The sequence below is a fragment of the Chiloscyllium plagiosum genome, unplaced genomic scaffold (genome assembly GCF_037043375.1).
Source record: "Chiloscyllium plagiosum isolate Xiang-an unplaced genomic scaffold, Cpla_swu_hap1 HiC_scaffold_20, whole genome shotgun sequence".
Taxonomy (NCBI): Eukaryota; Metazoa; Chordata; class Chondrichthyes; order Orectolobiformes; family Hemiscylliidae; genus Chiloscyllium; species Chiloscyllium plagiosum.
Genome location: NW_028270158.1, coordinates 43,968,406 through 44,210,649, shown reverse-complemented (window position 1 = coordinate 44,210,649; position 242,244 = coordinate 43,968,406). Strand labels below are relative to the sequence as shown.

The following is a 242,244-nucleotide window of genomic DNA, read 5'->3' as shown; positions in this document are numbered from 1 at the left end:
ATCCAGGGAATATGCTCCATAACAATCTTCCGCCAACCCGACAGGCCTGGGGGTTTTTCGGATATCCAACCTAGCAAGATATTCTTCCTTGCACAGAATGTAAGAATATTGAAAAGTTTTTCTTATGCACGTCTGCAGGAAATACAATGGGTAGGCCCAAAAGGAGAGAAATAGGGTGCTTCTCCATCCCTACACCTAAAATCCTCTCCATTGCACCTGCCACAGCGCTCCAATAGGTTTGAAGCCTGTCACAAGACCAAAGACAATGGGTAGGAGTGCCCGTGCAGACCTTGCACTTGGGACATGCTGAAGATACCCCTGGTTTAAATTTTGATAAACGGTTTGGGGCTAAGTGGACCCTGTGGAGAATCTTCAACTGTAAAGCAAACTATTGCAAATTGATATCTTCCTTGCATTCTCCCAAATATCCTCCCATGCCTCTGAAGAAACGTCAACACCCAGCTCTCTTTCCCACATCTTGCAGAGTCGATCAGACTCATCTGAGGTGGCACCCCCCAATTGGTGATATAAAGTACTGACAGAGAGTGTACTCTTAGCCCTTAGTATCCCTCTTTCTATGTCAGATTTGTAAGGATCAGTCAAAAGTGTGGTCTTTTTTTGAATAAAATCCCTAACTTGAAAAAAACGAAAGAGGTCTCTATTAGGTAACTTGTACTTCCGTACTAACTGATCGAAGGACATCATTATATCTCCCTCAAATAAATCACCCATGCAAGATATACCCCTAGCTGTCCAATATTTAAATCCTGAATCTATCATATCCGGTTGAAAACCCAGCATACCCACTAAAGGTGTAAACAAAGATGTTTTGCCAATATTACCTTCCCTCTGCTGAATTGCCCTCCATACTTTAACAGTATTGATGACTATTGGGTTATGGCAATATTCCCTAACTGTCCTCACCTTGTCCAAAAACAGCAAACTGGCAAGGGGGCACCTTGTCTGGGAGGCTTCGATATCTAGCCATATTGAAAGAGGGTCCCCATCACTCACGTAGGTCAAAAGCGAGCTTAATTGGTCATTTTTAATGTCTGGAAAGTCTACTCCCCCCAATCTGTGAGGCAACTGCAGTTTGGCTAATTTAATGAGGGGCCGTTTACGGTGCCAGATAAAGGAACTGAACCAACCGTTCAGTCTCCTGACTGTTTGTTTATTGAAAATCAGGGGGAGCATCCATATAGGGTATAGCAAAGGAGGGAGAATATTCATCTTAATAAGCGGTATCCGACCCAACCATGAGACTGGAAGTGCCTCCCATCTTTGGAGATCTTGTTTAATTTTTTCAAATAATTGAGTAAAATTGGCTTTGAACAGCCAATCCAGAACTGCAGTAATGAATATGCCCAAATACACAAAACCCCCCTGTGACTACCTAAATGGGAATCTATAGTCACTCTCAAGAGCCAACTCTTTCGTAAGACCACCCATAGGCGTAGCCTCTGATTTAGCAAAATTAATCTTATACCCTGAAAATGCGCCAAACGCGTGAATGCATTGTATTAAGCAAGGCACTGAAACTGCTGGATTTGTCAAGAAAATTAGAACATCATCTGCATACAGCGAGATCTTATGTAATTTTGACCCCACTTCTAGAGCTGATATATTGAGATCCCACGAATGGCCTCCGCCAATGGTTCAATCACCAACGTAAAAAGTAATGGTGAAAGGGGACAGCCCTGGTGGCTGCCCCTAGAAATATTAAAATTGCTTGATCGTACCCCATTGGTAATGACAGCCGCGAGAGAACCTTTACCCATCTTATGAAAACTTCGCCCAGACCAAACCGGTCTAGAGTATAGAAAAGGTACGGCCACTCAACTCGGTCAAATGCCTTCTCTGCAACTAAAGAAATCACCAATCCCTGTATTGACTGCTGTTGGTATGCATGAATTATGTTAAGCAGCCTCCTAACATTATTGAAGCATCTGCGACCCTTTATGAAGCCCCTCTGATCCTCTTTAATAATACAGGGTAACACAGTCTCCAGCCTGAATGCAAGAGCCTTAGAGAGGATCTTAAAGTCCACATTTAAGAGCGAGATGGGCCTGTATGATGCATGGTCTTCCGGATCCTTCCCTTTTTTAAGGATAAGTGAAATATTGGCCTCTCTCAGAGATGGTGGGAGACAACCATGACTGTATGAATCATTAAACATATTCAGCATTGGGCCTGACAGTATACTTATAAATTCCTTATAGAATTCACTGGGAAGTCCATCAGGACGGGGCGCCTTTCCACTCTGAAGCTGCCTCACAGCTTCCTGCACTTCTTGCTATGATAATGGGGCATTGAGAAAGGACTGTTGTTCGGGAGTCACACCCGGGAGCTTCAGATCTCTAAAAAAGAACTCCATTTTGGCCTGCCTCTCCTCACAATTCTCAGACTGATATAACTTAGAGTAGAATCTCTGGAACGCCACATTAATCTTTTTAAAATCACATGTTAGGTTCCCAGACCCCTCCCTAATTGCTGTAATGGTTTGTGGGGCACTTCTCTTTCTGGCAAGGTATGCTAAGTATTTGCCTGGCTTGTCACCATGCTCATATAACCTTTGCTTTGCAAAAGCCAGCTCCTTCTTTGCCGTCTGCGTGAGCACGGAATTTAGTGCAGACTGCAGTGCCATAATCCTCTGTAGTTGGACCAACGAGTGTCTGTCAAAATAGGCCTTCTCGGCTGCCTTCAACCGTGCTTCAAGGAGACATTGCTGCTCACCCTTCTACTGCTTCCTACTGGTGGAATATGAAATAACTAACCCCCGGCATAAGCTTTGGCAGTTTCCCAGAGAACAGATGAGCTATCAACTGAGCCTTTGTAGACGTCTAGGATTGCCCGAAATTCCCTAGAGAAATACTCCACAAACTTACTGTCCATGAAAATAAAGGGGTCCAATTGGCAGTACCTCGAATCCACTGTAACATCCTTAATCTTAACCATGAGGTACACTGGAGCATGATCAGAGATGCTGAAAATGTGTTGCTGGAAAAGCGCAGCAGGTCAGGCAGCATCCAAGGAGCAGGAGAATCGACGTTTCGGGCATAAGCCCTTCTTCAGTCTTATGCCCTAAACGTCGATTCTCCTGCTCCTTGGATGCTGCCTGACCTGCTGCGCTTTTCCAGCAACACATTTCAGCTCTGATCTCCAGCATCTGCAGACCTCACTTTCTCCTCCTTCCCATGATCAGAGATGGCAATATTACCAATCGTACAGGATGGCACCAGATCCAGGGTTACCGCAGGGGTCAGAAAAAAATCGATCCTCGTGTGACATCTATGCGGATTGGAGAAAAACATGGAATCCCTAGCTGTAGGGTGGAGACACCTTCAGATGTCCGCCAATCCTAATTCCCCACACAAACCCAATAACTGCTTAGTTTGTGCAGAGGGTATTGAGGGACCTTTAGGCAACCTGTATACTGTGGGGTCCATGAGGCAGTTAAAATCTCCCCCTATAATGATGTGCTGAGACTTAAGACTTATCAGTTTAGAAAAAGCATCTACCAAGAATTTAAGAGGATGAGCTGGGGGACAATAAACATTTAAAATACCATATTCTTCCCCATTTATCACGGCTTTAAGAAGTACAAACCTCCCGTATGTGTCCTTAACACATTCCAACAATTTAAATGAGAGATTTTTCCTAACCAGTATAGCCACTCCCCTACTTCTGGTATTAAATAATGAAAAATAAACTCGGTCAAAGCCATTCTGCTGTAATTTCAGATGCTCCTTGTCTTTCAAATGTGTCTCCTGTAACAAAGCAATATCCACCTTCTCCTTTCTAAGACTCAAGAGTACCTTCTTCCTCTTAATTGGTGAGTGACTTCCCTTGATATTCCTCGTACACCATTTAAGCAAATCATTAGCCATAATCTTCTGCAATTACATTTAAATTCCAGAGAGGAGGAACCCGAACCACAAACTGCTGAGTCTTACTGTCGCATGGTCCACCAAATATAAAAACTACATAAACTGAAACCACTACATTTAACAAACATACAAAATTATTAAAAATAAAAAACAACAAAACCAGAAAACAAACCAACATATAAAGCGCCAATAGCGCTGAGTAGGGAAACTCACCCTCTGCCCGGAGGGGGCAACTACCCGTCCCGAACTGCCCATAAATAGGCATCTAACCATCTCAAACACTTTCACTTCTCCCAGCTAGAGCCGCATCGCAAGCACAAGCTAAAAAGAATAAACACCCCCCTAGAATATCAATATGAATAAAAAAAAACATTCTTTTATAAAAAAAAGGGAATAAATACCCCACCCATCCTTTGGTATGTCCTAACTTAGAAATTTAAAATATACATCTTAACCACTGCCAGACATAGTTTGAACCAAATTATTATCAATAGAGGAAAAAAAAGGGGGAAAAACAAAGCTCCAACCGGATTTCCTCCACTTCTTTTACAGAATGATAAACGCATACCCAAGCAACAATATTTATACACAATACAATTGTTTAAATTAGGTTAGTTTGTCCACAAAGTCTCTTGCTTTCTCCGATGTGTCAAAGAGATGCATGGATCCATCTAAGGTGATCTGAAGCACTGCCGGATATCTCAGGGACTACTGAATCCCAAGCTCCTTAAATCTTCTCTTGACACTATCATATGATTTTCGTTTCTGGATCACCGCCGCTGAAAAGTCCTGAAAAGACATGATCTTAGACCCCTCGTAAATTAGGGCCTGTGGATCCTTCCCCTGGAGTCTGGAAGCCTCCATGACTCTCTCCTTATCCCGGTAATGATGGAACCGCACCAGGAAAGGATGAGGACGTTGACCCAGACCCGACCTCCGCGCTGCGACTCGGTGAGCCCTCTCTATCTTCAATCCTCTCATGCCAGACTACAAGTCAAGAAATTTCGGAAGCCAATCTTCAACAAATTCCACAGGCTGCTCACTGTCCTTACCCTCAGACAGACTGATGATCCGATTGTTTTTTCTCCTGCCCGTTTTCAAGATCATCCACTTGGTCACGCAAATTACAAACCTGTGTCTTCAGGGCTTGGATCTCTTCTTTGAATGAACTGGCATCAGCTTCCACCACTGTGACCCTGTGCTTCACCTCATCCGTCCTCTTCTGCAGCATGAGAGAGACTGGAGCCAACTTCTCTTCAATCTTTTTCCCCAGCATCTCGCGAGATTTTGAGAGCTGGTTCACCAGGTCCTGGAGAGTAATTGGCTCCAAGGCTGCTGCAGGCTGAGCTGCAGACCCGGCCTCGGATGCTCCTCCTCCCTTTTTAGGCATTTCTGGACAGCTGATAATACAGGTAAGTCCATTTTTAAATGTTTCTTGGGGCTCCACAATCTTTCCAATGCCCCAAGAAATCCTGATGACCTGGGTTGGGCGGGTTGGGTCCTGCTGCGATGCGAAGCTCTGCAGTGTGATCTTCTCAGATCGCCGCCATCTTAGATCCCCATGGTGATCATTTTTAAATGTTAAAAATCACACAACACCAGCTTATAGTCCAACAGATTTATTTAGAAATATAAGCTTTTGGAGCTTCGTCAGGTAGCTAGCCTGTTGCACTATAATCTGGTGTTGTGATTGTTAACTTTGTCCACCCCAATCCAACATAATTATAAAATGTCACCACACAAATCTTGCTGAGGTATCTGTATCATCATCAATAGTCACAGGTGAGGTGCCAGAAGATTGGAGGTTGGCTAATGTGGTGCCACTGTTTAAGAATAGACAATAGGTGCAGGAGTAGGCCATTCAGCCCTTCGAGCCTGCACCGCCATTCAACATGATCATGGCTGATTATTCCTAATCAGTATCCTGTTCCTGCCTTATCTCCATAACCCTTGATTCCACTATCTTTGAGAGCTCTATCCAACTCTTTCTTAAATGAATCCAGAGACTGGGCCTCCATTGCCCTCTGGGGCAGAGCATTCCACAAAGCCACCACTCTCTGGGTGAAGAGGTTTCTCCTCATCTCTGTCCTAAATGGTCTACCCCGTATTTTTAAGCTGTGTCCTCTGGGTCGGCACTCACCCATCAGCGGAAACATGTTTCCTGCTGCCAGAGTGTCCAATCCTTTCATACTCCTCAATCAGATCCCCTCTCAGTCTTCTAAACTCAAGGGTATACAAGCCCAGTCGCTTCAGTCTTTCAGCGTAAGGTAATCCCGCCATTCCAGGAATTGACCTAGTGAACCTACGCTGCACTCCCTCAATAGCCAGAATGTCTTTCCTCAGATAAGGGTGGTAAGGACAAGCCAGGGAACTATAGACTGGTGAGCCTGACCTCGGTGGTGGGCAAGTTGTTAGAGGGAATCCTGAGGGACAGGATGTACATGTACTTGGAAAGGCAAAGACTGATTAGGGATAGTCAATATGGCCTTGTGCATGGGAAATCATGTCTCACAAACTTGATTGAGTTTTTTGAGGAAGTAACAAAGAGGATTTATGAGTGCAGTGCGGTAGATGTGATCTATATGGACTTCAGTAAGGCGTTCGACAAGGTTCCCCCTGGAAGACTGATTAGCAAGGTTGGATCTCATGGAATACAGGGAAAACTAGCCCTTTGGATACAGAACTGGCTCAAAGGTAGAAGACAGAGGGTGGGTGGTGGAGGGTTGTATTTCAGACTGGAGGACTGTAACCAGTGGAGTGCCACAAGGATCGGTGCTGGGTCTACTTTTTGTCATTTACATAAATGATTTGGATGCGAGCATAAGAGGTACAGTTAGTAAGTTTGCAAATGATACCAAAATTGGAGGTGTAGTGGACAGCAAAGGGTTACCTTAGATTATAACAGGATCTTGACCAGATGGGCCAATGGGCTGAGAAGTGGCAGATGGAGTTTAATTCAGATAAATGCAAAGTGCTGCATTTTGGGAAAGCAAATCTTAGCAGGACTTATACACTTAATGGTAAGGTCCTAGGGAGTGTTGCTGAACAAAGAGACCTTGGAGTGCAGGTTCATAGCTCCTTGAAAGTGGAGTCGCAGGTAGATAGAATAATGAAGGCGGCGTTACTCTATTGGTCAGATTATTGAGTACAGGAGTTGGGAGATCATGTTGCAACTGCACAGGACATTGGTTAGGTCACCGTTGGAATATTGCACGCAATCTGGTCTCCTTCCTATCGGAAAGATGTTGAGAAACTTGAAAGGGCTCAGAAAAGATTTACAATGTTGCCAGGGTTGGAGGATTTGAGCTATAGGGAGAGGCTGAACAGGCTGGGGCGGTTTTCCCTGGAGCGTCGGAGGCTGAGGGGTGATCTTATAGAGACTTACAAAATTATGAGGGGCATGGATAGGGTAAATAGGCAAAGTCTTTTCCCTGGAGTTAGGGAGTCCAGAACTAGAGGGCATAGGTTTTGGGTGAGAGGGGAAAGATATAAAAGAGACCTTTTTCACACAGATGGTGGTATGTGTACAGAATGAGCTACCAGAGGATGTGGTGGAGGCTGGTACAATTGCAACATTTAAAAGGCATTTGGATTGGTATGAATAGGAAGGGTTTGGAGGGAAATGGGCCAAGTGCTGGCAGGTGGGACTAGATTGGGTTGGGATATCTGGTCGGCATGGACGGGTTGGATCGAAGGGTCTGTTTCCATGCTGTACATCTCTATGACTCTAAATTCATTCTGATGGGTTTTGGTTAGTAGTGTGAAGAGTGGGAAAGGAGAGAGAGAGAGAAAAACTAGCAGCTCGGTATTGGCTCTCTAAACATTTTGATGTTTGTGTCTGTCAGGAGCATAGAGAAACTCAAATATAGACTGACCATAATCCTTTTCCTTTTGTAAGGTAACTTAAAAATCAAAATGCTAAACTGTATCAGTGGAGTTTGCAAATTCAATCTTATAAAATCTTTCTAGGAAAGATATTAGGCCTGATTTTCCAAGGATGGGAATCTCAGTCAGAATTTTCCCCATTAAGTAAGAGCTACACATTTCTGGCAGTAGATTTCAATCATGGCTCCTTCAGAAATGTTGAATATACCTTAAACCCAAACGATAAGGAAGAATAATTGGGGTAACAACCCACACCCCCTTTTCATAGGTGAGAGGATTCAAGGTAATCCAAAATGGAGGACAGGACAAAAGTTGTGGCTGAAGCTGCTCTTTTTTTTAAAAGAGATATTTTCAGTATTGGAGCTGATTTCTCGAATTCTAGAGTAAGTGATTACTGTTTTATAAGCTGTTGCATTGTTTTGGAATTTTTGGATAAAAAGGTCAAAACAATGGCACTTTAAGGAGGGGATCATGGATAGGGTAAATAGACAAGGTCTATTCACCAAGGTCGGAAAGTCCAAAATTAAAGGGCATAGGTTTAAGGTGAGAGGGGAAAGATTTGCAAGGGACCCAAGGGGCAACTTTTTCACACAGAGGGTGGTACATGTATGGAATGAGCTGCCAGAGGAAGTGGTGGAGACTGGTACAATTACAACATTTAAAAGGCATCTGGATAGATATATGAATGGGAAGGGTTGAGAGCAATCTGGGTCAAGTACTGGCAAATTATATTAAATTTATTTAGAATATCTGGTCGGCATGGACGAGTTGGACCGAGGGTCGGTATCTGTGTTGTATTCTGATTTTAAATATCCAACATCGGACAGCCAATTTGATAGCTCCTGTAAAAGAATAAGTTTGAAAGGGGCTCTAGTCTTGCACCTACCTCTCAACCATAAGGCTTGGATTCAAATCCTATTTGTTCCAAAATGTCTAATTACAACTGTGAATATGTGGATTAGAAAATATCTGAGAGGTTAGAGTGCCCGGTAAGTAATAGTGGGCAGGGGAGGGAGGTGTTGACTGTTATAGGGAAGAGGGTGGGTGTTAATTCCAGTGGTGAGAGGGTGTTGGGTCCAGATTAAGGGGAGGGGAGTCACACTACTGGGAAGAGGTAATGGTATCAGATTCTACAGGTTGTCAGCCCCAGTGGTATGCTGGAACTGGATGTCAACTCAGTGTTTGGGGGGCCATAAGGGACTTGGGAGAGGTATAGTGGAGAACATTTGCCGTGAGTTAGGGGTCAGTTTAACAGTTACCTAGATGTTACGTCAGGTTTTATTTAATTGTCTAACATTTCGTGAGTAACTATTAATTGCAGGAAAACCATTTGAATTCTGATTTAAAATGGATATTTTCAGAGAATTCCAGCCAAGAGAGATCTTCAATTCTGCTGACAATTACCAGAGCCTGCTATATCGGAACTCCGCAGGGTTGCAACAAGTAACTTCTATCTACAATGCAGAAACAACTTTCTAAACATTGAAAAATGCAAGCAAAGAGCACGGTTGATGCACATTGCCATAGTTCAGAGATTAAGAATGAAGAGAGAAATGCTGTAAATGTTGTATAGGAAGCAAATTTGATTGTTAAAACTGCTTTTATGGTTTATATGTTCTCCTGTCTACATTATGATGAAAAACATGATACAGTGTTTAATAGTGGAGGCATAGTGAGAATACATTTTTATTTAAGGACCATAGTAAACTAGAATATAGAACTATTTGGACATTATTAGTAAAAGGATTTCTTAAAACTGATCAACAATAATTTGGGTTACAAATCACTTGAAAAAAACTGAAAGTCAAGTAACTTTGGAAAGGAGACAAAAAAAATTCTTTTTTAAGAGATACGAGATCAGCTTTATTGTTTTATTTGCTGGAAAGTTTTGTTAAGACATGGTACCTAACAACATTCTTCTGGAGTGTTTTTCCAGTTGATATCTGGTTGCATCAGTAGAAAAGACCTCTAGAACTTGCAGTAAACAAGATTCACTCCTGAAAAATAAGAAATCTTAAAGCAGGACTATCTGAAAGTATCTCTGAGTGAAGTATTTCTGGTAGCCTGAGAAAGTTCTGAATGTTAGTCTCTGACTACTTCAGCCTTGAAAGCTGAGCTGTTACTTGCATTCAAAGATCCAAGTTTAGCTGACATTTCATCTAAATTGAAATGGTATGAAAGATCACCCATTGATTTTATGACTGTTAGCATTTTGATCTCACTAATAGTAAACTCAGAACCAAGTTATTTGTTATGTTTCAAGTTTACACCCTTGACCCCTGTAGGTTTCTCCCCCACCCCTCCACTATTTATTTAAAAATATATCATTTTTGCAACAGTATGAAATGAAATTAAAGATTGTAGTCCATATATTACAAACCCAATGACTGAAAACCCTGAAGCAAGAATTATACTGAAGACCAATGATCCAGCTGCCCCACTATCAAGAAGAACTAGAGCAACAGATACCAGGAAAACTAAATTTCTCTCCAAGTTACTCAAGCGAGAACTCTGAGAACTATATCATTCTTGGATGGAGGTTTGCTCACTGAGCTGGAAGGTTTGTTTTCAGACGTTTTGTCACTATACTGGGTAACATCATCAGTGAGCCTCTGGTGAAGCACTAGTGGTATAGCCTGCTTTTTATTTGTGTGTTTAGGTTTCCTTGGGTTGGTGATGTCATTTCCTGATCTTTTTCTCAGGGGGTAGTAAATGCAATTCAAGTCAATGTGTTTGTTGATAGAATTCTGGTTGGAATGCCATGCTTCTAGGAATTCTTGTGCATGTCTCTGTTTGGCTTGTCCCAGGATGGATGTGTTGTCCCAGTCAAAGTGGTATCCTTCCTCAGCTGAATGAGAAGATACTAGAGAGAGTGGGTCATTTACAAAATGCTTTGCAAGAATTGTAACAAACACTACATTGGACAAACAGGCAGAAAACTAGCCAACAGGATACATGATCAACTAGCCACAAAAAGACATGACCCACTCTCACTAGTATCTTTACAGTCAGATGAGGAAGGACACCACTTTGGCTGGGTCAACACATCCATAATAGGTCAAGCCAAACAGAGACACGCACAAGAATACCTAGAAGCATGGCATTCCAACTGGAACTCTAGCACCAAACTCATCGACTTGGATCCCATTTACCACCCCTGAGAAAAATAACAGGACATGACATCACCCCCACAAGAAATAACATCACTAACCCAAGGAAACCTAAACACAAATAAAAAGGTGGGCCATACCACCAGTGCTTCAGCAGAGGCTCACTAATACTACCTAATATGGTGACGAAACATCTGAAAGCAAACCTTCCAGCTCAGCAAGCAAACTTACATCCAGAACCTCAACTTGAGCTGCAGATCTTCTCAAAACTCGCTAATTATATCATTCTTTCATGGTCATTGGATCAAACTCTTGGAACACCTCTAAAAGCACTGTGGATGTACCCATGTCAAATGGACTGCAGTGGTTTAAGGGAGTTTACCTCCACCTTTAAATGCTGATCCAGCCAGCAAAGTCCACATCCCTGAATGAATACATGTTAATTTCATATTTCAGATTTTGCTACCTACAAGGTCATACAGCACTGAAACAGACCCTTCGGTCCAACCATCCACGACAGGCATAGTCCCAAACTAAAACAATGCCTATGTCCCTTCAAACCCTTCTTATTCATGTATCCAAACATCTTTTAAACATTGTAATTGTACCCACATCCATCATTTCCTCAGGAAGCTAATTCCACACACAAACCAACTGGTGTCAAACAAATTGTTCCTCATGTCTTTTTAAAAATCTCTCTCCCCAACTATGATTAATTCTATCTATATCTCTAAACTTCTATCAGATTGCCTCTCAACCTCCTATGCTCCAATGAAAAGTGTTCCAACCTATCCAGCCTAACTCAAACCTTCCATACCAGGCAACATTCTGGTAAATCTCTTCTGAACCCTCTCCAGCTTAATAATATCCTCCCTATAACTAGGTGAGCAGAACTGGACACAGTATTCCAGAAGAGACATCATCAATGTCCTGTATATGATGTCTCAACTCCTCCACTCAAAAGGACTGAGCAATGAAGGCAAGTGTGTGAAACACTTTTTAAATCACCCAGTCTATATGTGATGCAAACTTCAAAGAATTACATACCTGCATCCCCCCTAGGTCCCTGTTCTACAACACTTCCCAAAGCACTATCATTTATTGTATAAGCGATACCCTTGTTCGTTGTACCAAAATGCAATACCTCACATTTATCCATCTGCCATTTTTCAACCATTGACCCATTGGATCAAGATCCTTTTGTAATCTTAGAAAACCTTCTTCACTGTCTACTATGCCACCAATTTTTGTGTTATCTGTAAACATACTAACCAGGCCTTCTATATTCTCATCCAAATCATTAGTATAAAGGATAAACAAAAGTGGACCAGGACCAATCCCTATGGAATACTGCTGGTGACAGTCCTCCAGTCCAAAAAGCAATCTTCACCACTCCGGTCTTCTGCCACTAAGCCAATTATGTATCTAATTGGTAAGCTCACCCTGAATCCTATAACACCTAACTTTACTAATCTACCATGCAGAACATGGTCTTTCCCACATTTCATGACTACACCTCAAAAAGTACTTCAAAATGAAGTAAAGCACATTCCTAAGACCTCAAAAGGTACTACAGAAATTTGATTTCCTTCTTCCTAAAACATAGGCACTCTCTGAGAAATGGAGATTCATTCTGCAATTTTATACTTGCAGCACTGAGGGGGAAAAAAACCCACTTCTGTTACACTTTATTTTGACCTGAATATTTCTACGTAAATTACTGGTGTAAATTACTGGTGCAGTAGTCAGTGTCGTTCGTCATTGTCCACCTTGAGTCAATAAGGAGCTAGAATCTTATTACATCTTCCAGCCATCCTTTTTGCCTTTATCCTCAATTACACATGAATAATTTGGAGTGTGTGGAAATAGTGACTTTAATTCTCTTTCACTGAAAGCAAGCATTTAATTGTGGTGAATTAAGCAACCTCCTGGCTCATATCATCTAACTCACTAGTTACCTACAATTGAACATGGAATATCACAAGGTTAGAATCCCTCAGTTGCTAGTTATAAGTAACATTACGATTTTCTCCAATCTTTTCAACACAAATCTGTTGCCTTAAATAAAATAACCAACATGGACCACATGAGGTGAAGGAAACAGTTTAATCAGTACATCAAACTAACATGGTTCAGCAAAACACTGCTGCTCACCCAGACATGTATCTACTTTAACTCATTGTTAATAGCATCAAACTCACTTTCAAGGCACAAAGGTATAACTGGAGTGATTATTAACCTGGACATTCTAACTGAGGTCTAAAATGAAAGGACAACTTATTCTTTCTCAGCTGTATTTCTTTTACTCCAACAGTCCTTTCTACAAACAATTCTTGTTCATTTTACAGCTTTACAAAATAAGTTTTTTAAAAAAATATATATCCTATAGAATGTAATTTTAGCAGAAAATTTGATATCTGAAAGACTGAGAATCCCTCAAAGATTGTATCCTTCACACATTAGGAGTAGTGTTTACGTAGAAGTAGACATTTGGCACAGCATAGGATCCAATATATCAAGCCTGAATTTAGGAAGCTCCAGCAAAATGGATTGTAGAAAAAGCAGCTTTTCGAATCCAAATAAGTGGAGGTGGTCTGGGTCAGAATCATATCAAGGCAGAGTTTGTACATAAGATCTTATAGAGCACATGGAATAATTTGTCTGTCTCATTTTAAGTTCATGAAGCCCTCCCAATTCAGAGGTCAAGTTCTTTATGTGGTCACTTCCAATTTGTTATACTCAGTGGGAGTACCAATAAAAACATCATACACTAAAACCATATTCATCAATACATGATACTTTCTATTTCCTTGGATAAGCCAAGATCAACGACATTCAAGAAGCACACCACCAAAGTTTAGTTGCTCTAGACAGAATTATTATCTGATCAGCTGGTAGTGACAGCAGTGTGTAGTGTACTATCCACAAGATACACTACAGAAAATTACCATGGCTTCAACAGAACTTTTCAAACTAACCACCCATACCATGGAGAACAAGGGCAGCAAACACATGAGAACACAATTATATCTAAGTTCAGCTCTCTGATTTGGACATATCACCATTCCTTCATTGTCACTAGGAAAATGCCTGGATTTTCCTTCCTAACACTATGGGTGTATCTACACCACACTGACCGCAGAATTTAGGAACATAGCCAACCACCAACTTCAAGAACAATGCAAGATAGGGAAGTAAATTTTTTTTTGTCAGGAACATGTATATCCCATAAATGAATTAAAAACATCCCACCACCTCTCTGAATAACAGTAGCATCTAACAGTATCATTCCCAGCATGAAAGATTGTCTCAAAGCTTTTAAAATCTCATTTATCTCACTATGGTCCCTCACACTGGAGTGCTGGTCTTCAGGATTCTACATATTTTGCAAAGTCAGTGTGACTATCCCGGATGGAATACGGGGTCCATGCAAGAATCTGCAGAAAAGCAATGCACATTGGAGTCAGGCAGACCAGGTAAAACATGGCCCCATGCAGATCCTGCAGAACACTGTGAAGGAAAACAACAAAGTTCAGTATTGAATTTTTAATGCACATGAATAGCTTACATTTATACAGTGCATTTAACATACTAAAACCACCCAAGGGATAATCAGGCAAAAACTAACAAGGATTCAAAAAGGAAAATTAGGTGACTAGAGAGCTTTGTGCAAGTAGTAGGTTTTCAGAAGCAAAGACAAGGTGTCAAGACAAGTGAAGGAATAGAAGAATATAAATGCTTTGGAGATAATTCAGAGACCATTTACTAGACAAATACCTGGAACAGAACGGGAGGAAAGGTTAGACAAACTAGACTTGTATCCACTGGAGCTTAAGAGGAAGAGGCGACTTGTTTGACATATATAAAGTCACAAAGAGGTCTTGACAGGAAGATATCCAGAACTAGGGTTTACTGCTTAAAAGTCAGGGGCTGCCATTTAAAACAGAGATTCTGAAAATTTTCTCTGAGGGTTATAGTCTTTTAAACTCTCTCCCTGAATAAAAAAGTGGTGGAAGCAGAATCCTTGAATGTTTTAAGGTCAAGGTAGATAAGCAAAAGGTTATCAAGGATAGATGGGAATATGGGTTTGAGGTTGCAATTAGATCAGCCATGATCTTATTGAATGGTGGAACAGGCTTGAGGGGTGAATGGCCTGCACCTGATCTGTGTGTTGCTAATGATGGAATGAAGGAAGAATTGCTGTGGACAGACAAGAGGCCAGAACTGAAAGGTTATATTAGAGGTTATAGATAATTTGAAAACAAGGATGGAATTCTTTATGGCACTTGACCTCCAGTGCTGCTGTTACTAAGAAAAAAGGCACTGAGAAAGTAGAAAAATATTGCCCTGATGAGGAATGTACAAGTGGTGTCAAGAGATGAAGCAACAATTAACTTGATAATAATGGAAACATCGGAAATAATTGCCTCAACTTGCTACCTGCTCATTCATTAAGTCAGACAGTGGATGTAATCTTGAAGAAATAAAGGATAAAAACCTGATACTTAAGAATAACCTTTTACAAATGGAGACCATCAGAAATTGAAGCTTTTAACAATAACCATAGTATTTCTGTTTCTTACACATGCTTACCTTTGCTCTGAAAGTGCAAAGTTGTCTTTCAGCTTTTCGTAGTCAAACTGGTTAAGAATGGTCACAACTAGCATTGGAGCCAGTGACTGCGCTGGTTTAGTAAACAAAGCATTGGTTCCAAATACCATGGATGAAAGTGGAAAGCTAAGATGAAAGAAAGAACAACAATGATTCTATTGAACACAAAATAAACTGTAAAGAGGCTATTGAATGATTTTACTACAGTTCATTTAAGATTATATACAAGTGTAAGTAGTTATTGATGTGGAGGGGGGACATAAGTTTCACCTGATCCTTTCATTCTCCAATAACAGCATTTTCAGCAGGGGCCAATGAACGTTAAAAGTCATCTTTTCCACAAGGACTACAGAGGAAATGCACCTGTGCCGTTGCAGTGCCTCTGATACAACTGCCACTAATGCCTGCATCAAAGAATAGGAGCAATAAATCAAATGATTTCAGATGTTTTAAATGAATGCAACTCCTGGGATCATGATTCACTCACTGCCACACACCAAATTCTTGTCCACCCTGCTACCAATTCCTCATGGCCTCCCTCCCACTCTGCCTCGCTGCTCACCATCCCAAGGGGCAAGGCAGTGAGGGGTGGGGAGAAAGTAAACCAGGGAAGTAGCAAGTAGGTACTGATTCAGTGAAGCATCAAGTGAGAGAGTGGGGCACCAAAGACAGAGAAAAATGGGGATGGGGACCCAAGCTGAGCTGTCAGTGAAGTCCTGGTGGTGAGGGTTCCTTGGGTCTCACTGTGCAAGCACTTATGGGCAGAGTTGGCATCAGCTTCCAGCTCTAGGCACATGCCAATGCCATCAGCAACTCTGATCTCCTCTGTCTGTATTTTGGCACAATTGTGTAGATAAGGCTTTAGTTAACGTAGATAAGTCTAAGGTCAGATGTGATATCATTGTGGGCTCAGTAGACAGGTGTTAGTGTTCTAACAAAAAGTTGGGACCTGTACAACTCTAAGCATCGTGCTCAGTAACAGTAATGTTGGACTTGAAAAAAAAAACTCCAAACCAGATCAATAAGGGTTGAGTGGACACGACAATGAGCAATTTAAGCAAAGTGGAAAAATACATGAAAATTGGCCTGTGTAAAACAAAACAGTCCATTTTGACTAGGGGTTAACTGCACAACTTTAATTGTGTGTGGGAACCATTCTTTTATGTAGTTAACACAGAGCCACCTGCAGATGTTTTCAACTTGTTTTCAGCTCAATGGAATGACTGGAAAAACATGAAGTGCTATGAAATGACAATACAGTATGAAACCAGTTTATAATTAATATCAGGGACATGGTTCCACTTGTTGGACTCTCCCCACCAGCTGGGGTTTGAGAGACTGGTGCCATAGAATCTGAAATACAGCTCCAAATGCCACCTGTTACCAAAGTCCCCAATGGATAGAAGGCCATGTGAGACGTGCATGTTTGTACTTCAATGTATATTATATTATTTAATAGATTCACTCATTAGTTTGTATAGGTCTCTGATATATTAAGTAATGAAGCTATTAAATTTTGCTTCATATTCAAGTGAATCTCTCTTATTTTATTAATTTTGATCAGACCTTACTTTCAGCCTCACAATACTATATTCTTACCATGATGTCACAAATAAACATGGTTTATAGATACTCAGAAGTTTAGCCTGAGATTCCATCAGTACCCAAGTAACCTACACAAGAACACTAATAAACTGCAGCTTCAATGAAGTACAGCAGGAATTCAGTATTAAATAAATTCAATTAGATATCTGAATTTGGACAGATTTAAGATTCTAAAATAATCCTTATTTAATAAAAAATAGAACTCTGAATTATTCAATAATACAAATGAAACTGCTTTATATTCAGAATAAAAATGTTTTAGAGACTTGACCAACAAGAATATAAAACTTCGTAGAATCAGTATCCTTCAGCTCTGAAGTACAATACAGAGACCAAATTTATTCAGGACAATCAAATGCTACCGGCATTAATGTCAAAAACTGAACAATTATGACCATTCCACTTAAAGTGAAACAGTGAGCGATAGTCAGTCTTACCTGCGTTTATAATTCTGAAAATCAGCATCAACAATATCAGCCAAGGGCAAGTTAAAGAGACTGAATGTGGCAGTTACCATCACCCTAATAGAGAAAATGGTCACTTGGATTAGATTAGAATGTCCAACTCAAAAATAAAAACAGAAACGACAGTCAGAACAAAGGGCATCTCCCGGCCAAAAACACGATTGCACGAAATCCTATTTTATAACATTTTGATCCTTTTGTACTTTACAAAGTGATAAACAAAGGATAGGAGTTACATGAATATAGATGTAAAACATAAAATTCATTACTTACATGTTTCCGATGAGGAATACACATATCAGATAGTAATGAGTAGGGCCCAATCCCAGCATGACTGCTGCACTCAATAGTTCCACGTAGAAGATATACAAGATGACTTTGTAATAGCCAAACTTACTCAACAATGATTGGCAACTGAGAATTAAAAGCTGGAGAAGAAAGTTATAGCAATTGGGATGGAGTAAATTTCAAAACTGCAGAGCATCTAGCTCTTATTGGTATTGAAGAAATATCATATACAGGTGTCTATATTAAATGCCCAGCCATTCTGGAATTACAAGATTGTGTTTATAGCCAACACTAATGTTGAAAGTTCAAATTATGCAATTAATAAAATGTACCGGGGGGGGGGGGGGGGGGGGGGGGGTAATCAATTTTTATTTCTCAGGCCTCCCCACATTCCTGACAGGAAAGGAGAGGTCACCCTGTTGGGAGTTTTCCATAGGCCTCTGAATTGTTCCAGTGTTGTAGAGGAAAGGATAGCAAAGATGATTCTCGACAGGGTAGTTGTTATGGGGAACTTTAACTTCCCCAATATTGACTGGGAATACTATTGTTCAAGTAGTTTAGATGGGTCAGTTTTTGTTCAATGTGTGCAGGAGGGTTTTCTGACATAGTATGTAGACAAGCTAACAAGGGGGGGATGCCATATTGGATTTGGTACGGGAGAATGAACCTGGGCAGGTGTTAGATTTGGAGGTAGGTGAGCACTTTGGTGATAGTGACCACAATTTGGTTATGTTTACAATAGCAATGGGCAGGGATAGGTATATACTGCAGGGAAAGAGGTATAACTGGGGGAAAGGCAATTATGATGTGATTAGGCAAGATTTAGGATGCATAGGATGGCGAAGGAAACTGCAGGGGATAGACACACTTGAAATGTGGAGCTTATTCAAGGAACAGCTCCTGCGGGTCCTTGATAAATATATATCTATCAGGCAGGGAGGTAGTTGTCGACAGAGGGAGCCATGGTTTACAAAAGAAGTTGACGCTCTTGTCAAGAGGAAGGCGGCGGCTTATGTGAGGATGAGGCATGAAGACTCAATTAGGGGGCTTGAGAGTTATAAGTTAGCCATAAAAGATCTAAAGAGAGGGCTAAGGAGAGTCAGGAGGGGACATGAGAAGTTGTTGGAGATAGGATCAAGGAAAACCCTAAGGCTTTCTATAGGTATATCAGGAGCAAAGGAATGCCTAGAGTAAGATTAGGGCCAATCAAAGACAGTAGTGGGAAGTTGTATGTGGAAACTGAAGACATAGGAGAAGTGCTTAATGAATACTTTTCATCAGTATTCACATTGGAAAAGGACAATGTTAGTGAGAATATGGAGATACAGGCTACAAGATTAGATGGGATTGCGGTTGACAAAGAGGAGATTTTAGCTATTTTGAAAGATCTGAAAATAGATAAGACCCCTGGACTGGATGAGATTTATCCTTTGATTCTCTGGGAGGTCAGGGAGGAGATTGCAGAGCCTTTGGCTTTGATCTTTAAGTCTTTGTTGTCTACAGGAATAGTGCCAGAAGACTGGAGAATATCAAATGTTGCCCCCTTGTTTATGAAGGGGAGTTGGGACAACCCTGGTAATTATAAGCCAGTAAGCCTCACTTCAGTTATGAGTAAGGTGTTGAAAAAGGTTATAAGAGTTCGGATTTATAATCATCTGGAAAGGAATAGTATGTCAAAAACAGTTTTTTGAAGGGTAGTTTGTGCCTAACTAACCTTTTTGAGTTCTTCAAGAAGGTGACAGAACAGGTGGATGAAGGTAAAGCAGTCGATGTGGTGTATATGGACTTCAGTAAAGCATTTGATAAGTTCCAAACGGTAGGCTATTGCACAGTTTCGGGACTGAAGGTGATTTAGCAGTTTGGACCACAAATTGACAAGCTGAAAGTCAGAGTGATGGTTAATGGGAAATGTTCATTTTCGAGCTCAGTTACCAGTGGTGTGCTGCAAGGATCTGTTTTGGGGCCACTGCTGTTTGTCATTTTTATAAATGATCTGGGTGTGGGCATAGAAGGATGGGTTAGTAAATTTGCGGATGACACTAAGGTAAGCAGAGTTATGGATAGTGCCGAAGGATGTTGTGGATTACAGAGGGACATAGATAAGATGCAGAGCTGGGCTGAGAAGTGGCAAATGGAGTTTAATGTGGAAAACTGTGAGGTGGTTCACTTCGGAAGAAATAACAGGAATGCAGAATACTGGGCTAATGGTAAAATTCTTGGCAGTGTAGATGAACAGAGAGATCTCGGTGTCCAGGTGAATAAATCCCTGAAAGTTGCCACCCAGGTTAATAGGATTATTAAGAAGGCATATGGTGTGTTGGTGTTTAATGGTAGGGGGAATTGATTTTCTGAGCCATGAGGTCATGCTTCAGCTGAAGAAGACACTGGTAAGGCCGCACCTGGAGTATTGCGTACAGTTCTGGTCACTGCATTATAGGAAGGATGTGGAAGCTTTGGAAAGAGTTCAGAGGAGATATATAGGATGTTGCATGGTATGGGAGGAAAGGCTGAGGGAACTGAGGCGGTTTTCATTGGAGATGGTGGTTGAGAAGTGACTTAATTGAGACGTATAATAATCAGAGGGTTAGATGGATTGGACAATGAGAGCCTTTTCCCTCGGATAGTGAAGGCTAACACGAGGGAACGTAGCATTAAATTGAGTGGTGATAGATTTAGGATAGATATCAGGAGTAGTTTCTTTACTCAGTAATAGGGGCATGGAACAGCCTGCCTGCAACAGTAGTAAACTCACTGATGTTAAGGGCATTTAAATATGCATTGGATATAGAAATGGATAATAATGGAATGGTATAGGTTAGATGGGCATCAGATTAATTGCACAGGTCAGCGCAACATCGAGAGCTGAAGGGCCTGTACTGTGCTGTAACGTTCTATGTTGCTTATTGGCAAATTCGGTTACACTGCACTCTTGTGACACACCCTGGCACATTTGCCACATTAAAGAAGCTACAAGACAAGTTGTGGTATAATGCAATTTCCTATTGTCCACAATCTCGTTCTCACCCATTAGTTCCCGGTGTATAAAAGTAAAAAACAAAACAGGCAGGGAAGAGCAGCAGCAGGATGTTAAAGAATTTGAGCTCATTCACCAGTGGACTTAGGTGCATAAAATATCTGGTGTGGTGCAGAGTTCATAGAAACCAGGATCTCTCTGTCAAAGATACTGAATTTCGGTAAGCTTCAACTAATTACTTTAGTTGGATTCAGTTCAGAAAGGATGGGAGAAATAAGGAAGCAGGATGGCCAAGATTCCCACTCATGATGATTAACTACCGACCTCTGGTGAATAATGCTTTAGGACATAATCAGGGTTAACCAATGCCCTCTTAACTCAGTGGATAAATTGCTTTCCAACACTAATTTTATTCTGACTCACTGACTGGTGGAAGGCCAATTTTACACACAGTCAATGGAACACAATGACTTCAGGAAGCCAAGTGGGACAGGGAATAAATCCAATCTTGCCAGTTTCCTGATTATGGACTTCCTACCTGGCAAATTTGAGTAAAAGTACTTCTCTTCAAGAAACCAGAGGTGGTGAATGGGTGGATATTTCGGTGCGTCAGCCCTTCAAGTGACTTGCTCTCACATACACACAACTGTATGAAAGATCATCTTCAGGGGAAAGGGGCAAGGAGACAAAATTGGAGAGAGCATGAAGAAGGGAACATGCATACATCATAGAAAACATTTTCTACTGGTATTCCTCTGATTACCTGGGGACAGATGAATCCAGCTCCATACATTATGCTCTTTACAAAATCTGGAAGCAGATATTGTGGAATCAGATTATCTGCAAAGATCAGCATAAAATTGTTCAGGAATGCCAGATAGAAAACCTGGCAAAAGTTCATGATTACAAAAAGCACAAAGTCCTTTTGTGTGATGATTTGTTTGGTCAGATGGAATACCGAGGTCCAGGACAGATTGGGGACATTCTCCACATTGTTCTTCTCCACTTGCTCATAATGGGTGATACAGTGTAACCCAGTGTAGTACATGCAACAAAAAGCCAGTACAGCAATACACAGGGCAAATAACTGGAAGTTGAAAAGATTTTTCATGTTATCTGATAGGAGGCCACAGAAAAGGACACTTGAAGATCCAATCAACAAGGCCACTTGGTTATATTTGATGAGTTGCAATCGATTCTCGTGCTTGGTTGAGATCTCAGCAAAGAGGGCACATTGCGCCAAGAGGACAAATGTCAACATCCCATCGTAGGCACAAAGAGCAATGACGAGGTGCAGTCCACACAACCAGTCACCTTCCTGATAGTCACGCCATGGGAACCACGGCAGCAGGAAGGCAATGGCATAAAGTGGAGCACCATACAGAATGGAGAGACGCCGCTTGGCACAACAGGAAAACTTGGCATTATCTTGAAAATAACCAAAGAGCGGATCATTTAAAGCATTCCAAAGCATGAAGACAACCTAAAAAGAAAAAAAACACAAGTCACAAGTTATGATCTGGAATTGCTGCCCAAAGTGATATTAGCCTTTAGATGACTTACAGTGTGGAAACAGGCCCTTCGGCCCAACAAGTCCACACCGACCCGCCAAAGAGCAACCCACCTGAACCCATTCCCCTACATTTACCCCTTCCCCTAACACTACGGGCAATTTAGCATGACCAATTCACCTAACCTGCACATTTTTGGACTATGGAAGGAAACCGGAGCACCCAGAGGAAACCCACGCAGACACAGGGAGAATGTGCAAACTCCACACAGACAGTTGCCTGAGGTGGGAATTCAATCTGGGTCTCTGGCGCTGTGAGGCAGCAGTACTAACCACTGTGCCACCGTGCCACCATAGTGCAAGCAAATTCAACAATAAAGATCAAAAATAGGGAACTGGTTGATTAGGAGGATTCTGGGTAATCCAAGATGGAGGATGGGAAAAATCTCTGGCTGAAACAGGCTGCTCCTTTTTTTTTTTGAGGTATTTTAGGTGTTGGAGGTGATTTCCTTGAATTACAAGAGCAACAATTACTGTTTTATATGCTGTTACATTGTCTTGGAACTTTTGAGAAAAAAGTCAAAACAACTTTTAAAAGGGAGAGGAACAGACAAAGCACATGGTGAAGTCAGTGCAGGAGAGACACAAAAAGAAACCCACACTGCTCACTGACACAGCAGTGATTCTGCACAGTTACTGCCTTTGCTGTTTTGAATTCATGTATCGCCAGACATTGGAGTGCGTCTAGGAAAATTAACAAAATGTGAAATTCACAACTAACCTTGGAGGAACTGGTTTGGGAGAGGTCACAGCACAGAAACAGATAAGTGAATATTTTTAAGTGTGGCATTACAATAAGTCTGCAGTAGTGAGTAGAGTGGATTCTTTCTTGATTATATGTTTTATTGAGATACGTCACTTGATTAAACTTAAAAATAAGCCATAAGCATTAAGTTAGCCTGAAGCAGTGTTTTGTAGAGGAATAAGACAGTGCTACTTTCTGGGTCTGTAGATTGGAAGAAGCAAAAATGGCCTTTAGTAGAGTGATATACTCTTCTTGTCAGATGTGGGAGTTTAGAGAGTGTTACTGAGGATTATATCTGCAATAAATGCCATTGGTTGAGAATCCTATCAGATCAAATGGATCAGTTAGCGTCAATGAAGAATTTATAAGAGCAAGGGGATGTGATGGATGGTAGTTATAGGAAGGAAAATAAAAAGTTAGAAATACAGTCACATAGATGGGTTGACTCCAGGAAAGGTAAGAGAGGTAGGCAGGTAATGCAGGAGTCTATGGCTATCCCCATTTCAAACGAGTAGGGAGATAGTGAGGAAAGAGATTAATCTGAGACTGGTACAGTTGATAAAAGAGGCGAGTCAAACAGTCAGGGACAAAGCACAGAACAAGGTAGGACTGATAAATTCAACTCCATTTATTTCAATGCAAGGGGCCTAACAGGGAAGGCAGATGAACTCAGGGCATGGTTAGAAACTTGGGACTGGGATATCATAGCAATTATAGAATCTTGGCTCGGGGATAGACAAGACTGGCAGCTTAATGTTCCAGGATACAAATGCTACAGGAAGGACAGAAAGGGAGGCAAGAGAGGAGGGGGAATTTTGATAAAGGATAGAATTACATCTGTACCAAGGGAGGATATTCCCGGAAATACATCCAGAGAAGTTATTTGGGTGGAAGTGAGAAATAAGAAAGGAATGATCATCTTATTGGGATTGTATTAAAGACCCTTAATAGTTAGAGAAATTGAGAAACAGATTTGTAATGAGATGTCAGTTATCGTAAGAATAATAGGGTGGTTATGGTAGGGGATTTTAACTTTCCAAACATAGACTGGGACAGCCATAGTGTTAAGGGTTTAGATGGAGAGGAATTTCTTAAGTGTGTACAAGAAAATTTTCTGATTCGGTGTGTGGGTGTACCTACTAGAGACGATGCAAAACTTGACCTACTCTTGGAAAATAAGATAGGGCAGGTGACTGAGGTGTCAGTGGGTGAGCACTTTGGGGCCAGCGACCATAATTCTATTCGTTTTAATATAGTGATGGAAAAGTATAGACCAGATCTAAAAGTTGAAGTTCTAAATTGGAGGAAGGTCAATTTTGACAGTATAAGGCAAGAACTTTTAAAAAGAACTTTGCTACCTTCTCCCCGGCCCACCCCCACCTCCTCATTTATCTCTCCACCCTAGAGGCTTCCTGCCTCTATTCCTGATGAAGGGCTGTTGCCTGAAATGTCAATTCTCCTGCTTCTCGAATGCTGCCTGATCTGCTGTGCTTTTCCAGCACCACTCTGATCTAAACTAAGAACTTTTAAAAGCTGATTGGAGGCAGATGTTCGCAGGTAAAGGGACAGCTGGAAAATGCGAAGCCTTCAGAAATGAGATAACAAGAGTGCAGAGAAAGTACATTCCTGTCAGGGTGAAAGGAAAGGCTGGTAGGTATAGGGAATGCTGGATGACTAAAAACTAATTGAGGGTTTGGTTAAGAAAAAGAAGGAAACACATGTCAAGTATAGACAGGATAGATCAAGTGAATCCTTAGTAGACTATAAAGACAGTAGGAGTATACTTGAGAGAAAAATCAGGAGGGCAAAAAGGGGATGTGAGCTAGTTTTGGCAAGTAGGGTTAAGGAGAATCCAAAGGGCTTTTACAAATACAATAAAGACAAAAGGGTAACTAGGGAGAAAATAGGGCCCCTCAAAGATCAGCAAGGCGGCCTTTGTGTGGAGCCGCAGGAGATGGGGTAGGTACTAACTGAGTATTTTGCATCAGTGTTTACTGTGGAAAAGAATATTGAAGGTAATAGAATGTAGGGAAATAGATGGTGAAATCTTGAAAAATGTCCATATTACAGAGGAGGAAGAGCTGGATGTCTTGAAACACATAAAAGTGGATAAATCCCCAGGGGTACCCTAGAACTCTGTGGGAAGCTAGGGAAGGGATTGCTGAGATATTTGTATAATCGAGAGTCACAGGTGAGTTGCCAGAAGACTGGAGATTGACTAACACAGTGCCACTGTTTAAGAAAGGTGGTAAGGACAAGCCAGGGAACTATAGACTGGTGAGGCATAAGTGAGGACTGCAGATGCTGGAAATCAGAGTCTAGATTAGTGTGGTGCTGGAAAAGCACAGCAGGTCAGGCAGCATCCGAGGAAGGGCTTTTGCCGGAAACGTCGATTTTCCTGCTCCTCGGATGCTGCCTGACCTGCTGTGCTTTTCCAGCACCACTCTAATCCAGACTATAGACCGGTGGGCCTGACGTCAATGGTGGGCAAGTTGTTGGAGAGAATCCTGAGGGATAGGATGTACATGTATTTGGAAAGGCAAGGACTGATTAGGGATGGTTAATATGGCTTTATGCATAGGAAATCATGTCTCACAAACTTGATTGAGTTTTTTGAAGAACTAACTAAGAGGATTGACGAGGGCAGAATGGTAGACATGATCTGAGTGGACTTCAGTAAGGCGTTCGACAAGGTTCCCCACGGGAGGCTGATTTGCAAGGTTAGAACATAGAAAAGTACAGTATAGAACAGGCTCTTCGGCCCACAATGTTAAATCTCATGAAATCCAGGGAGAACTAGCCATTTGGATACAGGACTGGCTCAAAGGTAGAGAAAAAAAAAAAGAGGGTGGTGGTGGAGGGTTGTTTTTCAGACTGGAGGCCTGTGACCAGTGGAGGACCACAAGGATCGGTGCTGGATCCACTATGTTTCGTCATTTATATAAATGATTTGGATGTGAGCTTAAGAGAGATAGTAAGTTTTCTGATGACACTAAAATTGGAGGTGTAGTGGACAGTGAAGGAGGTTACCTCAGATTAAAACGGGATCTTGATCAGTTGGGCCACTGGGCTGAGAAGTGGCAGATGGAGATTAATCTAGATAAACGCGAGGTGCTGCATTTTGGGAAAGCTAATCTTAGCAGGACTTATGCACTTAGATTCAGAGTTCCTTGAAAGTAGAGTTGCAGGTAGATAGGATAGTGAAGGAAGGAAGGACGTGGTGAAACTTGAAAGGGTTCAGAAAAGATTTACAGGGATGTTGCCATGGTTGGAGGATTTGAGCTATAGGGAGAGGGTGAATAGGCTGAAACTGTTTTCCCTGCAGCTTTGGAGGCTGAGGGGTGGCCCTTACAGAGGTTTATAAAATTATGAGGGGCATGGATAGGGTAAATAGACAAAGTCTCTTCCCTGGGGTGGGGGAAGTCCAGAACTAGATGGCATAGGCTTAGGGCGAGAGGGAAAGATATAAAAGAGACCTAAGAGGCAACGTTTTCATGCAGAGGATGGCAGATGTATGGAATAAGCTGCCAGAGGAAGTGGTGGAGGCCGGTACAATTGCAACATTTAGAAGGCATCTGGATGGGTATATGAATAGGAAGGGTTTGGAGGGAAATGGGCCGGGTGCTGGCAGGTGGGACAGGATTGGGTTGGAATATCTGATCGGCATGCATGAGTTGGACCAAAGGGTCTGTTACCATGCTGTACATCTCTATGACTATTTGAAAGAAAGTTTGCAGGACTCTAGGGAAAGGACAGTGATACTAATTAGATAGCACTTCCAAAAACAAAGCATAGGTAGAAAGGGCAAAAAGGTCTCTTTTTGTACATGATGATTCAATAGTCATAGTACTTATCAGTAGCTCATGAATGTATCTGATTACAATCCACCCACTATTACAAATGTTTGATAGCCTTTGTCATCACTACTTTTCAACATGGAAATATTAAAATATGATTACAATGTTCATCAGTTGTATCCCTAGTAAGTTTTGTGTATGAAACTAGTTTTGACCAGATGCTAAATTCCTAGTTCCTTTTGCACATGGCCAGTTTGCAAAGCTGCTCTCAGCCTCTTGTCAACACCATCTGGAGCCAAATGCAAGGTCACTAGAATGGTACAGGGTGCCTGATAGAAAGAGAGGAAAAACTTTGAATCATTCAATACATCCAACCAATTACATGATCTGAAAAGGTGGTTATTGCCTAGGAAATAGCCACCACAATCTGACAGGCAACACGCAAAGTACTGAGAAAGTGTATAAGGTATAAGCAGGTAGAGTTAAATTTTGTGAACCAAGAGGTTCAGCCGAGTATGACTCAGATCAGGTAAGAACTTGTAGTTAACAATGGGGTGCTGGCGGCAAGGGTAATGAGTTAACAAGGTGGAAAAGCATTCATTATGTAGAACCACTTAACAATTGGAATTTGACTACTCCCCTATAGTTACAAAAAACGATTTGCAACAGATTTGATCATTAAGGGATGATTTGCATTACAATGTTTTTGGAGGTGGGGTGGTTCACTGCATTGTGTCTTGAGTGGCATGCCTCTGTAGGGGAATGGCCTCACTTTGACTCGACTTGGCATGCCTGTGAAGCGGGTTAAAGGGAGTCACACAGCTTGTACTGTACTGGGCTTAATAAATTTGGTCGCTTGTTCAGAGATTGGTATGTTGCGGTTGTATCAAGTGTGAAAGAACCTCAGGAGTAAAAAAACTTTAAACAGTACATTTTAGCATTAAACCGAAGTGTTGCAATTCCTTAAATATAATACTTTTAAAAATGGAAACATGTCAGAAAGCATGCAACTCACTTGTGCCTGGTGAAACATTCCTTCAGAAATTCTATACCGATTCAAAAAGAGCTTCACATAATAGAAACTAAACATGTTGCTCATTAAGGTAGATCCAAGTGTTGTCATAGAATAGGCAAAAGCTTTCTGCTGTATCCCCAGCTTCATTCTTATAGTGATAGGATTCACTACTGCTGATGAAATGTTTCTTGTCAGCACTTTCTCATCCACTTGTGTAAATACAAACGAATCAGTTCTTTGGGTGGGGGTGGGGGGGTGGGAGAGAGAGAGAGAAAAGAAACCTGCATTTACGTACAGTGTTTATCAAAATAAAGAAACATCCTTTCCACACCCACCCATCAAGTCCCTTGAGGATCTTGTATGTCTCAATTAAGTTCCTCTGACCTTTTTTAAGCTCCAGAGGATTCAGGCCTAGCCTTTCTCGCCTTTCCTCAGAAGACAATCTGCATATTCCAGTTAATCGTAGAGTAAACCTTCTCTTAACGATCTCCAATGCATTAATATTCTTCCATAAGTAGTGACTAGTACTTCAGATAAGATTTTACCAATGCCCTATATAACTGAAGCATAACTTCCCTGCTTTTGCATTCAATTCCTCTCGCAATAAAACATAACCCATTAGGTTTCCTGATTACTTGCTGTACTTGCACACTAACCTTCTGCGATTCATACACTAGATTGCTCAGATCTCTGCAGCTCAGTTCTGCAACCTCTCACCATTTAGATAATATTCTTTCTGCCAAAATGGACAATTTCACACTTTTTCACATTATACTCCATTTGCTTGCCCACTCACTATCCGTATCTCTTCGGAGAATCTATCTTTATTGCATCAGCAAATTTAGCTAGAATACCTGTGATCTCTTCATATTGATAATAAACTGTAAAGGGTTGAGGCACCAGCACCAACCCGTGGCACACCGCCAGCCTGAAAAACACTCCCTCTTTCTACTCTGCTTCCTGTCAGCCACCAATCTTCCATCCGTGCTGAATGTTATTCCTAAAGCCATGAGTTTTTACTTCCCTTTGATGTGACACCTTACCAAATACCTTCTAGAAATCCAAGCATAAAGCAGTCACTGGTTCCCCTTTATCCACAGAAGTTACTTAAAAAGAAAACTCCAAACATTAGTGAAACTAGATTTCAATGGTGGTTCCACTGATTGCCTTAAACATACCCAAGTGCCCTATTATAAATTCTTTAATAATAGAGACTAACAACTGTTAAGCTAACTGACCTGTCATTTCCTGCTTTCTACCACTCTCCCCTTTTGAATAAAGGTGTTCTTTCAGTTATTTTCAAATCTAAAGGAACCTTCCCTGAATCTAATGAATTTCAGGAAACCAATACATCAACTAACTCACTAGCTACTTCTTTTAAGGCCCCAGGATAATATCCTTCAGCATCCAGGGAGTGTCCAAAAATTTACTCAGTACTACTTCCCCTAGAAATTGTAATGTTCTTAGTTCCTCCCTCCCTTTCAACTCCTGATTTATAGCAATTTCCAGGTTGTTACTTGTACCCTCTCTAATGAGGATATCTGTTTAACTTGTCATCCATCTTTTTATCCTCCATTTCCCAGATTAATTTTCTATAGGACTAATACTTATTTTGTTAAACTTTTTTTTAAAAATGGCTGAAGAAATTCTTCCTAGCTTTTTATACTTGTCTAACTTTCTCTCTTAATCTTTCAGTATAATATACAGATCATAAATCTTCACTTTCTGCTTTGGAAAGGTACACTTTGACTCATACTCACCACGTACTTAAATGATCCCCATTTTCTTTAAAAATTCTTGAAGGGAACAAAAATTAAGTTAGCTTTAATTCCAATAAATTTAAATGAAAGCTTAAACAAGCATATGGTAACATTCCTGATATTATGTAGCATGGTCTAAAGGAATGCCCAAGACCTAAAGGATGTATCAATGAAAAATTGATTGGATGTCAATTAGTTGTATGAATATTAGGAATTACATATCAGTGGTGAGTGTTTTATGGTGCGTGGTCAACCCAAATAAAGCTCTCATTAAAAACATTGACTGTTTAAATACAGCTATTTTCTCTTATGTAGCATTGATAGCAGATAATGATTGAGTCAAAATGTGAAGTTTTGGAGTATCATGACCCATTCAACCAGTGAAAGAATTAAGTCACAATATGGACCTGGGTTACTTAAAGTTGCAGAGTCATTGAGATGGACAGCACAGAGACAAACCTCTTGGTCCAATTCATTCATGCCAAACAAAATATGGCCTTAAACTTTTGTTATCATACAGAAACAGAAATAAGAACTTTTTAAAATTAGAACCTGATTACTTAAAGACCAGTGAAAGCTTGGACAATCATTAATGTTTTTTCATGGATAAAGTTTATTGAAGTGATGATTTATTGACAGCTTGAGGAATGGTCAGATTTAGACAAATTTATGAAGTCTCGGATAGTAACATGGGAGAGTACACAATAGAATGTATGCAAGATTGCAGAAATTTAATTTGGAATTTTCCCAGTCTCTTCTAGAATTTATGTTATTTGACTGTACCAAAGTATGGACAGATTTCCAGTTTTAATGGGAGTTCAAATCTACAGACAAATATATACTGCTATAATAAATGTTGAGAGCAATTGAAAATAAAAAACTCCTAGGAAAGCATTCCTTTCCAGCAGCACTCATAGCACAAAGGGAACACTTGACAGTACGAAGGAAAATGGATGATACAATGTTCACAAATTAGCAACAGTACAGAAAAAGGTCACAGACAACAGTATGAAAGGTGAACTGTAACTAAGAGAAATAATGGATATAAATGCTGTTAATCATTTTCAGAATCAAAGAGAACTTGAGACTTACAACAAGAGAATAAACCCAAGAAATGCACAGTGTGTAATAAAATCAATGCTTCAGGTGTGATTCAAAGTACCATTATACTGTGAACCATATCAAATAAACAAGAGATAAAAGATAACAGACATAAATGAGACTCCAAGCAGTTTCAGCCCAGTTAGGAACATAGTGGCAGAGTTTGTGCAGCATTAGACACTGGATACATGTCTATAGTGCATGGATTAAAATGGTATCTACATTCACTGAGCAATAAGGATCAGGACAAAAGGTAAGGAATTTGAAGGTTCCACCAGTTTCAGATTTGGAGAGAAGACTAAAATCTTTGGAAAGACGAGTTGCTCCTTGCAAAATAGCCAGAATCAATAATTTTATTAGCTTAATACCATTGTTATCAAGCAGGCCATTGATGAAGAAAGCACAGGTGAAACTGGATATGGAAAAAAATGATAAAGCTATTGTAATTTTAAAGCCTGAATTGCATTACACAATCTGGACACTATTGCATTCCTTAAATGAAAAGATCAGAAAACCTCTCCATGCAAACTTTGCAGGGAGATGTTGGATTTGATTTAATTAGGGAAATGAGGAGGACTGGTTTCAATATCTATTAACTTACTACCAAATACAATCAAATCGAGGATCATTTTGGATTCAGTCTGAAATGACAACATTCACCATGGTTTGGAGATGCCTGTGTTGGACTGGGGTGTACAAAGTTAAAAATCACACAACACCAGATTATAGTCCAATAGGTTTATTTGGAGACATTAGCTTTCAGAGCGCTGCTCTTTCATCAGGTGATTGTGGAGAATAAGATTGTAAGACACAAAATTTATAGCAAAAGTTTACAGTGTGATGTAATTGAAGTTATATATCGAAAAAGACCCAGATTGTTTAAGTCTCTCATCTTTTAGAAAGATGTTGGTTTCAGTTCTTTCACATGTAAATCGCAAAACTTTTTTAAAAAGTTACATTTTCAAGTGCATTTTAACAATTGGTGTCATGTCAGCCCAGATAAGGTATTGAAGGTGTTAACTCCCTGTAAGGCTGTCTGGTATGCTGATTCTAGTCTATAAAACCGATTTACAGAATTTTACATGGATTCATGCAGTTTGCTCGAGCAAACTGCATGAATTCATGTAAGATTCTGGAAATCAGGTTTTTAGATTAGAATCGGTCTGACTATTGCGGCACAGACAGCCTCACAGGGAGTTCACATCTTCAATACCTTATCTGGGCCGACATCAACTGTTAAAGTGCACTTGAGAATGTAACTTTTAAAAATGTTTTGCGATTTACATATGACAGAACTGAAACCAACATGGTCTTTCTAAAAGATGAGAGACTTAAACAATCCGGGTTTTTTTCGATATACAACTTCAGTTACATCACACTGTAAACTTTTGCTATAAATTCTGTGTCTTACAATCTTATTCTCCACAATCACCTGATGAAGGAGCAGTGCTCCAAAAGCTAGTGCTTCCAAATAAACCTATTGGACTATAACCTGATGTTGTGCGATTTTTAACATTTGCCATGTCACTGAAAGCCAGGCTCATAATCAAATGGAGAGCAACCACCTCAGCAGAATGGGACTCGGGCAAACATCAACAGAAGGCTTGGTGGGGGAAATTTTTTGTTGTAAAAAAAAAAAAATTGAAACGGCATGCCACATAAACAACATTAAGACCTACCTTATCTGTTTGAATTTGTTATGCTAACAAAATAAGCTCTTAGCCGAGGCACTTTACAAAATAATAGCTTAGAGCAGCGAAAGTTAGGTCATGTTGTCCAGTGTTTTTCTGCTGCCAACGGATTAATGATGCTGCCAGATATTTCACTCTCTTGGCTGGAGCTCAAGTCATACTCTAGCGTTCCTTATAAAAAAAAAAATTAAAAAGAAAAGCATTTTTGATGGACAGTTTAGCATTTTTCTGAAATCACAAACTTTAGTGAGATTTGAACAAATGTATTTGGCAGTTTTGAATTTATTTACCACAGGTCTAGTATCTTTGGACTGGAAGTGGAGCCACATTCATTATAGTTAGCTAGAAATGGCCACTGCAGGGTAATATTTTGAATGCATTACATTCCTTTGCAGGCCAATACTTTAAAGATCAGCAGAGGAGTTTGTTCAAAATCCTTACAACACTTATCACTCAACCAATTGTTTTCACTGACCCTACCCGAGTCAAATTTCTGGAAATCCCTCTAACAGCATGTGGATGAACTTGCATCACATGGATGGCAGCAGTTCAATAGGAAGCTCACCATCACCTTCTCTGAGGCAGTCAGACATGGATAACAAATGCTGGCCTTGCCAGGGACATCTACATCCTGGTTTGGTGACTTTTATAAAACATCACATTCCAGTTTGTGGGATCTTTTGTGCAAATTGGCCATCATGTTTTTTATATTGTATCAATGACCACATTTCAAAAAGAGATATTCTGAAGTCATGAAAGATACAGTATCATTACAAGTCCTTCCCTAAAAATGTACCGACAATAATAGTTGATTGTTCTGCTCATCTATGGTACATGCTCTTTGTAATTCTTTTTGCAATGGTTATCTGATCTTGTGTTTAACAGTAAAAAAGCCAAACCTCCTCTACAAATCCACCACTTGCAAACTATCATTTCAGATAGTAGTGCAAAGGACAAAGACAATGTGTTTTTCTCCATCCTTAATTACTCCTTCATCGACTTGTGAACTGAAACAACAAACCCACATAAAGCTGTTAAAATATGTAGCGATACAACAGCAACATGTTGACCTCTCTCTCCAAAGATGCTGCCTGACCTTTTCAGTATTTCCAAAATATTGTCTTATTTCTGTCTGAACTGAATGATAAACTTTGGCCTAGAGATTGGGCAGAACTCATCAGATCCTTGTTCAAAAATGCCATGGCATCTTTTACATTTCAGACAGGCAGAGGACTGGAAGAACACAAGCCAGGTATCACCAGGAAGTGGAGGAGTCGACATTTCCGGTGTAACCTTTCTTCAAGTCTGGGAGTTGGTGTAAGGAGAGCTGCAGATAAAGGGGATGGTGGAGGCAGGGTGGTGAAGTGGGGGTAGGTGGAGACAGGTAGAGGGTATGACCTGGTTTGGTCAATGAGAGGAATGAATCCAGTTGGTGACAGGGAGGAATGGAAAGGGTGAGGGGGGGCATGGGAAGGGATGTTATTTGAAATTGGAGAACTCAATGTTCAGTCCTCTCGGTTGTATGCTGCCTAAGCAGAAGATGAGGTGTTGTTCTTCCCATTTGTGGTATGGTTCATTGTGTCAATGAAGGAGGCCAAGGATGGTCATGTCAGAAAGGGAATTGAAATTGATGCTGTCTGGCTTGCTGTGTTCTTCCAGCCTCTTGCCTGTCTGTAATGTAAAAGATGCCAAGGTATTTTTGAACAAGGATCTAATGAGCTCTCCCCAAAATGTCTGGGCCAAAGTTTATCATTCAATTCAAATGGAAATAAGAACAGAAAATGTTGGAAGTACTGAGGACGTCAGGCAGCATCTTTGGAGAGAAAAATCAACATGCTGCTATTGTATCACTACGTATTTTAACATCTTTATGGGGGTTTGCTGCTTCAGTTCATAAGTCAATACCTCCATCAACAATTCTCTCTCCGGATTATCCGCTCCACCCTCTCCGTTACGGGGAGGCTTCTCCATTTTCTGTTATCAACCCGCACGGTGCTGAAGGCAACAACAATAATGGCATCTTTTACAGGCACCTGAGGGGCTTGGATAAGACCTTGGTTTAATATCTCTTCCAAAGGACATTACGTCTGAACCTCCTCGGTTATGGACTGGAGAGTCCTAGCCTGAATTTTGTATTCCTACCCTGAGTGAAACTTGAATCCACAACCTTGAATCAAAAGGCCACGGTGCCATCCGAAATAAAATACCGCATTGGACAGCAGTTTCAGAGGCAAATAAGGAGCGGTGATCAGAACGGCCATGGGCCATCAGATCAATAATGCAGAAACACTCCCCTACTCCGAGCTTGACTATCGATGCTGGGCCTAGCTCTAGTTGCCAAACATTGTATCTTCTTACACAGACAGTAGCAGCAGTGTATCCAACAGCGTCGGCAGTGACACATCCCGATCTCCAGCCCCGCCCAGCCGGAAGCGCCACGAAACCACCCATCCCAGCGACTGCCGCTCTCCCATTGGATACTATGTAAACGTCACGTGCAACATAGACCAATCGGATAGCCCCGTCCCAGCGTAGCGCTAGCTACAATACCTCACCTGTTTGTGATCACAGAGCAACCTGTATTGTCCTTCGTGGGTTTTGCTGGGAAATATTCAATTGGCTCTGGTGCTTTACTATGGTGGTCAGTAGGTTAAAAAGAAGACAAGAGTGTCACGATGATTTGGTTGCCTATTGCTCCGTCATGAATAATTGTACTTCTAAGCAGAAAAAAAACTAACAGCACCCATAACCCTAACACACAGCCCTCACTGACCCTCTCACACAATTCCCACTGACCCTCACACACAATCCCCTCTGACCCTCTCACACAAACCCCACTGACCCTCACACAATCTCCGCTGACCCTCACACACAATCCCCTCTCACCCTCACACAATTCCCACTGACCATCTGTTTTAAAAAATTCTCAAGGTCAGGTTCGTAGGAGAGTAGTCTGACACAGAACAAACGACCAAGAGGCGAGTCTGCTAGAATATGGGCATTTTATTCCCCGCAGCGTCGCCACAACGGGTCTGGCTTATACTCACTCTACATGTTACCAAAACTGGGAGCCGTCAGTTCTCATAGAGCGGTTGCCAACAACCCACGCTCGGCGGTTAAACGTAACCCCGGAGCAGACTCACCGAACTGGAGACTTTTCCAGCTGATATACTCTTTTCCAGATATAAACATTCATGTGAACAGCAGAGCAAGGCTAAAAAACACATTCCATTCTGGGTACATACAGATAAGAAGATTCACACGGGACTAAGCAACACCTCCATTCCGGTTAGATTCACACATGTATTGGGACATAATTTTTAACCGTTTCACCACATTCCACTGCTTGGAATTTTACACCACATTCCACTGCTTGGCCCAATACATGTGTTACATTATGCTTAATTCAGTTCAATTCGTTTCAGTTAATTTCAGTTCAGTCAATTCAGTGTAATTCAATTCAGCTCAGTTCAGGTCTGTTCAGTTCAATTCAATTGTGTTCAATTCAGTTCCGTCCATTTCAATTCAATTTAGCTCAGTTCCATTTTGTTCCGTTCAATTAGATTCACTTCAGTTCCACTCAGTTCAGTTCAGTTCAATCCCATTCAATTCTGTTAACTCCGCTTCAGCTTTTTGGACATGCCCACATCCTCCGCTGTACCCCAGGCAAGGGGTTCTTCGGCAGGACTGGGATCCTTTCTCAAACAAACTGCCACGTACATGCCCACATCCATGCCATCCCGGGACGGTCGGGACCTCCACAGTTTGTTCTTCTGGTTTCTTAGTCTTTTTCCAAAACATTGTTCTGTATCAAAATCTCTCCTCAATTGCGATTGACCCTGCTCGACTACGCCAAATGTTTTAAAAAATTCTCAAGGTCAGGTTCGTAGGAGAGTAGTCTGACACAGAACAAACGACCAAGAGGCGAGTCTGCTAGAATATGGGCATTTTATTCCCCGCAGCGTCGCCACAACGGGTCTGGCTTATACTCACTCTACATGTTACCAAAACTGGGAGCCGTCAGTTCTCGTAGAGCGGTTGCCAACAACCCACGCTCGGCGGTTAAACGTAACCCCGGAGCAGACTCACCGAACTGGAGACTTTTCCAGCTGATATACTCTTTTCCAGATATAAACATTCATGTGAACAGCAGAGCAAGGCTAAAAAACACATTCCATTCTGGTTACATACAGATAAGAAGATTCACACGGGACTAAGCAACACCTCCATTCCGGTTAGATTCACACATGTATTGGGACATAATTTTTAACCGTTTCACCACATTCCACTGCTTGGAATTTTACACCACACCATCTCACACAAACCCCACTGACTCACACAATTCCCGCTGACCTTCACACACAATCCCCTCTGACCCTTACACTAACCCCACTGACCCTCTCACTCTTTCCCCACTGACCCTCATACACAATCCCCACTGACCCTCACACACAATTCCCTCTGACCCTCACAAAATCCCCACTGATCCTCTCACACAAACCCCACTGACCCTCACACAATTCCCACTGACCCTCTCACACAATCCCCACTGACCCTCTCACACATTCCCCACTGACTCTCACACAATCCCCACTGACTCTCATAACAATCCCAACTGACCCTCTCACACAATCCCCACTGACCCTCATACACAATCCCCACTGACCCTCTCACACAATCCCCACTGACCCTCATACACAAACCCCACTGACCCTCTCACACAAAATCCCCATTGACCCTCACACAATCCCCACGGACCCTCTCACACAATCCCCACTGACCCTCACGCAATCCCCACGGACCCTCTCAGACAGTCCCTACTGACCCTCTCAGACATTCTTCACTGAACGTCACACAGCCCCACTGACCCTCTCACACAGAATCTCACACAAAGACCTCAATGTCTTTAACATGCAGTCCCCACACCCATAAACAGACTCTCAAACACGGTCCCCATACACATGCATAGGCTCTCACATACAGTGCACCAAACCTATGCAGTGCACCATACCTATGCAGTCACCACAGACCCTCACACAGACCGACACAGTCCCCGAGTCCCTCATACAAATAGACCCTCACATTATCTCCGTATCTCTCATACTGTGTCCGTGAACCTGCTCATACAGACAGACAGAGACACATTATAAAGACCACATCGTTTATTTTTCTTTACTTGGATCGCAAACAGAGTGGGAAAATGTATATGTAAACCAAGGTGTACTGAAGGAGTTGGTGTACTTTTAAAACTATGCTACTAGTACTCATTGTGATTTGTATTTAAGCTATTACTCTGTTTAAGTAGTGAGTGGAAAAGATTAAAACATAGCACCAGGGAGTGGGTGGAAATAGTTGCAGAGTGAGTGAGTTCCGCTCAGAGACATTTTGTTGATTAGTATGTGCAATCAGTGCCAATTGTGGATGTCAGCAACAGCTCTCTGACTGGCTCCTGGATAGGTGAATAGCTTGTGTGTTTACGATATTGAAGCTTCCAGACTGCAGAAAAGTCAAGTTGTCTTTCTGCAGTTAAGTAACCAAAGCTTGGAAGACTACTTGATATTCTCTCCCACCAGCTGCTGTAAGCTGTTGCCTCCAACCACAACTAATGTGCCAATTGCCCTGTGTCTTCAGGAAAAAAAATGAAAAAAATCAGGAAATAAGGAGATCAGAGGTCAGCAGGTTTGGGAAGTGAAAGGGACACCTTGTTAAATTCTGTGTAAAGGTGCTGTTAAATTGCATTTCCTCCAACCATTGCACTCATGTTTGTTTATCTGTATATTTGTTAAGGGATTTAAGAAGAGAGTTAAAGTTTCAGTTATAAGAGTAATATGTTGAGAATACATATTTTTGTTTCTTTATGGTTTGAATTGAATTATTGTAATAAATAGTAATTTTAAGTACAGAAACATGGTCTGTGCTTTCTGTCAACTTGGGTCTAAAAATGATTTGGAGGTGACCATGTTGGACTGGGGTGTACAAAATTAAAAATCACGCAACACCAGATTATAGTCCAACAGGTTTATTTGGAAGCACTAGCTTTCGGAACGCTGCTCCTTCATCAGGTGGTTGTGGAGTATAAGATCGTAGGACACAGAATTTATAGCAAAAGTTTACAGTGTGATCCAAATGAAATTATATATTGAAAAAGACCTCGATTGTTTAAGTTTGCTAAGACTTAACAAACAATCCAGGTCTTTTTCAATTTATAATTTCATTTACATCACACTGTAACTTTTGTTATAAATTCTGTGTCCTACAATCTTATACTCCACAACCACCTGATGAAGGAGCAGCGCTCAGAAAGCTAGTGCTTCCAAATAAACCTGTTGGACTATAACCTGGTGTTGTGTGATTTTTTAACTGGTTCTTAAAAAGACTGGTCATTTGTGGAATTTTGGGCATTTTTAAAATCTTTAACTTTTGTGATGACTTTGGGAATAGTGAAGCTCCAGCACACATCATGAAGAGTGGGGATATTTGTGAAGACTCCACTGCATATTCAATGTTTCATTGTCTACTACCTTTCATGACTGAATGTGTCAGGACTGAAGAGTTTAGATCTGATCTGTTGGTTATGAGATCACTTAGCCCTGTCTATTTCATGCTGTATCTACTGTTTGACAATCCTGAGTTGTAGCTTCACCAGGTTGATTCTATATTTTTAGATGTAACTGATTATGCTTCTGGCATACCCTCCTGAACTCTTCATTGAACCATTGATCTTCTGGTTGATGGTAATGGAGCATATCCCAGATTGTTGAGGTTACAGATGGTGGTTGAATATAATTCTGCTGCTGGTGGCCTACAGCACCTCATAGATGCCTAGTTTTAAGTTGCAAGACATGTTCAAGACCTCCTGATTTTACACAGTGGTAGTAAAACACAACATGATGGAGGATATACAGAAGGACTGTGCAGGGGTCATACCTGTGTGGTGAGATCTGTAGCAGGTAGATTGAGGATGGCGCCAATGAGATTTTACCCTCTTGTTAATTCCCACAGCACCTGTTGTACACTCAACATAGCAGCACTATCCTTAGCACTTTACCAGCTTGGTCGGTAGTGGTGCTACCAAGCCACTCTTGGTGATGGATTTGACGTTTCTCATCCAGTGTAAGTTCCATGCCCTTTCCACCCATAGTGCTTCCTCCAAGTATTGTTGAGTGTTGATTCATCAGCCGAAAGGAGACTGTAAATGGTAATTCCTTGCCTGATGTCTGATCTGATGCCATGAGATTTCATGGGGCCTGGACTCCAGAGCAGTATTCCCTCTAAGCTGCATGACCACGGTACTGCTGTGAGGTTCCTGAGATTCTGTGTGCACTGATTGTCATGCTGAAACATTGACTTCTGGTTTCAGAAGTAGATACTGCACATGGACCTCTGAAGTATATTAAAATAAAATTAGAGGGAGTATTGTCCAGAGTCAACTTTGAGGTCAAACTTAACTTTAACAAGACTGTCAAACCATTGCCAGATTGGAGCATTGGAGAACCAATCAGGGTACAAATGTATAAGGTCTTACATGTCAGACCAAGTGGCAACAACAAGTGGCATGATACCCTCCGGGGAGGGAACATCACCTAGGTGAAACGTCAATGACAGTGCAAACAACTACCATTAAAAGATCAGACAAATTAAAGATGGTGATGCAGAAACTGATGATAATAACAAATTGCTAATGCCTAAAATCAGTTGGGTGCAAAAATAGGTAAGTTGGCTAACTCAGAATGTAAGTATGTAATTCTTGTATATGAGAAAAGGATGTTTGGGATAAAGTACAATATTGTACCAATATGCCTCTTGGTTTGTCATTGTCAATGATCTCGACCATGAAGCTGTGACTGGAGGCACCCAGCTTCAGGCTGTTTCATTAAAGTTACAGTACAGGAAGACTGTTGTTTTGAAAACAAGAGACTTGGACTATCACACCGACACACAGAGCCAGAGACCAGACTTCACATTAATTCCCACACACAAACCCACACATTTGCTCACCTACACCAGGTCTCAAGCACATAGATCCATACATTGAAGCCACTGATCAAGTGAACATCAATCATTGAACAAATCACACGAGACAAGAAAAGAAAATCTGCAAGTACAGAGTTAGCTGTACTAAATGGTTCTCAGAACAGCTATTGTGTGTCATTTCAATTGTGTGAGCCAAAGCATTGAGTGACATTTCTGCAATACAAACAAATTGATGAAAACACAGAACAGGATAGTCAGCTTAAAAACAAAGTAAAAAAAAGGAGCAAATATTATTGAGCAAGAAAGTAATTCTGATTTCTTCTAATTCTGTTGAGAGGTCAAAACATTAGAAATGTTAATTCTGTTTCACTCTCCACAGATGCTGTTGGACCTGATGAGTATTTTGTGTTTAACCTCTACAAAGTCACTGGTTTTCCCAATCTCCTCACACCTTTCCTGAATTTCCATACCCAATGATGCTTTGGTCCCAAATGCCCATGACTATTGACCCATATAGCCTTCTCAATCTTAAACTATCTTTGCACAACCTGAAACGTCTTCTCTGACATTTTCTTTTATGTCCGGAATATAAATAGAGTCATAGAGATGTACAACACGGAAACAAACCATTTGTTCCAACTCGTCCATGCTGACCAGATATCCTAAATTAATCTAGTCCCATTTGCCAGCACTTGGCCCTTATCCCTTCCTATTCATATATCCATCCAGGTGCCTTTTAAATGATATGATTGTACCAGCCTCCACCACTTCCTCTGGAAGCTCCTTCCATACATGCACCGCCCTTTGTGTGAAAAAGTTGCTTCTTAGGTAGCTTTTAAATCTTTTCCCATTGTGACAGCTTAATGAGGTTTGAAGATGTTGGCAACCCCTTGGGAAGAACTGAGAGAGTGCAGTAAAGGTAGTGAGAGGGATGGGGCAGGTTAGAGTGAGGGTTATAATTTGCTCAAATATTTACAGCAACCATTTCTGTCAGAGTTCAGCTCTCCCAAATTTCAGTTTGCAACTGTAGTCTGAACCCTTACCTTGGGAAGCACTGCAATAAAGGATAAGCCATGGTTGAACAGGCTTGTGTTATTAATCAAGGCCATTTGATTGCATCTTAACACAGATATGTGAATAATTCTGGATTTCAAGCATAAAAATGTCATCAAAGCTGCATTATTAATAGGATAATGACCTATTCTCTGTGTCACTGATGCTAATAACTCATCCCTTCACTTTAGCAATCTGAATTATTAGGATGTTCTGACATAGTGTAGCCAGTAGATGTCAGTCTCCTCGTATATGTACACTTTTTTTTATAAATACCTGTACCGAAAAGAAAAAGTAATACAAAATAGTGTAACCACTTTACAGGTACAATATAATAACAGCATCAATATAAATTAAGAAAACTAATTACTAATCTTCTCTACAGACTACCAAAACACAAAGTAAGATATAAGAAAGAAGACTGTCTATATAAAATAAACTACAGTACAGTACATAACTAACAATAAAAAAAGTACAATGATTTTTAAAGAAGTGGTAAACATATAGCAAAGGTATGTGGGGCAGATGTTTGCCAGATCTTTTGCTTCTGTTTAACAGCTAAATTAAGCACTTCAGGTAACCTTCAAAACAGACTAGGTCAGATATTGAATATGAATGATAAAAATGAAAATCATTAAGGCAAATGGTGGCTATTGCTTCAGCAAACCCTGAATTTTAAATTTTTTAGCTTTTGTGTTCAAGTTCCTTCAAGGCCTCACATCTCTCTATAATTCCCTCCATCCCCAGTTTTATTTGCCCCACAATTGCAAGCTGGTCTTTCTGTTACTTAAAGCCCCAGGCTCTGGAATTTCAATTTAACCTCTTTACCTGTCTCTCTTCCTTTAGGCCTTTTGTAAAAAAAAGCTCCTCTTTAACCCAGTTTTTGATCATCTGCCCCATATCTCTATGTATCTAAGTGTCAAATTTTGCTTGATAAACCACTCCTTCGTATGTTTTGCTATTTTAAGGAAGCAATATAAATGCAATTTGCTTTTGCGATGATTAAATATATATGTAACCCGTTGATGTTATAGGGTGATATTTCCTGTGTGGTTCAGTGATTGCCTTGCTGGTTGTGTGGATTTCCATGTGGGTTCTGTCTGCTATGCTTCAAATGAAAATAAGATCATGAGTCTATTCAGCCTCTCAAGCTTGTTCTAATATTCATTGAACTATCATTTGTACTCTACCCTACATCAATCCACAGGCCATAGTGTCATATAGATCTACAGCATGGAAACAGATCCTGTGGTCCAACTCGTCCATGCCAATCAGATATCCAAAATTAATCTAGTCCCATTTGCCAGCATTTGGCCCATATCTCTTTAAACCCTTCCTATTCATCTATCCATCCAGATGCCTTTAAAATGTTGTAATTGAACCAGCACTTCCTCTGCTAGCTCATTCTATGCACACGCCAATCTTTGTGTGAAAAGGTTGCCCCTTAGGTCCCTTTTAAATCTTTCCCCTCTCACCCTAAACCTATGCCCTCTAGTTTTGGACTCTCCATCCCAGGGAAAAGACCTTGTCTATTTACCCTATCCATGTCACTTATGATTTTATAAACCTCTGTTATGAACTAGGCCAGACCACTCAAAACATTCTTAAGGAGGCAGCCCCAGACCATAACTTTGCAAATTGTTTCGGTAAGTGTACAGTGAAAATTACTCGGAGTAAGTTAGCTAGGTTGACTACCAGGTTTTAAAACAGACAAAAATGTATTCACAAAATTACACAATGAAACACAAAGAACAGAATAAACAACCGCTACAGAACTCAGTCAATCCAAACTAGACTAAGTTATGCTGTTCTGAATATACACAACAGTCCCAAAAAGCACCCTCTTAAAAACAGTAAAAATGAAACAAAGACTTACAGGTCGAAGTTAGAAGGGCAGAAGGAGAGAGAGTCTAGCAGCCAGTTTCCACACAGCCTACTGCTGAACCCCTGAACTAGTTCTGGACTGAACTGATCAGCTAGAGAGCTAGCCATGTTCCCTTCACTTATACAGGTTGCTTCCAAAAACATAAAAGCTTTGGCCTAATGACTCACCTATATAAACAAAAAGTGTTCATCTCTGTACCAACTTGGAGCCTGGCCTGTTTACAACCCCTCTGAAAAAAACCAAGGACACAGTATCCTTGAGAAAAAGAACAGCTTTTAGAAAAAAAAGACCAGCTTTGTGACATCCCTCAGCTTCCGACGATGCCAAGAAAATAGCCCCAGCCTATTCAGCCTCTCCCTGTAGCTCAAACCCTCTAACCCTGGCAACATCCTTGTAAATCTTTTCTGAACCCTTTCAAGTTTCATAACATTCCTGCTATAGCAGTGAGACCAGAATTGAATGCAGTATTCCGATAGTGTCCGAATCAATGTCCTGTACCTCCACAGCATGACCTCCCAACTCCTTTACTCAATGCTCTGACCAATAAAGGAAAGCATACCAAACGCCTTCTTCGCTATCCTATCTTTCTGCGACTCCACTTTCAAGGAACTATGAACCTGCACTCCAAGGTCTCTTTGTTCAGGAGCACTCCCTGGGACTTTACTGTGAAGTGTATAAGTCCTGCTCTGATTTGCCTTTCCAAAATGCAGTACTTCATATTTGTCTAAATTAAACTCCATCTGCCATTCCTTGGCCCATTGGACTCTGAGATAACCCTCTTCACTGTCCACTACACCTCCAATTTTGGTGTCATTTGAAAACTTACTAACCATACCTCCTATGTTCACATCTAAATCATTGATATAAATGATGGAAAGCAGTGGTCACACTACTGGTCACAGGCCTTCAGTTCGAAAAGCAACTCTCCACCTCCACTCTCTGTCTTCTTTCTTTGCGTCAGTTTTGTATCCAAATAGTTAGTTCTCCCTGTATTCCATATAATCTAATCTTGCTAACCAGTCTACCATGAGGAACTTTATTGAATACCTAACTGAAGTCCACATAGATCATGGTCAGATAGCATCCAAGGAGCAGGAGAATCAACATTTCGGGCAACAGCCATTCTGCTGTTGCCTGAAACATCGACCTCCTGCTCCTCAGATGCTGCCTGACCTGCTGTGCTTTTCCAGCACCACACTCTCAACTCTGATCACCAGCATCTGCAGTCCTCACTTTCTCCATAAAAATCAAGTCCAACCCTCGCCCTCATCAATCCTCTTCGTTACTTCAAAAAACTCAATCAAGTTAGTGATTTCCCACATGCAAAGCCATGTTGACTATCTGTAATCAGTCCTTGCCTGTCCAAATACATGTACATCCTGTCCCTCAGTATTCCTTCCAACAACTTGTCCACCACTGATGTCAGCCTCACCAGTCTATACTTCCCTGGCTTTTCCATACCACCTTTCTTAAATAGTGGCAACACATTAGCCAACCTCTAGTCTTCCTCTGTGGCTATCGATGATACAAATATCTCAGCAAGCGGCCCAGCAATCACTTTCCTAGCTTCCCACAAAGCTTTAGGGTACATATAATCAGGCCCCAGGAATGTGTGCATCTTTATGCATTTCAAGACATCCAGCACTTCCTCCTCTGTAATATAGACATTTTTCAAGATGTCATTACTGCATTTATTTCCCTATGTTCTCTATCTTCCATATCCTTCTCCACAGTAAACACTGATGCAAAATACTTGTTTTGCTTTATGTCAGTTAATGCTCTTGAATAGCAAAATTAAAAATCAATTTTAGATTTAATTGAGCTACATACATGCTTTTTTTTGTTGGATAGAGTTCCTCACTTCTTCCACTTGAAATGTTTCTCTTCTAGCTCCTTCGGTGGATCAGTGGTTAGCACTGCTGCCTCACAGTGCCAGGGACCCAGGTTTGATTCCAACATCGGGCATCTGTCTGTGTAAAGTTTGCACGTTCTCCCCGTGTCTGCATGGATTTCCCCTGAGTGCTCTGGTTTCCTCCCGCAATCCAGAGATGTGCAGGTTAGGTGAATTGGCCATGTTAAATTGCCCATAGTGTTCAGGGATGTGTAGGTTAGGTCTATTAGTCATGGGTAAATATAGGGTAGGGGAATGGGTCTGGGTGGGTTACTCTTCAGAGGGTCAGTGTGGATTTATTAGGCCAAAGGGCCTTTTTCCACACTGTAGGGATTCTATTAAAAAAATAGTCTGGTTCGGATTTTGAGAATATGTCTCTTTGTCCCAGGCTTCCCCAGCACTGGGGAAAAGAATTGGTTTACCAGATCAATTCCTTCCAAGAATCTCAGCAAGATCACCCATAACCAGGAATGAGACCTTAAGTTTATGTCTATGGTTTATATAATCTAACCTGGAGGCCTAGTAACAACCTAATGATCCTGTGCTGTTTCCTCCACATGAAATGTATTCTTTCCAAGATATCAAACCTAGAACTGTTTTCTAGAAAACCAGCTGATAAAGGATAAAATTGGAACCAATCATTACACGTTCATAATACACGTTATAATCAAATACCTCTTAATCCAATCACCACAGTTTTAGTCTATACATATCTGTAGGGTTCCAGTTACTACAGCCACATGCATACAAGTAAATACAATTAATATATAATTAACACAACATGCCAGATATCTGTTACCTTTTTTAAAAGATATTTTTAATCAAACTATTCAGACTTGATTGACACACCACTGGAGAAGGCCAGAATTTGAACCAGTGGGTTTAAGCCTAGGCTTTTTCACCCAGAGGTAGGGTCACTATCCTTTGCACCACAAGAGTCCAAGAGTATTTTAAATTAACCAATGATATCAAATAAAGGACATAAAGGTGCCTTCTTAAAACAACATGAATAAAATCAAAATAAATATTTAAAGGAATCTTAACAAATCAAATTAAAATAACATCCCCAGGGTACTCTGACTCTATGAGTGCAGCACTCCAGTTACTCTGATGCTCACTGATTATAGAAGGCCTCAGGCTTACCAGTGGTTACTGAGTGCTCCCTATCCAGGGACACCCTAAAGCAGGCCTAGTCACAGAAGACAGTGGGACAAAGAACTTTACCCAAGCACTGTCTGGATCTGTTAATCACTATCAAAGCCAGGCCCAGGACCTGGTCCTATGATGAGATTATCCAATCTGTCTACTGCCCTCCACAACTGTCAAGGATTAAGAGGAGAATTGAAGTGCAACCAGAAATTGAGGAGCAGTCCCCTTCAAATTGCGGAAGATGAGGTGGAACTACTCAAAATCAACATAAACATGAGGCACGGACTCTTGCAAGTCACAAAACCTCCAGCAGTCTGGGAGTACATGTATCAACTTAAAACCCTATTTGCATGGGACTACACATCACAAACATCATCTACCCCAAATCCCAAAGAGACAAAAGGCTGACTCCTCTTAGAGAGGTCTCCATCTGGGACATTGCCAGTTGTGACTAAACAGGGCTTTGTAAAGATAGAGCAGCACACCCTCCTCTTTCTTTACTAATCCTCCTCTTTCTATATTAATCCTTTATTTATTGAGGCCAATATTCTATTGATTTTAATGATTTTAGTAATATGTGCACATTATTTTAGAGTTCTCCTGTTCCTCCTTTGTAAAAAAATTAATAAGTACTTTCTTGTTCCAAAGCCTTCCATGTTTCTGTGTTTAAATCCAACTGCCTCAGAGTTGCATACTCGCCTCATTTATCAATGTCTCTCCATGATGTGATGTTTCACCTAAACAAGCTCATATCCGATCAATCTCTGTGTCCTGTTTCTGTCCTATTGGAATTAACAGCTATTTCTCCCTGCCTTTGCCTTCCTGATCAGATTGCTGAAGAGCCTCTCCTCACAGTTAGTTAATTCCCAGGAAGCCTATAGACAGGCTTTCCATCACCAGATTTTTTTTTGATTTGGAGATCATAAGCCCAGATATGTTTTACAAGTATGGTTGTATCTACATCCTAAAGTCTAAAAGGTAAAGGTTTCAAGCCACAGTCTGATTTCAGGATATCCATATAACATTCAAAGTCCGGAGTTCAAAGCATTACTCATGTATTTCAAAGTCAGCACTGTGAGCTGGATAGCATTGAATAGTGTGCATTCCTGCAGTGCTTTACATGCGGTCAGGATATTCCAATGTGCTTCACAACCAATCAAACACTTCCTGAAAGTAGTTTGCTGCTGTTATTTAGAAAATATGACTGCCAATTTTCACACAGCAAGATCCCTCAATAGTTTTATGTTTAGTAAGTAGTTCATCTGCTTTTAATGGTGCTGATTATGGTAACCTGAGAACAACATTTAGCCCTTTTAGTCTTTTTTATCATTCAGCAATGTCTTAGCTGATCTGTACATGAAGTCCACCTACCTACCTTGGTTCCCTTGCATAATAGAAATCTATCAATCTCACTTTTGAAATTGAGTCTCAATGCTCAAGAAAATTAAAATTGAGACTGAAAGATTTTTGTTCTTGAAGGCGATTAAGGGACCGAGGCACCTTGATGGTGTTAAGATTCCGATCAGCTATGGTTTATCTGATTGACAAAACAAGCAGGATGGTTCACCTCCAGTTCCCATGATCTTATGGGAGGGGTGAAGAAAACTGATAGAATATCAGGCAAAAAAAAATTATTCTGACTGCACTTTCATTTCCAGGGTGCAGTAACTGCAATAAAGCAGAGGTTACATCTAGCACAGAATCAGTGTTGCACGGTTCAATGGTCACAACTACAGACATAAAGGTTATTGAGTGTAAAGCAAGCCATAAAGTAAAAAAGAAACTTTTGTTTTTTTAACCTTTCTTTAAAAACATGTTATTGTGCTGAGTCAGCTAGGCAATGCCAGATATTAGAATTTAACTCAGTGTCTTTGGGTTGGAGGTGGGGGTGGGGACATTGGCAAAAAAAACAGTATTTCTGGAACCAATCATGAGATTTTATTTTGTTTATTTTGGACATGGGGGTGGGGTGGGGGTGGAGAAGAGATGTAGTTATCATTATAATGCAGGAAAGGTACCCTCCAACTTTTCACACCACTAACAGTCATGGCACATAAATTAGTATATAATCTGTTTTTGTGAATGTTGGAGGGTGAATAAATATTTACCAGGACATTGGAGAAACCCCCCTGCTTTTATTCAAGGTAGTGGATGAGAGTACTTCAGACAATAATAGTCAATGGATATTTTTCTGTCTGGTGGAAGATTTATAGTGAGTTTCCCTGGGTCTGTGTTGAGATCCTTGCTTTTCCAGATATATATTAATGATGTACATCTTGATGTGTAGTGGACAGTTTCTAAGTTTTAAGATGACATGAACTTGGAAGAACTGTAAACTGTGAGAAGACAGTTAGGAACTCCAAAAGGGCATTAGCAAGTTGGTGGAGTGGACCAATGTATGGTAGATGAGGTTCAATGCAGAGAGGTGTGAGCTGATGCACTTTGATAGGAAGAGCATTGAAAGACAATAGAGTCACAGAGTCACAGAGATGTACAGCACGGAAACAGACCCTTCAGTCCAACTCATCCATGCCGACCAAAGATCCCAAACCAATCTATTCCCACCTGCCAGCACCCCACCCATATCCCTCCAAACCCTTCCTATTCATATACCCATCCAGATGCCTTTTGAATGTTGCAATTGTACTAGCCTCCACCACTTCCTCTGGCAATCCATTCCACACACCCACCACCTTCTGCATGAAAAGTTTGCCCCTTAGGTCTCTTTTATAACTTTCCCCTCTCATCCTAAACCTATCCCCTCTAGTTCTGCTCTCCCCCACCCCAGGGAAAAGAGCTTGTCTATCCATGCCCCTTGTGATTTTATAAACCTCTATAAGGTCACCCCTCAGCCTCCAACACTCCAGGGAAAACAGCCCTAGCTTATTCAACCTCTCCCTATAGCTCAAATCCTCCAACCCTGGCAACATCCTTGTAAATCTTTTCTGAGCCCTTTCAAGTTTCACAACATCCTTCTGATAGGAAGGAGACCATGAACTGCACTCAATACTGTATTCCAATAGTGGCCTAATCAATGTCCTGTACAGCGTCAACATGGTCTCCCAACTCTTGTACTCAATACTCTGACCTATAAAGGAAAGCATACCAAACTCCTTCTTCACTATGCTATCTGTCTGCGACTCTACTTTCAAGGAGCTATGAACCTGCACTCCAAGGTCTCTTTGTTCAGCAACACTCCCTAGGACCTTACCATTAAGTGTATAAGTCCTGCTAAGATTTGCTTTCCCAAAATGCAGCATCTTGCATTTATCCAAATTAAACTCCATCTGCCACTTCTCAGCCCTTGGCCCATCTGATCAAGATCCTGTTGTAATCTAAGTTAACCTTCTTCGCTGTTCACTACACCTCCAATTTCGGTGTCATCTGCAAACTTACTAACTGTACCTCTTGTGCTCACATCCAAATCATTTATGTAAATGACGAAAAGTAGTGGACCCAGCACCAATCCTTGTGGCACTCCACTGGTCACAGGCCTCCAGTCTGAAAAACAACCCTCCAACACCACCCTTTGTCTTCTAACTTCGACCCAGTTCTGTATGCAAATGGATAGTTCTCCCTGTATTCCATGAGATCTAACCTTGCTCACCAGTCTCCCATGGGAAACCTTGTTGAACGCCTTACTGAAATCCATATAGATCACGACTACTGCTCTGCCCTCATCAGTCCTCTTTATTATTTCTTTAAAAAACTCAATCAAGTTTGTGAGACATGATTTCCCACACACAAAGCCATGTTGATTATCCTGAATCAGTTCTTGCCTTACCAAATACATGCGCATTATGTCCCTCAGGATTCCCTCCAACAACTTGCCCACCACCAAGGTCAGGCTCACTGGTCTATAGTTCCTTGGCTCCAGTCTTCTGGCACCTCACCTGTAACTATTGATGATACAAATATCTCAGCAAAGGGCCCAGCAATCACCTCCCAAGCTTCCCACAGAGTTCTAGGGTACACCTCATCAGGTGCTAGGGATTTATCCACCTTTATGTGTTTCAAGACATCAAGCAATTCCTCCTCTGTAATATGGACATTTGTCTAGATGCCACCATCTATTTTCCTACATTCTATATCTTCCATGTCCTTTTCCACAGCAAACACTGATGCAAAATATTCTTTTAGCATCTCCCCCATCTCCCGCAGCTCCACACAAAGGCCGCCTGGCTGATTTTTGATGGGCTTTATTTGCTCCCTAATTACCCTTTCATCCTGAATGCTTTTATAAAAACCCTTTGGATTCTCCTTAAGTCTATTTGCCAAAGCTATCTTATGTCCCCTTTTTACCCTCCTGATTTCCCTCTTAAGTATTACCTTTTCCAAATAATTAAGGTCTGGAATGCATTGCCTGGAAGTGTAGTGGAGACAGGTTCTATTGAAGTCTTCAAGAGGACATTGAATGAATAATTGGAGAGAAATAGTGTGTAAGAGTATGGGGAAAAAGCAGAAGATTGGCCCTAGGTAACTATGAGAGTAGATGAGAGTAAACCGGTTGATGTGATGTATATGGATTTCAGCAAGGCGTTCGATAAGGTTCCCCACAGTAGGCTATTATACAAAATGCGGAGGAATGGGATTGTGGGAGACATAGCAGTTTGGATCAGTAACTGGCTTGCTGAAAGAAAACAGAAGGTTGTAGTTGATGGAACATGTTCATCTTGGTGTCCAGTTACTAGCGGCATACTGCAAGGGTCGGTGTTGGGTCCACTGCTGTTCGTCATTTTTATAAGTGACCTGGATGAGGGCTTAGAAGGGTGGGTTAGTAAATTTGCGGATGACAGTAAGATCGGTGGAGTTGTGGATAGTGACGAAGGATGTAGTAGGTTGCAGAGAGACATAGATAGGATGCAGAGTTGGGCTGAGAGGTAGCAAATGGAATTTAATGTGGACAAGTGTGAGGTGATACACTTTGGCCGGTTAATCGGAATGCAAAGTACTAGGCTAATGGTAGGATTCTTGGGAGTGCAGATGAGCAGAGAGATCTCGGTGTCCACGTACACAGATCCCTGAAAGTTGCCACCCAGATTGACAGGGTTGTTAAGAAGGCATACAGTGTTTTGGCCTTTATTAATAGGGAGTTGGAGTTCCGGAACCAGGAGGTTATGCTGCAGCTGGTACAGCCACACTTGGAGTATTGTGTACAGTTCTGGTCACCGCTTTATAAGAAGGATGTGGAAGCTTTGGAAAGGGTGCAGAGGAGATTTACTAGGATGTTGCCTGGTATGGAAGGAATGCCTTACGAGGAAAGGCTGAGGCCTTGAGGCTGTTCTCGTTAGAAGAAGGTTGAGAGGTGACTTAATAGAGACATACAAGATAATCAGAGGGTTAGATAGGGTGGACAGAGACAGCCTTTTTCCAAGTATGGGGACGGCAAACACGAGGGGACACAATTTGAAAGTGAGGGGATATAGGTATAAGACAGATGTCAGAGGTAGTTTCTTTACTCAGACAGTAGTAAGGATATGGAATGCTTTGCCTGCATTGGTAGTAGATTTGCCAAGTTTAAGTGCATTTAAGTCGTCATTGGACTGGCAAATGGACATATATGGAATAGTGTAGGTGGGATGGGCTTCAAATTAGTATGACAGGGCAGCGCAACATCGAGGGCTGAAGGGCCTGTACTGTGCTGTAATGTTCTATGTTCTATGCTTGTTTGAAAAGCCAATCTAGGCATGGTAGGATGAATGGCCTCCTGGAACAATTCTGTGATTCTTGTGCCAATGTATTTTTCCCATGAGAAAAGCTGAGTCTTCAGTTTAACATCACACTTGAAACCTGAGTACAAAAGAAGTAAAAGCAAAATATTTCAGATGCTGTAAACCTGAAGTAAAAACAAAAATGCTGGAGAAGCTCAGCAGGTCTGGCAGCATCTGCGGAGAGAGAAACAGAATCAATCAATATTTCAAGTCATATCTGATTCTTTTTCAGAACTGGAGTAGTTGGGCAAATAGCTTAGTTACATTTAAGAGGAGGCTAGGTAAGCACAATAAAAGAGAAAGAAATAGACCCTGGCACAGAATTTTATAGCATAGCCCATTGGTCCATCATACTTGTGCTGTCATCAAGCACATATTTATTCTAACTCTAGTTTCCAGCACTTGGCACATGACCTTGTGTGCTATGGCATTTCCATTGTTCATCTAAGTATTTCTTAAATGTTGTGAAGGGTCCCAACTTTACCATCCTTTTCAGCAATGTGCTCCTGATACTCCCACCTTCTGGGTGAACGATTCTTTCCTCAAATCCCCTCAAAATCTCCTGCCCCTTACCTTAAATTTATTCCCTTGGTTAACAGCCTCACTAATAAGAGGAAATTTTCCTCCTGTATATGCCTCTCATAACCTTGTACACCTCAATCAGGTTCCTCCGCATCCCCCCCACCCCACCCCCCTCAGCCTTCCCTGCTCTAAGGAAAACAACCCCAGTCACCCTTCAGAGCTGAATCACTCCAGGCTAGGCAACATCCTGGTCAATCTTCTCTGGACCCTCTCTTTTTCTGAAGTATGGCAAGCAGAACTGCACACAATGCTTCAACTGTGGCCTAACCAATATCTTATACAGCTCCGTCATAACTTCCCTACTCTTGTATTCAATACCTCGAATAAGTCCATAAAGGGTGGTGCTGGAAAAGCACAGCAGGTCGGGTAGCATCTGAGGAGGAGGACAGTTGACGTTTCAGCCAGGACCTGATGAACTGTCCTCCTCCTTGCTGTGCTTTTTCCAGCACCACAATTCAGTTCTGACTCTCCAGTATCAGCAGTCCTCACTGTCTCCGAATACCTTTACTAATATGGGCAAGTATTTCATATGCTTCGTAACCACCCTATCCACCTGCCCTGTTTTTAAGGATCTATGGATGTGTGCACCAAGGTCCCTCTGATCCTCAGTACTTCTCAGGGCCCTATCACTCAATGAGTAATGCCTTGCTTTGTTAATCTTCCGAAAATGCATCTGAAATAACTCCACAGAAACCAGTATCTCGTCACCAATTCACCCTTTATTTACCTGTGAAACATCCTTGACACTGATCCAACTCCCATAGAGCCAGCTCTTAGAGTGAACAAGATGTCTAACTCTCCTGTATTTATCTGTCAGCCAGGATTCCCTGTTTGGACCAGATTAACAGCCCCTGTGAAGGAAGTCATATTCTATGAGGTCCACCTGGTTGACATCACTACTATCACAATAACTCACTGTACACTTTTCAGTATTAAACTTTTATTTGCCATGTACTGCCCATCTGACCAGCCATCTGTACCATCATGTAGTCTAAGGCTTTCCTCTTTGTTATTTGCCACACCACCAATTATCATGTCATCTCTGAGTTTATTGATCAAACATTTTATATTCATGTCTAAATCATTAATGCACATTACTAAAAGCAAGGAACCCAGCACCAAACCCTGCAGTGTGCCACTGGACATAGGTATCCAAACAGAAACAATTTTCAGCCACCACCCTCTGCTTCCTGCCATTAAATTAACTTTGGATCCAATTTACCAAATTGCCCTGGATCCCACGGAGTCTTAGCTTTTTGAACAATGTCCCAAAGCCCAATGTCAAAAGCCTTACTGGGTGAGATGAAGACAGGTGGAAGGGGTGGGGATGGAGGGCTGTGGGAGTCATAAACACTATTTGGACCTGTGAGGCAACATTTTCACGCAGAGGGTGGTGTATGTATGGAACGAGCTGCCAGAGGAACTGGTAGAAGCAGGTACGAATAGAACATGTAAAAGATATTTGGACAGTACAAGGATAGGAAATGTTTAGAAGGATGTGGGCCAAACATAGGTAATTGGGACTAGTTTTGTTTAGGAAACCTGTTCGGCATGGACAAGTTGGACTGAAGGACCTGTTTCTGTGCTGTGTTACTCTACGACTCTGACTCTAGAAGTTAATGTGCTATCCACTAAACCAGGGTGGATTCTTAATTGACCAATGGTTAATGAACATATTCTAATCTCAGATAAATGGTTAGCATGCCACAACAAGATCAGGATTAGTGGTGCTGGAAGAGCACAGCAGTTCAGGCAGCATCCAAGGAGCTTCGAAATCGACGTTTTGGGCAAAAGCCCTTCATCAGGAATACAACAAGATCAGTTCATTTGTGATACAATCCAGGTCAGATAACCCATTGACATTCACCTTTCCAGTATATAGCACTGAAACCAAGTGAAAGATAGGATGGGCAAGTGTTCTGTCTGACCACTGACCAAGCTCGAGAGATGTTCCCCGTGGCCATTAGTGTTAGGTGACCATTAATCTGTCAAAGAGTCAGAAAGTCTGATCAGACTTTTTTTTTTAACTGTTATGTTTCGAGTTGCACTGAACAAGAGTTCCTGGGATTTAACTTCTACATTTTATAATAATTCATGGGACTGCCTTAAAATCGTTAAACTGCTAACTCCTTGTGAAAACTAAATCCCTCAGAGTTAAAATATACTAAAACCTCTTTCCCCACTGTTCTGTTTGAACAATAGTGTATGGGCTAAAAAAAAGAGTGCTTTACAGTCAGGAGGGACAATTCTGAAGAAATGATGGAGGTGGCTGAATAGATTAGTAATTATTCAGCTGACTGAATAGATTGCTAATTTTCATTTAATTTGCATTCCACAGACTACATGCATTTATAATGAGATGAACCAAGGGGCTTTATTAGAGATGATGCACTAGAGTGATATTTTTAACTGTGATTTTCAGCATTTTGTTAGAAATATGTCAATGGTATAGATTACTGCATCACGTGGCCATTGTGGGCATCAACGTCCATCCAGCTCAATCTTAAATGTGCTTTTGTTTCCAACTGACTAGATTGATTTGTTTGAATTTCAAGAACGTAGAGTGTTTGGAAAGAACAGTGCCTCATTGTTGGATAAATCCTAAACCAGAACACTAATCTGTGTAAGTAATGATAATCTGATACAATACAGTGAGGATAGAAGGACACCATTCAGGCACTTGTGCAGCTATCTGATTGACCCCACTCCTCTGATATACGGTGGTTAATCAGAACATTGAGGCAATTTTCTGTTGCCTGGAGGTGGTGAGAAAGGGCAAATTATTGGCGCTAGAGAGATGCTTGTCCCCTTCTTATCACTTCAGCAATTAAGTGCTGGGAGAAAAGGTCCTTTGGGGCCAGCTTTTTAATGGTCAATTAACAACAACTTGACCAAAGGACCTCAACTCATCACTGGCCTCATTACCTGCATTCCCAGCAGGAAAGAGAATCATGTGTCTGCCTGGCTTGGAATTCAGGAAACCTGCTGAGTTACAGGAATGGTGTGGGAGGTCTCTATGAGTCCCTGTTCAGAATCAAGTAGGGACAGGGATGTGGAACATTGCGGGGGAGCGTCTTTGAAAGTCACCTCCTCTGCCTCTGCCTCCTCTGCCTGATTACCATACCCTCCCACCCTCCGATTCCCTATGAATCTCAGTCCTTGAAACTCAAAAAAAAAAGCCTTCTCATCATTGAATGTCCTGATGATCTAGGCTTTCAGCGATGATCGCTAGGCACAGAAACATCCAGCTTCTGAATGTTGGTCAGCTTCTGTTCAGGTAGAACTTTAAAAGTTGATTCCTGCAATTTACCGGGGTGCTCACTGAGAGGCTTTTAATGAGCTGATTGAGACTTGAGACAACATTTTCTGTAATTGATGAGAGTGGACAGTCAGTTGTTCTTGACCATGCTTGCCCCCCCTACAATTTGACTGCAAAATGGAAAATGTTGGCCTTTGTGGTATATTTTTATACTATACATAATGAGCTAGGAACTAATTGTCATGTTTATATCCCAGGGTTTCACATTCACTGCTGTATTGTGGTCATGAACTGAGTAACAATGTATCAGTCCACATCCGGCCACATGGACAACAGCGAGAATTGCACTGGACAGAACTCCAACATTCTGACTCTAAAATGTGGTTATTTCTAACTTACATGAGACAGAGGGCCCTAGTAATACTGGCTCCAAAACCGCTAGTATTTGACATGTGATCCAAGGACACCATGTTGCACAACGTAAGAAATCACACCTTACCCAAAATAACTATCATTTGTCATTGATAGAGAGACAGTCACATAACAGACTAATAGTCTGTGTGATCTTCTGGATGGGTTTTGATCACCTGAGGAAATCAGGGAGGAATTTCCCAGAGTGGTAACCATTGGTGCTTGAGGAAGCAAGTTTCTCATTTTGCTCTAGTATCATGATAGTGGGCAGGTTCAATGGACCACAAGTTCCTTCTTATCCATCAGGTTTGTGTGTTTTCATTGCAGCTGCCTGTGTCTCAATCACACCGTGTCCTGTTTTCCTATCCTCTCTGTGCTTGCAGTCTTACATTGGCAAGCAATGTCTTAATTTTGAAATTCTCATCCTTTTTTTTCAAATCCTGTCATGACATTGCCACCTCAGTCTCTAATTTTCTCCAATTCCAAGATATCTTTGCTGGCCTGATTCTGGCCTTTTGTCTGTCTCAGATTTTAATGGCTCCAACATTAGTGGCTGTGTCTTACATTGTCTAAACTCTGGGAGGCTCTCCCTATCTAACTTTCCTCCAAAATATCCCTTTAACCTCTCAAACATTTTGTCATCTGAGCTAATTCTGCCTCTGTGGCTCAATGTCATACTTCACATGGTAATGCTCCTGAAAAGCATCTTGGACCATTTCTTTACATTCAACTAGCACCTTTTATAAAAATTGTTGTTGAACTGGCTGGTCATGTTACTGAAATCTTTGATGACCTGGTCAGATGTGTTTTCATTGATGTTTATAATGGACTTCCATTACTTGGTTGATCATCCTTTCTTCATTTCTTATGTGGCGTAAATGTAGTCAGATATTAGTGTAATCTCCCTGCATCAATTGCAGGTTCATCAAAGTTCAGGTGCTGCCTGTTATAAAGATAAAGACATTGGACTTCATACTGTAAAACATGTAGCTGCTTCCTCAGCATTTTGATGAACTAATTTTGCTGAATTCAGCAAACAGCACCAGCTGGCTCGAAAGCCTAGCAACATTGCGATCACCTGTTATTTTCTTGCTTGAAAACTCATTGTCCCAAAGGTTTATGTAAATTGGCAACAGGGAGCAAAGCAAATGGTGCTAATGGAATTTTCCACCCAATGTTTCAATTTTGCTTTCATTTTGATTCTACTGTAGAAATACCACTGTCATTCTCAAAATGTTCGCCATTAAACTGCTGGGAGGTTGAGATGGAGATTTGCTCCATAACTTCCAGGGGACTGCCTGTTCGGTAGTCTCTCACCTGCCCACGATTTGATGCTGTAATGAATGAGGAAACTTGCTGTCTGCAAAGTTTCACATATATTAGCAGTGACTGCAATACTCCAAATATAATTAGATTTAAACAGAACTCACATCTATAATTTTATGTGAGCTTTATTTCAGTTAGCCACATTGCATAAAACTCTTCCAACCCGATTTCTAGTTCTGTTTCATATATTTATACCAGCAATTCAAGCCCAATTAACTGTTATTTACTATATCTTATCACCTGCCCCTCATTCCATTAGGTCACAGACATTCTTTCAGACCATATTAAAGATTTAAAAAATCACACAACATCAGGTTATAGTCCAACAGGTTTAATTGGAATTACTAGCTTTATTAAATATTAAATATTATATTTTTAAATATTAAAGATAACACTGTAAAGCATGTAGTATTTCAGTAACAGTATTAACTGGCTGTAAAGTGCTCAGGGATGTCCTGATGTGGGGGAAAAAAAATAAACATGAGTGTATGTTTTCCTATCTTCCTGGTGGTGGAATGTGAATGAAGATTCGTGCAGTTTGTGTCTTTCACTGTGTCTCACACCTGCACGCACACACCATGGGTGCTGGGGAAAAAAAAACACTTAGGTGGTAGTGTGGGGGTTAAAGAGAATAAAAAAATAAATAAATAAATAAACAGGGAATTGTGGGGGTTTAAAAAATAAAAAAATATATAACCAGGAGGTTCACACAGCATTAAAAATAAAGAAACAGGAGTGTTTTCACTGTGTCTCTCATGTATACACACACACACCATGGGTGCTGGGGAAAGAATAAGCACTACCGCACTTAGGTGGTAGTGTGGGGGTTAAAAAAAGAAAAAAAAACATGAGTGTGCTGGCCATAAACAGGTCCAGGCAGCGGGCTGTGGAGGGGGTCGTTAGGGCCGACTGCCTGCCCCTCTTCCGCGGTTACGTTAGAGCCCAGGTGTCCTTGGAGAAGGAGCATGCGGTGTCCACCAACACCCTGGAGTCGTTCAGGGAGAGGTGGGCGCCGCAGGGAGTGGAGTGCATTATTTCTCCCTCCAACTCTATTTTGATTTAGTTCCTACCCTCCCCTTCACTGTTTTGATCACGCAGCACTGCCCTTTGATGTGAAGGGCAGTGTTTGTCACTGGCCACCCGGATGTTTTCCTATCTTCCTGGTGGTGGAAATTGAATAGAAATTCGTGCACTTTGTGTCTTTCATTGTGCCTCACACCTGCACACACACACCATGGGTGCTGGGGAGAAAATAAGCACTACCGCACTTAGGCGGTAGTGTGGGGGTTAAATTTAAAGAAAGAAAAAAAAATAAACATGAGTGTGCTGGCCATAAACAGGTCCAGGCAGCGGGCTGTGGAGGGTGTCGTTAGGGCCGACTGCCTGCCCCTCTTCCGCGGTTATGTTAGAGCCCGGGTATCCTTGGAGAAGGAGCACGCGGTGTCCACCAACACCCTGGAGTTGTTCAGGGAGAGGTGGGCGCCGCAGGGAGTGGAGTGCGTTATTTCCCCCTCCAACTCTATTTTGATATAATCCCTGCCATCCCCTCCCCTTCACTGTTTGATCATACAGTATCGCCCTTTTGTGAAGGACACTGCTTGTCACTGGCCACTCAGGTGTTTTCCTATCTTCCTGGTGGTGGAAATTGAATAAAGATTCATGCACCTTGTGTCTCTCACTGTGTCTCACACCTGCACACACACACCATGGGTGCTGGGGGAAAAATTAAGCACTACCGCAGTTAGGGGGTAAACAAAAAGAAAAAAAAACATGAGTGTCACTCTAGGAGTTAGCTCTGAACTAGCCTGGTCAGTGACATGTATTATGCATATGTAAATAAAGATGACTTGGTGATGGCATACATGTAATGTTAAAGGATTAAATTGTACTATCTCTCTGGACATTAATGTAATGTTAAAGGGTTACACTGTACTATCTTTCTCCAGAAGCTGACATTCTGGAAGTGAGTGGGGGCGACATTCATGCAGGAATGTGGATGACTCACACTTCATTTGGGCAGCCATTTACTACTACTCTCCTGCAATTATCAAATTAAACTCTCATTCAGTCCCTTCTATTCAGAAATGCTTTCCACCCATTCCCAGCCAATCAAATTCATTTGCATGATCATCCCCTGATACTGAAGCATATCACACCTGCATTGTCTAGGGACATAGGGAGCCAGAACTCATTTGCAGGGCTGTCCTGAAGCTAGGACATATCACATCTGCATTGTCTTAGGGAATCACTGAGTCAAGAAATCATTTGCATAACGATTCCCCAGGATTAGAGCATTTACATTTACATTATCTTCAAGGATGATCTCATCCTACCATTGTATCTGGAGTAACATGTGGTTATGGGGGGAGTGGCTAGAGTACCTGTGAGCATTACCAACTGACCTATATAAAGGGGATGTGTTTTCTTTGTTCGTGGCCTCTTTGACTTGACACTACATGCCTGTGAAGAGTGTCAAAGAGGGTCACCTAGCTTGTATAGGCTTTAATAAAGTTTAACTGTTTATAGAAGTTGGTGTGTGCAAATTGGATCTCGTGTGTGAAACCTCAGGAAGAGAACCTAACATACAGGCCTTTGTGAAGTGTCACAGGACAATCTACTAGAAATAAAAGTGATCACAATGTGAGAGGGGGATGGAGAGAAAAGCACCTTAATGACCTCAAGATGTCTCAAAGCACATTGCAGCCAATTTGTTATTATCGCAGGGTATTCATGATTGTGCTATAGAATATGCAGCAGTCAGTTTGAGCATCGCAGTATTTCACTAGCAAAGTGATAATGACCAGATAATTTGCTTTTTTGTGCTTGGATGTGTGACATATTTGTCAAGACCATCAAGCACGCAATAGTACTGGGATCTCTATCCTTACTGGAGAGGGAGAAAAGGCCTCAGTTTAACATCTCAATGAAAAGACGGTCGGTAGATTCTTCTGTCCTCCATCCTAGGGCAGGGGCCATGTAATTAAATGAGATGGTGGTGGCTGAGGACTCTATTCCTATGCATCACATCCCAATGAAGACTGTAGTGGGAAGGGCAACTGAGAGCCTTACCTCATGCCTCCAACTAAGGGCCTTAAGTGAGCAATTATAAGCAGTGCTCTGATTGGCTGGCACTCTGTGGGTGGGACTTCTGCTTCATGCTCTTTCATCCCAGGAGGATATCCAACATTGGCTTGTCAAGCTGAAGACACAGCAGGTCTTCCTGAAAAGAGGCAGTTTTGGTCTCCTTCCAGGTCTTCAGCCAGTGGCCAAAAGCTCCAATGCTTCCAGAAGACTTTGTCTGTGCATTTCTCATAGAACAGCATCCTTACTTACTGAAGCAAAAACATCATCCTGGAATTCATGCTTAAATATCTGGAATATGACTTGGACCTTTTGACCCTATCCAATGGAGTGCTCCCACTAAGTCAAATTGTAAAACATAACAAGGAGATTTTGTATTACTGATTGCTATCATACTAGAATTTGCATGTGTACTGTGGGTGAGGCAGACCTATGATATTCACCATGGACAAATATCCTACCAAGGATCACTGAGTAGGCTGACACATGAGGAAGAGTTGCTTGTTCTGAGCTACGAAACACTGCAAACACCATAACATTGTACAAAATAAAAGGATCTTCAGAGCAAGAAGGGACGAAACTGGAAGAGGGGTGGGGAATGAAGGGGAACAGCTCTCCTGAAGAAATCTATTTATATTCAACTACTTATCAGTTACAATAGTGAAACAAACTATTCAACCCAACCAGTCAAATCCAATGTTAAAAGTTTCACCCATTCTATTGGCTTAAACTGCCCATCACTAAACCTTTGTATTGTATAGTTTCCCTCTTGTATTTATCTAGCTTCCCTTCAAATGCAACTTTACTATTTATCTTAAACATTCTTTTGTGGTGTTGTGTTTTTCATATTCTCTTTACTCTTTGGGTAAAGGTTTCTTCCATATTCCCTAATGGATTTAATAATGATTTTCTTATATTTATAATGACTGGTCTAGTTGGTCAAGTTGTAAGTGGAAGGATCTTCCCTAATTAACCCTTACATAATAAAGACCACTATGTGGCCACCCTTTAGCCTTCTCTTTTACACAGAAAAGAACATGGGCCTGTTCAGTCTTACAAGAAATATATAATCTCGCTGTTCTGGAATAATGTTTGTTATTTGCCATGGGTGAAAGGAAGAGAATCTTTTCTTTTTTCCTCAGTGATATACACATTACAAATATAAACATTTGGGCAGTACAGTGGCTCAGTGGTTAGCACTACTGCCTTACAGCACCAGGGACCCAGGTTCAAGTCCAGCTTTGGGTAGCAGTTTGTGTGGAGTTTGCATGTCCTCCCTATATCTCCGTGAGTTTCCACCCCATGCTCCTGTTTCCTCCCACAGTCCATAGATGTGCAGGTTAGGTGGATTGGCCATGCTAAATTGCCTGTAGTATTCAGGGACATGCAAGCTTAGTGTATTAGTCATGGAAGATGTGGGGATTACAGGGGTAGGGTGGGAGAATGGGTCTGGGTGGGATGCTCTTTGGAGGGTTGATGCAGACTTGATAGCACTTTAGGGAACCTATGTGCCTGTTAACTCTACAACCACAGTTCAATCTGTGTCCATTTACACAGTACAAGTGAATCTCAAGATAATACATACAACTAAATACAGAGAAAATACAATTAATATTTATACATTCATTTGGCAGTTTCAACAGTGCCTTTTATGGACACCAGACAGTTTATGGTATTTTAAATGAAGTCAAACAAAGGTACTTTCTGGCAGTGCTTGGAATCTGATAGTAGCCCAACTGGTAAACTCACCCAGAATGTTGTGTGAATTAAGTGCTGAACCATAAATGATCCCAGACATTGCCATTTGGTCACTGCAGTAACTCAGTGAGGTAGAGCAGCTGTTAGTTTATTTACCAGCTTCTATGACTGCATCAAATGAGAAAGAAGGAAGTTATGGTTAGAGGACACTTATTGTGGTTTTTTGTAACAGGAAAATGCACGCAAAATATTTCTTGAAGAAAGCAACACCAGATAGTCTAGTTTTAGAAACCATAATGTGCAAAGATTATAGCAAATATCTGCAGTAATAAACTGATTTACAGAACCACGGTAGATTTAGTGACTTTTAACTAGTTATCAGCAATTTAGTTTTTTGAAAATTTAACTTTGAATTTTGTTTGTGAATTGGAGTAACTTTCAGTATAGTTTCTTGATAAAGATCACATTCAGCAGCATTTTCTTAGCTATCTTTTTTTGCTGTTTATTCTCAAATATCTATCTCTGCGGGCATCAGTTTCTGTTAGTAGGTTACAGATCTATCGGTGTTTGTACCTTAGCATGAACTCATCACAAACTAGGGACTCACCCACTGTGAGCCCTTCCTGATGAAGGGCTTTTGCCCGAAACGTCGATTTTGCTGCTCGTCGGATGCTGCCTGAATTGCTGTGCTCTTCCAGCACCACTGATCCAGAATCTGGTTTCCAGCATCTGCAGTCATTGTTTTTACCACTGTGAGGAAGTGCCAGCTTCTCTCAGTTGGTAGGTTGTTATGTCTGAATCAGGTGGTTGTGGGTTCAAGTTCTGTTTATACACACAAATAATACTGATGGTCCCAGTGTAGTATTGAAGAAGAGCTGCACTTTTCAATATTGAAGAAGAGCTGCACTTTTCAATATGTTAAACCTCAGTCCTGTCTTCCCACTCAGGCAGATGTAACCAACTCCATGGTGCTACTTGGCAATAAGCAGGAGAATTTGTCCTAGTCAATATTCATTCCTCAACTAGCATAATAAAAATTACTCACGGTCAGTAATCCAATTGTTTTTGTGACACCTTACTTGGGCAATTGACAGTTGTATTTACCTAATTAACAACAATGAAAACATTTAAAGATAGTTGATTGGCTGTGGACAGCTTTGGGATGTTTTGACAATATAAAAGGTGCTATATAAATGTAAGATTTTTCAAAGGTTCAATAGCACATTAGCTTTAATCCATTGAGCTATCAGTAGAGATTGACTATGCTTAAAATTATGTCTAAGCCTGGGACAAATTAATTCCCTGCTTTGTAGCTTTGAAGAACACAATTCATTGTCTTGCAGATACTATGACCATGCTGCCTCATTTTTCAATTCACTTTTCTATTGCTTCTGGGGTACCAGTGCTTCAAAATTCATCCACATCATTGCCAGTGATATCACTTATTAGCGTAGTATGAATTAAAGAAGGCCAAAATGAATGAAAACTACTTGCAGTCTAATTCAATGATTATTCAGCAGAAAGCAGGGAATTCATGGGGATGGAGGGGGTGCGGGTGGTGAGAAAGATTGACTGGATAACATTGTGAAGCCGTCTGTGGGGGATGGGATCTCATAATGATAGCAAGACACAAGGCCAAAGTCCAGTGAAAGTAGGCTGACTGGATTAGGACAAATGAAAATTTCTAGAAAATACTGCAAATATAAAACAGGTCAGCTGGCATCTGAAAGAAGACAAGTTATGGTTTCTTGTGGTACTTGATTTCAGAACTAGGATTCTCTGGAGGAGAGGCACACTCCTGCATGGACTGATATTGCATAAAACAGGTGCCAAGGTTGTATCCTTCAATTTAAAAGACGAAAGCTTGAGGGTATGAGCAAAGGGACTGCAGTTCTTGTATACATCCAGATATTAATGCATTCTCATTACAAGTGACTGTAAATTTGCAGAATTTAAAGTGCAACCATTTATGCTTGGATCATATTTTTTCTTTGTTTCTATGTTAAAAAGAAAATTGAATAATTCTATTTCTTGGGTCTCACTGCCACCTTATAAGGCTTAATGTACCAACCTGCATACTGTACAAATAAATGTTGCTCCATTTCATGTCAAAGACGATGATTATAGACATTAGTGAATGTGAAAACCATGTAGATTCCCTTGCATTCTAGCCAAACTAAGCAGAATGAAATCTTTCATTCAAGCAGGAAATCTTATCATCACCAAAGTTAATACTCTTGCTTTTCATGGACTAGGAGACAGAACTGTGTGATTCAATCCTCAAAACACTAATAATAATTCTGGTATCCCATGTGAAAAATATAAATACTATATATTCAAAATCTTCATCCTGTGCACACGTCTGACAACTTTTTCAATTATAAGTTCCTTTGACCACTTCTGTAATGAGAAATACTCATGTAATAAAAGCCAGGCATGGTGGCACAGTGGTTAGCACTGCTGCCTCACAGTACCAGAGACCTGGGTTCAATTCTCGCCTCAGGCAACTGTCTGTGTGGAGTTTGAACATTCTCCCCATGTCTGCGTGGATTTTCTCCAGGTGCTCCGGTTTCCTCCCACAGTCCAAAAATGTGCAGGTTAGGTGAATTGACCATGCTAAATTGCCCGTAGTGTTAGGTGAAGGGGTAAATGTAGGGGAATGGGTCTGGGTGGGTTGCTCTTCAGAGGGGTGGTGTGGACTTGTTGGGCCTAAGGGCCTGTTTCCACACTGTAAGTAATCTAATCTAATTATACCTCCAGTTACACCTGCCATCATAAGCAGGAGGGTATCATAGTCATAGAGCTGTACAGAAACAGACTCTTTAGTCCGACTCATCCATGACTAGATATCCTAACTTAATCTAGTTCCATTTGCTGGCATTTTGCCCATCTACCTCCAAACACTTCCTATTCATATACCCAACCAGATGCCTTTTAAATGTTGCAATTGTACCAGCCTCCACCACTTTCTCTGGCAGCTCATTCCATACACGCACCACCCACTGTGTGAAAAGGTAGCCCCTTAGGTCCCTTTTAAATCTTTCCCATCTCATCTTAAACCTATGCCCTCTAGTTCTGGACTCCCCTATCCTGGGGAAAGGACCTTGACTATTATCCCTATCCATGCCCCTCATAATTTTATAAACATCTATAAGGTCACCCCATAGCCTCTGACACTCCAGGGAAAATATTCCAATGTATTCAGCCTCTCCCTATAGATCAAACTCTCCAACCCTGGCAACATCGTTGTAAATCTTTTCGGAACTCTTTCAAGTTTCACAGCATCATTCCTATACCAGGGAGACCAGAATTGAATGCAGTACTGTATTCCAAAGGTGGCCTGACCAATATCCTTTACAGCTGCAACATGACATCCCAACTCTTTTACTCAACGTACTGACCAACAAAGGCAAGTGTACCAAATGCTTTCTTCACTACCCTGCCCACCTGCACTACAAGCTCTTTTCATTCAGCAACACCCCCCAGGTGCTTTACCATTAAGTTTACAGGCCCTGCCCTGGTTTGCCCTACCAAAATGTAGTACCTCACATTCTAATGTGACAAGTTTCTGTGGGTACCATTAAATTTCAGTGATGTTGGTTGAGGGATTACACTGGGGGGTGATGGTGCAGAGATTGCAGAGGGTATAGACTGGGAATCCTTACCACTCTTCTTTGAAAGAAGGCGATAGAAAGTTTGTACCAATTTGAGAAAGCAAATAAGGTATTGATTTAATGTCTCATCTGAAAGGTGGCACCTCTGACAGTGCAACTCTACCTCCATTTTGCAGTAGAAGAGCTAGTTGAGATTTATCTGTTCAAGCCTCAGGAATGGGCCTTTTACATGGACAGATCCAATCTATCACACCCAGTTCACTCTTTAGGATCCCGCTAATATAAAATACTTGAATGAAGCTAAACTTATGCCAAATCAAGAGCTAAAACAGAATAGCACTTCTTCACACGAATGAGGATTTAATTATTGGGAGTCAATTATTGCATTGCTCAGTAGTTGCAGAAATTATCAAATATACCAGCGGATACTACAAGATCCCCTCTATAATCCTTCAGGCTCAGGCTATATTATGGAAGAGACACAAGTAAGTAGCAGCCTCATTGCCTGATTAGATCGTGACATGTAAAGTAAACCCTCTCTCTGGAGTGGGACTTGGAAAGCCTTAGAAGAGAGTACTGCCCACTAAGCAATATCTGATTTCCAAAAACTGGCTTAAAGATCCTTGAATCCAATCTAACAAATGCATTATCAGCATCCCATTCTCCACCTTAAACATTTACTTCCTCCACCATCAGATGTGATGAGGTATGCCACAGTGATGCATGCTAGTCAGGCAGGAGGCTGGAAGAAAACAGCAAGCCAGGCAGCATCAGGAGGTGCAGAAGTCAACATTTCGGGTGTGACCCTTCTTCAGGACTACCAACTTCTGCAGAAGGGTTCCACCTGAAACATTGACTTCTGCTCCTCCTGATGCTGCCTGGCTTGCTGTTCTTCCAGCCACCTGCCTGTCTACTTTGGACTTTAGCATCTGCATCACTTTTGACTGGTGACCTCTACCACCTAGAAAGACAAGGATAACAGACGCATGGGAACTCCATCACCTGTAAATTCTTTTTCCAATCACACATCACCCTGACTTCAAAGTATTGTCATTCCCTCTCTTACGCTGGGTCAAAATCCCAAAACTCCCTTCAGAACAGCACTCAGGTGTACCTGCACCAATTGGATTTGCAGTGGTTCAAGAAGGCACTTCTTGGAGACAAGGGCTGAATGACAAATGCTGACCAAGTCAGTGATGTCCCTGAATGCATTTTAAAAAAGCACAAAACATTAACCAACAGCACAACACTGAGATCCACGAGTATGTCCACAATGAAATAGGTAACAATGCTATTGCAGGATCTAACAAAAGCAAAAATAGAAATTGCTGGACAAACTCAGCAAGTTTGGCAGCATCTGTGGAGAGAAAGTAAAGTCTAGTGCTCCTTCATTTGAAGGATCTGAAAAATGTCTGCTTTTGTTTCAAATTTGTAGCGTCTACAGTTGTTTTGTTCTAATAATATCAAAATGCTGGAGATCTGAAACAAAACAGAGAATGCTGGAGATTCTCGGCAGATCTGGTACTGCCTACCGAGTGAAACAGGATAAATTTTCCAGTTTAGGTTGGAGGTGAAACTGGGTGTTCTGAAGGTCTTAAATCAGATACCCTCTTTCCAAAAAAGGACACTACCGGTTACGCGGCAGAGCGGACGCAGTGATTGGTTGTCATTTGAATTGTTACAAAGAAAAGGGCGGAGCCCCCTACCGCCTGGCGGAATCCCCGTGTTTGCTAGTGCACTTAGAGCTGGTCATAGGCATATAGTGCCACGTTGCTTTAGTCTCATAGAGACACGGAGTAAATGCAATAAACGTCTAAAAAGAGCGACCGGGTGAAGCCTGTCCGGAGCTGGGGCACAGCCACGCTATTGACCTTTTTGTTCCAAGCCGGTACTTTTCTTCCTAATAAAAGCAAGCAAGCAAACAAAACAAAAAGCAAGATGTTAACTGACAGCATAGTAGAGGATTTTGACCGCCGGGAGGAGGAACCATGGTACCACCAGCAGCAGCAGAATATGGAGCACGGTGAGTTTAAAGTTTAAAGGCGCTTCTCTAGATTGGAGTTTGTTGACAGGTACCAAGAAAATAGGCTGCACGCTGCCAGCTTTATCCCTGAGGTACAGTCGATGAGGGAAATCTGAAAATATTGGATGCAGACGGTATCTGTGGAGAGAGGCACTCAATGTATTAAATTTGTGACCTTTCATCGGCACTGGTTCTTAAGAATCCTTCTCCTTTAATCTGTATCTAGCCTGAACCGGGATGAAAGGAAATAACAGTGCTGTCCTTACACAGTTGAGTGGGATTTTGTAAAAGAGACCAGCACAATGTCTGTGTTATCGCAAAGACCAAGTAAGTTGTTCACAGGCTCTAATTAACATTGAACGGTGTTATTTGCTGAGCAGTGGAGTTTACCGCAGTCGATGGTGCAAGAGCATCAGGAGACCATTCGGCCTGCCGTGTCTTTACTGGCTCTTCTTGAGATACCCAATCAGACCCGTTCCTTTTCACTCCTCACAGCCCCCATTCCAAGAATTGGTTTGTGAAAATAAATTTTACCTATTTGTTTGCGGGGTAAACACCATATCTGGCGAATTTCTTTTCAAACTGCCGTTGAGCCTGGGATAGGGTCTGGTCAGTGGCTGTGTCCCTGGCCGTCCGGCATTGACTCATTGGTGTGGGCTGGGGATGCTGCAGTTCTCCGACCTGTGTCCTCTGGCCCTTGCCCGCCCCTCTGGCTCTGTCGCCATCTCCTTCTGGAGTGTCTTTCTATCCTTCTCGCCCAGCGCGCCTTTTCTGAATGGCTTGCCCTGGAGAGAGCTGTCTCCATAGAAACCATGTCCTGGTGAGAAGCTGAAACGCTGTAATCGCAAACCATCCCCTCCCCTCCCTGGAGCTTTATCTGAATCCCACCCCGTTATTTCATGAGGAAAAGTTGCTCTCCGTTTGGACTAAGGGAATCAGCGGTTTGTCTCCAAGTAGCCTCTGAGGCTGGAGTTCGGGCTGATGGAGACCGGTTACCGCCTCACTGTAAGGAGGGCAATCATAGACCATTCGGCCCTTTCGTTTCTGTACTGGCTCTGCGGAAGTGCAGTTTGTGCCACTCCTATGTTCTCTTCTCAGCCTTAAACATTTCTCCTTTTCAAGAATTTCAGATTGCCTTTCTCGAGTTGAATCTTTTGTTCCCGTTTCAGACTATTTCCGATCCCCGAGGGGGAGCAGGGGAGGGAAAACAGCTGCTTTTTAAAAAATTATCTTAAAACTGTCCTTTTTTACTTATCAGCCTTCTTGCAACTGGAAACCATGTGTCCTTATTTGCTCCATCAAATCCCCTACTTATCAGGAAAATCCTCTTTATTAAGCCTCGTTTTTACCTTCTGCAGTAAGCAGAGACCGTACAAGGTTTGTCCCTGGTGTTTTGACAATGCTAAGTAAAGTTGCTACACAAATCCGAATCTGCCTCTGAGAATGGAGAGATTTGATACTTGGGAATATGGGCTCTTACAACGATCTAAATGTGCTTCATGTTGTAATGTCTGCCTGTCCTTGGAATAATATTGTAACAGCATAGGGTAGCCCTGGATGTGTCCACTGCTAAGACTGTTCTTCCATTTAAAGAGTCATAGAGATGTACAGCACAGAAACAGACCCTTTGGTCCAACTTGTCCATGCCAACCAGATATCCTAACCTAATCTAGTCCCATTTGCCAGCACTTGGCCCATGTTCCTCCAAACCCTTCCTATTCATATACCCATCCAGATGACTTTTAAGTGCTATAGTTGTACCAGCCTCCACCATGTCCTCTGGCAGCTCATTCCATACACGTACCACCTTCTGTCTGAAAACGTTGCCTCTTAGCTATCTTTTATCTTTCCCCTCTCACCCTAAAACTATGCCCTCTAGTTCTGGACTCTCCCACCCCAGGGAAAAGACCTTGTCTATTCACCCTATTCATGCCCTTCATGATTTTGTAAACCTCTATAAGGTCACCCCTCAGCCTCTGATGCTCCAGGGAAAACAGCCCCAGCCTGTTCAGCCTCTCCCTTTAGCTCAAATCCTCCAATCCTGGCAACATCCTTGTAAATTTTTTCTGGACCCTTTTCAAGTTTCACAACATCTTTCTGATAGGAGGCAGACCAGAATTGCACACAATGTTCTAAAAGTGGTCTAACCAATTTAACTGATCCGTCCTTCTGTCCTTCCCTCTCTCTCTAAAGATTGTGACTTGCTATGATTCTAGACCCACTGCTCAGATGAACTTGGCTAATGGAGTTTGGGTCACGAGGCTGGTCGCGGCAAATCGACCTGGTTCACATATGGACAGGCTGTGGGGTAGGAGCAGTACATCAACAAGAGTGGATCCCAGGCTGATATTTGCCTAACCTGCTTCCCCAGTGTCTGAATAACAATATGGAAACAAATGACGAGTGTGTTTATTACTGGCTTGGGAGCACATTAAGAAACTCATTTAAAGACCTTGTAACAGACTTTTGGAAAGAGAAGGGCAGCTTCAGTTCCAACTAGGACACTGTTAAAATCTGCTGAATAATCAGAAGAAGATGCACTTTGAAGCACTCAGCAATGTTATCAACATGGGTTCCCGTTTCTTTGTTGCATCCTCCTATTGAATCAGACAATGAAATGAGATTAAATCAGGAGTCTCAACGGTCTAAAGGATACAGAGGATTCTTCACTGTCAATGTCTCAGCAACGATCAGGCAAAGCCATTAAAAAGTCTCTGAAAAGCTGATTACATATGATCAAACTAGAGGAATATAGAATTTTATTGGGGGGGGGGAGAAACCCATTGGTGGGGGTTAAACTGTACAAAGTTGGACCATGTTTGTGTTTCCTTAATTATGGTGGTCCTGATATTTTCTTGTGATTGTAAACTGATTTTTTAAAATGGTAGCTGGTTGAGACTGGGCAGGAACAACAGTCTCTGATTGTATCTTTGCAACTTGGATCAGTCAAAAATGCTAACCAGTTAAAATTCAAGTGAAATGGATGTGGAGTAATGTTGTATGACTCTGAGACTTGTAATTTCCCCTGCATTTAACTTCATTCTGCTTGTTCAGTCACAGCACAATGTTTGAAACGCTCACTGTGTCAGGCAACATCCGAGAAGTGAGAGTTAAAGCTCGCCTTTTAACTGTTTCTCTGCAGATGCTGCATGGCATACTGAGCATTTTCCTGTTTTTGTTTCAGGTATCCAGTATTTTTGTTTTTGTTTTGCCCTTTGCCAATGTAATAACCTTTTTCTAGTGATCTGATTAATCTGCCTTCACTGCTGCAGTTATTGAATTCTCTGTCCCTTGATGTTGAAATCAATATCTTTGCCAATCCTGTCACAAAAGTTTGTGCTTCCGTCACATGCTTTACGCTATATCATTTAAAAGGAAAGCAAGTTGCATTTATGTAGTGCCTTTCATAATCTAGCCCACAGTTTCTAAGCAGTCAAAGAAGTAGTTTTAAAGTTGTAAAATAGGAAATCTATATACGGCAAGGTCTCGAGCAACACAATATATGATTTAAATCATTTTGCTTTCCTTTTAGTGATGCTGGTTGAGGGGTAACCAACTTGCTTGCTTTTTTTGTTAAATAATTCTGTCCAATCTCTCTTCCCATTCCTCCAAGAGGGAGAAAGGCTGTTGTCTCATCCAAAAGTCAGGGCTTGTGATAGTGCTGCATTCCCTTTGTATAGCACTGATTAGGTTCAAGCCTCTTTCCCAAGTCACTGGAAAGGGCTTTGACTTAGTGACTTGGGCAAAAGTCCCACCCTTTGAATCATAGCTGACATTACTGATGATAATCTGAAGGAAAAATACATTAGTTGTTAGTTATAGGTTGTCTGTGAGACCATTGTTTGTAAGGCCAGTTGCTGCCCTTTTGGAGATGGGACTCCCTGTTTGCCACATTTGAGACTGTCTCCTGTTTCCATCCAAACTTGTATTGGTACCAAAGGTGATGCTGAAGTCGAGCTGAAAGGTGTGCACATGTGGGTTTGTATAGTGTTTACAACTACTGCTAGCTTCTCAGTGGCAGACTGTGTGATAATAAAACATACATTGACAATCAGAGTTAATCCCTGGATTATGTCTACTCTATCAGATTACGCGAACAAAAGGGAAAATTGTTGATGTAATCTTGTTTTCAATTGAATAATTGTTTCTTGAGCAGTAATCATCAAACCAAGTTTTAAGTGAGAGTTTTGAACAATACGGACTTTCAACTTTGGAGTAAGGTGATCTGAGGTAGAAAATGGCAAGTAAACAATGTAGAGTTGGGACTGATTTCTGAATAATTTGGAGATTTGATACAAGGGGAAATGGAGGCAAAATCAATACCAGAAAGCTCTCTAGGTGACCTATTCATCATTCTTTTCTCTTTCTCCAAACTCTGCCTGTATTTGTCACTTAAACCCTAAAGAAAATACAAACAAGGTTTAAACTTGAGTCCTACTGTGCCATGAGCACATGTTCAAATCAAGAAAAATAGATTCTAGAAAAATTCTGCACCCAGTTCATTATGAAATGAACTGTTTGGGGCTGAGGGGGACCAGAGTAAATGTTGGTAGTTGAAGTATGTAATGGCCTCCTGCCCCTGTATCTAGTGATAACAATTGTTAATTTACTTTTGTTTATTTTTAGACCTACACCTCGCAGCGGAGTTGGGGAAAACATTGTTGGATCGAAATACAGAGTTAGAGGAAGCCCTTCAGCAAATGTATGGGACCAACCAGGAGCAGCTTCAAGAGATTGAGGTGAGAAGTGGGGTCTGTAACTTAATTTTGATGGTTTTGAAAACAAAATGCGAATCAGTGAGTGCTATAGTTCCGACAGATCAGACATCTATGAAATCAACTTTACCTGTTCCCTCTTGAGAACATATAGTCTTGTAAGATCTTTCAGCCTTTGCACTACTGCTGTCTTGTAATGTTCTTATCAAACGGACCTTCACTTTGTAGGTGCATTCAGAACAAAGTCTAATTTACTGCTTCAATAACCTCTGCTCTTTCATTACTGAAGGTGTGTCATATATTGCAAATATTATTGGCAAAGCTGCTATTTGTTACCCTATCCTATGAGATTGACAGGCTGTCTACTTGAGGTGGAAAATACAGCTAAATGCCACCCTATGTGCATGCACATTCTTTGGCAGGTATTTGTGTAGGTATCAGGTAGTTTATACAAACCCATTGCCCCATTCCTTCAATCAGATGCACGGAGCCCAAATATTGATGTAACTCACTAGTCGAGTGTAGCACAGATAAAGAAACTCTCAAACTAAAGGATGTTATTCAGCCCCTTCAGACTGTTCTGCTGCTCAATAAACCATAGCTGAATTTTATCTAGTCTGAGGTGCTATTCTTCATACCCTTGCATTGCAAAAATCAAAGGTTGACAGCATCATGAAATTCTTGAGTGGAGTCCTGGGGACCTGAGGGTTTAGACCAGGATAATTTTCTGAACATCTGCCTTTCTCTCTGTGGGGGAGTGGGAAATTTTTGGCCTCCATTTTGTGGTTTCGCTTTCTTACTGAATGGTTTCTTGTTGTTTAGAGGCCCTGGCACCAAGAGCTGCAGGAAGGAACCAGACCTTATTAATGCTAGAATTTACTGATGTGGTAAAGTAAAACCCTGTGATCTTTTCTTGTTTGTTCTCCGCTGAGTGAGGCATCTCACTGGCATTAGTGAATGCTGAGATGCCACAAAGAATTTGTGCTACTTATAATAGCATCACCTAAAGAAAATGTACTCCTCAGTGACCGATAGCTTGGTATTTGCTGGATCTGCGTGTGCTGTCTCCTCCTTTGTCCTTCCTCCACCCCCAGCCCTCTTTGTTTTGCTGGCTTTTACCTTGTTGTCAGCATTTGGATCTGTACAATCTCACAAGGCTTTGGGTGGATCCAGTAACTGACATTTGTCTGTTGTCTTGTAAAGTGCCAGGGACTGAACTGAATTGTTACATGGGGTTCCTGTGAGGTGACACCCACTCCTAGCTCTGCTGTCCTGTGTTGAAGGTGTTTTCTTTCTGCTCTGAAATGAGGAGTTTATGATCTCTGAAATTTGCAGTAAAACCAGTCAGGTGATATGATTAGTACAAATGGAATGAAAGAACTTGCATTTATGTAGCACCTTCCATGACTGCTGGATTCCTGAAGCACTTTAAAGCGCAGTCATAGTTTTAATGTTGTGCACAGCAAGCACACTCAAACAGCAATGATAGTGATGTTGATTGAGGAATAAATGTTGGCTGGGACAGTGCTGAATAGTGCTGAGGGAGCTTTAACATCCACTGGTTTGGGAGCCTAAGTCCTGGAGTGGGACTTGAACTTTCGCCTTCTGATTCCGAGACTATATTGCTACCCAGTAGCAAATTTAATGACTTCAACTAGAGAGAACTTTACAGAAATTCATGGCTTTTAGCTTTGCATTATTCAGAATGCACAGCGGCAATTAAATATTAAAAATGTTTAGAAACCAGAATGATTTGCCATAGGATGACATTGAGGGTTTGTTTTGCAAAAGAACAATGATGGTTAAATAACTTTTTTTTTTTTTTGTCTTGAAAGCGACTGAGTGTAGATATTGTAATCTTTATATTCATTTTGTCAATGCCACTTAACTCCACCTTTTTTGACTAATAATTAGTTTAATGTTAATGACTAGAAACTGAAAGACATAGGTTATAGGAGCAGAATTACATCATCAAGTCCACTCTGTCATTTGATCGTCTGTGTTTTGAGAGAGAACTTTAATTTCTGTAGCATCTTGCATGATCTCTGAACCTCTCAAAGCCCTTTACAGTCAATGGGCAGCACTTGCAACAGTTAATTTCTACATAGCAGGATCCCAATAGGAGCAGTGTCACAAATGACCAAATTGTTTTTTCTGACTGCGAGAGCTCACAATGCACAACATTAAACTGTGCCTTGAAGCACTTCAACACCTTTTTTGAAGTGCTTCAGGACATCCAGCTATATAAATGCAAGTTCTCCCTTCCCATTCTGGTGTTACTAATGATGTTAGATTATCAGTGAGCACACTCGTGAGCCACTGCAGTTTTAGACCCACTGAGGTTTTACTCCAAGTAAGAAACAAAGTGGTTTGCTTTGCTGTTTCAGAGGTCAGTTAAGAGTAAGCAGCACTGTTGAGGATTGTCAGCCAGACTGCACAGTGACATGAATTCCTCCCCACATGGGTTTTTGTTGGATCTTTAATCTGGTAGTTTCATGGCTGTTAATGCGGACAGCAAACTGCCCAGCCTTCAGGACAACATCGATCACAACACCATACAACCCTCTAATGGCAACCACTGCAAGGTGTGTCAGAGTGTTGAAGTGGGGGCACCATCCCACCTTGTACGCGGCAGGTACTCATGTGACACAGCCAAGGTTGGCTCTGTCATATGCTGCAGGCAAGAATGCCCCGAGGTAGGGTATGTTGGAGAGACCAAGCAGATGCTATGACAACTGATGAATGGATACCTGGCAACAATCCAGCGGTCAAGGACATTCGGCCTTGGATTTTTTGGGTGACGGACTTTGCGATACACAACAATGCAGAATTGCCCAGCAGAGACTGACAGCCAAGCTCAATACCCATGAGGATGGCCTCAACTGGGATCTTGGGTTTATGTTACACTACAGGTGACCCTACTACAAATGGTTCAGAAAAGATTTACAAGGATTAGATTTTAGATTACATTAGATTAGATTACATTACAGTGTGGAAACAGGCCCTTCGGCCCAACAAGTCCACACCGACCAGCCGAAGCCAGGATTGGAGGATTTGAGGTATAGGGAGAGGCTGAACAGGCTGGGGCTGTTTTCCCTGGAGCATCAGAGGCTGGGGGGTGACCCTATAGAGGTTTACAAAATTGAGGGGCATGAATAGGATAAATAGACAAGTCTTTTCCCTGGGGTCGGGGAGTCCAGAAATAGAGGGCATAGGTTTAGGGTGAGAGGGGAAAGATATAAAAGAGACCTAAGGGGCAACTCTTTCAGAGTGGTACGTGTATGGAATGAGCTGCCAGAGGAAGTGGTTGAGGCTGGTACAATTGCAACATTTAAAAGGCATTTGGATGGGTATATGAATAGGAAGGGTTTGAAGGGATATGGGCCGGGTGCTGGCAGGTGGGACTAGATTGGGTTGGGATATCTGGTCAGCATGGACGGGTTGGAGCGAAGGGTCTGTTCCATGCTGTATATATCTATGACTCTATGACTATACACTCGCATATACACACACAGTTTTACACATGATCACACTCTTACACTGTCACAGACCATCTCTCATACTATGCGCGCGCTCTCGCTCTTGTGCGCGCTCTCTCACACACACATACACTCTCAGACGTACTCCATCACGTGCGTGCACACTCTATCAATCATGCATACACATATGTTCTCTCATGCACGCATTCCCTCGCACACATGTCCATAAGGTGAATTTGTTTCTGCAGATACATTCTATTTTGTTCAAAAAGCACCCAATCTGCAGACAGTTGGTCCATGTGATATTTTATAATTTCTTTCTTTTGGAAATAGAGCCAGTCTGACCCAAGGTTGGGATGCAGACAGACTCTAATCTCACACATTTTAATGCATTGTCTTTATACTGATAAAACTTAAATTATTCTCAGGAATGTGACTTGAAAGAAGTTCTGGGATTTGCATATTAATCAATCAACCTGCATCCTCAATCCACATGATTAGACTTAAGAGCAACCTACGTTTGTTCAATACATTGCATTAGTTGTATGACGCTTTGATCTTTTACTATAAATTCTGTGTTCTTTGCTCTAACTCCACTAGCGACCTGATGAAGGAGCAGTGCTCTGACAATTTATACTTTTAAATAAACCTATTGGACTGTAATCTGGTGTTGTGATTTTTTTAACTTTGCCCATTCCAGTCCAATACCAGCTCCTCTACATCATTGTTAATGAGACTAGTCTCATTAATTAAATTTTAAATTCCCTCCCCCCTCCAGTTGCTGTAATGGGATTTGAACTCTTTGTCCTTGAAGCAGTACACAGCCTCCCAGCCATTACCAATCTAGTAACGTTACCATGTTATCACTCCAGATTTGTTTTTGTATTGATGTTGACTGAAGGATGAATACATGACTGTGGGGAGGGATGGGAAGGGAGGAAGTGAGAAGGAAAATAAAACGTTTGCTCAACCACTGAACATGATGCAATAACCCTGAAGTGCTGTCGGATGATGTGTAGGACTGGAATGTGTGTAGACCATAGTGTGTGGTGTAGCGAGGAATGGGAGCCAGAAAAATTCCTGACCATTGCTTCCGGTTTGGGATTTGGGTGGATGTTGCTTGGATTACAGTGTCTGAATCTACCAGTGATGTAATGTGCAGCTGCTGTGCTCCTGAGGAAACTTGGATATTTATTGCTGTCAAGTTCAACACTACAATAACAACCTCAATTGACAACTTCACAAATACAACCTTCTCTTCTGTTAGTTAACAGGGTCAGTCACAGAATCAGTTAGGTGATTAGTAACTGTCTATAAACCTTAAGCAAACATTGGTCACATGTCCCTAATATTTCTATGGTTCAGTGTCAGGTTTTTTGATAATACTGCTGTGAAGTGTATTGGGACTTGTGTTTATATCAAATGTTTTATGGTAGAAATAAAGTTGCTGCCAAAACACTGGGTTGAAAGTGATCCATCCTGATACAGCATGGCTTGATACAAGCTGACCTTTGGACCTTTTGGATCTCTGTTTTGGCATTCAGAGGAGTTTGTATCTTGTAACCTTTTGAGATAAATGCTAAGCTTTGAAATGAAACCAGGAAATGGCAGAGTTGTGCTGTGGAGTAGTTGGTATCAGTGAAGAGAGAATACTGGGTCTGTGTAATTTTTTTTTTTAATTTGCGCAAGTCTCTTCTGGAAGAAAAGGAGTTGCTGCATGACCTGCCAGACGTCCTCATTGTCGCAAATTTTCATTGCAGCACCATTATCCATTCTCCTTTCTCAAGATTGTACTTTACACTGGACTATTTTTTTAACTTTGTTTAAACACTTTGAAAACATCGTTCCCTCCTTTTTTTTTCTTCCCCATGTTTTCTCTCTTTCCTTCACTCTCCCCTTTTCTAATCACTTTCTCTGATGAAGACCATTGGGAGAATCTAGGAACATTAGAGCAAGACGAGGCCATTCAGTCCCTGAATCAGTTCTGCCATCTTGCCTGGTCTGTGGCCTAACTCTATATACTTGCCTTTGGCCCATATCTTTAACACCTTTGCTTAACAAAAATTTATCTATCTCCGATTTAAATCTAAAAACTGATTCAGCATCCACTGCCATTTGTGAAAGGGTGTTACAAATATTTGTGTAGAAGCGCTTCCTGTTACAACATGGCAGTGAACCCCTCTGTTAATTAAACCAAACACCCAGGAACGCTCACCTCGCCTTGTAATCTTAAAATATGAGTGACCAAGAACTCCCAAATTCCACTATTTAAAGAAAATAATATTAATTTACTTTAAAAGTGAACATTAAAAATCTATTCACAACTCTGAGCTCCCCCTTTCTCTTAACTTAACTTAATACCTGCATTCAACTCTATAACAATATGCTGTTCCAGTAAGACATTTATTAAAATTACATCATCTTAATTTCAAAACCACCTAATCGCTATCCTTTTGTGACTTCACTCTTCCGGCTGCTGAATTCCCTGGATGGTCGTCTTTCCTTTTACTGTGAGTATGTTTCATGTGAAAAGGAATCTTTTGATCGAGAGTGTTTCCTAATTTCTTGTGTCACTCTTGCTCTCGCTCTCTCCAGTTTTTAAAATGCCTGCATTTTTATACTCCAACATTGAATTGTCTCATGTTGGCAAAACAATACATTCAAACACTATTGGATTTTAATATCCACGGGCATAATTTAAACTGGCTAAAATTTGAATTGTTGTCAAAGCAGCAGCCAAAACTCGGGTATCCATTTCACAGCCAAATGTTACTTTTTTTGCAATTTTCCAGTATACTGTATGACTGCCATCTAGTCATATATAGATGCTGGTAATCTCAGTTCAGAACAGCTGTTGTTCGCTGGCCCCCTTTTTCGCACCTGCGCCCCCTCTTTTTAAGGTACAGGACACTCCTTCAATTTCATAACACTTAAATTTTAGTAAAGCAAAGTTATTAATCTTAACATCTGATTCATCATCTACTGCCATTTGTGAAAGGGAGTTCCAAACATCTACCATCCTTTGTGTGTAGAAGTAATTCCTAACATCTCTCCAACATGCTCTGGCCCTAATTCTCAGGCTATGCCCCTAGTTCTAGAGTCCCCAACCAGTGAAAATAGTTTATCTTTATCTACCCTGTCTTTTCCTGTTAATATCTTGAAGACTTTGATCAGCTCATACTGTAACTTTCTAAATTTTAGAGAAAACAGGCCTAATTTCCATAATCTTTCTTTATAAAATTAGGTTAGATTACCTACAGTGTGGAAACTGGCCTTGGGCCCAACAGGTCCACACCAACCCTCCAAAGAGCAACCCACCCAGACCCATTCCCCTACATTTACCCCTTCACCTAACGCTATGGGCAATTTAGCGTGGCCAATTCACCTAACCTGCGCATTTTTATTTTTTATTTTTGGACTGTCGGAGGAAACTGGAGCACCCGGAGGAAACCCACGCAGACACTGGGAGAATGTTCAAACTCCACACAGACAGTTGCCTGAGGCAGGAATTGAACCCAGGTCTCTGGTGCTGTGAGGCAGCAGTCCTAATCACTGCTACCGTGCCACTACCCTGAAGTCCAGGGCATGCTTGAAAACCTACGTTGTACTCTGTCCAAGGCCAATATCTCCTTCCAATATCTGTGGCGCCCAGATCTCATAGTTCACCAAGTGGGGTCAAACCAGGGTTTTCCATAACTGCAGCATAACGTCTACATCCTTTTACTCCAGCCGCCCAGATATACAGGCTTTTGTGATTGTTGTTTTTTTTTCTTCTGTGACGGTTGGCGATGTTTGAAGTTTTGTACACCTGAAGTCGTGTTTTTTTTTTTTGGACATCCACTGTGTTTACTTTCTAAACAGTATGAAGTTACCCTGATCCATCCTTTTATTTTGGTCCAAAATGGATAATGTCACATTTGCTTTGAGCTGCATCAACCAGTTTTGCCTATTTGCTTAGTCTATCAATATCCTTTGCGATTTTATGCTACCATCTACACTGTGTACGATGCTGCCTAGCTACCACAATTATGGCTATCGCAGTGGGAATCGGATTAAATGGTTGCTGGAGATGTCAAAGATAAGTGTTGAGGGAGCAGAGACTGACTGTGTTGTCCAGTTTTGCTTTTTTTTTTGAAAGAATGTTTGAGGAATGGATGAGACTTGATTCTTAGTCCATTTATTTGTTAAACAACAGCAAAATGGATTGCACTTCATGCTGGAGTGAATGATCCCTGCCCTCTCCTGAAGATCTTACTTAAAGGGGTCTGTCTAGGTGATCATTCTGGGAGGCAGCCTGGACAATCTAAACATTCTGATTTCTCACCGGGAGCTACGATGTGGATTGATGAAGTGGGTGTCCTGGCTGAAATACTATTTTTCTCCCTCCCTTTTTAAAAAAAATTCTTTCCAGCTGTTGCTTAGTTCCTGGTACTCTCTTGCTCTCTTCGTCACAAGGTGCTGTGTTCACATCTCACTCCAGGACCTGAGCACAATGACCAAGGCCAGCACTCTGATGCGGTACCCAGGCAGTGCTGCATTCTCAGGCAATAAGACATTGTGGTCCTGTCTGGCTCCTAGGGCTGATGTTAAATATCCCATAACGCACTCTGTTTTGAAGAGAAGTAGAGTTCTGCCTGGTGTTCTGGCAAATCAACATCTCGCACAAATCTAGTTCATTATCACATTGCAGTTTGCAGGAACATGTTGCCATGTTCCTATTAGTACAGCAGTGACTGCAATTCAAATATGTCATTGACTGTAAAGTGCTTTGAGTCATCTGGCAGTCATGAAAATTGCTGTTTAATTTCAAGTGTCTTTTTTTTTCCCCCCTCCCACTCCTCTGTCTTGACTGTGTATTAAGTCTCAAACCTGAACCTTTCTAGTGATAGGCTTGGTTGGGGCCAAGATGATCAGTGCTGAAAATGTGTTGCTGGAAAAGCGCAGCAGGTCAGGCAGCATCCAGGGAACAGGAGAATCGATGTTTCGGGCATAAGCCCTTCTTCAGGAATCAAGATCAGTGACTGTCATGTGCAAGGAATTGATTTTTGAAAGGTCTTGTTCCTTCATGTCCTGCTGAAGCTTCTTGTAATGAGTGGATAAACATGCACAGTATGAGAATTCTGATGTGACCCTTCACTGCTAACTGATTCCTGTTTGTGTCTCAGTATTTAACAAAACAGATTGAACTCCTCCGTCAGATGAATGAGCAACACGCTAAAGTTTATGAGCAACTTGATGTGACTGCTCGAGAGTTGGAGGTGACTAATCAGAAACTTGTTATGGAGAGCAAGGCATCCCAAAATAAGATTATAAGGTAATTAAATATTTCAAATCTGAAATATCTTGACTATTAAAAATCTTGTGTATTTAAGGCTTGTCATTTTGTGATCAAAAATGACCATACATACATTTCCCATTCAATGTTGCTATGTCAACAATCACAAATAGAATTGAATACGTGGTCACAATGGCTCTGGGGAACATGTTTTTAAAGTAATACCATTCTGTATACAATAAAAGGTTCAACTGATGTTCTTGGTTAGTCAAGGGCTTGATGATAAAACTGATAGACAGCAAGCAATCACAGGATCAGTGAAGATTTGAATTTAGGTCAGACTGTGTAATGTTACGAAACTTGCTAAATGATCTTTATTGATTGTCATGTGGTTGTGTTCCCACACTTGGTGTTTCTGCCTAACCAGTAAAGTCATAGTGCAGTATTACATTAAAGATGGTGTTGAAGCCAGAGAGTATGAGACTCAGACTAATATCAGGCAAACTAGAAGGAGTCAGTATGTGTTGAGTTCTACTTGGTTATTATGTTCAAATAAGTGTGCGTGTTTGCCTGTAAACATGCTGCTTAACTTGCTTTAACTTTGATTTCAAATGTTATTGATTTCAGCAGGCGATGTGAAACTCTGATAGCCAGCCACTATTTAATAGCGAGGATTAACGTGGAGGAATCATTAGGATTGAAAGTAAAATAAGGAAGATAAACATCTTTGGTCAACTCTGGGGAAGAAATTTCAGAGTTTTGGAATTAGGTAGCAATGACAGATAGAACACCTTTTATTTAAGATCCTTTTGATACTGTTGTCTACTGTAAACTCTCCAACTTGAAGGTAGTGATCCCTAAATTTCCAAAGTACCTTGCGATGCTTGCCTAATAATTAGATCAAATTTTAGACTCCACTAAATCCCCCTCAAAATCATCACTTTGAATCTAAATTTATAAATGTGAATCTCAATAGTCTTCAACTAAAGTCTCTGACAAGTTGCTTGCATGTTCATCAGCCTGATCAATTACTTGTCACTGACCTCTGACCCAGCTCTCCACAATGCTTTAATTGGATTTGTCTGATTTGTGTTTTGGTAGCTTGGCAGAGACAATTGAAGGTCTACAGTCTCACATCGATGAGCTTCAGAGACAGTTGGAGGATCTGAAGGACAGCTCGCGACACGAGGGCACTGAGCAAAAGAGGGCGATGCATAGCCTTCCATGTCTGAAAGAGTTATATGATCTTCGAAAGTAAGTTCCACCATCAGTGTTGTTTTATTGAAACTGAAACGTTTTCTTGGCATCTGCATGTTTGTCCTTCTCAGGCTGAAGTGTACAGTGCACCTGGAGAGTTGAGGATCTGTTGTTGCTCAGCGAGTGCTGCGCTCAACTCTGATTCAGAAAGCCCTTGGGTTCTATTTTCCTTGCAGAGATTTGCACCTACAGTCTGGGCTAGCATTCTCAGTGCAGTACAAAAGGAGTGCTGCACTGTATGTCTCTCTGGTCTTGTTGACCTGAGGCCCTGACTGACCTCTGAGTAGATGTAAAATACACCATGACAATTTTGAAAAATAGGAGAGATTTCTCTGATCTCCTGGGTCAAATCTTATCCTTGTACCAACCACAGAAAAAACATTTGGAGAATTGGAATAATTGCCAAATATACTTGAGTAGTGATCAATCTTTTGAAATAGTTGATATTCAGCCTTTTAGTCAAAAGAAATCCAAACTCTTTCTGCTTACCACTTGCTTAACGCTGGAGTCCAGCCTGTGCTGGTGCAAACACATTCATTCATTCAAATGCTCCTCATCCTCCACACCTTCACATGGACTGTCAAGGCAGCAACCTCACTGATGCCTGCGGAGTTCCAGCCAAAACCGCACTCTAATATGACAGTGTTAGTACCTAGAAGAATGGGGGATACGTGGCCCATTGATTGCTGAGTGGGCAAATAATTGCACAACAGCTAGAGAATGCAGGATATTGGAGAAGAGCATTCAGGATTTTGTAGGAAACCGTCTACACTAATTAGGCAGGGGCCTAAAAATAAATGTGCCAGCAGAGGAAACCTTGGCGTGTGATAACGTTAGAAAATTTAAGTTGCAACATACTTCAGTGGAAATTGGCTGACTTGGTTCATGGATCTATCCGAATCATTGCCATGAAACATGCAAAAAAAACATGTTTGGCTTTGCGGATTTGGATGGTGCACCACCTTTATTAAAGAAAAGCTGTTGTCTTCTGTGATGGATGGCTTGGATTTCACGAGGTCTCCCAATATATCTTTATGTGTATCACATTTCAGTGTTTTTTTAAAAAAATCAGACATTGATCAAAAGAATGAATACAGATTTATCAATATTGGAATCTCATTCCTTTTGTGCTAACCAGTGAATGAAACAAAAACTGGAATTGCTGGAAAAGCTCAGCAAGTCTGGCAGCATCTGTGGAGAGAAATCCATTAACATTTCAGGTAGAATTCTGAGGAAGGGTCACTTGATCTGCAACATTAACTCTGATTTTGTTTTTATTTCTGATTTACAGTATCCACAGTTCATTCATTGTTAAAATAAAAACTGAAAGAAGTTGGTGAGAAAACAGTATTAGTAAAGACTTGCCATGGAAAGAGTACATTCAATATTATGCTGTTGTACGTCCTTTTGGGACAAAGCTTAAATTAACTGTGGTCAGAAGAGAAATGTTCCCCCTCAAACAGCAATTCGTATAAGGAGCAGTTTTTCATGTTCACAAAAAATAAAGCCACCCTCGTCCAGCTTTTAAAATATCGTTGAGAAACGTTTGGAGTTTCTGACTATGAAGACTACATAAAGAGAAAAATCTTCTCATCTGACTGGTTCAGATTACATCTTGTTAATTATGTTGCTGAAGTTAAGAATGTAAGCAGTTTACAGAGATGTTGATGTGTTAAGGAATGAGGCACAGTATTGGCGAATAAGGTATAATGTGGGGAAAATGTGAAGTTGTTTGTTTTTTGATAAGAAGAACAGAAGAACAATATTATTCAAATGGAGAAAAACTGCAGAAAGCTGCAACACGGACTTGGCACTTGTGTGTGACAGTCAAAGCCATACACAGCCACAGCAGGTGTTCAGGAAGGCTAAGTAAAAACAATGACTGCAGATGCTGAAAACCAGATTCTGGCTTAGTGGTGCTGGAAAAGCACAGCAGTTCAGGCAGCATCCAAGGAGCAGTAAAATCGACGTTTTGGGAAAAAGCCCGTCATCAGGAATACCTGATGAAGGACTTTTGCTCGAAGGGTCAATTTTACTGCTCCTCGGATGCTGCCTGCCTGAACTGCTGTGCTTTTCCAGCACCACTAATCCAGATTCAGGAAGGCTAATCAAATGTTGGCCCTTACTCCAACCCCTTTGAAATATGAGTATAGGGAAGTCTTGCTGCAATGGTACAGTATGCTCATGACCACATCTGGAGTACTGTGAGCGGTTATTTAAGAATGGATGTTATTTTAATGCAGGCAATTCAGCTGGTCCCCAGTATGGAGGGATTGTGTTCTGAGCAAAGCTTAAACATGTTTAGTACTCTACTGACTGGAGTTTAGAAGAATGAGAGGTGATCTCATTGAAACACAAGATTCTTAAAGGGCTTGACCAGGTAAATGCTGAGAGGATATCTCCCCTTGTGGAAGAGTCTAGGACGAGATGACAGTCTCCGAATAAAGGGACACCAATTTAAGGCTGAGATGGGGAGGAATTTTTTCTGAGGCTTGTATCTTTGGAAATTCCTGCCACAGAGAGCTGTGGGAGCAGAGTCCTTGTGCATGTTTAAGGCTAAGATTGAGCAATTCTTGATGCAGGGAAACTGGGATATGGGGGACGGGCAAGAAAGTGGATGTGAGGAGTGTTAGATCAGCTGTGATCCATTGAATCATAGAATCCCTACAGTGTGGAAATGGGCCCAACATCCCAACACCGACCCTCCAAAGAGCAACCCACTCGGACCCACTCCCCCACATTTACCCCTGACTAATGCACCTCACCTCCACATCCCTGATCACTATGAGCAATTTAGCATGGCCAATTCACCTAACCTGCACATTTTTGGATTGGAACACCCGGAGGAAACCCACGCAAACACTGGGAGAATGTGCAAACTGCACACAGACCTATTGAATAGCAGCAGGCCTGAGGAGCTGAATGGGCTGCTCCTGTTCCTGTTTGTTATGGTCTGATGTTCAGGCCAACCTTTCTCAACTGAAAAATGTCTCTGTAAACCAGCTCTTCAAGTGTAGCTTGAGGAAGGAGGGGAGAATCGAAATGGCTTGATTGCAGGAGAGTCGGTAAATACTTTCTGCCTCAGTGAATGAGCTCAAATTTAGCAGTGCAGAAGACCTGGAGGAGATCAGAAAGGAGAATGTGGTGCAATCATTTAAGGACTGGATATCCCACATTCCAGAGGCTTCTGTCCGTCTGTCTTTGTCTGATTTCCCTGCAGCCTGCCCCCCACCCCAAAAAACACAGCTGGTTTTACACCAGGCCAGCCTGCCTCAGGGTGGGGGTGAGCTTACTGGTTAGACCAGGGATGCAAAAGCTAACACCACCATCCACAGCTGCTGCTGTATCTACCCGTCCCATGCTGCGTGTACCTGTGCTAGCTTACAGTGCACTGCTGCCGTAACCACCTTGTCTCAACATGAAAAACTCCAGTACACTGGATTGGACAGCAGAGAGATTATTTGTGTAATGACATGATTGCTGGTATTGATGAGTTATGTCATGCTGCAATTCAAGAAACTGTTTGTTTGTGATTTAGTGTTCAGAAAGTGAGGGGGGGGGGGGGGGGGAGTATTTTTAATAGATTTTAATACATGTTCGGGTCATGTTCTGGTAATTGGTATTTTCTGTACTGGGGTTTAAAAACTAAATATAATTGTGTATGATGTTTAGTGTTTAACTTTGCATTTAGGGCCAACAATTTAATGTCTGTCTCCTTCCAAGTGAATTTTAATTCACAAAATAAAGTACTGTTTGCCATTTTTTCCCAATGATTTGATATCAAACTCCATTTTTTACACGTGTATACAATGGGCTAACAACACCTCGGCTCTGAGTTTTGTTCCTCACAAACGAAAAATTTCCATTTCAATCCCAAAATGTGCCAGAATTTGGAACATTAGGCTTGAACACCAGAGTGTGTGTTTGGGGGAGGAAACACAACAATGCTCCAGGACCTGGTGTTTTCTAAATCTAGGTACCTACTTTGTCTCTCGGGACGTCTCTTTGATTGCTGCAATAGATGTTAGCAGCTGTTTCTCTTGGCTAGAAAGACTAGCAATGGAGTTCATAATCTCAGAATAAAGAGCCAACCATTTGGCACAGGAATAAGAAATGTTTTCACTTGGTATTGGGAATCTCAAGAATGTCTCTACCCTGAATGTTCAGATTCACTTAAAATTGAAGTCTATTACTTTTTTGAGACAGGGAAATGGGGGTAATGTGTGAACATGGGATGAAGGTGGTAGATCAGCCAAGATGGTGTTGAATAGTGGATCAGGCTCAGGGTTAAGTGCCCTGTTGCAGTTCCTGTTACTGATATTCCATCTCTCAAGTTGAACGATTTTCAGAACGTTGAGCTGCTGATTTATTGCAGGTTTTGTTTTTCTGTTTACCAGGTACTTTGTGTATGACCACTTGTTTGCTGCCGAGATCACATCTGATGAAACACATGTTCGTCCGTTGGAGGACGAAAATGAGAAATTAAAAAAGAATATGAGGATGCTGCAGACTCAGCTGACCCTGGAGAGGCAGAGGAGAGAAAATGTGGAGCAGGAATATTCCCTGCTGCTGAAGGAGAATGGTGAGCTGGAGAAAAGCCTCTCCAGTTTGGATGAGTACAAGCAAAGCATCCAAGAGCTGGAGAGCAAAGTGTTGGAATTACGTCAGAGAAGTCAAGGGGCAGTGAACTTTGTCAGCGTGGTGGACAATCTGCTCCCTGAATCCTTCCTGTTTTCTGGGAAAGATTCTTCGGGCCTTGAGCAATTCTCTGGGATTAAGGTTTGTGTGAATGGCGAGAGCTTGCCAGCTGAGCAGGCTCCATGGTGCTCTGGTGAGACCCTGCAGGGCAGCTCTGATGAAGACCTGTTGAAAGGCCATGAGCAGACCTGTATCAGGAGAGCTGAGGCAGTTCGCCAGCGAGGCATTTCCCTTCTGAATGAGGTGGACGAGCAGTACATCGCCCTGCAGATGAAATACAATGAGCTGCTAAGCAGGTGCCATCCCCAGGGGGAGACACTGAGCCACAAAGCTGTGCAGACCCCTCAGCGTCTCTCCCAGGACCAGGCTAGTCAAAGCCTGCCCATTACCAAGCCCCTGAGGAACGATCCAGCCACTTGTCCTGCTCAGCAACTTCCCAATGTGGAACTGACCAGCTCTGCCAATAACTCCCAGCCAGAATACAAAGTTTTGTTCAAAGAAATCTTTAGTTGTATCCAAAAAACAAAAGAAGAGATCAATGAAAGCCGATCAAAATACAAATCTCTTTCCTTGCAATGTCCAAATGTAGCTCAACTACAGCAAGAATAGAAAAATTACCAGTATTGTTGTATGAGTTGCAATAAAGCATTGGGAACTGAAAAGCCACAAGAAAACCTCTTAACTTATTTTGTAAAAGAAATATTCCTTTACAATTCTCGTGATCCAAGAATCAAATGGATCTGTTTGATCTCCATGTATTTGTAAGTCAGCTCTGTATGTATGTGTGACTGTCTCAACCAAGGAAAGTCCACATTTTTTTCAAAAACTGATGTATTTCTACTTTTTGGATTATCTGTCTGTCTGGTTATTGTGCATTTTCTAGCTGTAGGGAATCTTGAGCCATTGAAATGGTTAATTATATAAATTGGGTGAAGAAGCAGCTATTTTCTGATCCAGTCCCAAGACCTGTATGCCAGAAAGATCTTTATCGGTTTCTGGTCTTTACTGAGTGGGCTGGGCCCTTCACAATGGGAATACCACATTGACCTGGGTTGATGGTGCCAGTTTGGAAACCTCTACACTGTCTGGTGACTTTCACTGGAGCATGTCTGTAAAGTGAGAGGTGAAAGGAATTGTTCTGACCTCATGGCCTAATAATGTTCTACCAGGTAATAGCAAAATTCATATTAAAGTGTAACAACTGAAGTACCCTGGAAGGGTCTCCTATTGTGAACTGACCTTTTTATTCCCTGGGGAGGAGGGGGGGGGGGGCGGGGGAATACTGTTTGAAACAATGCTTAGTGAATTTGTTTTCAGAACATTCTGGTTTATACCTCTTATTTGAAAGAATAAAGTTGTCACAGCCAAACTTAAAGTTCAAATCTATATTGCTGTACATTGCTATTGTGTAATACTGCGTATAGGGCATTTCAGAATTTCTCTCCACTCAAGTGTTATTGTCAGGTCAGTACAAGATGAAAACTGTTTGCTTCTTTGAGGAATGTAGGGGGTTACATTTCTGAAGTGTGCATCTAACATTGGGTCTGAAAGGGACTTGCATTTCATATACACCTGTCAGGATGTCCCAGCGTGCTTTATAGCCCATTATTGCATGGTAGTAGGTATCATTTCACTAAGAACTGATACAGCCAATTTACTGATATGATGTGGCGGTGTTGGATGGGGGTGGACAAGGTCAGAAGTCACATGATACCAGGTTATAGTCCAATAGGTGTACTTGAAATCACAAGCTTCCAGAGCAGAGGTTGATTTCAAATACACCTGTTGGGCTATACTTGATGTCATGTGACTGTGGGAGCTTACTATTTATAAATTTGATGATGGAATGGTGACCAGATAGTTTGGGCTTTCTTGCAGTGCTGCAATGCCTCTTTGCAAGTTGGAGATCTTCTGATGGTCATGTGGGAGTTAATGTCAAATCCATCTTCTTTTATATTCAGTCAGAGCCCACTGCATGACCTGGTTAGGTTACAATAATAGAAATTGGGTATCAGACAAATAATATTGACAGCTGCTTTTTTAAAAATGCATCAACACACTAGGTATGGTCTGTATTGGCAGCTGCAGTTTGTTTGGCAAGCTTGATCTGAGAAAATGCTGCAAGTGGTCAGCATCAATGAAGAGTTGTTAACATTGCAAGTATAAATGCTTCTTTGTAACTGTCCTGCCATGTCCAGTTCTAGGGAAAAAAATAAGTGGAATGAGGACTTGTGCAGTGCTTAAGTGGTAAAAGAGAGAGAGACTGTTGCTAGCGATGAAATGTGATACTTGGACATCCCCATGAGTTGGATGTTTTGAGTTAGGAAATGAGTGAAATGGGTTTTAGGTTTGCAGGAAACTAGTAGACTGAGAAGGTAGGTGAAAGATAAAATATACAAGTGGAAGAATGGGAAAAGAAGGGGAGAGACGGTCAACCATTGATTTAATAGTATCTTCCTAGGAGGTGACTGAGATACTGGGTATTTTTGAATTTGGCTAAATTGGTTATTGCTGCTAGGCTTTCCATGTGGTGACCATTGAAATTATGGAAATGTTCCAATACTTCTCCCATGGCAGGAATAATTGATTTCCTAAGTGGAAAATACAGGAAGAACAAAAGAAGCACTCTGGGATTTCATTGCTACAAAATTCAGGTGTTTGGCTTTGGTTGATTTAATTATATACAACACTCCAATAAGTTGTGCAGAAGCAGCATAGATTTGAGGTAGGCTTTGGAACTCGAATATCTGGATGGATAAAAGTTTGCAATATGTTTCAGCCATTACACCAGCCACACTGCCTGTGTTAGTCATTCACTTTGTAACATACTGGTTTATGAACCAATTGGAAACGAACTTAAACTTGTGGTGCTCCTGAGACTTGTCCCTTTTGTCACATGACTACAGAAGCTGAACAACTTATTTATAATGTCTCCACTCAAAATAGATGGTCAGTAGAAATGTGTTTATATTCAAATGTTGGTCTAATGCAGTGCTTTGTACGATTACGTAGAATTGTTGATATTGAACATTGTCTCACTTGCTCGAAAATAGTGTCAGTATTTGAAGTTCTTAATAAATAACTTCTGATTTCAGCTTTTATGGTTTGTTCCAATTTTTATAAGCCTGGAAAAACTCAATAGTTGGAATAAATAGCTGAAGTCAAGGAATTCATTAATTATTGCAAAAGGGTTGGGCTGCAATTAATGGAATACATTACCTTCTGATGCAGCCCTGCTACATACATTAAGTAAACTAAAACACTCAAAGGTATAGTCACCTCCTAGTTTATTTTAAACTCTAATCCAGAATGACACTAGAGAAGGAAATGACAGGTGGCCTTCAAGCAGTATACCTAAAGAGACAGAACCTTTTAATGGTGATGTAGGAACAAAAAAAGCATGAAGTTAACAAAACAATTCAAATCTATAGTCTATTGCTTCAGAAGGCTGCTCAGTGCTTGCCCAGAAAGATGTCTATCAACTTCTATCCTGAAGCATACTAATCATTTCTATTACTTTTAGTGTATTTAAAAATTAACTCTGCTCCCTTCTCAAATAATTGTCCTCTTCCATGCTCCATCCCTTTCCTCAGGCATTATCCAATGATACTTTTATCCTTCTAGATAAAACCTCTGATAGTGTATTATGTAATTTGAAGTGATTGTTGAATGGTCTTTCCCTACACTCTTGCCAGTTGCATGTATGATCAGACCTGTGCTACAGTTACTTCAACTTTCTCATTTGCTCCTTTTTTATTATCTTTGGTATTTTCCTGACTTTTGACTTGGTCGAAAATAATATTTTTGAAAGTTGAGGGCACAATGTTAAGCAATTATAAGCATCACCACTCCTTTATCTGATTTGGTTCATTATTACTTCCCAATCAATGCAAATTTTGCAACTATAAGTAAAATTATAGAAACATCCTCAGCCAAAGTGCAACATAGACATCAATTTACAACACTGGGAATAGTTTTGTGTCTATATTTTAATAGTAAGTTGCACATCTTTGTGTAGCAATATAAAACCATGTCTATTTCATAAAGTGAGATCATTATTATAAAACATATTCCAGCACATTGTGCTGTACAGAATAAATCAAAATTCACCATCACCTGATAGCAACTGAAACCATAACTCCTGTTCAACACTACACCTGAACACTATCAGCCATTTGAACTCATAACAATTTACATTTAATACTGAACAAACTACCAGATCCTTACGTAGGTCACAAGGCTTGATGCTGCCCCTCCAAATAAGTTGAAATGGACAAAAAAATGCTAGGTTCACTTCAGAACTTTGCCATTGAGACTTAAGTTACTCATGGATTAATCTAAATTTTTTATCACTATAATCTCAAGTGAGGATATATTAAAGTACTAAAGAACTTTTTTTTACATTTGTACACGTGTACATCAACCTCTGTCAGCTTCAGATTAAAGTCTTTTTGGAATAAAACAGGATGAGTAACCTATTGCTGTCATTCATCCAGGCCCCTGCAATCTGCTTGGGTTTGAGTAGAAAACAAAAGCAGCCAATATTCCCTATCCCTATACAAAAGCCTACTTGGATATCAATACATGTGAATATCAACAGAGGTTTAATTTTCATATGGCTGGAGAGAATGCCAGCACTTGTGATTGAAGAATGGTCATTGCCAATTAACTCCCATCAAACTGCAAAGCTTAGAATCTCATTCAAATAAGATTCATTTACTTGGCTTGCAGGAGTAGGTGGTGTTGCTCCCTCTGGGTGGAGCATCCAGAATTAGTGATCAGTTTCTGTGTAAGGGATACACCTTGCCCACCACAAAAAAGGATGGGAATCTTTGGCATTCAATAGCCCAGGAAACAGTGGATACACAACATCAAGTACACTCATGTCTCTAAATTGACAGATTATCGTTCACACAAAGGAAATGCAGGGATCAGAAAGGATGAGGAGGATTAGATCAACCACAATAACACAGATTTTTTTCTATCATGATCCTAGTCCTGACACACTTAGCATTCCACTTGTGGCATGGAATAAACCAAGGCAGTTTAACAAACAAAAACTTATTTTACCTCATATGCAGAAATGACATTTGGGGGGGCAGCTGATTTAAATACAAGTCATACTATATTTCATTATGTTCTTATTCACAATCCAGCCAGTCTTTGTCAGCAAAGGCAAGACATCACAAATTAAAAAAAACACAGGGGAGATGATACTGACTGCAGCAAACCAGTATAAGAAACAAAGGATTCAAGGAAAGGCTGTATCAGGTTTTATAGGTAGCAGACAGGGGCAAATAAACCTTTGAATTTGTCAACAATGTATGTAAGAAAATAGGCACTCTCAAACAACTTGGACACTTTGTCCATTAACTTTTCTACATTCCCCAGGCAGTTCTATACAGCAAAAATACATACATTCCGTACACACAAAAGTTTCGACTTACAAAACTTCACAAATAAAACGCCATAGCAACCCCATGGTTTAAACATTTTATTTACAGAGTTCATCTGATTGTGCAGCAATCTGAATAGGTGCTACACTTTTCACCTGAAAAATGACAATTTCAATGTGGAATATAATTTAAAAAAACATGAATATGCCACACAAAAAGGTATCTTGGAACCAAGGAAGTCAGCACAATTCACTGGTATTAAAACAGCAAAATGCCAAATTAAACATTCAACAGATAAGAATCTCTTTCAGTCTGGGATTTTACAAGATTGCCAGTTTACAGCTTTTACTCATGAAATAGATTAGATTTTACGTTTTAGAGATGACCTTTTAATGAACAGAACCAGAGCCTTTGATTTGCTTGTCCTGTGTAATCAAACTGTTATGTGCACTGAGGTGGTCAGGGATTAAAGATGATTTCAAATTACAGAAGAAATGAAACTATATTCCATGATTCCTCATGAGTGGAGTCAGAAGATGCATTTTGATAACCAAAACTTTATTTTGTACACAGAATTAAAAGCAATAAATCCAGGTCAGATTCGCTGAGCTGCGAACATTAATTAGGCTCTTATTCCCTACATAGGTAGATGTTATCATTTCATCGGGCTCTCACGGAGTTCCAATGAATGGTCAAAGGCTTGAGTGTTGTATGGTACGATTGTCTGTTATCCCATCTCTGGAGCGAAGCCAGCGTTCCACCTTCATTCATTATCCCATCGCCCTGTTCCAAAAGACAGTCATTGTATAGGAACAGGACATTCTGCAGTTGTCAAGAAGGCAGGGTCCCCTTAAGATACCACATTCCACCATGACTTGCACAGCAGTCCTATGAAAAAAAGTTCAATCGGACAATTACAATACTAGGGAATGCCAGGAAATGAAATGAAAGATTTGTATTTGGATTATTTCATGCATGGCCTGGAGATGTAGGTGTCACAGGCAAGGTTAGCATTTACTTACTATCTTTAGATGCCCTGAGATGGTGGTGAAAAGCTTGTACAATGGAGGGCAGTTACAAGTCAATAAGTGTGAAACTCAAATCACATATCAGCTCAACTGAGTAAGACTGGTATCTTTCTTTCCCAAAGTGTATTAGTGAAACAAGCTTTTTACAACAGCTGTATTTTTATTGACAAGGATCTACATTTATATTGTATCTTTAACGTAACAAAATGCCATTAGGCACTTCATAAATGCATTACAAACCACTGAGCTACAGAAGGCAATATTAGAACAGATGACAAAAAACTGGGTCAAAGATGCAGATGTTAAGGAGTGTCAAGGGGAAGAGAGAGGCAGGAGTGGTCAGGGGGCAGTGAGCTCAGGGCCCCCATACAGCTGAATGCATGTCTGTCAATGGTGCTGCAATCAAAATTAGGCATGTGTGGGAAGCCAAAGTTGGAGGAGTGCAGAGATCTTGGGACATTATGGGCTGGAAGAGATTATAAACATAAGAGAAGTGAGGTTAAGGACAGATTTGAAAACAAGAATGAGATTTTAAAATGTAGGTAGCGCCAAAGAACGTGAGAGGTGATTGGTAAGCAGGACTTGCTGAGAGTTGAGCTATTTAAGAGGAGTTCAGGTATACAGAGTTTGGAAGATGGGTAGTTACTTTACCATCATTTCCACTTTAGACCAGAGCTCTGCTCCATTATATAAGGCAAATTTCAACTTCTGCATTAAGCTGTTGGCCAAATTACCTTCAGAACTTTATCCACATCGGGCTTACTGAGACTTTCTCCAAAATCCTGGCCCAGTTTAGACTGAATGACATTCCTACGCACTCGATAATTTTTTGAAAAAATTTCAAGGAGTATCTGCCGATGCTGAAATGAGAAAAACATCAGTCATGCATCACTGAAGTAATAAAGAAAGCCTGTTTCAAGTATCAGAACTACATTGACAGGTGGAGGCTCTCAAACAGCAATCAATCCCACTCTCGCTCTTTCCCCACAGCTGTGCTATTTCTTCCTCTAAGTGTATTTCTAATTCCAGCTGTTATTATTGAAGCTGCTTCCACCATCCATTCAGACAGTGCATTTAAGATCAGTACTCATACTTAAGGAAAGAATTTCTCATCTCCCCTCTGGGTCTTCTACTAATCATTTCTGGTTTCAACAACTCACATTCCAGAGGAAACAGTTTCTCTCGTCTCTTAAATCCCTTCATAAGAGTTTACACCCCATTCCATTTCACTTGACCTTATCCACTCTGTAATTACTGTATCCAGCCCCTGTTTATTGACAGAGGTTGGGCCTTTTCCAAAGTAACATAAACCAGTCAATATCCTATCCATTGTTTTTCTCAATTCTATTGACATCAAGGTCAGAAGACACTAGATATGTCAGACACCGTCCTAAGACACATATCATTATACAAATACCCCCATCGCCTTGCCTTGTTGAAATGATTGTAGATCAGTAATCATCCCCAGGCCGATACTCCTAATCCTCTGAGTCCCACAACTGCCATCTCACTGTTTACCGTCACAATATTAAGTGACATTGCAGTTTGATTGCTTTCATGATATTAATAAAACTTTATTTTCTAGGTTATTTTGTGTCTGTGGGAATAAAAGCCATGTATTTTTCATGCTGATGACTTCAATGCAATTTTCTTCCTTTTGATCTCATCTTGCTTCTAGAAAATCAGGTTTACATCTTGGCTGAAGGAATCCTTCCAGAGATTACCTAACATAATGTGATCTGACACAGCAGGCCATTTGACCCATCATACCTGCACTGCATTTTTCACTCAGTCTACCCAATGAATTCCATGCCTCCAATTTCTCCCAGTAGCCCTGGAAAGCCAGTTATTAAATTTGCTTCCACTGTATTCCAGATGGTAATAACTCACTGAATAAAACAATTTTTCTCTGTCTCACCCCACTGGCTCATTTGCTAATTATCTCACCCTGGCCTTGAATTATCCAGCAACTTCCCAGTTCACCTCACTTCTTTAATCCTCTTAGGCCCTGCTGCTGTTCTGCACGATGGGCTGAGCCCTTAACAATGAAAACCACAAGAAACTAAGTGGTCTGTAGATTAAAGCAGGATTCAAGAGCTTTTAAACAACAATTGCAAAAAATACTTTGGAATAAGACACTTGCCTGATCAAAGGAGTCCCCAGCTTCCCATAGTGCAAACACCTTCTGTTCGTCAGCTGTTGCGGTCGTCTGTGGAGGGAACTGAACAGCATCTCTGTAAGTAAATATGATCCTACACTCAAACTGAAAACCAAACCGGGAGCACTGAGTGATGGAATGTTTGGAACTCCATCCATTCACAGTGGCAAGGGCTGGCACTGGATCAGACAAGCCCAAAACATTGCTGTGGTGAACAAATGATTTACCAAGGTCACTCAGTGTCCTGACAGAGGAAAATCAGAGTCTGGACATTTAGCTTCAGGCAGTCCAGTGATCGAAGTCTAAAAAGGCTCCAGGATTGACAAACATTGGGGAAGATAGAAACTAGGAACAGAAGGAGGTCAGAATCAACCAGGAGAAAGTGAGGATTGCTGGAGGTCTCCTCGGATGCTGCCTGACCTGCCGTGTTTTTCCAGCACTACACCCTCGATGCAGAAGTAGGTCATTCAACCTTTCAAGTCTTCTCCACCATTCAAAACAATCATGAGTAACCTTCTAACTCAATGCTAAGTTCCTGCTTGCTCTACATACTCCTTGATGCCTTTAATATCTTAAAAAGAACCTCTGGTGTATATATAAGCAGTGACCCAGCACCCACAGCCTTTGTCACAGGCTGACTATCTGCGAGTAAAGAAATGTTTCCTCATCTCAGTCCTAAACAGCCTACCTCATATCCTGAGCCTGTGACCTATGGCTCTAGACACCACAGTGTATTGTCGAGGCAAGTGTGCAGGTGTGAGCTCAGTAACACAACTGCTCCCTCTGGTTTGGCAAAACTGTCTGGGCCTGGCTATGTAAGAGTGGGCTAAGAGAGTGAACAAACTCCATTTTGGGTTACAGACTCAACATTACAAATGATTTCTATGCATGTCAGATAGCTGGATAAAATATAAAATTAAGGTCTACATAAACATCAATTGCATTAGAATCAGGAAGGAAGAAATAAATATATTGAGTAAATAACTTTTCTTTCATATTCAGGATATCCCAAAGAACTTAAAAAGGACTTAAGATATGGGTGTTGATATTAAACCCAGCATTTATTGCCGACTTAACTTCCCTTGACACGGGAAGCATTGCAGTCCATGTGGTGCAGGTACGCCAACATGACTGTCAGTTGGTTGATACAAAGGAGAGATTTGCTAGGCCACTTCTGGGGGCAGCAAGGAGAAACTGAGGACTGCAGATCCTGGAAATCAGAGTCAAAGAGTGTGGTGAAGAGCTTATGCTCAAACGTCGATTCTCCTACTCCTCGGATGCTGCCTGACCGGCTGTGCTTTTCCAGCAGCACACTCTTGCACGTTGCAGGGGGCAGTTAAGAGCCAACAACGTTGATGTGGGTTGGGATTCAGGTTAGACCAGATAAGATCAGGAAGACAAAACTTTTCTATAGGATACTAATGAACCTGTTGGGTTTAAGACAAATCAGCAGTTTCATGATCACTTTTTTTATTCTGTATTTTTATGAATTCTTAAGCTAAGGTGGGGTTTGAAAATAAAAGCTCTGATTGGAACTTTAGTTTTACATCTATGGATTTTATGCTCTGTATCGTAACCTCAACAACGACTGGTCCAAGGGTACCTCACAGCCAAAAGATTAATTCTGGAGTGCAGTTGCTCTACTCTAGAATAGGTAAACATAGAAACAATTTGTACACACCAAGATCCCACAATCAGTCACGGTCCAAGCAATCTTGTTGGTAGAAAATGAAGATCTCAACAAACAGAGAGAAGATCAAGCATGCATAATCCTCTCAACATTGAGTCAAAGTGCCTGCACACATTAAATGCTTGCCCTAACACCGAGGATTTACCAGAGATTGTTTAGTTGACAGAGTTATATATAATTACAAATAATTACACTGAACTATAGCACTAAAACAGACCTTCGGGCTCAACATGTTTACATCTGTGTTCATATTTCACATGAGCCACCTCCCACTCCAATATGTTTCATCCTAGCAGCGTATCATCCTTCTACTTACTCTTTTGTATGTTTCTCAGCTTCCCCTTAAATGTGCCATTCACCTCAGCACTCCCTATGGTAGAGTCCCATTACTCTCTGGGCGAAGACATTTCTCTTGAATTCCCATTTAGATTTTTAGGCAACTACTCTACACTTATGGCCCCAAACTTTGCTTCTCCAACAAATGGAAAACAACAGAATCAAGCCAGATACACCTATCACCAGGACTGATGCAATGCCACAACAGATACAACCTTGGCAGCTGCAACACAGGGGCAAGTCCTAAACATGAAGTGCTGGATTTATAAACCAAGCATGTAACAGTTTTGTTGGCAAATTGCTATAAGAGCCAGGAATATGGACATTAACCTGCATAAGGTACTTTCAATCAGCATTATTTTGAACGCTCATTCACTTCAGGTTGTTTCGCTCAAAATCTATAATCTAGACAGCAGAAAGGAAGCAAAAAGCTGCAATTTGAGATTTATTGATGTCTCACTTATAGTTTACATCATCACTCGGAATAAACTGTAGCTTCGTTGTGGCCTGTTGTAGCTCAACATGTCTTCAATTTACAGTCAACAAAGTCCTTCGTGGGCTCCCACTTTATTTCCAGATCATTCAGCACAGAGAAGGGAGTTCAGAGGTTAGCAGCCATTTACTGACAGTAACTGGCTTATTGTTAGTGAATCCAGAAAACTTTCAAGAGGTAAGAGAAACAAAAACAAAAGCATCACAACAACCCGGCTTTTTTATCGTTTAAAATCTCTCTGGAATCATGAAGCACAGGAGGCCATCTGGTCAATTATACCAATTTGGCATCTTTGCACTAAATTCAAAGATAGTTTAGGTTTCACACTGATATGAGATATCTCACACACATTCTCTAATCAAAAAGGAAACGTAGATGCAGTAACATGCTGGGAGGAAGGAGAGACAACGGAATGGGCGGAGTGATTTTCCAATCTTGAACCCTGCAGTCACATCCTGGAATTGAAGAAAGCAAACAAAAGTTTGCTAACATCAACGAAACAGATATAGTTTCCCACTTAAAAAGTTTCTTAAAATCCCAGCTCTATGCGTTTAGTCAGAGCATATTTCATCATATGGTTCAGGGTCACATTTTGTCTGGTAATGCTCCTGTGAGCACCTTGAGAAATTTCTAAGATGCATTAGAAGCACAAGCCATCACTGTTACTGCTGGATCTAACACTAAAATAGCCTGAACTGCAACAGGTTTGGGATTTCAAAGGAAATTCAGGTCAAATACAAGCTGGATTTGTTGTCCAGTTTAGCTGTTCGAATTTAGTGCAAGCAAATCCCGTCATCATCGTGTCTGGAGCTTATGTGGCTCTTTAACAGCATGATAAATGACAGTATGGATGGCAGATTGGAGATTTGGTGCACAGTTGTGCTCACTGCATCAAAACTGGAAGGAGAACAACATTTCCTTCAAGAATCAGCTACACATTAACCATAAGATATAGGAACAGAATTAGGCCATTCGGCCCACTACTCCACTATTCTATCAAGACGGATATGTTTCTCAACCCCATTCTTCTACCTTATCCCAGTAACTTTGATCCCCTTACTACTCAAGAATCTCTCTCTTTGAAAATACTTGGTTTGAACTTGTGACAAGGACACTTTATTCCAGCACTTTCTAACTCTAACCTCCCAGACTCTGTGGCTAACATTCACTGGAGTAGTCCATAGCACTGGCTCCATTAAAGCTCCTCTTTTGTTATTTCAATGTGCATTTCAATGCCTCAGACTAAAATCCTGATTGTTCACTTTTATCATCAAGATGCTGCTGTGACAGGGAGAGAATGAACAGCATTAAACCAATGTTCATCAGCTCTTTTATAGAAGGCTCACTTCATTAAAACTATTTCCTCCTGAATGCAAATAAAAAATGGCCTCAAAATTGCCCAGAGATGTACGTGTAATGTGTGTGTTGGAAGCACCTCTGTAATCTTACAGCCACATTGTTAACAACTTACAACAATTGCTATGGTAAAATTAAAATTAAGCATTGAATATGGAAGCTGTGGCATAGCAACAGTAAATGTGTCTTGGTATCAGGTTACAAGATTGCACGATATCTAGTCAGGGCGTTTGGTGGGTGTAGAAGGGGTTTGAGATTAATAGTCTTTTCCAGTTCTTTACCTATGCCTAGAGAGTTGCCACCACTCATAGCCCATGGACTGCAAACACCTTTTGCTACATTCCAATGGCTAGTACTGTATAAAAATATAGCAACATTATATAATAATTATTGCCAGTGGGCCAACACCTACACAGCCAGACTACAGTTCTGACAGTCAACCCCAAACTCTGCTTCAGCAAACTCTCTCTCAACAATTAAAGGAAAGAGCTGGACAACTCAGACCCCTCAGCAAACCACTAGATTTTGGTATTTTTGTTTAATAAATGATTAAAAAGGGAGTCAAAGGTTATCAGGGTGAGGGGTCGGGGGTTGATCATGGAGCTGAGGTGACAATCAGAGCAGTTCTGGATTTTACTGAGTGGTGAAGACTCAAAATGCTGAATAGCTCAATCATGCTCATACTTCGTTATGCTCTTCCATTAAGAATCATGCATCAGTTTTTCATATGCTCTTCACGGACAAATTATAGCAGCCATTGTAGAAACAGATGATTCCAGCAAAAAAATAAACAGAGCTCAAGACACTAACTCACTGCTTGCAGTATTTACCAGCTTTTGGTCGATGGGATGTGACTGCCATTTTATACATGGTCATCCTGAATCACAGACTTGTGACAGCACACAGGACATTCAGCCCCATTGTGTCTGTACTGGCTCTTGGAATGAGCAATTCAGAGTTTCTGATCACCCGCACGGTATGAGTTTCCCTGCCACACACCTCTAAGCTGTCAGTAACCCTCATTCTCCATCATATCAATAAAAAGCCAGTTCAATCTATGACTATGCCTTTATGAACATGCAACAATATTGGACAGGATTTACAGTATGTAAGGTAACTGTTCATCTCAGGTCTGTGCTGGTGATTATACTCCACACGAGTCTCCTCCCACCCCTCTTTATCTCAGGTCTAATCCTTTCTCCCTCATGTGCTTAACCAGTTTGAGCCCTGTATAATTGGCTCAAGTTACCAGTCTGTATCATTATATTTTGGGAATACTCCAGAGGGCTTCATATTTCAGATTGATGAGCTGTATGTAGCTAATGAGGGTCACTGGGCTATGGAGCTCGAACTAAATTACAGGAGGCACCCAGCCGCCAGCTTTTCTAACAATGTGTTCCCGGTTTAGTCATCACCCTGGGAAATAAACCTGGAGCTTTGGTATTTTGCTGCTTATTCAAAACTAGTAAATGATATCACAGGAACATTTGATGCTCCATCGGGTTTTAGAATTTTCAATAAAAGCATTCACAACACATCATACCATTATTTCTCAGCGTGCAAATAATTTGTCCTTTCTCGCTGCATGTGAAATCCCTCATTGATGCTAATATCAATGTGTGAATGAACACTTCTGCAAAGAGTGGGAACAGATCTAATCATACATGCAAATTCAATCAAGGGTATAGTGCAATTCTGCTCTAATTCTTCACCTGACAGAACGCTTGCTGTTATTCAGATATTCATCTTAAGGCATTCCAAAGCAATTTACAGCCAATTAATATTTTTTGATGAACAGTCATTTCACATGCAGATAGAGCAGACAATTTATAAATTCTTGAGACGTGAGTTGGCAGATCATAATCAAGGCTGACACTCTGATATCGCACTGAAAGAGTGTGACAATACTGGAAGATTCATCTTTCGTTTAAGTGCAGATGCATTACTCAAGACAGCTGCAGTTACTTTGCACACCATGCCAACAAATTCAACTCCAAAATCAACTATGTTCCTAAGCAAGAGGTAGAGACAGGAGGAATGGCAGTTATAGGAAGGGGGAAAAGTCTCAGATACAGTCACATAGATGGGTTAACTCCAGGAAGGGTGAGAGAGGTCGGCACTCAGGGCAGGAGTCTTTTGTGGATATACCCATTTCAAACAGGTATGCTGTTTTGGAAAGTGTAGGAGGTGATGGATTCTCAGGGGAACGTAGCACGAACAGCCAAGTTTCTGGTATTGAGACTGGCTCTAATGCAACGAAGGGTACGTCGGCTTCCAAGAGATCAACGTGCTTGGGGATTCTGTAGTCAGAGGTACAGACAGATGTTTCTGTGGCTAGCAGAGAAAAAGCAGAATGGTGTGTTGATTCCCTGGTGCCAGGATCAAGGATGTCTCAGAGAGGGTGCAGAATGTTCTCATGGGGGACAGGGGCCAGCAAGAGGTCATTGTCCACAACGATACAGGAAAGGAAAAGGTTCAGATTCTGAAGGGAGATAACAGAGAGTTAGGCAGAAATTTAAAAAGGAGGTCCTCAAGGGTACTAATATTTGGATTACTCCCAGTGCTATGAGCTAGTGAGGGCAGGAATAGGAGGATAGAGCAGATGAATGCATGGCTGAGGAGTTGGTGTATGGGAGAAGGATTCACATTTTTGGATCACTGGAATCTCTTCTGGGGTATAAGTGACCTGTACAAGAAGGACATACTGCACATAAATTGGAAGGGGTCTAATATACTGACAGGGAAATTTGCTCGAACTGCTTGGGAGGATTTAAACTAGTAAGGTAGGGGGGTGGGACCCAGGGAGATAGTAAGGTAGGGGGGTGGGACCCCGGGAGATAGTGAGGAAAGAGATCGATCTGAGACGGGTACAGCTGAGAACAGAAGTGAGTCAAACAGTCAGGGCAGGCAGGGACAAGGTAGGACTAATAAATTAAACTGCATTTATTTCAATGCAAGGGGCCTAACAGGGAAGGCAGATGAACTCAGGGCATGGTTAGGAACATGGGACTGGGATATCATAGCAATTACGGAAATTAGGGATGGAGGTTGGCAAACGTGGTGCCACTGTTTAAGAAGGGCGGTAAAGACAAGCCAGGGAACTATAGATCAGTGAGCCTGACCTCGGTGGTGGGCAAGTTGTTGGAGGGAATGGCAGCTGAATGTTCCAGGATACAAATGCTACAGGAAGGATAGAAAGGGAGGCAACAGAGGAGGGGGAGTGGCATTTTTGATAAGGGATAGCATTACAGCTCTGCTGAGGGAAGATATTCCCAGAAATATATCCAGGGAAGTTATTTGGGTGGAACTGAGAAATAAGGAAGGGATGATCACCTTATTGGGATTGTATTATAGACCGCCCCCAATTGTCAGAGGGAAATTGAGAAACAAACTTGTAAGGAGATCTCAGCTATCTGTAAGAATAATTGGGTAGTTATGGTAGGGGACTTTAACTTTCCAAGCATCGACTGGGACTGCCATAGTGTTAAAGGTTTAGATGGAGAGGAATTTCTTAAGTGTGTACAAGATAATTTTCTGATTCAGTATGTGGATGTACCTACGAGAGAAGGTACTTGACCTACTGTTGGGAAATAAGGCAGGGTAGGTGACTGAGGTGTCAGTGGGGGAGCACTTTGGGGCCAGCGACCATAATTCTCTTTGTTTCAAAATAGTGATGGAAAAGGATAGACCAGATCTAAAAGTTGAAGTTATAAATTGGAGAAAGGCCAATTTTGATGGTATTAGGCAAGAACTTTCGAAAGCTGATTGGAGGCAGATGTTCGCAGGTAAAGGGACGACTGGAAAATGGGAAGCCTTCAGAAATGAGACAACAAGAATCCAGAGAAAGTATATTCCTGTCAGGGTGAAAGGGAAGGCTGGTAGGTATAGGGAATGCTGGATGACTAAAGAAATTGAGGGTTTGGTTAAGAAAAAGAAGGAAGCATATGTCAGGTATAGACAGGATAGACCGAGTGAATCCTTACAAGAGTATAAAATCAGTAGGAGTATACTCAAGAGGGAAATCAGGAGGGCAAAACGAGGAAATGAGATAGCTTTGGCAAATAGAATTAAGGAGAATCCAAGGGTTTTTACAAATATATTAAGGACAAAAGAGTAACAAGGGAGAGAATAGGGCCCCTCAAAGCTCAGCAAGGCGGTCTTTGTGGGAGCCACAGAAAATGGGGGAGATACTAAATGAATATTTTGCATCAGTATTTACTGTGGGAAAGGATACGGAAGATATAGACTGCAGGGAAATAGATGGTGACATCTTGCAAAATGTCCAGATTACAGAGGAGGAAGTGCTGGATGTCTTGAAACGGTTAAAAGTGGATAAATCCCCAGGACCTGATCAGGTGTACCCGAGAAATCTGTGGGAAGCTAGAGAAGTGATTGCTGGGCCTCTTGCTGAGATATTTGTATCATCGATAGTCACAGGTGAGGTGCCAGGAGACTGGCGGTTGGCAAACGTGGTGCCACTGTTTAAGAAGGGCGGTAAAGACAAGCCAGGGAATTATAGATCAGTGAGCCTGACCTCGGTGGTGGGCAAGTTGTTGGAAGGAATCCTGAGAGACAGGATGCACATGTATTTGGAAAGGCAAGGACTGATTAGGGATAGTCGACATGGCTTTGTGCGTGGAAAATCATGTCTCACAAACTTGATTGAGTTTTTTGAAGAAGTATTGATGAGGGCAGAGCGGTAGATGTGATCGATATGGTCTTCAGTAAGGTGTTCGACAAGGTTCCCCATGGGAGACTGATTAGCAAGGTTAGATCTCATGGAATACAGGGAGAACTAGCCATCTGGATACAGAAATGGCTCAAAGGTAGAAGACAGAGGGTGGTGGTGGAGGGTTGTTTTTCAGACTGGAGGTATGTGACCAGTGGAGTGCCACAAGGATCGGTGCTGGGTCCTCTACTTTTTATCATTTACATAAATGATTTGGATGCAAGCATAAGGGGTACAGTTAGTAAGTTTGCAGATGACACCAAAATTGGAGGTGTAGTGGACAGCGAAGACGGTTACCTCAGATTACAACAGGATCTGGACCAGATGGGCCAACGGGCTGAGAAGTGGCAGATGGAGTTTAATTCAGATAAATGAGAGGTGCTGCTTTTTGGGAAAGCAAATCTTAGCAGGACTTATACACTTAATGGTAAAGTCCTAGGGAGTATTGCTGAACAAAGAGACCTTGGAGTGCAGGTTCATAGCTCCTTGAAAGTGGAGCCGCAGGTAGATAGGATAGTGAAGAAGGCGTTTGGTATGCTTTCCTTTATTGGTCAGAGTATTGAGTACAGGAGTTGGGAGGTCACATTGCGGCTGTACAGAACATTGGTTAGGCCACTGTTGGAATACTGCGTGCAATTCTGGTCTCCTTTCTATCTGAAAGATGTTGCGAAACTTGAAAGGGTTCAGAAAAGATTTACAAGGATGTTGCCAGGGTTGGAGGATCTGAGCTACAGGGAGAGGCTGAACAGGCTGGGGCTGTTTTCCCTGGAGTGTCGGAGGCTGAGGGGTGACCTTATAGAGGTTTACAAAATTATGAGGGGCATGGATAGGATAAATAGACAAAGTCTTTTTCCTGGGGTTGGGGAGTCCAGAACTAGAGGGCATAGATTTAGGGTGAGAGGGGAAAGATATAAGGGAGATCTAAGGGGCAACTTTTTCACACAGAGGGTAGTATGTGTATGGAATGAGCTGCCAGAGGAAGTGGTGGAGGCTGGTACAATTGCAACATTTAAGAGGCATTTGGATGGGTTTACGAATAGGAAGGGTTTGGAGGGATATGGGCTGGGTGCTGGCAGGTGGGATTAGATGGGTTGGGATATCTGGTCGGCATGGACGGGTTGGACTGAAGGGTCTGTTTCCATGCTGTACATCTCTATGACTCTCAGAAGAAAAGAGGGCAAATCGAGTGAGTTAGACATTGTGAGAGAAAGAACCAGGACTTGGCCACATGAGAGCAGAGTGCACAATGGTATACAAGGATGAAAGAGCATGTGCATTTACCAAACCTCCATATAACACAGCAGCGGAGGAAGCCCATTCAGCCCATCAAGTCTGCTCCACCATTCCATGAGATCACATTGATCTGATAATCCTCAACTCTACTTTCCTGTCTTATCCCAAAGGACCTCAATTCCCACACTAATTAAACATTTCTCTCTTTCAGCAGTGAATATACTTTCCAACCCAGTTTCAAAAGCGCTCTGCGGTAATGAATCCCACAGATTCAAAGCCACCATAGAAAAAGTCCTCTACATCTCTGTCTTAAGTGAGTAACCCATTGCTGAGATTATACCCTCAGGCACTAGATTCTCCTACAAGGAAAAACAACTTTTCCGCATCAACCTGGTCAATAAGGTTTCTCCCATTCTTATAAACTCCAATGAGTATCAGGTTAACACCCTCAGGGTCTCAAAGTCTTACTGTATAGCCAGACCCTTCGGTCCAACTAGTCAATGCTGACTGAGTTTCCCAAACTGAACTCGTCCCATTTATCCGTGTTTGACTCATATCCGTCTAAACCTTTGCTAGTCATGCTCTCTGAAGAAATTATGCCCATACCTGTTATGAGTGCAGTGATTCTCTGGGCTGCCTCAGATACCAGTATATTTTTCCTCAGACAAGGGGACCAAAACTGTTCACAGAATTCCAGATATAGTCTGACTAGTGCCTTGTACAGTTTTATCAAGATCTTCCTATTTTTTGCTCCAGTCCTTTTGTCTTCACTATTTTATTTTGTGATCCATGCACAAGGACCTCACATCTCCCTGTTCTGCAGCTTTCTGCAAACTCTCTCAATTTAAATAATATTCAGTTCATTTATTCTTACGGTGAAAATGCATAACCTCATATTTTCCACATAATATTCCATCTGTCAAGTTTTTTGTCTGCTTGGTTAATCTGTTTACATCCCTCTGTAGACTTTTGTCATCTTCACTACTTGCCTTCTCACCTATTTTGTGTCTTCTCAAACTTGGCTATATTACATTTGTGCTGTTCATCCAAGTAATTTACATATTGTAAATGATTGTAGCCCAAGCAGCAATCTCTGTGGCATTCCACAGTGCAAGGTGCCATCCTGAAAATGCCTCTTTATGCCAACTCTCTGTCTTCTATTAGATAACCAATTCTCTATCCTTGCTAATATACAACTCCAACATCATAAGCCCTTAGTTTGAGTAGCTTTGCTTGGTATCTTATCAAACATCTTTTGGAAATCCAAAGACGTTACCATCTTCTGGTCTCCTTTATCTCCCCAAAGAGGTAACCTTGATAAATCTGCTAGACGAGCTTTCATGAAGCCATGCTGACTCTGATCGATATTGTATATTTCCAAATGCCCAATTTTTTACATCCATTATATTAGATTCTATCATTTTTACAATGACCAATGTTAAGCTAAGTGGCCTTTACTTGCCTTTTGTCTTTTTTTGTTTCCTTGTCTTTTTGAATAAGGATGTTACATCAGCAGCTTTGTAATCCTCCACGGTTCCAGAGTCTAAGAATTCATGTCTAATTGCTACCAGTGTATCTACTACCTGTGTTGCTAATTCCTTTAAAATTCTAGGATAAAGTCAGTATCTTCCTGCTGATATATCACTTTCTAGTTTAGTTAGTTTCCCTCAGTATTTTCTCGTGATGGTTATTATATTTATTTTGTACCCTTCTTTAAACCCTTTTAGGACTTTTGGAAAGTTATTGGGGTCCTGTACAATGAAGACTGATGGTCTGTAAATTATTTCTGAGGAGCAGGAAAATCATTCCTGTTTCATTCCTGATGAAGGGCTTTTGCCCGAAACATCGACCTTCCTGCTCCTCAGATGCTGCCTGACCTGCTGTGCTTTTCCAGCACTACTCTAATCTAGACTCTGATTTCCAGCATCTGCATTCCTCACTTGTGCCTCTCTGGATTAACAATCCAACAATAATACCATTGGGCCATCACCTCCTCAGGTGAAGTAACTAAAGCTGTAGAGAGGGCTTTAAATTAATTAGAGATTAGAAATTGGGAAGGTTCAAGCGAGGGCTAAATAAGCTTACAAAAGAAACTGATGTTAATCCAGAGACCCTGGAACCTGGATTCCAATCCCAATTTGGTCGATGGTCGGGTCAGCCAGAATTTGAATTCAAGAAAAATCTGGAATTCAGACTCTAATGATCAAACTATTGTTGATTGTCTGGATGGAAAATACCATCCTCACCTGGTCTGGTTTACACGTGACTCTTAACTGCCCTCTGGGCAATTAGGGATGGGCAATAAATGCTGGCTTAGCCAGCGATGCTTTCATCCCAACCATGAATACAAAATATTTGCCAGTGACCTGGCTATGAGATTCTGCTGTAGCTATATGGGAAAGTATTATAAAAAATTTTATAAACATGATCTAGTGTGCTTCTCAGTTAATTTGCATCTTTCTAGCCCAACAGTCAGATCTCAGGAGGTTTCAGCTGTCAAAATGAATGATGCTCCACTTCCTCAGCTCACAGCACAGGAGTTAATCAGCAGTGATTCTGCAGGGGGTAGCAGACTGGCATCACTCAATGCCTGGGCAAGTGTTAGCATTGATTACAGGCCCAACCACCGTATCAGATTGTAAAAATTAAACAGCTGTTTTCCCAATAATGGCAAACTGCCACAATCCGGCACACACGGCAGCAGCAGAAAACAAAGCTGCACTATGATGCCAGAGCAGGTACCCACAGAAGGCAAAGCACAAGCCCAACACCTGCTGCAAACCTGAATCTTGATTACCATCAGCATATTTTCCTCAGTCCCCAAGATCAATTTGGCCATTACAAACACAACGCATAGAACAGAGCATGAAAAAGTAACCCACATCAGTTGTTAAAATATCTGCAGTTCTTTCCACGTGCATGGAAATGATTTGGAACCACACAGACAACTCTGGAACATGACTGGATATCAACTATGTCTATCAATTAAATTCTGACCCCTTTCAATGTAACATGATCAGCCACAAGTATTGGGTAAGAATAGTTTAATATAAATTTTGTTTGGCAGTGCAGAACTCATGAATATAGATCACATCAACGGCTCTGCCCTCATTCAGTAAGGTGTTCGACAAAGTTCTCCATGGGAGATTGGTGAGCAAGGTTAGATCTCATGGAATACAGGGAGAACTTGCCATTTGGACATGGAATTGGCTCAAAGGTAGAAATCAGAGGGTGGTGGTGGAGGGTCGCTTTTCAGACTGGAGGCCTGTGACCAGTGGAGTGCCACAAGAATTGGTGCTGGGTCCACTACTTTTTGTCATTTATATAAATGATTTGGATGTGAGCACAAGAGGTTCAGTTAGTAAGTTTGCAGATGACACCAAAATTGGAGGTGTAATGGACAGCGAAGAAGATTACCTCAGATTACAACGGGATCTTGATCAGATGGGCCAATGGGCTGAGGTGTGGCAGATGGAATTTAATTTGGATAAACGCAAGGTGCTGCATTTTGGGAAAGCAAATCTTAGCAGGACTTATACACTTCATAGTAAGGTCCTAGGGAGTGTTGTTGAACAAAGAGACCTTAGAGTGCAGGTTCATAGCTCCTTGAAAGTAGAGTTGCGGGTAAATAGGATAGTGGAGGAGGCATTTGGTATGCTTTCCTTTATTGGTCAGAGTATTGAGTACAGGAGTTGGGAGGTCACGTTTGCGGCTGTACATTGGTTTGGCCCCTTTTGGAATAGTGCGTGCAATTCTGGTCTCCTTCCTAAGGATGTTGTGAAACCTGAAAAGGTTCAGAAAAGATTTACAAGGATGTTGCCAAGGTTGGAGAATTTGAGCTATAGGAAGGGGTTGAATAGGCTGGGGCTGTTTTCCCTCGAGCGTCGGAGGCTGAAGGGTGACCTTCTAGAGGTTTATAAAATCATGAGGGGCACGGATAGGATAAATAGACAAAGTATTTTCCCTCGAGTGGGGGAGTCCAGAACTAGAGGGTTTGGACAATAGACAGGAGTAGGCCATTTGGCCCTTCAAGCCTGCACCACCATTCATTATGATCATGGCTGATCATCCACAATCTGTATCCTGTTCCTGCCTTATCCCCATAACCCTTGATTCCAGTATCTTTAAGAGCTCTATCCATCTCTTTCTTGAAAGTATCCAGAGACTTTGCCTTCTGGGGAAGAGCATTTCATATCCACCACTCTCTGGGTGAAGAAGTTTCTCTTAGGTTTAGGGTGAGAGGGGAAAGATATAAAAGAGACCCAAGGGGCAATGTTTTCATGCAGAGGGTGGTATGTGTATGGAATGGTGGCCAGAGGAAGTGGGGGAGCCCAGTACAATTGCAACATCTGGACGAGCATACGAACAGGAAAGGTTTGGAGGGATATGGGCCGGGTGCTGGCATGGGACTAGATTAGGTTGGGATATCTGGTCGGCATGGACGAATTGGACCGAAGGGTCAGTTTCTGTGCTGTATATCTCTATGCCTCTGAGAGAAAAAGTCATTTTGTCAAGCTTTTTGTCTTTACTTACCTGGACAATTCACAAGAAAACCAATTCAAGGGAAAATCCACATTTATATTGCATGTGACAAGAGTGCTGCTTGGTTGGCAGGTGGATTCTGATTGATACAGACATTTCCATAGAAAATAGATCAGTCAATGGTAGTTGACAGTTAACTGACAAGCTTGGCTTAAATTTTAAACCTGCAATTTAACTGTGATTGGTCGAAGCATTGCCCTGAAAAATAAACCAGTGAATGGTCGTCAACTACAATGTTGAGTTGAAAGAGGCATTGTATATGATGAAACAGGCACAGCACATGAACTGCAACTCAACATAATCGATGCCAGCTATTCACTGGTTTATTTTCAGGCAACGCCTTGACCAGAGTCATTCTGCCTGTACAAAATTTAAACTAAGCCTGGCTGTTAACTTTCAATCATTGTTAACTGATGCATTCTCCATGACATCTTTACTAGAGGCCACCTGCTAACCAATCTCTGGTCGTAAATATAAATGTAGGTTTCTCCCTAAAATTGATATTCTTGCAAATTGTCCTGAGGAGTACAAAATAAAAAGTTTTGATAAAATGCCTTGCAGCAATACTCATCAATTGAGCACTGTCTGAAAACTGACTCATATCAATAGCTGCAACCCTGCAGTGAAGACTCCAACTAATTTTATGTGGAAGTATTTGTGGTGTTGCAAGGTTAATTTTATGACACAAAGCCAAGAAGCCAAAGGCATCCCAACCATCTGCATTTCAAACAATCATTCCCCAGTGACGTGCATTCACTTGACTAAAGCTGAGTCATCTCTAACTAGACTGAACATGATTTTCGGTCAAATTAAAGCTACATCGAGTTGAAATGATCATCTGAGATGTGGTCAATTCTCAAACTATTCGCAAATTAAGGGGAAATGTATAAACATTAGGAATATCATTGACTGACCATAAACATATATCTCAAACATACTCCAAAACAACATTTATACCTGTACTAATCCCAACATATCTCAACTGTCCAAATCACTTCTCTTTAATTTTAAACTTTCAGTTCATCAATCCAGCTTTCTCTTGCACACAGCAGCATGAGGAGCCCACTTGGCCCACTGTTACTGTGCTGGCTCTTTGGTAGGGCTATATTTAGCTTACACTTAAATACATCTAAAGTAATTCATCCCCTTTTCTTGATCATCTGCTGCTTCTCTCATTCATTTGGAAGATTGTGGCTTCAAAGCCCTTTTTTATATTCATTTATGGAATGTGGGAGTTGCTGGCTGGCCAGCATTTACCGCCTTTCCCTCGTTGCCCTTGAGGTGGTGGTGAGCTGCCTTTTTGAATTGCAGCAGTCTTCTGGCACACAACTAGGTTTGGTACTTCAGCACAGAACTGAAGGAGAACAAGGGCCACTTGCTGGGTACGACATCAACCCAAAACCTGGCTTGCCTTTTCCAGAGACTGAGATGGCTACTAAAAGTCCTGCGGCACAGAAAATGAGAAGGGATTACTCCTGTACTCAGACTACACCCACCATCATCAACATACATACAGAATCTTCTCACAGAACGTGGGAGCTTGCTGTGTGCAAAGCAGTGGCAGAATTCACCAATGTAACAATAGAACAATAGTTACCACGCTTCAAGTGAAGTGCATTGGTTCATTGAGACAATAAGGGAAAGAAATCAATTTAATAGCTGGGACCATTTTAAAAAAAACAGTGCCTTTGACAAATCTGAAACCAAATGAAAGATTAACATATCAATTTCAATGCGGCGGGCATTTGTTCGATAAGGATCTTTGGGTTACTGCATCATCAGCACACGACACTTCAGCACAACCATTAGCATCAATAATTTAAAACATTACGCAGTTATGATCTGTTAAAAGCCAAGAATGCCTATTCTCAGCTCAGATAACATGCAAGGTCTGACATGAAAACCTGCTGCATTCCATCTCTTATCTTGTCATCTTCTAGTCATATGTCTGTTCCTTTACTTAAATTGTTCTGTTATTGCACAAGTTTAAATTCTCTTTAAGGGAAAGAGAGTTTTCAATTAAGTTCATTCTATTGATCTGCACACAATTCCCAAGATGTTGGTGGGAGCAGGAGCAACAAAGCTGTGGAAAGTTGCAGGTTAGGTGAATTGCCATGCTAAATTGCCCCATAGTGTTAGGCGCATTAGTCAGAGGGAAATGGATCTGAGCGGGTTACTCTTTGGAGGGTCAGTGTGGACTTGTTGGGTCAAATGGCCTGTTTCCACACTGTAGGGAATCTAATCTAAACAAAAGATGACAGCATTCTGAAGCATAAACAATTGACAAGGAGCCAGAGGCAGCTGAATAGAGGACCTCCATGTTGGAAACAAAGAAATGTAGAAACTCTTCCCAGATGCTGTATTATTGCCAGATTTTTAAATAAAGTTTTGACTATAAGACTGTTTTATGGCCACATTTGTTAGTGAATCTAGCTGTCACTAGATACCTAAAGCACAAAATCTAAGTCTGACACTCTCATGCAATTCTTAGAAAGTGATGTTTACTGGATGAGATGTTGAACCAAGGCCCTAACATCTCCCTTTGGGAGAAGACTCATTAGCATGGTTCTAAAGTCGTCTCTTTAGCTTCCTGGCCAATATGCAGCCCTCAATTTATATCACAAAAACAGATTATCTGTTCATTATCATTTTGCTGTTTGTGGGAACTTTGTGATTATAAATTAGCTGCTTTTCCCCCTACATTACAATGTTGCCTACACATTAAGAAGACCTTCACTGGTTGTAAAATCTTTTGGGGCATTGAGGTTCGGGAAGATATTAGAGAAATGCAATTTTTTTCTTTCCATAATTAGTGTTGGTAGAGGCCTGCGGCTGATAAAGGGGTATCTATACAGATACTGGAAGGGCAACCCTGAAGGCTTCTATTGCTGGAGAGATGCAAGGAGGTGAGATAACATTACATAATCTGACTCCTGGTGTAGGGTACTTAAATTTCAGTAAAACCAAAACAATGAGGAGGTGGCAAGTTCCCTAATAAGCAGCTCTCGCAACAGCAACTACCCAGTCCATTATTACTCAAAACTTAAGAACCTGGTGAGGATGGGAAGGTATAAAATTGCCTACACTGCTTTCTATTGACAGATTCACCTTGAAGAAAAGGATATAAATGTAGAAGAACGCAGCATGAAATTAAGACTGCCATCTAGGAGAAAGTGAGGACTGCTGATGCTGGAGTTCAGAGTCAAGAGTGTGGAGCTGGAAAAGCACAGCAAGTCAGGCAGCATCCGAGGAGCAGGAGAATCGACATTTCAGGCAAGAGCCTCCCAACAGACACTGCCATCTGCCAATTCACTTTTTGAATATATCATTGTTAAAGTTGCGCTATTTCATCCTATCTCTTCTGTTTCCTTTGCTAAGTGACTATAACACAAGGAGCTTGTTTAAAATGATTAGTTATTTTCCCAATTCATTGGAAGTCATTACTGCCTCCAACTCCACCACCTGGGGTTTCAGTGTTTCTAGGTGTGGTTCAAATGAATATTTTGATTAGCATTAAAATAAAGATGGTAATTAGGCAGTGAAGGGTATCACAGGTCAGCTCAAATGAGTTTCCAGCTTTACAGCCACCTGCACAGGTCTTATTGGCCCCTGAGAGGTTTACGGTTATGATCTCATGATACAATTCAAAGAAGAGGTGTTCTTCCCTGCTGACCTGACTGATAATCATCTCTCAGTCACCACCAGAAATAAATCAGCAGGTTATTTACCTAACTGCTGATCATGGAAGTTTACTGTGCTCAAATAGGGTGGCAAATTTTATACATTACAACAGGAGGCTATCTTTCAGAACAATTATTTGGTACCCGATGAAGGAGCTGTGCGCTGAAAGCTTGTACTTCCAAATAAATCTGTTGGACTGTAACCTGGTGTTGTGTGATTTTTAACTATTATTAGTCACTGGAAACATGTCTCATTATTTATCCCATCTGAGCCCCTCAAATTTCTAGGATAATCTGTGTTTGCTCTGCTTCCACCTGCTCCCAGAAGCCTAACAACTCCATACACAACTCTCCTACAGTCACAAATGTATTTGCCAGTCACAAATATATTATAACTATAGTGCAATATATAGATACTCACAGGCACCAAGATCTGTTTGCATCCACAGTCCAAAAGCGTCTCCTGTAACATTCGGTCTGAAATGCCACTGAATAAAATATGGCCAGGGGGCAGACTGGCCAAGTGCAGGTTAAACAGTCGTTTCAGCTCACTTAAACTGAGTACATAATGTTTCCTGAGTGTCCCCCGCACAAATTCTTTTAGCTCTGCTGCTACAACTTCACTCCGAGCCCCCTGGCACTCAACAGGCAAATCTGCTGAGTCGCGAGAACTTTCGTCCGAGTGGACCCCATTGGCTGCCTTGCTTCCCAGTCCGGAGGTCGTGTCCATGGGCTCCTCCTCACTCAGTGGCTCCTCTTTGATCTTGATAGCAAGTGGGGTGTCCTCTGGGGCTCGCGTGCCTACCACGTGGGAAGACTTTCGCCGTCGGTAGTTGTTCTCTAGGACGTTCTGATTACCTTGCACTCTCTCTTTGGCCACGGCCACCCTGCGCTCCCCACACACCACCACTGGCAAAGGTGCATGTAACAAAGCAAAGACAATTCGGTCAATTTGCACCAAGCTGCAGATTGCTGCTAGCCTTTTTCCTCCTTTACAAAGTACTTACAACACAAAGAGGCCATTAGGGCACAACTAGTTTATACTTGTATGAACATCTTCTCACCTCTTCTACCTATTTCTTTCTCCTTGGGCACTATTTAGCTTTTCTTAAAATTCAACTATAATATTCACTCCAACCACACTGTGCACATTCTCATCATTCTGGGTAAAGAAATATGTTCTAAATACCCTGTTAAATTCCTATTAAAACTGTCATGCTTGATAGCCTTCAAGTTTTGTTCTTCACCACAAGTGGAAATACATTTAATAGTTTTACTCTATCTTGCCCATCACAATCTCAATTTATTCTGAATTAGGTCATGCTTGGTCTTTTCTAAAGTAAAATCCTCCAGTCGTTTCAATCTTTCCTTGTAGTGATATCTAGTGTAATCTTGAATTATTTTTGTACCTTCTCTAGTATATCCTTTCTGTAATGTGGAGAATAGAATTGCTCACAGTACCTTTGATCAAAATGATACTGTCACTATAACATCACTTTCCAATTCACCATTCCTCCTCTGAAGGTTACAGGCCTTCATGCCAGAAAACTGCATGGTGCCCATTTTACCAGAGGCTCCACAGTGGATGTTTTATTCGATTGTAGAGGAAATCTCAACCAAGTCTAATTAATTTGTGTAGCCCCCAATTTTAATTAATTACAAGTTGAGCAAATTTTATTTTTAACACATTACTCCGTCAGGGGTTTTTATTAACTAATTCACCCCATTTATTTGAGGTGGTTTATGGTAGTGAGTTGTCTTCTTGAACCAGTGCAATCTGTTTGCTGTAGGTAAACCCACAGTGACAAAAGACGGGGACTCCAGGGTTCCTACTATGTACAATGAAGGGACAGCAATATATTTTCAACACTGGATGGTGAGTGGCTTTTAAGGGAAATTGCAGGTTTTGGTATCCCCATGTATTTGCTGCCCTTGTACTTCTACATGGTAGTGGTCCAATGTTTGGAAGGTGCTGTCTCTAGGAGCCTTGGTGAATTTTCGCAGTACATATTGCAGATCAAACACATTGCTGCAGTGGCGGAAGAAGTGAATGTGTGTGGATGTGGTACTAATTGAGTAGGCTGCTTTGTCCTGGATGGTGTCAAGTCTCAAGTGTTTTTGGAGCTACATTCATCCAGGCAAGTGGAGAGCATTCCATCACTCCTGACTTGTACCCAACTGGCACAGGGTGGACTGAGAACTTGTTACATGGAGGCTGAATGACAAGACAATTTCAGGCAAGTCTTTAAATGTCACCTTTACTTGGTCTAAGATATCATGCCTTTGCAATTGGATTTTGATGAGCATGTGACTGCAAAATTGACCAATCAGAAAATCCAGAGATGTGCTAGAGTCTTCCATTTGGGAATAAACTGGAGATAAACTGCTTTTTATTTGGGGATAATATTTTAAACCTCACCAACTATTAGAAGGTCTGAATGAACATGTCTGATTGCAAATTGCAGTCATTACTAATTTTATTTATGATTTTGAAGAAAAAATGGACAGAATTGCAAATGTCATCGCAAAAACATTCAAAAATCCTATAATTCCTACCTAAATCTGAATATTTTCTTCACTGGAGACCAGTATTGCTGATGCTGACCTTAATGTTTAAAAAAAGAACTTGTTCTATTTAACTATAAAAGGAAAGACTGGTCGTTTTTACATTTATCATCAATTAAATCCATCCAGTGATTTAAAGTAGGCTAGTATCTTGCTATTTTTACCTGCTTGAGAGATGGGTTTCTTTGGCATCACATCTTCCTTGGCCAGATTGTACACTTTCTCTAACCTGCAAATGGAGGAAAATCCTGCATAGTTATAACTGGTAAAGCACCTTCACACATTTTATTCTATCAGCTGTTTCACTAACAGAAATAAAATAGATAACTTGGTTGAACACTGCTGGGCAGTAAGCTCCAGGTCTGCATCTCCTATCTCTATGATTAGACGAGAGAAGGAAGCTACTCAGCAAACTGAAGATTCCAAGGATAAATCAAGTCAAAACACAGTAGGTCTTAAGCTAGATTGCCAGTAAGCTTGAACAGAGGAGGGGCAGTCAAATTACTCAAGTTCTCCTCTCAACAAGCATATTTTTAAAAAAAAAAATTTCAGTAATTTTCTTTTACCAAACCTATTCAGATTTTATAAGGCAGGGATTCTACTGCTAGGGAAATAATTCAATGGGAGAAAGCCCCTATCAGTAATTCTGAAGGACAGCGTCTACAAGCTTCATTACATCCCATCAACAGCGTAGCTGAAAATGTGTTAAAATGTGTCCTTTTCTCATACAAAGTGTAAAGGAACTGCTTGGAACATGCCATATTCATCCAATGCAGCAGGCAGTAAAGGAGGAAATCAAAAATCTAAAAATGACTAGGAGGTGTGGTAGAGAAATCTTGATTAAAACCAAAATGTTTTGTCTGTTTTCTCTTGCTAAAATACTTACTCATCTCCCTGATGAAATGAACAGAGAATGAGCTTTGACTCTTATCAATGCTTCTCAATAGCCTGCCACAATGGTACTCTTGTGGGACTGAAAAAGCCAGTGTCACAACTTGGAGAAAAAAAAAGTCTACACAGATAAGATTATCTGTGCAACATGCAATTAAATGATTAAAATAAACTTCCTACTTTTGTGATGTGAAAGAAACAAATGGAAAAGAGGACGATGTATTTCGATAGAATGCAGGGCAACAATTTGAAGCATGCAGTAGCCTGTTAAAGGCTCAAGGGTGGAGTGACAGACAGTCTGATCATATTAACTGTTTCGCCACAGATCTATGCTGTCACCATAGCAACAGCATCGCCCTGGTATAATGTAAAACCACAAAGCAAAGGCGGTGTCCTGGTGATGGGATGCACTGTGCTGGGTAGGATAGAATGTTATTTGTTATTACAGGGTGGGACTAAGCAGAGAAAACTTGCAGCTCTGGGAATCTTTTGTGCTTTTTCCATTCGACAACTGAGTAACCAACAGTAGTTACTGCGCAAGTCACTAGGCTGGAAATGTGACTATCTATGAGAGGAATGCTTAAAAAAAAAATGTTGCAAAAGCTGCACAGCAGCAGCTGAAAAGCATGTTTACTTCAATTAAAATTCAAAACACTGTGTTTGACAGGGTATATATATCTTGTTGGTTGTTAGAGCGGTCACACCTTTTAAGATACAATCTTCTGATTTGGGCAGTGGTCAGGGAAAAGGTACGATTACCAGTCAGGCAGAAAAGTATTTTGTGAAGACGACAAAGAAATTGCAGACTGATTTTGAATTGGTTGAGTGAATAGGGAAAAAAAAACTGGCAGATGCAGAGTGTAAGAATGCACAGTATTACTTAAATGGAGAATGACTACAGAATTCCAAGCTACAGAGGGTTCTCAGTGTTCCAGTGTACAAGTCACAAGAAGTTAGTTTGCTAGTAATTAAGATAGTCAATGGAATGCTTTCCTTTCTCGCACAAGTTTTTTTTAACGTAACAGTAAATATATCATACTTTAGTTATACAAGGCACAGGTGAAACCACATCTGAGTCATTGTGTTTTTACAGCATGGAAAGAACCCATTCAGGTCACTGTGTCCATCATCAAATATTCAAACGATGGTTACTGGACAAGCAATTCCATCCAAACTTCAATAAGTCAGTATACAACAGCTGATGTGTTAAAGGCTAGTATGACAGCTGTAATGTCGTCCCCAAACCCCCAATGAAACATAAAATTACTTGGCCTGAATCCCCATCCAAAGCATGTACTGCCTCTGGACAACATCTGGATGCTTCTTCACAAATTCTGCATCAGGGGAAAGCAGGAACTCCCAGCCCTTGTTGATACGTGGAACTGCCATTTGCTCCAGAAAGTCCTTCACATCCTCAGGGGGGAGCTGGTCGATAAAGATTAATAGATAAGGTTGATTTGCCAGGCTTTCTTCAGTATAATGATCAAATGCTGTTCTATTTAAAAAATCAGCGTTACATATGCTGAATGACAAAGATTTGAACATGTGTAGGGTGTTTGTAAGGTGAAGATACCAAACCCAATGCAAAACACCAAAAGACTGGATTCTGTACATCACGAATAGCAAACCTCTTGATGAAATATGGCACAATTCATTACAATATGATGGTTCTCTTCTGATATGTGAAAATGGTTGAAACCCTAAAAGTTAAACACTCAATATCTGAACATATTAAGTACTCACCTTCTCACAAATGTATCGATAAATTTATAAAACTATATTCAGACATTGTTTTAAAAAAAATCAATTCCCAAAAATGATGAGTTTGGATAAATACTGGTCAAAATCTTTGCCTTTTTTGTCAGTGTTGGGACGTGAGTGTACTGCGTAGATCTGAGAGCTTGGATATATAGCACAGACATGCCAGAGAGGATAGGCATGTAGGAGTCAATGAGAGAAAAGGAATACTATATTTGCAGAATACTACAGTCCAACATTTTGCTTTGTAAATATATCTTATAGAATTGGTTGTTTTTTTCACATTGCTGAAAATGTCATGGGCTTAATTAAATTCAATGTCAGCAGCGAATCTGCTGAGCTGCATACCTTGATCACAGCAGCTACTTCTTTTCGTATGACCCAGAGATCCTGTGTAAACTTCCACATCTACAACAGGAGAAACAACGAAAAGTAAAATTAAATTTAACTACCCAATTTTACAGTGATACTGGGGTTAGACAAAGACGTAGAAAGACAGATGCAAATATGAATTGTATTTCCCTAACTTGAGAAGATTAAGGGGTGATCTGATAGCTTAAAAATGTGAAAGGAGTTGTTAGAGTAAATGGAGAGAAACGGTTTCACCGGTAAGGTGGGGGAAGGAAGAAGAGTTCAGAACAATGGGACATAATGCTAAAATTAGAGCTGAACCATTTGGGAGCAAAGGCAGGAAACAATTTTTCAAAAGGTAATGGAAATCTAGAACTCTCCAAGTGTTTGCTGGAAGTGAGTCTGACGGTTACAAAGCTGAGTGTGGAAGATTTTTGCAGCTTCTATCTTTAGGAAAGAAAGGTTTTTGAGCTGTGTAGCTCCTATGTTGCTTCAGTTCACTCTGGTGGGTTTGTAACCAGTTATTACTGATCATCAAATTCATCAAGCAAGTACATTCTTTCCAAGTATTTCTTCAACCCTATACTTTCCCAATGACATTAGAAATAGGAGGCATGACACACCTGAAGAGGACAAAATAGACTTGCTTTTTCTTGAAAAAAGTCAGAGGAGTGAACTAACAGACACCTTCAAATAAAACTTGAGGTAATCACCAAGCAATCAAATGGGAAATTCAGGAGAAAATTAGAAGTATAATTAGAATTAGAATCCCTACAGTGTGGAAACAGGCCCTTCAGCCCAACAAGTCCACACCAACCCTCCGAAGAGTATTCCACCCAAATCCATTAGCCATTTCTCTACATTTATCCCTGACTAATGCACCTAACATATTCCTCCCTGAACACTATGGGCAATTTAGCATGGCCAATTCACCTAACCTGCACATCTTTGGATTGTGGGAGGAAACCTACGCAGACTCCACACAGTCACTTGAGACTGGAATCAAACCCGGGTCCCTGGTGCTGTGAGAAAGCAGTGCTAACCGCTAAGCCACTGTGCCACCCAAAGAGTTGTTGGAATGTGGAATTTGCTACCACTGGGAGTGGTTGATGTGAATAGTTTGATTTAATAGGAGGCTAGATAAACACGAGCAAGCAAGGGGATAGTACAGCGAGTGTTAGGGGAGGAGGATTGGAGGAAGCACATGTGAAGCATAAACATAGTAATGGACTGGTTACGCCAAATGGCCAGTTTTATCATGTATCCCATATATACCATGCAGTGTTTTGGTTCAGAAATGGGATTGCAGTTTTCTCATATACTCCTACAGTCTCTAAGCATTCAGAATCACACTGTAATAAATTCAGAGTTCTGGCGCTCAGTGCATTCCTCTGAACCGCTGATTAGTTTCTCTACTTCATAAATCAGCAAGATCAATTAACACATTATTAACAAATACATCCATCCCATGGATGTTGTTTGGATTTATTTAAAAATGGGAGAAAGTGAGGACTGCAGATGCTGGAGATCAGAGCTGAAAAATGTGTTGCTGGAAAAGCGCAGTAGGTCAGGCAGCATCCAAAGAGCAGGAGAATCGATGTTTTGGGCATAAACCCTTCTTCAGGCTTATGCCCGAAACGTCGATTCTCCTGCTCCTTGGATGCTGCCTGACCTGCTGCGCTTTTCCAGCAACACATTTTTCAGCATTTATTTAAAAATGGTTTGGACATTTAAAGGTACCTATAAAATTGAAATGATAACACAATGCACATATTTTAAAACTTGGGAACCTGAAGTGGAGGGATTTAGGGAGAAAATTCCAGAGTGTATGGCAAAGGTACTTGAAGGGAAGGTTCTGAATGCTTGAGTGAATGAAATCGAGGCCAGAATTGAAGGTGAGAAGGGTTTTAGGATTGAAGGAGGTTTCAGGGATAGAGACGGGTCCAAGCCAAGGACTGATTTAAAAAAAAAAGACAAGACTTTTAAAATTGTCCAGATATTAGATCATATGTTTATGGTTTGCTTCACACCAGACATATCAAGGTCATTTCACAAAATGGTGAACCAAATCAAAATCTGTTTTGACACTGGAAAAATCATAGGCCAAGCATTTCTGTTGTGAACTCTCTATAAATGCATTGATGAAACTATGACATTTTAGATGTACAGCAAAGATGAACAAGTAAAATTCCTAAATTTCTTCATGACTTATTTCATTACTTCAAAAGAACACCCATACAACAGTCTTACAATCTCAGAGCATCACAAAGCATTTTAACCGATAAAGCATAATGTGATAATCAATGAACACAAAGCAAGCTCTCATAAATAGTAATGAGATATAATGAGCAGATAATCTGTTTCAGTGATGTTGGATTTGGGGATAAATACTAACAGCAACGCCTCAGAAGAATTTACATAAGATCTTTTATATCATATGAAAGGGCAGACAGGGTTTGCTTTAATGTCATTTCTGAAAAATGGCAGCTCAACAGTGCAGTGTTCTTTCTTTACAACCCTGGAATATCAGCTTACATAATTTCTCAAGCCAGTTTCCCAATTCAATACTTTTATTGGGTGACCTGTGCTGTCGAGAAACACTCCAGACTTTAGCCATTTCATTTTCACTTCTCTTTCTTGTTAATTAAGTAGAACATTAACCAAAAGATAAACCTGTAAAAGATCTTGCATTTTTACTTCATAAAATTGCAACAGAATTTTACAGGTCAGCTCTTGTTCAACTTTTAATAGAAATGAACATGTCAGAACTGGAACTGGAAAAGAACAAGTCAATGAACAGCAATAATCTCAGATCCATTGGGTCTCAGGCTTAATTTTGCTGGTAGCAGTCTGTCTGAGGGAGGAACTTGTGGGTTCATATGCCACTTCAGAAATTTCAACCCCTAAGTCTGTCGTGCACCCTCTACGCCTTACAGAGGGAGTGCTGCTCCGTCAGAACATTGTCTTTTGGATGAAACTTTCAACTTGATCCCTACTCTGTCCTCATTTAATACATCCCACTGTACCATTTTGACAAATATCAGGGACTTTTCCATCATGTCACAGCAGATATTTATCTCTTAACCAACATTACTAAAAATGATTATCTGATGATCAACTTCCTGTTTGTTGGAGCTTGCTGAAATGCATGCACTTCAAAAGTACTAGACTAGCTGTAAAATGCTTTGGGACTGCCCATGGTCATGAAAAGCACTGTAGAAATACAAGCCTCTCTGTTCTATTCAGCTTAAATAAAGGAACAAGCGGTCATGTAATATTGGTGTACTTACAACAAAGTCCCTTCCTCTACACAACACTTCAGCAGCAACTCCACTGTGCGGGCTGCAGCTATCCTTCGGATACAACACATCACTGCTCAAACAAAGAGAGTAACATGTTACTCAAGTACGAGAAATGAAAATATATTTAGGAGTACTTGAAGAACTATAACCAAACAGTGAATTAGATAGGACATGGTTCTTGATCTCTACATAATCAGCCTGAGTATCCTGTCAACAGATTTCAAGCTCAAGCTCCCTTAGATCTTTGGGGTGAGTGATCTATGTCATGGGTTCCATTACACTGAAGGACATCAGAAACTAGAGACAGATTTAGGAGGAGACATTAGAGAGGGCATGTGTGCCCTTCAGTTTACAAGACTAAGGGGAGGGGGACGGGGGTGCAATGATCTAATTGATTTATTGAAGATGAGTAAATGATAACATAGTAAACACAGCAGAGAGAACCTTTCTTCTGCCAGGGGTCCTGAATATGGAAGCATTAAAATCAGACACAGGTCATTCAGGGGTCAAGAAGCATTTCTTTATGCAAAGGGTAGTGGATGTTTGGAACCTGCTCACTGAAAAAGTCGGCAAAAGGACAGATAAACGGAACACTCAAGAGCTGAAATTTTCCTGGTGAGCTTGCTAAGGAATATGGAATATCAGCCATTGTAATCAAATTGTGAAACAGGCAGGATAACATCCTCCTGTTCTGACAGCAGACAAATTTTCTCTGGTGCTGCAGTCTTAATGTTCATAATCAGAACTGTGGACATTTAAAGGCTTACTTCCAACAGCAATTACCTGCATGCTCTGTAAAGGCTTCAATAATGATATCCATTAATGTGTCAAAGTTTTCCAGGGATTTAACCATTTACGGAGCAGACAGAGTTCCAAAATCTTGTATTTCTGGGGTCTTTTGGATGCAATTGTCCCAAGGAGTTTCAAACAGAAGGACCAGGTAATAAGTAGATAAGTGAGGTTGAAAATATGCAAAATATATCTTTGGGTTTGGAGATTTCCAAAATGAACAGCAAGCTGGAGTGGGTAGTGGAGAGATGTGCAGACTGTATAGTCAGCCTAGGTGACTCTGAAGGTACTGCAGATTAGTGACATCCCTTCATGTAATGTATTTCTAAACCAGCAGCTCCAAACAAGGAGACTCTTGCTCAGAATTTGAAGGAACACGCCCTTCAGTTCAAAGTATGCTACACAACTTATTAACTGTCTCACGTCATCCACCTCCTAGTTATATGCAATCAGTAGGTTTAAACCATAAGTCATTATACACCAAAGGCATCACTGATCGTGAAGGAACTTGCTTAAGTGAGAAGTAGGGTGCTACATGTACACCCAACCTAAAGACAGGCTGCAAAATGTACTGTAGCAGCTAACTGTTCATTAACAGCATCAATGTAATTGTTTAGCTGAAAATACTTATAGACAGGATCAAGATCTCAAACCACTGTGTTTGGTACCAAATAAACATCTCATGGGAAATTAAATAACTTATGAAGCCTGGGGGAAATAAAGGTCACTGGAGGACTCTTCCATTGATGCAATTTGGTTCAAAGATGATCATATTTGGTCAGCCACAAACATGAGTTTTGTCAAAGAGAACCTGCATTAATTAAATAGCTAGTGAGTTATTGTCAGTATGTACCTTTTAACGACCCAGCACCCCTGAACCAACATCGCCACTTGCTGAATACAGCGCAGGACCGCCGTGGAATCAACTCCTGATCCTAGAAGACCCATCAGATTTGCAAACTGGACAACTTTCACTATTTTGGGGGGAAGAAATAAATAAAGTCCATCAGAAATAAAACTGTGTACATTAAATAACCTTTGTATTCAACTTACTGTGAGCAATGTTATCTGCAGACCACAATGTATGCATACAGAAAGAAAATCTCATTTGCACAGATAAAATTCAAATCAAACAACAGAGGGTGAATTTTACAAAATGTGCCCTGGACACAGCCTTGCTTACTGGGAGAGTTCCCATGATGACCAGACAAGTGCCCCCAGGACTCCATGCGTCAGAAGTAAGGGAGAGGGGTTAAACAGAACTATAAAAATCACCCATTTATCAGCTCAATACCACAACAACCTTCATTTACATAGTGCCTTTAATGTAGTTAAATATCCCTAGGCCTTTGACAGTAATGACATCAGACAATGTGATACTGAGCCACATAAGGAGATATTAGGCAGCTTTGTCAGAGAGACAGCTTTAAGATGCATCTTAAAAGGAGAGCTGTAGGAAGGCAATTCCAGAGCCTGAGCTTGGGGAAAATAAAAGGCACAGCTGCCAACAATGGATTGATAAAAATGAGGAATGTATAAGAGGTGAGAAATTAGAGATTTGTAAATGTTGTAGGGATGGAAGAGATTAGAGAGAAGGATGGACAAGGCCACAGAAGAATATAGTAAGCAAAAATTGTAGATTCGAGATGGTGTCAATTTGGTCATCAAGCAGAGGGGTGATTGGTGAACAGGGCTTGGTGTGAGTTGGAAAATGTGCAAGAGATTTGCGTTAGCTCAATTTTACAGGGAGAAGTTGGGATGCCAGACAGATCGTTGATGTGCATTTGGGGTAATGCAAGAAACAAAACTCATCCCTAGATGGTAACAAAACACTCACCATTCTTCATCAGGGTCCTCACTTGATCTGTGAGGGGAAGAGTCCGTAGCTGGGCCATAGACAGCACATTACTGGGGGCCAGAGGGACCTTCCTGCAAAGAAAATCAAAATCGCTGAATCTCTGAACAATGCAGCTTTACCTGCAAAGATTTGCAAATCAGAGAATGATTTTAAAAATTGCATGGAGGTAGCATTATATTTCAATATGGGTTTGAGCCCAGCAGGTCTAAGATATGAAGGAAAGGAGTCGACTTACGATTCCTCTTCTTCAACTGGAGGCATCAACATGGATAAATATTCACTGCAGAGAGACAGGAAACAATGACAGATCAGAAGGAAAGACTCAAATTCACACAACAGTCTTCACAACTCAATTCGGCTTTTTAAAGGATGGTGAATCAGGCAGCTTATTCTGCTGCTCTAAAAACTCTCAGGGTGTAGATTAAATCAAGGGATATACTGCAAAAGGCAAACTGATTAAAGATATTGTTTCTTCATCACGGCGTATGTTGCAGAAGACTGGGTGAACAGGAAAGGAAAGATCTTTACAAACAGTTATTGTCAAAAAGGATCAAGTCCAGCTAGAAACCAATGCAAACAGGGTCCTGGTCTACAAAACTCATTCCATGTTAATTGGATTACATGTGATTTTAGTGAAATTTCATACTATTCAAGAGATGCATGAAAAATTAGCTATGGGTTCATTCAAGGTAATTATCCAGTGAAAGGGGATGGGGGTCAACAAGGTGGTGATCCTACAGTAGGCTGCTTGCCAGTACTAACTAACCAGACTAACTATGCATTTATATAGTACCTGTCATGATGCAGAACACACCGAAGCATTTCAATCAACAAAATAATTTAAAAGTGCAATGACAGCTGCAATTTAAGAAATGCAGCAGTCAAACTGAGCTCAGCAAGCTCTTTCAAACAAGAATTGGAACAATGACAAAGGTAATCTGTTTTCTGAAGTTGATTGAGGAATAAATGTTCACTGCAAGAGGAGAAAGAATTCCCCTGCTCTTCTACATCATCGTGCCCTGAGATATTTAATGCCCAGTCTGAGAGCAGAGAGGGTCTCAGTTAACAACATTAGGTGTTCAGCTTTCTCATGCTGCGAAAGTATGCAACTGCATCAAGAGCAGGAAGAATACAATATGCAGGAAGAAGGATGCTCAACCAAAGCCATGGGTTACCAGCTTGGCTCACAATGTACCATCAATTAATGCTGGGTAACAAGAAAATGATTTAGTTTGTTGGATCTGTTTGGGAGGTGAATAAAATTTTGTTCTTGCTCTTCCCAAGTCTTGCATCACTTCCACTCTACCTGCTGACAGCTTATCTGTGAGGAAGTGAAGGAACAGTAGCAGCTGCTCTCTGAATCCCTAAGCCCCAGAAAATTGATTCTTGCCAGTTTTCTGCTTCCCACCACATTGTGCTTAAGCTGGCAAATCACAATTGGTGGAATTTTCTGCTATTTTCAGCACTTTTGAGTCAGGAAGTGGGAATTGGCAAGAGGAACAATAGCCCCCCACAAGTGCATGAGCAGCTGCTTCTGAAACTTGGGGATTGGGCGATTTGACAAACCTCTGCCAATTCCTGCAACCTCTGCCAATTGTGCAAAACAGACATCTATTAGTATCAGTCAAAAACAGGTGAACAAAATTTAGATTTTAGTTTGAAAGAGTATGAATTGTCTTCTAATGGAAATAGATTATAAGTTTATTAAAACACTGCTCAATCACTAATTCTCCATTCCCATTCTAATCTATACCTCCTACACTATCCCATTGAAGGTCAACACAAGCTTGAGAAACAGGCACCTCACTTTTTGATTAGGCTTTTACAATCATTCAATTTCAAAACCCAGTTCAAGTTTCAAATAATACCCATTGCTCCAATTTACACAGATGCAGGTGCTTATCGTGATTGTTGTTGTTGCCATTTTCATCTTCTCCAAACAGAAACTAGAAGCAGTTGTAGGTCTATACCCACCTTTTCTCCCTTGCCCACCACCACCTTTTGGATTTTACCCCTCATCCACCATATCACAGATCTTCTCTTCTGCTCTTCCCCCAGCTTCCACCTGCACTTGTTTAAAATGTTTAGATGTTTTCACTTTTCCAAGTTTTAATTAAAAGTAATTTATTAGGAATATTAACCCCTTGCTTCTCTCCACTGATACGCTTAACCAGTTGTAGGTTTCCAGAATTTTGTGATTTTATTTCTAATTTCCAGTGTCCACAGTATTGTGGGTTTAGACACATTTAAAAAGGATGTGTTTTATTGGGGTTGAGATGAAGTGATATTATCTATATCTAAAGTAAATAACTCTTGCAGATGCCCAGCTCATACCTTGGGGATTTAGTTAACTCGGTTGTCTCCAACATGCCAGCCAGCTGACTGAAAAGATATTGCCGCTCGTGCTCAGACCGGCTGTCCTGTATACACAACACACACATCATCAGTAACCCCACCATACATGCAGAAAGCACTGCCACCTTGTGCCTGTCACAGACACAGGAAACACTGCCCTCTTGTGTCTAGTTCCAACTGTACAATACATCATAGAGACGACACAATGCTATGTCAAAAATACTGGAAGGTACTTACTGAATGGTTCAACAAAATTTAATAATGACAATATTTGCTAATTTGTAGCGAACCTATAATTACAGAATTTTACTGGGAGCAGGTGCTGGCCTGTCTCTTTAAACTTACCATGCATCACTGTCAGTAAATCTTTACTCTACACTGTTAAAAGATTCTGAACTAATTTCTGGAATTTAATAAGAATGGTACATGATTACTGAAATAGATCAGGGCAATTCATTTTCTATTGCTGGAGACAGGAATTAAAAAGGGCAGACAGATAACAGCTATTAGCAATCAGACTCCAACAGGAAATGCCCAGTTTACGGGGGACTATGCACAGGAAATACGGAATAGATACTAATCATTTGGTCCAACTAGTCCACGCTAAAGTAAATTAATTTTAGTCACAATCACAGTATTCATCAATTCCCTTTTCTGGTACTCATCTGTTTCAAATTTCAAGCAAGGAAGCAGAGCAGGTCACTTGGCCCTGAGAGCCTGCTCTGCCATTCAGTAAAATCATGGCTGATCTGAAAATATATCTGGTAGAATGTATTCAAAAACAAATATAAATTATTGATCTAATGGGAACAGAAGTTATCAAATAACTTGGTTCTATTTCCAAAAGGAGAACAACTAAACCCACATAGTGGAAAGCGAAAGCCATTCAACAGCAACCCTGTTTGATCTTAACATTTACAGATGCTTCATGAAAATGGCTCCTTGACTGGGAATATAAGCCCAGTGTCAAACTCCTCCAGCCATTCTCACACTAAAGGGTGCAGGTTCATGATTTTAAGCAAGTACAAACACATCTAACAATGTCAAGCTTCTACAATTTCAAAAGATCAAGTGCCAATAGTTTAGCAACAAGGCAAGTAAAATGAACACATTAAGAAGCCTAAGAAAAACATGGAATAGAAATGGAGAATCTAGGACCGAACTCCATTTTCTTGTGATTATTATAGCCACTTCCTTAAATACTACATATAAAACAAAACTAAACTGCTTTTAAGCAATGAGAACATATTAACACAAATCTACTTTAAGTAAAATTATGGGATGTAAAAAATATGTTTCAAACAGGAAGATATTATTTAAAGTCTTGCATAGTTGCTTTGACAATGAGAGGACACTTAGCGCACCTTCACACCACAGTAATGGAGGTGATACCAGGGCTCTTCTGCTTGTTTCTTCTGCAGGAACTCATAAGACTGGATACGACGTTGTCGAGCTTGCTCACTCTCAGGACGTGAGAAACGAACCTAAGGAAATCATGAGAAAGACTGCTCCTGATTACAGGTATAACTAAGTTCAGAACCGAATAGATCACACAATAAACAACCTTAGGACACTGCACTGGCTTTGGGGAACCACATTTAATATAGAATGTTTCATTTTTATTTTGGTAATAATAACTGCTAAGACAAGTTATTGATCTCATACCATAAATATAAGTATTTGCAAGTGAACGGTACCTTTGCAGTTTATTTTTTTCTCTCTGGCAAGGTCAGTTTTCACTGATCATTTCTAATTGCCATTGAGACAAGGCTAGGAATAAACAGTGAGTAACTCACCTTCTGATTCCTCAAAAGCCGTCTGCCATCTACAAGGCGCAAGTCAGGAATGTGATGGCATACCCCTCACTTACCTGAATGATTGCAGCTCCAACAACACAAGAAGCTTGAAACCATCTGGAACAATGCAGCGTACTTGACTGGCACGCATCCATAACCACTCTCTTCCCACTGAAGCTCAGCAGCAGCAATGTGTATCATTAAAAGATGCACTGCAGAAATTCACCAAGGTTTCTTGATAGCACCTTCCAAACTCTCAACCACTACTGTCTGGAAGGAAATGGGAGGTAGATACATGGGAGCACTACCACCAGCAAGTTCCCTTCCAAGCTGCTCAGCATCTTGACTTGGTAATATATTGCAGTTCCATCACTGCTGCTGGGACAAAATCCTGGAACTCCCTGCCAAACAGAATTGTGGATGCACCTACACCAAATAGTCAGCAGGCAGTTCAAGAAGGCAACTCACTGTCACCTTCTTTTTAAGATTGAGAAGTGGTTGACCACTTCTCAGAGTTGAAATTAATTTTCACATTGGAAAGTCAACTAGTGAAGTGCCACAAGGATCAGTCCAAGGCCCTCAATTACTTACCACCTATTTAATGATGTCGATACAAATATAGATGGGAAGGTATGTTGTGATGAGGTCATAAGAAATCTGCAAAGGGGACGATTGAGGGAATAGGCAAAAACTTGGCAGGTAGAATTTTATGTAGGAAGGTGTGAGGTCATGCAGTTCGGTAGGAAGAATCAATTGGCAGACTATTATTGAAATGGAGAGAGACTCCAAAAAGGTACAACACAGTGGACATTGGATGCTCTTGTGAAGAAAACAGAGTTAGTGTGTAGGTGTATCAAGTAATTATGAAAGCAAATGGAATTATTGCTTTATTGGCAGTACTGTATAGTGTTTGTTACTTAAGAAAGGATATGCTAGCGTCAGAGGCCATTCAAAAGAGATTCACTAGGATGGTTTCTGGGATGAAGAGACTGACAAATCGAGAACTGTTGAACTGTTTAGACCATGGTGCATTAGAGTTTAGAATAATGAGGGGTGACCTTACTGAAACAGACACCATTTGGAGAGAGTTTGTCAGGGTCGATGTTAAGGTCTTTCCACCAGTAGGAAAATCTAAATCTAGGGGACACAGTTACAGAACAAGGGGACTTATTGAGATATGAAGGAATTTCTTCTCTCAGAGATTAACGAATGCCTAGAAACTCGATCATTGAAAGTGCTTAAAGAGGAGTCATTGAGTCATAGAGACGTACAGCATGGAAACAGACCCTTCAGTCCAACCAGTCCATACCGACCAGATATCCCAACCCAATCTAGTCCCATCCACCAGCACCCGGCCCATATCCCTCCAAACCCTTCCTATTCATATACCCATCCAAATGCCTCTTAAATGTTACAATTGTACCAGCCTCCACCACATCCTCTGGCAGCTCATTCCATACACGTACCACCCTCTGCGTGAAAAAGTTGCCCCTTAGGTTTCTTTTATATCTTTCCCCCCCTCAACCTAAACCTATGCCCTCTCGTTCTGGACTCCGCGACCCCAGGGAAAAGACTTTGTCTATTTATCCTATCCATGCCCCTCATAATTTTGTAAACCTCTATAAAATCACCCCTCAGCCTCCGACGCTCCAGGGAAAACAGCCCCAGCCTGTTCAGCCTCTCCCTGTAGCTCAGATCCTCCAACCCTGGCAACATCCTTGTAAATCTTTTCTGAACCCTTTCAAGTTTTGCAACATCTTTCTGATAGGAAGGAGACCAGAATTGCACGCAGTATTCCAACAGTGGCCTAACCAATGTCCTGTACAGCCGCAACATGACCTCCCAACTCCTGTACTCAATACATTGACCAATAAAGGAAAGCATACCAAACGCCTTCTTCACTATCCTATCTACCTGCGACTCCACTTTCAAGGAGCTATGAACCTGCACTCTTTGTTCAGCAACACTCCCTAGGACCTTACCATTAAGTGTATAAGTCCTTGCTTTCTCAGGAGATAAATAGATTTTTGAAATATTAAGGAGTTGAGGGTCATGAGGAGCTGGCACACAACAGAAGTTGAGGCCTTGGGCAGAACAGCTATGACCTTGTAGAATGGCGGGGGGGGGGGGGGGGGGGGGGGGGGGGGGGGGGGGGGCGGGTGTCCTAAGGGGCTGATTGTCTAACCCATACATCTTACATTATGTTCTCAAGGGTAGTTAGGGATTTGGTGGGGGGGGGGTGGGGGGTGCGACCAAATGCTTGCCCAGCAAGCCATTGTCTCCTGAATGAGTTTTAAGAAGTATATTCTATTGCCTTAAGCTTTCTTATTTAATGCAAAAGCTCAAGTGATCGCTCAGATATTTGGCTTTGCCTGTGCATTTATTGGTCACTGAATTGAGTACAGGAGTTAGGAGGTCATGTTGTGGCTGTACAGGCCACTTTTTGAATACTGCGCTCAATTCTGGTCTCCCTACTATAGGAAAGATGTTGTTAATCTTGAAAGAGTGCAGAAAAGATTTACAAGGATGCTGCCAGGGTTGGAGAACTTGAGCTATAGGGAGAGGCTGCATCAGCTGGGCCTATTTTCCCTGGAACGTCGGAGGCTGAGGGGTCACCCTCAGGTTTATAAAATCATAAGGGTGAATCATAAGTCTTTTTCCCAGCATAGGGGAGTCCAAAACAAGAGGGCAAACTTTTAACTGAGAGGGGAAAGATTTAAAAGGGACCCAAGGAGCAACGTTTTCACACAGAGGGTGTGCATGTATGGAATGAGTTATCAGAGGAAGTGGTGGAGGTTTGTACAATTACAATATTTAAAAGACAGTTGGAAGGCTACATGAATAGGAAAGGTTTAGAAGGATATGGGACAAATGCTGGCACATGGGACTAGATTAATTTTGGATATCTAGTTGGCATGAATGAGGTGAACCAAAGGGGTTGTTTCATGCTGTACAACACTATGACTCTGACTCCATACTATACAGTACTGACACTTGCAGGCATCCTTCCCAGTGAAGTCTTTGGCCATGTATCTGCAATTTTTAACAAGCTTTGCTGTCGAGAATTTTATCTTTCACTGGGTTCTCTGAGATGGAGCTCCTGTGCAAGCATAAACAGTGCATGTCAGAAGGCTGTTTGTCTTCAAAAATAAAATTCAGCTGAAACCCATTTTCACCAAATACACAAAAATACAAATATGCTAGCAAGGATACTTGCTAAGAGTGGAATCCCTTAAATCAAAAGTCCTTAACTGGTCCGTTCACACTCAGTCCAACATGAAATCTTCTGTTCTGCAAACAAACCTGCATTTACATAACATCTTTCATGTTCTCAGAACTAAGCAACGTGCTCCAGCACCAACTACAATCATTCCTTCAGAACCACAGGAGCTCCATCTCGGAGAACCCAGTGAAAGATAAAATTCTCGACAGCGAAGCTTGTTAAAAATTGCAGATACATGAGTTTGTCCACAGATGGTGAACTTTATTGTGACTTAGGTTTTGTCGCAGATCGACGAATTCACAATTTCATGGATACAGAGCATTTACTGAACAGGGTGGGGCTACATTTGGCTTATTTTCTAGAACTCAAAATGACATTGCTTTAAAAAGTCTCACTAACCAAAGGATAAGAGGTTTAGATAAGGCATAGAGAGAAACAATCTTTGCATCAGCAGGCAACTGGTGATAAAGATGGGGCAGAATTCCAAGGAAAAGTGTTCCTATGAGTGTTTATAAGTCAAATGCTCATAAATCAGGGATCCCATGGACAGTGGCAATGAATCGAGTTCCACTTACAGTGATCTGCTTAACATCATCTTCAGCCTCATCCTGAGAAGAGTCACCAGCTGCAGGAGAATAAGAATACTGCACGTTACTGAAGTACTTGAAATTGGCAGAACATTGCCATCAGTTTCTGATCACTGCTCCTCCTCAGTCTAACACACTATTCGCTCAATGAAGAGAGTTTATTTGAGGGTATCAAATAGATTTGCAGCAAAGAAGCAGACCTTCAGTGCAACTCTCCACACCTCACTATTATTATACAGAGGAACCTCGATTATCTGAAGGACACAGGCGGGGAGTATTTCATTCGGTTAATTGAATTCTGGATGATCAAATGCCGGAAAACATAGCTTAGCCAAGCATCGAGACCGTGCGATCTTGCCGGATAATCCAAAATTCGGATAATCGAGGTCCCTCTGTATTATGTTGTTGTTATTATATGGTTCCTTTTTTTCTGTGTTTACCTAATATCCCATTAAATGTATCTATACTACTTATCTCAACTATTTCTTACTGAAGATGTTTTTCTTGATTTGCCTATTAGATTTATTACCACATATTTCATATTGTGCACTCTTGGCTTCCCCCCAACAAGTTTAACATTTTCTCCAAGTCTACCCTATTGAAGCCTTTCATGACCTCAAACAAATCCCCTCTCAGTCTTCTCTCTTCTAGGGGAAAAAGATCCCAGCCTATTCAGTCGTTTCTGGTATCTATTAACCTTAGTGTCAGTACCATTCTTGAAGTTTGAAAAGGCTTTGAATATTCTTACTAGGTAGGAAACCAAAAGCCTTGCATTCAGAGAGCTTAGGAAACTTCACACAGAAGCTCTGTATTTGACATTTACACTGGCTAATGGTCGGAATATTCTATCCTCCAATCCGTTGCCGAGCTCCCTTTTTAGCTCTTCGAAAGGTTGCTTCAATGAAGCACAAACTTCCTACCTTCATTTGCAGCTTCTCTCTCTCTGTGTTTTGCATCTGCTTTATCCAAATAGGAGAAGCTCGGTCTCAGCTGTAGCATTCCATGTAATGGAGTGACATGTAGCTCTCCTATCACACAATGTTAGGAGAAAAGAAAAGCTAAATAAACAGTACCCACAAATTGGTTGATTGTCGGGAAAATAAACTCCTTAAAAGAACGCTGTGCATCCTTAGTAACTGACTGCAGAATGATGTTTCAGTCTGATGTAACAGTGTGGAATTGATGCCTGCGTGTACATAGTGTGTATGTGCCAGCATTGCTTTTTACTGCACGTCCTATTGAAAAGGCTTTTTGCTTTAATCACATGCTTACACCACTTGAAATTCTCATTGTACTCCCTGCAGATGTTAAAGAAAAAAATTGCATTTGTCTTGCATCTTTCATGACCATGGGACATTTCAAAGTACTTTATTAAGAATGGTGTACTTTTTGAAGTGTAGTCACTGTCGTAAACCAGGAATGTTGCAGACTGAACCATGTATGCTTTCTAAGGTGGCTCTTTCTTTGTGTTGTGGAAGATATTTATCCCACAACCAATATCGCAGATTATCTGGAGATAGAGAGAGGTCTCCGGGAGTGAATTTGTTTGGGGGGAGGGTGAGGAGGATTAGCAAGAGCTATTTAGATTGGGGGGGGGTCAGCGAGAGCAGCGTGGAAGTTGGTGATCAAAGAGAATGAATAAAATACCCAGCGGAAGTTTAAACTTGCTGCCTAATTGTTGCTCAGTCATTGTGTTGGGACTTCCAAGAGGTGCTGACCAGCATGTTTCAAGCTAAAAACCAAAAGATCTGGCTCTAAGAGATGGGCCTAGTGTGCGATGGCAGAAAATGAATTTGTTAAAAATAACCTGTGGCAAGTGATGAGCAACCTGAATTCACCTCAACTTAGTCACTTTTGGACCTGAAGAATCAAAAAAGAACTGACACACAGACACAGATCTCTCTCTCACATTAGACCTCGAATATAACACCCTTCAGAACAGTAAGTGAACCTTGAATCAGCACAATTTTCTCCCCAGACCCTTGTAATAAACACATCCCTTTCCATAATCCATTTGCATCTAATGTCCAGCAAAATGGCTTCATTTCTCTCACCTTTCCTGTAGACTGCAGCAGCATAACGGGAGGTGTTGACAGCAGATTGAATGGATGAGAAGATCTGTTTGTCCATGAGTTTCCTGGAGGTGGGAAGGTGAGAAAGCTGCAGAGATTAATGCACCCTGGTAGAGCCAAACTAACAATAGGGGTCAGATTGCAAACTTAGGGAAAGAGAACACTAAGGTTTCCTACGTGGTCCAATATAGTAACGCAGCTGTGGCAGAGTTAACTTTTCCTACAGGCAAAATACCCCTACCCTAATGTTACTTACGTTGCATAGGTACTTCCAGAGTCATCAGTACAGGTCCCATCAACATTGAGAGCAATCTGTTCCCCTTTGCTCCGACAGTAGTTGGGACTCACTGTATCAATCGCCATTTCCAGCTCAACCTGTGCACAAAAGCAAGTGAGAATGAGTAAGATCACAGCCTAAGCTGGAAGTGATATCTAGGAAGGGTTACATGTATCTTCAGATATAGCACAGAATGTACAGCCAGAAACACGCCAGTCAGCCCAAGTGGTCTATATCAATATTTACATTTTAGATTAGCTTCCTCCCACTCCTCTCCAAATCACCCTTTCATTCCAATCATTGTGTTAGAGGGTTTCCCTAAATTCAGTATTGGTAAGCCTCATACTAATGAAATCCGAGCTCTCCCACAAATGCAAACAGTTCTGTATATCTATCAAATCAAATCCCTTCATAATTTTCAATACCTTTATCAGGTCACCCCATCTCCTTTACTAGGTTCATTTTAGTTAGATTGTTGTTAACTTTTAGAGTTTGGTTTCTTCTCTGCAAATTGGAGGAAGGCACTGTTGACAGTACTGCAAGTGTGCTCCAAGCAAGGTTCTACACAGGTTAATGTAACATCTCTGCTTTTCAATTTAATATATTGGGTATACAGTTTATATAGTTTTCCAATTTAAACTTGGAGCTGTATATAGAGTTACTATGACAATTTATGATCGTGAATTCAGTTTTTAAAAATCTGGGAAGTCAGTAGTAACGTGGTAAGATTAAAAGCATCAATGAAGATGGTTAGATTGTTGTTAAAATCTGGCAGGTTCAGTACACAATCACCCCTGCAGGGAAACGATCACTCCCTACCCTCGCACAAGGGGATGGAGAGATTGACTCTGCAACTCCACCCCTACAAGGGAGAACTGGTTGCTACCCATTCTCACCGCTCATGAGTCAACTGCTCTGTACCTTCACCCCCAGAGGGTTAGTTGCTTTGTACCCTTACTATCAAAGAGAGGGAGCCAGCCATTTCCCACCCTCACCTCCCCATGGGGTACTGATTGGCACATGTCTCTCCTGCCATACCTTAGCATGTCTTTTTATCTACCTGTTTTCCCTCCTGCTCCTCTAACTCCCTGATGTATTTAAGATTATCCATTGCCCTCAAGCTCCTGTCGTGTAGCCCTGAAATCAGGGAATGACAGAGACAGTAAAGGCTGAATGACTTCCTCCTGTGCTGTACCATTCTAAATACCCAATTCTGGTGGTACAGGGTTAAACACAAAACTAAAATAAAAATTAGTTCTTTCCCCAGTGAGTTTACTTCATTGAATGACAGGACAGAGCAGTGACAGAGTCTCAGAGGAAACTTACTTTTTGTTGTTTAGGTTTTATTCTTGCTGATAAATGAGTAACATCATCATATTTCATCATGGCTGGACGCACGGGATACTAGGAATGAGAGACAGAAAAAAATAAACCAACAGCTCAATTATAGAACGCCAGAGTTGAAATTAAAACAAGAGGTGAAGCACAAAGAGAGTCAGTGTGACGCACCTGGAACAGGTACAGTTTCTCCGCTAGACTCTTGGCCAGGTGTACATCAATCTGAGGCAAAAAGGCAGATTTGTTGTCAGGGATAATCAATAGGTTGTCAAAATATCTCTCACAAACACGCTTTACTCTCAGCTCTCCATGTACGTGTCCCACACAAACCCAAAAGTATCCATGTTAACATGAAGAACAGAACATACAATGTTACAGCACAGTACAGGGCCTTTGGCCCTTGATGTTGCGCCGACCTGTGAAATTAATCTGATGCCCACCTAACCTACACCATTCCATTATTATCCACATGTATGTCCAATGCCCCTTTAAATGCCCTTAACGTCGGTGAGTTTACTACTTTTACAGGCAGGCTGTTCCACACTCCTCTTACACTCTGAGCAAAGACACTACCCCTAATATCTGTCCTAAATCAATTTAAAGCTCATGTTAGCCTTCACCATCTGAGGAAAATTGCATTGAGCCAGTGCTGAAATTTGCCAAACAGAAAACAGTTACAGCCATACCAATTAAACAAGGAACTTGAAAATGGAAACAGGGTGACTTTTCACTGTTTCAGTCTGAGTATCTTTAAGCTTGTTAAGGATAAAGGGGATTAAATCTATATTTCTGGTATTTGTAATTCGACTGTCTCTAGTTCTTGCATAGTGCCATATAATTAGTTTCTTTTCCCCTTTTGTGTATAATAAACTTTGCTTTTTGTTTAGAAAAAGTACATTAGCAGTCTCTTGTGAACATGTTCACTGACTGAGCAACACAGCAGATTAGATTAGATTCCCGACAGTGTGGAAACAGGCCCTTCGGCCCAACAAGTCCACACCGACCCTCTGAAGAGTAACCCACCCCCCTCTTACTAATGCACCTAACGCTATGGACAATTGAGCACGGCCAATTCACCTTACCTGCACATCTTTGGAATGTGGCAGGAAACCGGAGCACTGGGAGAATGTGCAAACTCCACATAGACAGCCGCCCAAGGTTGGAATCAAACCTGGGACCCTGAGGCAGCAGTGCTAATCACTGAGCCACCGTGCCACAGTAAATAAATTGCTAAAACTTATCGTCTCTCAAGCAAGGTTCCTGGGATTTGATTTAGCCAGCATTACCATCAGCAGGGATCATAATTATTCAGGTCACAAAGCCCTATGAAGATGCGATTCTTTATATATAGTACTAAGCTGCAACTTTTCATCTCCATTTTCAGATGAGAACTCCATTCAAACCAGAAGCAAACTTCTGTATATTAACAGTACTTTGAGGGATTTAAACCAAAGGTAGATTTATTGATACTGCCTTTTTTTTTATTTATTCAGGGATGTGGGCTTTATTTGCTCAGCTAGCGTTTATTGGCATTCTTAATTACCCATGATAAGGTGTCAGTGGGTCTTTGGGATAAAGGACATCAAAATCAAAGATAAGATGAATTGGAAAGGTACCAGGTTATCAGTGCCCCACTCCCATTGTAACAAGGTACAGCAACACAACCTGATATTAGTGAATGGAACCCTCAAATTGGAAGACAGTACAGCTCAGTAGCGGAGAACAGCACACCTTTGTTCAATGAAGTGAACACCTCAAAATCTATAAATATGTAACTAAGAGTGTACAAGAATAAATAGAAGGAAGGATAAAGCACAAAATGTAAACTTATAGTTTACTCAAAAGGAGAAGCCAAACAGAAGACAACAAAAATCCTGACTAATGTGGCGATGAATGCTTGAATTTCTGATGTGTAACTAACATCTGCTTACAGTCACTCTCCCATCTGAGCAGTCACTCACCTCTTGTATAACTGGATCATCATCTTCACTTGCCATGCTGAAATGACGAGGAGAGATGAGCTTCCACTCCCAGGCTTCACAACCTAAAATGTTTGAAGTGCATTAGTGAGTTGCCCAATTCTCCTTTCTCTACTCCCATTATCCAGGCCAGCTCCCAAAATCACGCACAATCAAGTCTATTTCCATTATAGAGTCTCCTGAAAGGTTCATAAAACCACTGTCATTGCAAAGGTTTTAACGATGCTCTGGCGGCCTCCCGTTTCATATAGTTTAGAATCTAAAATCATAAAATGGTGGCTTAGTGGTTAGCACTGCTGCCTCACAGCACCACAGACCTGGCTTCAATTCCAGCCTTGGATGACTGTCTATGTCGAGTTTACACATTCTGTGTCTGTGTAGGTTTCCCCCAGAAGCTCCAGTTTTCTCCCACAGTCCAAAGATGTGCAAGTTAGATGGATTGGTCATGCTAAATTGTCTTATAGTGTCCAGGGATGTGCAGGCTAGGTGAATTAGCCATGGGAAATGCAGGGCTGGGAATGGCTGGGATGCTGTTCGAAGGGTCAGTACAGACCTGATTGGCTGAATGGCTTCCATGTGCACTGCAGGGATTCTGTGATTCAATGGAAAAGATGTTTGTGTCTATATCTCTCTCCAAACACCCCTTGGTGCAATCAGTAGCACTCTCAACTGGGTTGGGCCATGGATTAAGATTCATGTGAGGGTTGGGTCACAAAACCAAGGGCAGACACATGAAGGGAGAATTGCCATTTCAGACATTAAACTACATTCCTGTCCATCTGCTCAGATCGCTGGAGAGAATACGAGATGATAAAGGGTTAATTTGTTCTGCTGACATGTAAGAAATTGGATGTCCCAGGGGATGTGATTTTCTGTCCTGCAGGCAGGATGAGACAATCTAATCATACTCCGTAACTGCTGCTGTTTAAGGCAATAACCTAGTCACACCCTACTTTAAGGAATAGCCTAGTCACACAGTGTTTCTGGAAATAATCAAATCACTTCGCATTGTTTTTGGTGGCATGTGACTATGAAGGAGTGGCAGGGGGTTGTGACTTGCGTGCATGACTGACTGATGTAAAACCCTGTATAAAGGGAGGATGGTTCCCTTGTTCAGACAGCCTCACTTGACACGCTCTGCAAGCATCGCGAAGAGTGTTCAGTGCTCCTCCAAAAACCTGTACTTGCTGAAATAAATCGTGGCTGTTCACAGAAGCTGGCGTATTGCAGTTGCATAAAGCGTGCAAGAATCTCCAGAAGGGAACCTCACATTTAGCGACAAGAGTGGGATTCCGACATATATGGAGTTTCCAGGCGGATGGTAATATGAGACGGATGGGCCCACTAGTTAAGATTTACCTTGATCTCTCTCACTAAACCTATCACTCAGTTGACCCCTCGTTCCCTACGACTCTGTAGTGACGGAATCTCGGAGATAACTTACGCACTTGTATGCCAACAAGTTCGTCCCTGGGAGGTTCAAGTACCCCTGGAATTCAGACATTAGAGTCCTCAGATCTATAAGTTACTGGAAAGGGAGGTTAGAGTCGCCCTGGAATTCAGAGGTTAGAGTCCTCTAAAAGCGGGATCTAAGACCCCGGAACACAGCACAGGATAACTACTGTCTCTCTCTCTCTCAATCACCCTGCCTTAGACTGGTTGTTAAGAGGGGAAATCCCTCACGTAAGGGTCAGGATCCTAAAGTGGGTGTGGAGACTGAATCATGAGAGTGTTGTGCTGGAAAAACACAGATGGTCAGGCAGCATCTGAGCAGGAGGAGAATCAGACATAAGACCTTCATCTGAAATGAGGCTTGTGGGTCGAGGTTGAGAAATAAATGGAAGGGGGGGTCTGGGGTTGGTGGGAGGTAGCTAGGAAAGCAATAGGTGGATGAAGGTGAGGGAGAAGGTGATAGGTCAGAAGGGAGAGTGATAGATGGATCTGGAGGGCAGTGCCAAATTGGAGACTTGAGACTGGAGTAATGGGGGGGGGGGAGAGAAATGAGGCAGCTGTTGAAATCCACATTTATCCCGTGTGGTTGCAGGGTCCCAAGGCGGAATAAGCTCCTGACATGTCTGGTCTGCCTGAAATGTTTCAAAATAATGACACCGATGACCAGCTATGTCACAACGCGGATTTCTGACCTCCTCAGTGACACCTATTCAGAACTCACTATACGTCTGAAATCTCCTCAAAGCAATTGGCCATAATCAGATGTGCCGCCCATGTAATGGACAATATAGATATCAGCAATGGCAATGCCAGAGTTAATCGAGCTGTCAAAGATGTGGCAACAGCTCGCAATTCTACTGTGTCCTCTATGAACCTGCCTCGAAAACAAAGGGCATAAACACTGGGCAGCGTTTACAATGGGACACCCCTGACCCAGAAAAACAAACATGGGAGATGCATGGGTGTTCGCACTTTGCGTCAAAAGGCCTCTGGAGCACTCCAGTTCGCCAAGTGTGTATACCTGATGCTTTGTTACCAATGCTTGTTGACTATCTTCATACTGATACCCACCTTGGCAAGGAGGGAAAGAGACAGGAAATGCAAAGATACTTTCAGCAGTTAACGTCGTTTCTGAAGTTTCTCCATTCACAGGTAAAGCACGCCTTCAACCACTGCCCGCCCCCTCCCCAACTTGATCCAGGTCCCACTCCACTTACCCAGCCCCCTGGAAATGTTACCCATTGCACACTCAATGTCAAGTCACATTCCTAGGAACACTTCTCAGCGCTTCTGATAGACAACTGGAATGTATCGCACCCACTCTGACGACCCCTCCTGCTCTCCCTGCAACAGCACCACCTGCCCAGAGTAGGGGATCACAACAGATTCAGTCAGCTCCCCTGTCATGAGCATGAAAAGTGATGAAGCTAACAACGGTGAAGCGGATGTCAGTATGGTTTTTGTCAGTGGCCTTCCTATGGATATTAAACCATGTGAGCTTTACCTTCTCTTTTGACCATTTAAGTGATATGAAGCTTCACTGATCAAGCTAACATTAAAACAGCCAGTTGGCTTTGTTACATTTGACAACAGAGCGGGAGCAGAAGCAGCAAAGAATCCATTAAAGAGCATTTGATTTGATCCCGAAAATCCTCAGACTCTCCGGTTGGAATTTGCAAACGCGAGCACAAAAATGGCCAAAAGCAAAGTGATGGCTGCACTTAACCCCACAAATATGCACCATGCCTTGGGAGCACACTTCATTGCACGGGACCCCTCCGACCTTTCTACGGGAGCAGCACTGATCCCTGCATCTCCAGGGGCCTGGGCCCCCTTTCCACTGTACACAACAGAACTAACCCCTGCCAGACTGGATTTTGTTTTCAGGTTGGACTTTACTGAAGCAGATTTTGGGTAACTGGCTCATTTCCACTCAACTTGGAGGGGGTGGAGTGGTCACTAAAGACTGTGGATTTAAGAACTTTACTGGTGAACACTTCTTTATCCCACGTGGAAGGATCCTGGGGATCCTACCTACGGCATGAACTAGTGATTCTTGTTGTTATAATCATTGTATGTTGTGTGTCAATAACATGTTTAATTACTAGCTGTCAGATTCTTATGAATAAGCTGGTAGTGCCTTTTTGAGCCCCATTTAGTTGGTTATCATGGAATGACAAAAGGAGGGAATGAGATGATAAAGAGTTAATTTGTTCTGCTGACATGTAAGAAATTGAATGCCCGGGGTGGTATGATTTTCTGTCCTGCAGGCAAGATGTAACAATCTAATCATACTCTGCAAATGCTGCAGTTTAAGGCAATAACCTAGTCACACCCTACCTTAAGGAATAGCCTAGTCACACGCTGCTTTAAGGAATAACCTAGTCACACAGTATTTCTGGAAATAATCTAATCACTTCACATTGTTTTTAGATGGCATTATGGAGGAGTGGCGGGGATCATGGCTTGCGTGCATGACTGACTGATGAAAAAACCCTGTATAAAGGGAGGATGGTTCCCTTGCTCAGACAGCCTCATTTGACACGCTCCGCAAGCATCGCGAACAGTGTTCAGTGATCCTCCAAAAGCTTGTACTTGCTGAAATAAATCGTGACTGTTCACAGTAGCTGGCATATTGCAGTTGCATCAAGCGTGTAAGAATCTCAAGAAGGGAACCTAACAAATCCCACAGTATAAGAGCTGTCATCAACAGTCCTTTTATTCACTATTTTGGGAGAAATTCCTGCATGCAAATCTTTTCATTTAACAAGTGTAGCTTGTGATTCATTTTATAACTTCTAAACCTATAAACTAGAGAGTCAGCCTATGAATTAACACAGCTTGCCTTTACCAAGGAAGAAGTCACAAAACAGAAACTGGTCATTTGACCCCTCCAGTCTATATATTATCTATTCTCCACACAGCAAATAGTTCTACCCACAGTAATATCCTTGGTGTCCTGCTGTTTGAGATTATCTACAGTCTGCTTTGGTGGAAAAACATGAACTTTATTTAATAAATCTCTTACTGTGATTTCATCTTGCTATGATGTTGAAAGGGACAGCAAGATCCTTTGACATTGTATCTGATGCCATACACTGCCTTACTAAATATCACAGTCAGACCTAATCCCTTACATTACAGACATGAAATAGCTTGCCTCTCCCTTTTTCTCGACCAAATGCTTAATTCTAATCCTATCAAATCTAACCTGGAAATCTGACAGCTTCCACCTCAATCACTAATTCTAAATGGTCTCCCACAACCTCAAGCCCCTGTCCAAAGAGGTTTCTCTTGTCCTCTGTACAAAATCTCTTACATTAATGATCCCATGTTCTTAATCCCTGGAAACAGTCTGCTTCACCAAACCCTCAACTTGTCATCCTTTTATCTCACTACATTATTTGCAACCTATAATTTCTTCTGATATAGAGACTGAAGTTCAAAAATTATCAGATTTAAACTTGCTCACATCATGCAGCAGTCTGGGGACTCAGCATAATATTCTTCCCATGGAGATCCTTCAGTCAACAGCAATATACTCAAGAGGGAGGAGTAGCAGCTTCTTGAAACTAGTCCTGTTACTAAACAACACAAACACAAAAGCTTGGATTTCAGAGTTAAGGGCACACAGCTTTAGTTAAGAAAAATTTGCATTCAAAGAGTGAATTTCACACCCTCAGAACTCTTTGCAACCAATTAAACATTGCTAAAGTGTCACTGTTACAATGCGGGCCGTGTGCCAACTATTTTACATACAAACAATGTGATAAAGAAAAATCACCAGTTTTCACAATTTTATTTGCGGGATAAATGTCATCCAGGACACTACAGAGATATCCCCTGCACTTCAAGACAGTGCCATAGGATCTTGTAATTCTACCCAAGAGCACAGATAGCACCTACATTTAACAGCTTATCAAAGAGAACAGCACCTCTAACAGTGCAACACTCCTTCAATACTGGAATTGCAGGTGACAGTGTGAATTTCACATTCAAGTGCTTACAGCAGAACTTGAATCTACAACCTGATCAAGTGGCAGTGCTATCCAGTGAGCCACAGTTTGTATGCATCCACATTCCAAATTGCAAAATCTATAATATACTATACCCAAAACCATCATTTTGCACTTCTGATGAAAAGCTGATTACTGTTTAAAAGATCTATCTCCTCCTCAAATTTATTCAATATCAGTGACTTTTACAAAAGCATATAGTAGGTGCTGGAAACCAGAGACAAAACCGAAAACATGGAGGTACTCAGGACAGGGGGCATCAGAAAGGTCAACTTGAAATATTAACCGTTATGCCCTACAAATTCTGCCTGACCTCCTAAGTGTTTTCAGCATTTTTCATTTTTATTTCGGAGATTAATAAATTTGTGGTACTTCCTTACATTTTTCTATGTTAACAATGGCTCTAGAAAGAGGGACAGGCAAGCTATTATATGTATGTAGCACAAGGGATTAGGTCTGACTGTGAGTTATTTAGTAATGCAGTATATGGCATCACAGGTCATCACATACAATGTCAGAATCATACAGCATGGAAACAGACCCTTCGGTCTAACCAGTCCATACCGAACATAATCCCAAACTAAACGAGCCACATATTCCTGCTCCTGGGCCGTATCCCTCCAAACGTTTCCTATGTACTTACCTTAGTGCCTTTTAAAGAGAGCTCACATCTACCATTTCCATAGGATGTTCATTTAACACTCACACCACCCTCTATGTAAAAGATTTGCCCGCCTTTTTAAAATCTCTCTCCCCTCACCTTAAAAATGTGCACCTAGTCTTAAAATCCCCCATCCCCAGGGGGAAAAAAACACCTACCATTAACCCCATCTACACCCCTCATGATCTTATACACTTCTATAAGGTCATCACTCAACCATCTACATTCCAGTGCAAAAATTCCCACTTGTCCAGTTTCCTTTGTAACTCAAACATTCCACACCTAGCAACATCCTGGGAAATCTCTTCTGAACCCTCTCCAGCTGAATAATATCCTTCCTATAACTGGGTGACCAGAACTGGACACAAGGACCTTTCCATCTCCATTAATGACAACTGACTTGACACTGACAGTTTTTACAAACCCACTGACTCCCACAGCTACCTGGATTACACCTCTTCCCACCCTACCTCTTGCAAAAATGCCATACCGTATTCCCAATTCCTCAGCCTCTGCAGTATCTGCTCCTAGGAGGACCAGTTCCACCATAGAACACACCAGATGGCCTCCTCCTTTAGAGACCGCAATTTCCCTTCCTATGTAGTTAAAAATGCCCTCCAATGCATCTCGTCCACATCTCGCACCTCCATCCTCAGACCCCACCCCTCCAACCGTAACAAGGACAGAATGCCCCTGGTGCTCACCTTCCACCCTACCAACCTTCACATAAACCAAATCATCCGCCAACATTTCCACCACCTCCAAAAAGACCCCACACCACCAGAGATATATTTCCCTTCCCACCCCTTTGCGCCTTCCGCAAAGACCGTTCCCTCTGTGACTACCTGGTCAGGTCCATGCCCCCCAACAACCTACCCTCCCATCCTGGCACCTTCCCCTGCCACCACAGGAATTGCAAAACCTGTGCCCACATCTCCTCCCTCACCTCCATCCAAGGCCCTAAAGGAGCCTTCCACATCCATCAAAGTTTTACCTGCACATCCACCAATATCATTTATCATATCCGTTGCTCCCGATGTGGTCTCCTCTACATTGGGGAGACTGGACGCCTTCCAGCAGAGCGCTTTAGGGAACATCGCCGGGACAGAAGCACCAATTAACCACATCGCCCTGTGGCCCAACATTTCAAGTCTCCCTCCCACTCCGCCGAGGACATGGAGGTCCTGGGCCTCCTTCACCGCCGCTCCCTCACCACCAGACGCCTGGAGGAAGAACGCCTCATCTTCCGCCTTGGAACACTTCAACCCCAGGGCATCAATGTAGACTTCAACAGTTTCCTCATTTCCCCTTTCCCCACCTCACCCTAGTTCCAAACTTCCAGCTCAGCACTGTCCCCATGACTTGTCCTACCTGCCTATCTTCTTTTCTACCTATCCACTCCACCCTCCCCCAACCTATCACCTTCATCCCCTCCCCCCACTCACCTCTTGTACTCTATGCTACTTTCTCCCCACCCCCACCAGCTTATCTCTCCACCCTTCAGGTTCTCTGCCTTTATTCATGATGAAGGGCTTTTGCCCGAAACGTCGATTTTACTGCTCCTCGGATGCTGCCTGAACTGCTGTGCTCTTCCAGCACCACTGATCCAGAATCTAGTTTCCAGCATCTGCAGTCATTGTTTTACCTACAATACTCCAGAAGAGGCCTCACTAGTGTCCTGCACAACCTCAGCATTATTTCTTAACTCCTATACTCAAAAGGACTGAACAATGAAGGCAAGTGTGCCAACTGTCCTTTTAACCCTATGTGATGAAAACTTTAAAGAATTATGCACCTGAACCCCTAGGTCCCTCTGTTCTGCAACACGACCCAAAACTCTACCAGTAATTGTATAAACCCTCCCTTTTGTCATACCAAAGGGTTATGAATCTATATAATTCACTACTCCAGAGTATAATGGAAGCTGGGATATTGAATAAATTTAACGAGGAGATTTTTTTTTAAAAACAGTAATGAGTTACAGGGTTACGGAGAGCAGGCAGGAAAGTGGAGTTGAAGCCAAGATGAGATCAGCCATGAGCATAACAAAGAAGCAAGCAGAGCAAGCTCAAAGGGCTGAATTGCCTACACCTGCTCTGAGTTCTTATGTGCTGGGAGGATAAGCTATGGAACCACATTTAATGCCTCAATATGCAAGGATCCTGACCTTTACTTAGCTGCCTAGACCTCACTAAACAACGCACTCAACTGTCAACAAACACTGCTCCAAAGGTGATCTCAAAGCAGTTTTACAATGGGATTGACTTTCAAGTAACATCAGCTGTTTTAATATCTGCCCAATATGTCTTTCAAATCCTACCTATGTGCACATCCTGAAAAGCAGCCACTCCATCCAATGCTAGTCTTGGAGGGAGTTCTGATAGTTCCCATGCAGCAGTAACATTGATCAGATACTCCAATACAGGGTCAACAAATGTCCAAGGACCTTGCTCTCCCTTGCAATGTCATAACAAGATGAAGAAATTGCAAGAGGTTTCTTAAATAAAGTCCACAGTTTCCCTCCCACAGTAGTCGACAGATAATCTTCCACAGCACAAAACCAAGAATATTACAAGTCACTGCCATTACTGAAAAATTGCAAGCAGATCATAGGTAGTAAACCAAACAGGCTATTGCTGAATTCACGCTGAAGATTCACAAGTGATTGGATGGCATTCAGCTTCACTGCAAAACTGAGTAGTGAACAGCTCGGTATTCTATTGGGTGCAATGATGGCTTAGCAAATGACATCTAGTCAAGCAAGAGATTAAAGTAAAGCTACATACGAAGGTGTAACAATAGCACTGAATGTCTAATTTAATCTAAGAAAAAAACCCATTGCTAACTAGGCTAAATTTAATAAACATACCCAGCAACAAGAAGCATTGTTACTTTTGTAACCGTTCAGTACTAATTTGCAGAATGGTGGATAGCAGCTTAAAAGCTGAACTAATCAGGGGTAGAACTATTGTTCAAGTCTTAGATGAAACACTGACTGACCACTTACAGTCAAGAGATGACTTAAAAAAAAGGCAATTCAAATAAGCAGACCAGCCAAGATCAGGAAACAAAATTAGTCGATCATGCAACAAGACAGAGTAGTAGCAGAAAGGTGGTTGTGGAAATCCAGGGAAACCAGAAGCGTGTACATCAATGTACCAGAGTAAGCTCTTATTGGGGTTGTTGGCAAGCCTGAAATTGTCCTGCCAAAAAAAAAACAAATCCCATTTTTGCCCAAAGGGTCACTTTCAAGTTGTGTCACAGCAAGAGGTCTGTACAGATGATGAACAGAAATGTTCAAAAAATGGCAATGTCCACAAAATAGAAAATATCAAGTGCTGTTTTGGAAAATGTAGGAGGTGATGGATTCTCAGAGGAATGTAGCACGAACAGCCAAGTTTCTGGTATTGAGACTGGCTCTAATGCAATGAGGGGTACGTCGACTTCCAAGAGATCAATTGTGTTAGGGGATTCTGTAGTCCAAGGTACAGACCAGACGTTTCTGTGGCCAGCAGAGAAAAAGCAGAATGGTGTGTTGTTTCCCTAGTGCCAGGATGTCTCAGAGAGGGTGCAGAATGTTCTCATGGGGGAGAGGGGCCAGCAGCAGATCATTGTTCACATTGGAACCAACGACATTGGAAGGGAAAAGATTGAGATTCTGAAGGGAGATTAGAAAGAGTTAGGCAGATATTTAAAAAGGAGGTCCTCAAGGGTAGTAATATCTGGATTATTCCCAGTGCTACGAGCTAGTGAGGGCAGGAATAGGAGGATAGAGCAGATGAATGCATGGCAGAGGAGCTGGTGTATGGGAGAAGGATTCACATTTTTGGATCATTGGAATCTCTTTTGGGGTAGAAGTGATCTGTACAAGAAGGACGGATTGCACCTAAATTGGAAGGGGACTAATATACTGGCAGGGAAATTTGCTAGAACTGCTTGAGAGGATTTAAACTAGTAAGGTTGGGGGGTGGGACCCAGGGAGATAGGGAGGAAAAAGAGATCGATCTGAGACAGGTACAGCTCAGAAGAGAAGTGAGTCAAACAGTCAGGGCAGGCAGGGACAAGGTAGGATTAATAAATTAAACTGCATTTATTTCAATGCAAGGGGCCTAACAGGGAAGGCAGATGAACTCAGGGCATGGTTAGGAACATGGGACTGCGATATCATAGCAATTACAGAAACATGGCTCAGGGGTGGGCAGGACTGGCAGCTTAATGTTCCAGGATACAAATGCTACAGGAAGGATAGAAAGGGAGGCAACAGAGGAGGGGGAGTGGCATTTTTGATAAGGGATAGCATTACAGCTGTGCTGAGGGAGGATATTCCCGGAAATATATCCAGGGAAGTTATTTGGGTGGAATTGAGAAATAAGAAAGGGATGATCACCTTATTGGGATTGTATTATACACCCCCCAATAGTCAGAGGGAAATTGAGAAACAAACTTGTAAGGAGATCTCAGCTATCTGTAAGAATAATAGGGTGGTTATGGTAGGGGATTTTAACTTTCCAAACATCGACTGGGACTGCTATAGTGTTAAAGGTTTAGATGGAAAGGAATTTGTTAAGTGTGTACAAGACAATTTTCTGATTCAGTATGTAGATGTACCTACGAGAGAAGGTGTAAAACTGTTGGGAAATACTGTTGGGAAATAAGGCAGGGTAGGTGACTGAGGTGTCAGTGAGGGAGCACTTTGGGGCCAGCGACCATAATTCTATTTGTTTTAAAATAGTGATGGAAAAGGATAGACCAGATCTAAAAGTTGAAGTTCTAAATTGGAGAAAGGCCAATTCTGACGGTATTAGGCAAGAACTATCAAAAGCTGATTGGAGGCAGATGTTCGCAGGTAAAGGGAGCTGGAAAATGGGAAGCCTTCAGAAATGAGATAACGAGAATCCAGAGAAAGTATATTCCTGTCAGGGTGAAAGCGAAGGCTGGTAGGTATAGGGAATTCTGGATGACTAAAGAAATTGAGGGTTTGGTTAAGAAAAAGGGAGCATATATCAGGTATAGACAGGATAGATCGAGTGAATCCTTAGAAGAGTATAAAGGAAGTAGGAGTATACTTAAGAGGGAAATCAGGAGGGCAAAACGGGGACATGAGATAGCTTTGGCAAAAGAATTAAGGAGAATCCAAAGGGTTTTTACAAGTATGTTAAGGACAAAAGGTAACTAGGGAGAGAATAGGGCCCCTCAAAGATCAGCAAGGCGGCCTTTCTGTGGAGCCACAGAAAATGGGGGTAATACTAAATGAACATTTTGCATCAGTATTTACTGTGGAAAAGGATATGGAAGATATAGACTGTAGGGAAATAGATGGTGACATCTTGCAAAATGTCCAGATTACAGAGGAGGAAGTGCTGGATGTGTTGAAACGGTTAAAAGGGGATAATTCCCCAGAACCTGATCAGGTGTACCCAAGAACTCTGTGGGAAGCTAGAGAAGTGATTGCTGGGCCTCTTGCTGAGATATTTGTATCATCGATAGTCACAGGTGAGGTGCCGGAAGACTGGAGGTTGGCAAACATGGTGCCACTATTTAAGAAGGGTGGTAAAGACAAGCCAGGGAACTATAGACCAGTGAGCCTGACCTCGGTGGTGTGCAAGTTGTTGGAGGGAATCCTGATGTACATGTATTTGGAAAGGCAAGGACTAATTTAGGATAGTCAACATGGCTTTGTGCGTGGGAAATCATGTCCCACAAACTTGACTGAGTTTTTTGAGGAAGTAACAAACAGGATTGATGAGGGCAGAGTGGTAGATGTGATCTATATGGACTTCAGTAAGGCGTTCCCCATGGAGACTGATTAGCAAGGTTAGATCTCATGAAATACAGGGAGAACTAGCCATTTGGATACAGAACTAGCTCTCCAAAGGTAGAAGACAGAGGGTGGTGGTGGGAGGGTTGTTTTTCAGACTGGAGGCCTGTGACCAGTGGAGTGCCACAAGGATCAGTGCTGGGCCCTCTACTTTTTGTCATTTACATAAATGATTTGGATGCGAGCATAAGAGGTACAGTTAGTAAGTTTGCAGATGACACCAAAATTGAGGTGTAGTGGACAGTGAAGAGGGTTACCTCAGATTACAACAGTATCTGGACCAGATGGGCCAATGGGCTGAGAAGTGGCAGATGGAGTTTAATTCAGATAAATGTGAGGTGCTGCATTTTGGGAAAGCAAATCTTAGCAGGACTTATACACTTAATGGTAAGGTCCTCGGGAGTGTTGCTGAACAAAGAGTGCAGGTTCATAGTTCCTTGAAAGTGGAGTTGCAGGTAGATAGGATAGTGAAGAAGGCGTTTGGTATGCTTTCCTTTATTGGTCAACGTATTGAGTACAGGAATTGGGAGGTCATGTTGCGGCTTTACAGGACATTGGTTAGGCCACTGTTGGAATATTGCATGCAATTCTGGTCGCCTTCTTATCAGAAAGGTGTTGTGAAACTTGAAAGAGTTCAGAAACGATTTACAAGGATGTTGCCAAGGTTGGAGGATCTGAGCTACAGGAAGAGGCTGAACAGGCTGGGGCTGTTTTCCCTGGAGCGTCCGAGGCTGAGGGGAGACCTTATAGAGGTTTACAAAATTATGAGGGGCATGGATAGGATAAATAGACAAAGTCTTTTCCCTGGGGTCGGGGAGTTCAGAACTGGAGGGCAAAGATTTAGGGTGAGAGAGGAAAGATATAAAAGAGTCCTAAGGGGCAACTTTTTCACACAGAGGGTGGTACGTGTATGGAATGAGCTGCCAGAGGATGTTGTGTAGGCTGGTACAATTGCAACATTTAAGAGGCATTTGGATGGGTATATGAATAGGAAGGGTTTGGAGGGATATGGACGGGTGCTGGCTGGTGGGATATCTGGTCGGCATGGACGGTTTGGACCAAAGGGTCTGTTTCCATGCTGTACATCTCTATGACTCTATGTTCAAGATGGTAGAGTTTGTGACTTTGGATGGAAGCTTTCGTGAATTTCTGGAGGGGATATCATAGATGATGCAGAATATTGCTACTGAGCTTTAGTGAATGTTTGTGGACAAGGTGCCAACCAAGCAAACTGTTATGTCCTGGATGTTGTCATAACCACCAAACCAGCAAAGCCCACTGCCCATGGGCTCTCAGTTCCCAAACCTTTTTCTCAGCAGCTACAGGAAGAGGCTGAACAGGCTCTCAGCAAGGCATTGGGACAATTTTGGAGCCTTGGTTACAGTGGAAAAAGCTTGCTAAGCCTTGCACTAAAAAGACTGGATGGAGTTGTGTATCAAATGAAAGATACCCTGATCCATGGATCAGTTCAGGCTGAACATGATAGAATGCAACACATGTTGTAACCAAGGGTTACAATATAACTGTTTTTTAACCTCACCATACACACCTGCTCCTCTTCCAAACCATGAGATCCACTTTCACCCCCTTCAACCTGCATTCCTTCATCCTTTCATTCAACATGGAATTTCCCAGGTCTACGAGTGGCAGCAACTTCCGAAATCAGACATGGAATTAGTGTCGGCATGTGATTAATATGCACAGACCCTCAGATGGCTGTGCAACTTCAAGGGAACAGCGCCTTCTGTTACTCAAAAATTAATCTGAATAATATTGCACTCCAAATGTTTATTCTCCTGAAGGGAAAGTTCTGCATAATCAGTTGTTGATCTCTACAAGGTTTGCCATTGTACCTAGCCAAATCCATTATGCAGGCTTTAGCTGTTTTCCAAATTGCATCTATGCTTTTGTGCCAGTTGTGCTGGGTTAATTGCAACCCTGAGAATGTGTATAGAGTATAAGAAGGCAGAGTAAGAATTAAGTTTGAGTTTTGTGAAACAAGAGGTTCAGCTGAGCATGATTCAGATCAGATAAGAACTTGCAGTTAACAATGGGGTGCTAAACAGGTCCAGGCAGCAGGGCGTGGAGGGGGTCGTTAGGGCCGACTGCCTGCCCCTCTTCCGTGGTTATGTCAGAACCTGGGTGTCCCTGAAGAAGGAGCACGCAGTGTCCACCAACACCCTTGAGCTGCTCAGGGAGAGGTGGACACCGCAGGGAGTGGAGTGCATTATTTCCCCCTCCAACTCTATTTTGATTTAATCCCTGCCCTCCCCTTCACTGTTTGATCACACAGCATTGCCCTTTGATGTGAAGGGCACTGCTTGTCACTGGTCACTTGGGTGCTTTCTATTCTTCCTGGTGGTGGGAATTGAATAAAGATTCATACACCTTGTATCTTTCACTGTCTCACACCTGCACACACACATGGGTGTGGGGGAATAAATAAGCACTACAAAAAAAGAAAAAAAAATGGAGTGCTAGAGGCAAGGTTAATGGGTTAACAAGGTAGAAAAGCATTCATTGTGTGGAGCCATTTAACAAGATGAGGTAGCACTCAGTAAGTAAGGTCAGTTAACAAGGTGAAAAGTATTCATTATGTGAAGCCAGTCATTCATTGTGTAAAAGTAGATGGCTTAATCTTTACTGATTGTATGTTGCCTGATCTGGATACTCCTCTCTGTAAAATGACGATAGTTCATTGAGAAACTGCTGTTCCAGAGATCAGTGAACTCATGTTCCTGTGCACATGGGCAATCATTCTCTCTCCCTCCAGGGCCTGGAATAAAGATGAAGGAGGTAAAACCATACTGTGTCTCTATGCATTTTGCTTTGACTGAAAGGGGGGGGGGGAAACGGAAGACAGCCCAACATCTCACACTCGACAGCCAAGACCTAAGCCAAGCACCATCTCTGTAACAGAGGCCTGCACCTTTCCCTTTGGCACTGACCATTCTGAGTGATGGTCTGCAAGACCTGGGCCTTTTCCCATGGACACTGGTCTTTTTTGAGTCGTCATCTGGGCCTTTCCCTGATGGACACTGATCTTTCTGACGGTTACCCTAATGGACTGTAACCTTGATGAAAGTCTCCTTGCGCTGTGCAACTGGCTCAAAATCAGCTCCTCCAATCACAGGCTCTCTCTACATCAGTCCACATTACTCTCAAGGAGCAACAAGATGGAGATGGGAAACCTATGATTAGAATAGCTGCTCCTCTTAGACCTGTCTCCCCTGTGTGGGGATGTGGGAGATGGCATGTTTGTCTCATTGATCACCTCCATGACTAACATTTCCTGGGCATTTTGGAATCTTTCAGATGCAAATTCACTCCTCTCCTACAGTGGCATTTTGAATGCTCATGGGAATTTGCACGCAACAAGAATGAATTCTCGCAGCGAACTGTCAGGTTTCTTGGGCAGATTGCGAATATATTTAGTGTCAGAGTTGATTCACAAAAGGCAAAAACAATCAAGATGTTTCCAGTTCCTCAAGGTAACTGACCTCCAGAGATGTATGGGTGTGGTAAAACAAGTTGGAAAGTTCTTAAATTAGCTGTCGTCGATGACCATTATGGCAGCTGCTATGACAAGACAATGCATGGAGCTGGGTAGAAGCAAAATAGTGGTCTTTTGAGAAAATCAGAGATGTTGATATCAGCAGGTATTTTAACTATGAACCAAAGCTGCTGACTATCATTGCTGCAGATGTGTCTTCTACATTACTGAAAGCTGTATTTTTCTGACACAGATAGATGGAAAGAGCAGGTCAGTTTACCATGCATCCTGTTTGAGAATGTGTATAGGGTGCAGGCAGGGAAAGAGTTAAGTTCGAGTTTCGTGAAACAAGAGGTTCAGCTGAGCATGACTCAGATCAGCTAAGATCTTACAGATAACAATGGGGTGCTGGAGGCAAGGGTAATGGGTTAACAAGGTGGAAAAGCAGTCATGATGTAGAGCCATTTAACAATATTGGACACATTCAGTATGCAAGATCACCTCACAAGGGGAACAGTATCCATTGTATGAATCCAGTTAACAAGATTAGAACATTCACTGTATAACAGTAAAGGGCTTGGTCTCTGCTATCAATACTCATTGATTGTAACAGTCACCCAATCAATATGTATGTTGCCTTATCTGGATGTTCCTCCCTGTAAAATGACTATATAGTTCATTGAGAATCTGCTGTTCCAGAGAAGGCAGTGAACTCATGTTCCTGTGCACATGGGCAATCGTTCTCTCTCCTTCCAGGACCCGGAATAAAGATGAAGGAGGTAAAACTATACTGTGTCTCTTGAGTGTTTTGCTTCGACTGAGTGCGGGAGGGGAAACGGGACATCATGTTCACTGGCAGAGGTACACAGTGATAGGAGAAGAAGCATTGTGAAAAGTTTGCAGATTTTGTTCAGTCTTCACTTCAAGATAGAAATAGACGACCAACTCTTGGTGAGAGTTAAATTCTAGGAGTTGCCAAAAATTCCTCCATGAGTGCAACGATTTAGCCTGAGGATGAGGAGATGTGATGCAAAGACAGTATGTTCCAGGAAAACAGCAGACTACAACAGGGGCTTTGTCCCGTATCCCTGCGGCAAAGCCAAAAGGAGATACATGTTTAGTCAAAGAGATGAAAACTTTACATCAATAAAAACCTCAATTCTAACAGCAACTCAGCAAATGACTGACATCAGAGATGCAGTGAAATCTGATAAAGAATTAACTTAGCTCAGTGTACTTTATCAAAGAATGGCAACACACCCTGTGGCACAATCCCATTCTCAGACAGCGCCATCAACAGAGAGACACCTCAGAGTAGGGGATAATTTATGAGAAGATGGACAATCTTTACAATAGGAGTTCGGTTATTCCAACATTCTTGAGTCTCATTATACTACAACAACTGCACTAACAGCATCTGGGTATCATAATGCCAAGCCAAAGTGAAATATTCTGTTTGATGGTTAGGTCTCCCTTCAACCATTAAAAGAGTGAAATGGAGCTGTATTGTTTGTGCTATTCTTCAGAGGACAAGAGAACTGTTGATGCCATTTTCATTTTCAATCAAATAATCGGAATCTTTTAGGATGCACGTCAAACTAGAGGCAAAATATTCTTGACAGTAGCAAACTACTATTCCAGATGGATAAAAATCAAGCAACTGCAGTGTCACATCATTGAACAAGATTTTTGTAACACATTGAATTGCAGACCTTGTATTCTCAGACAGAGTTTAGAATGAGTATTTCAAAGAGTTCACAACATCATATGGTTTTGTCCATACTCCAAGCTCATCAAGATATCCCTAAGCTAACACTGATACTGAATGAGGAGCATGTATAGTGAAAACACTGAAGCCAAGAACTATGATATTAAATGTACACTGTTAAACCCTTGTTCATCTTCACTCCAGAATAGTTTTAACTCCACATGAACTTCTCACAGGAAGACGACCAAGAAATCAGCTCCCTCCTCTCCCACATCCATTCATGCAACAAGTACAAAGATGACAACTTGAAAAGTGAAGGGGAAACAGGACAAGTATTGTTCCAGTCAGATGTAAAACTCTGATAAGTGTGAAACAGCACACAATCTTCGAGACCTTCAACCAGGAGAGCCAATTTGGATTTGCGAGCAAGCGTGTTGTGTACAATTGAAACAGACATCTCATCGATGGCCCTGTCTTATTCAAATCAAAAATGGCACAGTTCAACCAAATACTCCAGCACTAGTTTCTACAAAGAATCAAGTTCTACACAGTTGGAGTAGTCATTAACACAACCAAACAGATAGGAGATTCTGTGTTCATTGAGAGGTCCACATGCAAGTCCAATTACTGAACCAGAATCAACAATTGTCCTTCTACCCAGCACAGTCCAAGCGACCATAAGAAATCTCAAATTCCCAATCTCCTCGAAATGAGCTGACAACACATTCAGGTAGACTAATATGTCCTCACAGTAATAGAGTCTGAAAATACAAACTCTATTTACTTTTCCATAAAATATGGATGTCACTGGCAAATTCAGTATTTGTTCTCTGTCCCAAATTTTCATTTTTGCAAAAATAAACTTTATTCTGAGTACAAGAGGACTAATTCCTGATGAAGGGCTTTTGCCCGAAACGTCGATTTTGCCTGTCCTCGGATGCTGCCTGAATTGCTGTGCTCTTCCAGCACCACTGATCCAGAACCTAATACTGTTCAGTCTAGACTTTACAGAAAATAGAATAAAATTTTGACATTCCCCATTAAAGCTTCTATCCAGTTGCCACAAAAGGCATTTTTTAATCACGAAAACAAAATATTTTACATTCCATTAAGGCAACTAGGGGATCTCAAAACTTACCAGGTCTATCCTAAATTGTCCTTGAACTGGGTGGTTTGCTAGGCCATTTCAGAGGAGATATAATGAGTCAACCACAGCAGTGTGGGATGGGTTCACATTCATAGAATCCCTACAATGTGGAAGAAAGCCATTTGGCCCATTGAGGCCACATTGACCCTTGGAGGACCATCCCACCCCTTTACCTTTTCCTTTAATGCTCCACTTCACATGGCTAATTCACCAAACCTATATATGTCTGGACACTATGGGCAATTTAACATGGCTAACCCACGTAACCTGCACATCTTTGGACTGAGGGGGGAAACCGGAACACCTGAACAAAGGCAATAACGGCAGACACAGGGAGAACATGCAAAGTTGGAATTAAATCTGGATCCCTGGCACTGTGAGGCAGCAGTGCTAATCACTGAGCCACCATGCCTCCCTCAGCTTAGACCAGGTAAAAGTTGGATAAATTCCCAGGACCTGATCAGGTGTACCCTAGAACTCTTGTGAGAAGCTAGGGAAGTGAGCGCTGGGCCCCTTGCTGAGATATTTGTATCATCAATAGCCGCAAGCAAAGTGCTGGAACACAGGAAGTTGTTTATAAGGTGTCATTATTTAAGAAAGGTGTAAAGAAAAACGAGGGAACTATAGATCGGTGAGCCTGACATTGGTGGTGGACAAGTTGTTGGAGGGAATCCTGAGGATTTACATGTATTTGGAAAGGCAAGGACTAATTAGGGATAGTCAACATGACTTTGCACATAGGAAATAATGTCTCACTAACTTGATTGAGTTTTTTGAAATAAAGAACAGGATTGATGAGGGCAGAGCGGTGGATGTGCTCTTTATGGACTTCAGTTCCTCATGGTAGACTGGTTAGCAAGGTTAGATCACATGGCATACAGGGAGAACTAGCCATTTGGATACAGAACTGGCTCAAAGGTAGAAGACAGAGGGTGGTGGTGGACGGTTGCTTTTCAGACAGGAGGCCTGCCTACGACCAGTGGTATGCCATTGGGTCCACCGCCTTTCGTCATTTATATAAACGATTTGAATGTGAACATAGAAGGTATGGTTAGTACGTTTGCAGATGACATCAAAATAGGTGGTGTACTGGATACCAAAGAAGGCTACCTCAGAGTAAAACTGAACCTTGACCAGTCGGGCCAATGAGCCGAGGAATGGAAGATGGAGTTTAATTTAGATAAATGTAAGGTGTTGCATTTTGGAAAGACAGGATTTACACACTTAAATGGTGATGTCCTGGGGAATGTTGATGAACAAAGAGACCTTGACATGCAAGTTCATACTTCCTTGGAAAGTGCAGTCACAGGTAGATAAGATAGTGAAGGCAGCTAGTGGTATGTTTGCCTTTATTGGTCAGTGCACTGAGTACAAGAGTTGGGAGGTCATGTTGCTGCCATACAGGACATTGATTAGGACACTTTTGGAATACTGCTTGCAATTCTGGTCTCCTGCCTATAGGAAGGATGTTGCGAAACGTGAAAGGGTTCAGAAAAGATTTACAAGGATGTTGCCAAGGTTGGAGGGTTTGAGCTACAGGGAGAGACTGAATAGACTGGGGCTGTTTTCCCTACAGTGTCGGAGGCTGAGGGGTGACTTTGTAGAGGTTTATAAAATCATGAGGGGCACGGATAGGATAAACAGACAAAGTCTTTTCCCTGGAGTGAGGGAGTCCAGAACCAGAAGGCATAAGTTTAAGGTGAGAGGAGAAAAATATAAAAGGGACCTAAGGGACAATGTTTTCACGCAGCGGGTGGTGCACATATGGAATTAGGTGCCAGAGGAAATGGTGGAGCCTGGTACAATTACAACACTTAAAAGGTACCTGCATGGCTATATGAATAGGAAAGTTTTGGTAGGATATGGGCCAAGTGCTGGTAAATGGGACTAGATTAATTTAGGATATCTGGTTGGCATGGACAAGTTGGACCGAATGTTCTGTTTCCATGCTTTATATCTCTATGATTCTAATATATATTATATGATGGCTGAGGGATAAATATTGACACAGGTGCTGGATAAGACCCTGCTCGTCTATGAATGAGATCGCTTATGCGCACCTAACATGGCAGACCTGGAAGTTGCCACCTCTGGCATTTTCCCACGCTGTACACTTCTATAACTCTGAGGTAAAAAATGGCAGATTTCATTTACCAAAGGAAGAGGTGAAGTCAGAGACCTGGGGAAGGAACAGGGAGTTGAATGATAGGTTAAATCAGAAACGGGGGGAATAAAGTATGTCTGAATGTGATATGTTAATAAAAGGTGATGCAATGTCACATGATCTTACTCTCCGTTGCAGCCTCAGGACAAGATGAAGCCATAGTAAGATATTTCCTAAATAGAGTCATAGAGATGTACAGCATGGAAACAGACCCTTCGGTCCAACCCGTCCATGCCGACCAGATATCCCAACCCAATCTGGTCCCACCCACCAGCATCCGGCCCATATCCCCCTCCAAACCCTTCCTATTCATATACCTATCCAAATGCCTCTTAAATGTTGCAATTGTACCGGCCTCCACCACATCCTCTGGCAGCTCATTCCATACACGTACCACCCTCTGCGTGAAAAAGTTGCCCCTTAGGTCTCTTTTATATCTTTCCCCTCTCACCCTAAACCTATGTCCTCTCGTTCTGGACTCCCCAACCCCAGGGAAAAGCCTTTGTCTATTTATCCTATCTATGCCCCTCATAATTTTGTAAACCTCTATAAGGTCACCCCTCAGCCTCCGACTCTCCAGGGAAAACAGCTCCAGCCTGTTCAGCCTCTCCCTGTAGCTCATAATGTTGATATTTTGCTTACCTCAGGCTCTGCAAATATTATTTACCAGTATAATCAGACCAAGAATATTATAATAGCTATATTTACATAATCTGCTCTGAGAGCTATGGTATTTACAGTTGACAAACATCATGCAGTAAGTACATTGATTGTAGACTGCACTGAATGACTCTTGGAAATAGAAAAGCAGCTAACAATCCTGTAATTGAAGATCACAGAAAAGGAGAGAAGTTTTTTTGCTCTCATTTAGTTAATGACTGATCAGGGAGTTACAGGTAAGTTTGTGGCTGCAGTCTTGCCTGAGTCAGGAACTCACTCCACAGACTTGACCAACGTAAAAAACCAAATGACAATCCTAGTGCTGTAAATGCCAGGGAATAGTACTGGGGAGCATTACATTATAGGAGGTTCAATACTGTGATGATGCTGCACTGTTGGAGAAGACTGAGAAATCACCTTTCAGAGGCCAAACCTTTCAAAAGAACTATTTAAGGAAAAGAATGGAAGGCGTTGTCCCTGATATCTTGAGCAACATTTACCTTTCAATTAAAATCACTAAAATAGAATATCTCGCTTTAACCATATTATGGCTGCCTGAGGGCTCTTGTTGTGTACGTGTTTAACTGCTGGGTTTCCTACATTACCATGGTGACCACATTTATTTAACTCATCAGCTTTGGAACACTAAGGTTTCTGTCCTCATCTTGCTGAGGTTGCGACTTGCTGTCAGGCTGCACACTCCCATTCTACAGCCGGCCCCATCTGATGCAATGAGAGGGCAACAAGCTGCTGCGACCACAGACAGGGCGCCGGAAGCCGCTCCCTTCCATCCTGACAGGCCGGCTGTTGCCTTACCTGGTGCCGGTACCCGAGGGGCACTCCTGGCCTCGCTGACCACTTACACCACGGGGATGGGGCGGCCTCATTGGGAGATAGAGGTCCCAGGAGCCGGCCTGTACCGGAGAGAGTGAGAAACAGAGGCCGGTCAGAAGCCGATGCATCACAGGGAACCATCTAAACCCCAGGCCGAGGCTGCTGACTTAACGCCAACTGTGGCCTGGCCAGGCCCACGATCCCAGCCCCGGTACTCACCACTCTCCCCAGCCGCCCGTTCCCTCAGGCAGTGCCGGTGAAATGGATGAAACGGTCAGCAACCATGAAGCCGACACGTGGGTCCGACTCATATCATCAATCCCCCTCGTTACATGGATACCCCGGGGGCCCCCTGGCGGTCGGAGGACCAGTCTACACAGGTACACTATCCCATCTGGCGGCCGGAGGACCGCGTTACATGGTTTTACTCGGTCCACTGGCGACAGGAGGACCAGACGACTCAGAGACACCATCCCATATTGCAGCCGGAGGACCACGTTACAATTGTACATTGGATCCTCCTGGCGGCCAGATGACTGCTTTACACCTGCTCCTCGATCCGCTGGCTGCCGGAGGGTTTTACATAGGCATTCGAGCCCCTAGCGGTCAGAGGACCACATTACATGTACACACAGCCAACCACCCACCTTCCACTTTGCAGACAGCGCAACATCCACAAGGGAGAAAGCACAACCCCCAGCTGTTATAAGTCAGACAGATGTGTATGCTGAAGATCTGAAACAAAAACAAAAAATGCTGGAGAAATTTAGAGTTTCGATTCCAGTGACCCCCTCCATCAGAAGAACAGAACTGATGGGGAAATTCTGAACTCTGGTAATAGTTGCAGGAAGGCGTTTAGGAATGTGATAGAGAAACTTTTGTTTGTTTTGAAGTTTATTTTTTCGCAGGAAGGGGGTATAGCTGATGAATCCAGCATTTATTGTCTGTCTTCGATTGCCCTGGAGAAGCTGGTGGTGAGCCACTCTCTTGAACCACTGCTGCTCATTTAGAATAGTCAGTTCCAGTCAATGCTGTAACACTGTAGTTCCCTTCTGTTGCAATCCTGCGTTATAAGAAAGTCGTGTAAAAGCAGCACCATTTTAACTAATGGGGCTGGAATCTTTTTATAACCAATATATGCTTTATAAGTGTCTCCAATTTGTTGATCGCATTATAGCGAATTCGCATTAACAAAGCAGATTGACCTGTAGGTAGACCCGCAGTGTTGATAGGGAGTTCCAGCAATTTTGACCCAGCAATATTGAAGAAACATAAATGCTGGAATTCTCTAAAATTCACTGAGAGAATGGCTGAAGTAAAAACAAAGTGCTGGAGAAATTCAGGCGGTCTGCCATCCATAGAGGGAAAAATATTTAAAGTTTCAAATTCTTCTTTGGAACCCAAAGATGCATATTGGACTTGAAATATAGTTGCAGTGTAACTAAATATATTTTATCTTAACATGTTATTACTATTGAACTCCCCCTTCTACTCCATCAAGGAATGCAGGTCCTGGGCCTCCTCCACCGCCAAACCATTACCACCTGATGCCTGAAGGGAGAATGTTTCATAGTCCGCTTTGGGACCCTGCAACCACACGAGATAAACGTGGATTTCAACAGCTTTCTCATTTCCCCTCCACATTATCCCAGTCCCAAGCCTCCAACTCAGCATTGCCCTCCGGACCTGTCCATCACTTCCCCTCTGACCTATCACCTTCTCCCTCACCTTAATTCACCTATCGCTTTCTCAGCTACCTTTCCCGAAACCCCACACCCTCCCGTTTATCTCTCAGCCCCGACCCACAAGCTTCATTCCCAACAAAGGGCTTACGCCCGAAATGTAGATTCCCCTGCTCCTTGGACACTGCCTGACCCACTGTGCTTTTCCAGTACTACACTCTAGACTCTGATCTCCAGCATCTGCAGTCCTCACTGTCTCCATGTTATTACTATTGTATGATATTGAATTAATGACAAATTAATGTGTTGAATAATGAAATGCCTTTCAGAGGCATTTAGTCAAGGCTGAGAATCGATGATTATGGAGATAAATGAGGAAATTGGAGATGATGATTATCAGATCAGCCATTATCTCACTGAATGGAACAGATATGATGAGCCAAATGGCCTATTTCTGTTTCTACATCTTATGAATACATTGTCAGTCTTCTTTGAGGGTGACGGGGGAGGAGGCATGATATAAATTGTGATTTAGAGATATTTAAAGTATCATTTCTTTTCAGTTTGGGTTATTGACACGTCAGTTCTCTGCGTGTCTGTTTAATAATTAACTTGGAAATATTTTTGTAGTCATGTTTTTTTTAAAGACAGTTTGTTAAAGCTATCTTGGCAACAAAAATGGACTTTTGTTTAGCTTAGAGGAGAAAGTGAGGGCTGCAGATGCTGGAGATCAGAGCTGAAAATGTGTTGCTGGAAAAGCGCAGGTCAGGCAGCATCCAAGGAACAGGAGAATCGACGTTTCGGGCATAAGCCCGAAACGTCGATTCTCCTGTTCCTTGGATGCTGCCTGACCTGCTGCGCTTTTCCAGCAACACCTTTTCAGCTTTTGTTTAGCTTAGGATGCTTTACAAATTAGCAAGGTAAAGCTCTGTTAGGAATTTCTCTTTTTAAAAGTGTAAGGGAAACACCCATAACGTAATAGTTTTATTTTATTTTGGTAAGCTTTGTGAAGTCCTTGAATGGAGACAGCTGTATAGAGCTATGCTCTTGAGAAGGGATGAATACAGCAAAACCCATTTATCTTAGAGTAACTAGTTAGTAATAATCCCAAAGCAGAAATGTTCAGATAACACTGAAGAGATTATTCGAAATGGAGTATGTTTAAGGTCAGGTATAATGATGAGGGCTATAAAGAAGCTATTAACTTTTCCAGTGTAGGAATTAAAGTCACATTTACAACATTTGTAACATTGTGTTAATGTTTCAGTGAAAGACCACCTCCTTAAAATGAAAACAAAATATCATCTATCAAGCCAGATTTAAGTCTGGGGTCTGACTCATCCAATAATAGGGATCAGCTAGGACCATAACAGCTCGAACACCCAGAATCGTCTGCATCGGAGGTCTGTAATCTCTCACCGTTTAGGTAATATGCTTCTTTTTATTCTTCCTGTTGAATGGATACTTTTGCACTTTACCATATTATACACTATTTGCCAGCCCTTTGCCTACCCACTCAATCTATACTCTTTTTTAGACTCCGTTATATACTCTTCACAATTTATTTTCCTATCTTTGGCATCAGCAAATTCAGCAATCATATCTTTGGTCCCTTCATCAAAGTTGTTTATACGTATTATATAAAATTGAAGTCCCAGCATTGAACCCTGTGTAAAGCACCTTTTGCATCTAGCCAAGCAGAAATTATCTATTTATTTCTAATGTTTCCTCTTAGCCAGCCTGTATTCTACTTGCATCAATGTTATCCTTAAATATTTAGCTTGTATTTTCGGCAATAATCTTTGATGTGGCACCTTGTCAAATGCTTTCTGGAAACCAGAATATATTACATCCACTGATTCCCCTTTATTCAAAACACATTAGTAAAGTCCTTTTAGGAAGTAAATTGGTTAAACATCAGGTTGTAAGTTTGCTTGCTGAGCTGGCAGATTTGTTCACAGATGTTTCTTCACCATGCTAGATAACATCATCAGTGAGCCTCTGCAGAAGCACTGGTATTGTCCCACTTGCGTCTGTCTTGGTCGGTTCTTTTTCTGATGGATTGGTAAATGGCATCTAACTCTATATGTTTGTTAATGGAGTTCCGGTTTGAATGCCAGGCCTCTAGGAGTTCCCATGCATCTCTTTGTTTGGCCTGTCCAAGTGTGGACGTATTATCCTAGTCGAACTGATGTCCCTCTTCATCTGTGTGTATGGATACTAGTGATAGTTGGTCATGTCTTTTGGTGGCTAGTTGGTGCTCATGTATCCTGATGGCTAGTTTCCTACCCGTCTGTCCAATGTAATGTTTGTTGCAGTCCTTGCAGGGTATTTTGTACATGACATTCATTTTGCTGGTTGTTGGTATGGGGTCCTATAAATTTATCAGAAGCTGCTTCAGTATGGTGGTATGATTGTGGGCCAGAGTAGTGTGGTAGTCATCTCAGAGATGTCTAATGCATGGCAGGAAGGCTAGAGTCTCCCGGCATGTCATGTCTTCTTGTTTAAGTCTAAACAAGTGGGATATCACCCATCACAACAGACCAAGACACAAAATGCAAGTAGCACAGAAATCCAGCACTTCATATGAGGCTCACTGATGATGTTACCTCGCATAGTGATGAAATGTCTGAGAACAAATCTACCAGCTCAGCAAGCAAACTTACAACCTGAGCTACAAATCTTCTCTAAATTCGCATTGGTTAAACATGTTTTCCCTTTCATGACTGCCTGATTAACATTTACAAGTGCCATGCTATAGTGTCTGTAATAACAGCTTCTAACATCATTTCAATAACAGATGTTAAGCTAATTGGCCTGTTGTTTCCAGCTTTGTCTCTCTCTTTGAATAAAAGACGACAATTTCACTATTTTACATTGGAATGGTACTTTACCCAAATCTAAGAAATTTTGGAAAATTAAAAAGCATCACCAGCCCCTTTTTTTTTCAGACCCAATGGTGAACTCCATCAAGACTCAGAGACTTGTCAACCCATAGCTCCAATAGTTTGCTCAGTATAATTTCTCTGATGATTGCAATTTTTAACCAGAGTTCATCTCTTCCTCACATTTTCTCATGTGTAGCTATTTGAGATATTACTTGGATCCTCTACAGTACAAAATATTAGTTCAATTAATCTGCCATCTCATTTTGCATTAACCCCCAAACCTAAACACACTATAGGACCAATGTTGATATTGTAACTTTATATTTATCTTTAAAACATCCTTTTTTTTTCAATTTTAACAAGCATATTTCAATAAATTCAGAGTTAAAACAATAAAAAAGAATTTATTCTTGCTAAGCACATTCACATTACACATTGAAAACTGTGTAAACCATTAGCACCTGCTTATTTATAAGAATGCACAGCAGTCATTATATAATCCATGGTGCCAAGCTAAGAATATGGTAACATTTTACATAATATTTCATGGAAAATGTTAGACTGTTATTTTTTGATTCACAAAAGGGACAGTCCTATGTCATCATCATCTGCTAATAGCCATCACTGTATTTCAGTCAGTTGTGTTAGTTGTAAAGCAAGTAGTTAGTCATTGCCTTTTTATTTTAAAAATATACATTTTTTTTTAAACGGTTCAATAAAATCTTCATGCTTTCTTGGAATATGGTACTTCATAAATGAAATATTGCATGGCATTTGCAATTACATAGGCAAAATCACAGAGATAAATACATTATTTTTCTATTCGGTATTATAGTTGTTAGGTCATTCAATGATGATTTCGAATAAACAGGCTGGGGCATTGCAGGGCTCAAACAGCACTGGGCCATTTAATGGGGTAGAAAACTTCATTATAAAGCAATGACCATAGGACTTCTTCGGCTACTGCAAGAGAAATTGAATTTTCAGCACCTTGCTTAACCCAGAAATGGGCACAAGTTGCCTTGATCACCTTACAGCTCTTTGGTTATGGGGCAATTTTGTGTTGCACGAGGGGATGTTTCTGCTGCTGGATGAATATCTTCAGGTGAGTTGTTAGACTGAGGTCTTTTGCCTGTCTGCCAACATTAATGATTCCCTGGCATATTTTTTTTAAAAAAATGAAAACAGCTCTTCCAATATTTTGACTAACATTTCTCCCTTAACCAATAGCACCCAAGACACACTGATGCCACAAAAAGATTGGATACATTATAGCCATTGCACCTTAAGCTAGTTAATTATCTAGAGTGCACGGAGGTGCGTGATTACATTAAAGTACAGTATATAAGTATTAAGCAGAGATGGATGGGGTCCAAGGGACAATAAAGTCTATCGTGGAGCTTTTGCTCTTTGTTCTGCAGACAGAAGCAGTAAAGGCATCTGTAAACTAATGATAGACACAATGCTGTTATTCAGCCAGATGTGTCACTTTGTTGTGCGTTTGTCAGCAAATCCAGGTTAGACAAACATGATTTTATAATGAGTGCGCTTTAACGTACATCTGTCCTGCACACATTCACCCCCACCATCACAGTTTGTAAACACAACTGAAGTATTTGAGTCTGCTATAGTGCCTCCTTTTTATGAAGGATGATGAAGGGAACAACACAAAGGTGCTTTTCTTAAACTAATAATCATAAAGGGCAGCATCAGATCAACAATCAAAATCCTACTTGCAAATATCCCTGGCATTCTCAAAAAATATAAAAAGTGCTGCTAAATTCAGCCAGACACTTGCAATAATAATACCACAAGCAGCTAATGCAGATTAACACAGACACAAAACATTTTAAGAATCAGAATAGTGCAGGACAGAGGGAGGGTGTGCATCCCTCTGAGTTTGCACTGTTTCAGATCATTCATAAAGATCGTTCATTGCAATAGTAAAAATACAGAATAAATTCTAAACTTTCATACAGACACAAAAGGAAGACATTTGACATTTAGTAAACAATAACTTAAAAAAAAGACTGACAATCAGCTGTGCATAGGTCAAAAATTTATTCCTCCATCATGGACCAAGCTTCCTCTGCCCGCTCGTAGTACTGGTTCGCGAGTCTGCCCTTCATGTCCGCCATTGCTGCGTCTGCTGCTTCTGTGAAGAGGTCTCCTAAACACAGGACCATGCAAATAACAACATGAAACACAGGTAAACATTCACTGACAGACTCTTATCATTCTCATCCCAATTCAATTCACCATGTGCCGCAGTTCCTGAAATGGCATCAGACATTCTCTAAATGAGTAGACATTTCAAATAACATGTTCAGAAATGTTATTTCACTGTGAGACTTGAATCCTGTCCTTCTGCCTCAGAGGCAGGAACTCAACCACTGCACCACCTAGTCATTAAGGATAAAAAGAGATTTAGCTGTCATGCCCTCCCAATGTGAACAACCTCACTATCAAAGACCAGAGCAGAGAGTCTTGTGCTGCAGTATACTACACTGGGCCAGAAGGACAGATTCAAATGTCAACTGCCCCAGATATCATCACACATCCAAACAGTTTGATTAAAAGTACTTGTTTCAAAGTTTAGATTTCTCGTATAGAAAAGTCAGAAATGAACGGTCAATGCATATGAAACTGCACCTCAGAAACACATGTTGAAAAAAAGGGTTAAGCTATGGGGGAAGAGACAGGCTCAACAACTGCAGTTTAACACCTAACTTCAATTGACTAGTGTCCTGGAAATCAACGGGTGTCATGATCATGGCATGAGCAAGGTGACAAGAGCATTAAGAGCCTGAACAGTGAGTTTAATCTAACTACCAGCAGGTTAATTCAGTCCAGCAACATTATTTAAAACAATTCATAGTACTGTAAGCATTTTCACCTCCTATTAACCTGTCTTACCATCACACTCTCTCGCTTTGTATTAAAATCAATTTCTGTAATTTTGGCCACTTACATGCTGCATCCCTCCTTAAATTTTCCTACTTCTGCATCCAATTAAAAACTGTTCACCTCCAGAATCCTCTAGGTCAGGTAAAGGGTCATCACCTGAAATGCTGACTCCATTTCTCGCTTAAAAGATGCTGTTGGGTGATTATAACACTGTCTACCAATCTGGGCAAACAGACCATTCAATTTATCAAAAATATCCCAGTAGAAATCTCAGGCAGTTTACAAGGCAAAACTGAGATATCAGAGTGTGAACAGTACAACAAATTAGGACGTTACATTTTGGTTAGCACTTCAGACTTGAATTCTGACATTAATTGATTGTGCGCAATTGTATAGATCCTCAGGCTGGGGCATCATCAAGCATCCAGGAAGCCTTGTTACTTCAAAATAAAATGTTAATGTTCACAAGAATATTGAACAAAGATGCAAATATCTCAGATAATAAACAGCAGATCATTTGGCATCGGAGAAACGAATGAAGAATTATTTTGGTGTAACTCTGCTTCAACGTTCAGACCAATGCTGAAGGTGGTCCAGATGCAATCCCTTACTGTTATCTGTGCAGAAATGCTTCTGTGGTAATTCCAAACTGTGCTGACACCTCTGCAATTATTAGAACATCAGAAGTAAGAACAGGAGTAGGCTATTCGGCCCCTCATGCTGCTCTGCCATTAAATAGGATCATGGCTGATCCAACATTTGTCAAGTCCACTTTCCTGCGTTTACCCCCCATAACCCTCGATTCCTCAACTGATCAAGAATCTATCAGCCTGAAAAATCTTACGTTTCAATGAGAAACTTGATTGAGTTTTTTTGAAGAAGTAACAAAGAGGATTGATGAGGGCAGAACAGTGGACGTGATCAACATGGACTTTAGTAAGCCATTTGACAAGGTTCCCCATGGGAGACTGGTTAGCAAGATTAGATCGCATGGAATACAGGGAGAACTAGCCATTTGGATACAGAAATGGCTCAAACGTAGAAGATAGAGGGTGGTGGTGGAGAGATGTTTTTCAAACTGGAGGCTTGTGACCAGTGGAGTGCCACAAGGATCGGTGCTGGGTCCACTAATTTTCGTCATTTACATAAATGATTTGGATGTGAGCATAAGAGGTACAGTTAGTAAGTTTGCTGATGAAACCAAAATTGGAGGTGTAGTGGACAGCGAAGAGGGTTACCTCAGATTACAACAGGATCTTGTTCAGATGGGCCAACGGGCTGAGAAGTGGCAGATGGAGTTTCGATAAATGGGAGGTGCTACATTTTGGGAAAGCAAATCTTAGCAGGACTTATACACTTAATGGTAAGATCCTAGGGAGTGTTGCTGAACAAAGAGACCTTGGAGTGTAGGTTCATAGCTCCTTGAAAGTGGATTTGCGGGTAAATAGGATAGTGGAGGAGGCATTTGGTATGCTTTCCTTTATTGGTCAGAGTATTGAGTACAGGAGTTGGGAGGTCATATTGCTGTTGTACAGGACATTGGTTAGGCCACTGTTGGAATATTGTGTGTAATTCCGGTCTCCTTGCTATCGGAAAGATGTTGTGAAACTTGGAAGGGTTCAGTCAAGATTTACAAGGGTGTTGCCAGAGTTGGAGGATTTGAGCTATAGGGAGAGGCTGAACGGGCTGGGACTGTTTTCCTGAAGTGTCGGAGGCTGAGGAGTGACCTTATAGAGGTTTATAAAATTATGAGGGGCATGGATAAGATAAATAGACCAAGTCTTTACCCTGGGGTGGGGGGGGTCCAGAACTAGAGAGCATAGACTTAGAGTGAGAGGGGCAAGATATAAAAGAGACCTAAGGGGCAACATTTTCACACAGAGGATGGTACGTGTATGGAATGAGCTGCCAGAGGAAGTGGTGGAGGCTGGTACAATTGCAACATTTAAAAGACATTTCAATGGGTATATGAATAGGAGGGGTTTGGAGGGATTTGGGCTAGGTGCTGGCAGGTGGGACTAGATTGGATTGGGATATCTGGTCAGCATGGACGAGTTGAACCAAAGGGTCTCTTTCCGTGATGTACATCTCTATGACTCTATCATTAAATAAGTCTTATATAGCATAAAATCCCAAGATTAACAATAGATATTTATATAGCACATTTCCAAAGGTGCTTCAAATAAAATAAATGTAACAATGAGACACACAAAGGAGATATCAGGGCAGCTGAGTAAAAGAAGTCACAGAGGTAAGTATAATAGAGTATCTCAAAGGAAAGACAGGTGATTTGGGAGAGAATTTCAGAGTGTGGGTAGCCAATTTCATATGAACCACTGGTTGGGTGAAGAAAACTGTAGAGGCCAGAGCTGAAGAGGTGCAGAGTTCCCAGAGGACTGAACGACTGGAAGAGGCCTGTAATCTGATTTAAAAATAGAATCAATAATAGCCTTTAGACAGTGTTACACATCTAATTGAAACTTGAACTTGACAATTATTCATTAAAAGGGACAAAGTATCAGACAATTGCTATTTTTAGATTATTTCCTGCTCAGTTTGTTTGGTTAATGCTGATATCTTTATTCTACCTGCTTTCTGTGGATCTGGTTCCACACCAAACCCTCCTGTCATGTGGATTTCTGCCTTTCGAGCTAGAAGGCAATATTTAGGTTCGTCTCCTGTGCCATCATACTCTCCACCTTCATCATAATCAGTCATGTTCAGAGCAGCACTGTACCAATACAAAGCCTCCTTCCAGTCTTGGGTCCTGCGATGTCAATGAAAAGAGCAGTTACATTAAACCAATGCTACAGAGGCCATAAGAATTAAATAAACCCAAGTGGCCTTCTAGCTAATATATGTGTCAGTGCGGCATTGGTCAAAAGGGCAGGAAGCTTTTCCTAGGTTTTAAGACAGGACAGAAAGAATCCATTCAACCTATTGTGCCATTGTAGGCTCCTTAAAAGAGGTACCTTTTTAGTCCAATACCTTATCTGTAGCCCACAGACTACAGACAGTCCAAATCAGCCAACTGAAAGTGACATGTCCAAATTGCTGTTTGAAAGTTTCTTTCAGTTGACACATTTCTTGATCGTAATGCTCTGTTCTGACAGTTATTTTAAATCTAATGCCTCTAGTTATTACCAACTTACGAGGGTAAACAGTTTTTCCACTACTTGCTCCACGAAAATCGCCCCAATTCTGAGTACCATTGTTCGGTCTCCCATTAACCTTTTCTCCTTGAAAAGGAGAATAATCCCAGCTTCAAGGCTTGAAGCCCAACTTATGATCGGTTTAAAATCCCTCTGTTGTCTTACTGATCAATTTTTGTTTGCCAAGGTGACTTGGAGAGTTGATGTAATGCATTGGATGTGGTCTATACATACTTTAGCAAAAGCTTTTGATAAGTTACTTCATGGCAGATTCATCAGGACACAGCCCCCGGGATCCAATGGCATACTGTATTTTAAAAAAAGGCTGAAAAGGAGGAAACAAATGGTGAGGATAGAGGGATGTTTCTGTGGTTGGAAGTCTGTTTCCAGTGGCAACCTACAAGGTTCAGTGCTGGGGTGTACATTCACAATTCGGATTTAAATGTAGGGGCATGATCAAGAGGTTTACAGATGCCATGAAAATTGATCAGAGTTGCTGTGGTTCTGTTCGCCGAGCTGGAAGTTTTTGTTGCAAATGTTTCGTCCCCTGTCTAGGTGACATCCTCAATGCTTGGGAGCCTCCTGTGAAGCGCTTCTGTGGTGTTTCCTCCGGCATTTATAGTGGCCTGTCCCTGCCGCTTCCGGTTGTCAGTTTCAGCAACCTAATGAGCAAAACTAATGTAGTGTACAAAATCCCATGCAAGGACTGCACAAAGCACTACATAGGACAAACAGGAAGACAGCTAACGATCCGCATCCACGAACATCAACTAGCCACGAAACGACACGACCAGCTATCCCTAGTAGCCACACACGCAGACGACAAACAACATGAATTTGACTGGGACAACACTACCATTATAGGACAAGCGAAACAAAGAACAGCCAGGGAACTCCTAGAAGCATGGCACTCATCCACAAACTCCATCAACAAACACATAGACCTGGACCCAATATACCGGCCACTACAGCGGACAGCTGAAACTGACAACCGGAAGCGGCAGGGACAGGCCACTATAAATGCTGGAGGAAACACCACAGAAGCGCTTCACAGGAGGCTCCCAAGCACTGAGGATGTCACCTAGACAGGGGACGAAACGTTTGCAACAAAAACTTCCAGCTCGGCGAACAGAACCACAGCAACGAGCACCCGAGCTACAAATCTTCTCTCAAACTTTGAATTGATAAGAGTGGTAAATCAGGCGGAGGATAACTGTACACTGCAAGAGGATATCAATGGACTGGTCAGCTGGGCAGAGCTGTGGCAAATGTATTTCAACCCAGAACAGTGAGGCCACGCACTTGGGAGGGCTGACAAAGCAATGGTAGGAGCCTGTTAAGTACTAAAGATCAGGGGAACTTTGGTGTGCATAGCCACAGATTCCTGAAGGTATCAAGTCAGGTTGATAAGCTGGTTAAGGCATCATATGGGATACTTACCTCCATTAGCCAAGGGATAGAATACAAGAGCAGGGAGGTTATGCTGGAACTATAAAATGCTGGTTAGGTCACAACTAGGAGTAGTGCATGCAGTTCTCGTTGCCACATCTCAAGAAGGAACTGATGACACTAGAGAGAGTGCAGAGGAGATTTACCAAGATGCCTCCTGGGTGGATGGTCTGAGTTATGAGAAAAAAAATTATATAAGCTGACACTATTTTCCTTGGAACAGCAAAGTTTTAGAGGGGACCTGTTAAATATGTTTAAGGTTATGAAGGGCATAGAGAGGCACTTCTTCCATTAGAATGGGGCACAGATTAAATATAAAAGGCCAAGAGGAAGTTGCGAAGAATTATTTTCATCCAGTGGAGGATGAGAGTCTGGAACACCCTGCCTAAAAGAAGTGGCCGAGTCTGAAACTCTCAAAATATTTAAAACAGTTTTTAAATAATTTATTCCAGGGCCATGGGCCAAGAGAAAAGAGCTGGAAAATGTGGTAAGTGTATACAGATCTTCATTGACCAGTATGAACACAATAGACTGAATGGCTTCCTACTATGCTCAGAATATCTATGAAACACTCCATCCCACCTCTGTAACCTTTCCCAGATCTCATGGAGTCCTGTAGTCTGGTTCTTTAAACTTCTTAAATCTTTCATTTCACTGTTAATCACAGAATCCCTACTGAGTAATCCCAAGTCCACACCTAACCTCCGAACAGTAACCCACCCAGACCCATTCCCCTAACCGATCACTCTACACACCTCCTGACTATTACCCCTAACCTACACATCCCTGAACACTATGGGCAATTTAGCATGGCCGACTCACCAAACCTGCACATCTGTGGATTATGGGAAGAAACCGGAGCACCCAGAGGAAACCCATGCAAACTCGGGGAGAATGTACAAACTCCACACAGTCACCCAAGCTGGAATCGAATCTGGGTCCCTGGCACTGTGAGGCAGCAGTACTAACCACTGAGCTACGATGCCACCCGAAATGATGGTCATGTCAACATTCATCGAGGCCCCAAACTCTGGAATTCCTTCCCTAAACTGCTTGGTTTCACTCTTCTGCTGCTTCAAAAAATTCATCATGAGGCTCACAATATTGATTGCTGCACAGCAGACTTAGCTGCCAAGTACATGGACATCAGGAAAAGAAAGGATGGGAGTTATCCTGTTGGCTCTCCACCTTCAAATAGGCTCTCCACCATGCCAAAGGATTACCAGCCTTACCAACACCCTCAAGTCATCTGATTGAGAGGAGGGCATTAGCTAAAATTCTTAATTGTTCCTTCAATATAAATAGAGAATCGAATAAATGGAGGAAGCATCTAAACTGTATATTTTGAAATCTCACAGCTCATAAATAGATTTGCCTTATCTAGATTAGTCAGGCACCAGACCGAAACTCTGAGTTCATAGTCCAGATGATTTGTTTTTTGTTTACATACAGTTATCCAAATGGTATCTGCACAAGGACAGAGTAACTGTGCTGTATGTTTTTACACAATCAGCATACATATGTAGCATACCTTTCTTCAAAGAACTAATGTTTAGCTGATCAAACTTTAGGTTTCTTGTTTTACTGCTGATTGTACTTTATCAGTTACTGAACTTCCCTTTCATTCATTCAGAGGGGATTTAGGTTTCAGACCAACCCATAATCCCAACCAGTTAGTTTTCTCTCCTTCCTTGCAAGTTTCACAGCACTGCAATCCCTCGGGTGCTCTGCTTAACAGATCAGTTTTCAGTGCAAAAGTGATTACTGACAAACTATGATCACAAAATGCATCATAAGTGATACTGCCAATCATCATGTGCCTAGACTTCTAGCAAATAAAAGAAAACATAATTTAAACATTCAAACAGAGTTCAATCAGCTACAGGGAGATGCTGAACAGGCTGGGCTGTTTTCCCTGGAGCGTCGGAGGCTGAGGGATAACCTTATAAAGGTTTACAAAATTATGAGGGGCATGGATAGGATTAATAGACAAAGTCTTTTCCCTGGGATCAGGGAATCCAGAACTAAAGGGTGAGAGGGGAAAGATATAAAAGAAACCTAAGGGGCAACTTTTTCACGCAGAGGGTGGTACGTGTATGGAATGAGCTGCCAGAGGATGTGGTGGAGGCTGGTACAATTGCAACATTTAAGAGGCATTTGGATGGGAATAGGAAGGGTTTGGAGGGATATGGGCGGGTGCTGGCAGATGGGACGAGATTGGGTTGGGATATCTGGTCGGCATGGACGGGTTGGACTGAAGGGTCTGTTTCCATGCTGTACATCTCTATGACTCTATAATCCGGACAAATGTGACGTGATTCATTTTGGAAAGTCTAATTCTAGACCGAACTATACTGTAAACGGAAGAGCCTTGGGAAAATTTGATGAGCAGAGACATCGTCCATTGTACCCTGAACGTGGCTGCACATGTGGATAGAGTGGTCAAGAAGGTATATGGTATGCTTGCCTTTATCAGGTGGGGTATTGAGTATAAGAGTTGGCAGATCATGTTAAAATTGTACAAGACCTTGGTTTGGCCGCATTTAAAATACTATGCACAGTTTTGGTCACCACATTACCAAAAGGATGTGGACGCTTTAGAGAGGGTGCAGAGAAGGTTGCAGAGAAGGTTTATGAGCATGTAGCCTGTTATGGAAGGTGCTAGCTATGAAGAGAGGTTGAGTAGGTTAGGATTGTTTTTATTAGTAAAAAAAGGAGACTGAGGGGGGACCTGATTGAGGTCCACAAAATCATGAAGGGTATAGGCAGGGTGGATAGAGGTAACCTTTTTCCCAGGGGGAGGGATTCAATAACGAAAGGTCACGTGTTCAAAGTGAGGAGAGAAAAGTTTAAGGGGGATATATGCGGCTACTACTTTCCACAGTGGGTGGTAGGTGCCTGGAACGCATTACCAGCAGAGGTAGTAGAGGCAGGCACGGTAAATTCACTTAAGGTACGTCTGGACAGATGATGAGTAGGTGGAGAGCAAAGGGATACAGATGCTTAGGAATTGGGCGATAGGTTTAGACAGTGAATTTGGATCAGCACAGGCTTGGAGGGCCAAAGGGCCTATTCCTGGGCTGTAAATTTGCTTTGTTCTTTATTCTATTACAGAATATGTCAACAAGAAGGTGGTATAGGACTTATGAAGTCTTAAAAATATTCTGTGCAAGGGCTCTGTGCCAGTTGAAAGACAATAATTTTTCCAAAAACAATGATAAAGTTATCAGCAATAAAATAATGGGAAAAAAAGGAGCTGTACCTTTTGGGACTCAGATTGATGCCAGTATCAAAGGCTCGAGCTGCAAGAATCATGGATGGACGATCTCCTGCTTCTGCACCCATCAGCAAGTAGTCAAAGCCTCTCTGCCGGTTCTGTTCAGTATCCTGTTCATAGGATTATGGATTTACTTTAATTGCTAATCTATGCAAATTTACAAGGAATTACATTGAGTCTTCAGCTCAAAAATAAGCTGCATGCAATTATGTAGCAAATGGGCCTACTCTGACTCAGCTCACCCTACCAGCATATAGATATATTTTGTACGAAAATAGGCCCCCTTACAGTAATATTGTTAGACGGTGTATAAATTAGCAACTTATAAGAACACATTGAGGCAATGCTATTAAAGATGACCTTAAACATTATTGTGTGCTGTCCAAATTGGCAAAAGTAGATCAGAGGATGAGTTCAGAGGAAAATCTCGAAGTTTCCTAGAACAACATTTTGAGGACCCAACTAAGCAATAAGCTATCTTAGAAATAATATTGTGCAGTGTGATACTGTTATGTAGTAAATCAAGTAGTTAAGGATCCTCTGGGTTTGTGTGATGATGAGTTTCCTATTAGATTTGAGAACTATTTGAAATTAGGGTTTTAAATTTAACTAAAGCAAATTACAGGCAACTGAGAGGCAAGCTGCCCAAGTTAACTGGGAAATTAGATTAAAAGATACAAGGGTTAACAACCAAAAACAAACATTTGAAGAAATAATTCTGAACACTCATTAAATACAGATGCCCTTGAAGATAATAAGCACTCATGGGAAAGTGGTGTAACTGCGGCTAACTACAGAAAATAAGGATGGTGAGAGGACTGCAGATGCTCGAGATCAGAATCGAGAAGTGTGGCATTAAGTGTTAGTTTGGAAGAAGCTTACAATATTGCCAAAAGGAGTAATAAACCAGAGGATCAGGAGGTTTTAAAATTTAAAAAAGAATGACCAAGAAGACATTAACAAAGAAAACGAATGTGTAAACTCGCTAGAAATATACAAACATATTGATCACTTAGAAATGCTCTTGGTGGGCAAGTTGTTGGAGGGAATCCTGAGGGACAGGATGTACATGTATTTGGAAAGGCAAGGACTGATTCAGGATAGTCAACATGGCTTAGTGCATGGGAAAATCATGTTCTCACAAACTTGATTGAGTTTTTTGAAGGAGTAACAAAGAAGATTGATGAGGGCAGAGCAGTAGATGTGATCTATATGGACTTCAGTAAAGCGTTCAACAAGGTTCCCCATGGGAGACTGATTAGCAAGGTTAGATCTCATAGAATACAGGGAGAACTAGCCACTTGGATACAGAACTGGCTCAAAGGTAGAAGACAGAGGGTGGTGGTGGAGGTGTTTTTCAGACTGGAGGCCTGTGACCAAGATCGGTGCTGGGCCCTCTACTTTTTGTCATTTACATAAATGATTTGGATGCGAGCATAAGAGGTACAATTAGTAAGTTTGCAGATGACACACAAATTAGAGGTGTAGGGGACAGTGAAGAGGGTTACCTCAGATTACAAATTGATCCGGACCAGATGGGCCAATGGGCTGAGAAGTGGCAGATGGAGTTTAATTCAGATAAATGAGAGGTGCTGCTTTTTGGGAAAGCAAATCTTAGCAGGACTTATACACTTAATGGTAAGGTCCTAGGGAGTGTTGCTGAACAAAGAGACCTCGGAGTACAGGTTCTTAGCTCCTTGAAAGTGGAGTCACAGGTAGATAGGATAGTGAAGGCGGCATTTGGTATGCTTTCCTTTATTGGTCAGAGTATTGAGTACAGGAGTTGGGACGTCATGCTGTACAGGACATTGGTTAGGCCACTGTTGGAATATTGTTTCCAATTCTGGTCTCCTTCCTATCGGAAAGATGTTGTGAAACTTGAAAGGGTTCAGAAAAGATTTACCAGAATGTTGCCAGGGTTGGAGGATCTGAGCTACAGGGAGAGGCTGAACAGGCTGGGGCTGTTTTCCGTGGAGCGTCGGACGCTGAGGGGTGACCTTATAGAGGTTTACAAAATTATGAGGGGCATGGATAGGATAAATAGACAAGATTCGGAGATGCCGGTGTTGGACTGGAGTGTACAAAGTTAAAAATCACACAACACCAGGTTATAGTCCAACAGGTTTAATTGGAAGCACACTAGCTTTCCGAGCGACGCTCCTTCATCAGGTGATTGTGGAGGGCTCGATCGTAACACAGAATTTATAGCAAAAATTTGCAGTGTGATGTAACCGAAATTATACATTGACACATTCCTTGATGTGATGGTACAGAGAACACCAAACGGAGAATTCACCACAAAGGTATACAGGAAAGCCACACACACAGACCAAGTCCTAAATTACGAAAGCAACCACCCCAACATACACAAAAGAATTAGCATCAAGACACTGTTCAAAAGGGCCACAACACACTGCAGTACACCAGAACTGCAAAAAGAGGAAGAAGGACACCTCTACAATGTATTCGCCAAAAACAGATACCCCCGCAATTTCATCAACAGATGCCTAAGGGAAAGACAACGGAATGAGGACATGCCGCAACCCAAAGGACTAGCCACACTACCATACATCAAAAACATTTCTGAAATGACAGCCAGACTACTGCGACCACTAGGACTCATAACAGCACACAAACCAACAGCCACTCTCAGACAACAACTCACCAGGACGAAGAACCCGATACCCAGCATGAGCAAAACCAACGTAGTATACAAAATCCCATGCAAGAACTGCACAAAACACTACATAGGACAAACAGGAAGACAGCTAACGATCCACATCCATGAACACCAACTAGCCACGAAACGACATGACCAGCTATCCTTAGTAGCCACACACTCAGATGACAAGCAACATGAGTTTGACTGAGACAACACTACTGTTATAGGACAAGCCAAACAGAGAACAGCCAGGGAATTCCTAGAGGCATGGCACTCATCCACAGATTCAATCAATAAGCACATCAACCTGGACCCAATACACCGGCCACTGCAGCGGACAGCTGGAACTGACGACCGGAAGCGGCAGATACAAATCACTATAAATGCTGGAGGAAACATCACAGAAGCGCTTCACAGGAGGCTCCCAAGCACTGAGGATGTCACCTAGACAGGGGATGAAACGTCTGCAACACAAATTCCCAGCTCGGCGAACAGAACCACAACAATAATTTAGTATGGCCAATACACCTAATCTGCACATCTTTGGACTGTGGGAGGAAACCGGAGCACCCAGGGGAAACTCACACCGAATGTGCAAATTCCACATAGTCGCCCTAAGCTGGAATCAAACTCGGGTCCCTGGCGCTGTGAGGTAGCACTAAGCCACCATGCCACCAATAGTTTTACTGGAATTATGCTCACCACTTGTGAGAACAATCCATCCAGTTTAGAGGTTTGGACTGTTTATAAAGAACAAGTCTGTTTTCCCTGTTTTTCTGTTTACACATTGTATTTTTGTTTTGCGTGTGTGTGTATACACACACACACACACACACACACACACACGTAGTTTAAAAAGAGTAAAGTTTGATTTGTATACTGCAGCCATAAATTAGTATTCTAGTTTTCCTTTTTTTGCCACCACTGGTTATGAAAATCAGTTTGAAGACAATAATCAGTCATTTTCATATTAATGACTAAAGCCTGATGTGTATATCTTTTAACCTGAATCAGACAGTCACGTAAATTGGGCTTTTGTAGCTAATTACACTTTTCCATTTGTGCGAACTCCAGAAACAGTGTGGCTTGATGTCAGCACACTCTCCCCAGCAAATCATGACAGCATGGACCAGAGATTGGTTAACTGACAGAAAACCTGTTACTGTAATTAAAAGAATGCTGCACCGATCAGTGACACAGACTGCAAATAGCTGGGTCACAAATACTGATCAGATGAGGGGACTGGACATAACTGTTCAAGATTGCTGATGATACAAAGTTAGGTAGGAAAGAAATGTGTGCGAAAACAATTTTCTTCAACGGAATTTTAAGATTTTTGCCCTGCAGATCCACTTATTTGATTAAAACCTTTTCATCAGGAGGCTGCAAAAGGATATAAATTAATTCAGTGTTTGGGTAAGAAAGTAGTAGATAGAGTATAATGTGGAGTTGTGGAATTATTATAATTTTGATGGGAAGAATTTCTTTTCAAATTAAAAGGCGAAGAAGTTAAGTGCTGGAACACAAAATGGAACTGGGTGTACTTCTAAACAAAGCAGGTACAGCAAGCTATGAGGAAGAAAAATGGGAAAATCAAAACTGGATTACTGTATGGTCTGGGTCATCTTATCTAAAAGGAAAAATATATTTGCCTTTCTGTGATGAGGAATATGTCCTATTAGTCTATACTCTAAGGAGTTTAGAAGAATGAAAGATGAACTAACTGAAACATACAAAATTGTTAGAGAGCTTGACAGGGTAGATGCTGAGGTTTGACAGAGAGTCTAGATACAAAGGACAAAGTCTCAAGATAGAGGAATAATCATTTTTCCTCAGGATGAGGAAATTTTTTCTACTCAAATGATTTTGAATCATATCACAGAAAGCTGTGGTTGCTCAGTCATTAAATATGTTCAAGACTTTAATGAATAGAACTTTGGACAGTAAGAGGATCATGGATAATGTAGGGAAGTGAATCTAATCCAAAAGATCAGCCATGATCTTGTTAAAAGGTAGAGCAAGTTCAACGGACCTATTCTTGTTCTTATATTTTGCATTCCTATATTGGTTTCTATACTGTTATTGCTTAAATGCATCTGAACTGTTAATTTAATTACTTGTGTTGCAGTGTTCCATTCCAGGTTAAAAGAAATCTCTCCCCTGAGATTCCTCATTAGATTCATTAATTACTGTCAAGTGGAGGTATCTTGCCCATTTTATTGTAGTGTAGAAAAGGTTGGGAGAATGATGAGGAGGTAGTGAGGACTGCAGATGCTGGAGAGTCAGCGTCGATAAAGTGTGGTGCTGGAAAAGCACAGCAGGTCAGGCAGCACCAGGAGCAAGAGATTCAACGTTTCAATAGACAATAGGTGCAGGAGTAGACCATTCTGCCCTTCGAGCCTACACCACCATTCAATATGATCATGGCTGATCATCCTTAATCAGTATCCTGTTCCTGCCTTATCTCCATAACCCTTGATTACACAATCCTTGAGAGCTCTATCCAACTCTTTCTTAAATGAATCCAGAGACTGGGCCTCCACTGCCCTCTGGGGCAGAGCATTCCACACAGCCACCACTCTCTGGGTGAAGAAGTTTCTCCTCATCTCTGTCCTAAATGGTCTACCCCGTATTTTTAAGCTGTGTCCTCTGGCTCGGCACTCACCCATCAGCGGAAACATGTTTCCTGCCTCCAGAGTGTCCAATCCTTTAATAATCTTATATGTCTCAATCAGATCCCCTCTCAGTCTTCTAAACTCAAGGGTATACAAGCTCAGTCGCTCCAGTCTTTCAGTGTAAGGTAATCCCGCCATTCCAGGAATTGACCTTGTGAACCTACGCTGCACTCCCTCAATAGCCAGAATGTCTTTCCTCAAATTTGGAGACCAGAACTGCACACAGTACTCCAGGTGTGGTCTCACCAGGGCCCTGTACAGCTGCAGAAGAACCTCTTTACTTCTATACTCAATCCCTCTTGTTATGAAGGCCAGCATGCTATTAGCCTTCTTCACTACCTGCTGTATCTGCATGTTTACCTTCCTTGAATGGTGTACAAGAACACCCAGATCTCTCTGTACTGCTCCTTTACCTAAATTGATTCCATTTAGGTAGTAATCTGCCTTCCTGTTCTTGCCACCAAAGTGGATAGCCATACATTTATCCACATTAAACTGCATCTGCCATGCATCTGACCACTCACCTAATTTGTCCAGGTCACCCTGTAATCTCCTAACATCCTCATCACATTTCACCCTGCCACCCAGCTTAGTATCAGGCATAACCCTTCATCAGATACATTGCTAGCTACACCGCAACAAAAAAAAGCTTCTAAAGTACAAAAGGGATACCAAACAACAAATATTTGTTTTCATTAAAAATAAAGGAACATCATCAGAAGATAATCATCAATTTCTGCACTCCAATGAATGCCTTACATGGCTGTATAGGTACCTTGTTTACAGTACAGCAAACATACCTCCCCAGTGACATCTGTCAAGATATGATGAGGCAACTGCAGGTAGATTAGACCAAGGGCAACAATTGCTTCCAGTTCTCCACAAAGAGCAGCATGTTCAAGATGGAAGATTGCAGACTTGCGATCCCACTCTTCCAGTTTATCACAGAATCGACCAGCCTCATGATAACGTACCATAGCCAAGTGCACCTGCACGAAAAATATAATTGATTAACTTGTGATTTACAGTGAGATAGGAAATAAACACAGAAAAGGGAGCAATGGGGTGGGTTTTGGATTGTTCCAGGATACAGTAAGCACAGACACAATGAGTTAAGTGGCTCTCTTTTATGCTGTATAATTATGATCTTCTATAACTGTGCCATATAACAAGTTACACTCATTACAATTAAACAAGAGGAATGAAAATTCACTTAAGTCAAGGTGAATTATATGATTGAAGACACAGTGACATTAATCTAACCCTGTATGTTGTAGAAGGGAGAGCTGACAGAAGAAAACAGTATACACATACATCATTAATCACATCCACGCTTATCACTTGCAGTCAGATCATCATACTGAACCTCTCTAATACAGTCCAATGAATGGAGTAAAGTTCAGAATAAGAACACAGAAAAAGCATCCTTATCTAGTGCTTCAATATGGGAGGAAGAGGCAACAACTTCTCAGTACTGTCCCATCTGTTCTCCACAAGATATATATAATGTGATCAGGGATCTAATGTATTCCCCTTTCCCTCTCCAAGTTCCTGTCATACAATGTTGTGTTTTCTGTTGACAATCTCGAATCACTAAATATTCTCGCTAACAATCTGTACCAATATGTCATTGTTCTTATTACTCTCATATTTGACAACACATGATGCAATAATAAAACACTATTTATTGTACTAAACTAGGCAAAATACAATCTGTGAATCCTCAAATCTTTTGACCAGAACATTCCCAAACAGTTAGAATTACCTTGCCCAAAATAGACTTCCCTATTTTCTTTTCCTGCTTGATAGCATTTAATCGCTCCACCTCTACAGCCACACATGAAGGCCGATGCATGTGAGCCCTGGACGTATGGTAAAGGTTCCATTTATCTTCATTGTGGTGATCCTGAATGATAAAATCACACCAAATAAATGCATTGGCTTTGGATTTTTGTCAAAGTAACGATCGACATATACTGAAGCATTTATCTCTCCGATTAAGAAATAAATTGCTTGCTTTACAAATCTAATTGTGTACACTACAGAAATTTGTTGAAATCACATATGCAAACATAACAGCATAAAAATAATAATATTTTGAATTATTCAGCTGTCTATGCCATATCCATGACATTACATGAATCTTCTGCTTTCACAGATCTGAGTCAAGATTCCACAAGCTCTTATGGTAAGCCCAACAGCCAGACTAGAAAATACAAGTCTAATATCAGGAAATTATTTCAATCATAACGTTCCCATCAATTTTCTTCCTCCAACTCCTTCAGGCACCTGGTGATTTCACATTTGAACATAGAAAACAGGCAATCTATTCACAAGCACTTTTTATGAATCATGGCCAATGTGCCCCTCCCTGACACAAGAGTGAAAACAGTTGTACCACCTCCTACTTCAGCTGAGAACAGCTAACTCAGCACAAAACAGTGTCCAAACCTGGCAGCTTCCTAGCTAGGATAGCTTATTAATATATTTGGTGGTTGTTATACCCATTGGGCAAATGAGGGAAACTTTCTGCAACATATCTATATGCATCATGCATTATCAATAAAATACACACAGCATAATAAAATGCAAGGACCAAGCAATCATGCATGATCACCGGCTGAGACTTTTGACTGCGTCTGAGGATGAGTAAGGGTTGGCACCCATTGGGGTTTGCATTTCCCTGATTGAAGAACAATAGGCAAAGAAACAGGTTTAAGAAATAAAAAGAACATTTTAACAAAAACATACATTTCACGCATAAAAACATTGTGCACTGGAAGAGAACTTCAAATACAAAACCGTTGTGAATAAATGCTTCTGGTTACACATTGCAGTACATACCCTTCGAATGCTGTCTTCATCTGATTCACAATATCTTCGAATATTTGCATTCATCTGAGCAGAATTATAAAAACAGGATTCTGATAAGTGTTTTATTGTAGCAACAAACTCAATGGACAGTAAATATTCTCACTAAAGTAAAACAGCAGGTCGGCATTGTGCAATTTTGTCTCAGCAAGAAACGCTTGCTGAAAAATATAATTATAAATATGATTAATTTGATAGCTGCTTTCCCCAAATAATTATAAAATTGTGCATAACTTAGAAACTGTTGATAGAACTGATTTAGCCCCTCACCATTCAATTTGATATATACCTTAAGTTCATCCACCTGCCATTATACTTATGTCTCATGAGTGTGTCAGCCTTGAAAATCTTCAACTGAATCCCCAGCCACAACAGCTTTTCTGGGTCAGAGCTAGAGGTTTCCATTATGTGCAGAAGTTATTTTTTATTGCAGATTTGAAATTCTATTCCAGAATTGCAAACAGTGGGAATGAGGGAGACCTAATTAAACATCTTTTGCAGAAATAGCAGACAGTGTGTCTATACATGGGATTACACAATTGCTTTACAGAGTCTACAGCACAGAAACAAGCCAGTCAGCACAACTTGTCTGTACTCGTGTTTTATAAATGACACAATGCTCCTCTTTGCCTTTCTTCATTTCACACTGTTAGCATAACCTTCTATTCATATAACTATTCTTATTCTTCTTGACTGCTATATAGTATTAGTATTCAGAAGTATTGGGGTGGCACGGTGGCTCAGTGGTTAGCACTGCTACCTCACAGCACCAGGTCCCAGGTTCGATTCCAGCCTCGAGCACTGGGTACGTTCTCCCCGTGTATGCGTGGGTTTCTTCCGGGTGCTCCGGTTTCCTCCCACAGGCCAGGTGAATTGGCTATGCTAAATTGCCTAAAGTGTTAGGTGCATTAGTGAAAGGGAAATGGGTCTGGGTGGGTTACTCTTCGGAGGGTTGGTGTGGACTGGTTGGGCTGAAGGGCCTGTTTCCACGCTGTAGGTAATCTATTCCTTTCTCTCTCATGTTCATCCAGCTACCCCTTAAAATGCATCTACACTATTTGCCTCAACTGCCATATGGTAGTGAATTCTACATTCTCACCATGCTCTGGGTCAAGAAGTTTCTTCTGAATTTCCTATTTGATTTATGAATGACAACCTTAATCTCTAATTTTGGACTTTTCCACCACTGGAAATAGCTTCTCTCATATTTATTTCATTAAGCTCTTTCATTATTTTTCCATATAATGGAAATTTGCTTATTACCCGATCTGCAAACTCCCCTTCCAAATCACTTCGCCGCTCACTGGGACATCCACTGTCACCACCATTTTCAGACATCTAAGAGCAGAATTGAAGAATCACATCAAAGCAGGCTCTGATAAAGCTCCAAAAGTCCATGCTGAACAGTTATCTGACTATGCAAGGCAGGTCAAAAAGTAGTTAAATGGTTTTTTAAGTGGATGTGCAAAAATAATCTCCTTATATTTTCTGATCCAAATTTCAGTGCAAGTGTTTTCTATGAGGAGTTAAAATGATAATATAAACCTGGTGCTAAAAAATACTAGAAAGGATGAGGGGTAGAACTTTATTTTATGATCCTAAAGCACCAATTTAATGTGGATTTGGCACAACATCAAAAGGGTGAAATGTTTGATACCTAAATGGATGTACCTTAATGCAGAAGTCTACAATCTTAATTAATTGTAAGAGAAGTAGAAAAGCAAAAGCAGAGCGCTTGTGTGTGTATGGTGGCATGTATGTTAACATCTTATGTTACAGAGCTACCTGAAGTTAGTTCTACAAAACAGACTATTAAGTGAAAAACTACAATCACAATTTATATTTGATTTTACCCTTCTCTCAGCCAATGAATCACTGTGCTCATCACCCAGATTATCAACTTGATTCAAAACTGTCCAACCTAAGTAAAACAAATAAGCGAGTACAACAGGTTAACAGAAGTATCTTAACAGAGTCATGGAAATTGACTATGGAATACAACCCTAACAGTTTAAAAAAAAACTGCAGATTACCCACATTCCACAACAGTAAAAATAGCCATCATGACCCCGTTACACTTTAACAAAGTAACTGAAAAAGAATGGAATGTACCCATTGGAGATCTCCCCAGCAAATCTTCCTTAGGACTCCACCAAGATGATGGGGAGGAGGGAAGAGAGTCAAATGGGCTGTCACTCAAATTTTCATCTGCAGAGGTCTCAGAGAGGCGTGATAGAATTGGCGGTCTGGAACCAGAGATGGTTCTCACCCGAGTGCTTCCACAGACTTCCTCTGTGCCTCGAAGGACAGTTTTGGCTGTTTTCTGATTCAAGGGAGACAGAAAAATATTTATTCAAAGAGGAGCACCCATTCATACATAGGTGAGAAAATGACAAATATCGGTCAAGAAGCTGAAGAACATTTTACAGGTGTGACTATACTCATGTATACTTTCTGATTTAGGAAAATTCCACTCAATACTAATCAGTTACATGTTAATTTTTTTCAACCAGGCAGATTAGTTTTACCTTCATAAAATCACCTATATCCACTTGTATCACATTTGCTGCTGAAACCCTAGTCCAATATCTATGGTTAGGCTGACGTTGCAAGTAACAGTCATGCCATACAAATGCTGAGCAATGGCCGCATCCAACAGTAGAGGATCTAATCATCGCCCCTTGGCATACAATAGTATTCCCATTGCTGAATCCCCTGCTAACAACACCCTGGGATCTTACTATTAAGCAGAAATTGGACTAGGACAGCCATTGGTTACTGTGGCTATAAGTTCATGCCAAAGATTAGGAATCTTTCAGTGAGCAGCTCACCTCCTGACAGATTGTCCAAAACACGATTCAGAAGGGTGATGGAACATTTGGGACTTGCTTGGATGACTGCAGCTCCAATACTCAAGAAGCTTGATACAATCCAGGACAAAGCAACCCATTCAATTGGCACCAAATCCACAAATATTCACCCTCCACCACTGACACTTAAAAGCAGCAGCACGTACCATCTACAAGATACTCTTAGACAGCACATTCCAAATCTATGACCACCACCATCTAGAAGACAAGGGCAGCAGATGCATATAAACACTACCACTTGCAAGTTCCCCTCCAAGCCATTCATCATCTTGACTTGGAAATATATCACCTTCAGTGTTGCTGAGTCAAAATCCTGGAACTCCGTCCCTAACAGCATTGTGAGTCTACCTACACCAAATGGGCTGCAGTGGTCAACAATGCAGCTCACATCACTTGTCTAAGAAAACTACAGTTAGGTAATAAATACCGGCCCAGCCAGCATTCCACACGTCCCATCAATGAATAGTAAAAATATTTGCAGACTCAATTATTCCACCATCCTACTAGCGAACCTCATATCCCCAACCCTCCACAAAATTTAGCTCAACTAAATTCTGCTACTATATCCCACACCACCCCAACACAATTCCTTCTCTCTACCCTCCCCATCTGCACCTCTTATCTTCCTCAGATTCTCAGTTCCAAAATTCATTTTCAGCCTTGCCATTTGAGTCTGAAGTAATAAAGGCACTATGTAATAGAATGGTGGTTCAATAAAGGTACTTAATTGTAAGTCCTTTTTCTCTTCTTTCAAGATAAAACCACTAATGTGGTACCAAATAATGTAGATCGAGGCCTAATTGCATGATGACTGATTAACCTATTTAACCATGGCATTAGAAGAATGAAGCAGGAAAAAAAAAGCACCTGCTTTGCTATGGCAATGGCTAATCCTGCTGGACAATCTTATGTTGGACAGTCCCCATTGGAATGCTCTCATAGTTGATACTCCCAATTTGGGCTCCCCCAAGAAAAACAGGTTAGGCTCCTCTATGAAGAACAGTGTAACTTGGTCCGAAACCACAACTGCAATCCTTCAAGAGTCATTACATTTTCGAAGGAAATAGAGAGAAACAGATGATATAAAGCACTGACCAGTAGATTCTGTGCATGTTCCAATGCTTCCTTTTCTTTAATAGATAGATCAAATGGCGTAAGTCCCATTTTCTTACAAATGCTGTTGCATGCATGAGAGTGAAAAAACAAGGCCATCCCTCGTACACCTGTGGTGAGAAGTGCTGGATCAGTATAATTTTCTTCAAAAAATGAACACCTTTTTTAAAAAGAAACGTATATCACATTGTGAGCTGTTGTAATGACTCAGTGCAGAGCTGACCTAAACAAACCAGGAAAGATGTGGGATTGATCCCCAATTTGTCTGAATTGAACTAATTTGTTGAAGCAGCAGTGTAAGTAATGCAATCAATCAGTCTCACTGTCAATGGGATGAGAATTTTTTTTTTTTAAACCCTCACAGTCAAATAGCACATAACAATTCACTGTCCAGGAATCTCTTATGGGTGAGGTATCAGAGGGCTACCACTGTCCACAATTTTGAACAACTCTGTCATATCTCCTGTTGGCTTTTATAGCTTGAAAGCATATGTCAGATTCTCTACTCTCTTTATGCAACACCAGTCCCTCATCTTTGGTACCATTATCTTACTGAATAACAAATTAGATTCAAAAGACCGAAAAGGTTTACTCCTGTTCCTATGGCATTATATTCTTAATCTGGTAAATCTCCTCTGTGCCCTTTGAAAACAAATGACACCATTCCTGAAGTGTGGTGCTCAGAATAATAAAATACTACAGATTTGATCAAACCAGTGATTTGTAAAAAAAACATTCAGCTCAACTTCCTTTTTATCATAAATTGTTACACTGAGACATACAAAAATCGACAAATAGTTTGAGTAACTCAGATCAGTAAAGGAACAGTGATGAATTTGTCACTTGTTTATAAAGAAATATTACCCAAATTGCCATCTCCAAAGTCTGTACCACCAAATGTATGAATCTGAGGATCTGTGTACAAGTCTCCCACTCCCTGAATGTCAACAACAATCAGCTGGTGTGCAGAGCGTTCAAAGGTGAAATGGCTAAATGCCTGCAATTATATGACAAGGTCAGAGGAAGGATTAATGAATGAGTTTTGTTTCAGCAGAAGGGTATTTTGCAATTCAGAATACACATGATTATCACAGACAATATTTGACAATAGATTTCACACACTGAACACACCACAGTAGATACCATATTACATAACATGAGTTATTTTTTTTAAAAAACAGACCAAATCCCAGAAAATAAGTATTTAACAGGAGTCTTACTCCATTTAGAATTTTCAAATTAGACATCTACCCTTCGAAAACGGGAGAATTACTTTAAATTTCAGGAAACAATTTCCTTTCAATCAATCCCAAGGGACATCAAATCATCCTTTTGTAAGTAGTATAATTTTCCATGCACACATATACTTAGAATTCTTTTCTGGTTGGAAAATATTCAGATATAGAGTACCATCAGGTAGTAGAAACGAAGTTTTACCTGGCTAGAGCTGAATAGAGCACTTACCTATTTTGCATTATTTCCAATCTCGTGCTTACCTGTGGAGTAAGGCGAAAATTTTCATCTCTTACGAAGCCAGAATTGGAGTTGTATTTGATGTATTTACCCTCTATATAGTGCTCCAAATGGTACAGAGGCTTTCCAGGCCTATCCTTCATCTCTAAAATACACATCTGCATAATGTCAACCTATTAAGAGTAAAATAATTAAAAAGCAGAAGACACTTGCTAACAACTTTTGCTGCCTTTGTCTACGTCCCCCCAAACATCCACTCCCATTGCTCCTGCCAGCAAAAGCTCACTCTGGGGTATGTATTTGGTTATCAAGCCTCCCAATGAGAAATTATAAAGGAAAAAAGAATGGACATTAGTGCTTTTCATTTTTTTTTTAAAAATGATTTTCCAATATGTCTGATTGACAATTATGTTTTTGAGATGTTTGTAGGAAATGTGGCAGCTAATTTGCAAACAACAAGATCCTACAATCAGGAATGCAACACATGACCAGTTAATCTTTTTCGGTGAAGTTGGCTGAAGGATAAATAAAGACCTGGGCACCTGGGAGAATACTTTATTCTTTTCCAAAATAATGTCATGGATCTTTCACGTCTACCTGTGATGCCTCAGTTTATAAAAATGATCCACTCCCTCAGTTCTGTGCTAGGATAGTGGGCACTGATTTGTCTCTAGACAGCATGACTCGAACCCACAACCTTCATCTTCAGTGCAGAGTATACTGCTCAATGAGCCATAGTGTAATCCTAGATTGAGAGTATTGACAGGTCACTTGAACTGCGAATGAAACACAATCCCATCTTCACAACAAAAAAAGAGACAAGGAAAGATTAAAGACGACCAGCAAACATTGTGTGCTCCAATAGAGTGGAGACAATGTCAAATTTCATTTCCTGCATGCTTATTGACAGATACCAGATCTAACACCAATTCACAGATTTTGCCAAACATTAACTTCTACAGTTCATCTGATGGGAGTGAACATATTAATAGGATAAGTGAATAACTCAAGTCTAGGGTTGATCCCTTGCCTGTGGTGAGTCCATTGGTCTCAACCAGGGTAACAGTGAACACAACTGTCAGTTGGACAACATACTAAAATGTAGTTAGTGCTCATGGAATCCTAACATTAACAAATAGCAGATACACAAGAAACTAAGTTTTGTAGTATCTCACTGACTGGATTACGTCCACTTTATTTTGACTACGTCTTCTAAGAATGGTTTTCCCCCGCCTTGGAAATTTTTTTCATATAGATCCAACACCCCTGTTTTCCCTTCAATGGATTGAACATAGCAATTTTATACCAGTTTGACTCCATTAACAACACAAAGTGAGGGAGACATAAATAAAAACAAAATACAGTGCGTGTTGGAAATCTGAAATAAAAATGAAAAGTGCTGGAAATACTCAGCAGATTGGACAGCATCTATGGAGAAAGAAACACAGTCAAGGCTTCAAGTTGAATATACATTTCCTTCAGGACTGAAGAAAGGTAGAAATGTGTTTGGACTTTTGTCCTTTCAACAGATGCTTCAGACCTACTCAATATTTCTAGTGCTTTCCATTTTCAGGCAAGGAGATATGTCTTACTTGCATTACTAAAACATCAGCATACTGTAAATCAAATCATTCAACATGTTTTTTGTTTAATAAATTCTCTCAATAGGTTATTCTTTTTAGATGCAGTGTAAGTTCAAATGATTTATCTGCAAATTATTTTCAGACAATGTTTGTGATAAACAAGGTGCTAATCTTGCAGTGCAATCATTATCACACAGACAGTAGACACTGTTAGTACAAAACGAGATGTTAAATAAAGTTAAATAAAGCATATATTTTGGTCATGTGATTGTCATTTTACAATGGTACTTCCGATTCATAACTTTATTTGAACTTTCACGCCCAATTAGATTCTTGCTCTGTAACTCTTTATGATAGATTCATCACAGTTCATAATTCCTTAAATTGTACACAGACCCTAAATCATTAGTCTCAAAAGGATTCAAAAAATGATTATCGAGATGACGTATAACATGATCAAGACTTTTGTTAAGCAAGATTATCAAGGGTTACAGACCCAAAGCTGGTACGACTAAAGTACAGATCAAGCATGATCAAAACGAATGGTAGAACAGGCTACAGGAGCTGACTGGCTCTCTCTTGTTGCCATGTTCAGAATTCTGAACTCTCTAAACAGTAAACCTAATATCTATTTCTTCACCTGTTTTGGAGGTTTGTGCCTGTTGTACTCTTCGCCCCAGAGTTTTGCCTCCATCTGAAGTCGGACATCCTCAAAATACACTTCCCGGTCCACAGAATCTAAGTAGCACTTAGCTACATAATTAGAGGCAGAGTTCCATTGTTGATGACGTGTGAAATTAGAGAGCTTCTTCCTGATAAAAAGTAACAAAGTAACAAAATACAGCCTTTGATTCAACTAATCAGCAAATAGACAATTCTTTCTCACTAACTGCTCCATTCAATCCCTCAGGAGTTCTAAAACCTTTGAACCCTCATTGACACATGATTCCATAATTGAAGATTGTGTTCCAGTATCTAGTCCAATTGGTCCTTAATCAAAGGCGAGTCTCACAATGTGTGATTACGACTTTTTGGAGCATTACAACAGAACCTAAACTCTGTGCTTCCCCATTAAACATACTCATATGCCTAGCCACACGACACACCAGCAAATTTCACATATAAATAAAGACAACTAGGGTGGCACTTCCCTCCCCTTCAGACACACAGTATCATCTACACCCAGGTGACAAGGCAAATAAAACACACTAAAGCAATCTATTATACAAGTCAGTTAAAAGTAATTCAACCCAGACAGAGTTATATAAAGGATGCCATTTTAGTTCATGTAAGAAATGTGCAGAAATGATTGCAAAACAGCTTGGCACATCCAAAGCCCCGGCCTTACAATCCTGCAATGCAAATAGGTTTCCACTGTCGGTTTAAAAACATGCAGCATAACAGCACTATGACAAGGTTTTAAATTCATATCATATTTTCATGAAGACACAAATTTAGAGAAACGTCCTGCTCTGTGTCTGCAGTATTTCAAAGTGTCAGCAAATCAGCTAAACTACTTATAAGGGAGAAATCCCAGACCTCACAAAGCTATAAATAATCTAAAATAAATCTTCATTGACTGTGATTTTAAAATAAACAAATTTGCAAGAGAAACAAAATAATATCTGGGAAAATGGCAGAGGAAGGACACTGAGAACCCTTTCTGGCAAACAGCTTTCCCTGGAGGAAGAGTCAAAAATCTCTTCTCAGAGACTGTAAAATTCTGGGGATAGATTTACTTTGCATGGCAGGGATCCCCGCATACCAGCTGTCCAGCAGCTTGGAATCACTCCATGGAGCCTCCACGGGTTGAAACTTCAAGCAGTCCCCAATGAAGAGAAGTGAAAATCTGAGGTATTAATGGCAACCTAGGGGTGAGGACCAACGGCAGTTATGACCTCATGGGAGATTGCCTCCAAAACACACTGTGGAATGCCTAAAAAGTTCACCCACTCTTTTGCTCAACACCAGCCCACTCAGTAAAAGTTGCCAAAGTTTATGCAGAAAGACATCTTTGACAACAAGTTGGTCAGGTAATGGTCTGCACAAACGTTCTAAAAGCCTGCAAAAAAAAAAGATGGCAGATTCTGTCATGATTTCCCAAGCAGAATGTCAAAAACATATGGCAGAATCTTTCATCATCAGAACTTTCAAACAGGCTGCAAAATATGGCTTTGGTTGATAAAGGTTTCCCTGTAACATCTTTCCTGCATGTCCAGTTTCATCCTGCCACACAGTTCCTCCTGAAGAGTTAAACCCAAAACATCGACTTTTCTATCTCTGGTGCTGCCTGGCTTGCTGTGTTCTTCCAGGCTCCTGCATGTTTATTTTGGATTCCAGCACCTGCAGTTTTTTTGTCTTTACACACTGCCTCCAAGGGAGCTGCGGTGAGGAAGAGATTGTTGCCAACCCCCCCCCTCTGGAATGTGCCTTTGAAAAGAAGACCTTGAGGGAGATGCAGTGGTTTTTGATGAGGTGGCTTTTCTGGAGATTTGTTCCAAGCAACTCTGTGCTCTGTGGGCTATTCCCAGGAATGCAAACCAAGATAAACATGAATTGTAACTGAAGGACCATTAACTCAGTGAAAGAAGCTCTTCCGTCTGCCCAAAACCTGCTGGCTTTGCAGTGCAAAGAAATGCAGACTGGCACATTGCAAGGTTCAGCCATAGTACACACCAAGGGGTTGGGAATTGTAAAACCCTTTGGATTGTTTGTACATTGCGAACATCAAGAATGTTGAAAGTGTACTGAAGTGCCTTAGAGTGGAACACTTTATATGGACAAGTTCAATTCTACTACACTTTCTGTACACTTCGTTGGAAATACTTTGCCTTCAGGTTGTCTGCCCAACATGGAGTGTATAAGGAAATATCAAAAGTATTACAGCTGTATTCAGGCACTGAACAGTGAAACATGTTGTATGGAGACAAGTTCAATTTACTACACTCTTTAATTTCCAAATCAAGATGTTTTGCAATGTATTTAAATATTTTAATTATAAATTTTAAATACTTTGGGGAACAAAACTACTGGGGTACCCATCTGGCAAGAGTCTCCCCTTCTTCGGTTCAAATAGCAACAAGGAAGGCATTTACATGGCCATTAATTGGCCTCAAAGGCCTTAATTATAATCAAGGGGGGTAGGTTGCCTGACACCTTTATGGCACCCCTACAATAAAAAAATGGGAGGTGAGCTGGCAGGTGGTGTTCAAGCTACGAATTGCACTTTACAAACCCCACCTTAAAATATTGCATTCCCAATTTCCACAGTTCTACTGGGTGCTGGAAATCCCTTTTGCAAGAAGGTGAAGTCAGTAAATAGTAACCACAAACTGGAGGTCTGATTCTTCCTGTGCTCTATAAGCCAGGGGAAATGAGTTTGATTGTGATAGCCATGTCACTGTCCCATCTTTGATGTGCCCGAATTGGAGATTCCTTGGCCTGCCTAATTCCATATCAGAACAGTTGTTGCAGTGGGACACAGGAATCATTCAGTTTTCTTTTTAGAAGCCACAGGAGAAACAAAATCAAGTGGTATATAAAAACCTGTATTAAATCCTGTTATTTGGAGGGAAGGGAAGTGATTGGCCCCAGTTCATCTAGTTCTACCACTATTGCTTACATTCTCTTGAGAGAAAGACTGTGAATTTTCCATTATCTACATTATAAAACAGAAGCTATTCACTAACATGATAAGTTAACTGCACAACCAGAGCAAACAAAAATGAACTACATTAGAGAACATACAGCTTAACTTCACCACTCAATATCCCTGCCTTCACTACCCATATTGACCTATATTGAATATTCAAAGGCATCAAAACAGCTATAAAACTCACGTTCTGTAACATTCCCGCATTGCACCACGACCAAAGGGCTGAAAGGGAAACATGTATATTTTAACTTATAGACAAACTAGTAAATTTTGTAAAACTTTATCAAAAGTATAATGAAGGTCATGTACTTATTCCTGGTGAAGCTCTCATAAGCTTTTCTTTTGCTATTAAAGTCACGAAATGAGGATTCAAATCATATGTTTCGTTGTATCCTGTACACAATTCAGTAAAAGCATGCATGCTGCAGTGATGTACGTCATGCACAGTACTGATCTAAATAGACAATAAACTAAACTATCTTTATGCTCAAATTTCAGCAAGGATAGTAGAAAGCTAAGTGGAGTATGGCAAGATCCAAAATCACCTTACATCAATCCCATGTAACGGGTGCTCAACAGATTTGGTAGTTATAGCAGGCTCAGAAGCAGGTGGTTTTCAGTAAGGTGCGTAGCATTGAGGGAAGCAAAGAGTAAAGAACCTGATCAACAGTGCATCCACTACAGTTGTTTCAAGGTATATTCCAAAGTTGAAGAAACACGATGGCAATCTACTCAAAAGAACCAACTGTTTGCAGGAGACACAGTACCACCTAGTTCTATGCAAGATGAAACAGGTGGAAAGCTGTTTTCATGTAGAACAGCAGCAGAACTAAAGATTAGGTCAATTTGTGACCTAATTAAAACTATTGGAGAATCTCTGAAGACAGTATATATGTGTGCATACTAGGCCTCGTTAATATACACATTGAGTTTCAAGACTCAGATTCGATTCCTTGGATGACTGTCTGTGTGGAGACTGCACGAGTTTCCTCCAGGGTGTTCTGGCTTCCTCCCACAGTTCAAAATGTGTAGGTCAGGTGAATTGGCCATGCTAAATTGCCCATAGTGTTAGGTGCATTAGTCTGAGGGAAATGGGTCTGGGTGGGTTACTCTTCGGAGGGTCGGTGTGAACATGTTGGGCTGAAGGGCCTGTTTCCATACTGTAGGATACTAATCTAATCTTAAAAAAACAAGGTGTGTTTTTCATTAGCATATAGAACAATGCTGTTATTTGTATTACAAATATTTTTAAATTCTGTATTTAAATAATGCCGATCACGATGTCAGGGTATTTCAAAAAGTAACTGAGGGTAAATTGAGTACTTTTGAAATGCAGTCACCATTATCATTTTGGGAAGCATGACTGTGAACAGCTAGGCCCCACAATGATGCAACATTGGCCAGGGCACCAGAGGAAACTCCCTTGCTCTTTTTTATATGGTGCTCTTACATCTTGTATATCTCAGACTGCACATGAGACCTTGGTTTCAAGTCTTGTCAAAAAAGGCACCACCAAAACTACAGTATTTCCTCTGCATTGACATTCCAACAATGTAGCAGTCCCTCATTGGTTTTACCCTTTGTGTGCAATTCTTTTAAAAATAGTGAGCCTTAAATATATAGCCTTCTGATACAGGCATGAGAATACTACCACTGGGTAAAGATTTATCAAAGAAACAATGTCCCATTTAGACAGGTTGCTTTTCAGGGCACGGAGGTGCATACTCTTTCTTCTTCAATGCTAATTAGGTTCAAGAATAGGAAAATAACTCCTGCAGAGTAAACCTTCTACAACCAGCTGAGAACTGGCAATGACCTGGGACCATGCTCCTTGGCTACTTTCTGTTTGGATTAACAGTACCATATGTAGATAAAACAGACAAGATACTTAACAGCAAGATCTGAAACAGCTGCTATATGAAATAGTATAAAAATGTTAATATTTTACAACAATAGTAGTATTACCTGTTTTGCCATTTTCACGAATACTTTATCTTCGACCCATTTTCCTGAAATAGCATTGTATCTATTAACACAGAAAATCAAGAGAGATAAATTAATGAATTCTGAATAATTTCTCCACACCAACTTGTTCTCTCACTTTCTACACAACCACACACTCCATCACACTGGGGTGGACATCACCAGGCTATTAATGGCCAGGAAAGGGCAACAGGGAGATTGGAAACTCTTTTTTTGAAGGTTATTTCCTCTTCAAGTCATCAAGTGAATTAAGCTCATCCGACCAGGATCAGCAAACATAAAAAATAAAATGTATGTTTATGTAGCGTCTTTTAGGGTCTCTTGAAGTTCAGTCTCCCTGCAATGTAGGAAAGCCAAGTCAAACATTCAGACTATCTGGTTAGCTGTAAAGTTCAACAACTAGAACTTCTAGATTACCTAAAGTGGCTCTAAAAAAAGAATCTAATCATTACAGCCTTTTACAAAACCTTTTCTCTGGCACTCAGGTTTCAGAAATTACCGTACGTGGATCCCATATTTCCAACATTAATGATTTGCTCACACAATCTAATATCGCCTTCTATGACAATCTAACAAAATTTAGTCAGTTGTAAAGTATAATGAATGCTCTATGAATAATCAGCTTGCTTGTTCAGCTGACTGCTCTATACCCAAACTGACATTCTCAGAAGAACCAGCAATTGACATCAACTTATGGAATGTTACTCTTGTATAATTTTTCTGAAAGGGAAACCCAGTAAACTGGCCCTTGAAGAGTTTCCTGGCCAGGTGGTGGAATGCCAAATCAGTCAACAACCTCTGAAACTAGATTCCTACCAGCCAAGCCACATTGTACAAAATGCTTTCCCACACCATAATATCAACAGATGTCTACAGGAATGGTCTGAAACAAGGTAACAAACATTGCTTGGAGGCACAGTTAGATGTCGTTAATAGGCAGATAGCTGGCATCAAGGGTGCATGCCAGCACTGATCAGGAAAAGACATGAGAAAATAAAAGAGTGCCGCAAACAATGTGACAATAAGCCATCCAGATCGGAGGCTCCCAGTAATGAACAGTAACTATCACTATTAAGTTAAATGATCTCAGTTTTAGCCTGATTCAGAATTCTACAATTGGCCTGAGCATTTATAGTCAGAGAGATGTACAGCATGGAAACTGACCCTTTGGTCCAACTCGTCCATGCCGACCAGATATCCCAACCCAATCTGGTCCCACCTGCCAGCACCCGGCCCGTATCCCTCCAAACCCTTCATATTCATATACTCATCCAAATGCCTCTTAAATGTTGCAATTGTTCCAGCCTCCACCACTCCCTCTGGCAGCTCATTCCATACACGTACCACCCTGTGTGTGTAAAAGTTGCCCCGTAGGTCTCTTTTTGTTTTATCTTCCCCATCTTACCCTAAATCTATGCACTCCAGTTCCGGACTCCCCCATCTCAGGGAAAAGATCTTGTCTGTTTATTCTATCCATGCTCCTCATGATTTTATAAACCTTTATAAAATCACCCCTCAGCCTCAGCCTCAGCCTCCAACACGCCAGGGACAACAGCCCAAGCCTGTTCAGCCTCTCCCTATAGCTCAAATCGACCAACCCTGGCAACACCTTTGTAAATCTTTCCTGAATCCTTTCAAGTTTCACAATATCCTTCCAATAGGAAGGAGACCAGAATTGCACACAATATTCCAACAGTGGCCTAACCAATGTCCTGTTCAACAGCAACATGACCTCCCAACTCCTGTACTCAGTACTCTGACCAATAAAGGAAAGCATACCAAACACCTTCTTCACGATCCTATCTACCTGCGACTCCACTTTCAGGAGCTATGAAACTGCACTCCAAGGTCTCTCTGTTCAGCAACACTCCCTAGGGCCTTACCATTAAGTGTATAAGTCCTGCTAAGATTTGCTTTCCCAAAATGCAGCACCTCACATTTATCGAAATTCCATCTGCCACTTCTCAGCCCATTGGCCCATCTGATCAAGATCCCGTTATACTCGGAGGTAACCTTCTTCGCTGTCCACTACACCTCCCATATTGGTGTCATCTGCAAACTGACTAAGTATACCTCTTATGCTCACATCCAAATCATTTATATAAATGAAGATAAGTAGTAGACCTAGCACCAATCCTTGTGGCACTCCACTGGTCACAGGCCTCCAGTCTGAAAAACAACCGTCCACCACTACCCTCTGTCTTCTACCTTGCAGTCAGTTTTGTATCCAAATGGCCACTTCTCCCTGTATTCCATGAGACCTAACCTTGCTAATTAGTCTCCCATAGGGAACCTTGTTGTACACCTTACTGATGTCTATATAGATAACTTCCAACACTCTGCCCTCATCAATCATCTTTGTTACTTCTTCAAAAAACTCAGTCAAGTTTGTGAGACATGATTTCCCATGCACAAAGCCATGCTGACTATCCCTAATCAGTCCTTGCCTTTCCAAATACATGTACATCCTGTCCCTCAGGATTCCTTCCAACAACTTGCCCACCACTGACGTCAGGCTCACTGGTCTATAGTTCCCTGGCTTGTCCTTACCACTTTTCTTAAATAGTGGCACCACATTAGCCAACCTCCAGTCTTCTGGCACCCCACCTGTGACTATCGATGATACAAATATCTCAGGAAGGGGCCAACAATCACTTCCTTATCTTCCCACAGAATTCTAGGGTACACCTGATCAGATAACACCTTTACCAGACCAGCCAGGGTTCCTCATACTGATTGAAACTCAGTGACCTTGGTGGAAAGGGCATGTGGGTCAGATGTCCAGGAAGAAAGATAAGGCTTTGTTGTGATGACCTTAAGTCATTAGACATTTATTCTCCAACTGCAGACATATGGTCACTTGGGTATGATAGTGGAGAAAATAATGTTATAGAATTCAAGTGAGGAAGAGACCAGGGAGTTTGTCATTTCCAATAAAAGGGTACTCCCCACTTTCACTGGGATAAAAAAAAAGGCCCCCACATTATACAAAGACTATATTTTTAGCCTTGAAAAGTAACAGCTGCAACAAGAAGAAGCAGTTACCAAAAGAAGGTTCAATACCCTATGGCATGATATTCTGCTAGAACAGCTTGTTGTTAAATACTGTGTCGAATTTTAACCACTGCTCAAGAGCTATGTAACACATCCTATGAATGCCATGATGTAGAGGTGCCAGTGTTGGCCTGGGATGGACAAAGTTAAAAATCACAATGCCAGTTTATAGTCCAACAGGTTTGTTTGGAAGTACAATAGAAGATTTGTGTTTGTAGATACATTTTATTTTGTTCAAAAGGCACAACTTGTAGGCAGTTAATCTATGTGACATTTTATAAATTCCTACTTTGGACATAGAACTAGTCTAACTCAAGGTTGGGATACAGACTGACTCTAACCTCACTGTCTGAACTGAGATGCTTCTTTTTTATAAAACCTTAAGTTATATTGAGTCTGTGACTTGAAAGTAGTTCTGGGATTTACATATTAATCAATTGAAACCTGTATCCCCAGTCTAAGTGATTAAAGAGTCAACAGTAATCTAGGTTTGTTCAATACACTACATCAGTTGTATGACACTTGGATCTTTTACTATAAATTCTGTGTCCTATGACCTTGCCCCACTAGCTACTTGACGAAGGAACAAGGATCTGAAAGCTTCTACTTCCAAATAAACCTGTTGGATGATAACCTGGTGTTGTGCAATTTTTAACATCATATGAACAAAAAGTGAGAATAGTGAGGTTGCCTCTTGGACAATCAGATCTCCAGATTATTATTTTCCCACAAAGTTGTAGTATTGTACTCGCACTTTCAATAAGAACTGATGCGTCTATTTTTGGCCTATGGTTAGAAAAATGTATGAATCTGGATAGCAGCTGCACACTTTAGTCTGCTCTGTGATGCTCTGCAGCAACAATGTGCTGATAAGAACATAAAGGAATTAGTAGATGCTTTAAATTATATAGGTGGGGAGGTGTTTTATATGTTGACATTCATACATGATTGTTCATTCCCAGTGGATTTCCCATGAACTGCAGAGTTGCAAGTTTGACCAAATGGCTGAAAGCCAAGTATAATAATAAATCTAGGTTACATTGCATTGCTGTAGTCAGCTAGTGTTACTGTTTCTGCTTACAGTGTTGCTATTTAAAGGTTGTCCTCTGACATACTGGAGCTTTCAGCAATGCTTTAAGGCATGAAAAATATTCAAGTAAGTTTTAAAACAGAAGAAAATCAATTAAATTACTAAAAATGAAATAAATCATGTGGCTGAGGTTCTTTTATACTGCTATAAAAAGTAGTTAATTTCTAGTGGAAGATTAGATGTTTCCTTAAAATATCTGGACAGGAGACAGAGCAGATTTACTAGATAAGTGCATGGCGAGAGGTGACAGAGTAGATTTTGACAGCATAGATGTGAAGTCAGTAATCATAGGGTACAGATTTAAACTAATTTACTTTTTTGGAGCAAGTGGAGGGGCAGAGAGAGAGAGAGAGACAGAGAGAGAGTGTGAGAGAGTGAGTGAGAGTGTGTGTGAGAGAGTGAGTGAGAGAGTGTGTGTGTGTGAGAGAGAGAGTGAGTGAGAGAGTGTGTGAGAGAGAGAGAGAGAGAGAGAGAGAGAGAGAGAGAGAGAGAAAAAAAAAAAGAGAGAGAGAGAGAGAGAGAAAGAGAGAGAGAGAGAAAAAGAGAGAGAGAGAGAAAAAAGAGAGAGAGAGAGAGAGAGAGAGAGAGAGAGAGAGAGAGAGAGAGAGAGAGAGAGAAAGAAAGCATAAAAGGCAAACAATGGATTGAATTAAATATATTTTAATACAATGAGTTGGTTTTGAGTACACTGTCTGAAAGGGCAATGTAACCAGAGCCAGTAGTTACTGGCTAAAGAGAATCAGATTATTTCTGGAAAAGCAAAAATTAAACTGCATGTTTAATGGGAAAGAATAGGGTGAATGGGTATATTTGCACAGTTGGTATTGGCAGGATGGGCTAAACATATACCTTTTACACTATGATTTTATGATGTCTGTGATCCATCTTAGTGTACAGTTTCCACAGGCACTGGTACTTTAACGCAAATGTGCACTTTTCATGCAATATCCTAGACAGTAAGCTGCTGGCCTACTGACAAAGTGGACATCACATTTTAGTTGAATTTTGGGCTTATCCATCTCACTTTTCAGCAGAGGTCACGAGATAGTATTATGACCAAAATGGGAGGAGTGTACTTACTTTCTCTCATCCCACTTCACCGTAAATTGAATTGTGTTCCCTTTCCCCCCCCAAAACATGGCCAATCGTATGCTTTCTCCATATTAGACTCAAGTAAACAGATCCAACAAGGTTTCTTTTACAAACGCAATGTTTTTGGTTGATTATAAAACAAAACTGGTTAATATGTAATATGAAAAAACAAATGTTTGTATTGCTAAACAACTCAAAATATGTACATACATGCACAGTAAAGGGAAAAAAACTATTTCTCTCCTCAGAGATTAACTTTTATAAGAAAAATACACATTTATGCCTAACAAGTCTCAGTCCTTGAAATCAAAAGGGCCAAGGTTTGAGATGTTCAGACGGATGTTAGTCTGACGTTCTGTATATACAGACATGTGTCAAACATTGGCAATTATCTGTGGGATACTGGCACTTGTAACCTGCTCAGTCAACACTATCATAACGTCTCCTGGTTACTCTTCATGAGGACATTCAAGTTTCACAATGAATTCACCACAGAAGGTGCTTCTACAATAGGAGACAGGAGCTGAGTAACATCCTCTTTAGCAGGCTCCCCACCCACAACTCAAAATCCAGAACAATCTTCAAGATTTCAAAGCACTGTATAAACAGAACAGCCTTAAAAACACATGGTAGAACAGCCAAGTGTTTGCCCTTAAGTGAGATTAAGCAACTAAGATCAGCAATTATCTGAAATCCTGTGGTTTCCAAAAAAACTCCTTTTTTAAAAAGAATCCACTATCTTGTCATTGGCCACTTCAAAACAAAATAATCCATGAATCTCCAAAATTCTTCAAACTCTATTCTACAAAAAAACTTAAATTTGAAACGAACACATCAATAGCGTAAGAAAATCCTGCCTGATGTCTTCTCTCCCTAGCTATGACACTATGGACAACAGTAGTATCCCAAATGCTGGCCCAATAAAGGATATTACTATCTCAGCACACAAACACATCTTCCCAAACCCTATGAATTTGCACTACATAAAGTGAGTTTCCTTATCCAGCCATGAGTAGGTTGTGAAATACTTGTGTATAATCATGAATTGATAGTCTTTCCAGCCCTCAAATAAGTCGTGCATTAGGTCTATGTAATGCTTGTTTCTGGAAGAAAGCTAGTTGAAGGAAAACACTTCCCAAGTTGGGGTGACTTCAAGTAATGTCAGGAGGGAGGCTAATGATCTCAAACAGTATCACATTATTATTCCCTCTCCATTTAAAACAGTACCAGGTTCAAGGAAGAACATAAAATTGCCCTTTAAACAAGAAAATTCTTCATTGTTTTGCTTTATTTCAATTAGCAGATGAGATATGCCATAGGTATCAGCACAGTGCATTTATGGTCTGGCACATTAAATGGTAGTTCATGAACAAAAACACCAGCAAACCTCAAAATTCTCAGCCTCAATAGATGCTAACTCATTTCTCAATGCCATGTACTTTGCATTAAATTCTGTTCAATAGGTTCATACAGCATAATTTTCTTGACATTTAGGCACGTATTTCAGACACAAAAATAAAAAGGTGGAACTAAAGCATCAAGAAATATAGACCTGTAACGAGTTGCTGATTCAGTCTCAATTTCTTCCAGGTGGAATTCTGCCCAAGGATCAGGTATGTGTTTGGCTTTTTCAAATGCATGCTTCCAGGCAGCCTGGAAAACAGATGAAACAGATCTAGTACCAACTAAGCGTTTAAAATGTACATAGGCTTTCTGACTAGACCACTTTTATATTTGTATAAGTTGGTTTATACCATAGCTAAAGATACGAACACGAGAAATAGGAGGAGTAGACCATTTAGCCTGCTCTGGCATTCAATGTGATCATGATCAATTTTGGACTTCAAATTCTGATATTGGCGGATTTCGAGTGACCAAAAATCTGTTTACCGCAGCCTTAAACGTACGCAATGGTGGAATATCTACAAGAGTCTAGGGTAGGGAATTCCAAAGATTCATAACCCTGTGAAGCACGTTCTTCTCATCTCAGTCCGAAATGACCTGCTTCTATCAAACATCTTCAGATTCTCGTATGCCCTAACGAGATTGCTTCTCATTCTTCTAAACTGTAGAGAAAATAGGTCCAATCTCCTCAGCTTATCATAGGGCACTCCTTCAGGACAGGGATGCATTTAATGAACCTTCACTGTACTACCTCGTCCGCAAGTATACCCTTTCTTAAATGTGCATTCCAAATAATACTTCAGATAGGCTCTCATTAAAAACCTGTAGGTGGACTTCATTATTCCTGTATTCCAATCCCTTGCAAGAAGATCAACATGCAATTTGCCTCCCTAATTACTTGCTGTACCTGCATGCTACCTTTCAGTTCCTTATACAATTGCACCCAAATCTTTTTAAACATCACTTATAATTTTCTCATTTCTTCTAAGTAGATTCCACTTTTCCATTCTTATGACCAAAGTGAATAACTTCATACTTTCTTACATTATAATCAATTTGTTGCTCTGCTGCCCATTCACCTAATCTGTTAACATCTCTTTATGTCCTCCTTGCCAGCTAACACTTGGGAAAATCAGATCAGAGTGATGTGTTCCTCCTCCCAACTTACAAGCAGCAGCTGGGATGTGAGGATCCTTCTCAAACGGAAGTACAACGCTGGTCCAAACTTGTAGAAGACCATCTCTGGCACTGCTTGGAATCGGTGGATTGCACCATACACACGTACTCGGAGGAAAGCCTACATGAGTACTCCACTGTCACGGACTTCATTACCAAATGTGGGGAGGACTGCATGCCAAACAAGTCAGAGCGTTCCCTAACCGTAAACCTTGCAAGAACCTGGAAATCCGCTCCCCACTGAAGGCCAGACGTGCAGCATCTATGTCGCACATCCCACACGAATACAAGAAATCCAAGTATGACCTCTGCAAAGCCATCAGGAATGCCAAAAGACAGTACCGGACCAGGTTAGAGGCCCATACCCACCAAACAAACTCTGGCTGCCTTTGGCAAGGCCTAAACATTACAACATACAAAATGAAGCGTGGCAAGATAGCGGACAAAGACACATTCCCTCCATGACACACTCAATGCTTTCTATGCTCGGTTCGAGCAGAATGCCATACCAGTGGCACAGTGACGCTTGCCCCCAACAGCCTTGGATACACCTGTTCCCTCGGTCAGACGTCAGATCTTCCTGACAGTCAACCCAAGGAAAGCAACAGGTCCAGGTGGTGTTCCTGCTCAAGCACTCAGATCCTGCCCGGACCAACTGGCAGAAGTATTTACCAACATCTTCAACCACTCCCTGCTACAAGCCATAGTTCACACCTGCTCTAAGAAGACCACAGTCATCCCAGTACCTGACAAAGCACATACAATGTGTCTTAACGACTACCACCCAGTGGCTCTGACCTCAATAAGCGCTTCAAGATGCTGGTCACAGCCCACATGAACTCCAGTCTCCCAGATTGCCACAACCCCCTACAAATTGCCTACCAGAACAACAGGCTCACAGGCAGATGCCATATCCTTAGAACTGCACTCATCCCTGTAGCATCTGGACAACAAGGACACCTACATCACACTCCTGATCACTGACCACAACTCCACCTTCAACACCGTTATCCTCTCCAGACTGATCTCAAAACTCCATGACCTTGCTCTCAGCTCCATCCTCTTCAAATGGATCCTCAGCATTCTGCCCCACAGATCGCAATGAAGATAGGTAACTACACCCCCTCCACAATAACAGAACACTGCATTTCCCCCCCCCCCCCCAAGGATGTGTCCTCAGCCCCCTACTATACTACCTGAACACCCACAACCTTGTTGTCAAATTCCAAACAAACACCATCTGTAAGTTCGCTGACAACATCTAACGAGTCAAAATACAGAAGGGAGAAACAAGGCTTGAAGTGATGCAATGAGGACAACCTCTCAATGTTGGCAAAACTAAAAGAACTGATCAGTGACTTCAGAAAGAAAGGAGGAGAACACCTCATCTACATCAATATAACGGAGGTCGAAACAGTGAGGGTATCAACTTCCTAGGAGTGACGATAACTGACAACCTGTTCTGGTCTTCTCATGTAGTTGCAATGGTCAATAAGGCATAACAATGACTCTTTTTCCTCAGGCGGTTCAGGAAAGTTGGCATGTCCATAAGGACACTCATCAACTTCTACAGATCACAACTGAAAGCATACTGTCTGGGTGCATGACGTCCTGGTATAGCAACTGTTCTGCCCAGGATCGTAGGAAACTACACAGAGGGTGGTGTGCACAATCCAGGACATCACAGGAACCAGCCTTCCATCCATGGACTCCATTTACATGGCCTGCTGCTGCGGAAAGGCTCCCCATCAAAGATCCTTCACACCCTAGTAACAATCTCCCTCAACTTCTTCCATCAGGCAGAAGACACTGAAGCTTGAACACACGTACCAATAGGTTCAGGAACAGCTTCTTCCCAGCTGTTATTACACTAATGAATGGACTGTCTAGCCTCAAATAATGCTGATCTTGCTAATATTGATCTGCGCAATGTTAACTGTACACCTCCATCTAAAATCTTTTGTTCTGTGCATCCTAGCTTACTATGAACGGCCTGTACTACTCATAAACAAAGATTTTCACTGCACTCTGGGATACATGACAATAAATAAATAAATTCAAACTACTTATCTGCAAACTTAGATACTTCATCCAGTTCATTAATGCATATAGTAAATCGCTGAGGTTACCAGGTCTGGTCCTTGTGGCACTCCATTATTCACTCTGCCAACTCGAAAATGTCCCATTTATGCCACTTTTTGTCTCCTGTCTGCTGACCAATCTTTCATCCATATTACCCTCTACTGCATATGCACTTATTTGTCTCTTAATCTTCTGTGTGGTACCTTACTGAAAACCTTTTGGAAATCATGTATACTACATCTGCTAGCTCCCCATTTTCTACATAACTAGTTACATCCTCAAGAACTCTAATAAATATGTTCAATAAGATTTCTTTTTAGTAAAAGCATCCTGAAATGCTCTAATCATATTATGCTTTTCTAAGTGGTGGTTAAGCAACCCAGCCTCTTGTTTCAAAAGGTATGCGATCACTTGGTACAAGAACCCCTTTTAAAAAGAGGACATGGATTTAAAGAACAAATGGACTTTTGTGAACATTCACAGCCATATATTTATAATTGTCCGATCATGCTCCTTTTTATGTTCTGGTAAACTCACACATCATTTACTCACAAAATTGAAATGAAACATGAAATTTAACTATTTTCTCAACTTCTATTTTAAATTTACAAGGAAAATATTATTTCAGCTTCCTCCAAACTGAAATTCAGAACTCCTATTAGAATGCACAATATTAATTAAAATAGTAAAGTATCTGGATAGCTGTTTCACCCACCAATTTTCACAGCTGTGCTTCATGAGCAAGGCGAAACTCTAAACGCTTGTTAAAAGAATCTAGATAACGATGCCATTAAAGGAATAGTATAACAGCTGTGGATTCAGTTGCCATATTTTTATAGACAGGGCAGAAGGAACATATGCCCAGTCATAAAAATAAGTACAACTGAGAAGTGAATAATCTAATAGAACCCATTTACACTTTAGTTAAAAAAAACCCTACCAAACGCAGAATTAAGAAGTGTCAACAGAACCACAAACTATCCTTTCCAAACTCAGTTCACTGAACGCAACAGGTTGAAGCTTCTGGTTCATTTTTTTTTATTAGATTCCCCACAGTATGGAAACAGGCCCTTTGGCCCAACAAGTCCACACTGACCCTCACCCTACCCTATATTTACCACTGACTAATGCACCTAACACTATGGGCAATTTAGCATGGTCAATTCACCTGACCTGCACATCTTTGGATTGTGGGAGGAAACTGGAATGTAATCTGCAATCATTACACTGTAATGTAATCTGTAATCTGGAGTACCCGGAGGAAACCCACACAGACACGGGGAGAATGTGCAAACTCCACACAGACAGTTGCCCAAGATGGGAATCAAACCCAGGTCCCTGGCGCTGTGAGGCAACAGTGCTAAACACTGAGCCACTGTGCTTTCATGCAGCAAGCATTCAGGTATATGCTTATTTAGGTCCAATATTTGCTTTCTATCAATAGTTTGTCCCATGGATGATTTATCAAAAGAGACAGCTAAATAAGAGTAGAATTCTGATTACACAACAGAACTGGCTCAAAGGTAGAGGGTGGTGGAGGGTTGTTTTTCAGACTGGAGGCCTGTGACCAGTGGAGTGCCACAAGGATAGGTGCTGGGCCCTCTACTTTTTGTTATTTACATAAGAGGTACAGTTAGCAAGCATAAGAGGTACAGTTAGTAAGTTTGCAGATGACACCAAAATTGGAGGTGTAATGGACAGCAAAGAGGGTTACCTCAGATTACAACAGGATCTGGACCAGATGGGCCAATGGGCTGAGAAGAGTCAGATGGAGTTTAATTCAGATAAATGCGAGGTGCTGCATTTTGGGAAAGCAAATCTTAGCAGGACTTATATACTTAATGGTAAGGTCCTAGTGAGTGTTGCTGAACAAATAAGATCTTGGAGTGCAGGTCCATAGCTCCTTGAAAGTGGAGTTGCAGGTAGATAGGATAGTAAAGAAGGCACTTGGTATGCTTTCCTTTATTGGTCAGAGTATTGAGTACAGGAGTTGGGAGGTCATATTGCGGCTGTACAGAACATTGGTTAGGCCACTGTTGGAATATTGCGTGCAATTCTGGTCTCCTTCTTATCAGAAAGATGTTGCGAAACTTGAAAGGGTTCAGAAAAGATTTACAAGGGTGTTGCCAGGGTTGAAGGATCTGAGCTACAGGGAGAGGCTGAATATGTGGGGGCTGTTTTCCCTGGAGTGTCGGAGGCTGAGGGGTGACCTTTTGGAGGTTTATAAAAAAATTATGAGGGGCATGGAGAGGATAAATAGGCAAAGTCTTTTCCCCTGGGTCGGGGAGCCCAGAACTAGAGGGCATAGGTTTAGGGTGAGAGGGGAAAGATATAAAAGAGATGCAAGGGGCAACGTTTTCACGCAGAGGGTGGTACATGAATGGAATGATCTGCCAGAGGATGTGGTGGAGGCTCATACAATTGCAACATTTAAGAGGCATTTGGATGGGTATATGAATAGGAAGGATTTGGAGGGATATGGGCCGGGTGCTGGCAGGTGGGACTAGATTGGGTTGGGGTATCTGGTCAGCATGGACGGGTTGGACTGAAGGGTCTGTTTCCATGCTGTACATCTCTATGACTCTAAAAGGTGACCTTTTGTTGACTCTTTCTACAGTTGCTGCCTGACCTGAGTTCTTCCAGCATTTTCTTTCTGGTCACAGTATATAAACTGCAATAAACATTTAATATCATAACCACCAATAACAAAAGAGGCTAGCTTAACAAATTTCACATGTGAATACAACATCTTAAAAACAACATTTTGTAGTACATTATACGTTTAATTGAAAGGCACAACAGTATATGTTTCATATAAGTTTGCCTTGATTTTCTGAGCTGCTGCAAGTTACACTTCAGATCAACGTGACAACAAACAGTCGTGTTTTAGGCATGCTTTCAAACAACTGCTGTAAGGATCAATGTTACAATTTATAACTGCTCAGAAATCAGACTGGATTTATATTTCTTATAAAAATTGCATTGTCCAGTTAGTTTAAAAGGTTGGCCCCAATGTGTCTCCATTGCAGTGAAAAAGCCAGGTGAATACGGGAATCCTAAATCTCACTCCAGAACCCAGTACAGATATATTTCTCATTGTTTTGGCAGGATTAGGGATGAATAGGATTATGCATGCGCAATTCCCAACAGCAGCTGGTCACTAGGATTGGCTGTATTTATAGGCAAGGCTATAGTAGGTGGAGTGTTACAGTTGTAAGTGCAATGGTAAAAGAGTTGAACGTGATAAAAACAACCATGTTTATTGAGCTGAAATTCATTCCCCCAAGTAGGATATCAGTAAACAGAGTAATAATTGTTTCCATTAAATTTTAGTTGCAAGAGCCAAGAGAGAACAGCAGTCTATAAATTTCTTTGCACATCAGAGCTTCTGATGAGTATTAAATAGCCTGGTTTCTATACAAGTGCACTTTGAAATTGTCTCACAATTAAGCAGCTTTGTTTTCACTGAAACCAGGGAATGTCCTACTAAAGGAATTTACAAACTGATTTACAAAGGAATTTACAAAGCTGTATTTTCCCAGATCTCACAATTAGTTTAAAATTTAATGTTATGCTGGTATAATGTCATGGGCATAATTGTACAGATGGATCACAACAGCCTTTTAACATTTGAGAACAGATATTCTGTTTTTGGATTTTAGCACTCCTGGAGTGTGGACAATAGATCAGATAGGAGCAGGTCTGTTCTAAGTGCATTTCTTTTTGACAGCCAGGATTCCCCTTTGGAGAGCTGAGGTACCCCTGGAATACTTGGAGTAGGTTCAAAGGCTCTTTGGGATAGTGCACTGTGAAGATTGCACATAAACAAGTGGCATCCTTTTCACGTTTGGTAAAGGCAAGACACCCAAAGTAGAGTTTTTTTTAAATGCTAACTATTTCAGCATAGCTGTTCACAGAAAATCATTATAGGATTTGTTCCGCATAACTGATTTGCCAAAATATCATTTTCACAATTGGGTACCTATTGACAGACAGCTCCAACTTCTTGTTATTTCCAAAATACATTAAACACTCAGATGAAATGATTGTTTATACAAGGGATTAACTAAAGAATTTCAAGGTATTTGGATTTTTTTTAACTCAATAAGAGTGATTCTCAACAGACTGCTAACTTTTATTTCTGCCAGGATGCCTCCTGATTAATAGATAGTAAGTGTTTTGATGGGGAAACATCAGGTTTGTTGGTGGGGTTTCTGAAATGGCATTGAAAAGACAAAAAGCCATTGGAATGATTGAGAGTATGAAGGGCTGTGGAAAGTGGGTAGGCTGGCATAGGGAATGAGGCGCCAAAACGTGGCATGGAGAGCGAGGGTTGAGAGCAGAGGGAAGTCTTCAGTTTTATTCTTTATTTTTAAACTTTGGACACAGGGCTGCAGACCAAAGGCAGGCTTTGTCCAGCCTGTCTTGGGAACTAACAGCCTCAGCTTTTCATTTATTGTCATTTTAACTATATTTTGGGAGAGAAAGCAACATGATTTCATTTAAATTTCGTTTGAACACTTTCTGCTCAGATTAAACTCAAGCCTCAGGGGAAATAGTCAGCCAACTTGGTATATGCAATACCTCAATGCATAATTTAAATTCTGCCAGCATTAAAAGGAGACCATTTAAAGAAAAAAATGTGAACTTGGGGATTCTGTTGTTTTTGAAATCTATATGTAGAATATAGTTAAGCCTCAAGATCTTGAGCAGGAAACAGCGTGTGTGAATGCATACTTAGGACAGCTAAGGTTACCATGAGACATCTTTGTTTGAAAGTAAAATACTGAATTCTGTGAGGAAATGGGCTCCAACTAATACCTCAAGGAAAGCAACTGCAACTATATAAAACAAAAAAAGACTGGAAATATTTAGTAGGTGTCACTGAATCTATTGAGAGAAGTAGAGTTAACATTTCAGGTCAGTGACCCTTTGTCATGTTGGTGCATTCCACTAAGTGAAGTGTTTAAATGTGCCAAAGCATCTTTGAAAAGCCAAAGAGGAAGGAAAGTGTGCAAGAGGGTCAGATGAGCAAGCGAGTCAGATAAGTGGGCAAAGAAATAGCTTAGCTGGTGAGTGAGGTAGGTTGGGAGGGGATTAAATGTAAGTGATTTATTTGGGGGGGGGGGTGGGGGGGGGGTGGGATTCAGTTCTGTAGTTAACTAGGAGCTAGACGAGGTTTTAATCTGTCTAACATTTCCTGGGTAATTATTCAGGTAAGTACATTGGAATAGTCCAACGTTTGAGACTTTAAATCAGAACTGGAGACTTTTTTTTGGGAGGGTTCCTGGAAGCAGGGAAATTGTCATCAGAGGTTTATTGTTCCAAGCAATTCCCAGTCTGTCTGCATTTTGGGATTTCAGACAATGTCTTGAAGCACATTATCTAGGGCTCACCTGGTCTCCAACCATTGAGAGACTAGAAGATCAGGGCTACTATCTCAGGAGATAGACTGTGGGTTACATACACCCCAAGGATAGCAGCTGTTCAATAGGTATCGCACCATCACCTTCTCAAGAACAAGTTAGGGGATGGACAATAAATGCAGCCTAGCCAGCTACACCCACATCCTATGAATGAGTATATAAAATCATAAGGAGCATAGATAAGGTGAATAGCCAAAGTCTTTTCCCCAGGTTAGGGGAATCTAAAACTAGAGGGCACAGGTTTAAGGTAGCACAGAAAAATTTAAAAGAGACCAGAGGGGCAACGCTTTCATGCGAAGGTTGGTGCACATATGGAATGAACTGCCAGAGGAAGTGATGGAGGCTAGTATAACTACAACATTTAAAAGACATCTGGATGGGTACATGAATAGGAATGGTTAAGAGAGATATGGCCAAATGCTGGCAAAAATATCTGGTTGGCATGAACAAGTTGGACTGAAGGGTGTGTTTCCATGCTGTACAACTTTATGACTGAATTTCTCCAGCAATTTATGTTTAGAAGTGTTTGTTTAAAATTTCCAGCATCTGCAGTTCTTTGTTTTAGTTTAAGTAGCTATTACACCAGATCACCAAAAGGTTGATCAAAGAGAAATGTTTAGGTAATGACTTAAAGGAAAGCAAGATAAAGGAGCAAAGAAGTGAAAAGGAGAAAATGCAAATACTGAAGCCACAGCCACCTGGGGTGATATATTTTAACTGGGAATGCAAAAGCGGCCAGATTTAATCGGAATGCACTTATTTTGGGAGGGTTACAAAGCAAGAAAATTACAAGATATACAAGAGATGTAGAGATTTAAAAACCACACAAGCAGTTCTCTTAACCAAAACACACTATCAACAAAGACGGCATACTAAAACTACTGGACTTGTGCCTCACAACACACTTCACATTCAACAACCAGATATACGAACAAATCAACGGAACACCCATGGGATCACCAATCTCGGGACTCATAGCAGAGGCAGTTATGCAAAGGTTAGAACAAACAGTCCTACCACAAATTCAAACCAAACTCTGGGTCAGATATGTCGATGACACGTTTGTAATCATTAAAAATACGGAAATAGAAAAAACACACCGGATCACCAACGCCACACTCACAGGAATCCGATTCACGACAGAAGAAGAAAAGGATAGTCAACTCCCATTCTTAGACTTGATGGTACAGAGAACACCGAACGGAGAATTCACTACAAGGGTATACAGGAAAGCCACACACACAGACCAAGTCCTAAACTATGCAAGTAACCACCCCAACACACACAAACGAAGCTGCATCAGGACACTATTCAAAAGGGCCATAACACACTGCAGTACACCAGAACTGCAAAAAGAAGAAGAGGAACACCTATACAAGGTATTCGCCAAAAACGGATACCCGTGCAACTTCATCAACAGATGCCTAAGAGAAAGACCACGGAATGAGGACATACCACAACCAAAAGGACTAGCCACACTACCATACATCAGGAGCATCTTGGAACTGACAGCCAGACTACTGCGACCCCTAGGACTCATAACGGCACACAAACCAACAGCCACGCTCAGACAACAACTCACCAGAACAAAGGACCCGATACCTAACATGAGCAAAACTAATGTAGTGTACAAAATCCCATGCAAGGACTGCACAAAACACTGGACAACAGGAAGACAGCTAACAATCCGCATACATGAACATCAACTAGCCACGAAACGACACGACCAGCTATCCTTAGTAGCCACACACGCAGACAACAAGCAACATGAATTCGACTGGGACAACACTACTATCATAGGGCAAGCCAGACAGAGAACAGCCAGGGAATTCCTAGAGGCATGGCATTCATCCACAAACTCCATCAACAAACACATCGACCTGGACCCAATATACCAACCACTACAGCGGACAGCTGAAACTGACAACCGGAAGCGGCAGGGACAGACCACTATAAACACCGGAGGAAACATCAAAGAAGCGCTTCGCAGGAAGCTCCCAAGCACTGATGATGTCGCCTAGCCAGGGGACGAAACGTTTGCAACAAAAACTTCCAGCTCGGCGAACAGAACCACAACAAAACACACTTCTAAATGTCTTGAGATTTCTGCAGCTCATGCAATATTGATATCTGTACATCAATTACCTCTTTGGGATGATGAACACAGAAATTGTTAGAAGCTGACCCTACACACTATTCTTATCTCAAATAAGTCGATACACCTAAAGACGCCCCAGTATCTCAGCAGGAAGCCATGAACTTTAATAACAGAAAAAGCCATAAAGAGGGGGACTATCCCACAGATAAATGACACCTAATGAAGCCAATCATGAAATAATAGAAGTGACATCTATACATAACCATCACCCTTAAGAAACGAATCAGAGACTGATTACGCACCACCTAATCCAGAGATCTGATCGCAGGCTGCCTCAACTAGGGTTCAGGCATGCCATGGAGAGAGAGGATGGGCAGTGTCTCAAAAAGTGTTCATTAATTGGCACTAACTCCCACAGCAAAGCACACGGTAAAGAAAGATGAAGAACTAAAGACGTTGAGGAGATGCTGAGAACAGAAGAACAAAGACAGAGGTGCAAACCCACAAGTCAACTGCATCCAAAGTTGAATTGGGATACAAGAACTACAGTGATCTAATAAAGCTGCCAAACTTTATAAATGTTTTGTTATTTTATAAAATGTTTCTCCAAATTAAGGCACCATATTGGTTAAAGCACCAAAAGAAAGAAGAATAATATTTGAGTGTAAACTCTCAAAATTCAACTTTTAAATACATTAAAAACTTACAAATGGAGTGATAGTTAGAGAATGGAGCAAGGAATGAAAATAATGGCTTCAGTTTTCCCAATGTTTAAACAGAGAGCCTTTCTGCTCTTGTACAAATGGATGTCAAATAAGAAATCTGATACTTTAGCAACAATGGAAGAATCAAGCAAACTGCTGGTGCTGTGTAGCTGGTTGTTGTATGAGCACATGTGAAAACTAACACTGTGCTTTCACTTATGTTCTTAGCTTCTAAATTTGCATGTGTTTTTGGTCACTTCCAAGCTTGTATCACGTTGACATCAGCAAATCGACACATTAAACCAAATCCACATCAACTCCCGAGCATTTTTAAATAACTCATTCGTGGAATGTTGGCATCACTTCAAATGTCTGCATTTATTACTCATCCCCAACTATTTGGATTGTGTGGTGGGAAACTACCTCCTTGAACTCATGTATTCCCTCTGATGTAGGCATTTCCACATTGCTGTTAGAAGGAAATTCCAGGATTTTGATCCAGTGATGATAGAGAAATGGCAATATAGTTCTGAGCTAGGATTCTATGACTCTTGGAGAGGAACTTGGAGGTAGGTTATGCTTCAATATGCCTGTGTCATTCTCCAAGTAGTAGAGTTCAAAGGTTTGGAAGATGATGCTAAAGCTTTTGTCCTATAATTCAAAGCACTGCTGGCCTATTAGGAAGAGGAGTGCCATGACAAGCGATAGCAAAATAAACTGAAGTGTGGGGTACAGGGATATATCTCTGCTGTGATTATATAAGAGTTTTAACTTCAACTGACTGAATTGGTCTGAAAGGTTCATAAGTGTAAATTGATAGAGCACCTAGAGGTTAAGGCCAAGTTATTCACTCACCCATATGGCTCAGCAACATGCTGCCGAGACATTTGATCTCTACGGGCCTAACTGTTACAATAGAGTACCTCAGCATCTAACATGTTAAAGTCACAAATGTGATTTTGCTGCATGCACTGTTGTCCAGATTTTACAGGATGAACTTTACAATATACACAGAATGAATGTGGCACCATAGGAACTTGATAATAACATAAGTAACACTGTTACTTATAAATATAAATTGGATCCTCCAATTGCTAGCTATGAAATGAAACGGTACAGCTGAACTTCATATAAACTCCTTTGATTCACTCTAAAACATTCCAACATTACTACAAAAATTAAATAGAACTGACATACACCCATTGGACTAGATTCAACAACCAGAAAAGTACATTAACCGTACATTAGCACCTTTACTGCTATTTCAGAGTTTTATAAAAGATGACTTAAAACAATTTTGTGCTACCAATTCTGTTTTTGTTGTGCACACCAATTCAGAAATAGCAGATTTCTATTTGCTCCCCTTCTCCCCTCCCCACCTCCCCCCACACCCCCTACATTTCACGAGTTTTGAGAAGATTTGTAGCTCAGGTTGAGGTTCTGGATGCAGGTTTGCTCGCTGAGCTGGAAGGTTTGCTTTCAGATGTTTTGTCACGTACTAGGTAACATCTTCAGTGAGCCTCCAAATGAAGCACTGGCGGTGTAGCCTGTTTTCTATTTATATGTTTGAGTTTCCTTGGGTTGGTGATGTCATTTCCTGTGGTGAAATCCAACCGAATGGTTGAGGAACCGAATCACAGCCCTACTCAAAAAACTTCAGAAATCTTGAGAAATAAATAAGACCGACTTCCAAAAAATGAAACCAGACAGATCCAACACACCTCGCTTCTATGGATTACCCAAAATTCACAAACCAGAAGCCTCGCTCAGACCATAGTCTCACTGCCTGGAACACCAACTTACAGACTGGCCAAGGAGCTACATCAAAGAGTAAAACTCTTAGTCAAAGACTCACACTACTTCATCCACTCCACCTAAGAATTCCTGAAAACCAAAGACACACAGATAGAAGTGAATGAAATAATGGTCTCCTTTGACGTAACAGCCCTGTTCACATCCATCAACATCACCTAGCCAAGGAAACACTGACTACATTATTAGAAGAACCAAAGACACATACACCATACACCACCAACTTCATCAGCAAGGACAGTATCGGCAAGCTAGTGGACCTATGCCTTACCACTCACATCACCTTCAACAATAAAACCTATAGACAAACCAACGGAACACACATGGGTTCTCCGATATCAGTAGAGGCAGTAATGCAGAGACTAACAAATTGCTCTGCCAATCCTGATGAAGAGCTTATGCCCGAAACGTCGATTCTCCTGTTCCTTGGATGCTGTCTGACCTGCTGTGCTTTACCAGCAACACATTTTCAGCTGCTCTGTCAATCATCCAACCCAACTTTGGGTCCGCTATGTGGATGACACCTTTGTCATCACTAAACGAAACAAAATTACAGGAAACCTTCAAGACTATCAATAATATCCTTACTGGCATAAAATTCACTAAAAAGAGGAGGAAAACAATACCAAACTGCCATTCCTAGATGTCGCAGTAGAACTAACAGCCAATGGGAAATTTCAAACCAGTGTCTACAGAAAAACAACACATACAGACCAAATATTTAACTACTGAGCAATCATCCCAACACCCACAAACAAAGCTGCATCAGAACGTTATTTCAATGAGCCACCACACACTGCAGCACAGAGGAACTACGCAGGAGGAGAGGAAAATCACCTATACAGTATATTCAAACAGAATGGGTCCCCAATGAACACAGCCCGCCAACTTCTGAGCAACAAACCCAAACAAGCAGACAAAACACGTCCAGAAACCCTAGCCACTCTCCCCTACATCAAAGGCATCTCGGAAATGACTGCCAGATTACTCAGACCCCTTGGCATAATGGTAGCCCATAAACCCACCAACACACTAAAACAGCAGCTCATGAACTTGAAAGACCTTATACAGACAACAAGCAAAACTAATGCCACCTACAAAATACTGTGCAAGAACTGTGACAAACACTACATTGGACAAACAGGCAGAAAACTAGCCACCAGGATACATGAACATCAACTAGCCACAAAAATACATGACCCACTCTCACTAGTATCTTTACATACAGATGAGGAAGGACACCACTTCAACTGGGAAACACATCCATCTTTGGACATGCCAAATAGAGAATTCCTAGAAGCATGGCATTCCAACTGGAACTCTATCAACAAAGACATTGACTTGGATCCCATTTTACCACCCCCTGAGAAAAAGAACAGGAGATGACATCACCATAGGAAATGATGCCACCACAGGAGATGACATCACCAACCCTGGAAACTCAAACTTATAAATACAAAGCAGGCTACACCACCAGTGCTTCATTTGGAGGCTCACTGAAGACTTTACCTAGTCTGGTGCCAACATTTCCTAACTCTCACTACAGTAAAATCCCTGGGCTTCAGTATACAGCACGTAACAGCCAAAGGCAAGACTATTTTTGAGTCTTGATTCTGTGCTTTACTTGGTGCCCATTTATTTCTGGACAGCCAGCCGGAGAGGAATGGAATCATTGAATGACGATCAAGGATAAGAACACAATTTAAAGACTGGGCAGTGCTCTTTAAATACTAATTTCAATTTGAGGACAGCTAATAACATACTACTCCCAGCAGTAGTATGGCAAGTTAGTTTGTTTTTAAAGAGCAGATTAAAATTAAAGACACAGCAGGTTTCTACCACATTCTGGCATAGTTGACATCAGTTCAAATAAAGCAGTACAACTTGTCCTTCACACCAACATATCATTTACTTCACTGTAAAATCCCATTCCTATGACTTTTGATCGTATCTTACTGTGTGAGTGAAATCACAAATCCACTGAAGCTTCTGTTTGCCAGCACACCCAGAATGCATACAGTAAGTGGTAACTTCAGATAGTATTTAACTGTTGCAAACAGTTGTTACAACTAAAAGAAAATTACTTAATTGACTAACTACATGAAATCAGAAACCATTAACAGGTGATCCAAGATTGGACTTTGAATCCTGAAGACGACAACTTTTATTTATACAGCAACATTTAAGACAGTAAAACCTTCTGAAAGAGCATTAAATAAAAAACTTACACCAAGCAACATAAGGTGTTAGAAGGGATAACAAAACCTTAAATCAGACAGGAAGACTTTAAAAGACAACCTTGAGAAAAAAAGAGAGATAAATAATGAATTTTTAAGTCTATCGAAGGGAGGAAAGACTTGAAAGGGATAAAAAAGTTCTACAGTGTAGATTTTCAGGAAAAGCATGAGTCTTGGATCAATATCAGCAAGAATAAAGAGAAAAATAAAATGAGTCTTTGAAAACAAAAATTTTATGAAGGCATGCGTGAAAACATTCAGCACAACATAAATAGATTTGGGGCAGGACAGCGTAACTGCAGAATATGCAGTGAAATTATTGCAGATATTGGACCTACCCGACCTCGGTCAGTTAATGAGCCAAACTTAGGAGGGGTCTGGTGTTTCTGAAGAATATATGAAAGATTATTTAGAAATGTAAAAATTTAACTTTTTAAAAATTACAATTACAGGCAATTCTTATTTGAAACAAAAGCTCTGCTAGTCAATGCAATATTTGGCTTAGTTACAATTTCTCATATTAATTTGGATTATGATATATATTTCTTTTTTGTTTAGCCAGTTAATACTCTTAAAATGTCATTTTTGTTTACAAATGAAGCTGGACCACAAAAGTTAATTGATTTGGACGAGTTATTCTTTCTGAGCTCACATTGATCAGAAGTGAAAAAAAGCAATCAAACACAAATGCAAAAACAACTGATGAAGGTTTAGTAATTTTTAAACATTATTATAATTTAGGATTAAGATGGGAAACTTTTATATCTCCCTTTTAAGATACAAAACCATAAAAACTGTTTGTCGTTAAGTTGGTTGGCTTCTGTGCTGGTTCTCATCTTTGAATGTTTACACACCTCAGTCTTTCACTAGACCAGATAACTACAAGTCTTACATAATCCCCCAGAGAACAATAAATTGACATAAACACAACAGATGTGTGTGTATCAATACAACTTCCTTAACACAGTAACATACAGAACGTATAACAGAAGCCTATGCTGCAGAGACTGAACTGTGGTCTCGTCTACATCAGGGAGACCGAGCGCCAACTCGCAGAGCAGTTCAGGAAACACCTCTGGTCTGCACGCACCAAACAATCCCACCGCCATGTGGCCAACCACTTCAAAGCCCCTTCACATTTCCCCAGGGACATGCAAATCCTGGCCCTCTTGCTGCGAATCTACAGCACACAGTAATGGCAGACAGCAAAATAGCATTGACTGCCCAATGAACAGGATTATTTCAAGAGGACAGCATTAGTTTAGGTGTATGAGAATAATCAGTCATAATAAAACAATGTTTTGAAGGAAAAACAAATAAGCAATTGCTCCTTACAAATAACTTATTTCAGTCTGAAAAATGAGATCAAGAACTATATGACAACACGGATTATTCATTTTGCTTGCAATTTGAGAAAAACAATCCAAAACCAATTTTTTCTTTTTATAGCAGCAGTAGGTTTTTTCCAATATTGTGCTTCTTGAAGCAAAAAAGTAAACTTTCAGCAAACTTATCATTTGTTTACAGACAACCCATATTCATTTGCCCTTAACATCCCAAAATTCTTAAATCATTAACAGATTGATGCAGACACATGGATTAAAAGTCCACTCTGACAGAGGCAACAAAAGCATGCTTATGAAATTCCTTTGCTAGTAACAAAAAAGGTACTCATTCACCTTAAATGTATCAAGATCCATTCTTAATATCCTCCATGCAATTTCTTGCTGAGGGTAATGTATGACTTAAACTCTAAGAAGAATGCCATCCTTTGAACAGAAAATCATTACTACCAGGCTAACCTGTAAATATCAGGCATAAGTCCTTCAGGAATGACATTCCTGATGAAGGGCTTATGCCCAAAACGTCAACTCTCCTGCTCCTCAGGTGCTGCTCGACCTACTGTGCTTTTCCAGTGCCACACTTTTCAACACTGACTCTCCAGCATCTGCAATCCTCACTTTCTCCTATCCAAACCACTGGGCATCAGGTACATTAAAATAAATATTCTCTGACCTTTGCAATTTCAAGAAACAACAGTGACCATCTTATGTGATAGACAGAATAAAATCCATGTTTATAAATAGCTATACTTGCACTTATTGTAGCAACTGTTTTAATATAAAAGCATTTGTAAATGTTAATTCAAAACTCTCATGATTGCAGAAATGTGGTTTAATATCATAAACATGTTTGTTATAACCATGCATATCATGAACTCGTCAAGGACAAAAGGAAAAAGGTAAAAGTGAGGAATCAGTAGCTCATACCTTAACATTGAAAGTAGATTTTCCAGGGGAGCTGGAGGTTTCACAAAATTTATTCTTCATGAAATTATGATTGTAGATCTTACTCGATTTATTAAGGTCATCATAATCCGTAATGGAGCAAATAAGGTACTGCTCATCATCGTCATCACTATCCTCTCTTGAATCTCTATTTCCATTGCCAACTCCTTCTATGGCAAAAATCAAATCCTCAGCCATGCTTGAAATGTTGATGTCTCCACCTTCAGAGTTTTATTTTACAAAGCGGATTCACCTGTAAACAGTAAACAGATCGTCTCCACATCTGTTTGCATTGGAACTAGTTTTGCAGAATTCCTGTGCTTTCATTAAAAAAAAACAACAGCAATATTATATTTTAGTTTGCATTACCGACAGTTAATGTTAATTTTCAATTCTGGCTCTGTTGTAGGAAGTCACAAAATATTGACAGTTGCTCTTTTACCAACTACACAAGCGTATTAAATTCATATCAGATCTATCTGTTGATATAACAAATCCCTCTTCTGTTTATTCCATTATTTTACTTCCCCTTTCATGTGGTTCTATATCCCAAGTTCCTGACAGCAGGGCTGGGCAATTCAATTGTTAAACAGAGGGGAAAATTGTCGACTGAAACCAGTGATGTCAGGCGACAGCTGACACAAGCAACAAATACGTGACCAAGAACATAAAGACGTAGAACTAAAAATCGATAAAGTACATTGAGAACTTGAAACATGAAGTGTCCTAAATATACAGCAATTTCTGAAGCTTCTCATTACAGATTATAGCACTCAGCTGCTATAAGGCCAACTAAAGATGTTACTTGAAGCCACCTCCTCAATACTGAAATGTTTCTACTAGGGCTGGGAATGATCAGACAGTAACATTATCAAGCACACTTAAGACTAAATTAAGCACCAACAAGCAGTGTATGAGAGACTGGGTACACATATAAATATGCTTATCTTTAAGGCAGCTGCCCACAAATACTGCAAACTAAGCAATATTCAAGATTTTTCTGCAATATTCCTATAGCATGGTAATTAATGCATTTGTTGCTGTATAATCTAATTTTCAGAACAATCAAGATTTATGCAAAAGACACTTATTATCAGAAGTATGTTCAAATCTTCACATTGAAACATAACTTCATTCATTGTCTCTATCACTCACCAACTGGGACAGACTCAATAATAAGCAGGTCAGAAGTCACACAACAACAGATTACAGATTACAATCTAACAGGTTTATTTGAAATCACAAGCTTTCAAAATGCTGCCCTTTCATCAGGTGAAGTGCAGAGAGATCGTACAAATGGTGAGTGGAGTGTCGAATGCTGTACATCTCTATGACTCTATAAGTCTCTGCAGGTGATCAAAAGTGCCAAATGGTGTGAGTAAAGAGTCAACAGCTGAAGGGGATGAGCTTAATCCATTCAAATGAGGCAGAGAGAAAACTACAAAAAGTTAAATAACAACCAAATGGCTGAAATAACATGATAGGTATGAGTCATATGACGAGTGTTTAACCAAAGTAACAAGTAATCAAAACTATATAAACTAATTCAGGTAGCACCTAAGAAAAGTGAAACACCTTCATGAATCATTTAGAACTGCCGATACAATACTGTTAACCTGTACTTCGACTGTACTATTAAAATTCAAGCACCCCACTTAATCTTCTCATACATTCGGAAGTTTCTCAGCCAGATATTCAGCAACACCCTTCTCAGTGAAATTAACCAGTAATCACACTGTTCTCATGGGTGTGCATGACACGTGACTTTTTCCGTGGATTAGTGCAAGATCTCGTTGCCGCCCACATCCAGGCTTGCCAGTTTTATATTTACACCTTCTCGTTTTATGCTAGCGATGAGATAACCTGTTTATATCAACTCCAATCCCCACCCCTCCTGATAAATTTGGGTCTCCTGCCAACGTCTTTTCTCCACAAAATATACTTCTGCATAAGTACTAATGAAAAGTAACTTCAGCATAAAATGCAGAAGTATCAAATGATTAAACTTAAAAATACAAGTGGCAATGCTATTCTTGATTTTAAAGCAGTCGCACTAGTGCAATCTTCAACGCCAAGCCAAATATTTCACTGCTTCCGATTTTTACATTAAATGTCCCTTGCTACGATGATACGATTGTCCTCCGCAAATAAACAGCTATGGTCATTTTATTTCCACGTCCCATTCCTTTTCTGCATAGCACACAAATGACACCCGAAGTTGTTCACGCGTTATACTCTAAGCAGCTCCCAAAGGCAATTGAGCAACATTTGCAAGCTACAAATTAATACAAAAGCAACCGACAACGTGGCAAGAGGCTGAACAGTGACAGCCACTTACTGTACGACTTAGAGTCTGAGACCCAACATATGGTAGCAAAAATAAGAGGTTGAGCAGTTTCATAGATCCCACGCAGCTGGATGCTTATAGCTAATGAGGCCAGGCAACGCTTGCTGTGTTCCAGCCTCCTGCCTGTCTTTGGATTCCAGCATCTCCGGGCTTTTTTCTCTCTACAGTTAAGGAGGGGCTACATGCAGGCTGACTCGAAGAAGGGTAAAGGCGTGGAAGAGACGTCTCTATATATCACCTCCCCTCTCAGTCGGTTACTGACCCGCCCAGTATCAGTGTTTGCTATTTACATGTGCGCTCCACAGCGCGCTCGCTTTACTGCACGTACACACAGCTCAGTATAGCACAAACCGTTCCCACAGCCAGTTTGTGCCTGACGGGGACAGACAGAACCGAGCGAAAACAGCAGTGTTGTTGATCTGCTTTTAAATCAACAGCCTGTACGAGAAGGTCCTGAACGCTTACTACTCCAAGACACAAACGCTTTCAAGTAGCAATAGATTAATGCAACTTGCCAGAATTAAAATTTATCTTAAACTTCGCACACTTTTCCGCATTTTCACACAATTCTATATGCACTAGGATTGCAAATCATCAAAAGTTAAAACGAAACCCAACAAAAACCTGGCCTGAACATTTCCATGAAACCAAGTCTTTCCCACATCAAATTGCGATTTTAAGTGAATTAACGCACTTGCTTTATTTTTAAGAAATACAAACGTTTAAACTCAGTATCTTAAAAAATAATTAACTCCGATCCTGACTGCCCTCTCAGGTATCCGTCACAAATCCGTCCCATTGCATCCCAGTGCTGGGAACGCTCTTTAAATTCCTGCCCAATCAATCATTCAGTTTCGCTGAAACGGATAATATTTGAATAAATATAGCCTTTTGGGGATCTTGCCGTTTTCCTATACAGTGACTACAATTCAAAAATGCTTAATTAGCTGTAAAGTGCTCTGATGAATTCAGAGGTGCTGAAAACCACTGTATAAATATAAGTATTTCTTTACTGTTACTTGTCAGTGCACTCCAATTTCCCATACAGGATTGTGATATTATACTACACAAGCAGCGTGGCTTTTATGAAGAACCACATTTCTGAATCTTATGTCTCAAAAAAAACTGACTCCTTTTTCAATGGAATCCACTATTACTGTTGAATGTGCCTTTATCTATCCATCCCCTTTCTCAAAACCTTCCACAGTCGCATCCCTCCTTTGCTCCATTGGCTCCATCAACCTTTGCAATCTCTGCATTGTTGCAATTGTACTGTCTCAATTGCCCTGCCATTGGCAGATGCGCACCCTATCCTCCTTAAATCATTCTCTCCTTAAACATCTCCACATCTGTCCACCTTTGCCACTCTCATGAAAGCCTATCTCTGACAAATCTGTCTTAATGTCTGTTCATGTGGCTTGCTGTTAAAATTTGATATAGAACTATGAAGTACAGTGGGATGTTTAACCACAGGGAAGGTACTATATAAATGCAAATTGTTGTTACTTGTGAGTATCACCATTTCCCTTAAGAAAAATCAGTTATACATAGGGAAAAATCTTTGTGAGAATAAATCACTCTACATTCAAAGCCAAACATCCCTGCTTTAGACAACTTCTATAACTTAACTCTTCATCCAAGTAATAAATTTGAAGTTTGGAAATGTCTATTTATTTAGCTGCATTTACTGTTCTTAATGATCTAGGCATAAGGGAGAAAACCACAGGATGAGACAAGCAGTTCAAATGTCACAGCTGCACATAATGCTCAAATAATACACAAGCCAGAACCTGGGCCTTTTTGAAGTGTATAGATTAAACATTAATGTTTTTAAAACTGCAATAATTGTTGTAAACTACCACTCCAAAAAACAAAAAGAGGCTTTAAGTTTAACTTATTTTGTGAACTAAATTAGAAATATCAATAAAAAGAGCAACAGCATATGTAACACTGATATGCAGGATTTCCTGTTTCTATTGTGCCAGTTCTGTGTCCACAGCCAAATTCAACAAACTGATTTAAAAACAGAAAATATGAAATACTTACCAAACACAATACTATACTAACTGAATTCTGTGATTCTGTGGTAAGGGAGAAACAGAGTTAATGTTTCAGTTCAGTACATTCATCAGACTTGAAACATTAATTCCTTTTTTTCCCTCCAGAGATGCTGCCTCCCCTGCTGAGTAAGTCCAGCATTTTCAGTTTTTATTTCAGATTCCCAACATCTGCAGTAATTTACTTTTGTCAACAAAATTATGCACATAATTACATCACAGAAACAGACTATTTTGTCAAACTTGTCTATCCCATTTTATTATCCACACAAGTCAGTTCCATAATTACTCAAACTGAAGTGTAGTACAACTTACAAGTGCCGTGGCTGCACAGATCTCAGGAAGTCTTCAACAAGCAGTTCACAATGATCAGAAGTTAACATGAGGAAATTGGGAAGATGAAGCAACTCTGAGAACATAACCAGAAATCCACATTCTGTGTTCCATCTGCGCAAATAGGCTCCTGAAGGATAAAAGTACAATAACCCAGTTATGTGCTATAGCTAATATTCACTAATTAAAATGTCACCTACTTTAAATATCATCTCTGTTTCTCTCCACAGATGCTGCCTGATATCATGGGTATTTCCAGCTTTTTTTTATTTCTCTACATGGAGGTTTGCTTCAATTATCCTGGTTGTCAGTAACTCAGATTGGAAAACACCTTCAATACTCAAAATGTGAACACCACACCCAGAAGACTGAGAACAGTTCTGGTCCCCTTAACTAAAGGAAATTATATTGGAGTTAGAGGCTGTTCAGAAAAGGTACACTAGGTTGATCCTGGATATGAAGGATGTTTCTCATAAGGAATACAGGTCCATAATTCTCTGATAGTGGCAACACAAGTGGATAAGGTAGTCAAGAAGGCACATAGCATGCTTGCCTTCATTGTTCAGAGCATAGTTCTGTTCAAGACACTACCAGACACTACCATATTGTCTGGTTTGGAGGGCATCAGCTATGAGGAGAGATCTGACAAACTCAGTTTGTTTTCACTTGAACGTCAGAGGCTGAGGGATAATCTGATGGAAGTTTACAAAATTATGACAGGCATGGATAGAATGAATAGTCAAATTCCTTTTCTCCTGGGTAGAAATGTCAATTACTAAGAGACATAGGTTTAAAGTAAAAGGGGGCAAGTTTAAAGGAGATGAGAGAGGCGGATGTTTTACACATAAGGTGGTAAGTGCCTTGAATGTGCTGCCAGAGGAGGTGGCAGAAGCAGTTACAATAGCAACTTCTAAGAGGCATCTTGACAAATACATGAATAGTTAGGGAGTAAAGGAATACAGACCACACAGAGACAAAATGTTTCAGTTTAGAAAGGCATCATGTGTCGGGGCAGACTTGGTGGGTCTGTTTCTATCCTATACTGTTCTTTATTTTTTTTTAAGATTCATAAGGTAAAATAAAACAAAGAACTGCAGATGCTGGAAACCTGAAACAAAAACAGAAGTGTTGGAAAAACTCTGCAGGTCTGGTAGCATCTGTAGAGAGAATAACAGAGTTGACATTTAAATCACAGTGACCCTTCCAGTTTTGACAAAATGTCACTGGGCTCAAAACATTAACTCTGTTTTTCTCGCTATAGATGCTGCCTGACCTGCTGAATTTCTCCAGCACTTTGATTTCATTTAAGATTGGTATAGAGGTCCCGATCAGTGTTCCCTCTAATTTTTTTTAACAGCTGCCTGAGCTACCGAAGTGTGTGTGTGTGTGGCAGAAACTTCTGGAATTGGATCAGAGTTGCCAGGCAGTTTAAAGAGAACATAAGTCTTGATGACCCAGACTCAGAAGTTGTTTACCTTTGTGGGATAACCTAGAACCAGACACACAATCTCAGAATAAGGGGTCGCCCAGATCGGACAGAAGATGAGAAGGCATTTCTCCCCTCAAAGAGTAATGAAAATGTGGAATTCTTTACCACAAATAGCTGTAGAAGCTGGGTCATTAAGTATATTCAAGGCTGCGATGGTCTCATTCTTAATCAGTCAGGGAATCTAGTATTATAGTAAAAGGCAGGCAAGTGAAGTTGAGAATTACTAGTTCAGCCATGATTTCATTAATGATGAACTGGATTTGATAGGCCAAATGCCCTACTTCTGCTGCTACACCTTACAGTTTTATTCCTTACTGTATTCTAAAGTCATATTTAGTCCTTTTGATTCCAAGAATTAATCCAGCTAAAGGACCAATCTCCTATTGTGAAGAGCTACAAGGTACTTCTGGATCCACCACCTTCACAAATTAACGATCTATAAGCATCATCCGGTTCGCATAATGGTTGCTGAGATGGTTCCTATCTTCATACTGTCCTATAGTCTGACAACTTTCAAGATCTTTGTTCACCTCCAGTTCTGGCCTAACATGTCCTTGGTTTTCATCACTCCATTAATGGTTGTGCCTTCATCTGCCTCAGCTTAAGTTCTAGAATTCCCTACTTAAAAATGTTCCTTAAAGGAAGTCAGTGGCCTAGTGGTAATGTGACTATGCAGAAATCCAGACTAATGCCCTCGGGACACAAGTTTGAACCCAACCATGGTGAAATTTTAATTTGATTAATAAATCTGGAATGAAAAGCTATCCTAATGACAACTATTAAACATTGTCAATTGTAAAAAACATCTGGTTTGAATGTCCTTCTTTTAGAAAAGAAAATCTGCCAGCCTTATCTGGCCTACATGACTGACAACAATGTGATTGATTCTTAAATGCTCTCTGATTGCCTCACAAGCCATTCAGTTGTTCCAAACAAAGGAACGAAACTGGCAGACTACCCAGCATTGAACTCAATGCCAGCAACAATGGTGAATCCAACCATGCAAAGTCCTCCTTAAATGACACTATCATCTTTTGCTATAAATTGTGTCCTCTGATCCTACTCCACTTGAAAATCAAGGACCAGACAAAGGAGCAGCACTCCGAAAGCTTGTATTTCCAAATAAACCTATTGGACTATGAACTGGTATGATTTTTAACTTTTTCCACCCAGTCCAACACTGGCACCTCCACATCATGGCTTCCTTAAATGAATCAGATTCACCATGAGAAACTACTTTTTTACACAGCGAGTTATGTAGAATAAGCCACCTGAAAGGGTGTTTGGAAGAAATAAGTACAATAATAATTTTCAAAAGGTAATTGCAAATATACTTAAAGGAAAAGACTTTGCTGAGCTATGGGAAAATAGAGGGGAGTGCAATTACTTATACAGCTCTTTCTAAAAGGTGATACAGACACATTAGGCCAAATTGACTGCTTCTGTGCATCGCCATTTTGTAATTCTATGATTATTCCAAGGATCATCTTTGACTGATACAATGTGGAAGCCTAATTTGAAAAGAAAATAATTTTCCTTTAATTCTCAGTGTTTCATTTCTTATTTTTATCTCTTATATTACGCTTGAATGAGCTTAAGGTTTATATCTTTACTAAACTATATGAAAGTTTAGGCTGTCAACCTTTGAGTGACGAAGGTGCAGCACTCCAAAAGCTTGCGATTTCGAATAAACCTGTTGGACTATAACCTTGCATTGTGTGCCTTCTGATCTTGGACACCCCAGTCCAACACTGACACCTCCACACCTTTGAGTTTTCCCTGACATTTGCCTTGAACTTTCCTTTCATAGTGTGTTCGGGTATTGACCCTTCCTTCCGGCATATTGTACTTTTCTTTGCATGCCTAGTTCTCAGTTCTAGGTTATGATGACAATAATCCTGGATAAGGAAGGGCATTTTAGTCCATGATGGCACCCCTACCTGCAAGACACAAAATTATGGATTCAAGAACCCTTCAGGCCTTAAGACCAAAAAAAAATCCAAGTTGACACCCCAAAGCATTATTTATGGAATACAGGTACCCTCATTCAGATAAAATATTGGCCTGAGACCATTCCTCACCTCCCCAAGCATGCCCCTACTGCTAACTCTGTCTATGTCCCACCTGTCTACCCCCACTACTCCTACCCCTCCACCATATGCTCTTACTCCTCCAGTGCCTGTTGTCCCTTTACCTATCCCTCTCCCTTCTCCTCCTGTAGCAGGGTAAACGCCCAAATCATAGTTTGGGGCCCAAGCCTCTCACCTGGGGACCGCCGGTGGAATGTTCTGGAACCGCTTCCGGGACCGAAAACACCCCGACAGTGAGGCAGCAGCCCAAACCAACCGGCAGTCGGGGGAGGGAGATGAGGCGGTGAGGTCCTGCTCCCGAGCTTGGGCCGCAGGCGAGTGCCGCTCCTCCCGCCTGTCGAAACCGGAGCCAAACAACACACACGCGAGACAATGCGGCTGCGCAGACACTGGGAAATACCGGCTGGGAAGCGCCTATTACACCGCGGTAGCGTGGCCGAGTGGTCTAAGGCGCTGGATTTAGGCTCCAGTCATTTCGATGGCGTGGGTTCGAATCCCACCGCTGCCAGTAGTGTTTTTTTTTAAAAAATCAAATAAATTATTTTGTTTAGTAATACAGCTTGAAGATTGCATAGTTACTTAGATCATACCCAAAGGCAATTTGACGGAAATTATCATACTTTATTGCAGTAACACATAACCCATCAAGCCCGCGTCAGCTCTCTGCTAGAGCAATCAGTTGTCCCAATTCCCCACCTCCCCTACAGACCAGCAATTTATTTCCCTTCGATTCTTATTCATGTGCCTTAAAAAGCCAGGATTGAACCTGTCTCCACCACCTTTTCAGCCAGAGCATTTTAGATTCAGACATTTACAGCACAGAAAGATCCAGTTGGCCCTCTGTCCACGTTGTCCAATAAAAGTCTGACTACGCTAATCTAATTTTCCAACTCTTGGCGTTTAACCCTGGAGGCAATGGGAACACAAGTGAAATACTGCTTAAATGTGATAGGAGTTTCAGACTCAATACCCCGTGTGGGATGGTGCGTCCCAGACTCCCACTATCATCTGCGTTTTCCTCGGGTTAACTTTGACTGTAGAGTTTTCGGTAATGTCTCACTGGGCCAAATGACCTCCTTCTGTGATATAGTCATTCTATAAACAACTTAAATTTATATAGTGACCTGCTCTCAGATGCTTCAAAGGAGTAATAATGAAACAAAAAAAAGTGATACCAAACCATGGAAGGAGATGTTAAGACAGGCGAGGGATAAGTTTCAAGGAGCATCTTCAAGGACAGTCAAGAGTTGCAGCGGTTTAGGGCAGAGAATGTCGTAGGCTGTCAATGGTGCTGCAACAGAAATCAGGGAGCACAAAAGTTCAGAAGAAATTTCATTCTAGTCTGGATGGATACCAGTAACTTTTAATGCAAGAATACGAACTCCAGGCAGGGAGTGCTGGAAGGTACGACAAGGCAAGTAAATATCTAAATACTGCTTAAATCTTTTGAGAGTTTCTGACTCAACCACTCTCTGAAGTGCTGTAATGATTTCCAGACTTCCATCCACCCTCTGAGTGAACAAAAAATCCTTGCCTCTCCTCTTAGCCTGTTACGTTTTAAATCTGTACATCCATCGTTATTGACTGCTCTACTAATAGAAAAAGTGGTTTCCTAGCCACCCTTTCTATGCCCTTCATAATCTTATACACCTCTAACAGGTCCCCTCTCAATTTTCATTGATCCAAGAAAAATAACCCATATGGACAGCTTAGACCCTCCATCCCAGGCAGCATCCTGGTAAATCTCCTCTGCACCCTCTCTCGTGCAATCACCTCTATCCTATAATGTGGCAACCAGAGCTGCACACTGTACTCCAGTTATGGCCTAACCAGCATTTTATACCATTCCAACACAGCTTCTTTGTTCTTGTATTCCATGTTTTCAATAATAGAGGCAAGAATCCCACATGCTTTCTTAACAAATTTAACTACCTTCCTTTAGGGATCTTATGGAGAGACACATCAAGATCTGAATTTCAGTACTTTCCAGGGTTTTAACATTTATATTGTAGTCTCTTTCCTTGTTAGCCCTCAACAAGTCTCACACTTTGCTGCTTTTAATTCCATTTGCCACTGCTCTACCTACCTAATCCATCTGTTGATATTTTCCTGTAGTGTATGACTATCCTCCTAACAATTTACAACATGAACAATTTTCATGTCATCCGCAAACATTTTGATTTTACCCCCTATGTTTAAGTTCAAATAGAGTCATACAGCACAGAAGATGTCTTTCAGCCTATTGAGTTTGGACTGACCTATCTACACTAACTATACTTTCCAGCACTTGGCTCATAACCTTGAATGTTGTGGTATTTCAAGTGTTCATCCACATGCTTCTTAAGAGTTATGAGGTTACCTGCCTCTAATGCCCTTCTAGGCAGTACATTCCAAATTCTCATCACCTCTATTTTTCCTAAATCCAACTAAACCTCCTTCCCTTCACCTTAATCTTATGCTCCCCTCACCATTGACCCTTCAAGGAAGCAGCTTCTTAATCACTCTGCCCATGCCCCATATAATCTTTTTAACTTCAATCAGGATCCCTGAGCCTTCTCTGCTCTAAAGAAAACCTGGTAGCTCAGAGGTTAGCACTACTACCTCACAGTTCCAGGGACCTAGGTTCAATTCTTGTCTTGGGTGACTGTGTGGAGTTTGCATATTCTCCCTGTCTGTGTGAATTTGCTCTGGTTTTCTCTCACAACACAAAGATGTGCAGGTTACGTGAATTGGCCATGCTAAATTGCCCCAAGTGTTTAGGGATTATGTAGGTTAGGAGCATTAGGCAGGGGTAAATATAGGGGAATGGGTCTGGGTGGGTTAGTCTTCAGAGGGGCAGTGTGGGCTTGTTGGGCTGAAGGGCTTATTTCCACACTGTGAGGATTCTATGAATTCTATTTAAAAAAACGTGAGCCTATCCAGTCTCTATTCATAGCTAAAACACTTCAACCCAGGCAACATCCTAAATCTCCTCTACACCCCCTCCAGTCCAATTACATCCTTCCTATAGAGTGGTGACTATAATTGCACAAAGTACTCCAACTGAGGCCTAACCAAAGTTGTGTACAGCTCCAGTATATCCTTCATGTTCTTATCATTTATGCCACGGATGAAAAAGGCAATTATATCATTATGCCTTCTTAACCACTCTATTAACCTGTCCTGAGTGTGGTGTTGGAAATGCACAGCAGGTCAGGCAGTATCCAAGGAGCAAGAGAATCGACATTTCAGGTATAAGCCCTTCAGCAGGAATGAAGCTTGTGGGCCGGGGATGCTGAGAGATAAATGGGAGGGGGTTGGGGCTGTGGAGAAGGTAATTGAGAATGTGGTAGGTAGATGAAGGTGGGGGGGAATGGTGACATGTCGGAGAGGAGGGTGGAGCAGAGGGGTGGGAAGGAAGATGGACAGGTCAGGAGGGCAGTGCCGAGTTGGAGGTTTGGGACTGGAATAAGGTGGGGGAAGGGGAAATGAGGAAATTGGTGAAATCCACATTGATCCTGTGTGGTTGCAGGGTCCCAAGGCAGAAGATGAGGCGTTCTTCCTCCAGACATCAGGTGGTTACGGTTTGGTCTTACATGTGAAGAGAAATCAGAGATAACGTTTCGAATTAGTTCTGAGGAAGGGTCACTGGACCCGAATCATTAACTCTGATTTCTGTCCACAGATGCTGCCTGACCTACTGAGTTTTTCCAGCAACTTCTGCTTTTGTTTCTGATTTACAGCATCCACAGTTCTTTCAGCCTTATATGTGAATTTAAAATAACCTAGCAAGTCATTTTCTTGTATTCAGAAATTTTGAGGGAAATTGGGATGGGTAATAAATGGTGCCAGCAACACCCACATCCCATAAATCAATTAATAATACTACCTACCTATTAACGATCAGTTTCCCACTATAGAAACTGCTCAATTCTCATTTCCATTCCCCCTTGCCAAGCAGATATGAATTACAGCAAGTTTACAGAGACTAAATCATTGCTATGAAATGGATCAAGACAAAACAAGCTTTAAGTATGTTAAATGTGACATTGTGTATACTCAGAATCACCACCACAAAGAGATTATTGCATATATTTTATCAGAATTTGGCCAATTGTACACTTCCCCGTCTAGTGAGTGTTAAATATAATCCTGGTCAAACCTTGTTGATTTTCTATTGAAAACAAACAGCCCTCAAGCTACAACTTGCCCTGATTTCTACCATTTAACCTCATTGCTCTTGCCAGTTGTAAGCTTCAATTGATTGCTGTGTGAAATCAGTATTTTGGCCAAAACGCTTATTATTTCATAGCTTCAATATTTCCCATGATTCAGTTCTCTGTACAAAGTGTGTGAAGCTGAAGTTGTGATAACACTTCCCAATGCAATGCTTCTCACTTGGTGAGTGGTAATCAGTAACAACAGATCCAAACTGGACTTTTGCAAAGAAAATATGCATAATATAAAATTTATTTATTTAGAAAGTGGGTTTTACTGGGGTAAGGTTGAATCCTGCCCACCTTCGAGGACTCCTTCGCTTGCTTCCAACACACCCCATCCACCTGGACACCCCGTGCCGGTCTGTTACCCGCTCTCGACCTCTTTATTTCCAACTGCCGCTGAGATATTGACCACCTCAATCTGTCCACCCACCTCCCCCACTCCGACCTCTCACCCTCACAACACGCAGCTCTCCACTCCCTCTGCTCCAACCTCAACCTCACCATCAAACCAGCAGACAAGGGGGGTGCAGTGGTAGTTTGGCACACTGACCTCAACACTGCTGAAGCCAAGCGCCAACGTGAAGACACCTCCACTTACTGCCCCCTCGACCACGACCTCACCTCCTATCACAAACCATCATCTCCCAGACCGTACACGACCTCATCACCTCAGGGGATCTCCCACTCACAGCTTCCAATCTCATAGTTTGTGAACCCCGCACTGACCGATTCTACCTCCTACCCAAGATCTACAAGCCTGACTGCCCCAGCTGACCTATCATCTCAGCCTGCTCCTGCCCCAGCAAATTCATCTCCACCTACCTCGATACTGTCCTATCCCCCCGGTCCAGGAACTCCCCATAAACATTCGGGACACCACCCATGCCCTCCACCTCCTTCAAGACTACCATTTCCCCGGCCCCCAACATCTCATATTCACCATGGACATCCAGTCCCTCTACACCTCAATCCACCATGACCAGGGCCTCCTTGCCCCCTGTTTCTTTCTCTCCGGACATCCCCACCAGTACGCTTCCACTGACATTCTCATTTGTTTGGCAAAACTGGTCCTCACCTTCAACAATTTCTCCTTCAATCCCCTCCCTCCAGATGAAAGGGGTAGCCATGGGCACCCACATGGGTCCCAGCTGTGCCTGTGTCTTTGTCAGTTACATGGAACAGTCCATCTTCTGCAGTCACACCGGCACCACTCCCCACCTTTTCCTCCGCTACATTGATGACTGCATCGGCACCACCTTGCACTCCCAGGAGGAGGTTGAATAATTCATCAACTTCACCAACACATTCCACCCTGACCTTAAATTCACATGGACCATCTTGACACCTCTCTCCCCTTCCTGGACCTCTCCATCTCCAACAACGGTGACAAATTCAACACTGACATTTTCTACAAACCCACTGACTCCCACAGCAACCTGGATTACACCTTCTCCCACCCTGCCTCCTGCAAAAATGCTGTCCGGTATTCCCAATTCCTCCGTCTCTACCGCATCTGCTCCCAGGAGGACCAGTTCCATCACAGAACACACCAGATGGCCTCCTTCTTTAAGGACCGCAATTTCCCTCCCACGTGGTTGATGATGCCCTCCAGCACATCTCATTCACATCCCTCACCTCCGCCCTTGAACTCCACCCCTCCAACTGCAACAAGAACAGAACCCCCCTGGTCCTCACCTTCCATCCCACCAACCTCCGTTTACATCGCATCATCCTCCACCATTTCTACCACCTACAAACGGAACCTGCCACCAGAGATATATTTCCCTCCCCAACTCATCCGCTTTCCGTAAAGACTGTTCCCTCTGCGACTACCTCATCAGATGTGTCTCCACCTCTGCGGCACCTATTCACAGTTCCTCCGCCTCCACTGCAAAAATGCCATCCCTTATTCCCAATTCCTCTGCCTATGCTGCACTCCAGCAACGGACTAACCATGGACATTTACTACAAACCCACCAACTCCCACAGCTACCTGGTCTACACCTTCTCTCACCCAGCATCCCTTATTCCAAATTCCTCTGCCTCTGCCACATCTGCTCCCATGAGGACCAATTCCACCACAGAACATCCCAGATGGCCTCCTTCTTCAAAAACCGTAATTTCCCCTCTCACATAATCAACGATGCCCTCCAGCGTATTTCCTCCACTCCCCACACCTCTGCCCTTGAACCCCACCCCTCCAATTGCAACAAGGACAGTACTCCACCCCCCAAGTCCTCATCTTCCACCCCATCAACCTCCACCCCACAATGCATCATCCTCCTCCACTTACACCACCTACAAACAGACCCCACCACCAGAAATATATTTCCCTCCCCACCTTATCTGCGTTTCAGAGACATCACTCCTGCTGCGACTTCCTTGTCAGATCACGCTCCCCCTCACCAGCCCACACCCCACTCCCGGCACCTTCCCCTGTTAACGCAAGAAGTGCAAAACCTGCGCCAACATCTCCCGTCTCACATCTGTCCAAGGCCCCAAAGGATCCTTCTACATCTGACAAAAATTTACCTGTACTTCCACACACGCCATCTACTTAATCTTTTGCACCCGGTGTGGTCTCCTTTATAGGGAGACAGGTTGCTAAGTTGTGGATCATTTCAGACAACATCTCCGGGACACCTGCACCAACCAACCCCACCGGCCTGTGGCCGAGCACTTTAACTCCTCCTCCCACTCCACCAATGACATGCTGGTCCTTGGCCTCCTCCATTGCCAAACCCTAACCACCCGACGCCTGGAGGAAGAACGCCTCATCTTCTGCCTTGGGACCTTGCAACCACATGGGATCAATGTGGATTTCACCAGTTTCCTCCTTTCCCCTCCCCTCACCTTATCCCAGTCCCAATCCTCCAACTCAGCACCGCCCTCCTGTCCTGTCCATCTTCCTTCCAACCTATCCGCTCCACCCTCCTCTCCGACCTGTTACCATTCCGCCCCCACCTTCATCTACCTATCACATTCTCAGTTACCTTCCCCCAGCCCCACCCCTCTCCCATTTATCTCTCAGCCCCCCCAGACCACGAGCCTCATTCCTGATGAAGGGCTTATGCCCAAAACTTTGATTCTCTTGCTTCACAGATGCTGCCTGACCTGTGCCTTTCCAGCACCACACTCTTGACTCTGATCTCCAGCATCTGCAGTCCTCACTTTCCCCTATTGAACTGTCCGGCCCCCTTCAGGGATCTGTTGATCCTATATAAAATCATTAATGTACACCACAAACAATAAGGTCTCAGCTCTGAGCCTGAGGAACCCCACTCGAACTAAACTTCCAGTCACAGAAGTATCTCTGTATCTCACCCTCTGCTTCCTGCGTCTCAGCCAGTTTTGGATCCAACATGCTACTATGCCATGGATCCCATGGATTTTTATTTTCCTCACCAGTCTGCTATAAGGAACCTTATTAAAAACTTTGCTAAAATCCATGTAGATTACATTAAGACTCCTAGTTACCTCCTTAAAATATTCAATCAAATCTGTCAAACATGTTCTTCCCTTAACAAATCCACACTCTCTCGAATTGATGATGTCCCTCAAAGTGCAGATATATACTGTCCTTCAGAATTTGTTCTAATAACCTCTCCACCACTGAGGTTAGACTGATTAGCCTGTAATTTCCTAGTCTAACCCTTCCTCTCTTTTTCACAACAGGACAACGCTAGCAGATCTTCAGTCCTTTGGCACCTCACCTGTGGCCAGAAAGCTTTAGAAATATATTGCCACAGTCCCTGATAGCTTCTCCCTCACCTTCCACAACGGTCATCTGGGCCTACAGTAATCTACTTTTGAGCTGCTGAATCCGTTAGTATCTCCTCTTGCTGTCTGCGTTCATTCTACTAATATTTCAGTCTTCCATCGTGGTATCAATACTGAGATTGTCCTTTTCCAAGTGAAGACCACTGAGGACTGTGCCCATGTCTTCTGAGACCACATGCTGATTAATTCTATGTTCCCTAATAGGACCTAATGTCTTCCTAATTATTCTCTTGCTCTTTAAAAAATCCCTTTGGAATTTCATGTATTCTACCCACCAATGCTTTCTTATGCATGCTGTATGTCTTTCTAATTTCAATTTTATGTACCCTCTGCACATCTAGGACATAAGAACTAGTACTAAGACTTCAATATCTGTCATAGGATTCTTCTAATCCTTTGCCTTTATGTCCCTTAACATCCAAGGACTTTCAGTCCTGGTCCTACCCTTTGTCTTTCAGGAATTTGTCCCATACATTTCCAATTTTCTGCTGGAATGCTTTGCATTGTTGTAACATGGTCTTATCTGTACGTAACTGCTCTCAATCCATTTGAGTCAAATTATATCTTCGCCTATCCTCTGACCCATCATTATCCTTTTCCATATCTATCTTGAATCCAACTGAGTTATGGTCACTATTTCCAAAACTCCCTAATTGACCTTTAACCTGCCCAGGGTCATTTCCGAACATTAGGTCCTGAACTGCCCCCGCCTTGTTTTGTTTCCAGGCTAAAAAAAATCTTCTTGGATGTAACTTAAGAATTTTGTTCCTTCTTTAACTTGCATACTAGAACTGTCCCAGTTAATATATGGGTAGTTAAAATCCCTGACTATTACTGCCTTATTATTCTTATACTTCTCTGAAATTGTTTGATCTTCTATCTCTCCCTAACTATTGAGAGGTCTGCAGTACAGATCCAATTTTTCCTGTTTTGTGGTTCTATTTCTACTGGTATGGCCTCCTCATTGCTGTAATTACTTCTTGATTAATATTACAACTTGCCTCCTTGTTTACTCCCCACTCTATAGAACATAGAACATAGAAGAATACAATGCAGTACAGGCCCTTTGGCCCTCGATGTTGCGCCGATCCAAGCCCACCTAACCTACACTAGCCCACTATCCTCCATATGCCTATCCAATGCCCGCTTAAATGCCCATAAAGAGGGAGAGTCCACCACTGCTACTGGCAGGGCATTCCATGAACTCACGACTCGCTGAGTAAACCCCTAACATCTGTCCTATACCTACCACCCCTTAATTTAAAGCTATGCCCCCTCGTAATAGCTGACTCCATACGTGGAAAAAGGTTCTCACGGTCAACCCTATCTAAACCCCTAATCATCTTGTACACCTCTATCAAGTCACCCCTAAACCTTCTTTTCTCCAATGAAAACAACCCCAAGTGCCTCAGCCTTTCCTCATACGATCTTCCTACCATACCAGGCAACATCCTGGTAAACCTCCTCTGCACCCGTTCCAGTGACTCCACATCCTTCCTATAGTATGGCGACCAAAACTGCACACAATACTCCAGATGCGGCCGCACCAGAGTCTTATACAACTGCAACATGATCTCAGGACTCCGGAACTCAATTCCTCTACCAATAAAAGCCAGTACGCCATATGCCTTCTTTACCGCACTATTTACCTGGGTGGCAACTTTCAAAGATCTGTGTACATGGACACCAAGATCCCTCTGCTCATCCACACTACCAAGTATCCGACCATTAGCCCAGTACCCCATCTTTTTGTTACTCTTACCAAAGTGAATCACCTCACACTTAGCTACATTGAACTCCATTTGCCACCTTTCTGCCCAGTTCTGCAGCTTATCTATATCCCGCTGTAACCTGCCACATCCTTCCACACTGTCAACAACTCCTCCGACTTTCGTATCATCCACAAACTTGCTCACCCAACCTTCTAGCCCCTCTTCCAGGTCATTTATAAAAATGACGAACAGCAATGGTCCCAAAACAGATCCTTGCGGAACACCGCTAGTAACGGCACTCCAAGATGAACCTTTACCATCAACTACTACCCTCTGTCTTCTTCCAGCCAGCCAATTCCTAATCCAAACCTCCAACTCACCCTCAATGCCATACCTCCGTATTTTTTGAAGTACCCTACCATGGGGAACCTTATCAAACGCCTTACTAAAATCCATATACACCACATCTACCGCTTTCCCCTCGTCCACCTCCTTAGTCACCTTCTCAAAGAATTCAATAAGGTTTGTGAGGCACGACCTGCCCTTCACAAAACCATGCTGACTATCCTTAATCACATTATTCCTATCCAGATGTTCATAAATCCTATCCCTTACAATTCTCTCTAAGACTTTGCCCACAACAGAAGTGAGACTCACCGGCCTATAGTTACTAGGGTTATCCCTACTCCCCTTCTTGAACAAGGGAACCACATTTGCTAACCTCCAGTCTTCTGGCACTACTCCTGTAGACAACGAGGACATAAAAATCAAGGCCAATGGCTCTGCAATCTCCTCCCTTGCTTCCCAGAGAATCCTAGGATAAATGCCATCAGGCCCAGGGGACTTATCTATTTTCACCCTTTCCAGAATTTCCAACACCTCTTCCCTACATACCTCAAAGCCATTCATTCTACTTAATTGTGACTCAGTGTTCACATTGGCAACAATGTCCTGTTCCTGAGTGAATACTGACGAAAAGTATTCATTCAGTGTCTCCCCAATCTCTTCAGCCTCCACATGCAACTTCCCACTACTATCCTTGACTGGACCTATTCCTACCCTAGTCATTCTTTTATTCCTGACATACCTATAGAAAGCCTTAGGGTTTTCCCTAATCCTACCAACTAAGGACCTTTCATGTCCCCTCCTTGCTGCTCTTAGCTCTCTCTTCAGGTCCTTCCTGGCTACCTTATAACTCTCAATCGCCCCAATTGAACCTTCACGCCTCATCTTTACATAGGCCGCCCACTTCCATTTAACAAGGGATTCCAATTCCTTATTAAACCACGGCTCCCTCACACGACCCTTTCCTCCCTGCCTGACAGGTACATACTTATCAAGGACACTCAATAGTTGCTCCTTGAACAAGCTCCACATATCAATTACGCCCTTGCCTTGAAGCCTACTTTTCCAAGCCACGCATCCTAAGTCATGCCTCACTGCATCATAATTTCCCTGCCCCCAGCTATAACTCTTGCCCTGCAGTGCACACTTATCCCTCTCCATCACTAGAGTAAAAGTCACCGAATTGTGGTCACTGTCCCCAAAGTCTCACCTACCTCTAATTCTAACACCTGGCCTGGTTCGTTACCCAGAACCAAATCCAGTATGGCCTCACCTCTTGTTGGCCTATCTACATATTGTGTCAGGAAACCCTCCTGCACACATTGGACAAACACCGACCCATCTAACGAACTAGAGCTATAGCTTTCCCAATCAATATCAGGAAAGTTAAAGTCCCCCATAACAACCACCCTATTACTTTCACTCTTCTCCTGAATCATCCTCGCAATCCTTTCTTCTACGTTTCTAGGACTATTAGGAGGCCTGTAAAAAACTCCTAACAGGGTGACCTCACCTTTCCTATTCCTAACCTCAGCCCAAACTACCTCAGATGGCGAGTCTTCATCCATCGTCCATTCCACAGCTGTAATACGATCTTTGACAAGCAATGCCACACCTCCCCCTCTTTTACCCCCACCTCTGACCCTACTAAAACATTTAAACCCTGGAACCTGCAACAGCCAATCCTGTCCCTGTTCTACCCATGTCTCCGTAATAGCCATAACATCGAAGTCCCAGGTACCAACCCACGCTGCAAGTTCACCTACCTTATTTCGTATACTTCTTGCATTGAAGTATACACACTTCAAGCCACTTTCCTGATTACAGGCACCCTCCTTTGAGATTGATGCCATGTTCCTAACCTCCC

The 242,244-nt window shown here is 41.3% G+C and overlaps 4 protein-coding genes, 1 long non-coding RNA gene, 1 other non-coding gene and 1 pseudogene across 13 annotated transcripts; 4 read left to right on the top strand and 3 right to left on the bottom strand.

Annotated features, from left to right (window-relative positions):
• Positions 1-12,974: 12,974 nt before the first annotated feature.
• On the bottom strand, positions 12,975-34,912 carry mfsd13al (major facilitator superfamily domain containing 13a-like). Of its 3 annotated transcripts, none has more exons than XM_043711403.2 (9): positions 34,862-34,912; positions 32,492-32,674; positions 29,712-29,747; positions 27,952-28,186; positions 21,588-22,307; positions 17,836-17,990; positions 17,536-17,619; positions 15,476-15,619; positions 12,975-14,392 (listed from the first exon to the last, which is right to left on the bottom strand). In XM_043711403.2, exons 4-9 carry the CDS (start codon positions 28,096-28,098, stop codon positions 14,251-14,253), a joined length of 1,392 nt encoding a protein of 463 aa, XP_043567338.2. In that variant the 5' UTR covers positions 28,099-28,186; positions 29,712-29,747; positions 32,492-32,674; positions 34,862-34,912; the 3' UTR covers positions 12,975-14,250. The 3 variants fall into 3 exon arrangements, with proteins under 3 accessions (XP_043567338.2, XP_043567339.2, XP_043567340.2); XM_043711404.2 differs by lacking the exon at positions 34,862-34,912 and adding an exon at positions 34,646-34,843; XM_043711405.2 differs by lacking the exon at positions 34,862-34,912 and adding an exon at positions 32,794-33,152.
• A 32,970-nt stretch (positions 34,913-67,882) lies between these two features.
• LOC122560606 (cerebellar degeneration-related protein 2) lies at positions 67,883-90,678 on the top strand. Of its 2 annotated transcripts, none has more exons than XM_043711407.2 (5): positions 67,883-68,160; positions 72,787-72,899; positions 81,520-81,668; positions 82,731-82,883; positions 87,284-90,678. In XM_043711407.2, exons 1-5 carry the CDS (start codon positions 68,076-68,078, stop codon positions 88,191-88,193), a joined length of 1,410 nt encoding a protein of 469 aa, XP_043567342.2. In that variant the 5' UTR covers positions 67,883-68,075; the 3' UTR covers positions 88,194-90,678. The 2 variants fall into 2 exon arrangements, with proteins under 2 accessions (XP_043567342.2, XP_087854021.1); XM_087997895.1 differs by lacking the exon at positions 67,883-68,160 and adding an exon at positions 68,448-68,487.
• An 877-nt stretch (positions 90,679-91,555) lies between these two features.
• polr3e (polymerase (RNA) III (DNA directed) polypeptide E) lies at positions 91,556-161,616 on the bottom strand. Of its 2 annotated transcripts, none has more exons than XM_043711413.2 (21): positions 161,539-161,616; positions 139,349-139,431; positions 137,559-137,609; positions 137,376-137,453; positions 136,029-136,147; positions 135,755-135,837; positions 134,621-134,728; positions 133,689-133,738; positions 129,459-129,578; positions 128,074-128,159; positions 125,975-126,019; positions 125,719-125,810; positions 124,735-124,855; positions 123,081-123,162; positions 119,788-119,847; positions 118,949-119,106; positions 116,955-117,019; positions 114,647-115,134; positions 96,152-96,229; positions 94,743-94,868; positions 91,556-93,868 (listed from the first exon to the last, which is right to left on the bottom strand). In XM_043711413.2, the coding sequence occupies exons 2-21, from the start codon at positions 139,382-139,384 to the stop codon at positions 93,812-93,814; spliced, it is 2,103 nt and encodes a 700-aa protein (XP_043567348.1). In that variant the 5' UTR covers positions 139,385-139,431; positions 161,539-161,616; the 3' UTR covers positions 91,556-93,811. The 2 variants fall into 2 exon arrangements, with proteins under 2 accessions (XP_043567348.1, XP_043567347.1); XM_043711412.2 differs by lacking the exon at positions 161,539-161,616 and adding an exon at positions 161,302-161,399.
• Positions 142,224-142,736, top strand: LOC148146608 (RNA-binding protein, mRNA-processing factor 2a pseudogene; annotated as a pseudogene).
• On the top strand, positions 161,588-205,474 carry LOC148146607 (uncharacterized). The gene is made up of 3 exons (XR_015760580.1): positions 161,588-161,699; positions 164,269-164,427; positions 205,316-205,474. It is a non-coding gene; the product is annotated as an uncharacterized LOC148146607 (long non-coding RNA).
• Positions 166,274-230,681, bottom strand: eef2k (eukaryotic elongation factor 2 kinase). Of its 4 annotated transcripts, XM_043711408.2 has the most exons (21): positions 230,514-230,681; positions 226,742-226,889; positions 222,005-222,275; positions 220,073-220,120; positions 204,348-204,448; positions 197,542-197,602; positions 195,761-195,798; positions 192,562-192,733; positions 190,362-190,511; positions 189,730-189,862; positions 188,848-188,975; positions 186,995-187,205; positions 186,736-186,803; positions 186,146-186,220; positions 184,856-184,909; positions 184,629-184,694; positions 183,777-183,917; positions 182,812-183,000; positions 176,660-176,784; positions 171,385-171,563; positions 166,274-168,059 (listed from the first exon to the last, which is right to left on the bottom strand). In XM_043711408.2, the coding sequence occupies exons 3-21, from the start codon at positions 222,218-222,220 to the stop codon at positions 167,950-167,952; spliced, it is 2,265 nt and encodes a 754-aa protein (XP_043567343.1). In that variant the 5' UTR covers positions 222,221-222,275; positions 226,742-226,889; positions 230,514-230,681; the 3' UTR covers positions 166,274-167,949. The 4 variants fall into 4 exon arrangements, with proteins under 4 accessions (XP_043567343.1, XP_043567345.1, XP_043567346.1 ...); XM_043711410.2 differs by lacking the exon at positions 220,073-220,120; XM_043711411.2 differs by lacking the exon at positions 184,629-184,694 and having other exon boundaries at positions 230,514-230,680.
• An 83-nt stretch (positions 230,682-230,764) lies between these two features.
• trnal-uag (transfer RNA leucine (anticodon UAG)) lies at positions 230,765-230,846 on the top strand. Its single transcript has one exon. It is a non-coding gene; the product is annotated as a tRNA-Leu (tRNA).
• Positions 230,847-242,244: the final 11,398 nt, after the last annotated feature.

Coding starts and splice junctions, on each gene's coding strand:
- mfsd13al (XM_043711403.2), bottom strand. CDS start 28,098: ATGAAGCTGGGGATACAGCAGAAAGCTTTTGCCTATTCTATGACAACA. Junction 22,308..27,951: donor GAATGTTTCACCAGGCACAA/GTGAGTTGCATG, acceptor TTTTCTTTTTAG/GTTGTCTTCATGCTTTGGAA. Junction 15,620..17,535: donor TTTCAGAATTATAAACGCAG/GTAAGACTGACT, acceptor CTTTCATCTTAG/CTTTCCACTTTCATCCATGG.
- LOC122560606 (XM_043711407.2), top strand. CDS start 68,076: ATGTTAACTGACAGCATAGTAGAGGATTTTGACCGCCGGGAGGAGGAA. Junction 68,161..72,786: donor GCAGCAGAATATGGAGCACG/GTGAGTTTAAAG, acceptor GTTTATTTTTAG/ACCTACACCTCGCAGCGGAG. Junction 72,900..81,519: donor AGCAGCTTCAAGAGATTGAG/GTGAGAAGTGGG, acceptor TTTGTGTCTCAG/TATTTAACAAAACAGATTGA.
- polr3e (XM_043711413.2), bottom strand. CDS start 139,384: ATGGCAAGTGAAGATGATGATCCAGTTATACAAGAG. Junction 136,148..137,375: donor TAAAACCTAAACAACAAAAA/GTAAGTTTCCTC, acceptor TTTTGTGCACAG/GTTGAGCTGGAAATGGCGAT. Junction 94,869..96,151: donor CTGGGGACTCCTTTGATCAG/GCAAGTGTCTTA, acceptor TTCTCATTTCAG/CATCGGCAGATACTCCTTGA.
- eef2k (XM_043711408.2), bottom strand. CDS start 222,220: ATGGCTGAGGATTTGATTTTTGCCATAGAAGGAGTTGGCAATGGAAAT. Junction 186,221..186,735: donor ATTCATTGGCTGAGAGAAGG/GTAAAATCAAAT, acceptor TTCTGCTCTTAG/ATGTCTGAAAATGGTGGTGA. Junction 176,785..182,811: donor TGACAGATGTCACTGGGGAG/GTATGTTTGCTG, acceptor TCCTATGAACAG/GATACTGAACAGAACCGGCA.